Source organism: Pleurodeles waltl, chromosome 12 (assembly GCF_031143425.1).
Source record: "Pleurodeles waltl isolate 20211129_DDA chromosome 12, aPleWal1.hap1.20221129, whole genome shotgun sequence".
NCBI lineage: Eukaryota > Metazoa > Chordata > Amphibia > Caudata > Salamandridae > Pleurodeles > Pleurodeles waltl.
This window is the reverse complement of record NC_090451.1, coordinates 6814261-7100836: the sequence shown is the minus strand read 5'-3', so window position 1 is coordinate 7100836 and position 286576 is coordinate 6814261. Positions and strand designations below refer to the sequence as shown.

Below are 286576 nucleotides of genomic sequence, written 5' to 3'. Positions count from 1 at the left end.
CTCGCGCCCCAACCAGTCCGACTTGCGTCGGATTCTAAGACAAGATCTGGAGCTGTAGAGAATATTGCCCGGCCATTCCATGCGTCTAGGTGGTCGAGCCACCATTGGAGTTCGGTCCGGGATTCGTGATCTAGCCGGATTAGGTCCTCGTATGTGAAACCTTCGCGGAGATGGCGGATTTTTAGGCGCTGCAGCGCTCGATAGTGAAGGGGACCTGGAAATATGGCTTGAATAGATGATGCTAAAAGGCCGATTATGCGGGCAAGACCTTTGATTGTAAGCTGAGATTTGTGGAGAACCGAAAGTATTTCCTTCTTTATGTGGGAAATCTTTTGAGCCGGAAGATGAAGTGTAGCCTTGGTAGAGTCTATGAGAAAACCCAAAAATTCCATGTGATGGGATGGAATGAGGTTGGATTTGTCCTTGTTTATCAGAAAACCTAAGTTTTGAAGGAGGGACACCAACATATCTAATTGTTGTGTGAGTAGAGATCTGTCTTGGTGAAGAATTAAAAAGTCGTCTAAGTAAACAATAATCCGAACCCCTTGTGCTCTTAGGTGAGTTATCACTGGCTTTAATACCTTGGTGAAGCACCAAGGAGCAGAAGAGAGGCCAAAAGGAAGACACGTAAAGCGGTAAAATTGGTCCTTCCACTGAAATTGTAGAAATTTCCTGAAGGAATGATGAACTGGAATGGAGAGGTAAGCATCTTGTAAGTCTAAACGAACCATCCAATCGTTTGTTAATAACGAATCTCGAAGATGGAGAATAGTCTCCATCTTGAAATGGTGATAAACCACAAATTTGTTGAAAAACTTGAGGTTTATAACCGGACGAAATTTTTTGTTCTTTTTTTGGACCAAAAAAAGGGTACTGGTGAAGCCTGAAGGATGAGGGGAACATGGCTCTATCGCATGCTTGAGACTTAGAGAATGGATTCTTGAGAAAGAAGAGTGTCTTGTTGTTTGGAAAAATGTAGAGGTTTTGGAGGATGATGTTGTAAAGGAGGAGAGTAGAGTTCTATATGATAGCCTGTGACTGTCTGAAGGACCCATGGATCTGCTGTTAAAGACTGCCAGTTTGTTATGAATAGTGCCGTCCGGCCTCCCACCAACAATGGACCACAAAGAGGAGCACTTACCTGAATTCTGCGAACCTCTGGATCTGAAGCCTCGTCTAAAGGAACGATACCTTTGAGGGTAGAACTTTGGTTTGTACTCTTGTTGGTAGGAAGTGGAGCCTCTGGTCTGGTTGACCGCACCTCTCTGGGTGTATCGGCCGGCAAAGCGGCTCCTGCCTTTGCCGGCTCTCCCAAAAACACGGGAATGAAAAATCTTTTGCATAGAAGACTGCGCCTTGTCCATAGAGGTAAAAGTTTGCACATATTTACTGAGCTCTTTGATAAAAGAATCTCCAGAGAGCAAACCGTTGGCTTCTGGACCCGTCTCCTTGGCGGCGAGAGTATTAAGTTTGGGATCGATTTTTAGAAGCAAACTTTTGCGTCTTTCTTGCGCCATTGAGGCATTTGTATTGCCGAGAAGACAAATCGCCCGTTGGGCCCAATTAGAAAGGATGACTGGGTCAACTTTCTTTCCTTCCATTCTGGCTTCTTCTGACAAATCTAGAATCCTGGTGAGCGGGCCCGAGAGGTCAAGCAACCTGTCCTGGCAGTTGGTCCATGCCCTGTCAACACCTTTCTTGTGGTCTTTTCCAAATTTTGTGAAGAACATTATCATATTCGGATCAATGACAGGAGTATTAGTAATGTTGTTGGGAAGGGAAGGTCTAGGGCATTCGGATTTGAGTCTATTGCGTACCAATTTGTCTAAGGGTTGACGAAGATTTTTGAGAACATAATCAGAAACATGGTCACAGGGAGTCCATTCAGTGGAATTGGGATGACGGATAAGGGACGGGTCAAACATCGGTTGACCTGCAAAATCCAGTAAGGAACTTTTTGGTTTAGCTTTAGAAGACTCTCCCAATTCATTAAGAGAAGTTTTACGCCTCTTCTCCACAGGCCCTGACCAGATCATTGTGTCTGGATCATCCTTATCCGTGTCGTTGTCAGATTCAGAATCGCCCATATCCTCATCTGTATCTCCCAAATTAGTGACCTGTATGGGAAAGGAAATAGTGGAGGTAAACGGTAAATTAGGGACGTTTTTTGACGGAGAGTCAGGGTTAACATCTGCCTTATCAGCCTTTCTTTTCCTTTTGGTAGGGATAGCCGAGGATATTAAACGTTTGATAGAAGCTTCAAATGTTTTAGAAAAATCCGAAATAGAGGAGGAAACCGCTTTCTGGACTGAGTCCTGAATAAAGGAATCCAAATCCTCTTTAAATTGTTGAGCGTCGTCATCTTCAGAATAATGTTCCATGATAAAGGAAGGGTTTAAGTAATTCCAATGGAATTAACTAATATAAAAGACTGTATGTCAATTAAATTAAATTAAATTGAATTAAAAATTAACTACAATGCTAAATAAACGAGAAAAACAAGAAAAAACGGTTTACTGTCTGTTTTAGGGGCTCCAGAACCCCGAAAATGGTTGCGCTAATTGAAGCGTGCCCTGCCGTCTAAAGATAAATTAGGTGGAAGAATGTTGTTGTTTCAGAGCGGTCGCGCTAAATAAAGCGTGACAGCAAGCCGCGAAGTCAGGGAAAAAGGAGAGTCAGCTGTTCTGACTCGCTGTCAGAAGCTGTGCCTGCTCGCGTCTGAAAGGAAAGACGCAGCCGAGCACAGCGCGTGCCCCAGGCGTTCACTTTAGAACGTTGGGGCGCGATAGGCAAAAGCTAACAAACGAAGAAAACGGCGTTTCTCTGAACCAAGGACATTAAAAATAAACCGATAAGGAAAAAAAGGCACACAATAACATATATATCAACAGTATATAAGAAGAAAGTATTAAACAAGCACAATAAAAGCATATGAACACAGAGTAGAAAGATAGTACTTATCTTGACTGCGAGCAGCAAGAAAAGAGGACTTGTTGCTCTCAGCCAATATGTTTATACTTACCTACGATGCTGATTGGTTACTTACTGTATGACATATTTTGTAGTTTTTCCCAGCTGGGCTGCTGGGACTTGTAGTTTATCTTGGCTGCTATTTCAAAATAAAGCAAGAGAAGATAGCATAATAGGAGCCTCCGTGCTTGTAATAAAATTATTTCCTAAGATCTATCAAAAATAGACTTAACCTTTGCAGCAAAGGTAAGGCTAGGCCTTAAAGTTACCCCATCTTCCAAAGTATCAAATGAAGAGAGGACAGCATTTTAAGGCTCCCAGCTCCCCAATTGTTCTCAGCAAGGTGATAGTAAATAGGAAAATAACTTTCTAGGAAACAATCTTTATGTCTACAGTATCCAGATCCTCAAAGAGATAAAATTGCAAAGCGTATAAAACAGTAGGAAGATTCTGAGTTGGAGAAAAGGGATTTTTCAACTGGTCTTACAATTGACAAAAGATCAGAACAGTCTAGACACCAAAGATTGTAACATCTTCGAAGGTACAGAAAAGTCCCTAAAAACCTTTTTTCGCAAAGCAATGAGCTTTCAGAGTGGAAAGAGATTCAAGTGAAACCCATTCAGAAGAAAATGCAAAATAGCAGACAAACTACAGGTAGGTGCCAAAAGATCATGAGCAGAACATCACGTCTCAAAAGACTTCCAGTTCTTTGAGTAAGACTTCGAAGTAGAAGGCCTGCTGGAGTGCTGAATTAACTCCACTAAGGAAGAGGAAAGACCCTTTGCTAGCAGTCCAGACTTCTCAACCTCCAAAGCGATAGAGTGAGTTGGAGCAAGAAGGTCAGGGACGACGTTCTGAGAGAGACACACTTGAGCAGTACCCAATGAGGTAGAAGAGCCAGGGTTCAGAAGAGGAAACCATGACATCTCTGGCCAATAAGGGCCCACAAGAATAAAGTTCCCTCGCCCCTGCTGAGACTTGAAGAGAACCATCTGGATCAATAAAAAGTGGGGGAATGTATAAAGGAGACTTCTCAGCCACTTTATCACCAATACGTCCAGTACCGAGGCTCCTTGTTCCGGAAGCCTGGATCAGAATCGACAAAGATGAGCATTGTCCTTGTTTGAAAAGAGATCCAGAAAGGGTTTCACAAACTCTCAGCATATCTCTCAAAACAACGACCTGGATAACGTCAACTCCAGCAAATTTGGAAACCTCCAGCTGTCTGCCATCACATTGTCGGTGCCCTTGATGTGTACTGCCGACGTGTGCAAAAGGTTGATCTCTGCCCAATAACCCAATTGTTCTGCTATTGCATTGAGGGATTTTGAATGCATGCTTCACTGTTGGTTAATGTAAAAGACAGCTACCTTATTCTCTGTCTTTACTAGCACATTTTTTTGAGACAGATGATGATGGGAAAACTTCAAAGCCCTGAAGATTACCATCAACTCCATCTATTTCCATGACCTCCGACTCTGTAGGAAAGACCACTTGAATCGACAGGATCAGTCCAACACAGTAGCTCTCCAGCCAGGTTTGCTGGCATCTGTTGCGAGGAATTCAGGAGCATCCAGGTGTATTAGTGTCCACTTAGACCAGTGGTCTTCAAACTCTTTAATGCCGCATCCACCCAATGGGAAAAAAAAACATTGGTGCCTCCCCTCTGAATTGTCCACAATTCTTCTATTAAATTGACACTGTTTAAATATGTCTAGACCTATTTAAACATTGCAGTTAAGTTCTGTTACTGTTTTAAAAATGCAATCAAATACATGACCCCAAATATACTATTCTGGTCAGGCCTGCCCTACTAACCAATTGCAGCGTCATGCTCTGCTGAGTAAACTGATCTCACGACAGTGAGGAATGCACAGGCCGGGTGGTGCCCGGTGCACGAAAGCGCGCCTTCTTGTGTTGTACGTCTCTTCGCGCAAATGCAAACTCAGATTTCCTGCACTGTGGTCGGCAGGAGAGACATGGGAAGGCGCAGTAGGGAAGGCTTGAGCAATGAACTGTTGGCTATGTTTTGTTGTTACTTTGTTGACATGAGCTCAAGTAATTTGAAGCAGAAGGAACGGCCAGACCTAAAAAAAACTCTCTTACCTCCAACGCCGAATAACCACTATAATTATAATATCTCAAAAGCAGCTGGCCTTGTAAACTTAATGAGCAAGCAAGCCGATGCATTTTGGTTTTTGTTGTAAAAGAATAAAAATACTATCCATCCTTTCCTTTTTTTCCGGCAACAAGCGATGTTACAAAGATATCACAGCACACAGTGAGATTGAGTAAAAGAAGAGGCACTGAGGCTGGCGTGCAGCACTCCACAGCTCTTGTTATTGTAATCCAGACAGGGGGCAGAAGGAGAAAAGTATGAAGGAATTGCGATAGTGAGACCAACTCTTCTATCTATCTGCATTACATGGAAAAAGGATAAATTCAGTACTCCTGGCTGGTTAGCTCAGTTGGTTAGAGCGTAGTGCTAATAATGCCAAGGTCGCGGGTTCGATCCCCGTACGGGCCAGGTTGCATTTTTTCTCTCAACTAAACTCTTTTTTTCTCATTTAATCAAGCTCTTATAAATCCATACACTCTGTTGCTCCAGGATACGTTCACTTTCCATTAGTCCTTCTTTTGCCACTGCTGACCAAAGCTCAAGCCGGCAGCGCCAGTAGAACAACACAAGTGCAAGGTATTGTCTCTCCAAGATGGAGACACTGCCTCAGACTATGTCTCGTGAGAGGTGGAGGGAGACCAAGAGCTGATTATTAGATGCGTGGGGATAAGAGGAACATAACTCAGGTGAACAGATTCTGGATAGTGATGCTATCGCTAGGATCGGCAACGTTACAGGGGAAAGGATAGGAAAATAATTAGGTGACAGAAGTATAGAAATGGCTACAAGGGGGTGTGTCTCTTAAGAGGGCCGAAAGATACACTGAAGGCGAAGGTGAAGTAAAAGAAGAAAGAAAGATCAAAGGAAGTCGACAGTGATTGAGAGAACACTCACAAAGGCAAATTGAGCAAAAGACAAGGCCTGGGGAGTTAGACTACTTCAATGCAAATTTACGCCGCAGATGAGCATGACAACTGACCCTTGTACAGTGGTGCTGAAACAATTTTCAGTGTGGGGGTGCTGCCATCAAAGGGCTTCTGAAAATCTTGGAATCATACAATGAACAAGTCCTGCGGAATGAGCCACGCACATTCATAAAGAATGGTTATGCGTTGGTTACTTATTGGTAATCTTCATTAGCCTTAGTCCATGGCGTCCTTGTGACAGTCATTACAAAGTAAGGTGATGTCACCTTCCAACAGGAAGAAAGAACAGGAGGATCCTTAAATGCTAGCCCCATGCACCCAACCTGGGTGCCAAGCCCTTGCCAAAGGACTGATGGGAAGGTGGGCAGGATGTAATGTTTGTGACAAAGACAAGATGGACTAAGGGTAATGCAGAGTTCAAAACATTGGTACTCAAATGCAAAACAGAAAAATTATTAAGCCATAATGCTTGACAAATGTATGATCTGAGGACTAAGTAGCCACCCTAGGAATTTCCTAGATTGTTACTCACTGGAATTCAACCCAGGAGGTGGCCATTCCTCTCGTAGACCATCCCTGAACTGGAAGATATTCTAAAAAGCCTTGCAAAGCCAGAAAAATTGACAACTTAATCCACCTACTCAGAGTCATAAAAGTCACCTTCTTGTCTTTTCCAGGCTGTCCAAAAGTCACAAACAAGGAGTCGGTTTTCCTGAACTGCAGAGGCCTGGTGACATAAATGAAAAGAGCTCTTTAAACATCAAGTGTATTCAGAAAATGTTCCTCCGGAGAGGAAGGAGAGGGAATGAAAGAAGGAAGAATTATTTCCTAAGATCTATCAAAAATAGACTTAACCTTTGCAGCAAAGGTAAGGCTAGGCCTTAAAGTTACCCCATCTTCCAAAGTATCAAATGAAGAGAGGACAGCATTTTAAGGCTCCCAGCTCACCAATTGTTCTCAGCAAGGTGATAGGAAATAGGAAAATAACTTTATAGGAAACAATCTTTATGTCTACAGTATCCAGATCCTCAAAGAGATAAAATTGCAAAGCCTATAAAAGAGTAGGAAGATTCTGAGTTGGAGAAAGAGATTTTTCAACTGGTCTTACAATTGACAAAAGATCAGAACAGTCTAGACACCAAAGACTGTAACATCGACGAAGGTACAGAAAAGTCCCTAAAAACCTTTATCGCAAAGCAATGAGCTTTCAGAGTGGAAAGAGATTCAAGTGAAACCCATTCAGAAGAAAATGCAAAATAGCAGACAAACTACAGGTAGGGGCCAAAAGATCATGAGCAGAACATCACGTCTGAAAAGACTTCCAGTTCTTTGAGTAAGACTTCGAAGTAGAAGGCCTGCTGGAGTGCTGAATTAACTCCACTAAGGAAAAGGAAAGACCCTTTGCTAGCAGTCCAGACTTCTCAACCTCCAAAGCGATAGAGTGAGTTGGAGCAAGAAGGTCAGGGACGACGTTCTGAGAGAGACACACTTGAGCAGTACCCAATGAGGTAGAAGAGCCAGGGGTTCAGAAGAGGAAACCATGACATCTCTGGCCAATAAGGGCCCACAAGAATAAAGTTCCCTCCCCCCTGCTGAGACTTGAAGAGAACCATCTGGATCAATAAAAAGTGGGGGAATGTATAAAGGAGACTTCTCAGCCACTTTATCACCAATTCGTCCACTACCTAGGCTCCTTGTTCCGGAAGCCTGGATCAGAATCGACAAAGATGAGCATTGTCCTTGTTTGAAAAGAGATCCAGAAAGGGTTTCACAAACTCTCGGCATATCTCTCAAAACAACGACCTGGATAACGTCAACTCCAGCAAATTTGGAAAACTCCAGCTGTCTGCCATCACATTGTCGGTGCCCTTGATGTGTACTGCCGACGTGTGCAACAGGTTGATCTCTGCCCAATAACCCAATTGTTCTGCTATTGCATTGAGGGATTTTGAATGCATGCTTCACTGTTGGTTAATGTAAAAGACAGCTACCTTATTCTCTGTCTTTACTAGCACATTTATTTGAGACAGATGATGATGGGAAAACTTCAAAGCCCTGAAGATTACCATCAACTCCATCTATTTCCATGACCTCCGACTCTCTAGGAAAGACCACTTGAATCGACAGGATCAGTCCAACCCAGTAGCTCTCCAGCCAGGTTTGCTGGCATCTGTTGCGAGGAATTCAGGAGCATCCAGGTGTATTAGTGTCCACTTAGACCAGTGGTCTTCAAACTCTTTAATGCCGCATCCACCCAATGGGAAAAAAAAACATTGGTGCCTCCCCTCTGAATTGTCCACAATTCTTCTATTAAATTGACACTGTTTAAATATGTCTAGACCTATTTAAACATTGCAGTTAAGTTCTGTTACTGTTTTAAAAATGCAATCAAATACATGACCCCAAATATACTATTCTGGTCAGGCCTGCCCTACTAACCAATTGCAGCGTCATGCTCTGCTGAGTAAACTGATCTCACGACAGTGAGGAATGCACAGGCCGGGTGGTGCCCGGCGCACGAAAGTGCGCCTTCTTGTGTTGTACGTCTCTTCGCGCAAATGCAAACTCAGATTTCCTGCACTGTGGTTGGCAGGAGAGACATGGGAAGGCGCAGTAGGGAAGGCTTGAGCAACGAACCGTTGGCTATGTTTTGTTGTTACTTTGTTGACATGAGCTCAAGTAATTTGAAGCAGAAGGAACGGCCAGACCTAAAAAAAACTCTCTTACCTCCAACGCCGAATAACCACTATAATTATAATATCTCAAAAGCAGCTGGCCTTGTAAACTTAATGAGCAAGCAAGCCGATGCATTTTGGGTTTTGTTGTAAAAGAATAAAAATACTATCCATCCTTTCCTTTTTTTCCGGCAACAAGCGATGTTACAAAGATATCACAGCACACAGTGAGATTGAGTGAAAGAAGAGGCACTGAGGCTGGCGTGCAGCACTCCACAGCTCTTGTTATTGTAATCCAGACAGGGGGCGGAAGGAGAAAAGTATGAAGGAATTGCGATAGTAAGACCAACTCTTCTATCTATCTGCATTTCATGGAAAAAGGATATCTGTAGTACTCATGGCCGGTTAGCTCAGTTGGTTAGAGTGTGCTGCTAATAACGCCCAGGTCGCTGGTTTGATCCCCGTACGGGCCAGGTTGCATTTTTTCTCTCAACTAGACTCTTTTTTTATCATTTAATCAAGCTCTTAGAAATCCATACACTCTGTTGCTCCAGTATACGTTCACTTTCCATTAGTCCTTCTTTTGCCACTGCTGACCAAAGCTCAAGCCGGCAATGCCAGTAGAACAACACAAGTGCAAGGGATTGTCTCTCCAAGATGGAGACACTGCCTCAGACTATGTCTCGTGAGAGGTGGAGGGAGACCAAGAGCTGATTATTAGATACGTGGGGATAAGAGGAACATAACTCAGGTGAACAGATTCTGGATAGTGATGCTATAGCTAGGATCGGCAACGTTACAGGGGAAAGGATAGGAAAATAATTAGGTGACAGAAGTATAGAAGTGGCTACAAGGGGGTGTGTCTCTTAAGAGGGACGAAAGATACACTGAAGGCGAAGGTGAAGTAAAAGAAGAAAGAAAGATCAAAGGAAGTCGACAGTGATTGAGAGAAAACTCACAAAGGCAAATTGAGCAAAAGACAAGGCCTGGGGAGTTAGACTACTTCAATGCAAATTTACGCCGCAGATGAGCATGACAACTGACCCTTGTACAGTGGTGCTGAAACAATTTTCAGTGTGGGGGTGCTGCCATCAAAGGGCTTCTGAAAATCCAGGAATCATACAAAGAACAAGTCCTGCGGAATGAGCCACGCACATTCAGAAAGAATGGTGATGCGTTGGTTACTTATTGGTAATCTTCATTAGCCTTAGTCCATTGCGTCCTTTTGACAGTCATTACAAAGTAAGGTGATGTCACCTTCCAACAGGAAGAAAGAACAGGAGGATCCTTAAATGCTAGCCCCATGCACCCAACCTGGGTGCCAAGCCCTTGCCAAAGGACTGATGGGAGGGTGGGCAGGATGTAATGTTTGTGACAAAGACAAGATGGACTAAGGGTAATGCAGAGTTCAAAACATTGGTACTCAAATGCAAAACAGAAAAATTATTAAGCCCTAATGCTTGACAAATGTATGATCTGAGGACCAAGTAGCCACCCTAGGAATTTCCTAGATTGTTACTCACTGGAATTTAACCCAGGAGGTGGCCATTCCTCTCGTAGACCATCCCTGAACTGGAAGATATTCTAAAAAGCCTTGCAAAGCCAGAAAAATTGACAACTTAATCCACCTACTCAGAGTCATAAAAGTCACCTTCTTGTCTTTTCCAGGCTGTCCAAAAGTCACAAACAAGGAGTCGGTTTTCCTGAACTGCAGATGCCTGGTGACATAAAAGAAAAGAGCTCTTTAAACATCAAGTGTATTCAGAAAATGTTCCTCCGGAGAGGAAGGAGAGGGAATGAAAGAAGGAAGAATTATTTCCTAAGATCTATAAAAAATAGACTTAACCTTTGCAGCAAAGGTAAGGCTAGGCCTTAAAGTTACCCCATCTTCCAAAGTATCAAATGAAGAGAGGACAGCATTTTAAGGCTCCCAGCTCACCAATTGTTCTCAGCAAGGTGATAGGAAATAGGAAAATAACTTTATAGGAAACAATCTTTATGTCTACAGTATCCAGATCCTCAAAGAGATAAAATTGCAAAGCCTATAAAAGAGTAGGAAGATTCTGAGTTGGAGAAAGGGATTTTTCAACTGGTCTTACAATTGACAAAAGATCAGAACAGTCTAAACACCAAAGACTGTAACATCGACGAAGGTACAGAAAAGTCCCTAAAAACCTTTATCGCAAAGCAATGAGCTTTCAGAGTGGAAAGAGATTCAAGTGAAACCCATTCAGAAGAAAATGCAAAATAGCAGACAAACTACAGGTAGGTGCCAAAAGATCATGAGCAGAACATCACGTCTCAAAAGACTTCCAGTTCTTTGAGTAAGACTTCGAAGTAGAAGGCCTGCTGGAGTGCTGAATTAACTCCACTAAGGAAAAGGAAAGACCCTTTGCTAGCAGTCCAGACTTCTCAACCTCCAAAGCGATAGAGTGAGTTGGAGCAAGAAGGTCAGGGACGACGTTCTGAGAGAGATACACTTGAGCAGTACCCATGGAGGTAGAAGAGCCAGGGGTTCAGAAGAGGAAACCATGACATCTCTGGCCAATAAGGGCCCACAAGAATAAAGTTCCCTCCCCCTGCTGAGACTTGAAGAGAACCATCTGGATCAATAAAAAGTGGGGGAATGTATAAAGGAGACTTCTCAGCCACTTTATCACCAATACGTCCACTACCTAGGCTCCTTGTTCCGGAAGCCTGGATCAGAATCGACAAAGATGAGCATTGTCCTTGTTTGAAAAGAGATCCAGAAAGGGTTTCACAAACTCTCGGCATATCTCTCAAAACAACGACCTGGATAACGTCAACTCCAGCAAATTTGGAAACCTCCAGCTGTCTGCCATCACATTGTCGGTGCCCTTGATGTGTACTGTCGACGTGTGCAACAGGTTGATCTCTGCCCAATAACCCAATTGTTCTGCTATTGCATTGAGGGATTTTGAATGCATGCTTCACTGTTGGTTAATGTAAAAGACAGCTACCTTATTCTCTGTCTTTACTAGCACATTTTTTTGAGACAGATGATGATGGGAAAACTTCAAAGCCCTGAAGATTACCATCAACTCCATCTATTTCCATGACCTCCGACTCTCTAGGAAAGACCACTTGAATCGACAGGATCAGTCCAACACAGTAGCTCTCCAGCCAGGTTTGCTGGCATCTGTTGCGAGGAATTCAGGAGCATCCAGGTGTATTAGTGTCCACTTAGACCAGTGGTCTTCAAACTCTTTAATGCCGCATCCACCCAATGGGAAAAAAAACATTGGTGCCTCCCCTCTGAATTGTCCACAATTCTTCTATTAAATTGACACTGTTTAAATATGTCTAGACCTATTTAAACATTGCAGTTAAGTTCTGTTACTGTTTTAAAAATGCAATCAAATACATGACCCCAAATATACTATTCTGGTCAGGCCTGCCCTACTAACCAATTGCAGCGTCATGCTCTGCTGAGTAAACTGATCTCACGACAGTGAGGAATGCACATGCCGGGTGGTGCCCGGCGCACGAAAGCGCGCCTTCTTGTGTTGTACGTCTCTTCGCGCAAATGCAAACTCAGATTTCCTGCACTGTGGTCGGCAGGAGAGACATGGGAAGGCGCAGTAGGGAAGGCTTGAGCAACGAACCGTTGGCTATGTTTTGTTGTTACTTTGTTGACATGAGCTCAAGTAATTTGAAGCAGAAGGAACGGCCAGATCTAAAAAAAACTCTCTTACCTCCAACGCCGAATAACCACTATAATTATAATATCTCAAAAGCAGCTGGCCTTGTAAACTTAATGAGCAAGCAAGCCGATGCATTTTGGGTTTTGTTGTAAAAGAATAAAAATACTATCCATCCTTTCCTTTTTTTCCGGCAACAAGCGATGTTACAAAGATATCACAGCACACAGTGAGATTGAGTGAAAGAAGAGGCACTGAGGCTGGCGTGCAGCACTCCACAGCTCTTGTTATTGTAATCCAGACAGGGGGCGGAAGGAGAAAAGTATGAAGGAAATGCGATAGTGAGACCAACTCTTCTATCTATCTGCATTACATGGAAAAAGGATATATTTAGTACTCCTGGCCGGTTAGCTCAGTTGGTTAGAGCGTACTGCTATTAACGCCAAGGTCGCGGGTTCGATCCCCGCACGGGCCAGGTTGGATTTTTTCTCTCAACTAAACTCTTTTTTTCTCATTTTATCAAGCTCTTATAAATCCATACACTCTGTTGCTCCAGTATACGTTCACTTTCCATTAGTCCTTCTTTTGCCACTGCTGACCAAAGCTCAAGCCGGCAGCGCCAGTAGAACAACACAAGTGCAAGGGATTGTCTCTCCAAGATGGAGACACTGCCTCAGACTATGTCTCGTGAGAGGTGGAGGGAGACCAAGAGCTGATTATTAGATGCGTGGGGATAAGAGGAACATAACTCAGGTGAACAGATTCTGGATAGTGATGCTATAGCTAGGATCAGCAACGTTACAGGGGAAAGGATAGGAAAATAATTAGGTGACAGAAGTATAGAAGTGGCTACAAGGGGGTGTGTCTCTTAAGAGGGCCGAACGATACACTGAAGGCGAAGGTGAAGTGAAAGAAGAAAGAAAGATCAAAGGAAGTCGACAGTGATTGAGAGAAAACTCACAAAGGCAAATTGAGCAAAAGACAAGGCCTGGGGAGTTAGACTACTTCAATGCAAATTTTCGCCGCAGATGAGCGTGACAACTGACCCTTGTACAGTGGTGCTGAAACAATTTTCAGTGTGGGGGTGCTGCCATCAAAGGGCTTCTGAAAATCCAGGAATTATACAAAGAACAAGTCCTGCGGAATGAGCCACGCACATTCAGAAAGAGTGGTGATGCGTTAGTTACTTATTGGTAATCTTCATTAGCCTTAGTCCATTGCGTCCTTTTGACAGTCATTACAAAGTAAGGTTATGTCACCTTCCAACAGGAAGAAAGAACAGGAAGATCCTTAAATGCTAGCCCCATGCACCCAACCTGGGTGCCAAGCCCTTGCCAAAGGACTGATGGGAAGGTGGGCAGGATGTAATGTTTGTGACAAAGACAAGATGGACTAAGGGTAATGCAGAGTTCAAAACATTGGTACTCAAATGCAAAACAGAAAAATTATTAAGCCATAATGCTTGACAAATGTATGCTCTGAGGACCAAGTAGCCACCCTAGGAATTTCCTAGATTGTTACTCACTGGAATTCAACCCAGGAGGTGGCCATTCCTCTCGTAGACCATCCCTGAACTGGAAGATATTCTAAAAAGCCTTGCAAAGCCAGAAAAATTGACAACTTAATCCACCTACTCAGAGTCATAAAAGTCACCTTCTTGTCTTTTCCAGGCTGTCCAAAAGTCACAAACAAGGAGTCGGTTTTCCTGAACTGCAGAGGCCTGGTGACATAAATGAAAAGAGCTCTTTAAACATCAAGTGTATTCAGCAAATGTTCCTCCGGAGAGGAAGGAGAGGGAATGAAAGAAGGAAGAATTATTTCCTAAGATCTATCAAAAATAGACTTAACCTTTGCAGCAAAGGTAAGGCTAGGCCTTAAAGTTACCCCATCTTCCAAAGTATCAAATGAAGAGAGGACAGCATTTTAAGGCTCCCAGCTCCCCAATTGTTCTCAGCAAGGTGATAGGAAATAGGAAAATAACTTTATAGGAAACAATCTTTATGTCTACAGTATCCAGATCCTCAAAGAGATAAAATTGCAAAGCCTATAAAAGAGTAGGAAGATTCAGAGTTGGAGAAAAGGGATTTTTCAACTGGTCTTACAATTGACAAAAGATCAGAACAGTCTAGACACCAAAGATAGTAACATCTTCGAAGGTACAGAAAAGTCCCTAAAAACCTTTATCGCAAAGCAATGAGCTTTCAGAGTGGAAAGAGATTGAAGTGAAACCCATTTGAAGAAAATGCAAAATAGCAGACAAACTACAGGTAGGTGCCAAAAGATCATAAGCAGAACATCACGTCTCAAAAGACTTCCAGTTCTTTGAGTAAGACTTCGAAGTAGAAGGCCTGCTGGAGTGCTGAATTAACTCCACTAAGGAAGAGGAAAGACCCTTTGCTAGCAGTCCAGACTTCTCAACCTCCAAAGCGATAGAGTGAGTTGGAGCAAGAAGGTCAGGGACGACATTCTGAGAGAGACACACTTGAGCAGTACCCAATGAGGTAGAAGAGCCAGGGTTCAGAAGAGGAAACCATGACATCTCTGGCCAATAAGGGCCCACAAGAATAAAGTTCCCTCGCCCCTGCTGAGACTTGAAGAGAACCATCTGGATCAAAAAAAAGTAGGGGAATGTATAAAGGAGACTTCTCAGCCACTTCATCACCAATACGTCCACTACCTAGGCTCCTTGTTCCGGAAGCCTGGATCAGAATCGACAAAGATGAGCATTGTCCTTGTTTGAAAAGAGATCCAGAAAGGGTTTCACAAACTCTCGGCATATCTCTCAAAACAACGACCTGGATAACGTCAACTCCAGCAAATTTGGAAACCTCCAGCTGTCTGCCATCACATTGTCGGTGCCCTTGATGTGTACTGCCGACGTGTGCAACAGGTTGATCTCTGCCCAATAACCCAATTGTTCTGCTATTGCATTGAGGGATTTTGAATGCATGCTTCACTGTTGGTTAATGTAAAAGACAGCTACCTTATTCTCTGTCTTTACTAGCACATTTTTTTGAGACAGATGATGATGGGAAAACTTCAAAGCCTTGAAGATTACCATCAACTCCATCTATTTCCATGACCTCCGACTCTCTAGGAAAGACCACTTGAATCGACAGGATCAGTCCAACACAGTAGCTCTCCAGCCAGGTTTGCTGGCATCTGTTGCGAGGAATTCAGGAGCATCCAGGTGTATTAGTGTCCACTTAGACCAGTGGTCTTCAAACTCTTTAATGCCGCATCCACCCAATGGGAAAAAAAACATTGGTGCCTCCCCTCTGAATTGTCCACAATTCTTCTATTAAATTGACACTGTTTAAATATGTCTAGGACTATTTAAACATTGCAGTTAAGTTCTGTTACTGTTTTAAAAATGCAATCAAATACATGACCCCAAATATACTATTCTGGTCAGGCCTGCCCTACTAACGAATTGCAGCGTCATGCTCTGCTGAGTAAACTGATCTCACGACAGTGAGGAATGCACAGGCCGGGTGGTGCCCGGCGCACGAAAGCGTGCCTTCTTGTGTTGTACGTCTCTTCGCGCAAATGCAAACTCAGATTTCCTGTACTGTGGTCGGCAGGAGAGACATGGGAAGGCGCAGTAGGGAAGGCTTGAGCAACGAACCGTTGGCTATGTTTTGTTGTTACTTTGTTGACATGAGCTCAAGTAATTTGAAGCAGAAGGAACGGCCAGACCTAAAAAAAACTCTCTTACCTCCAACGCCGAATAACCACTATAATTATAATATCTCAAAAGCAGCTGGCCTTGTAAACCTAATGAGCAAGCAAGCCGATGCATTTTGGGTTTTGTTGTAAAAGAATAAAAATACTATCCATCCTTTCCTTTTTTTCCGGCAACAAGCGATGTTACAAAGATATCACAGCACACAGTGAGATTGAGTGAAAGAAGAGGCACTGAGGCTGGCGTGCAGCACTCCACAGCTCTTGTTATTGTAATCCAGACAGGGGGCGGAAGGAGAAAAGTATGAAGGAAATGCGATAGTGAGACCAACTCTTCTATCTATCTGCATTACATGGAAAAAGGATATATTTAGTACTCCTGGCAGGTTAGCTCAGTTGGTTAGAGCGTGGTGCTAATCAATGCCAAGGTCGAGGGTTCGATCCCCGTACGGGCCAGGTTGCATTTTTTCTCTCAACTAAACTCTTTTTTTCTCATTTAATAAAGCTCTTATAAATCCATACACTCTGTTGCTCAAGTTTACGTTCACTTTCCATTAGTCCTTCTTTTGCCACTGCTGACCAAAGCTCAAGCCGGCAGCGCCAGTAGAACAACACAAGTGCAAGGGATTGTCTCTCCAAGATGGAGACACTGCCTCAGACTATGTCTCGTGAGAGGTGGAGGGAGACCAAGAGCTGATTATTAGATGCGTGGGGATAAGAGGAACATAACTCAGGTGAACAGATTCTGGATAGTGATGCTATAGCTAGGATCAGCAACGTTACAGGGCAAAGGATAGGAAAATAATTAGGTGACAGAAGTATAGAAGTGGCTACAAGGGGGTGTGTCTCTTAAGAGGGCCGAAAGATACACTGAAGGCGAAGGTGAAGTGAAAGAAGAAAGAAAGATCAAAGGAAGTCGACAGTGATTGAGAGAAAACTCACAAAGGCAAATTGAGCAAAAGACAAGGCCTGGGGAGTTAGACTACTTCAATGCAAATTTACGCCGCAGATGAGCATGACAACTGACCCTTGTACAGTGGTGCTGAAACAATTTTCAGTGTGGGGGTGCTGCCATCAAAGGGCTTCTGAAAATCCAGGAATTATACAAAGAACAAGTCCTACGGAATGAGCCACGCACATTCAGAAAGAGTGGTGATGCGTTGGTTACTTATTGGTAATCTTCCTTAGCCTTAGTCCATTGCGTCCTTTTGACAGTCATTACAAAGTAAGGTTATGTCACCTTCCAACAGGAAGAAAGAACAGGAAGATCCTTAAATGCTAGCCCCATGCACCCAACCTGGGTGCCAAGCCCTTGCCAAAGGACTGATGGGAAGGTGGGCAGGATGTAATGTTTGTGACAAAGACAAGATGGACTAAGGGTAATGCAGAGTTCAAAACATTGGTACTCAAATGCAAAACAGAAAAATTATTAAGCCATAATGCTTGACAAATGTATGCTCTGAGGACCAAGTAGCCACCCTAGGAATTTCCTAGATTGTTACTCACTGGAATTCAACCCAGGAGGTGGCCATTCCTCTCGTAGACCATCCCTGAACTGGAAGATATTCTAAAAAGCCTTGCAAAGCCAGAAAAATTGACAACTTAATCCACCTACTCAGAGTCATAAAAGTCACCTTCTTGTCTTTTCCAGGCTGTCCAAAAGTCACAAACAAGGAGTCGGTTTTCCTGAACTGCAGAGGCCTGGTGACATAAATGAAAAGAGCTCTTTAAACATCAAGTGTATTCAGCAAATGTTCCTCCGGAGAGGAAGGAGAGGGAATGAAAGAAGGAAGAATTATTTCCTAAGATCTATCAAAAATAGACTTAACCTTTGCAGCAAAGGTAAGGCTAGGCCTTAAAGTTACCCCATCTTCCAAAGTATCAAATGAAGAGAGGATAGCATTTTAAGGCTCCCAGCTCCCCAATTGTTCTCAGCAAGGTGATAGGAAATAGGAAAATAACTTTATAGGAAACAATCTTTATGTCTACAGTATCCAGATCCTCAAAGAGATAAAATTGCAAAGCCTATAAAAGAGTAGGAAGATTCTGAGTTGGAGAAAAGGGATTTTTCAACTGGTCTTACAATTGACAAAAGATCAGAACAGTCTAGACACCAAAGATTGTAACATCTTCGAAGGTACAGAAAAGTCCCTAAAAACCTTTATCGCAAAGCAATGAGCTTTCAGAGTGGAAAGAGATTGAAGTGAAACCCATTTGAAGAAAATGCAAAATAGCAGACAAACTACAGGTAGGTGCCAAAAGATCATGAGCAGAACATCACGTCTCAAAAGACTTCCAGTTCTTTGAGTAAGACGTCGAAGTAGAAGGCCTGCTGGAGTGCTGAATTAACTCCACTAAGGAAGAGGAAAGACCCTTTGCTAGCAGTCCAGACTTCTCAACCTCCAAAGCGATAGAGTGAGTTGGAGCAAGAAGGTCAGGGACGACGTTCTGAGAGAGACACACTTGAGCAGTACCCAATGAGGTAGAAGAGCCAGGGTTCAGAAGAGGAAACCATGACATCTCTGGCCAATAAGGGCCCACAAGAATAAAGTTCCCTCGCCCCTGCTGAGACTTGAAGAGAACCATCTGGATCAATAAAAAGTGGGGGAATGTATAAAGGAGACTTCTCAGCCAGTTTATCACCAATACGTCCACTACCTAGGCTCCTTGTTCCGGAAGCCTGGATCAGAATCGACAAAGATGAGCATTGTCCTTGTTTGAAAAGAGATCCAGAAAGGGTTTCACAAACTCTCGGCATATCTCTCAAAACAACGACCTGGATAACGTCAACTCCAGCAAATTTGGAAACCTCCAGCTGTCTGCCATCACATTGTCGGTGCCCTTGATGTGTACTGTCGACGTGTGCAACAGGTTGATCTCTGCCCAATAACCCAATTGTTCTGCTATTGCATTGAGGGATTTTGAATGCATGCTTCACTGTTGGTTAATGTAAAAGACAGCTACCTTATTCTCTGTCTTTACTAGCACATTTTTTTGAGACAGATGATGATGGGAAAACTTCAAAGCCTTGAAGATTACCATCAACTCCATCTATTTCCATGACCTCCGACTCTCTAGGAAAGACCACTTGAATCGACAGGATCAGTCCAACACAGTAGCTCTCCAGCCAGGTTTGCTGGCATCTGTTGCGAGGAATTCAGGAGCATCCAGGTGTATTAGTGTCCACTTAGACCAGTGGTCTTCAAACTCTTTAATGCCGCATCCACCCAATGGGAAAAAAAACATTGGTGCCTCCCCTCTGAATTGTCCACAATTCTTCTATTAAATTGACACTGTTTAAATATGTCTAGACCTATTTAAACATTGCAGTTAAGTTCTGTTACTGTTTTAAAAATGCAATCAAATACATGACCCCAAATATACTATTCTGGTCAGGCCTGCCCTACTAACCAATTGCAGCGTCATGCTCTGCTGAGTAAACTGATCTCACGACAGTGAGGAATGCACAGGCCGGGTGGTGCCCGGCGCACGAAAGCGTGCCTTCTTGTGTTGTACGTCTCTTCGCGCAAATGCAAACTCAGATTTCCTGTACTGTGGTCGGCAGGAGAGACATGGGAAGGCGCAGTAGGGAAGGCTTGAGCAACGAACCGTTGGCTATGTTTTGTTGTTACTTTGTTGACATGAGCTCAAGTAATTTGAAGCAGAAGGAACGGCCAGACCTAAAAAAAACTCTCTTACCTCCAACGCCGAATAACCACTATAATTATAATATCTCAAAAGCAGCTGGCCTTGTAAACCTAATGAGCAAGCAAGCCGATGCATTTTGGGTTTTGTTGTAAAAGAATAAAAATACTATCCATCCTTTCCTTTTTTTCCGGCAACAAGCGATGTTACAAAGATATCACAGCACACAGTGAGATTGAGTGAAAGAAGAGGCACTGAGGCTGGCGTGCAGCACTCCACAGCTCTTGTTATTGTAATCCAGACAGGGGGCGGAAGGAGAAAAGTATGAAGGAAATGCGATAGTGAGACCAACTCTTCTATCTATCTGCATTACATGGAAAAAGGATATATTTAGTACTCCTGGCAGGTTAGCTCAGTTGGTTAGAGCGTGGTGCTAATCAATGCCAAGGTCGAGGGTTCGATCCCCGTACGGGCCAGGTTGCATTTTTTCTCTCAACTAAACTCTTTTTTTCTCATTTAATAAAGCTCTTATAAATCCATACACTCTGTTGCTCCAGTTTACGTTCACTTTCCATTAGTCCTTCTTTTGCCACTGCTGACCAAAGCTCAAGCCGGCAGCGCCAGTAGAACAACACAAGTGCAAGGGATTGTCTCTCCAAGATGGAGACACTGCCTCAGACTATGTCTCGTGAGAGGTGGAGGGAGACCAAGAGCTGATTATTAGATGCGTGGGGATAAGAGGAACATAACTCAGGTGAACAGATTCTGGATAGTGATGCTATAGCTAGGATCAGCAACGTTACAGGGCAAAGGATAGGAAAATAATTAGGTGACAGAAGTATAGAAGTGGCTACAAGGGGGTGTGTCTCTTAAGAGGGCCGAAAGATACACTGAAGGCGAAGGTGAAGTGAAAGAAGAAAGAAAGATCAAAGGAAGTCGACAGTGATTGAGAGAAAACTCACAAAGGCAAATTGAGCAAAAGACAAGGCCTGGGGAGTTAGACTACTTCAATGCAAATTTACGCCGCAGATGAGCATGACAACTGACCCTTGTACAGTGGTGCTGAAACAATTTTCAGTGTGGGGGTGCTGCCATCAAAGGGCTTCTGAAAATCCAGGAATTATACAAAGAACAAGTCCTACGGAATGAGCCACGCACATTCAGAAAGAGTGGTGATGCGTTGGTTACTTATTGGTAATCTTCCTTAGCCTTAGTCCATTGCGTCCTTTTGACAGTCATTACAAAGTAAGGTTATGTCACCTTCCAACAGGAAGAAAGAACAGGAAGATCCTTAAATGCTAGCCCCATGCACCCCACCTGGGTGCCAAGCCCTTGCCAAAGGACTGATGGGAAGGTGGGCAGGATGTAATGTTTGTGACAAAGACAAGATGGACTAAGGGTAATGCAGAGTTCAAAACATTGGTACTCAAATGCAAAACAGAAAAATTATTAAGCCATAATGCTTGACAAATGTATGCTCTGAGGACCAAGTAGCCACCCTAGGAATTTCCTAGATTGTTACTCACTGGAATTCAACCCAGGAGGTGGCCATTCCTCTCGTAGACCATCCCTGAACTGGAAGATATTCTAAAAAGCCTTGCAAAGCCAGAAAAATTGACAACTTAATCCACCTACTCAGAGTCATAAAAGTCACCTTCTTGTCTTTTCCAGGCTGTCCAAAAGTCACAAACAAGGAGTCGGTTTTCCTGAACTGCAGAGGCCTGGTGACATAAATGAAAAGAGCTCTTTAAACATCAAGTGTATTCAGCAAATGTTCCTCCGGAGAGGAAGGAGAGGGAATGAAAGAAGGAAGAATTATTTCCTAAGATCTATCAAAAATAGACTTAACCTTTGCAGCAAAGGTAAGGCTAGGCCTTAAAGTTACCCCATCTTCCAAAGTATCAAATGAAGAGAGGATAGCATTTTAAGGCTCCCAGCTCCCCAATTGTTCTCAGCAAGGTGATAGGAAATAGGAAAATAACTTTATAGGAAACAATCTTTATGTCTACAGTATCCAGATCCTCAAAGAGATAAAATTGCAAAGCCTATAAAAGAGTAGGAAGATTCTGAGTTGGAGAAAAGGGATTTTTCAACTGGTCTTACAATTGACAAAAGATCAGAACAGTCTAGACACCAAAGATTGTAACATCTTCGAAGGTACAGAAAAGTCCCTAAAAACCTTTATCGCAAAGCAATGAGCTTTCAGAGTGGAAAGAGATTGAAGTGAAACCCATTTGAAGAAAATGCAAAATAGCAGACAAACTACAGGTAGGTGCCAAAAGATCATGAGCAGAACATCACGTCTCAAAAGACTTCCAGTTCTTTGAGTAAGACGTCGAAGTAGAAGGCCTGCTGGAGTGCTGAATTAACTCCACTAAGGAAGAGGAAAGACCCTTTGCTAGCAGTCCAGACTTCTCAACCTCCAAAGCGATAGAGTGAGTTGGAGCAAGAAGGTCAGGGACGACGTTCTGAGAGAGACACACTTGAGCAGTACCCAATGAGGTAGAAGAGCCAGGGTTCAGAAGAGGAAACCATGACATCTCTGGCCAATAAGGGCCCACAAGAATAAAGTTCCCTCGCCCCTGCTGAGACTTGAAGAGAACCATCTGGATCAATAAAAAGTGGGGGAATGTATAAAGGAGACTTCTCAGCCACTTTATCACCAATACGTCCACTACCTAGGCTCCTTGTTCCGGAAGCCTGGATCAGAATCGACAAAGATGAGCATTGTCCTTGTTTGAAAAGAGATCCAGAAAGGGTTTCACAAACTCTCGGCATATCTCTCAAAACAACGACCTGGATAACGTCAACTCCAGCAAATTTGGAAACCTCCAGCTGTCTGCCATCACATTGTCGGTGCCCTTGATGTGTACTGTCGACGTGTGCAACAGGTTGATCTCTGCCCAAAAACCCAATTCTTCTGCTATTGCATTGAGGGATTTTGAATGCATGCTTCACTGTTGGTTAATGTAAAAGACAGCTACCTTATTCTCTGTCTTTACTAGCACATTTTTTTGAGACAGATGATGATGGGAAAACTTCAAAGCCTTGAAGATTACCATCAACTCCATCTATTTCCATGACCTCCGACTCTCTAGGAAAGACCACTTGAATCGACAGGATCAGTCCAACACAGTAGCTCTCCAGCCAGGTTTGCTGGCATCTGTTGCGAGGAATTCAGGAGCATCCAGGTGTATTAGTGTCCACTTAGACCAGTGGTCTTCAAACTCTTTAATGCCGCATCCACCCAATGGGAAAAAAAACATTGGTGCCTCCCCTCTGAATTGTCCACAATTCTTCTATTAAATTGACACTGTTTAAATATGTCTAGACCTATTTAAACATTGCAGTTAAGTTCTGTTACTGTTTTAAAAATGCAATCAAATACATGACCCCAAATATACTATTCTGGTCAGGCCTGCCCTACTAACCAATTGCAGCGTCATGCTCTGCTGAGTAAACTGATCTCACGACAGTGAGGAATGCACAGGCCGGGTGGTGCCCGGTGCACGAAAGCGCGCCTTCTTGTGTTGTACGTCTCTTCGCGCAAATGCAAACTCAGATTTCCTGCACTGTGGTCGGCAGGAGAGACATGGGAAGGCGCAGTAGGGAAGGCTTGAGCAACGAACCGTTGGCTATGTTTTGTTGTTACTTTGTTGACATGAGCTCAAGTAATTTGAAGCAGAAGGAACGGCCAGATCTAAAAAAAACTCTCTTACCTCCAACGCCGAATAACCACTATAATTATAATATCTCAAAAGCAGCTGGCCTTGTAAACTTAATGAGCAAGCAAGCCGATGCATTTTGGGTTTTGTTGTAAAAGAATAAAAATACTATCCATCCTTTCCTTTTTTTCCGGCAACAAGCGATGTTACAAAGATATCACAGCACACAGTGAGATTGAGTGAAAGAAGAGGCACTGAGGCTGGCGTGCAGCACTCCACAGCTCTTGTTATTGTAATCCAGACAGGGGGCGGAAGGAGAAAAGTATGAAGGAAATGCGATAGTGAGACCAACTCTTCTATCTATCTGCATTACATGGAAAAAGGATATATTTAGTACTCCTGGCCGGTTAGCTCAGTTGGTTAGAGCATGGTGCTAATAACGCCAAGGTCGCGGGTTCGATCCCCGTACGGGCCAGGTTGCATTTTTTCTCTCAACTAAACTCTTTTTTTCTCATTTAATCAAGCTCTTATAAATCCATACACTCTGTTGCTCCAGTATACGTTCACTTTCCATTAGTCCTTCTTTTTCCACTGCTGACCAAAGCTCAAGCCGGCAGCGCCAGTAGAACAACACAAGTGCAAGGGATTGTCTCTCCAAGATGGAGACACTGCCTCAGACTATGTCTCGTGAGAGGTGGAGGGAGACCAAGAGCTGATTATTAGATGCGTGGGGATAAGAGGAACATAACTCAGGTGAACAGATTCTGGATAGTGATGCTATAGCTAGGATCAGCAATGTTACAGGGCAAAGGATAGGAAAATAATTAGGTGACAGAAGTATAGAAGTGGCTACAAGGGCGTGTGTCTCTTAAGAGGGCCGAAAGATACACTGAAGGCGAAGGTGAAGTGAAAGAAGAAAGAAAGATCAAAGGAAGTCGACAGTGATTGAGAGAAAACTCACAAAGGCAAATTGAGCAAAAGACAAGGCCTGGGGAGTTAGACTACTTCAATGCAAATTTACGCCGCAGATGAGCATGACAACTGACCCTTGTACAGTGGTGCTGAAACAATTTTCAGTGTGGGGGTGCTGCCATCAAAGGGCTTCTGAAAATCCAGGAATTATACAAAGAACAAGTCCTGCGGAATGAGCCACGCACATTCAGAAAGAGTGGTGATGCGTTGGTTACTTATTGGTAATCTTCATTAGCCTTAGTCCATTGCGTCCTTTTGACAGTCATTACAAAGTAAGGTTATGTCACCTTCCAACAGGAAGAAAGAACAGGAAGATCCTTAAATGCTAGCCCCATGCACCCAACCTGGGTGCCAAGCCCTTGCCAAAGGACTGATGGGTAGGTGGGCAGGATGTAATGTTTGTGACAAAGACAAGATGGACTAAGGGTAATGCAGAGTTCAAAACATTGGTACTCAAATGCAAAACAGAAAAATTATTAAGCCATAATGCTTGACAAATGTATGCTCTGAGGACCAAGTAGCCACCCTAGGAATTTCCTAGATTGTTACTCACTGGAATTCAACCCAGGAGGTGGCCATTCCTCTCGTAGACCATCCCTGAACTGGAAGATATTCTAAAAAGCCTTGCAAAGCCAGAAAAATTGACAACTTAATCCACCTACTCAGAGTCATAAAAGTCACCTTCTTGTCTTTTCCAGGCTGTCCAAAAATCACAAACAAGGAGTCGGTTTTCCTGAACTGCAGAGGCCTGGTGACATAAATGAAAAGAGCTCTTTAAACATCAAGTGTATTCAGCAAATGTTCCTCCGGAGAGGAAGGAGAGGGAATGAAAGAAGGAAGAATTATTTCCTAAGATCTATCAAAAATAGACTTAACCTTTGCAGCAAAGGTAAGGCTAGGCCTTAAAGTTACCCCATCTTCCAAAGTATCAAATGAAGAGAGGACAGCATTTTAAGGCTCCCAGCTCCCCTATTGTTCTCAGCAAGGTGATAGGAAATAGGAAAATAACTTTATAGGAAACAATCTTTATGTCTACAGTATCCAGATCCTCAAAGAGATAAAATTGCAAAGCCTATAAAAGAGTAGGAAGATTCTGAGTTGGAGAAAAGGGATTTTTCAACTGGTCTTACAATTGACAAAAGATCAGAACAGTCTAGACACCAAAGATTGTAACATCTTCGAAGGTACAGAAAAGTCCCTAAAAACCTTTATCGCAAAGCAATGAGCTTTCAGAGTGGAAAGAGATTGAAGTGAAACCCATTTGAAGAAAATGCAAAATAGCAGACAAACTACAGGTAGGTGCCAAAAGATCATAAGCAGAACATCACGTCTCAAAAGACTTCCAGTTCTTTGAGTAAGACTTCGAAGTAGAAGGCCTGCTGGAGTGCTGAATTAACTCCACTAAGGAAGAGGAAAGACCCTTTGCTAGCAGTCCAGACTTCTCAACCTCCAAAGCGATAGAGTGAGTTGGAGCAAGAAGGTCAGGGACGACATTCTGAGAGAGACACACTTGAGCAGTACCCAATGAGGTAGAAGAGCCAGGGTTCAGAAGAGGAAACCATGACATCTCTGGCCAATAAGGGCCCACAAGAATAAAGTTCCCTCGCCCCTGCTGAGACTTGAAGAGAACCATCTGGATCAAAAAAAAGTAGGGGAATGTATAAAGGAGACTTCTCAGCCACTTTATCACCAATACGTCCACTACCTAGGCTCCTTGTTCCGGAAGCCTGGATCAGAATCGACAAAGATGAGCATTGTCCTTGTTTGAAAAGAGATCCAGAAAGGGTTTCACAAACTCTCGGCATATCTCTCAAAACAACGACCTGGATAACGTCAACTCCAGAAAATTTGGAAACCTCCAGCTGTCTGCCATCACATTGTCGGTGCCCTTGATGTGTACTGCCGACGTGTGCAACAGGTTGATCTCTGCCCAATAACCCAATTGTTCTGCTATTGCATTGAGGGATTTTGAATGCATGCTTCACTGTTGGTTAATGTAAAAGACAGCTACCTTATTCTCTGTCTTTACTAGCACATTTTTTTGAGACAGATGATGATGGGAAAACTTCAAAGCCTTGAAGATTACCATCAACTCCATCTATTTCCATGACCTCCGACTCTCTAGGAAAGACCACTTGAATCGACAGGATCAGTCCAACACAGTAGCTCTCCAGCCAGGTTTGCTGGCATCTGTTGCGAGGAATTCAGGAGCATCCAGGTGTATTAGTGTCCACTTAGACCAGTGGTCTTCAAACTCTTTAATGCCGCATCCACCCAATGGGAAAAAAAACATTGGTGCCTCCCCTCTGAATTGTCCACAATTCTTCTATTAAATTGACACTGTTTAAATATGTCTAGACCTATTTAAACATTGCAGTTAAGTTCTGTTACTGTTTTAAAAATGCAATCAAATACATGACCCCAAATATACTATTCTGGTCAGGCCTGCCCTACTAACCAATTGCAGCGTCATGCTCTGCTGAGTAAACTGATCTCACGACAGTGAGGAATGCACAGGCCGGGTGGTGCCCGGTGCACGAAAGCGTGCCTTCTTGTGTTGTACGTCTCTTCGCGCAAATGCAAACTCAGATTTCCTGTACTGTGGTCGGCAGGAGAGACATGGGAAGGCGCAGTAGGGAAGGCTTGAGCAACGAACCGTTGGCTATGTTTTGTTGTTACTTTGTTGACATGAGCTCAAGTAATTTGAAGCAGAAGGAACGGCCAGACCTAAAAAAAACTCTCTTACCTCCAACGCCGAATAACCACTATAATTATAATATCTCAAAAGCAGCTGGCCTTGTAAACCTAATGAGCAAGCAAGCCGATGCATTTTGGGTTTTGTTGTAAAAGAATAAAAATACTATCCATCCTTTCCTTTTTTTCCGGCAACAAGCGATGTTACAAAGATATCACAGCACACAGTGAGATTGAGTGAAAGAAGAGGCACTGAGGCTGGCGTGCAGCACTCCACAGCTCTTGTTATTGTAATCCAGACAGGGGGCGGAAGGAGAAAAGTATGAAGGAAATGCGATAGTGAGACCAACTCTTCTATCTATCTGCATTACATGGAAAAAGGATATATTTAGTACTCCTGGCAGGTTAGCTCAGTTGGTTAGAGCGTGGTGCTAATCAATGCCAAGGTCGCGGGTTCGATCCCCGTACGGGCCAGGTTGCATTTTTTCTCTCAACTAAACTCTTTTTTTCTCATTTAATAAAGCTCTTATAAATCCATACACTCTGTTGCTCCAGTTTACGTTCACTTTCCATTAGTCCTTCTTTTGCCACTGCTGACCAAAGCTCAAGCCGGCAGCGCCAGTAGAACAACACAAGTGCAAGGGATTGTCTCTCCAAGATGGAGACACTGCCTCAGACTATGTCTCGTGAGAGGTGGAGGGAGACCAAGAGCTGATTATTAGATGCGTGGGGATAAGAGGAACATAACTCAGGTGAACAGATTCTGGATAGTGATGCTATAGCTAGGATCAGCAACGTTACAGGGCAAAGGATAGGAAAATAATTAGGTGACAGAAGTATAGAAGTGGCTACAAGGGGTGTGTCTCTTAAGAGGGCCGAAAGATACACTGAAGGCGAAGGTGAAGTGAAAGAAGAAAGAAAGATCAAAGGAAGTCGACAGTGATTGAGAGAAAACTCACAAAGGCAAATTGAGCAAAAGACAAGGCCTGGGGAGTTAGACTACTTCAATGCAAATTTACGCCGCAGATGAGCATGACAACTGACCCTTGTACAGTGGTGCTGAAACAATTTTCAGTGTGGGGGTGCTGCCATCAAAGGGCTTCTGAAAATCCAGGAATTATACAAAGAACAAGTCCTACGGAATGAGCCACGCACATTCAGAAAGAGTGGTGATGCGTTGGTTACTTATTGGTAATCTTCCTTAGCCTTAGTCCATTGCGTCCTTTTGACAGTCATTACAAAGTAAGGTTATGTCACCTTCCAACAGGAAGAAAGAACAGGAAGATCCTTAAATGCTAGCCCCATGCACCCAACCTGGGTGCCAAGCCCTTGCCAAAGGACTGATGGGAAGGTGGGCAGGATGTAATGTTTGTGACAAAGACAAGATGGACTAAGGGTAATGCAGAGTTCAAAACATTGGTACTCAAATGCAAAACAGAAAAATTATTAAGCCATAATGCTTGACAAATGTATGCTCTGAGGACCAAGTAGCCACCCTAGGAATTTCCTAGATTGTTACTCACTGGAATTCAACCCAGGAGGTGGCCATTCCTCTCGTAGACCATCCCTGAACTGGAAGATATTCTAAAAAGCCTTGCAAAGCCAGAAAAATTGACAACTTAATCCACCTACTCAGAGTCATAAAAGTCACCTTCTTGTCTTTTCCAGGCTGTCCAAAAGTCACAAACAAGGAGTCGGTTTTCCTGAACTGCAGAGGCCTGGTGACATAAATGAAAAGAGCTCTTTAAACATCAAGTGTATTCAGCAAATGTTCCTCCGGAGAGGAAGGAGAGGGAATGAAAGAAGGAAGAATTATTTCCTAAGATCTATCAAAAATAGACTTAACCTTTGCAGCAAAGGTAAGGCTAGGCCTTAAAGTTACCCCATCTTCCAAAGTATCAAATGAAGAGAGGATAGCATTTTAAGGCTCCCAGCTCCCCAATTGTTCTCAGCAAGGTGATAGGAAATAGGAAAATAACTTTATAGGAAACAATCTTTATGTCTACAGTATCCAGATCCTCAAAGAGATAAAATTGCAAAGCCTATAAAAGAGTAGGAAGATTCTGAGTTGGAGAAAAGGGATTTTTCAACTGGTCTTACAATTGACAAAAGATCAGAACAGTCTAGACACCAAAGACTGTAACATCGACGAAGGTACAGAAAAGTCCCTAAAAACCTTTATCGCAAAGCAATGAGCTTTCAGAGTGGAAAGAGATTCAAGTGAAACCCATTCAGAAGAAAATGCAAAATAGCAGACAAACTACAGGTAGGGGCCAAAAGATCATGAGCAGAACATCACGTCTGAAAAGACTTCCAGTTCTTTGAGTAAGACTTCGAAGTAGAAGGCCTGCTGGAGTGCTGAATTAACTCCACTAAGGAAAAGGAAAGACCCTTTGCTAGCAGTCCAGACTTCTCAACCTCCAAAGCGATAGAGTGAGTTGGAGCAAGAAGGTCAGGGACGACGTTCTGAGAGAGACACACTTGAGCAGTACCCAATGAGGTAGAAGAGCCAGGGGTTCAGAAGAGGAAACCATGACATCTCTGGCCAATAAGGGCCCACAAGAATAAAGTTCCCTCCCCCCTGCTGAGACTTGAAGAGAACCATCTGGATCAATAAAATGTGGGGGAATGTATAAAGGAGACTTCTCAGCCACTTTATCACCAATTCGTCCACTACCTAGGCTCCTTGTTCCGGAAGCCTGGATCAGAATCGACAAAGATGAGCATTGTCCTTGTTTGAAAAGAGATCCAGAAAGGGTTTCACAAACTCTCGGCATATCTCTCAAAACAACGACCTGGATAACGTCAACTCCAGCAAATTTGGAAAACTCCAGCTGTCTGCCATCACATTGTCGGTGCCCTTGATGTGTACTGCCGACGTGTGCAACAGGTTGATCTCTGCCCAATAACCCAATTGTTCTGCTATTGCATTGAGGGATTTTGAATGCATGCTTCACTGTTGGTTAATGTAAAAGACAGCTACCTTATTCTCTGTCTTTACTAGCACATTTATTTGAGACAGATGATGATGGGAAAACTTCAAAGCCCTGAAGATTACCATCAACTCCATCTATTTCCATGACCTCCGACTCTCTAGGAAAGACCACTTGAATCGACAGGATCAGTCCAACCCAGTAGCTCTCCAGCCAGGTTTGCTGGCATCTGTTGCGAGGAATTCAGGAGCATCCAGGTGTATTAGTGTCCACTTAGACCAGTGGTCTTCAAACTCTTTAATGCCGCATCCACCCAATGGGAAAAAAAACCATTGGTGCCTCCCCTCTGAATTGTCCACAATTCTTCTATTAAATTGACACTGTTTAAATATGTCTAGACCTATTTAAACATTGCAGTTAAGTTCTGTTACTGTTTTAAAAATGCAATCAAATACATGACCCCAAATATACTATTCTGGTCAGGCCTGCCCTACTAACCAATTGCAGCGTCATGCTCTGCTGAGTAAACTGATCTCACGACAGTGAGGAATGCACAGGCCGGGTGGTGCCCGGCGCACGAAAGTGCGCCTTCTTGTGTTGTACGTCTCTTCGCGCAAATGCAAACTCAGATTTCCTGCACTGTGGTTGGCAGGAGAGACATGGGAAGGCGCAGTAGGGAAGGCTTGAGCAACGAACCGTTGGCTATGTTTTGTTGTTACTTTGTTGACATGAGCTCAAGTAATTTGAAGCAGAAGGAACGGCCAGACCTAAAAAAAACTCTCTTACCTCCAACGCCGAATAACCACTATAATTATAATATCTCAAAAGCAGCTGGCCTTGTAAACTTAATGAGCAAGCAAGCCGATGCATTTTGGGTTTTGTTGTAAAAGAATAAAAATACTATCCATCCTTTCCTTTTTTTCCGGCAACAAGCGATGTTACAAAGATATCACAGCACACAGTGAGATTGAGTGAAAGAAGAGGCACTGAGGCTGGCGTGCAGCACTCCACAGCTCTTGTTATTGTAATCCAGACAGGGGGCGGAAGGAGAAAAGTATGAAGGAATTGCGATAGTAAGACCAACTCTTCTATCTATCTGCATTTCATGGAAAAAGGATATCTGTAGTACTCATGGCCGGTTAGCTCAGTTGGTTAGAGTGTGCTGCTAATAACGCCCAGGTCGCTGGTTTGATCCCCGTACGGGCCAGGTTGCATTTTTTCTCTCAACTAGACTCTTTTTTTATCATTTAATCAAGCTCTTAGAAATCCATACACTCTGTTGCTCCAGTATACGTTCACTTTCCATTAGTCCTTCTTTTGCCACTGCTGACCAAAGCTCAAGCCGGCAATGCCAGTAGAACAACACAAGTGCAAGGGATTGTCTCTCCAAGATGGAGACACTGCCTCAGACTATGTCTCGTGAGAGGTGGAGGGAGACCAAGAGCTGATTATTAGATACGTGGGGATAAGAGGAACATAACTCAGGTGAACAGATTCTGGATAGTGATGCTATAGCTAGGATCGGCAACGTTACAGGGGAAAGGATAGGAAAATAATTAGGTGACAGAAGTATAGAAGTGGCTACAAGGGGGTGTGTCTCTTAAGAGGGACGAAAGATACACTGAAGGCGAAGGTGAAGTAAAAGAAGAAAGAAAGATCAAAGGAAGTCGACAGTGATTGAGAGAAAACTCACAAAGGCAAATTGAGCAAAAGACAAGGCCTGGGGAGTTAGACTACTTCAATGCAAATTTACGCCGCAGATGAGCATGACAACTGACCCTTGTACAGTGGTGCTGAAACAATTTTCAGTGTGGGGGTGCTGCCATCAAAGGGCTTCTGAAAATCCAGGAATCATACAAAGAACAAGTCCTGCGGAATGAGCCACGCACATTCAGAAAGAATGGTGATGCGTTGGTTACTTATTGGTAATCTTCATTAGCCTTAGTCCATTGCGTCCTTTTGACAGTCATTACAAAGTAAGGTGATGTCACCTTCCAACAGGAAGAAAGAACAGGAGGATCCTTAAATGCTAGCCCCATGCACCCAACCTGGGTGCCAAGCCCTTGCCAAAGGACTGATGGGAGGGTGGGCAGGATGTAATGTTTGTGACAAAGACAAGATGGACTAAGGGTAATGCAGAGTTCAAAACATTGGTACTCAAATGCAAAACAGAAAAATTATTAAGCCCTAATGCTTGACAAATGTATGATCTGAGGACCAAGTAGCCACCCTAGGAATTTCCTAGATTGTTACTCACTGGAATTTAACCCAGGAGGTGGCCATTCCTCTCGTAGACCATCCCTGAACTGGAAGATATTCTAAAAAGCCTTGCAAAGCCAGAAAAATTGACAACTTAATCCACCTACTCAGAGTCATAAAAGTCACCTTCTTGTCTTTTCCAGGCTGTCCAAAAGTCACAAACAAGGAGTCGGTTTTCCTGAACTGCAGATGCCTGGTGACATAAAAGAAAAGAGCTCTTTAAACATCAAGTGTATTCAGAAAATGTTCCTCCGGAGAGGAAGGAGAGGGAATGAAAGAAGGAAGAATTATTTCCTAAGATCTATAAAAAATAGACTTAACCTTTGCAGCAAAGGTAAGGCTAGGCCTTAAAGTTACCCCATCTTCCAAAGTATCAAATGAAGAGAGGACAGCATTTTAAGGCTCCCAGCTCACCAATTGTTCTCAGCAAGGTGATAGGAAATAGGAAAATAACTTTATAGGAAACAATCTTTATGTCTACAGTATCCAGATCCTCAAAGAGATAAAATTGCAAAGCCTATAAAAGAGTAGGAAGATTCTGAGTTGGAGAAAGGGATTTTTCAACTGGTCTTACAATTGACAAAAGATCAGAACAGTCTAAACACCAAAGACTGTAACATCGACGAAGGTACAGAAAAGTCCCTAAAAACCTTTATCGCAAAGCAATGAGCTTTCAGAGTGGAAAGAGATTCAAGTGAAACCCATTCAGAAGAAAATGCAAAATAGCAGACAAACTACAGGTAGGTGCCAAAAGATCATGAGCAGAACATCACGTCTCAAAAGACTTCCAGTTCTTTGAGTAAGACTTCGAAGTAGAAGGCCTGCTGGAGTGCTGAATTAACTCCACTAAGGAAAAGGAAAGACCCTTTGCTAGCAGTCCAGACTTCTCAACCTCCAAAGCGATAGAGTGAGTTGGAGCAAGAAGGTCAGGGACGACGTTCTGAGAGAGATACACTTGAGCAGTACCCATGGAGGTAGAAGAGCCAGGGGTTCAGAAGAGGAAACCATGACATCTCTGGCCAATAAGGGCCCACAAGAATAAAGTTCCCTCCCCCTGCTGAGACTTGAAGAGAACCATCTGGATTAATAAAAAGTGGGGGAATGTATAAAGGAGACTTCTCAGCCACTTTATCACCAATACGTCCACTACCTAGGCTCCTTGTTCCGGAAGCCTGGATCAGAATCGACAAAGATGAGCATTGTCCTTGTTTGAAAAGAGATCCAGAAAGGGTTTCACAAACTCTCGGCATATCTCTCAAAACAACGACCTGGATAACGTCAACTCCAGCAAATTTGGAAACCTCCAGCTGTCTGCCATCACATTGTCGGTGCCCTTGATGTGTACTGTCGACGTGTGCAACAGGTTGATCTCTGCCCAATAACCCAATTGTTCTGCTATTGCATTGAGGGATTTTGAATGCATGCTTCACTGTTGGTTAATGTAAAAGACAGCTACCTTATTCTCTGTCTTTACTAGCACATTTTTTTGAGACAGATGATGATGGGAAAACTTCAAAGCCCTGAAGATTACCATCAACTCCATCTATTTCCATGACCTCCGACTCTCTAGGAAAGACCACTTGAATCGACAGGATCAGTCCAACACAGTAGCTCTCCAGCCAGGTTTGCTGGCATCTGTTGCGAGGAATTCAGGAGCATCCAGGTGTATTAGTGTCCACTTAGACCAGTGGTCTTCAAACTCTTTAATGCCGCATCCACCCAATGGGAAAAAAAACATTGGTGCCTCCCCTCCGAATTGTCCACAATTCTTCTATTAAATTGACACTGTTTAAATATGTCTAGACCTATTTAAACATTGCAGTTAAGTTCTGTTACTGTTTTAAAAATGCAATCAAATACATGACCCCAAATATACTATTCTGGTCAGGCCTGCCCTACTAACCAATTGCAGCGTCATGCTCTGCTGAGTAAACTGATCTCACGACAGTGAGGAATGCACATGCCGGGTGGTGCCCGGCGCACGAAAGCGCGCCTTCTTGTGTTGTACGTCTCTTCGCGCAAATGCAAACTCAGATTTCCTGCACTGTGGTCGGCAGGAGAGACATGGGAAGGCGCAGTAGGAAAGGCTTGAGCAACGAACCGTTGGCTATGTTTTGTTGTTACTTTGTTGACATGAGCTCAAGTAATTTGAAGCAGAAGGAACGGCCAGATCTAAAAAAAACTCTCTTACCTCCAACGCCGAATAACCACTATAATTATAATATCTCAAAAGCAGCTGGCCTTGTAAACTTAATGAGCAAGCAAGCCGATGCATTTTGGGTTTTGTTGTAAAAGAATAAAAATACTATCCATCCTTTCCTTTTTTTCCGGCAACAAGCGATGTTACAAAGATATCACAGCACACAGTGAGATTGAGTGAAAGAAGAGGCACTGAGGCTGGCGTGCAGCACTCCACAGCTCTTGTTATTGTAATCCAGACAGGGGGCGGAAGGAGAAAAGTATGAAGGAAATGCGATAGTGAGACCAACTCTTCTATCTATCTGCATTACATGGAAAAAGGATATATTTAGTACTCCTGGCAGGTTAGCTCAGTTGGTTAGAGCGTGGTGCTAATCAATGCCAAGGTCGAGGGTTCGATCCCCGTACGGGCCAGGTTGCATTTTTTCTCTCAACTAAACTCTTTTTTTCTCATTTAATAAAGCTCTTATAAATCCATACACTCTGTTGCTCCAGTTTACGTTCACTTTCCATTAGTCCTTCTTTTGCCACTGCTGACCAAAGCTCAAGCCGGCAGCGCCAGTAGAACAACACAAGTGCAAGGGATTGTCTCTCCAAGATGGAGACACTGCCTCAGACTATGTCTCGTGAGAGGTGGAGGGAGACCAAGAGCTGATTATTAGATGCGTGGGGATAAGAGGAACATAACTCAGGTGAACAGATTCTGGATAGTGATGCTATAGCTAGGATCAGCAACGTTACAGGGCAAAGGATAGGAAAATAATTAGGTGACAGAAGTATAGAAGTGGCTACAAGGGGGTGTGTCTCTTAAGAGGGCCGAAAGATACACTGAAGGCGAAGGTGAAGTGAAAGAAGAAAGAAAGATCAAAGGAAGTCGACAGTGATTGAGAGAAAACTCACAAAGGCAAATTGAGCAAAAGACAAGGCCTGGGGAGTTAGACTACTTCAATGCAAATTTACGCCGCAGATGAGCATGACAACTGACCCTTGTACAGTGGTGCTGAAACAATTTTCAGTGTGGGGGTGCTGCCAACAAAGGGCTTCTGAAAATCCAGGAATTATACAAAGAACAAGTAACAAGTCCTACGGAATGAGCCACGCACATTCAGAAAGAGTGGTGATGCGTTGGTTACTTATTGGTAATCTTCCTTAGCCTTAGTCCATTGCGTCCTTTTGACAGTCATTACAAAGTAAGGTTATGTCACCTTCCAACAGGAAGAAAGAACAGGAAGATCCTTAAATGCTAGCCCCATGCACCCAACCTGGGTGCCAAGCCCTTGCCAAAGGACTGATGGGAAGGTGGGCAGGATGTAATGTTTGTGACAAAGACAAGATGGACTAAGGGTAATGCAGAGTTCAAAACATTGGTACTCAAATGCAAAACAGAAAAATTATTAAGCCATAATGCTTGACAAATGTATGCTCTGAGGACCAAGTAGCCACCCTAGGAATTTCCTAGATTGTTACTCACTGGAATTCAACCCAGGAGGTGGCCATTCCTCTCGTAGACCATCCCTGAACTGGAAGATATTCTAAAAAGCCTTGCAAAGCCAGAAAAATTGACAACTTAATCCACCTACTCAGAGTCATAAAAGTCACCTTCTTGTCTTTTCCAGGCTGTCCAAAAGTCACAAACAAGGAGTCGGTTTTCCTGAACTGCAGAGGCCTGGTGACATAAATGAAAAGAGCTCTTTAAACATCAAGTGTATTCAGCAAATGTTCCTCCGGAGAGGAAGGAGAGGGAATGAAAGAAGGAAGAATTATTTCCTAAGATCTATCAAAAATAGACTTAACCTTTGCAGCAAAGGTAAGGCTAGGCCTTAAAGTTACCCCATCTTCCAAAGTATCAAATGAAGAGAGGATAGCATTTTAAGGCTCCCAGCTCCCCAATTGTTCTCAGCAAGGTGATAGGAAATAGGAAAATAACTTTATAGGAAACAATCTTTATGTCTACAGTATCCAGATCCTCAAAGAGATAAAATTGCAAAGCCTATAAAAGAGTAGGAAGATTCTGAGTTGGAGAAAAGGGATTTTTCAACTGGTCTTACAATTGACAAAAGATCAGAACAGTCTAGACACCAAAGATTGTAACATCTTCGAAGGTACAGAAAAGTCCCTAAAAACCTTTATCGCAAAGCAATGAGCTTTCAGAGTGGAAAGAGATTGAAGTGAAACCCATTTGAAGAAAATGCAAAATAGCAGACAAACTACAGGTAGGTGCCAAAAGATCATGAGCAGAACATCACGTCTCAAAAGACTTCCAGTTCTTTGAGTAAGACGTCGAAGTAGAAGGCCTGCTGGAGTGCTGAATTAACTCCACTAAGGAAGAGGAAAGACCCTTTGCTAGCAGTCCAGACTTCTCAACCTCCAAAGCGATAGAGTGAGTTGGAGCAAGAAGGTCAGGGACGACGTTCTGAGAGAGACACACTTGAGCAGTACCCAATGAGGTAGAAGAGCCAGGGTTCAGAAGAGGAAACCATGACATCTCTGGCCAATAAGGGCCCACAAGAATAAAGTTCCCTCGCCCCTGCTGAGACTTGAAGAGAACCATCTGGATCAATAAAAAGTGGGGGAATGTATAAAGGAGACTTCTCAGCCACTTTATCACCAATACGTCCACTACCTAGGCTCCTTGTTCCGGAAGCCTGGATCAGAATCGACAAAGATGAGCATTGTCCTTGTTTGAAAAGAGATCCAGAAAGGGTTTCACAAACTCTCGGCATATCTCTCAAAACAACGACCTGGATAACGTCAACTCCAGCAAATTTGGAAACCTCCAGCTGTCTGCCATCACATTGTCGGTGCCCTTGATGTGTACTGTCGACGTGTGCAACAGGTTGATCTCTGCCCAATAACCCAATTGTTCTGCTATTGCATTGAGGGATTTTGAATGCATGCTTCACTGTTGGTTAATGTAAAAGACAGCTACCTTATTCTCTGTCTTTACTAGCACATTTTTTTGAGACAGATGATGATGGGAAAACTTCAAAGCCTTGAAGATTACCATCAACTCCATCTATTTCCATGACCTCCGACTCTCTAGGAAAGACCACTTGAATCGACAGGATCAGTCCAACACAGTAGCTCTCCAGCCAGGTTTGCTGGCATCTGTTGCGAGGAATTCAGGAGCATCCAGGTGTATTAGTGTCCACTTAGACCAGTGGTCTTCAAACTCTTTAATGCCGCATCCACCCAATGGGAAAAAAAACATTGGTGCCTCCCCTCTGAATTGTCCACAATTCTTCTATTAAATTGACACTGTTTAAATATGTCTAGACCTATTTAAACATTGCAGTTAAGTTCTGTTACTGTTTTAAAAATGCAATCAAATACATGACCCCAAATATACTATTCTGGTCAGGCCTGCCCTACTAACCAATTGCAGCGTCATGCTCTGCTGAGTAAACTGATCTCACGACAGTGAGGAATGCACAGGCCGGGTGGTGCCCGGTGCACGAAAGCGCGCCTTCTTGTGTTGTACGTCTCTTCGCGCAAATGCAAACTCAGATTTCCTGCACTGTGGTCGGCAGGAGAGACATGGGAAGGCGCAGTAGGGAAGGCTTGAGCAACGAACCGTTGGCTATGTTTTGTTGTTACTTTGTTGACATGAGCTCAAGTAATTTGAAGCAGAAGGAACGGCCAGATCTAAAAAAAACTCTCTTACCTCCAACGCCGAATAACCACTATAATTATAATATCTCAAAAGCAGCTGGCCTTGTAAACTTAATGAGCAAGCAAGCCGATGCATTTTGGGTTTTGTTGTAAAAGAATAAAAATACTATCCATCCTTTCCTTTTTTTCCGGCAACAAGCGATGTTACAAAGATATCACAGCACACAGTGAGATTGAGTGAAAGAAGAGGCACTGAGGCTGGCGTGCAGCACTCCACAGCTCTTGTTATTGTAATCCAGACAGGGGGCGGAAGGAGAAAAGTATGAAGGAAATGCGATAGTGAGACCAACTCTTCTATCTATCTGCATTACATGGAAAAAGGATATATTTAGTACTCCTGGCCGGTTAGCTCAGTTGGTTAGAGCATGGTGCTAATAACGCCAAGGTCGCGGGTTCGATCCCCGTACGGGCCAGGTTGCATTTTTTCTCTCAACTAAACTCTTTTTTTCTCATTTAATCAAGCTCTTATAAATCCATACACTCTGTTGCTCCAGTATACGTTCACTTTCCATTAGTCCTTCTTTTTCCACTGCTGACCAAAGCTCAAGCCGGCAGCGCCAGTAGAACAACACAAGTGCAAGGGATTGTCTCTCCAAGATGGAGACACTGCCTCAGACTATGTCTCGTGAGAGGTGGAGGGAGACCAAGAGCTGATTATTAGATGCGTGGGGATAAGAGGAACATAACTCAGGTGAACAGATTCTGGATAGTGATGCTATAGCTAGGATCAGCAATGTTACAGGGCAAAGGATAGGAAAATAATTAGGTGACAGAAGTATAGAAGTGGCTACAAGGGGGTGTGTCTTTTAAGAGGGCCGAAAGATACACTGAAGGCGAAGGTGAAGTGAAAGAAGAAAGAAAGATCAAAGGAAGTCGACAGTGATTGAGAGAAAACTCACAAAGGCAAATTGAGCAAAAGACAAGGCCTGGGGAGTTAGACTACTTCAATGCAAATTTACGCCGCAGATGAGCATGACAACTGACCCTTGTACAGTGGTGCTGAAACAATTTTCAGTGTGGGGGTGCTGCCATCAAAGGGCTTCTGAAAATCCAGGAATTATACAAAGAACAAGTCCTGCGGAATGAGCCACGCACATTCAGAAAGAGTGGTGATGCGTTGGTTACTTATTGGTAATCTTCATTAGCCTTAGTCCATTGCGTCCTTTTGACAGTCATTACAAAGTAAGGTTATGTCACCTTCCAACAGGAAGAAAGAACAGGAAGATCCTTAAATGCTAGCCCCATGCACCCAACCTGGGTGCCAAGCCCTTGCCAAAGGACTGATGGGTAGGTGGGCAGGATGTAATGTTTGTGACAAAGACAAGATGGACTAAGGGTAATGCAGAGTTCAAAACATTGGTACTCAAATGCAAAACAGAAAAATTATTAAGCCATAATGCTTGACAAATGTATGCTCTGAGGACCAAGTAGCCACCCTAGGAATTTCCTAGATTGTTACTCACTGGAATTCAACCCAGGAGGTGGCCATTCCTCTCGTAGACCATCCCTGAACTGGAAGATATTCTAAAAAGCCTTGCAAAGCCAGAAAAATTGACAACTTAATCCACCTACTCAGAGTCATAAAAGTCACCTTCTTGTCTTTTCCAGGCTGTCCAAAAATCACAAACAAGGAGTCGGTTTTCCTGAACTGCAGAGGCCTGGTGACATAAATGAAAAGAGCTCTTTAAACATCAAGTGTATTCAGCAAATGTTCCTCCGGAGAGGAAGGAGAGGGAATGAAAGAAGGAAGAATTATTTCCTAAGATCTATCAAAAATAGACTTAACCTTTGCAGCAAAGGTAAGGCTAGGCCTTAAAGTTACCCCATCTTCCAAAGTATCAAATGAAGAGAGGACAGCATTTTAAGGCTCCCAGCTCCCCTATTGTTCTCAGCAAGGTGATAGGAAATAGGAAAATAACTTTATAGGAAACAATCTTTATGTCTACAGTATCCAGATCCTCAAAGAGATAAAATTGCAAAGCCTATAAAAGAGTAGGAAGATTCTGAGTTGGAGAAAAGGGATTTTTCAACTGGTCTTACAATTGACAAAAGATCAGAACAGTCTAGACACCAAAGATTGTAACATCTTCGAAGGTACAGAAAAGTCCCTAAAAACCTTTATCGCAAAGCAATGAGCTTTCAGAGTGGAAAGAGATTGAAGTGAAACCCATTTGAAGAAAATGCAAAATAGCAGACAAACTACAGGTAGGTGCCAAAAGATCATAAGCAGAACATCACGTCTCAAAAGACTTCCAGTTCTTTGAGTAAGACTTCGAAGTAGAAGGCCTGCTGGAGTGCTGAATTAACTCCACTAAGGAAGAGGAAAGACCCTTTGCTAGCAGTCCAGACTTCTCAACCTCCAAAGCGATAGAGTGAGTTGGAGCAAGAAGGTCAGGGACGACATTCTGAGAGAGACACACTTGAGCAGTACCCAATGAGGTAGAAGAGCCAGGGTTCAGAAGAGGAAACCATGACATCTCTGGCCAATAAGGGCCCACAAGAATAAAGTTCCCTCGCCCCTGCTGAGACTTGAAGAGAACCATCGGGATAAAAAAAAAGTAGGGGAATGTATAAAGGAGACTTCTCAGCCACTTTATCACCAATACGTCCACTACCTAGGCTCCTTGTTCCGGAAGCCTGGATCAGAATCGACAAAGATGAGCATTGTCCTTGTTTGAAAAGAGATCCAGAAAGGGTTTCACAAACTCTCGGCATATCTCTCAAAACAACGACCTGGATAACGTCAACTCCAGAAAATTTGGAAACCTCCAGCTGTCTGCCATCACATTGTCGGTGCCCTTGATGTGTACTGCCGACGTGTGCAACAGGTTGATCTCTGCCCAATAACCCAATTGTTCTGCTATTGCATTGAGGGATTTTGAATGCATGCTTCACTGTTGGTTAATGTAAAAGACAGCTACCTTATTCTCTGTCTTTACTAGCACATTTTTTTGAGACAGATGATGATGGGAAAACTTCAAAGCCTTGAAGATTACCATCAACTCCATCTATTTCCATGACCTCCGACTCTCTAGGAAAGACCACTTGAATCGACAGGATCAGTCCAACACAGTAGCTCTCCAGCCAGGTTTGCTGGCATCTGTTGCGAGGAATTCAGGAGCATCCAGGTGTATTAGTGTCCACTTAGACCAGTGGTCTTCAAACTCTTTAATGCCGCATCCACCCAATGGGAAAAAAAACATTGGTGCCTCCCCTCTGAATTGTCCACAATTCTTCTATTAAATTGACACTGTTTAAATACTGTATGTCTAGACCTATTTAAACATTGCAGTTAAGTTCTGTTACTGTTTTAAAAATGCAATCAAATACATGACCCCAAATATACTATTCTGGTCAGGCCTGCCCTACTAACCAATTGCAGCGTCATGCTCTGCTGAGTAAACTGATCTCACGACAGTGAGGAATGCACAGGCCGGGTGGTGCCCGGTGCACGAAAGCGTGCCTTCTTGTGTTGTACGTCTCTTCGCGCAAATGCAAACTCAGATTTCCTGTACTGTGGTCGGCAGGAGAGACATGGGAAGGCGCAGTAGGGAAGGCTTGAGCAACGAACCGTTGGCTATGTTTTGTTGTTACTTTGTTGACATGAGCTCAAGTAATTTGAAGCAGAAGGAACGGCCAGACCTAAAAAAAACTCTCTTACCTCCAACGCCGAATAACCACTATAATTATAATATCTCAAAAGCAGCTGGCCTTGTAAACCTAATGAGCAAGCAAGCCGATGCATTTTGGGTTTTGTTGTAAAAGAATAAAAATACTATCCATCCTTTCCTTTTTTTCCGGCAACAAGCGATGTTACAAAGATATCACAGCACACAGTGAGATTGAGTGAAAGAAGAGGCACTGAGGCTGGCGTGCAGCACTCCACAGCTCTTGTTATTGTAATCCAGACAGGGGGCGGAAGGAGAAAAGTATGAAGGAAATGCGATAGTGAGACCAACTCTTCTATCTATCTGCATTACATGGAAAAAGGATATATTTAGTACTCCTGGCAGGTTAGCTCAGTTGGTTAGAGCGTGGTGCTAATCAATGCCAAGGTCGCGGGTTCGATCCCCGTACGGGCCAGGTTGCATTTTTTCTCTCAACTAAACTCTTTTTTTCTCATTTAATAAAGCTCTTATAAATCCATACACTCTGTTGCTCCAGTTTACGTTCACTTTCCATTAGTCCTTCTTTTGCCACTGCTGACCAAAGCTCAAGCCGGCAGCGCCAGTAGAACAACACAAGTGCAAGGGATTGTCTCTCCAAGATGGAGACACTGCCTCAGACTATGTCTCGTGAGAGGTGGAGGGAGACCAAGAGCTGATTATTAGATGCGTGGGGATAAGAGGAACATAACTCAGGTGAACAGATTCTGGATAGTGATGCTATAGCTAGGATCAGCAACGTTACAGGGCAAAGGATAGGAAAATAATTAGGTGACAGAAGTATAGAAGTGGCTACAAGGGGTGTGTCTCTTAAGAGGGCCGAAAGATACACTGAAGGCGAAGGTGAAGTGAAAGAAGAAAGAAAGATCAAAGGAAGTCGACAGTGATTGAGAGAAAACTCACAAAGGCAAATTGAGCAAAAGACAAGGCCTGGGGAGTTAGACTACTTCAATGCAAATTTACGCCGCAGATGAGCATGACAACTGACCCTTGTACAGTGGTGCTGAAACAATTTTCAGTGTGGGGGTGCTGCCATCAAAGGGCTTCTGAAAATCCAGGAATTATACAAAGAACAAGTCCTACGGAATGAGCCACGCACATTCAGAAAGAGTGGTGATGCGTTGGTTACTTATTGGTAATCTTCCTTAGCCTTAGTCCATTGCGTCCTTTTGACAGTCATTACAAAGTAAGGTTATGTCACCTTCCAACAGGAAGAAAGAACAGGAAGATCCTTAAATGCTAGCCCCATGCACCCAACCTGGGTGCCAAGCCCTTGCCAAAGGACTGATGGGAAGGTGGGCAGGATGTAATGTTTGTGACAAAGACAAGATGGACTAAGGGTAATGCAGAGTTCAAAACATTGGTACTCAAATGCAAAACAGAAAAATTATTAAGCCATAATGCTTGACAAATGTATGCTCTGAGGACCAAGTAGCCACCCTAGGAATTTCCTAGATTGTTACTCACTGGAATTCAACCCAGGAGGTGGCCATTCCTCTCGTAGACCATCCCTGAACTGGAAGATATTCTAAAAAGCCTTGCAAAGCCAGAAAAATTGACAACTTAATCCACCTACTCAGAGTCATAAAAGTCACCTTCTTGTCTTTTCCAGGCTGTCCAAAAGTCACAAACAAGGAGTCGGTTTTCCTGAACTGCAGAGGCCTGGTGACATAAATGAAAAGAGCTCTTTAAACATCAAGTGTATTCAGCAAATGTTCCTCCGGAGAGGAAGGAGAGGGAATGAAAGAAGGAAGAATTATTTCCTAAGATCTATCAAAAATAGACTTAACCTTTGCAGCAAAGGTAAGGCTAGGCCTTAAAGTTACCCCATCTTCCAAAGTATCAAATGAAGAGAGGATAGCATTTTAAGGCTCCCAGCTCCCCAATTGTTCTCAGCAAGGTGATAGGAAATAGGAAAATAACTTTATAGGAAACAATCTTTATGTCTACAGTATCCAGATCCTCAAAGAGATAAAATTGCAAAGCCTATAAAAGAGTAGGAAGATTCTGAGTTGGAGAAAAGGGATTTTTCAACTGGTCTTACAATTGACAAAAGATCAGAACAGTCTAGACACCAAAGACTGTAACATCGACGAAGGTACAGAAAAGTCCCTAAAAACCTTTATCGCAAAGCAATGAGCTTTCAGAGTGGAAAGAGATTCAAGTGAAACCCATTCAGAAGAAAATGCAAAATAGCAGACAAACTACAGGTAGGGGCCAAAAGATCATGAGCAGAACATCACGTCTGAAAAGACTTCCAGTTCTTTGAGTAAGACTTCGAAGTAGAAGGCCTGCTGGAGTGCTGAATTAACTCCACTAAGGAAAAGGAAAGACCCTTTGCTAGCAGTCCAGACTTCTCAACCTCCAAAGCGATAGAGTGAGTTGGAGCAAGAAGGTCAGGGACGACGTTCTGAGAGAGACACACTTGAGCAGTACCCAATGAGGTAGAAGAGCCAGGGGTTCAGAAGAGGAAACCATGACATCTCTGGCCAATAAGGGCCCACAAGAATAAAGTTCCCTCCCCCCTGCTGAGACTTGAAGAGAACCATCTGGATCAATAAAAAGTGGGGGAATGTATAAAGGAGACTTCTCAGCCACTTTATCACCAATTCGTCCACTACCTAGGCTCCTTGTTCCGGAAGCCTGGATCAGAATCGACAAAGATGAGCATTGTCCTTGTTTGAAAAGAGATCCAGAAAGGGTTTCACAAACTCTCGGCATATCTCTCAAAACAACGACCTGGATAACGTCAACTCCAGCAAATTTGGAAAACTCCAGCTGTCTGCCATCACATTGTCGGTGCCCTTGATGTGTACTGCCGACGTGTGCAACAGGTTGATCTCTGCCCAATAACCCAATTGTTCTGCTATTGCATTGAGGGATTTTGAATGCATGCTTCACTGTTGGTTAATGTAAAAGACAGCTACCTTATTCTCTGTCTTTACTAGCACATTTTTTTGAGACAGATGATGATGGGAAAACTTCAAAGCCTTGAAGATTACCATCAACTCCATCTATTTCCATGACCTCCGACTCTCTAGGAAAGACCACTTGAATCGACAGGATCAGTCCAACACAGTAGCTCTCCAGCCAGGTTTGCTGGCATCTGTTGCGAGGAATTCAGGAGCATCCAGGTGTATTAGTGTCCACTTAGACCAGTGGTCTTCAAACTCTTTAATGCCGCATCCACCCAATGGGAAAAAAAACATTGGTGCCTCCCCTCTGAATTGTCCACAATTCTTCTATTAAATTGACACTGTTTAAATACAGGGAGTGCAGAATTATTAGGCAAGTTGTATTTTTGAGGATTAATTTTATTATTGAACAACAACCATGTTCTCAATGAACCCAAAAAACTCATTAATATCAAAGCTGAATATTTTTGGAAGTAGTTTTTAGTTTGTTTTTAGTTTTAGCTATGTTAGGGGGATATCTGTGTGTGCAGGTGACTATTACTGTGCATAATTATTAGGCAACTTAACAAAAAAAAATATATACCCATTTCAATTATTTATTATTACCAGTGAAACCAATATAACATCTCAACATTCACAAATATACATTTCTGACATTCAAAAACAAAACAAAAACAAATCAGTGACCAATATAGCCACCTTTCTTTGCAAGGACACTCAAAAGCCTGCCATCCATGGATTCTGTCAGTGTTTTGATCTGTTCACCATCTACATTGCGTGCAGCAGCAACCACAGCCTCCCAGACACTGTTCAGAGAGGTGTACTGTTTTCCCTCCTTGTAAATCTCACATTTGATGATGGACCACAGGTTCTCAATGGGGTTCAGATCAGGTGAACAAGGAGGCCATGTCATTAGATTTCCTTCTTTTATACCCTTTCTTGCCAGCCACGCTGTGGAGTACTTGGACGCGTGTGATGGAGCATTGTCCTGCATGAAAATCATGTTTTTCTTGAAGGATGCAGACTTCTTCCTGTACCACTGCTTGAAGAAGGTGTCTTCCAGGAACTGGCAGTAGGACTGGGAGTTGAGCTTGACTCCATCCTCAACCCGAAAAGGCCCCACAAGCTCATCTTTGATGATACCAGCCCAAACCAGTACTCCACCTCCACCTTGCTGGCGTCTGAGTCGGACTGGAGCTCTCTGCCCTTTACCAATCCAGCCACGGGCCCATCCATCTGGCCCATCAAGACTCACTCTCATTTCATCAGTCCATAAAACCTTAGAAAAATCAGTCTTGAGATATTTCTTGGCCCAGTCTTGACGTTTCAGCTTGTGTGTCTTGTTCAGTGGTGGTCGTCTTTCAGCCTTTCTTACCTTGGCCATGTCTCTGAGTATTGCACACCTTGTGCTTTTGGGCACTCCAGTGATGTTGCAGCTCTGAAATATGGCCAAACTGGTGGCAAGTGGCATCGTGGCAGCTGCACGCTTGACTTTTCTCAGTTCATGGGCAGTTATTTTGCGCCTTGGTTTTTCCACACGCTTCTTGCGACCCTGTTGACTATTTTGAATGAAACGCTTGATTGTTCGATGATCACGCTTCAGAAGCTTTGCAATTTTAAGAGTGCTGCATCCCTCTGCAAGATATCTCACTATTTTTGACTTTTCTGAGCCTGTCAAGTCCTTCTTTTGACCCATTTTGCCAAAGGAAAGGAAGTTGCCTAATAATTATGCACACCTGATATAGGGTGTTGATGTCATTAGACCACACCCCTTCTCATTACAGAGATGCACATCACCTAATATGCTTAATTGGTAGTAGGCTTTCGAGCCTATACAGCTTGGAGTAAGACAACATGCATAAAGAGGATGATGTGGTCAAAATACTAATTTGCCTAATAATTCTGCACTCCCTGTATGTCTAGACCTATTTAAACATTGCAGTTAAGTTCTGTTACTGTTTTAAAAATGCAATCAAATACATGACCCCAAATATACTATTCTGGTCAGGCCTGCCCTACTAACCAATTGCAGCGTCATGCTCTGCTGAGTAAACTGATCTCACGACAGTGAGGAATGCACAGGCCGGGTGGTGCCCGGTGCACGAAAGCGTGCCTTCTTGTGTTGTACGTCTCTTCGCGCAAATGCAAACTCAGATTTCCTGTACTGTGGTCGGCAGGAGAGACATGGGAAGGCGCAGTAGGGAAGGCTTGAGCAACGAACCGTTGGCTATGTTTTGTTGTTACTTTGTTGACATGAGCTCAAGTAATTTGAAGCAGAAGGAACGGCCAGACCTAAAAAAAACTCTCTTACCTCCAACGCCGAATAACCACTATAATTATAATATCTCAAAAGCAGCTGGCCTTGTAAACCTAATGAGCAAGCAAGCCGATGCATTTTGGGTTTTGTTGTAAAAGAATAAAAATACTATCCATCCTTTCCTTTTTTTCCGGCAACAAGCGATGTTACAAAGATATCACAGCACACAGTGAGATTGAGTGAAAGAAGAGGCACTGAGGCTGGCGTGCAGCACTCCACAGCTCTTGTTATTGTAATCCAGACAGGGGGCGGAAGGAGAAAAGTATGAAGGAAATGCGATAGTGAGACCAACTCTTCTATCTATCTGCATTACATGGAAAAAGGATATATTTAGTACTCCTGGCAGGTTAGCTCAGTTGGTTAGAGCGTGGTGCTAATCAATGCCAAGGTCGCAGGTTCGATCCCCGTACGGGCCAGGTTGCATTTTTTCTCTCAACTAAACTCTTTTTTTCTCATTTAATAAAGCTCTTATAAATCCATACACTCTGTTGCTCCAGTTTACGTTCACTTTCCATTAGTCCTTCTTTTGCCACTGCTGACCAAAGCTCAAGCCGGCAGCGCCAGTAGAACAACACAAGTGCAAGGGATTGTCTCTCCAAGATGGAGACACTGCCTCAGACTATGTCTCGTGAGAGGTGGAGGGAGACCAAGAGCTGATTATTAGATGCGTGGGGATAAGAGGAACATAACTCAGGTGAACAGATTCTGGATAGTGATGCTATAGCTAGGATCAGCAACGTTACAGGGCAAAGGATAGGAAAATAATTAGGTGACAGAAGTATAGAAGTGGCTACAAGGGGTGTGTCTCTTAAGAGGGCCGAAAGATACACTGAAGGCGAAGGTGAAGTGAAAGAAGAAAGAAAGATCAAAGGAAGTCGACAGTGATTGAGAGAAAACTCACAAAGGCAAATTGAGCAAAAGACAAGGCCTGGGGAGTTAGACTACTTCAATGCAAATTTACGCCGCAGATGAGCATGACAACTGACCCTTGTACAGTGGTGCTGAAACAATTTTCAGTGTGGGGGTGCTGCCATCAAAGGGCTTCTGAAAATCCAGGAATTATACAAAGAACAAGTCCTACGGAATGAGCCACGCACATTCAGAAAGAGTGGTGATGCGTTGGTTACTTATTGGTAATCTTCCTTAGCCTTAGTCCATTGCGTCCTTTTGACAGTCATTACAAAGTAAGGTTATGTCACCTTCCAACAGGAAGAAAGAACAGGAAGATCCTTAAATGCTAGCCCCATGCACCCAACCTGGGTGCCAAGCCCTTGCCAAAGGACTGATGGGAAGGTGGGCAGGATGTAATGTTTGTGACAAAGACAAGATGGACTAAGGGTAATGCAGAGTTCAAAACATTGGTACTCAAATGCAAAACAGAAAAATTATTAAGCCATAATGCTTGACAAATGTATGCTCTGAGGACCAAGTAGCCACCCTAGGAATTTCCTAGATTGTTACTCACTGGAATTCAACCCAGGAGGTGGCCATTCCTCTCGTAGACCATCCCTGAACTGGAAGATATTCTAAAAAGCCTTGCAAAGCCAGAAAAATTGACAACTTAATCCACCTACTCAGAGTCATAAAAGTCACCTTCTTGTCTTTTCCAGGCTGTCCAAAAGTCACAAACAAGGAGTCGGTTTTCCTGAACTGCAGAGGCCTGGTGACATAAATGAAAAGAGCTCTTTAAACATCAAGTGTATTCAGCAAATGTTCCTCCGGAGAGGAAGGAGAGGGAATGAAAGAAGGAAGAATTATTTCCTAAGATCTATCAAAAATAGACTTAACCTTTGCAGCAAAGGTAAGGCTAGGCCTTAAAGTTACCCCATCTTCCAAAGTATCAAATGAAGAGAGGATAGCATTTTAAGGCTCCCAGCTCCCCAATTGTTCTCAGCAAGGTGATAGGAAATAGGAAAATAACTTTATAGGAAACAATCTTTATGTCTACAGTATCCAGATCCTCAAAGAGATAAAATTGCAAAGCCTATAAAAGAGTAGGAAGATTCTGAGTTGGAGAAAAGGGATTTTTCAACTGGTCTTACAATTGACAAAAGATCAGAACAGTCTAGACACCAAAGACTGTAACATCGACGAAGGTACAGAAAAGTCCCTAAAAACCTTTATCGCAAAGCAATGAGCTTTCAGAGTGGAAAGAGATTCAAGTGAAACCCATTCAGAAGAAAATGCAAAATAGCAGACAAACTACAGGTAGGGGCCAAAAGATCATGAGCAGAACATCACGTCTGAAAAGACTTCCAGTTCTTTGAGTAAGACTTCGAAGTAGAAGGCCTGCTGGAGTGCTGAATTAACTCCACTAAGGAAAAGGAAAGACCCTTTGCTAGCAGTCCAGACTTCTCAACCTCCAAAGCGATAGAGTGAGTTGGAGCAAGAAGGTCAGGGACGACGTTCTGAGAGAGACACACTTGAGCAGTACCCAATGAGGTAGAAGAGCCAGGGGTTCAGAAGAGGAAACCATGACATCTCTGGCCAATAAGGGCCCACAAGAATAAAGTTCCCTCCCCCCTGCTGAGACTTGAAGAGAACCATCTGGATCAATAAAAAGTGGGGGAATGTATAAAGGAGACTTCTCAGCCACTTTATCACCAATTCGTCCACTACCTAGGCTCCTTGTTCCGGAAGCCTGGATCAGAATCGACAAAGATGAGCATTGTCCTTGTTTGAAAAGAGATCCAGAAAGGGTTTCACAAACTCTCGGCATATCTCTCAAAACAACGACCTGGATAACGTCAACTCCAGCAAATTTGGAAAACTCCAGCTGTCTGCCATCACATTGTCGGTGCCCTTGATGTGTACTGCCGACGTGTGCAACAGGTTGATCTCTGCCCAATAACCCAATTGTTCTGCTATTGCATTGAGGGATTTTGAATGCATGCTTCACTGTTGGTTAATGTAAAAGACAGCTACCTTATTCTCTGTCTTTACTAGCACATTTATTTGAGACAGATGATGATGGGAAAACTTCAAAGCCCTGAAGATTACCATCAACTCCATCTATTTCCATGACCTCCGACTCTCTAGGAAAGACCACTTGAATCGACAGGATCAGTCCAACCCAGTAGCTCTCCAGCCAGGTTTGCTGGCATCTGTTGCGAGGAATTCAGGAGCATCCAGGTGTATTAGTGTCCACTTAGACCAGTGGTCTTCAAACTCTTTAATGCCGCATCCACCCAATGGGAAAAAAAAACATTGGTGCCTCCCCTCTGAATTGTCCACAATTCTTCTATTAAATTGACACTGTTTAAATATGTCTAGACCTATTTAAACATTGCAGTTAAGTTCTGTTACTGTTTTAAAAATGCAATCAAATACATGACCCCAAATATACTATTCTGGTCAGGCCTGCCCTACTAACCAATTGCAGCGTCATGCTCTGCTGAGTAAACTGATCTCACGACAGTGAGGAATGCACAGGCCGGGTGGTGCCCGGCGCACGAAAGTGCGCCTTCTTGTGTTGTACGTCTCTTCGCGCAAATGCAAACTCAGATTTCCTGCACTGTGGTTGGCAGGAGAGACATGGGAAGGCGCAGTAGGGAAGGCTTGAGCAATGAACCGTTGGCTATGTTTTGTTGTTACTTTGTTGACATGAGCTCAAGTAATTTGAAGCAGAAGGAACGGCCAGACCTAAAAAAAACTCTCTTACCTCCAACGCCGAATAACCACTATAATTATAATATCTCAAAAGCAGCTGGCCTTGTAAACTTAATGAGCAAGCAAGCCGATGCATTTTGGGTTTTGTTGTAAAAGAATAAAAATACTATCCATCCTTTCCTTTTTTTCCGGCAACAAGCGATGTTACAAAGATATCACAGCACACAGTGAGATTGAGTGAAAGAAGAGGCACTGAGGCTGGCGTGCAGCACTCCACAGCTCTTGTTATTGTAATCCAGACAGTGGGCGGAAGGAGAAAAGTATGAAGGAATTGCGATAGTAAGACCAACTCTTCTATCTATCTGCATTTCATGGAAAAAGGATATCTGTAGTACTCATGGCCGGTTAGCTCAGTTGGTTAGAGTGTGCTGCTAATAACGCCCAGGTCGCTGGTTTGATCCCCGTACGGGCCAGGTTGCATTTTTTCTCTCAACTAGACTCTTTTTTTATCATTTAATCAAGCTCTTAGAAATCCATACACTCTGTTGCTCCAGTATACGTTCACTTTCCATTAGTCCTTCTTTTGCCACTGCTGACCAAAGCTCAAGCCGGCAATGCCAGTAGAACAACACAAGTGCAAGGGATTGTCTCTCCAAGATGGAGACACTGCCTCAGACTATGTCTCGTGAGAGGTGGAGGGAGACCAAGAGCTGATTATTAGATACGTGGGGATAAGAGGAACATAACTCAGGTGAACAGATTCTGGATAGTGATGCTATAGCTAGGATCGGCAACGTTACAGGGGAAAGGATAGGAAAATAATTAGGTGACAGAAGTATAGAAGTGGCTACAAGGGGGTGTGTCTCTTAAGAGGGACGAAAGATACACTGAAGGCGAAGGTGAAGTAAAAGAAGAAAGAAAGATCAAAGGAAGTCGACAGTGATTGAGAGAAAACTCACAAAGGCAAATTGAGCAAAAGACAAGGCCTGGGGAGTTAGACTACTTCAATGCAAATTTACGCCGCAGATGAGCATGACAACTGACCCTTGTACAGTGGTGCTGAAACAATTTTCAGTGTGGGGGTGCTGCCATCAAAGGGCTTCTGAAAATCCAGGAATCATACAAAGAACAAGTCCTGCGGAATGAGCCACGCACATTCAGAAAGAATGGTGATGCGTTGGTTACTTATTGGTAATCTTCATTAGCCTTAGTCCATTGCGTCCTTTTGACAGTCATTACAAAGTAAGGTGATGTCACCTTCCAACAGGAAGAAAGAACAGGAGGATCCTTAAATGCTAGCCCCATGCACCCAACCTGGGTGCCAAGCCCTTGCCAAAGGACTGATGGGAGGGTGGGCAGGATGTAATGTTTGTGACAAAGACAAGATGGACTAAGGGTAATGCAGAGTTCAAAACATTGGTACTCAAATGCAAAACAGAAAAATTATTAAGCCCTAATGCTTGACAAATGTATGATCTGAGGACCAAGTAGCCACCCTAGGAATTTCCTAGATTGTTACTCACTGGAATTTAACCCAGGAGGTGGCCATTCCTCTCGTAGACCATCCCTGAACTGGAAGATATTCTAAAAAGCCTTGCAAAGCCAGAAAAATTGACAACTTAATCCACCTACTCAGAGTCATAAAAGTCACCTTCTTGTCTTTTCCAGGCTGTCCAAAAGTCACAAACAAGGAGTCGGTTTTCCTGAACTGCAGATGCCTGGTGACATAAAAGAAAAGAGCTCTTTAAACATCAAGTGTATTCAGAAAATGTTCCTCCGGAGAGGAAGGAGAGGGAATGAAAGAAGGAAGAATTATTTCCTAAGATCTATAAAAAATAGACTTAACCTTTGCAGCAAAGGTAAGGCTAGGCCTTAAAGTTACCCCATCTTCCAAAGTATCAAATGAAGAGAGGACAGCATTTTAAGGCTCCCAGCTCACCAATTGTTCTCAGCAAGGTGATAGGAAATAGGAAAATAACTTTATAGGAAACAATCTTTATGTCTACAGTATCCAGATCCTCAAAGAGATAAAATTGCAAAGCCTATAAAAGAGTAGGAAGATTCTGAGTTGGAGAAAGGGATTTTTCAACTGGTCTTACAATTGACAAAAGATCAGAACAGTCTAAACACCAAAGACTGTAACATCGACGAAGGTACAGAAAAGTCCCTAAAAACCTTTATCGCAAAGCAATGAGCTTTCAGAGTGGAAAGAGATTCAAGTGAAACCCATTCAGAAGAAAATGCAAAATAGCAGACAAACTACAGGTAGGTGCCAAAAGATCATGAGCAGAACATCACGTCTCAAAAGACTTCCAGTTCTTTGAGTAAGACTTCGAAGTAGAAGGCCTGCTGGAGTGCTGAATTAACTCCACTAAGGAAAAGGAAAGACCCTTTGCTAGCAGTCCAGACTTCTCAACCTCCAAAGCGATAGAGTGAGTTGGAGCAAGAAGGTCAGGGACGACGTTCTGAGAGAGATACACTTGAGCAGTACCCATGGAGGTAGAAGAGCCAGGGGTTCAGAAGAGGAAACCATGACATCTCTGGCCAATAAGGGCCCACAAGAATAAAGTTCCCTCCCCCTGCTGAGACTTGAAGAGAACCATCTGGATCAATAAAAAGTGGGGGAATGTATAAAGGAGACTTCTCAGCCACTTTATCACCAATACGTCCACTACCTAGGCTCCTTGTTCCGGAAGCCTGGATCAGAATCGACAAAGATGAGCATTGTCCTTGTTTGAAAAGAGATCCAGAAAGGGTTTCACAAACTCTCGGCATATCTCTCAAAACAACGACCTGGATAACGTCAACTCCAGCAAATTTGGAAACCTCCAGCTGTCTGCCATCACATTGTCGGTGCCCTTGATGTGTACTGTCGACGTGTGCAACAGGTTGATCTCTGCCCAATAACCCAATTGTTCTGCTATTGCATTGAGGGATTTTGAATGCATGCTTCACTGTTGGTTAATGTAAAAGACAGCTACCTTATTCTCTGTCTTTACTAGCACATTTTTTTGAGACAGATGATGATGGGAAAACTTCAAAGCCCTGAAGATTACCATCAACTCCATCTATTTCCATGACCTCCGACTCTCTAGGAAAGACCACTTGAATCGACAGGATCAGTCCAACACAGTAGCTCTCCAGCCAGGTTTGCTGGCATCTGTTGCGAGGAATTCAGGAGCATCCAGGTGTATTAGTGTCCACTTAGACCAGTGGTCTTCAAACTCTTTAATGCCGCATCCACCCAATGGGAAAAAAAACATTGGTGCCTCCCCTCTGAATTGTCCACAATTCTTCTATTAAATTGACACTGTTTAAATATGTCTAGACCTATTTAAACATTGCAGTTAAGTTCTGTTACTGTTTTAAAAATGCAATCAAATACATGACCCCAAATATACTATTCTGGTCAGGCCTGCCCTACTAACCAATTGCAGCGTCATGCTCTGCTGAGTAAACTGATCTCACGACAGTGAGGAATGCACATGCCGGGTGGTGCCCGGCGCACGAAAGCGCGCCTTCTTGTGTTGTACGTCTCTTCGCGCAAATGCAAACTCAGATTTCCTGCACTGTGGTCGGCAGGAGAGACATGGGAAGGCGCAGTAGGGAAGGCTTGAGCAACGAACCGTTGGCTATGTTTTGTTGTTACTTTGTTGACATGAGCTCAAGTAATTTGAAGCAGAAGGAACGGCCAGATCTAAAAAAAACTCTCTTACCTCCAACGCCGAATAACCACTATAATTATAATATCTCAAAAGCAGCTGGCCTTGTAAACTTAATGAGCAAGCAAGCCGATGCATTTTGGGTTTTGTTGTAAAAGAATAAAAATACTATCCATCCTTTCCTTTTTTTCCGGCAACAAGCGATGTTACAAAGATATCACAGCACACAGTGAGATTGAGTGAAAGAAGAGGCACTGAGGCTGGCGTGCAGCACTCCACAGCTCTTGTTATTGTAATCCAGACAGGGGGCGGAAGGAGAAAAGTATGAAGGAAATGCGATAGTGAGACCAACTCTTCTATCTATCTGCATTACATGGAAAAAGGATATATTTAGTACTCCTGGCCGGTTAGCTCAGTTGGTTAGAGCGTACTGCTATTAACGCCAAGGTCGCGGGTTCGATCCCCGCACGGGTCAGGTTGGATTTTTTCTCTCAACTAAACTCTTTTTTCCTCATTTTATCAAGCTCTTATAAATCCATACACTCTGATGCTCCAGTATACGTTCACTTTCCATTAGTCCTTCTTTTGCCACTGCTGACCAAAGCTCAAGCCGGCAGCGCCAGTAGAACAACACAAGTGCAAGGGATTGTCTCTCCAAGATGGAGACACTGCCTCAGACTATGTCTCGTGAGAGGTGGAGGGAGACCAAGAGCTGATTATTAGATGCGTGGGGATAAGAGGAACATAACTCAGGTGAACAGATTCTGGATAGTGATGCTATAGCTAGGATCAGCAACGTTACAGGGGAAAGGATAGGAAAATAATTAGGTGACAGAAGTATAGAAGTGGCTACAAGGGGGTGTGTCTCTTAAGAGGGCCGAACGATACACTGAAGGCGAAGGTGAAGTGAAAGAAGAAAGAAAGATCAAAGGAAGTCGACAGTGATTGAGAGAAAACTCACAAAGGCAAATTGAGCAAAAGACAAGGCCTGGGGAGTTAGACTACTTCAATGCAAATTTACGCCGCAGATGAGCGTGACAACTGACCCTTGTACAGTGGTGCTGAAACAATTTTCAGTGTGGGGGTGCTGCCATCAAAGGGCTTCTGAAAATCCAGGAATTATACAAAGAACAAGTCCTGCGGAATGAGCCACGCACATTCAGAAAGAGTGGTGATGCGTTAGTTACTTATTGGTAATCTTCATTAGCCTTAGTCCATTGCGTCCTTTTGACAGTCATTACAAAGTAAGGTTATGTCACCTTCCAACAGGAAGAAAGAACAGGAAGATCCTTAAATGCTAGCCCCATGCACCCAACCTGGGTGCCAAGCCCTTGCCAAAGGACTGATGGGAAGGTGGGCAGGATGTAATGTTTGTGACAAAGACAAGATGGACTAAGGGTAATGCAGAGTTCAAAACATTGGTACTCAAATGCAAAACAGAAAAATTATTAAGCCATAATGCTTGACAAATGTATGCTCTGAGGACCAAGTAGCCACCCTAGGAATTTCCTAGATTGTTACTCACTGGAATTCAACCCAGGAGGTGGCCATTCCTCTCGTAGACCATCCCTGAACTGGAAGATATTCTAAAAAGCCTTGCAAAGCCAGAAAAATTGACAACTTAATCCACCTACTCAGAGTCATAAAAGTCACCTTCTTGTCTTTTCCAGGCTGTCCAAAAGTCACAAACAAGGAGTCGGTTTTCCTGAACTGCAGAGGCCTGGTGACATAAATGAAAAGAGCTCTTTAAACATCAAGTGTATTCAGCAAATGTTCCTCCGGAGAGGAAGGAGAGGGAATGAAAGAAGGAAGAATTATTTCCTAAGATCTATCAAAAATAGACTTAACCTTTGCAGCAAAGGTAAGGCTAGGCCTTAAAGTTACCCCATCTTCCAAAGTATCAAATGAAGAGAGGATAGCATTTTAAGGCTCCCAGCTCCCCAATTGTTCTCAGCAAGGTGATAGGAAATAGGAAAATAACTTTATAGGAAACAATCTTTATGTCTACAGTATCCAGATCCTCAAAGAGATAAAATTGCAAAGCCTATAAAAGAGTAGGAAGATTCTGAGTTGGAGAAAAGGGATTTTTCAACTGGTCTTACAATTGACAAAAGATCAGAACAGTCTAGACACCAAAGATTGTAACATCTTCGAAGGTACAGAAAAGTCCCTAAAAACCTTTATCGCAAAGCAATGAGCTTTCAGAGTGGAAAGAGATTGAAGTGAAACCCATTTGAAGAAAATGCAAAATAGCAGACAAACTACAGGTAGGTGCCAAAAGATCATGAGCAGAACATCACGTCTCAAAAGACTTCCAGTTCTTTGAGTAAGACGTCGAAGTAGAAGGCCTGCTGGAGTGCTGAATTAACTCCACTAAGGAAGAGGAAAGACCCTTTGCTAGCAGTCCAGACTTCTCAACCTCCAAAGCGATAGAGTGAGTTGGAGCAAGAAGGTCAGGGACGACGTTCTGAGAGAGACACACTTGAGCAGTACCCAATGAGGTAGAAGAGCCAGGGTTCAGAAGAGGAAACCATGACATCTCTGGCCAATAAGGGCCCACAAGAATAAAGTTCCCTCGCCCCTGCTGAGACTTGAAGAGAACCATCTGGATCAATAAAAAGTGGGGGAATGTATAAAGGAGACTTCTCAGCCACTTTATCACCAATACGTCCACTACCTAGGCTCCTTGTTCCGGAAGCCTGGATCAGAATCGACAAAGATGAGCATTGTCCTTGTTTGAAAAGAGATCCAGAAAGGGTTTCACAAACTCTCGGCATATCTCTCAAAACAACGACCTGGATAACGTCAACTCCAGCAAATTTGGAAACCTCCAGCTGTCTGCCATCACATTGTCGGTGCCCTTGATGTGTACTGTCGACGTGTGCAACAGGTTGATCTCTGCCCAATAACCCAATTGTTCTGCTATTGCATTGAGGGATTTTGAATGCATGCTTCACTGTTGGTTAATGTAAAAGACAGCTACCTTATTCTCTGTCTTTACTAGCACATTTTTTTGAGACAGATGATGATGGGAAAACTTCAAAGCCTTGAAGATTACCATCAACTCCATCTATTTCCATGACCTCCGACTCTCTAGGAAAGACCACTTGAATCGACAGGATCAGTCCAACACAGTAGCTCTCCAGCCAGGTTTGCTGGCATCTGTTGCGAGGAATTCAGGAGCATCCAGGTGTATTAGTGTCCACTTAGACCAGTGGTCTTCAAACTCTTTAATGCCGCATCCACCCAATGGGAAAAAAAACATTGGTGCCTCCCCTCTGAATTGTCCACAATTCTTCTATTAAATTGACACTGTTTAAATATGTCTAGACCTATTTAAACATTGCAGTTAAGTTCTGTTACTGTTTTAAAAATGCAATCAAATACATGACCCCAAATATACTATTCTGGTCAGGCCTGCCCTACTAACCAATTGCAGCGTCATGCTCTGCTGAGTAAACTGATCTCACGACAGTGAGGAATGCACAGGCCGGGTGGTGCCCGGTGCACGAAAGCGCGCCTTCTTGTGTTGTACGTCTCTTCGCGCAAATGCAAACTCAGATTTCCTGCACTGTGGTCGGCAGGAGAGACATGGGAAGGCGCAGTAGGGAAGGCTTGAGCAACGAACCGTTGGCTATGTTTTGTTGTTACTTTGTTGACATGAGCTCAAGTAATTTGAAGCAGAAGGAACGGCCAGATCTAAAAAAAACTCTCTTACCTCCAACGCCGAATAACCACTATAATTATAATATCTCAAAAGCAGCTGGCCTTGTAAACTTAATGAGCAAGCAAGCCGATGCATTTTGGGTTTTGTTGTAAAAGAATAAAAATACTATCCATCCTTTCCTTTTTTTCCGGCAACAAGCGATGTTACAAAGATATCACAGCACACAGTGAGATTGAGTGAAAGAAGAGGCACTGAGGCTGGCGTGCAGCACTCCACAGCTCTTGTTATTGTAATCCAGACAGGGGGCGGAAGGAGAAAAGTATGAAGGAAATGCGATAGTGAGACCAACTCTTCTATCTATCTGCATTACATGGAAAAAGGATATATTTAGTACTCCTGGCCGGTTAGCTCAGTTGGTTAGAGCATGGTGCTAATAACGCCAAGGTCGCGGGTTCGATCCCCGTACGGGCCAGGTTGCATTTTTTCTCTCAACTAAACTCTTTTTTTCTCATTTAATCAAGCTCTTATAAATCCATACACTCTGTTGCTCCAGTATACGTTCACTTTCCATTAGTCCTTCTTTTTCCACTGCTGACCAAAGCTCAAGCCGGCAGCGCCAGTAGAACAACACAAGTGCAAGGGATTGTCTCTCCAAGATGGAGACACTGCCTCAGACTATGTCTCGTGAGAGGTGGAGGGAGACCAAGAGCTGATTATTAGATGCGTGGGGATAAGAGGAACATAACTCAGGTGAACAGATTCTGGATAGTGATGCTATAGCTAGGATCAGCAATGTTACAGGGTAAAGGATAGGAAAATAATTAGGTGACAGAAGTATAGAAGTGGCTACAAGGGGGTGTGTCTCTTAAGAGGGCCGAAAGATACACTGAAGGCGAAGGTGAAGTGAAAGAAGAAAGAAAGATCAAAGGAAGTCGACAGTGATTGAGAGAAAACTCACAAAGGCAAATTGAGCAAAAGACAAGGCCTGCGGAGTTAGACTACTTCAATGCAAATTTACGCCGCAGATGAGCATGACAACTGACCCTTGTACAGTGGTGCTGAAACAATTTTCAGTGTGGGGGTGCTGCCATCAAAGGGCTTCTGAAAATCCAGGAATTATACAAAGAACAAGTCCTGCGGAATGAGCCACGCACATTCAGAAAGAGTGGTGATGCGTTGGTTACTTATTGGTAATCTTCATTAGCCTTAGTCCATTGCGTCCTTTTGACAGTCATTACAAAGTAAGGTTATGTCACCTTCCAACAGGAAGAAAGAACAGGAAGATCCTTAAATGCTAGCCCCATGCACCCAACCTGGGTGCCAAGCCCTTGCCAAAGGACTGATGGGTAGGTGGGCAGGATGTAATGTTTGTGACAAAGACAAGATGGACTAAGGGTAATGCAGAGTTCAAAACATTGGTACTCAAATGCAAAACAGAAAAATTATTAAGCCATAATGCTTGACAAATGTATGCTCTGAGGACCAAGTAGCCACCCTAGGAATTTCCTAGATTGTTACTCACTGGAATTCAACCCAGGAGGTGGCCATTCCTCTCGTAGACCATCCCTGAACTGGAAGATATTCTAAAAAGCCTTGCAAAGCCAGAAAAATTGACAACTTAATCCACCTACTCAGAGTCATAAAAGTCACCTTCTTGTCTTTTCCAGGCTGTCCAAAAATCACAAACAAGGAGTCGGTTTTCCTGAACTGCAGAGGCCTGGTGACATAAATGAAAAGAGCTCTTTAAACATCAAGTGTATTCAGCAAATGTTCCTCCGGAGAGGAAGGAGAGGGAATGAAAGAAGGAAGAATTATTTCCTAAGATCTATCAAAAATAGACTTAACCTTTGCAGCAAAGGTAAGGCTAGGCCTTAAAGTTACCCCATCTTCCAAAGTATCAAATGAAGAGAGGACAGCATTTTAAGGCTCCCAGCTCCCCTATTGTTCTCAGCAAGGTGATAGGAAATAGGAAAATAACTTTATAGGAAACAATCTTTATGTCTACAGTATCCAGATCCTCAAAGAGATAAAATTGCAAAGCCTATAAAAGAGTAGGAAGATTCTGAGTTGGAGAAAAGGGATTTTTCAACTGGTCTTACAATTGACAAAAGATCAGAACAGTCTAGACACCAAAGATTGTAACATCTTCGAAGGTACAGAAAAGTCCCTAAAAACCTTTATCGCAAAGCAATGAGCTTTCAGAGTGGAAAGAGATTGAAGTGAAACCCATTTGAAGAAAATGCAAAATAGCAGACAAACTACAGGTAGGTGCCAAAAGATCATAAGCAGAACATCACGTCTCAAAAGACTTCCAGTTCTTTGAGTAAGACTTCGAAGTAGAAGGCCTGCTGGAGTGCTGAATTAACTCCACTAAGGAAGAGGAAAGACCCTTTGCTAGCAGTCCAGACTTCTCAACCTCCAAAGCGATAGAGTGAGTTGGAGCAAGAAGGTCAGGGACGACATTCTGAGAGAGACACACTTGAGCAGTACCCAATGAGGTAGAAGAGCCAGGGTTCAGAAGAGGAAACCATGACATCTCTGGCCAATAAGGGCCCACAAGAATAAAGTTCCCTCGCCCCTGCTGAGACTTGAAGAGAACCATCTGGATCAAAAAAATGTAGGGGAATGTATAAAGGAGACTTCTCAGCCACTTTATCACCAATACGTCCACTACCTAGGCTCCTTGTTCCGGAAGCCTGGATCAGAATCGACAAAGATGAGCATTGTCCTTGTTTGAAAAGAGATCCAGAAAGGGTTTCACAAACTCTCGGCATATCTCTCAAAACAACGACCTGGATAACGTCAACTCCAGCAAATTTGGAAACCTCCAGCTGTCTGCCATCACATTGTCGGTGCCCTTGATGTGTACTGCCGACGTGTGCAACAGGTTGATCTCTGCCCAATAACCCAATTGTTCTGCTATTGCATTGAGGGATTTTGAATGCATGCTTCACTGTTGGTTAATGTAAAAGACAGCTACCTTATTCTCTGTCTTTACTAGCACATTTTTTTGAGACAGATGATGATGGGAAAACTTCAAAGCCTTGAAGATTACCATCAACTCCATCTATTTCCATGACCTCCGACTCTCTAGGAAAGACCACTTGAATCGACAGGATCAGTCCAACACAGTAGCTCTCCAGCCAGGTTTGCTGGCATCTGTTGCGAGGAATTCAGGAGCATCCAGGTGTATTAGTGTCCACTTAGACCAGTGGTCTTCAAACTCTTTAATGCCGCATCCACCCAATGGGAAAAAAAACATTGGTGCCTCCCCTCTGAATTGTCCACAATTCTTCTATTAAATTGACACTGTTTAAATATGTCTAGACCTATTTAAACATTGCAGTTAAGTTCTGTTACTGTTTTAAAAATGCAATCAAATACATGACCCCAAATATACTATTCTGGTCAGGCCTGCCCTACTAACCAATTGCAGCGTCATGCTCTGCTGAGTAAACTGATCTCACGACAGTGAGGAATGCACAGGCCGGGTGGTGCCCGGTGCACGAAAGCGTGCCTTCTTGTGTTGTACGTCTCTTCGCGCAAATGCAAACTCAGATTTCCTGTACTGTGGTCGGCAGGAGAGACATGGGAAGGCGCAGTAGGGAAGGCTTGAGCAACGAACCGTTGGCTATGTTTTGTTGTTACTTTGTTGACATGAGCTCAAGTAATTTGAAGCAGAAGGAACGGCCAGATCTAAAAAAAACTCTCTTACCTCCAACGCCGAATAACCACTATAATTATAATATCTCAAAAGCAGCTGGCCTTGTAAACCTAATGAGCAAGCAAGCCGATGCATTTTGGGTTTTGTTGTAAAAGAATAAAAATACTATCCATCCTTTCCTTTTTTTCCGGCAACAAGCGATGTTACAAAGATATCACAGCACACAGTGAGATTGAGTGAAAGAAGAGGCACTGAGGCTGGCGTGCAGCACTCCACAGCTCTTGTTATTGTAATCCAGACAGGGGGCGGAAGGAGAAAAGTATGAAGGAAATGCGATAGTGAGACCAACTCTTCTATCTATCTGCATTACATGGAAAAAGGATATATTTAGTACTCCTGGCAGGTTAGCTCAGTTGGTTAGAGCGTGGTGCTAATCAATGCCAAGGTCGCGGGTTCGATCCCCGTACGGGCCAGGTTGCATTTTTTCTCTCAACTAAACTCTTTTTTTCTCATTTAATAAAGCTCTTATAAATCCATACACTCTGTTGCTCCAGTTTACGTTCACTTTCCATTAGTCCTTCTTTTGCCACTGCTGACCAAAGCTCAAGCCGGCAGCGCCAGTAGAACAACACAAGTGCAAGGGATTGTCTCTCCAAGATGGAGACACTGCCTCAGACTATGTCTCGTGAGAGGTGGAGGGAGACCAAGAGCTGATTATTAGATGCGTGGGGATAAGAGGAACATAACTCAGGTGAACAGATTCTGGATAGTGATGCTATAGCTAGGATCAGCAACGTTACAGGGCAAAGGATAGGAAAATAATTAGGTGACAGAAGTATAGAAGTGGCTACAAGGGGTGTGTCTCTTAAGAGGGCCGAAAGATACACTGAAGGCGAAGGTGAAGTGAAAGAAGAAAGAAAGATCAAAGGAAGTCGACAGTGATTGAGAGAAAACTCACAAAGGCAAATTGAGCAAAAGACAAGGCCTGGGGAGTTAGACTACTTCAATGCAAATTTACGCCGCAGATGAGCATGACAACTGACCCTTGTACAGTGGTGCTGAAACAATTTTCAGTGTGGGGGTGCTGCCATCAAAGGGCTTCTGAAAATCCAGGAATTATACAAAGAACAAGTCCTACGGAATGAGCCACGCACATTCAGAAAGAGTGGTGATGCGTTGGTTACTTATTGGTAATCTTCCTTAGCCTTAGTCCATTGCGTCCTTTTGACAGTCATTACAAAGTAAGGTTATGTCACCTTCCAACAGGAAGAAAGAACAGGAAGATCCTTAAATGCTAGCCCCATGCACCCAACCTGGGTGCCAAGCCCTTGCCAAAGGACTGATGGGAAGGTGGGCAGGATGTAATGTTTGTGACAAAGACAAGATGGACTAAGGGTAATGCAGAGTTCAAAACATTGGTACTCAAATGCAAAACAGAAAAATTATTAAGCCATAATGCTTGACAAATGTATGCTCTGAGGACCAAGTAGCCACCCTAGGAATTTCCTAGATTGTTACTCACTGGAATTCAACCCAGGAGGTGGCCATTCCTCTCGTAGACCATCCCTGAACTGGAAGATATTCTAAAAAGCCTTGCAAAGCCAGAAAAATTGACAACTTAATCCACCTACTCAGAGTCATAAAAGTCACCTTCTTGTCTTTTCCAGGCTGTCCAAAAGTCACAAACAAGGAGTCGGTTTTCCTGAACTGCAGAGGCCTGGTGACATAAATGAAAAGAGCTCTTTAAACATCAAGTGTATTCAGCAAATGTTCCTCCGGAGAGGAAGGAGAGGGAATGAAAGAAGGAAGAATTATTTCCTAAGATCTATCAAAAATAGACTTAACCTTTGCAGCAAAGGTAAGGCTAGGCCTTAAAGTTACCCCATCTTCCAAAGTATCAAATGAAGAGAGGATAGCATTTTAAGGCTCCCAGCTCCCCAATTGTTCTCAGCAAGGTGATAGGAAATAGGAAAATAACTTTATAGGAAACAATCTTTATGTCTACAGTATCCAGATCCTCAAAGAGATAAAATTGCAAAGCCTATAAAAGAGTAGGAAGATTCTGAGTTGGAGAAAAGGGATTTTTCAACTGGTCTTACAATTGACAAAAGATCAGAACAGTCTAGACACCAAAGATTGTAACATCTTCGAAGGTACAGAAAAGTCCCTAAAAACCTTTATCGCAAAGCAATGAGCTTTCAGAGTGGAAAGAGATTGAAGTGAAACCCATTTGAAGAAAATGCAAAATAGCAGACAAACTACAGGTAGGTGCCAAAAGATCATGAGCAGAACATCACGTCTCAAAAGACTTCCAGTTCTTTGAGTAAGACGTCGAAGTAGAAGGCCTGCTGGAGTGCTGAATTAACTCCACTAAGGAAGAGGAAAGACCCTTTGCTAGCAGTCCAGACTTCTCAACCTCCAAAGCGATAGAGTGAGTTTGAGCAAGAAGGTCAGGGACGACGTTCTGAGAGAGACACACTTGAGCAGTACCCAATGAGGTAGAAGAGCCAGGGTTCAGAAGAGGAAACCATGACATCTCTGGCCAATAAGGGCCCACAAGAATAAAGTTCCCTCGCCCCTGCTGAGACTTGAAGAGAACCATCTGGATCAATAAAAAGTGGGGGAATGTATAAAGGAGACTTCTCAGCCACTTTATCACCAATACGTCCACTACCTAGGCTCCTTGTTCCGGAAGCCTGGATCAGAATCGACAAAGATGAGCATTGTCCTTGTTTGAAAAGAGATCCAGAAAGGGTTTCACAAACTCTCGGCATATCTCTCAAAACAACGACCTGGATAACGTCAACTCCAGCAAATTTGGAAACCTCCAGCTGTCTGCCATCACATTGTCGGTGCCCTTGATGTGTACTGTCGACGTGTGCAACAGGTTGATCTCTGCCCAATAACCCAATTGTTCTGCTATTGCATTGAGGGATTTTGAATGCATGCTTCACTGTTGGTTAATGTAAAAGACAGCTACCTTATTCTCTGTCTTTACTAGCACATTTTTTTGAGACAGATGATGATGGGAAAACTTCAAAGCCTTGAAGATTACCATCAACTCCATCTATTTCCATGACCTCCGACTCTCTAGGAAAGACCACTTGAATCGACAGGATCAGTCCAACACAGTAGCTCTCCAGCCAGGTTTGCTGGCATCTGTTGCGAGGAATTCAGGAGCATCCAGGTGTATTAGTGTCCACTTAGACCAGTGGTCTTCAAACTCTTTAATGCCGCATCCACCCAATGGGAAAAAAAACATTGGTGCCTCCCCTCTGAATTGTCCACAATTCTTCTATTAAATTGACACTGTTTAAATATGTCTAGACCTATTTAAACATTGCAGTTAAGTTCTGTTACTGTTTTAAAAATGCAATCAAATACATGACCCCAAATATACTATTCTGGTCAGGCCTGCCCTACTAACCAATTGCAGCGTCATGCTCTGCTGAGTAAACTGATCTCACGACAGTGAGGAATGCACAGGCCGGGTGGTGCCCGGTGCACGAAAGCGCGCCTTCTTGTGTTGTACGTCTCTTCGCGCAAATGCAAACTCAGATTTCCTGCACTGTGGTCGGCAGGAGAGACATGGGAAGGCGCAGTAGGGAAGGCTTGAGCAACGAACCGTTGGCTATGTTTTGTTGTTACTTTGTTGACATGAGCTCAAGTAATTTGAAGCAGAAGGAACGGCCAGATCTAAAAAAAACTCTCTTACCTCCAACGCCGAATAACCACTATAATTATAATATCTCAAAAGCAGCTGGCCTTGTAAACTTAATGAGCAAGCAAGCCGATGCATTTTGGGTTTTGTTGTAAAAGAATAAAAATACTATCCATCCTTTCCTTTTTTTCCGGCAACAAGCGATGTTACAAAGATATCACAGCACACAGTGAGATTGAGTGAAAGAAGAGGCACTGAGGCTGGCGTGCAGCACTCCACAGCTCTTGTTATTGTAATCCAGACAGGGGGCGGAAGGAGAAAAGTATGAAGGAAATGCGATAGTGAGACCAACTCTTCTATCTATCTGCATTACATGGAAAAAGGATATATTTAGTACTCCTGGCCGGTTAGCTCAGTTGGTTAGAGCATGGTGCTAATAACGCCAAGGTCGCGGGTTCGATCCCCGTACGGGCCAGGTTGCATTTTTTCTCTCAACTAAACTCTTTTTTTCTCATTTAATCAAGCTCTTATAAATCCATACACTCTGTTGCTCCAGTATACGTTCACTTTCCATTAGTCCTTCTTTTTCCACTGCTGACCAAAGCTCAAGCCGGCAGCGCCAGTAGAACAACACAAGTGCAAGGGATTGTCTCTCCAAGATGGAGACACTGCCTCAGACTATGTCTCGTGAGAGGTGGAGGGAGACCAAGAGCTGATTATTAGATGCGTGGGGATAAGAGGAACATAACTCAGGTGAACAGATTCTGGATAGTGATGCTATAGCTAGGATCAGCAATGTTACAGGGCAAAGGATAGGAAAATAATTAGGTGACAGAAGTATAGAAGTGGCTACAAGGGGGTGTGTCTCTTAAGAGGGCCGAAAGATACACTGAAGGCGAAGGTGAAGTGAAAGAAGAAAGAAAGATCAAAGGAAGTCGACAGTGATTGAGAGAAAACTCACAAAGGCAAATTGAGCAAAAGACAAGGCCTGCGGAGTTAGACTACTTCAATGCAAATTTACGCCGCAGATGAGCATGACAACTGACCCTTGTACAGTGGTGCTGAAACAATTTTCAGTGTGGGGGTGCTGCCATCAAAGGGCTTCTGAAAATCCAGGAATTATACAAAGAACAAGTCCTGCGGAATGAGCCACGCACATTCAGAAAGAGTGGTGATGCGTTGGTTACTTATTGGTAATCTTCATTAGCCTTAGTCCATTGCGTCCTTTTGACAGTCATTACAAAGTAAGGTTATGTCACCTTCCAACAGGAAGAAAGAACAGGAAGATCCTTAAATGCTAGCCCCATGCACCCAACCTGGGTGCCAAGCCCTTGCCAAAGGACTGATGGGTAGGTGGGCAGGATGTAATGTTTGTGACAAAGACAAGATGGACTAAGGGTAATGCAGAGTTCAAAACATTGGTACTCAAATGCAAAACAGAAAAATTATTAAGCCATAATGCTTGACAAATGTATGCTCTGAGGACCAAGTAGCCACCCTAGGAATTTCCTAGATTGTTACTCACTGGAATTCAACCCAGGAGGTGGCCATTCCTCTCGTAGACCATCCCTGAACTGGAAGATATTCTAAAAAGCCTTGCAAAGCCAGAAAAATTGACAACTTAATCCACCTACTCAGAGTCATAAAAGTCACCTTCTTGTCTTTTCCAGGCTGTCCAAAAATCACAAACAAGGAGTCGGTTTTCCTGAACTGCAGAGGCCTGGTGACATAAATGAAAAGAGCTCTTTAAACATCAAGTGTATTCAGCAAATGTTCCTCCGGAGAGGAAGGAGAGGGAATGAAAGAAGGAAGAATTATTTCCTAAGATCTATCAAAAATAGACTTAACCTTTGCAGCAAAGGTAAGGCTAGGCCTTAAAGTTACCCCATCTTCCAAAGTATCAAATGAAGAGAGGACAGCATTTTAAGGCTCCCAGCTCCCCTATTGTTCTCAGCAAGGTGATAGGAAATAGGAAAATAACTTTATAGGAAACAATCTTTATGTCTACAGTATCCAGATCCTCAAAGAGATAAAATTGCAAAGCCTATAAAAGAGTAGGAAGATTCTGAGTTGGAGAAAAGGGATTTTTCAACTGGTCTTACAATTGACAAAAGATCAGAACAGTCTAGACACCAAAGATTGTAACATCTTCGAAGGTACAGAAAAGTCCCTAAAAACCTTTATCGCAAAGCAATGAGCTTTCAGAGTGGAAAGAGATTGAAGTGAAACCCATTTGAAGAAAATGCAAAATAGCAGACAAACTACAGGTAGGTGCCAAAAGATCATAAGCAGAACATCACGTCTCAAAAGACTTCCAGTTCTTTGAGTAAGACTTCGAAGTAGAAGGCCTGCTGGAGTGCTGAATTAACTCCACTAAGGAAGAGGAAAGACCCTTTGCTAGCAGTCCAGACTTCTCAACCTCCAAAGCGATAGAGTGAGTTGGAGCAAGAAGGTCAGGGACGACATTCTGAGAGAGACACACTTGAGCAGTACCCAATGAGGTAGAAGAGCCAGGGTTCAGAAGAGGAAACCATGACATCTCTGGCCAATAAGGGCCCACAAGAATAAAGTTCCCTCGCCCCTGCTGAGACTTGAAGAGAACCATCTGGATCAAAAAAAAGTAGGGGAATGTATAAAGGAGACTTCTCAGCCACTTTATCACCAATACGTCCACTACCTAGGCTCCTTGTTCCGGAAGCCTGGATCAGAATCGACAAAGATGAGCATTGTCCTTGTTTGAAAAGAGATCCAGAAAGGGTTTCACAAACTCTCGGCATATCTCTCAAAACAACGACCTGGATAACGTCAACTCCAGAAAATTTGGAAACCTCCAGCTGTCTGCCATCACATTGTCGGTGCCCTTGATGTGTACTGCCGACGTGTGCAACAGGTTGATCTCTGCCCAATAACCCAATTGTTCTGCTATTGCATTGAGGGATTTTGAATGCATGCTTCACTGTTGGTTAATGTAAAAGACAGCTACCTTATTCTCTGTCTTTACTAGCACATGTTTTTGAGACAGATGATGATGGGAAAACTTCAAAGCCTTGAAGATTACCATCAACTCCATCTATTTCCATGACCTCCGACTCTCTAGGAAAGACCACTTGAATCGACAGGATCAGTCCAACACAGTAGCTCTCCAGCCAGGTTTGCTGGCATCTGTTGCGAGGAATTCAGGAGCATCCAGGTGTATTAGTGTCCACTTAGACCAGTGGTCTTCAAACTCTTTAATGCCGCATCCACCCAATGGGAAAAAAAACATTGGTGCCTCCCCTCTGAATTGTCCACAATTCTTCTATTAAATTGACACTGTTTAAATATGTCTAGACCTATTTAAACATTGCAGTTAAGTTCTGTTACTGTTTTAAAAATGCAATCAAATACATGACCCCAAATATACTATTCTGGTCAGGCCTGCCCTACTAACCAATTGCAGCGTCATGCTCTGCTGAGTAAACTGATCTCACGACAGTGAGGAATGCACAGGCCGGGTGGTGCCCGGTGCACGAAAGCGTGCCTTCTTGTGTTGTACGTCTCTTCGCGCAAATGCAAACTCAGATTTCCTGTACTGTGGTCGGCAGGAGAGACATGGGAAGGCGCAGTAGGGAAGGCTTGAGCAACGAACCGTTGGCTATGTTTTGTTGTTACTTTGTTGACATGAGCTCAAGTAATTTGAAGCAGAAGGAACGGCCAGATCTAAAAAAAACTCTCTTACCTCCAACGCCGAATAACCACTATAATTATAATATCTCAAAAGCAGCTGGCCTTGTAAACCTAATGAGCAAGCAAGCCGATGCATTTTGGGTTTTGTTGTAAAAGAATAAAAATACTATCCATCCTTTCCTTTTTTTCCGGCAACAAGCGATGTTACAAAGATATCACAGCACACAGTGAGATTGAGTGAAAGAAGAGGCACTGAGGCTGGCGTGCAGCACTCCACAGCTCTTGTTATTGTAATCCAGACAGGGGGCGGAAGGAGAAAAGTATGAAGGAAATGCGATAGTGAGACCAACTCTTCTATCTATCTGCATTACATGGAAAAAGGATATATTTAGTACTCCTGGCAGGTTAGCTCAGTTGGTTAGAGCGTGGTGCTAATCAATGCCAAGGTCGCGGGTTCGATCCCCGTACGGGCCAGGTTGCATTTTTTCTCTCAACTAAACTCTTTTTTTCTCATTTAATAAAGCTCTTATAAATCCATACACTCTGTTGCTCCAGTTTACGTTCACTTTCCATTAGTCCTTCTTTTGCCACTGCTGACCAAAGCTCAAGCCGGCAGCGCCAGTAGAACAACACAAGTGCAAGGGATTGTCTCTCCAAGATGGAGACACTGCCTCAGACTATGTCTCGTGAAAGGTGGAGGGAGACCAAGAGCTGATTATTAGATGCGTGGGGATAAGAGGAACATAACTCAGGTGAACAGATTCTGGATAGTGATGCTATAGCTAGGATCAGCAACGTTACAGGGCAAAGGATAGGAAAATAATTAGGTGACAGAAGTATAGAAGTGGCTACAAGGGGTGTGTCTCTTAAGAGGGCCGAAAGATACACTGAAGGCGAAGGTGAAGTGAAAGAAGAAAGAAAGATCAAAGGAAGTCGACAGTGATTGAGAGAAAACTCACAAAGGCAAATTGAGCAAAAGACAAGGCCTGGGGAGTTAGACTACTTCAATGCAAATTTACGCCGCAGATGAGCATGACAACTGACCCTTGTACAGTGGTGCTGAAACAATTTTCAGTGTGGGGGTGCTGCCATCAAAGGGCTTCTGAAAATCCAGGAATTATACAAAGAACAAGTCCTACGGAATGAGCCACGCACATTCAGAAAGAGTGGTGATGCGTTGGTTACTTATTGGTAATCTTCCTTAGCCTTAGTCCATTGCGTCCTTTTGACAGTCATTACAAAGTAAGGTTATGTCACCTTCCAACAGGAAGAAAGAACAGGAAGATCCTTAAATGCTAGCCCCATGCACCCAACCTGGGTGCCAAGCCCTTGCCAAAGGACTGATGGGAAGGTGGGCAGGATGTAATGTTTGTGACAAAGACAAGATGGACTAAGGGTAATGCAGAGTTCAAAACATTGGTACTCAAATGCAAAACAGAAAAATTATTAAGCCATAATGCTTGACAAATGTATGCTCTGAGGACCAAGTAGCCACCCTAGGAATTTCCTAGATTGTTACTCACTGGAATTCAACCCAGGAGGTGGCCATTCCTCTCGTAGACCATCCCTGAACTGGAAGATATTCTAAAAAGCCTTGCAAAGCCAGAAAAATTGACAACTTAATCCACCTACTCAGAGTCATAAAAGTCACCTTCTTGTCTTTTCCAGGCTGTCCAAAAGTCACAAACAAGGAGTCGGTTTTCCTGAACTGCAGAGGCCTGGTGACATAAATGAAAAGAGCTCTTTAAACATCAAGTGTATTCAGCAAATGTTCCTCCGGAGAGGAAGGAGAGGGAATGAAAGAAGGAAGAATTATTTCCTAAGATCTATCAAAAATAGACTTAACCTTTGCAGCAAAGGTAAGGCTAGGCCTTAAAGTTAGCCCATCTTCCAAAGTATCAAATGAAGAGAGGATAGCATTTTAAGGCTCCCAGCTCCCCAATTGTTCTCAGCAAGGTGATAGGAAATAGGAAAATAACTTTATAGGAAACAATCTTTATGTCTACAGTATCCAGATCCTCAAAGAGATAAAATTGCAAAGCCTATAAAAGAGTAGGAAGATTCTGAGTTGGAGAAAAGGGATTTTTCAACTGGTCTTACAATTGACAAAAGATCAGAACAGTCTAGACACCAAAGATTGTAACATCTTCGAAGGTACAGAAAAGTCCCTAAAAACCTTTATCGCAAAGCAATGAGCTTTCAGAGTGGAAAGAGATTGAAGTGAAACCCATTTGAAGAAAATGCAAAATAGCAGACAAACTACAGGTAGGTGCCAAAAGATCATGAGCAGAACATCACGTCTCAAAAGACTTCCAGTTCTTTGAGTAAGACGTCGAAGTAGAAGGCCTGCTGGAGTGCTGAATTAACTCCACTAAGGAAGAGGAAAGACCCTTTGCTAGCAGTCCAGACTTCTCAACCTCCAAAGCGATAGAGTGAGTTGGAGCAAGAAGGTCAGGGACGACGTTCTGAGAGAGACACACTTGAGCAGTACCCAATGAGGTAGAAGAGCCAGGGTTCAGAAGAGGAAACCATGACATCTCTGGCCAATAAGGGCCCACAAGAATAAAGTTCCCTCGCCCCTGCTGAGACTTGAAGAGAACCATCTGGATCAATAAAAAGTGGGGGAATGTATAAAGGAGACTTCTCAGCCACTTTATCACCAATACGTCCACTACCTAGGCTCCTTGTTCCGGAAGCCTGGATCAGAATCGACAAAGATGAGCATTGTCCTTGTTTGAAAAGAGATCCAGAAAGGGTTTCACAAACTCTCGGCATATCTCTCAAAACAACGACCTGGATAACGTCAACTCCAGCAAATTTGGAAACCTCCAGCTGTCTGCCATCACATTGTCGGTGCCCTTGATGTGTACTGTCGACGTGTGCAACAGGTTGATCTCTGCCCAATAACCCAATTGTTCTGCTATTGCATTGAGGGATTTTGAATGCATGCTTCACTGTTGGTTAATGTAAAAGACAGCTACCTTATTCTCTGTCTTTACTAGCACATTTTTTTGAGACAGATGATGATGGGAAAACTTCAAAGCCTTGAAGATTACCATCAACTCCATCTATTTCCATGACCTCCGACTCTCTAGGAAAGACCACTTGAATCGACAGGATCAGTCCAACACAGTAGCTCTCCAGCCAGGTTTGCTGGCATCTGTTGCGAGGAATTCAGGAGCATCCAGGTGTATTAGTGTCCACTTAGACCAGTGGTCTTCAAACTCTTTAATGCCGCATCCACCCAATGGGAAAAAAAACATTGGTGCCTCCCCTCTGAATTGTCCACAATTCTTCTATTAAATTGACACTGTTTAAATATGTCTAGACCTATTTAAACATTGCAGTTAAGTTCTGTTACTGTTTTAAAAATGCAATCAAATACATGACCCCAAATATACTATTCTGGTCAGGCCTGCCCTACTAACCAATTGCAGCGTCATGCTCTGCTGAGTAAACTGATCTCACGACAGTGAGGAATGCACAGGCCGGGTGGTGCCCGGTGCACGAAAGCGCGCCTTCTTGTGTTGTACGTCTCTTCGCGCAAATGCAAACTCAGATTTCCTGCACTGTGGTCGGCAGGAGAGACATGGGAAGGCGCAGTAGGGAAGGCTTGAGCAACGAACCGTTGGCTATGTTTTGTTGTTACTTTGTTGACATGAGCTCAAGTAATTTGAAGCAGAAGGAACGGCCAGATCTAAAAAAAACTCTCTTACCTCCAACGCCGAATAACCACTATAATTATAATATCTCAAAAGCAGCTGGCCTTGTAAACTTAATGAGCAAGCAAGCCGATGCATTTTGGGTTTTGTTGTAAAAGAATAAAAATACTATCCATCCTTTCCTTTTTTTCCGGCAACAAGCGATGTTACAAAGATATCACAGCACACAGTGAGATTGAGTGAAAGAAGAGGCACTGAGGCTGGCGTGCAGCACTCCACAGCTCTTGTTATTGTAATCCAGACAGGGGGCGGAAGGAGAAAAGTATGAAGGAATTGCGACAGTGAGACCAACTCTTCTATCTATCTGCATTTCATGGAAAAAGGATATGTGTAGTTCTCATGGCCGGTTAGCTCAGTTGGTTAGAGTGTGCTGCTAATAACGCCAAGGTCGCGGGTTCGATCCCCGTACGGGCCAGGTTGCAACTTTTCTCTCAACTAAACTCTTTTTTTCTCATTTAATCAAGCTCTTATAAATCCATACACTCTGTTGCTCCAGTATACGTTCACTTTCCATTAGTCCTTCTTTTTCCACTGCTGACCAAAGCTCAAGCCGGCAGCGCCAGTAGAACAACACAAGTGCAAGGGATTGTCTCTCCAAGATGGAGACACTGCCTCAGACTATGTCTCGTGAGAGGTGGAGGGAGACCAAGAGCTGATTATTAGATGCGTGGGGATAAGAGGAACATAACTCAGGTGAACAGATTCTGGATAGTGATGCTATAGCTAGGATCAGCAACGTTACAGGGCAAAGGATAGGAAAATAATTAGGTGACAGAAGTATAGAAGTGGCTACAAGGGGGTGTGTCTCTTAAGAGGGCCGAAAGATACACTGAAGGCGAAGGTGAAGTGAAAGAAGAAAGAAAGATCAAAGGAAGTCGACAGTGATTGAGAGAAAACTCACAAAGGCAAATTGAGCAAAAGACAAGGCCTGGGGAGTTAGACTACTTCAATGCAAATTTACGCCGCAGATGAGCATGACAACTGACCCTTGTACAGTGGTGCTGAAACAATTTTCAGTGTGGGGGTGCTGCCATCAAAGGGCTTCTGAAAATCCAGGAATTATACAAAGAACAAGTCCTACGGAATGAGCCACGCACATTCAGAAAGAGTGGTGATGCGTTGGTTACTTATTGGTAATCTTCCTTAGCCTTAGTCCATTGCGTCCTTTTGACAGTCATTACAAAGTAAGGTTATGTCACCTTCCAACAGGAAGAAAGAACAGGAAGATCCTTAAATGCTAGCCCCATGCACCCAACCTGGGTGCCTAGCCCTTGCCAAAGGACTGATGGGAAGGTGGGCAGGATGTAATGTTTGTGACAAAGACAAGATGGACTAAGGGTAATGCAGAGTTCAAAACATTGGTACTCAAATGCAAAACAGAAAAATTATTAAGCCATAATGCTTGACAAATGTATGCTCTGAGGACCAAGTAGCCACCCTAGGAATTTCCTAGATTGTTACTCACTGGAATTCAACCCAGGAGGTGGCCATTCCTCTCGTAGACCATCCCTGAACTGGAAGATATTCTAAAAAGCCTTGCAAAGCCAGAAAAATTGACAACTTAATCCACCTACTCAGAGTCATAAAAGTCACCTTCTTGTCTTTTCCAGGCTGTCCAAAAGTCACAAACAAGGAGTCGGTTTTCCTGAACTGCAGAGGCCTGGTGACATAAATGAAAAGAGCTCTTTAAACATCAAGTGTATTCAGCAAATGTTCCTCCGGAGAGGAAGGAGAGGGAATGAAAGAAGGAAGAATTATTTCCTAAGATCTATCAAAAATAGACTTAACCTTTGCAGCAAAGGTAAGGCTAGGCCTTAAAGTTACCCCATCTTCCAAAGTATCAAATGAAGAGAGGATAGCATTTTAAGGCTCCCAGCTCCCCAATTGTTCTCAGCAAGGTGATAGGAAATAGGAAAATAACTTTATAGGAAACAATCTTTATGTCTACAGTATCCAGATCCTCAAAGAGATAAAATTGCAAAGCCTATAAAAGAGTAGGAAGATTCTGAGTTGGAGAAAAGGGATTTTTCAACTGGTCTTACAATTGACAAAAGATCAGAACAGTCTAGACACCAAAGATTGTAACATCTTCGAAGGTACAGAAAAGTCCCTAAAAACCTTTATCGCAAAGCAATGAGCTTTCAGAGTGGAAAGAGATTGAAGTGAAACCCATTTGAAGAAAATGCAAAATAGCAGACAAACTACAGGTAGGTGCCAAAAGATCATGAGCAGAACATCACGTCTCAAAAGACTTCCAGTTCTTTGAGTAAGACGTCGAAGTAGAAGGCCTGCTGGAGTGCTGAATTAACTCCACTAAGGAAGAGGAAAGACCCTTTGCTAGCAGTGCAGACTTCTCAACCTCCAAAGCGATAGAGTGAGTTGGAGCAAGAAGGTCAGGGACGACGTTCTGAGAGAGACACACTTGAGCACTACCCAATGAGGTAGAAGAGCCAGGGTTCAGAAGAGGAAACCATGACATCTCTGGCCAATAAGGGCCCACAAGAATAAAGTTCCCTCGCCCCTGCTGAGACTTGAAGAGAACCATCTGGATCAATAAAAAGTGGGGGAATGTATAAAGGAGACTTCTCAGCCACTTTATCACCAATACGTCCACTACCTAGGCTCCTTGTTCCGGAAGCCTGGATCAGAATCGACAAAGATGAGCATTGTCCTTGTTTGAAAAGAGATCCAGAAAGGGTTTCACAAACTCTCGGCATATCTCTCAAAACAACGACCTGGATAACGTCAACTCCAGCAAATTTGGAAACCTCCAGCTGTCTGCCATCACATTGTCGGTGCCCTTGATGTGTACTGTCGACGTGTGCAACAGGTTGATCTCTGCCCAATAACCCAATTGTTCTGCTATTGCATTGAGGGATTTGGAATGCATGCTTCACTGTTGGTTAATGTAAAAGACAGCTACCTTATTCTCTGTCTTTACTAGCACATTTTTTTGAGACAGATGATGATGGGAAAACTTCAAAGCCTTGAAGATTACCATCAACTCCATCTATTTCCATGACCTCCGACTCTCTAGGAAAGACCACTTGAATCGACAGGATCAGTCCAACACAGTAGCTCTCCAGCCAGGTTTGCTGGCATCTGTTGCGAGGAATTCAGGAGCATCCAGGTGTATTAGTGTCCACTTAGACCAGTGGTCTTCAAACTCTTTAATGCCGCATCCACCCAATGGGAAAAAAAACATTGGTGCCTCCCCTCTGAATTGTCCACAATTCTTCTATTAAATTGACACTGTTTAAATATGTCTAGACCTATTTAAACATTGCAGTTAAGTTCTGTTACTGTTTTAAAAATGCAATCAAATACATGACCCCAAATATACTATTCTGGTCAGGCCTGCCCTACTAACCAATTGCAGCGTCATGCTCTGCTGAGTAAACTGATCTCACGACAGTGAGGAATGCACAGGCCGGGTGGTGCCCGGTGCACGAAAGCGCGCCTTCTTGTGTTGTACGTCTCTTCGCGCAAATGCAAACTCAGATTTCCTGCACTGTGGTCGGCAGGAGAGACATGGGAAGGCGCAGTAGGGAAGGCTTGAGCAACGAACCGTTGGCTATGTTTTGTTGTAACTTTGTTGACATGAGCTCAAGTAATTTGAAGCAGAAGGAACGGCCAGATCTAAAAAAAACTCTCTTACCTCCAACGCCGAATAACCACTATAATTATAATATCTCAAAAGCAGCTGGCCTTGTAAACTTAATGAGCAAGCAAGCCGATGCATTTTGGGTTTTGTTGTAAAAGAATAAAAATACTATCCATCCTTTCCTTTTTTTCCGGCAACAAGCGATGTTACAAAGATATCACAGCACACAGTGAGATTGAGTGAAAGAAGAGGCACTGAGGCTGGCGTGCAGCACTCCACAGCTCTTGTTATTGTAATCCAGACAGGGGGCGGAAGGAGAAAAGTATGAAGGAATTGCGACAGTGAGACCAACTCTTCTATCTATCTGCATTTCATGGAAAAAGGATATGTGTAGTACTCATGGCCGGTTAGCTCAGTTGGTTAGAGTGTGCTGCTAATAACGCCAAGGTTGCGGGTTCGATCCCTGTACGGGCCAGGTTGCAATTTTTCTCTCAACTAAACTCTTTTTTTCTCATTTAATCAAGCTCTTATAAATCCATACACTCTGTTGCTCCAGTATACGTTCACTTTCCATTAGTCCTTCTTTTGCCACTGCTGACCAAAGCTCAAGCCGGCAGCGCCAGTAGAACAACACAAGGGCAAGGGACTGTCTCTCCAAGATGGAGACACTGCCTCAGACTATGTCTCGTGAGAGGTGGAGGGAGACCAAGAGCTGATTATTAGATGCGTGGGGATAAGAGGAACATAACTCAGGTGAACAGATTCTGGATAGCGATGCTATAGCTAGGATCAGCAACGTTACAGGGCAAAGGATAGGAAAATAATTAGGTGACAGAAGTATAGAAGTGGCTACAAGGGGGTGTGTCTCTTAAGAGGGCCGAAAGATACACTGAAGGCGAAGGTGAAGTGAAAGAAGAAAGAAAGATCAAAGGAAGTCGACAGTGATTGAGAGAAAACTCACAAAGGCAAATTGAGCAAAAGACAAGGCCTGGGGAGTTAGACTACTTCAATGCAAATTTACGCCGCAGATGAGCATGACAACTGACCCTTGTACAGTGGTGCTGAAACAATTTTCAGTGTGGGGGTGCTGCCATCAAAGGGCTTCTGAAAATCCAGGAATTATACAAAGAAATAGTCCTGCAGAATGACGCCACGCACATTCAGAAAGAGTGGTGATGCGTTGGTTACTTATTGGTAATCTTCATTAGCCTTAGTCCATTGCGTCCTTGTGACAGTCATTACAAAGTAAGGTGATGTCACCTTCCAACAAGAAGAAAGAACAGGAGGATCCTTAAATGCTAGCCCCATGCACCCAACCTGGGTGCCAAGCCCTTGCCAAAGGACTGATGGGAAGGTGGGCAGGATGTAATGTTTGTGACAAAGACAAGATGTACTAAGGGTAATGCAGAGTTCAAAACATTGGTACTCAAATGCAAAACAGAAAAATTATTAAGCCTTAATTCTTGACAAATGTATGATCTGAGGACCAAGTAGCCACCCTAGGAATTTCCTAGATTGTTACTCACTGGAATTCAACCCAGGAGGTGGCCATTCCTCTCGTAGACCATCCCTGAACTGGAAGATATTCTAAAAAGCCTTGCAAAGCCAGAAAAATTGACAACTTAATCCACCTACTCAGAGTCATAAAAGTCACCTTCTTGTCTTTTCCAGGCTGTCCAAAAGTCACAAACAAGGAGTCGGTTTTCCTGAACTGCAGAGGCCTGGTGACATAAATGAAAAGAGCTCTTTAAACATCAAGTGTATTCAGAAAATGTTCCTCCGGAGAGGAAGGAGAGGGAATGAAAGAAGGAAGAATTATTTCCTAAGATCTATCAAAAATAGACTTAACCTTTGCAGCAAAGGTAAGGCTAGGCCTTAAAGTTACCCCATCTTCCAAAGTATCAAATGAAGAGAGGACAGCATTTTAAGGCTCCCAGCTCACCAATTGTTCTCAGCAAGGTGATAGGAAATAGGAAAATAACTTTATAGGAAACAATCTTTATGTCTACAGTATCCAGATCCTCAAAGAGATAAAATTGCAAAGCCTATAAAAGAGTAGGAAGATTCTGAGTTGGAGAAAGGGATTTTTCAACTGGTCTTACAATTGACAAAAGATCAGAACAGTCTAGACACCAAAGACTGTAACATCGACGAAGGTACAGAAAAGTCCCTAAAAACCTTTATCGCAAAGCAATGAGCTTTCAGAGTGGAAAGAGATTCAAGTGAAACCCATTCAGAAGAAAATGCAAAATAGCAGACAAACTACAGGTAGGTGCCAAAAGATCATGAGCAGAACATCACGTCTCAAAAGACTTCCAGTTCTTTGAGTAAGACTTCGAAGTAGAAGGCCTGCTGGAGTGCTGAATTAACTCCACTAAGGAAGAGGAAAGACCCTTTGCTAGCAGTCCAGACTTCTCAACCTCCAAAGCGATAGAGTGAGTTGGAGCAAGAAGGTCAGGGACGACGTTCTGAGAGAGACACACTTCAGCAGTACCCAATGAGGTAGAAGAGCCAGGGTTCAGAAGAGGAAACCATGACATCTCTGGCCAATAAGGGCCCACAAGAATAAAGTTCCCTCGCCCCTGCTGAGACTTGAAGAGAACCATCTGGATCAATAAAAAGTGGGGGAATGTATAAAGGAGACTTCTCAGCCACTTTATCACCAATACGTCCACTACCTAGGCTCCTTGTTCCGGAAGCCTGGATCAGAATCGACAAAGATGAGCATTGTCCTTGTTTGAAAAGAGATCCAGAAAGGGTTTCACAAACTCTCGGCATATCTCTCAAAACAACGACCTGGATAACGTCAACTCCAGCAAATTTGGAAACCTCCAGCTGTCTGCCATCACATTGTCGGTGCCCTTGATGTGTACTGCCGACGTGTGCAACAGGTTGATCTCTGTCCAATAACCCAATTGTTCTGCTATTGCATTGAGGGATTTTGAATGCATGCTTCACTGTTGGTTAATGTAAAAGACAGCTACCTTATTCTCTGTCTTTACTAGCACATTTTTTTGAGACAGATGATGATGGGAAAACTTCAAAGTCCTGAAGGTTACCATCAACTCCATCTATTTCCATGACCTCCGACTCACTAGGAAAGACCACTTGAATCGACAGGATCAGTCCAACACAGTAGCTCTCCAGCCAGGTTTGCTGGCATCTGTTGCGAGGAATTCAGGAGCATCCAGGTGTATTAGTGTCCACTTAGACCAGTGGTCTTCAAACTCTTTAATGCCGCATCCACCCAATGGGAAAAAAAAACATTGGTGCCTCCCCTCTGAATTGTCCACAATTCTTCTATTAAATTGACACTGTTTAAATATGTCTAGACCTATTTAAACATTGCAGTTAAGTTCTGTTACTGTTTTAAAAATGCAATCAAATACATGACCCCAAATATACTATTCTGGTCAGGCCTGCCCTACTAACCAATTGCAGCGTCATGCTCTGCTGAGTAAACTGATCTCACGACAGTGAGGAATGCACAGGCCGGGTGGTGCCCGGTGCACGAAAGTGCGCCTTCTTGTGTTGTACGTCTCTTCGCGCAAATGCAAACTCAGATTTCCTGCACTGTGGTCGGCAGGAGAGACATGGGAAGGCGCAGTAGGGAAGGCTTGAGCAACATACCGTTGGCTATGTTTTGTTGTTACTTTGTTGACATGAGCTAGAGTAATTTAAAGCAGAAGGAACGGCCAGACCTAAAAACAACTCTCTTACCTCCAACGCCGAATAACCACTATAATTATAATATCTCAAAAGCAGCTGGCCTTGTAAACTTAATGAGCAAGCAAGCCGATGCATTTTGGGTTTTGTTGTAAAAGAATAAAAATACTATCCATCCTTTCCTTTTTTCCGGCAACAAGCGATGTTACAAAGATATCACAGCACACAGTGAGATTGAGTGAAAGAAGAGGCACTGAGGCTGGTGTGCAGCACTCCACAGCTCTTGTTATTGTAATCCAGACAGGGGGCGGAAGGAGAAAAGTATGAAGGAATTGCGATAGTAAGACCAACTCTTCTATCTATCTGCATTTCATGGAAAAAGGATATCTGTAGTACTCATGGCCGGTTAGCTCAGTTGGTTCGAGCGTGCTGCTAATAACGCCAAGGTCGCGGGTTCGATCCCTGTACGGGCCAGGTTGCATTTTTTCTCTCAACTAAACTCTTTTTTTCTCATTTAATCAAGCTCTTATAAATCCATACACTCTGTTGCTCCAGTATACGTTCACTCTCCATTAGTCCTTCTTTTGCCACTGCTGACCAAAGCTCAAGCCGGCAGCGCCAGTAGAACAACACAAGTGCAAGGGATTGTCTCTCCAAGATGGAGACACTGCCTCAGACTATGTCTCGTGAGAGGTGGAGGGAGACCAAGAGCTGATTATTAGATGCATGGGGATAAGAGGAACATAACTCAGGTGAACAGATTCTGGATAGTGATGCTATAGCTAGGATCAGCAACGTTACAGGGCAAAGGATAGGAAAATAATTAGGTGACAGAAGTATAGAAGTGGCTACAAGGGGGTGTGTCTCTTAAGAGGGCCGAAAGATACACTGAAGGCGAAGGTGAAGTGAAAGAAAAAAGAAAGATCAAAGGAAGTCGACAGTGATTGAGAGAAAACTCACAAAGGCAAATTGAGCAAAAGACAAGGCCTGGGGAGTTAGACTACTTCAATGCAAATTTACGCTGCAGATGAGCATGACAACTGACCCTTGTACAGTGGTGCTGAAACAATTTTCAGTGTGGGGGTGCTGCCATCAAAGGGCTTCTGAAAATCCAGGAATTATACAAAGAAGAAGTCCTGCGGAATGAGCCACGCACATTCAGAAAGAGTGGTGATGCGTTGGTTACTTATTGGTAATCTTCATTAGCCTTAGTCCATTGCGTCCTTGTGACAGTCATCACAAAGTAAGGTGATGTCACCTTCCAACAGGAAGAAAGAACAGGAAGATCCTTAAATGCTAGCCCCATGCACCCAACCTGGGTGCCAAGCCCTTGCCAAAGGACTGATGGGAAGGTGGGCAGGATGTAATGTTTGTGACAAAGACAAGATGGACTAAGGGGAATGCAGAGTTCAAAACATTGGTACTCAAATGCAAAACAGAAAAATTATTAAGCCATAATGCTTGACAAATGTATGCTCTGAGGACCAAGTAGCCACCCTAGGAATTTCCTAGATTGTTACTCACTGGAATTCAACCCAGGAGGTGGCCATTCCTCTCGTAGACCATCCCTGAACTGGAAGATATTCTGAAAAGCCTTGCAAGCCAGAAAAATTGACAACTTAATCCACCTACTCAGAGTCATAAAAGTCACCTTCTTGTCTTTTCCAGGCTGTCAAAAAGTCACAAACAAGGAGTTGGTTTTCCTGAACTGCAGAGGCCTGGTGACATAATTGAAAAGACCTCTTTAAACATCAGGCGTATTCAGCAAATGTTCCTCCGGAGAGGAAGGAGAGGGAATGAAAGAAGGAAGAATTATTTGCTAAAATCTATCAAAAATAGACTTAACCTTTCCAGCAAAGGTAAGGCTAGGCCTTAAAGTTACCCCATCTTCCAAAGTATCAAATGAAGAGAGGACAGCATTTTAAGGCTCCCAGCTCCCCAATTGTTCTCAGCAAGGTGATAGGAAATAGGAAAATAACTTTATAGGAAACAATCTTTATGTCTACAGTATCCAGATCCTCAAAGAGAGAAAATTGCAAAGCCTATAAAAGAGTAGGAAGATTCTGAGTTGGAGAAAAGGGATTTTTCAACTGGTCTTACAATTGACAAAAGATCAGAACAGTCTAGACACCAAAGATTGTAACATCGACGAAGGTACAGAAAAGTCCCTAAAAACCTTTATCGCAAAGCAATGAGCTTTCAGAGTGGAAAGAGATTCAAGTGAAACCCATTCAGAAGAAAATGCAAAATAGCAGACAAACTACAGGTAGGTGCCAAAAGATCATGAGCAGAACATCACGTCTCAAAAGACTTCCAGTTCTTTGAGTAAGACTTCGAAGTAGAAGGCCTGCTGGAGTGCTGAATTAACTCCACTAAGGAAGAGGAAAGACCCTTTGCTAGCAGTCCAGACTTCTCAACCTCCAAAGCGATAGAGTGAGTTGGAGCAAGAAGGTCAGGGACGACGTTCTGAGAGAGACACACTTCAGCAGTACCCAATGAGGTAGAAGAGCCAGGGTTCAGAAGAGGAAACCATGACATCTCTGGCCAATAAGGGCCCACAAGAATAAAGTTCCCTCGCCCCTGCTGAGACTTGAAGAGAACCATCTGGATCAATAAAAAGTGGGGGAATGTATAAAGGAGACTTCTCAGCCACTTTATCACCAATACGTCCACTACCTAGGCTCCTTGTTCCGGAAGCCTGGATCAGAATCGACAAAGATGAGCATTGTCCTTGTTTGAAAAGAGATCCAGAAAGGGTTTCACAAACTCTCGGCATATCTCTCAAAACAACGACCTGGATAACGTCAACTCCAGCAAATTTGGAAACCTCCAGCTGTCTGCCATCACATTGTCGGTGCCCTTGATGTGTACTGCCGACGTGTGCAACAGGTTGATCTCTGCCCAATAACCCAATTGTTCTGCTATTGCATTGAGGGATTTTGAATGCATGCTTCACTGTTGGTTAATGTAAAAGACAGCTACCTTATTCTCTGTCTTTACTAGCACATTTTTTTGAGACAGATGATGATGGGAAAACTTCAAAGCCCTGAAGATTACCATCAACTCCATCTATTTCCATGACCTCCGACTCTCTAGGAAAGACCACTTGAATCGACAGGATCAGTCCAACACAGTAGCTCTCCAGCCAGGTTTGCTGGCATCTGTTGCGAGGAATTCAGGAGCATCCAGGAGTATTAGTGTCCACTTAGACCAGTGGTCTTCAAACTCTTTAATGCCGCATCCACCCAATGGGAAAAAAAACATTGGGGCCTCCCCTCTGAATTGTCCACAATTCTTCTATTAAATTGACACTGTTTAAATATGTCTAGACCTATTTAAACATTGCAGTTAAGTTCTGTTACTGTTTTAAAAATGCAATCAAATAAATCACCCCAAATATATTATTCTGGTCAGGCCTGCCCTACTAACCAATTACAGCGTCATGCTCTGCTGAGTAAACTGATCTCACGACAGTGAGGAATGCACAGGCCGGGTGGTGCCCGGCGCACGAAAGCGCGCCTTCTTGTGTTGTACGTCTCTTCGCGCAAATGCAAACTCAGATTTCCTGCACTGTGGTCGGCAGGAGAGACATGGGAAGGCGCAGTAGGGAAGGCTTGAGCAATGAACCGTTGGCTATGTTTTGTTGTTACTTTGTTGACATGAGCTCAAGTAATTTGAAGCAGAAGGAACGGCCAGACCTAAAAAAAACTCTCTTACCTCCAACGCCGAATAACCACTATAATTATAATATCTCAAAAGCAGCTGGCCTTGTAAACTTAATGAGCAAGCAAGCCGATGCATTTTGGGTTTTGTTGTAAAAGAATAAAAATACTATCCATCCTTTCCTTTTTTTCCGGCTACAAGCGATGTTACAAAGATATCACAGCACACAGTGAGATTGAGTGAAAGAAGAGGCACTGAGGCTGGCGTGCAGCACTCCACAGCTCTTGTTATTGTAATCCAGACAGGGGGCGGAAGGAGAAAAGTATGAAGGAATTGCGATAGTGAGACCAACTCTTCTATCTATATGCATTACATGGAAAAAGGATATATTTAGTACTCATGGCCGGTTAGCTCAGTTGGTTAGAGCGTGGTGCTAATAACGCCAAGGTCGCGGGTTCGATCCCCGTACGGGCCAGGTTGCATTTTTTCTCTCAACTAAACTCTTTTTTTCTCATTTAATCAAGCTCTTATAAATCTATACACTCTGTTGCTCCAGTATACGTTCACTTTCCATTAGTCCTTCTTTTGCCACTGCCTGCCGACCAAAGCTCAAGCCGGCAGCGCCAGTAGAACAACACAAGTGCAAGGGATTGTCTCTCCAAGATGGAGACACTGCCTCAGACTATGTCTCGTGAGAGGTGGAGGGAGACCAAGAGCTGATTATTAGATGCGTGGGGATAAGAGGAACATAACTCAGGTGAACAGATTCTGGATAGTGATGCTATAGCTAGGATCAGCAACGTTACAGGGCAAAGGATAGGAAAATAATTAGGTGACAGAAGTATAGAAGTGGCTACAAGGGGGTGTGTCTCTTAAGAGGGCCGAAAGATACACTGAAGGCGAAGGTGAAGTGAAAGAAGAAAGAAAGATCAAAGGAAGTCGACAGTGATTGAGAGAAAACTCACAAAGGCAAATTGAGCAAAAGACAAGGCCTGGGGAGTTAGACTACTTCAATGCAAATTTACACCGCAGATGAGCATGACAACTGACCCTTGTACAGTGGTGCTGAAACAATTTTCAGTGTGGGGGTGCTGCCATCAAAGGGCTTCTGAAAATCCAGGAATTATACAAAGAACAAGTCCTGCGGAATGAGCCACGCACATTCAGAAAGAGTGGTGATGCGTTGGTTACTTATTGGTAATCTTCATTAGCCTTAGTCCATTGCGTCCTTTTGACAGTCATTACAAAGTAAGGTGATGTCACCTTCCAACAGGAAGAAAGAACAGGAAGATCCTTAAATGCTAGCCCCATGCACCCAACCTGGGTGCCAAGCCCTTGTCAAAGGACTGATGGGAAGGTGGGCAGGATGTAATGTTTGTGACAAAGACAAGATGGACTAGGGGTAATGCAGAGTTCAAAACATTGGTACTCAAATGCAAAACAGAAAAATTATTAAGCCATAATGCTTGACAAATGTATGCTCTGAGGACCAAGTAGCCTTCCTAGGAATTTCCTAGATTGTTACTCACTGGAATTCAACCCAGGACGTGGCCATTCCTCTCGTAGACCATTCCTACACTGGAAGATATTCTAAAAAGCCTTGCAAAGCCAGAAAAATTGACAACTTAATCCACCTACTCAGAGTCATAAAAGTCACCTTCTTGTCTTTTCCAGGCTGTCCAAAAGTCACAAACAAGGAGTCGGTTTTCCTGAACTGCAGAGGCCTGGTGACATAAATGAAAAGAGCTCTTTAAACATCAGGTGTATTCAGCAAATGTTCCTCCGGAGAGGAAGGAGAGGGAATGAAAGAAGGAAGAATTATTTCCTAAGATCTATCAAAAATAGACTTAACCTTTGCAGCAAAGGTAAGGCTAGGCCTTAAAGTTACCCCATCTTCCAAAGTATCAAATGAAGAGAGGACAGCATTTTAAGGCTCCCAGCTCCCCAATTGTTCTCAGCAAGGTGATAGGAAATAGGAAAATAACTTTATAGGAAACAATCTTTATGTCTACAGTATCCAGATCCTCAAAGAGATAAAATTGCAAAGCCTATAAAAGAGTAGGAAGATTCTGAGTTGGAGAAAAGGGATTTTTCAACTGGTCTTACAATTGACAAAAGATCAGAACAGTCTAGACACCAAAGATTGTAACATCTTCGAAGGTACAGAAAAGTCCCTAAAAACCTTTATCGCAAAGCAATGAGCTTTCAGAGTGGAAAGAGATTCAAGTGAAACCCATTCAGAAGAAAATGCAAAATAGCAGACAAACTACAGGTAGGTGCCAAAAGATCATGAGCAGAACATCACGTCTCCAAAGACTTCCAGTTCTTTGAGTAAGACTTCGAAGTAGAAGGCCTGCTGGAGTGCTGAATTAACTCCACTAAGGAAGAGGAAAGACCCTTTGCTAGCAGTCCAGACTTCTCAACCTCCAAAGCGATAGAGTGAGTTGGAGCAAGAAGGTCAGGGACGACGTTCTGAGAGAGACACACTTGAGCAGTACCCAATGAGGTAGAAGAGTCAGGGTTCAGAAGAGGAAACCATGACATCTCTGGCCAATAAGGGCCCACAAGAATAAAGTTCCCTCGCCCCTGCTGAGACTTGAAGAGAACCATCTGGATCAATAAAAAGTGGGGGAATGTATAAAGGACACTTCTCAGCCACTTTATCACCAATACGTCCACTACCTAGGCTCCTTGTTCCGGAAGCCTGGATCAGAATCGACAAAGATGAGCATTGTCCTTGTTTGAAAAGAGATCCAGAAAGGGTTTCACAAACTCTCGGCATATCTCTCAAAACAACGACCTGGATAACGTCAACTCCAGCAAATTTGGAAACCTCCAGCTGTCTGCCATCACATTGTCGGTGCCCTTGATGTGTACTGCTGACGTGTGCAACAGGTTGATCTCTGCCCAATAACCTAATTGTTCTGCTATTGCATTGAGGGATTTTGAATGCATGCTTCACTGTTGGTAATGTAAAAGACAGCTACCTTATTCTCTGTCTTTACTAGCACATTGTTTTGAGACAGATGATGATGGGAAAACTTCAAAGCCCTGAAGAGTACCATCAACTCCATCTATTTCCATGACCTCCGACTCTCTGGGAAAGACCACTTGAATCAACAGGATCAGTCCAACACAGTAGCTCTCCAGCCAGGTTTGCTGGCATCTGTTGCGAGGAATTCAGGAGCATCCAGGTGTATTAGTGTCCACTTAGACCAGTGGTCTTCAAACTCTTTAATGCCGCACCCACCCAATGGGAAAAAAAACATTGGTGCCTCCCCTCTGAATTGTCCACAATTCTTCTATTAAATTGACACTGTTTAAATATGTCTAGACCTATTTAAACATTGCAGTTAAGTTCTGTTACTGTTTTAAAAATGCAATCAAATACATGACCCCAAATATACTATTCTGGTCAGGCCTGCCCTACTAACCAATTGCAGCGTCATGCTCTGCTGAGTAAACTGATCTCACGACAGTGAGGAATGCACAGGCCGGGTGGTGCCCGGCGCACGAAAGCGCGCCTTCTTGTGTTGTACGTCTCTTCGCGCAAATGCAAACTCAGATTTCCTGCACTGTGGTCGGCAGGAGAGACATGGGAAGGCGCAGTAGGGAAGGCTTGAGCAACGAACCGTTGGCTATGTTTTGTTGTTACTTTGTTGACATGAGCTCAAGTAATTTGAAGCAGAAGGAACGGCCAGACCTAAAAAAAACTCTCTTACCTCCAACGCCGAATAACCACTATAATTATAATATCTCAAAAGCAGCTGGCCTTGTAAACTTAATGAGCAAGCAAGCCGATGCATTTTGGGTTTTGTTGTAAAAGAATAAAAATACTATCCATCCTTTCCTTTTTTTCCGGCAACAAGCGATGTTACAAAGATATCACAGCACACAGTGAGATTGAGTGAAAGAAGAGGCACTGAGGCTGGCGTGCAGCACTCCACAGCTCTTGTTATTGTAATCCAGACAGGGGGCGGAAGGAGAAAAGTATGAAGGAATTGCGATAGTAAGACCAACTCTTCTATCTATCTGCATTTCATGGAAAAAGGATATCTGTAGTACTCATGGCCGGTTAGCTCAGTTGGTTAGAGCATGCTGCTAATAACGCAAAGGTCGCGGGTTCGATCCCCGTACGGGCCAGGTTGCATTTTTTCTCTCAACTAAACTCTTTTTTTCTCATTTAATCAAGCTCTTATAAATCCATACACTCTGTTGCTCCAGTATACATTCACTTTCCATTAGTCCTTCTTTTGCCACTGCTGACCAAAGCTCAAGCCGGCAGCGCCAGTAGAACAACACAAGTGCAAGGGATTGTCTCTCCAAGATGGAGACACTGCCTCAGACTATGTCTCGTGAGAGGTGGAGGGAGACCAAGAGCTGATTATTAGATGCGTGGGGATAAGAGGAACATAACTCAGGTGAACAGATTCTGGATAGTGATGCTATAGCTAGGATCAGCAACGTTACAGGGCAAAGGATAGGAAAATAATTAGGTGACAGAAGTATAGAAGTGGCTACAAGGGGGTGTGTCTCTTAAGAGGGCCGAAAGATACACTGAAGGCGAAGGTGAAGTGAAAGAAGAAAGAAAGATCAAAGGAAGTCGACAGTGATTGAGAGAAAACTCACAAAGGCAAATTGAGCAAAAGACAAGGCCTGGGGAGTTAGACTACTTCAATGCAAATTTACGCCGCAGATGAGCATGACAACTGACCCTTGTACAGTGGTGCTGAAACAATTTTCAGTGTGGGGGTGCTGCCATCAAAGGGCTTCTGAAAATCCAGGAATTATACAAAGAACAAGTCCTGCGGAATGAGCCACGCACATTCAGAAAGAGTGGTGATGCGTTGGTTACTTATTGGTAATCTTCATTAGCCTTAGTCCATTGCGTCCTTTTGACAGTCATTACAAAGTAAGGTGATGTCACCTTCCAACAAGAAGAAAGAACAGGAAGATCCTTAAATGCTAGCCCCATGCACCCAACCTGGGTGCCAAGCCCTTGCCAAAGGACTGATGGGAAGGTGGGCAGGATGTAATGTTTGTGACAAAGACAAGATGGACTAGGGGTAATGCAGAGTTCAAAACATTGGTACTCAAATGCAAAACAGAAAAATTATTAAGCCATAATGCTTGACAAATGTATGCTCTGAGGACCAAGTAGCCTCCCTAGGAATTTCCTAGATTGTTACTCACTGGAATTCAACCCAGGAGGTGGCCATTCCTCTCGTAGACCATCCCTGAACTGGAAGATATTCTAAAAAGCCTTGCAAAGCCAGAAAAATTGACAACTTAATCCACCTACTCAGAGTCATAAAAGTCACCTTCTTGTCTTTTCCAGGCTGTCCAAAAGTCACAAACAAGGAGTCGGTTTTCCTGAACTGCAGAGGCCTGGTGACATAAATGAAAAGAGCTCTTTAAACATCAAGTGTATTCAGCAAATGTTCCTCCGGAGAGGAAGGAGAGGGAATGAAAGAAGGAAGAATTATTTCCTAAGATCTATCAAAAATAGACTTAACCTTTGCAGCAAAGGTAAGGCTAGGCCTTAAAGTTACCCCATCTTCCAAAGTATCAAATGAAGAGAGGACAGCATTTTAAGGCTCCCAGCTCCCCAATTGTTCTCAGCAAGGTGATAGGAAATAGGAAACAATCTTTATGTCTAGAGTATCCAGATCATCAAAGAGATAAAATTGCAAAGCCTATAAAAGAGTAGGAAGATTCTGAGTTGGAGAAAAGGGATTTTTCAACTGGTCTTACAATTGACAAAACATCAGAACAGTCTAGACACCAAAGATTGTAACATCTTCGAAGGTACAGAAAAGTCCCTAAAAACCTTTATCGCAAAGCAATGAGCTTTCAGAGTGGAAAGAGATTGAAGTGAAACCCATTCAGAAGAAAATGCACAATAGCAGACAAACTACAGGTAGGTGCCAAAAGATCATGAGCAGAACATCACGTCTCAAAAGACTTCCAGTTCTTTGAGTAAGACTTCGAAGTAGAAGGCCTGCTGGAGTGCTGAATTAACTCCACTGAGGAAGAGGAAAGACCCTTTGCTAGAAGTCCAGACTTCTCAACCTCCAAAGCGATAGAGTGAGTTGGAGCAAGAAGGTCAGGGACGACGTTCTGAGAGAGACACACTTGAGCAGTACCCAATGAGGTAGAAGAGCCAGGGTTCAGAAGAGGAAACCATGACATCTCTGGCCAATAAGGGCCCACAAGAATAAAGTTCCCTCGCCCCTGCTGAGACTTGAAGAGAACCATCTGGATCAATAAAAAGTGGGGGAATGTATAAAGGAGACTTCTCAGCCACTTTATCACCAATACGTCCACTACCTAGGCTCCTTGTTCCGGAAGCCTGGATCAGAATCGACAAAGATGAGCATTGTCCTTGTTTAAAAAGAGATCCAGAAAGGGTTTCACAAACTCTCGGCATATCTCTCAAAACAACGACCTGGATAACGTCAACTCCAGCAAATTTGGAAACCTCCAGCTGTCTGCCATCACATTGTCGGTGCCCTTGATATGTACTGCCGACGTGTGCAACAGGTTGATCTCTGCCCAATAACCCAATTGTTCTGCTATTGCATTGAGGGATTTTGAATGCATGCTTCACTGTTGGTTAATGTAAAAGACAGCTACCTTATTCTCTGTCTTTACTAGCACATTTTTTTGAGACAGATGATGATGGGAAAACTTCAAAGCCTTGAAGATTACCATCAACTCCATCTATTTCCATGACCTCCGACTCTCTAGGAAAGACCACTTGAATCGACAGGATCAGTCCAACACAGTAGTTCTCCAGCCAGGTTTGCTGGCATCTGTTGCGAGGAATTCAGGAGCATCCAGGTGTATTAGTGTCCACTTAGACCAGTGGTCTTCAAACTCTTTAATGCCGCATCCACCCAATGGGAAAAAAAACATTGGTGCCTCCCCTCTGAATTGTCCACAATTCTTCTATTAAATTGACACTGTTTAAATATGTCTAGACCTATTTAAACATTGCAGTTAAGTTCTGTTACTGTTTTAAAAATGCAATCAAATACATGACCCCAAATATACTATTCTGGTCAGGCCTGCCCTACTAACCAATTGCAGCGTCATGCTCTGCTGAGTAAACTGATCTCACGACAGTGAGGAATGCACAGGCCGGGTGGTGCCCGGCGCACGAAAGCGCGCCTTCTTGTGTTGTACGTCTCTTCGCGCAAATGCAAACTCAGATTTCCTGCACTGTGGTCGGCAGGAGAGACATGGGAAGGCGCAGTAGGGAAGGCTTGAGCAACGAACCGTTGGCTATGTTTTGTTGTTACTTTTTTGACATGAGCTCAAGTAATTTGAAGCAGAAGGAACGGCCAGACCTAAAAAAAACTCTCTTACCTCCAACGCGAATAACCACTATAATTATAATATCTCAAAAGCAGCTGGCCTTGTAAACTTAATGAGCAAGCAAGCCGATGAATTTTGGGTTTTGTTGTAAAAGAATAAAAATACTATCCATCCTTTCCTTTTTTTCCGGCAACAAGCGATGTTACAAAGATATCACAGCACACAGTGAGATTGAGTGAAAGAAGAGGCACTGAGGCTGGCGTGCAGCACTCCACAGCTCTTGTTATTGTAATCCAGACAGGGGGCGGAAGGAGAAAAGTATGAAGGAATTGCGATAGTGAGACCAACTCTTCTATCTATCTGCATTACATGGAAAAAGGATATATTTAGTACTCTTGGCCGGTTAGCTCAGTTGGTTAGAGCGTGGTGCTAATAACGCCAAGGTCGCGGGTTCGATCCCCGTACGGGCCAGGTTGCATTTTTTCTCTCAACTAAACTCTTTTTTTCTCATTTAATCAAGCTCTTATAAATCTATACACTCTGTTGCTCCAGTATACGTTCACTTTCCATTAGTCCTTCTTTTGCCACTGCCTGCTGACCAAAGCTCAAGCCGGCAGTGGCAGTAGAACAACACAAGTGCAAGGGATTGTCTCTCCAAGATGGAGACACTGCCTCAGACTATGTCTCGTGAGAGGTGGAGGGAGACCAAGAGCTGATTATTAGATGCGTGGGGATAAGAGGAACATAACTCAGGTGAACAGATTCTGGATAGTGATGCTATAGCTAGGATCAGCAACGTTACAGGGCAAAGGATAGGAAAATAATTAGGTGACAGAAGTATAGAAGTGGCTACAAGGGGGTGTGTCTCTTAAGAGGGCCGAAAGATACACTGAAGGCGAAGGTGAAGTGAAAGAAGAAAGAAAGATCAAAGGAAGTCGACAGTGATTGAGAGAAAACTCACAAAGGCAAATTGAGCAAAAGACAAGGCCTGGGGAGTTAGACTACTTCAATGCAAATTTACGCCGCAGATGAGCATGACAACTGACCCTTGTACAGTGGTGCTGAAACAATTTTCAGTGTGGGGGTGCTGCCATCAAAGGGCTTCTGAAAATCCAGGAATTATACAAAGAACAAGTCCTGCGGAATGAGCCACGCACATTCAGAAAGAGTGGTGATGCGTTGGTTACTTATTGGTAATCTTCATTAGCCTTAGTCCATTGCGTCCTTTTGACAGTCATTACAAAGTAAGGTGATGTCACCTTCCAACAAGAAGAAAGAACAGGAAGATCCTTAAATGCTAGCCCCATGCACCCAACCTGGGTGCCAAGCCCTTGCCAAAGGACTGATGGGAAGGTGGGCAGGATGTAATGTTTGTGACAAAGACAAGATGGACTAGGGGTAATGCAGAGTTCAAAACATTGGTACTCAAATGCAAAACAGAAAAATTATTAAGCCATAATGCTTGACAAATGTATGCTCTGAGGACCAAGTAGCCTCCCTAGGAATTTCCTAGATTGTTACTCACTGGAATTCAACCCAGGAGGTGGCCATTCCTCTCGTAGACCATCCCTGAACTGGAAGATATTCTAAAAAGCCTTGCAAAGCCAGAAAAATTGACAACTTAATCCACCTACTCAGAGTCATAAAAGTCACCTTCTTGTCTTTTCCAGGCTGTCCAAAAGTCACAAACAAGGAGTCGGTTTTCCTGAACTGCAGAGGCCTGGTGACATAAATGAAAAGAGCTCTTTAAACATCAAGTGTATTCAGCAAATGTTCCTCCGGAGAGGAAGGAGAGGGAATGAAAGAAGGAAGAATTATTTCCTAAGATCTATCAAAAATAGACTTAACCTTTGCAGCAAAGGTAAGGCTAGGCCTTAAAGTTACCCCATCTTCCAAAGTATCAAATGAAGAGAGGACAGCATTTTAAGGCTCCCAGCTCCCCAATTGTTCTCAGCAAGGTGATAGGAAATAGGAAACAATCTTTATGTCTAGAGTATCCAGATCCTCAAAGAGATAAAATTGCAAAGCCTATAAAAGAGTAGGAAGATTCTGAGTTGGAGAAAAGGGATTTTTCAACTGGTCTTACAATTGACAAAACATCAGAACAGTCTAGACACCAAAGATTGTAACATCTTCGAAGGTACAGAAAAGTCCCTAAAAACCTTTATCGCAAAGCAATGAGCTTTCAGAGTGGAAAGAGATTGAAGTGAAACCCATTCAGAAGAAAATGCACAATAGCAGACAAACTACAGGTAGGTGCCAAAAGATCATGAGCAGAACATCACGTCTCAAAAGACTTCCAGTTCTTTGAGTAAGACTTCGAAATAGAAGGCCTGCTGGAGTGCTGAATTAACTCCACTAAGGAAGAGGAAAGACCCTTTGCTAGAAGTCCAGACTTCTCAACCTCCAAAGCGATAGAGTGAGTTGGAGCAAGAAGGTCAGGGACGACGTTCTGAGAGAGACACACTTGAGCAGTACCCAATGAGGTAGAAGAGCCAGGGTTCAGAAGAGGAAACCATGACATCTCTGGCCAATAAGGGCCCACAAGAATAAAGTTCCCTCGCCCCTGCTGAGACTTGAAGAGAACCATCTGGATCAATAAAAAGTGGGGGAATGTATAAAGGAGACTTCTCAGCCACTTTATCACCAATACGTCCACTACCTAGGCTCCTTGTTCCGGAAGCCTGGATCAGAATCGACAAAGATGAGCATTGTCCTTGTTTAAAAAGAGATCCAGAAAGGGTTTCACAAACTCTCGGCATATCTCTCAAAACAACGACCTGGATAACGTCAACTCCAGCAAATTTGGAAACCTCCAGCTGTCTGCCATCACATTGTCGGTGCCCTTGATATGTACTGCCGACGTGTGCAACAGGTTGATCTCTGCCCAATAACCCAATTGTTCTGCTATTGCATTGAGGGATTTTGAATGCATGCTTCACTGTTGGTTAATGTAAAAGACAGCTACCTTATTCTCTGTCTTTACTAGCACATTTTTTTGAGACAGATGATGATGGGAAAACTTCAAAGCCTTGAAGATTACCATCAACTCCATCTATTTCCATGACCTCCGACTCTCTAGGAAAGACCACTTGAATCGACAGGATCAGTCCAACACAGTAGTTCTCCAGCCAGGTTTGCTGGCATCTGTTGCGAGGAATTCAGGAGCATCCAGGTGTATTAGTGTCCACTTAGACCAGTGGTCTTCAAACTCTTTAATGCCGCATCCACCCAATGGGAAAAAAAACATTGGTGCCTCCCCTCTGAATTGTCCACAATTCTTCTATTAAATTGACACTGTTTAAATATGTCTAGACCTATTTAAACATTGCAGTTAAGTTCTGTTACTGTTTTAAAAATGCAATCAAATACATGACCCCAAATATACTATTCTGGTCAGGCCTGCCCTACTAACCAATTGCAGCGTCATGCTCTGCTGAGTAAACTGATCTCACGACAGTGAGGAATGCACAGGCCGGGTGGTGCCCGGCGCACGAAAGCGCGCCTTCTTGTGTTGTATGTCTCTTCGCGCAAATGCAAACTCAGATTTCCTGCACTGTGGTCGGCAGGAGAGACATGGGAAGGCGCAGTAGGGAAGGCTTGAGCAACGAACCGTTGGCTATGTTTTGTTGTTACTTTTTTGACATGAGCTCAAGTAATTTGAAGCAGATGGAACGGCCAGACCTAAAAAAAACTCTCTTACCTCCAACGCCGAATAACCACTATAATTATAATATCTCAAAAGCAGCTGGCCTTGTAAACTTAATGAGCAAGCAAGCCGATGAATTTTGGGTTTTGTTGTAAAAGAATAAAAATACTATCCATCCTTTCCTTTTTTTCCGGCAACAAGCGATGTTACAAAGATATCACAGCACACAGTGAGATTGAGTGAAAGAAGAGGCACTGAGGCTGGCGTGCAGCACTCCACAGCTCTTGTTATTGTAATCCAGACAGGGGGCGGAAGGAGAAAAGTATGAAGGAATTGCGATAGTGAGACCAACTCTTCTATCTATCTGCATTACATGGAAAAAGGATATATTTAGTACTCTTGGCCGGTTAGCTCAGTTGGTTAGAGCGTGGTGCTAATAACGCCAAGGTCGCGGGTTCGATCCCCGTACGGGCCAGGTTGCATTTTTTCTCTCAACTAAACTCTTTTTTTCTCATTTAATCAAGCTCTTATAAATCTATACACTCTGTTGCTCCAGTATACGTTCACTTTCCATTAGTCCTTCTTTTGCCACTGCCTGCTGACCAAAGCTCAAGCCGGCAGTGCCAGTAGAACAACACAAGTGCAAGGGATTGTCTCTCCAAGATGGAGACACTGCCTCAGACTATGTCTCGTGAGAGGTGGAGGGAGACCAAGAGCTGATTATTAGATGCGTGGGGATAAGAGGAACATAACTCAGGTGAACAGATTCTGGATAGTGATGCTATAGCTAGGATCAGCAACGTTACAGGGCAAAGGATAGGAAAATAATTAGGTGACAGAAGTATAGAAGTGGCTACAAGGGGGTGTGTCTCTTAAGAGGGCCGAAAGATACACTGAAGGCGAAGGTGAAGTGAAAGAAGAAAGAAAGATCAAAGGAAGTCGACAGTGATTGAGAGAAAACTCACAAAGGCAAATTGAGCAAAAGACAAGGCCTGGGGAGTTAGACTACTTCAATGCAAATTTACGCCGCTGATGAGCATGACAACTGACCCTTGTACAGTGGTGCTGAAACAATTTTCAGTGTGGGGGTGCTGCCATCAAAGGGCTTCTGAAAATCCAGGAATTATACAAAGAAGAAGTCCTGCGGAATGAGCCACGCACATTCAGAAAGAGTGGTGATGCGTTGGTTACTTATTGGTAATCTTCATTAGCCTTAGTCCATTGCGTCCTTGTGACAGTCATTACAAAGTAAGGTGATGTCACCTTCCAACAGGAAGAAAGAACACGAAGATCCTTAAATGCTAGCCCCATGCACCCCACCTGGGTGCCAAGCCCTTGCCAAAGGACTGATGGGAAGGTGGGCAGGATGTAATGTTTGTGACAAAGACAAGATGGACTAAGGGTAATGCAGAGTTCAAAACATTGGTACTCAAATGCAAAACAGAAAAATTATTAAGCCATAATGCTTGACAAATGTATGCTCTGAGGACCAAGTAGCCACCCTAGGAATTTCCTAGATTGTTACTCACTGGAATTCAACCCAGGAGGTGGCCATTCCTCTCGTAGACCATCCCTGAACTGGAAGATATTCTAAAAAGCCTTGCAAAGCCAGAAAAATTGACAACTTAATCCACCTACTCAGAGTCATAAAAGTCACCTTCTTGTCTTTTCCAGGCTGTCCAAAAGTCACAAACAAGGAGTCGGTTTTCCTGAACTGCAGAGGCCTGGTGACATAAATGAAAAGAGCTCTTTAAACATCAGGTGTATTCAGCAAATGTTCCTCCGGAGAGGAAGGAGAGGGAATGAAAGAAGGAAGAATTATTTCCTAAGATCTATCAAAAATAGACTTAACCTTTGCAGCAAAGGTAAGGCTAGGCCTTAAAGTTACCCCATCTTCCAAAGTATCAAATGAAGAGAGAACAGCATTTTAAGGCTCCCAGCTCCCCAATTGTTCTCAGCAAGGTGATAGGAAATAGGAAAATAACTTTATAGGAAACAATCTTTATGTCTACAGTATCCAGATCCTCAAAGAGATAAAATTGCAAAGCTTATAAAAGAGTGGGAAGATTCTGAGTTGGAGAAAAGGGATTTTTCAACTGGTCTTACAATTGACAAAAGATCAGAACAGTCTAGACACCAAAGATTGTAACATCTTCGAAGGTACAGAAAAGTCCCTAAAAACCTTTATCGCAAAGCAATGAGCTTTCAGAGTGGAAAGAGATTGAAGTGAAACCCATTCAGAAGAAAATGCAAAATAGCAGACAAACTACAGGTAGGTGCCAAAAGATCATGAGCAGAACATCACGTCTCCAAAGACTTCCAGTTCTTTGAGTAAGACTTCGAAGTAGAAGGCCTGCTGGAGTGCTGAATTAACTCCACTAAGGAAGAGGAAAGACCCTTTGCTAGCAGTCCAGACTTCTCAACCTCCAAAGCGATAGAGTGAGTTGGAGCAAGAAGGTCAGGGACGACGTTCTGAGAAGAGACACACTTGAGCAGTACCCAATGAGGTAGAAGAGCCAGGGTTCAGAAGAGGAAACCATGACATCTCTTGCCAATAAGGGCCCACAAGAATAAAGTTCCCTCGCCCCTGCTGAGACTTGAAGAGAACCATCTGGATCAATAAAAAGTGGGGGAATGTATAAAGGAGACTTCTCAGCCACTTTATCACCAATACGTCCACTACCTAGGCTCCTTGTTCCGGAAGCCTGGATCAGAATCGACAAAGATGAGCATTGTCCTTGTTTGAAAAGAGATCCAGAAAGGGTTTCACAAACTCTCGGCATATCTCTCAAAACAACGACCTGGATAACGTCAACTCCAGCAAATTTGGAAACCTCCAGCTGTCTGCCATCACATTGTCGGTGCCCTTGATGTGTACTGCCGACGTGTGCAACAGGTTGATCTCTGCCCAATAACCCAATTGTTCTGCTATTGCATTGAGGGATTTTGAATGCATGCTTCACTGTTGGTTAATGTAAAAGACAGCTACCTTATTCTCTGTCTTTACTAGCACATTTTTTTGAGACAGATGATGATGGGAAAACTTCAAAGCCCTGAAGATTACCATCAACTCCATCTATTTCCATGACCTCCGACTCTCTAGGAAAGACCACTTGAATCGACAGGATCAGTCCAACACAGTAGCTCTCCAGCCAGGTTTGCTGGCATCTGTTGCGAGGAATTCAGGAGCATCCAGGTGTATTAGTGTCCACTTAGACCAGTGGTCTTCAAACTCTTTAATGCTGCATCCACCCAATGGGAAAAAAAACATTGGTGCCTCCCCTCTGAATTGTCCACAATTCTTCTATTAAATTGACACTGTTTAAATATGTCTAGACCTATTTAAACATTGCAGTTAAGTTCTGTTACTGTTTTAAAAATGCAATCAAATACATGACCCCAAATATACTATTCTGGTCAGGCCTGCCCTACTAACCAATTGCAGCGTCATGCTCTGCTGAGTAAACTGATCTCACGACAGTGAGGAATGCACAGGCCGGGTGGTGCCCGGCGCACGAAAGCGCGCCTTCTTGTGTTGTACGTCTCTTCGCGCAAATGCAAACTCAGATTTCCTGCACTGTGGTCGGCAGGAGAGACATGAGAAGGCGCAGTAGGGAAGGCTTGAGCAACGAACCGTTGGCTATGTTTTGTTGTTACATTGTTGACATGAGCTCAAGTAATTTGAAGCAGAAGGAACGGCCAGACCTAAAAAAAACTCTCTTACCTCCAACGCCGAATAACCACTATAATTATAATATCTCAAAAGCAGCTGGCCTTGTAAACTTAATGACCAAGCAAGCCGATGCATTTTGGGTTTTGTTGTAAAAGAATAAAAATACTATCCATCCTTTCCTTTTTTTCCGGCAACAAGCGATGTTACAAAGATATCACAGCACACAGTGAGATTGAGTGAAAGAAGAGGCACTGAGGCTGGCGTGCAGCACTCCACAGCTCTTGTTATTGTAATCCATACAGGGGGCGGAAGGAGAAAAGTATGAAGGAATTGCGATAGTAAGACCAACTCTTCTATCTATCTGCATTTCATGGAAAAAGGATATCGGTACTACTCATGGCCGGTTAGCTCAGTTGGTTAGAGTGTGCTGCTAATAATGCCAAGGTCGCGGGTTCGATCCCCGTACAGGACAGGTTGTATTTTTTCTCTCAACTAACCTCTTTTTTTCTCATTTAATCAAGCTCTTATAAATCCATACACTCTGTTGCTCCAGTATACGTTCACTTTCCATTAGTCCTTCTTTTGCCACTGCTGACCAAAGCTCAAGCCGGCAGCGCCAGTAGAACAACACAAGTGCAAGGGATTGTCTCTCCAAGATGGAGACACTGCCTCAGACTATGTCTCGTGAGAGGTGGAGGGAGACCAAGAGCTGATTATTAGATGCGTGGGGATAAGAGGAACATAACTCAGGTGAACAGATTCTGGATAGTGATGCTATAGCTAGGATCAGCAACGTTACAGGGGAAAGGATAGGAAAATAATTAGGTGACAGAAGTATAGAAGTGGCTACAAGGGGGTGTGTCTCTTAAGAGGGCCGAAAGATACACTGAAGGCGAAGGTGAAGTGAAAGAAGAAAGAAAGATCAAAGGAAGTCGACAGTGATTGAGAGAAAATTCACAAAGGCAAATTGAGCAAAAGACAAGGCCTGGGGAGTTAGACTACTTCAATGCAAATTTACGCCGCAGATGAGCATGACAACTGACCCTTGTATAGTGGTGCTGAAACAATTTTCAGTGTGGGGGTGGTGCCATCAAAGGGCTTCTGAAAATCCAGGAATTATACAAAGAACAAGTCCTGCGGAATGAGCCACGCACATTCAGAAAGAGTGGTGATGCGTTGGTTACTTATTGGTAATCTTCATTAGACTTAGTCCATTGCGTCCTTTTGACAGTCATTACAAAGTAAGGTGATGTCACCTTCCAACAGGAAGAAAGAACAGGAAGATCCTTAAATGCTAGCCCCATGCACCCAACCTGGGTTCCAAGCCCTTGCCAAAGGACTGATGGGAAGGTGGGCAGGATGTAATGTTTGTGACAAAGACAAGATGGACTAGGGGTAATGCAGAGTTCAAAACATTGGTACTCAAATGCAAAACAGAAAAATTATTAAGCCATAATGCTTGACAAATGTATGCTCTGAGGACCAAGTAGCCTCCCTAGGAATTTCCTAGATTGTTTCTCACTGGAATTCAACCCAGGAGGTGGCCATTCCTCTCGTAGACCATCCCTGAACTGGAAGATATTCTAAAAAGCCTTGCAAAGCCAGAAAAATTGACAACTTAATCCACCTACTCAGAGTCATAAAAGTCACCTTCTTGTCTTTTCCAGGCTGTCCAAAAGTCACAAACAAGGAGTCGGTTTTCCTGAACTGCAGAGGCCTGGTGACATAAATGAAAAGAGCTCTTTAAACATCAAGTGTATTCAGCAAATGTTCCTCCGGAGAGGAAGGAGAGGGAATGAAAGAAGGAAGAATTATTTCCTAAGATCTATCAAAAATAGACTTAACCTTTGCAGCAAAGGTAAGGCTAGGCCTTAAAGTTACCCCATCTTCCAAAGTATCAAATGAAGAGAGGACAGCATTTTAAGGCTCCCAGCTCCCCAATTGTTCTCAGCAAGGTGATAGGAAATAGGAAAATAACTTTATAGGTAACAATCTTTATGTCTACAGTATCCAGATCCTCAAAGAGATAAAATTGCAAAGCCTATAAAAGATTAGGAATATTCTGAGTTGGAGAAAAGGGATTTTTCAACTGGTCTTACAATTGACAAAAGATCAGAACAGTCTAGACACCAAAGATTGTAACATCTTCGAAGGTACAGAAAAGTCCCTAAAAACCTTTATCGCAAAGCAATGAGCTTTCAGAGTGGAAAGAGATTGAAGTGAAACCCATTCAGAAGAAAATGCAAAATAGCAGACAAACTACAGGTAGGTGCCAAAAGATCACGAGCAGAACATCACGTCTCAAAAGACTTCCAGTTCTTTGAGTAAGACTTCGAAGTAGAAGGCCTGCTGGAGTGCTGAATTAACTCCACTAAGGAAGAGGAAAGACCCTTTGCTAGAAGTCCAGACTTCTCAGCCTCCAAAGCGATAGAGTGAGTTGGAGCAAGAAGGTCAGGGACGACGTTCTGAGAGAGACACACTTGAGCAGTACCCAATGAGGTAGAAGAGCCAGGGTCCAGAAGAGGAAACCATGACATCTCTGGCCAATAAGGGCCCACAAGAATAAAGTTCCCTCGCCCCTGCTGAGACTTGAAGAGAACCATCTGGATCAATAAAAAGTGGGGGAATGTATAAAGGAGACTTCTCAGCCACTTTATCACCAATACGTCCACTACCTAGGCTCCTTGTTCCGGAAGCCTGGATCAGAATCGACAAAGATGAGCATTGTCCTTGTTTAAAAAGAGATCCAGAAAGGGTTTCACAAACTCTCGGCATATCTCTCAAAACAACGACCTGGATAACGTCAACTCCAGCAAATTTGGAAACCTCCAGCTGTCTGCCATCACATTGTCGGTGCCCTTGATATGTACTGCCGACGTGTGCAACAGGTTGATCTCTGCCCAATAACCCAATTGTTCTGGTATTGCATTGAGGGATTTTGAATGCATGCTTCACTGTTGGTTAATGTAAAAGACAGCTACCTTATTCTCTGTCTTTACTAGCACATTTTTTTGAGACAGATGATGATGGGAAAACTTCAAAGCCTTGAAGATTACCATCAACTCCATCTATTTCCATGACCTCCCACTCACTAGGAAAGACCACATGAATCGACAGGATCAGTCCAACACAGTAGCTCTCCGGCCAGGTTTGCTGGCATCTGTTGGGAGGAATTCAGGAGGATCCAGGTGTATTAGTGTCCACTTAGACCAGTGGTCTTCAAACTCTTTAATGCCACATCCACTCAAAGGGAAAAAAAAACATTGGTGCCTCCCCTCTGAATTTTCCAGAATTCTTCTATCAAATTGACACTGTTTAAATATGTCTAGACCTATTTCAACATTGCAGTTAAGTTCTGTTACTGTTTTAAAAATGCAATCAAATACATGACCCCAAATATACTATTCTGGTCAGGCAGGCATTACTAAGCAATTGCAGCGTCATGCTCGGCTGAGTAAACTGATCTCACGGCAGTGAGGAATGCACAAGCCGGGTGGTGCCCGGCGCACGAAAGCGCGCCTTCTTGTGTTGTACGTCTCTTTGCGCAAATGCAAACTCAAATTTCCTGCACTGTGGTCGGCAGGAGAGAATTGGGAAGGTGCAGTAGGGAAGGCTTGAGCAACAAACCGTTGGCTATGTTTTGTTGTTACTTTGTTGACATGAGCTAGAGTAATTTAAAGCAGAAGGAACGGCCAGACCTAAAAACAAATCTCTTACCTCCAACGCCGAATAACCACTATAATTAGAATATCTCAAAAGCAGCTGGCCTTGTAAACTTAATGAGCAAGCAAGCCGATGCATTTTGGGTTTTGTTGTAAAAGAATAGAAATCCTATCCATCCTTTCCTTTTCTTCAGGCAACAACCAATGTTACAAAGATATCACAGCACACAGTGAGATTGACTGAAAGAAGAGGCGCTGAGGCTGGCGTGCAGCACTCAACAGCTCTTGTTATTGCAATCCAGACAGGGGACGGAAGGAGAAAAGTATGAAGGAATTGCGATAGTGAGACCGACTCTTCTGTGTATCTCCATGTTATAGAAAAAGGATAACTCTGTCAATAATGGCCGGTTAGCTCAGTTGGTTAGAGCATGGTGCTAATAATGCCAAGGTCGCGGGTTCGATCCCCGTACGTGCAAGTTAAGTTTTTTCTCTCAAGTAAACTCTTTTTTTCTCATTTAATCAAACGCTTGTAAATCCATACACTCTGTTTCTCCAGTACACGTTCACTTTCCATTAGTCCTTCTTTTGCCACTTCTGACCAAAGCTCAAGCCGGCAGCGCCAGTAGAACAACAGAAGTGCAAGAGATTGTCTCTCCAAGATGGAGACACTGGCTCAGACTATGTCACGTGAGAGGTGGAGGGAGACCAAGAGCTGATTATTAGATGCGTGGGGATAAGAGGAACATAACTCAGGTGAACAGATTCTGGATAGTCATGCTATAGCTAGGATCAGCAACGTTACAGGGGAAAGGATAGGAAAATAATTAGGTGACAGAAGTATAGAAGTGGCTACAAGGGGGCGTGTCTCTTAACAGGGCCGAAAGATACACTGAAGGCGAAGGTGAAGTGAAAGAAGAAAGAAAGATCAAAGGAAATCAACAGTGATTGAAAGAAAACTCACAAAGGCAAATTGAGCAAAAGACATGACCTGGGGAGTTAGACTACTTCAAGGCAAATTTACGCCGCAGATGAGCATGACAACTGACCCTTGTCCAGTGGTGCTGAAACAATTTTCAGTGTGGGGGTGCTGCCATCAAAGGGCTTCTGAAAATCCAGGAATCATACAAAGAACAAGTCCTGCAGAATGAGCCACGCACATTCATAAAGAGTGGTGATGCGTTGGTTACTTATTGGTAATCTTCATTAGCCTTAGTACATTGCATCCTTGTGACAGTCATTACAAAGTAAAGTGATGTCACCCTCCAAGAGGAAGAAAGAACAGGAGGATTCTTAAATGCTAGCGCCATGCACCCAACCTGGGTGCCAAGCCCTTGCCAAAGGACTGATGGGAAGGTGGGCAGGATGTAATGTTTGTGACAAGGACAAGATGGACTTAGGGTAATGCAGAGTTCAAAACATTGGTACTCAAATGCAAAACAGAAAATTTATTAAGCGATAATGCTTGACAAATGTATGCCCTGAGGCCCAAGTAACCACCCTAGGAATTTCCTAGATTGTTACTCACTGGAATTCAACCCAGGAGGTGGCCATTTCTCTCGTAGACCATCCCTGACCTGGAAGATTTTCTAAAAAGCCTTGCAAAGCCAGAAAAACTGACAACTTAATCCACCTACTCAGAGTCATAAAAGTCACCTTCTTGTCTTTTCCAGGCTGTCCAAAAGTCACAAACAAGGAGTCGGTTTTCCTGAACTGCAGAGGCCTGGTGACATAAATGAAAAGAGCTCTTTAAACATCAAGTGTATTCAACAAATGTTCCTCCGGAGAGGAAGGAGAGGGAATGAAAGAAGGAAGAATTATTTCCTAAGATCTATCAAAAATAGACTTAACCTTTGCAGCAAAGGTAGGGCTAGGCCTTAAAGTTACCCCATCTTCCAAAGTATCAAATGAAGAGAGGACAGCATTTTAAGGCTCCCAGCTCCCCAATTGTTCTCAGCAAGGTGATAGCAAATAGGAAAATAACCTTATAGGAGACAATCTTTAATTGTACAGTATCCAGATCCTCAAAGAGATAAAATTGCAAAGCCTATAAAAGAGTAGGAAGATTCTGAGTTGGAGAAAAGGGATTTTTCATTGTTCTTACCATTGACAAAAGATCATAACAGTCTAGACACCAAAGAGTGTAACATCGATGAAAGTTCAGAAAAGTCCCTAAAAGCCTTTATCGCAAACCAATGAGCTTTCAGAGTGGAAAGAGATTCAAGTGAAACCCATTCAGAAGAAAATGCAAAATAGCAGACAAACTACAGGTAGGTGCCAAAAGATCATGAGCAGAACATCACGTCTGAAAGGACTTCCAGTTCTTTAAGTAAGACTATGAAGTAGAAGGCCTGCTGGAGTGCTGAAGTAATTCCACTAAGGAAGAGGAAAGACCCTTTGCTAGCAGTCCAGACTTCTCAACCTCCAAAGCGATAGAGTGAGTTGGAGCAAGAAGGTCAGGGACGACGTTCTGAGAAGAGACACACTTGAGCAGTACATAAGGAGGTAGAAGAGCCAGGGGTTCAGAAGAGGAAACCATGACATCTCTGGCCAATCAGGGTCAACAAGAATCAAGTTCCCTCCCCCTGCTGAGACTTGAAGAGAACCATCTGGATCAATAAAAAGGGGGGGAATGTATAAAGGAGACTTCTCAGCCACTTTATCACCAATACGTCCACCACCTAAGCTCATTGTTCCGGAAACCTGGATCAGAATCGACAAAGATGAGCATTGTCCTTGTTTGAAAAGAGATCCAGAAAGGGTTTCACAAACTCTCGGCATATCTCTCAAAACAACGACCTGGATAACGTCAACTCCAGCAAATTTGGAAACCTCCAGCTGTCTGCCATCACATTGTCGGTGCCCTTGATGTGTACTGCCGACGTATGCAACAGGTTGATCTCTGCCCAATAGCCCAATTGTTCTGCTATTGCATTGAGGGATTTTGAATGCATGCTTCACTGCTGGTTAATGTAAAAGACCGCTACCTTATTCTCTGTCTTTACTAGCACATTTTTCTGAGACAGATGATGATGGGAAAACTTCAAAGCCCTGAAGCTTACCATCAACTCCATCTACTTCCATGACCTCCGACTCTCTAGGAAAGACCACTTGAATCGACAGGATCAGTCCAACACAGTAGCTCTCCAGCCAGGTCTGATGGCATCTGTTGCGAGGAATTCAGGAGGATCCAGGTGTATTAGTGTCCACTTAGACCAGTGGTCTTCAAACTCTTTAATGCCACATCCACCCAAAGGGAAAAAAAAACATTGGTGCCTCCCCTCTGAATTTTCCAGAATTCTTCTATCAAATTGACACTGTTTAAATATGTCTAGACCTATTTAAACATTGCAGTTAAGTTCTGTTACTGTTTTAAAAATGCAATCAAATACATGACCCCAAATATACTATTCTGGTCAGGCAGGCCTTACTAACCAATTGCAGCGTCATGCTCTGCTGAGTAAACTGATGTCACGGCAGTGAGGAATGCACAGGCCGGGTGGTGCCCGGCGCACGAAAGCGCGCCTTCTTGTGTTGTATGTCTCTTTGCGCAAATGCAAACTCAAATTTCCTGCACTGTGGTCGGCAGGAGAGACATGGGAAGGTGCAGCAGGGAAGGCTTGAGCAACAAACCGTTGGCTATGTTTTGTTGTTACTTTGTTGACATGAGCTAGAGTCATTTAAAGCAGAAGGAACAGCCAGACCTAAAAACAACTCTCTTACCTTCAATGCCGAATAACCACTATAATTAGAATATCTCAAAAGCAGCTGGCCTTGTAAACTTAATGAGCAAGCAAGCCGATGCATTTTGGGTTTTGTTGTAAAAGAATACAAATTCCATCCATCCTTTCCTTTTCTTCCGGCAACAACCAATGTTACAAAGATATCACAGCACACAGTGACATTTACTGAAAGAAGAGGCGCTGAGGCTGGCGTGCAGCACTCAACAGCTCTTGTTATTGCAATCCAGACAGGGGTTCGGAAGGAGAAAAGTATGAAGGAATTGCGATAGTGAGACCGACTCTTCTGTGTATCTCCATGTCATGGAAAAAGGACAAGTCTGTTATTCATGGCCGGTTAGCTCAGTTGGTTAGAGCGTGGTGCTAATAACGCCAAGGTTGTGGGTTCGATCCCCGTACGGGCCAAGTTAAGTTTTTTCTCTCAAGTAAACTCTTTTTTTCTCATTTAATCAAACGCTTGTAAATCCATACACTCTGTTGCTCCAGTACACGTTCACTTTCCATTAGTCCTTCTTTTGCCACTTCTGACCAAAGCTCAAGCCGGCAGCGCCAGTAGAACAACAGAAGTGCAAGAGATTGTCTCTCCAAGATGGAGACACTGGCTCAGACTATGTCACGTGAGAGGTGGAGGGAGACCAAGAGCTGATTATTAGATGCGTGGCGATAAGAGGAACATAACTCAGGTGAACAGATTCTGGATAGTCATGCTATAGCTAGGATCAGCAACGTTACAGGGGAAAGGATAGGAAAATTATTAGGTGACAGAAGTATAGAAGTGGCTACAAGGGGGCGTGTCTCTTAACAGGGCCGAAAGATACACTGAAGGCGAAGGTGAAGTGAAAGAAGAAAAAAAGATCAAAGGAAATCAACAGTGATTGAGAGAAAACTCACAAAGGCAAATTGAGCAAAAGACAGGACCTGGGGAGTTAGACTACTTCAATGCAAATTTACGCCACAGATGAGCATGACAACTGACACTTGTCCAGTGGTGCTGAAACAATTTTCAGTGTGGGGGTGCTGCCATCAAAGGGCTTCTGAAAATCCAGGAATCATACAAAGAACAAGTCTTGCAGAATGAGCCACGCACATTCAGAAAGAGTGGTGATGCGTTGGTTACTTATTGGTAATCTTCATTAGCCTTAGTCCATTGCGTCCTTGTGACAGTCATTACAAAGTAAAGTGATGTCACCCTCCAAGAGGAAGAAAGAACAGGAGGATTCTTAAAAGCTAGCGCCATGCACCCAACCTGGGTGCCAAGCCCTTGCCAAAGGACTGATGGGAAGGTGGGCAGGATGTAATGTTTGTGACAAGGACAAGATGGACTTAGGGTAATGCAGAGTTTTGGTACTCAAATGCAAAACAGAAAATTTATTAAGCGATAATGCTTCACAAATGTATGCATTGAGGCCCAAGTAAACACCCTAGGATTTTCCTAGATTGTTACTCACTGGAATTCAACCCAGGAGGTGGCCATTCCTCTCGTAGACCATCCCTGACCTGGAAGATTTTCTAAAAAGCCTTGCAAAGCCAGAAAAATTGACGACTTAATCCACCTACTCAGAGTCATAAAAGTCACCTTCTTGTCTTTTCCAGGCTGTCCAAAAGTCACAAACAAGGAGTCGGTTTTCCTGAACTGCAGAGGCCTGGTGACATAAATGAAAAGAGCTCTTTAAACATCAAGTGTATTCAACAAATGTTCTTCCGGAGAGGAAGGAGAGGGAATGAAAGAAGGAAGAATTATTTCCTAAGATCTATCAAAAATAGACTTAACCTTTGCAGCAAAGGTAGGGCTAGGCCTTAAAGTTACCCCATCTTCCAAAGTATCAAATGAAGAGAGGACAGCATTTTAAAGCTCCCAGCTCCCCAATTGTTCTCAGCAAGGTGATAGCAAATAGGAAAATAACTTTATAGGAGACAATCTTTAATTGTACAGTATCCAGATCCTCAAAGAGATAAAATTGAAAAGCCTATAAAAGAGTAGGAAGATTCTGAGTTGGAGAAAAGGGATTTTTCATTGTTCTTACCATTGACAAAAGATCATAACAGTCTAGACACCAAAGAGTGTAACATCGATGAAAGTTCAGAAATGTCCCTAAAAGCCTTTATCGCAAACCAATGAGCTTTCAGAGTGCAAAGAGATTCAAGTGAAACCCAATCAGAAGAAAATGCAAAATAGCAGACAAACTACAGGAAAGTGCCAAAAGATCATGAGCAGAACATCACGTCTGAAAGGACTTCCAGTTCTTTGAGTAAGACTTCGAAGTAGAAGGCCTGCTGGAGTGCTGAAGTAACTCCACTAAGGAAGAGGAAAGACCCTTTGCTAGCAGTCCAGACTTCTCAACCTCCAAAGAGTTAGAGTGAGTTGGAGCAAGAAGGTCAGGGACGACGTTCTGAGAAGAGACACACTTGAGCAGTACCCAAGGAGGTAGAAGAGCCAGGGGTTCAGAAGAGGAAACCATGACATCTCTGGCCAATCAGGGTCAACAAGTTCCCTCCCCCTGCTGAGACTTGAAGAGAACCATCTGGATCAATAAAAAGGGGGGGGAATGTATAAAGGAGACTTCTCAGCCACTTTATCACCAATACGTCCACCACCTAGGCTCCTTGTTCCGGAAACCTGGATCAGAATCGACAAAGATGAGCATTGTCCTTGTTTGAAAAGAGATCCAGAAAGGGTTTCACAAACTCTGGGCATATCTCTCAAAACAACGACCTGGATAACGTCAACTCCAGCAAATTTGGAAACCTCCAGCTGTCTGCCATCACATTGTCGGTGCCCTTGATGTGTACTGCCGACGTATGCAACAGGTTGATCTCTGCCCAATAGCCCAATTGTTCTGCTATTGCATTGAGGGATTTTAAATGCATGCTTCACTGCTGGTTCATGTAAAAGACCGCTACCTTATTCTCTGTCTTTACTAGCACATTTTTCTGAGACAGATGATGATGGGAAAACTTCAAAGCACTGAAGCTTACCATCAACTCCATCTACTTCCATGACCTCCGACTCTCTAGGAAAGACCACTTGAATCAACAGGATCAATCCAACACAGTAGCTCTCCAGCCAGGTTTGCTGGCATCTGTTGCGAGGAATTCAGGAGGATCCAGGTGTATTAGTGTCCACTTAGACCAGTGGTCTTCAAACTCTTTAATGCCACATCCACCCAAAGGGAAAAAAAAACATTGGTGCCTCCCCTCTGAATTTTCCAGAATTCTTCTATCAAATTGACACTGTTTAAATATGTCTAGACCTATTTAAACATTGCAGTTAAGTTCTGTTACTGTTTTAAAAATGCAATCAAATACATGACCCCAAATATACTATTCTGGTCAGGCAGGCCTTACTAACCAATTGCAGCGTCATGCTCTGCTGAGTAAACTGATCTCACGGCAGTGAGGAATGCACAGGCGGGGTGGTGCCCGGCGCACGAAAGCGCGCCTTCTTGTGTTGTACGTCTCTTTGCGCAAATGCAAACTCAAATTTCCTGCACTTTGGTCGGCAGGAGAGACATGGGAAGGTGCAGTAGGGAAGGCTTGAGCAACAAACCGTTGGCTATGTTTTGTTGTTACTTTGTTGACATGAGCTAGAGTAATTTAAAGCAGAAGGAACGGCCAGACCTAAAAACAACTCTCTTACCTCCAACGCCGAATAACCACTATAATTAGAATATCTCAAAAGCAGCTGGCCTTGTAAACTTAATGAGCAAGCAAGCCAATGCATTTTGGGTTTTGTTGTAAAAGAATACAAATTCTATCCATCCTTTCCTTTTCTTCCGGCAACAACCAATGTTACAAAGATATCACAGCACACAGTGACGTTGACTGAAAGAAGAGGCGCTGAGGCTGGCGTGCAACACTCAACAGCTCTTGTTATTGCAATCCAGACAGGGGACGGAAGGAGATAAGTATGAAGGCATTGCGATAGTGAGACCGACTCTTCTGTGTATCTGCATGTCATGGAAAAAGGAAAAGTCTGTCATTCATGGGCGGTTAGCTCAGTTGCTTAGAGCGTGGTGTTAATAATGCCAAGGTCGTGGGTTCGATCCCCGTACGGGCCAAGTTAAGATTTTTATCTCAAGTAAACTCTTTTTTTCTCATTTAATCAAACGCTTGTAAATCCATACACTCTGTTGCTCCAGTACACGTTCACTTTCCATTAGTCCTTCTTTTGCCACTTCTGACCAAAGCTCAAGCCGGCAGCGCCAGTAGAACAACAGAAGTGCAAGAGATTGTCTCTCCAAGATGGAGACACTGGCTCAGACTATGTCACGTGAGAGGTGGAGGGAGACCAAGAGCTGATTATTAGATGCATGGGGATAAGAGGAACATAACTCAGGTGAACAGATTCTGGATAGTCATGCTATAGCTAGGATCAGCAACGTTACAGGGGAAAGGATAGGAAAATAATTAGGTGACAGAAGTATAGAAGTGGCTACAAGGGGGCGTGTCTCTTAACAGGGCCAAAAGATACACTGAAGGCGAAGGTGAAGTGAAAGAAGAAAGAAAGATCAAAGGAAATCAACAATGATTGAGAGAAAACTCACAAAGGCAAATTGAGCAAAAGACATGACCTGGGGAGTTAGACTACTTCAATGCAAATTTATGCCGCAGATGAGCATGACAACTGACCCTTGTCCAGTGGTGCTGAAACAATTTTCAGTGTGGGGGTGCTGCCATCAAAGGGCTTCTGAAAATCCAGGAATCATACAAAGAACAAGTCCTGCAGAATGAGCCACGCACATTCAGAAAGAGTGGTGATGCGTTGGTTACTTAGTGTTATCTTCATTAGCCTTAGTCCATTGCGTCCTTGTGACAGTCATTACAAAGTAAAGTGATGTCACCCTCCAAGAGGAAGAAAGAACAGGAGGATTCTTAAATGCTAGCGCCATGCACCCAACCTGGGTGCCAAGCCCTTGCCAAAGGACTGATGGGAAGGTGGGCAGGATGTAATGTTTGTGACAAGGACAAGATGGACTTAGGGTAATGCAGAGTTTTGGTACTCAAATGCAAAACAGAAAATTTATTAAGCGATAATGCTTCACAAATGTATGCATTGAGGCCCAAGTAAACACCATAGGATTTTCCTAGATTGTTACTCACTGGAATTCAACCCAGGAGGTGGCCATTCCTCTCGTAGACCATCCCTGACCTGGAAGATTTTCTAAAAAGCCTTGCAAAGCCAGAAAAATTTACGACTTAATCCACCTACTCAGAGTCATAAAAGTCACCTTCTTGTCTTTTCGAGGCTGTCCAAAAGTCACAAACAAGGAGTCGGTTTTCCTGAACTGCAGAGGCCTGGTGACATAAATGAAAAGAGCTCTTTAAACATCGAGTGTATTCAACAAATCTTCTTCCGGAGAAGAAGGAGAGGGAATGAAAGTAGGAAGAATTATTTCCTAAGATCTATCAAAAACAGACTTAACCTTTGCAGCAAAGGTAGGGCTAGGCCTTAAAGTTACCCCATCTTCCAAAGTATCAAATGAAGAGAGGACAGCATTTTAAGGCTCCCAGCTCCCCAATTGTTCTCAGCAAGGTGATAGCAAATAGGAAAATAACTTTATAGGAGACAATCTTTAATTGTACAGTATCCAGATCCTCAAAGAGATAAAATTGCAAAGCCTATAAAAGAGTAGGAAGATTCTGAGTTGGAGAAAAGGGATTTTTCATTGTTCTTACCATTGACAAAAGATCATAACAGTCTAGACACCAAAGAGTGTAACATCGATGAAAGTTCAGAAAAGTCCCTAATAGCCTTTATCGCAAACCAATGAGCTTTCAGAGTGGAAAGAGATTCAAGTGAAACCCATTCAGAAGAAAATGCAAAATAGCAGACAAACTACAGGTAGGTGCCAAAATATCATGAGCAGAACATCACGTCTGAAAGGACTTCTAGTTCTTTGAGTAAGACTTCGAAGTAGAAGGCCTGCTGGAGTGCTGAATTAACTCCACTAAGGAAGAGGAAAGACCCTTTGCTAGCAGTCCAGACTTCTCAACCTCCAAAGCGATAGAGTGAGTTGGAGCAAGAAGGTCAGGGACGACGTTCTGAGAAGAGACACACTTGAGCAGTACCCAAGGAGGTAGAAGAGCCAGGGGTTCAGAAGAGGAAACCATGACATCTCTGGCCAATCAGGGTCAACAAGAATCAAGTTCCCTCCCCCTGCTGAGACTTGAAGAGAACCATCTGGATCAATTAAAAGGGGGGGAATGTATAAAGGAGACTTCTCAGCCACTTTATCACCAATACGTCCACCACCTAGGCTCCTTGTTCCGGAAACCTGGATCAGAATCGACAAAGATGAGCATTGTCCTTGTTTGAAAAGAGATCCTGAAAGGGTTTCACAAACTCTTGGCATATCTCTCAAAACAACGACCTGGATAACGTCAACTCCAGCAAATTTGGAAACCTCCAGCTGTCTGCCATCACATTGTCGGTGCCCTTGATGTGTACTGCCGACGTATGCAACAGGTTGATCTCTGCCCAATAGCCCAATTGTTCTGCTATTGCATTGAGGGATTTTGAATGCATGCTTCACTGCTGGTTAATGTAAAAGACCGCTACCTTATTCTCTGTCTTTACTAGCACATTTTTCTGAGACAGATGATGATGGGAAAACTTCAAAGCCCTGAAGCTTACCATCAACTCCATCTACTTCCATGACCTCCGACTCTCTAGGAAAGACCACTTGAATCGACAGGATCAGTCCAACACAGTAGCTCTCCAGCCAGGTTTGCTGGCATCTGTTGCGAGGAATTCAGGAGGATCCAGGTGTATTAGTGTCCACTTAGACCAGTGGTCTTCAAACGCTTTAATGCCACATCCACCCAAAGGGAAAAAAAAACATTGGTGCCTCCCCTCTGAATTTTCCAGAATTCTTCTATCAAATTGACACTGTTTAAATATGTCTAGACCTATTTAAACATTGCAGTTAAGTTCTGTTACTGTTTTAAAAATGCAATCAAATACATGACCCCAAATATTCTATTCTGGTCAGGCAGGCCTTACTAACCAATTGCAGCGTCATGCTCTGCTGAGTAAACTGATCTCACGGCAGTGATGAATGCACAGGCCGGGTGGTGCCCGGCGCACAAAAGCGCGCCTTCTTGTGTTGTACGTCTCTTTGCGCAAATGCAAACTCAAATTTCCTGCACTGTGGTCGGCAGGAGAGACATGGGAAGGTGCAGTAGGGAAGGCTTGAGCAACAAACCGTTGGCTATGTTTTGTTGTTACTTTGTTGACATGAGCTAGAGTAATTTAAAGCAGAAGGAACGGCCAGACCTAAAAACAACTCTCTTACCTCCAATGCCGAATAACCACTATAATTAAAATATCTCAAAAGCAGCTGGCCTTGTAAACTTAATGAACAAGCAAGCCGATGCATTTTGGGTTTTGTTGTAAAAGAATAGAAATCCTATCCATCCTTTCCTTTTCTTCCGGCAACAACCAATGTTACAAAGATATCACAGCACACAGTGACATTGACTGAAAGAAGAGGCGCTGAGGCTGGCGTGCAACACTCAACAGCTCTTGTTATTGCAATCCAGACAGGGGACAGAAGGAGAAAAGTATGAAGGAATTGCGATAGTGAGACCGACTCTTCTGTGTATCTGCATGTCATGGAAAAAGGATAACTCTGTCGTTCATGGCCGGTTAGCTCAGTTGGTTAGAGCGTGGTGCTAATAACGCCAAGGTCGCGGGTTCGATCCCCGTACGGGCCAAGGTAAGTCTTTTCTCTCAAGTAAACTCTTTTTTTCTCATTTAATCAAACGCTTGTAAATCCAACTCTGTTGCTCCAGTACACTTTCACTTTCCATTAGTCCTTCTTTTGCCACTTCTGACCAAAGCTCAAGCCGGCAGCGCCAGTAGAACAACAGAAGTGCAAGAGATTGTCTCTCCAAGATGGAGACACTGGCTCAGACTATGTCACGTGAGAGGTGGAGGGAGACCAAGAGCTGATTATTAGATGCGTGGGGATAAGAGGAACATAACTCAGGTGAACAGATTCTGGATAGTCATGCTATAGCTAGGATCAGCAACGTTACAGGAGAAAGGATAGGAAAATAATTAGGTGACAGAAGTATAGAAGTGGCTACAAGGGGGCGTGTCTCTTAACAGGGCCGAAAGATACACTGAAGGCGAAGGTGAAGTGAAAGAAGAAAGAAAGATCAAAAGAAATCAACAGTGATTGAGAGAAAACTCACAAAGGCAAATTGAGCAAAAGACAGGACCTGGGGAGTTAGACTACTTCAATGCAAATTTACGCCGCAGATGAGCATGACAACTGACCCGTGTCCAGTGGTGCTGAAACAATTTTCAGTGTGGGGGTGCTGCCATCAAAGGGCTTCTGAAAATCCAGGAATCATACAAAGAACAAGTCCTGCAGAATGAGCCACGCACATTCAGAAAGAGTGGTGATGCGTTGGTTACTTATTGGTAATCTTCATTAGCCTTAGTCCATTGCGTCCTTGTGACAGTCATTACAAAGTAAAGTGATGTCACCCTCCAAGAGGAAGAAAGAACAGGAGGATTCTTAAATGCTAGCGCCATGCACCCAACCTGGGTGCCAAGCCCTTGCCAAAGGACTGATGGGAAGGTGGGCAGGATGTAATGTTTGTGACAAGGACAAGATGGACTTAGGGTAATGCAGAGTTCAAAACATTGGTACTCAAATGCAAAACAGAAAATTTATTAAGCGATAATGCTTGACAAATGTATGCCCTGAGGCCCAAGTAACCACCCGAGGAATTTCCTAGATTGTTACTCACTGGAATTCAACCCAGGAGGTGGCCATTCCTCTCGTAGACCATCCCTGACCTGGAAGATTTTCTAAAAAGCCTTGCAAAGCCAGAAAAATTGACAACTTAATCCACCTACTCAGAGTCATAAAAGTCACCTTCTTGTCTTTTCCAGGCTGTCCAAAAGTCACAAACAAGGAGTCGGTTTTCCTGAACTGCAGAGGCCTAGTGACATAAATGAAAAGAGCTCTTTAAACATCAAGTGTATTCAACAAATGTTCCTCCGGAGAGGAAGGAGAGGGAATGAAAGAAGGAAGAATTATTTCCTAAGATCTATCAAAAATAGACTTAACCTTTGCAGCAAAGGTAGGGCTAGGCCTTAAAGTTACCCCATCTTCCAAAGTATCAAATGAAGAGAGGACAGCATTTTAAGGCTCTCAGCTCCCCAATTGTTCTCAGCAAGGTGATAGCAAATAGGAAAATAACTTTATAGGAGACAATCTTTAATTGTACAGTATCCAGATCCTCAAAGAGATAATATTGCAAAGCCTATAAAAGAGTAGGAAGATTCTGAGTTGGAGAAAAGGGATTTTTCATTGTTCTTACCATTGACAAAAGATCATAACAGTCTAGACACCAAAGAGTGTAACATCGATGAAAGTTCAGAAAAGTCCCTAAAAGCCTTTATCGCAAACCAATGAGCTTTCAGAGTGGAAAGAGATTCAAGTGAAACCCATTCAGAAGAAAATGCAAAATAGCAGACAAACTACAGGTAGGTGCCAAAAGATCATGAGCAGAACATCACGTCTGAAAGGACTTCCAGTTCTTTGAGTAAGTCTTCGAAGTAGAAGGCCTGCTGGAGTGCTGAATTAACTCCACTAAGGAAGAGGAAAGACCCTTTGCTAGCAGTCCAGACTTCTCAACCTCCAAAGCGATAGAGTGAGTTGGAGCAAGAAGGTCAGGGATGACGTTCTGAGAAGAGACACACTTGAGCAGTACCCAAGGAGGTAGAAGAGCCAGGGGTTCAGAAGAGGAAACCATGACATCTCTGGCCAATCAGGGTCAACAAGAATCAAGTTCCCTCCCCCTGCTGAGACTTGAAGAGAACCATCTGGATCAATAAAAAGGGGGGGAATGTATAAAGGAGACTTCTCAGCCACTTTATCACCAATACGTCCACCACCTAGGCTCCTTGTTCCGGAAACCTGGATCAGAATCGACAAAGATGAGCATTGTCCTTGTTTGAAAAGAGATCTAGAAAGGGTTTCACAAACTCTCGGCATATCTCTCAAAACAACAACCTGGATAACGTCAACTCCAGCAAATTTGGAAACCTCCAGCTGTCTGCCATCACATTGTCGGTGCCCTTGATGTGTACTGCCGACGTATGCAACAGGTTGATCTCTGCCCAATAGCCCAATTGTTCTGCTATTGCATTGAGGGATTTTGAATGCATACTTCACTGCTGGTTAATGTAAAAGACCGCTACCTTATTCTCTGTCTTTACTAGCACATTTTTCTGAGACAGATGATGATGGGAAAACTTCAAAGCCCTGAAGCTTACCATCAACTCCATCTACTTCCATGACCTCCGACTCTCTAGGAAAGACCACTTGAATCGACAGGATCAGTCCAACACAGTAGCTCTCCAGCCAGGTTTGCTGGCATCTGTTGCGAGGAATTCAGGAGGATCCAGGTGCATTAGTGTCCACTTAGACCAGTGGTCTTCAAACTCTTTAATGCCACATCCACCCAAAGGGAAAAAAAAACATTGGTGCCTCCCCTCTGAATTTTCCAGAATTCTTCTATCAATTTGACACTGTTTAAATATGTCTAGACCTATTTAAACATTGCAGTTAAGTTCTGTTACTGTTTTAAAAATGCAATCAAATACATGACCCCAAATATACTATTCTGGTCAGGCAGGCCTTACTAACCAATTGCAGCGTCATGCTCTGCTGAGTAAACTAATCTCACGGCAGTGACGAAAGCGCGCCTTCTTGTGTTGTACGTCTCTTTGCCCAAATGCAAACTCAAATTTCCTGCACTGTGGTCGGCAGGAGAGACATGGGAAGGTGCAGTAGGGAAGGCTTGAGCAACAAACCGTTGGCTATCTTTTGTTGTTACTTTGTTGACATGAGCTAGAGTAATTTAAAGCAGAAGGAACGGCCAGACCTAAAAACAACTCTCTTACCTCCAACGCCAAATAACCACTATAATTAGAATATCTCAAAAGCAGCTGGCCTTGTAAACTTAATGAGCAAGCAAGCCGATGCATTTTGGGTTTTGTTGTAAAAGAATAGAAATCCTATCCATCCTTTCCTTTTTTTCCGGCAACAACCAATGTTACAAAGATATCACAGCACACAGTGACATTGACTGAAAGAAGAGGCGCTGAGGCTGGCGTGCAGCACTCAACAGCTCTTGTTATTGCAATCCAGACAGGGGACAGAAGGAGAAATGTATGAAGGAATTGCGATAGTGAGACCGACTCTTCTGTGTATCTGCATGTCATGGAAAACGGATAACTCTGTCATTCATGGCCGGTTAGCTCAGTTGGTTAGAGCGTGGTGCTAATAACGCCAAGGTCGCGGGTTCGATCCCCGTACGGGCCAAGGTACGTTTTTTCTCTCAAGTAAACTCTTTTTTTCTCATTTAATCAAACGCTTGTAAATCCATACACTCTGTTGCTCCAGTACACGTTCACTTTCCATTAGTCCTTCTTTTGCCACTTCTGACCAAAGCTCAAGCCGGCAGCGCCAGTAGAACAACAGAAGTGCAAGAGATTGTCTCTCCAAGATGGAGACACTGGCTCAGACTATGTCACGTGAGAGGTGGAGGGAGACCAAGAGCTGATTATTAGATGCGTGGGGATAAGAGGAACATAACTCAGGTGAACAGATTCTGGATAGTGATGCTATAGCTAGGATCAGCAACGTTACAGGGGAAAGGATAGGAAAATAATTAGGTGACAGAAGTATAGAAGTGGCTACAAGGGGGCGTGTCTCTTAACAGGGCCGAAAGATACACTGAAGGCGAAGGTGAAGTGAAAGAAGAAAGAAAGATCAAAGGAAATCAACAGTGATTGAGAGAAAACTCACAAAGGCAAATTGAGCAAAAGACAGGACCTGGGGAGTTAGACTACTTCAATGCAAATTTACGCCGCAGATGAGCATGACAACTGACCCTTGTCCAGTGGTGCTGAAACAATTTTCAGTGTGGGGGTGCTACCATCAAAGGGCTTCTGAAAATCCAGGAATCATACAAAGAACAAGTCCTGTAGAATGAGCCACGCACATTCAGAAAGAGTGGTGATGCGTTGGTTACTTATTGGTAATCTTCATTAGCCTTAGTCCATTGCGTCCTTGTGACAGTCATTACAAAGTAAAGTGATGTCACCCTCCAAGAGGAAGAAAGAACAGGAGGATTCTTAAATGCTAGCGCCATGCACCCAACCTGGGTGCCAACCCCTTGCCAAAGGACTGATGGGAAGGTGGGCAGGATGTAATGTTTGTGACAAAGACAAGATGGACTAAGGGTAATGCAGAGTTCAAAACATTGGTACTCAAATGCAAAACAGAAAAATTATTAAGCCATAATGCTTGACAAATGTATGCTCTGAGGACCAAGTAGCCACCCTAGGAATTTCCTAGATTGTTACTCACTGGAATTCAACCCAGGAGGTGGCCATTCCTCTCGTAGACCATCCCTGAACTGGAAGATATTCTAAAAAGCCTTGCAAAGCCAGAAAAATTGACAACTTAATCCACCTACTCAGAGTCATAAAAGTCACCTTCTTGTCTTTTCCAGGCTGTCCAAAAGTCACAAACAAGGAGTCGGTTTTCCTGAACTGCAGAGGCCTGGTGACATAAATGAAAAGAGCTCTTTAAACATCAAGTGTATTCAGCAAATGTTCCTCCGGAGAGGAAGGAGAGGGAATGAAAGAAGGAAGAATTATTTCCTAAGATCTATCAAAAATAGACTTAACCTTTGCAGCAAAGGTAAGGCTAGGCCTTAAAGTTACCCCATCTTCCAAAGTATCAAATGAAGAGAGGATAGCATTTTAAGGCTCCCAGCTCCCCAATTGTTCTCAGCAAGGTGATAGGAAATAGGAAAATAACTTTATAGGAAACAATCTTTATGTCTACAGTATCCAGATCCTCAAAGAGATAAAATTGCAAAGCCTATAAAAGAGTAGGAAGATTCTGAGTTGGAGAAAAGGGATTTTTCAACTGGTCTTACAATTGACAAAAGATCAGAACAGTCTAGACACCAAAGATTGTAACATCTTCGAAGGTACAGAAAAGTCCCTAAAAACCTTTATCGCAAAGCAATGAGCTTTCAGAGTGGAAAGAGATTGAAGTGAAACCCATTTGAAGAAAATGCAAAATAGCAGACAAACTACAGGTAGGTGCCAAAAGATCATGAGCAGAACATCACGTCTCAAAAGACTTCCAGTTCTTTGAGTAAGACGTCGAAGTAGAAGGCCTGCTGGAGTGCTGAATTAACTCCACTAAGGAAGAGGAAAGACCCTTTGCTAGCAGTCCAGACTTCTCAACCTCCAAAGCGATAGAGTGAGTTGGAGCAAGAAGGTCAGGGACGACGTTCTGAGAGAGACACACTTGAGCACTACCCAATGAGGTAGAAGAGCCAGGGTTCAGAAGAGGAAACCATGACATCTCTGGCCAATAAGGGCCCACAAGAATAAAGTTCCCTCGCCCCTGCTGAGACTTGAAGAGAACCATCTGGATCAATAAAAAGTGGGGGAATGTATAAAGGAGACTTCTCAGCCACTTTATCACCAATACGTCCACTACCTAGGCTCCTTGTTCCGGAAGCCTGGATCAGAATCGACAAAGATGAGCATTGTCCTTGTTTGAAAAGAGATCCAGAAAGGGTTTCACAAACTCTCGGCATATCTCTCAAAACAACGACCTGGATAACGTCAACTCCAGCAAATTTGGAAACCTCCAGCTGTCTGCCATCACATTGTCGGTGCCCTTGATGTGTACTGTCGACGTGTGCAACAGGTTGATCTCTGCCCAATAACCCAATTGTTCTGCTATTGCATTGAGGGATTTGGAATGCATGCTTCACTGTTGGTTAATGTAAAAGACAGCTACCTTATTCTCTGTCTTTACTAGCACATTTTTTTGAGACAGATGATGATGGGAAAACTTCAAAGCCTTGAAGATTACCATCAACTCCATCTATTTCCATGACCTCCGACTCTCTAGGAAAGACCACTTGAATCGACAGGATCAGTCCAACACAGTAGCTCTCCAGCCAGGTTTGCTGGCATCTGTTGCGAGGAATTCAGGAGCATCCAGGTGTATTAGTGTCCACTTAGACCAGTGGTCTTCAAACTCTTTAATGCCGCATCCACCCAATGGGAAAAAAAACATTGGTGCCTCCCCTCTGAATTGTCCACAATTCTTCTATTAAATTGACACTGTTTAAATATGTCTAGACCTATTTAAACATTGCAGTTAAGTTCTGTTACTGTTTTAAAAATGCAATCAAATACATGACCCCAAATATACTATTCTGGTCAGGCCTGCCCTACTAACCAATTGCAGCGTCATGCTCTGCTGAGTAAACTGATCTCACGACAGTGAGGAATGCACAGGCCGGGTGGTGCCCGGTGCACGAAAGCGCGCCTTCTTGTGTTGTACGTCTCTTCGCGCAAATGCAAACTCAGATTTCCTGCACTGTGGTCGGCAGGAGAGACATGGGAAGGCGCAGTAGGGAAGGCTTGAGCAACGAACCGTTGGCTATGTTTTGTTGTAACTTTGTTGACATGAGCTCAAGTAATTTGAAGCAGAAGGAACGGCCAGATCTAAAAAAAACTCTCTTACCTCCAACGCCGAATAACCACTATAATTATAATATCTCAAAAGCAGCTGGCCTTGTAAACTTAATGAGCAAGCAAGCCGATGCATTTTGGGTTTTGTTGTAAAAGAATAAAAATACTATCCATCCTTTCCTTTTTTTCCGGCAACAAGCGATGTTACAAAGATATCACAGCACACAGTGAGATTGAGTGAAAGAAGAGGCACTGAGGCTGGCGTGCAGCACTCCACAGCTCTTGTTATTGTAATCCAGACAGGGGGCGGAAGGAGAAAAGTATGAAGGAATTGCGACAGTGAGACCAACTCTTCTATCTATCTGCATTTCATGGAAAAAGGATATGTGTAGTACTCATGGCCGGTTAGCTCAGTTGGTTAGAGTGTGCTGCTAATAACGCCAAGGTTGCGGGTTCGATCCCCGTACGGGCCAGGTTGCAATTTTTCTCTCAACTAAACTCTTTTTTTCTCATTTAATCAAGCTCTTATAAATCCATACACTCTGTTGCTCCAGTATACGTTCACTTTCCATTAGTCCTTCTTTTGCCACTGCTGACCAAAGCTCAAGCCGGCAGCGCCAGTAGAACAACACAAGGGCAAGGGACTGTCTCTCCAAGATGGAGACACTGCCTCAGACTATGTCTCGTGAGAGGTGGAGGGAGACCAAGAGCTGATTATTAGATGCGTGGGGATAAGAGGAACATAACTCAGGTGAACAGATTCTGGATAGCGATGCTATAGCTAGGATCAGCAACGTTACAGGGCAAAGGATAGGAAAATAATTAGGTGACAGAAGTATAGAAGTGGCTACAAGGGGGTGTGTCTCTTAAGAGGGCCGAAAGATACACTGAAGGCGAAGGTGAAGTGAAAGAAGAAAGAAAGATCAAAGGAAGTCGACAGTGATTGAGAGAAAACTCACAAAGGCAAATTGAGCAAAAGACAAGGCCTGGGGAGTTAGACTACTTCAATGCAAATTTACGCCGCAGATGAGCATGACAACTGACCCTTGTACAGTGGTGCTGAAACAATTTTCAGTGTGGGGGTGCTGCCATCAAAGGGCTTCTGAAAATCCAGGAATTATACAAAGAAATAGTCCTGCAGAATGACGCCACGCACATTCAGAAAGAGTGGTGATGCGTTGGTTACTTATTGGTAATCTTCATTAGCCTTAGTCCATTGCGTCCTTGTGACAGTCATTACAAAGTAAGGTGATGTCACCTTCCAACAAGAAGAAAGAACAGGAGGATCCTTAAATGCTAGCCCCATGCACCCAACCTGGGTGCCAAGCCCTTGCCAAAGGACTGATGGGAAGGTGGGCAGGATGTAATGTTTGTGACAAAGACAAGATGTACTAAGGGTAATGCAGAGTTCAAAACATTGGTACTCAAATGCAAAACAGAAAAATTATTAAGCCTTAATTCTTGACAAATGTATGATCTGAGGACCAAGTAGCCACCCTAGGAATTTCCTAGATTGTTACTCACTGGAATTCAACCCAGGAGGTGGCCATTCCTCTCGTAGACCATCCCTGAACTGGAAGATATTCTAAAAAGCCTTGCAAAGCCAGAAAAATTGACAACTTAATCCACCTACTCAGAGTCATAAAAGTCACCTTCTTGTCTTTTCCAGGCTGTCCAAAAGTCACAAACAAGGAGTCGGTTTTCCTGAACTGCAGAGGCCTGGTGACATAAATGAAAAGAGCTCTTTAAACATCAAGTGTATTCAGAAAATGTTCCTCCGGAGAGGAAGGAGAGGGAATGAAAGAAGGAAGAATTATTTCCTAAGATCTATCAAAAATAGACTTAACCTTTGCAGCAAAGGTAAGGCTAGGCCTTAAAGTTACCCCATCTTCCAAAGTATCAAATGAAGAGAGGACAGCATTTTAAGGCTCCCAGCTCACCAATTGTTCTCAGCAAGGTGATAGGAAATAGGAAAATAACTTTATAGGAAACAATCTTTATGTCTACAGTATCCAGATCCTCAAAGAGATAAAATTGCAAAGCCTATAAAAGAGTAGGAAGATTCTGAGTTGGAGAAAGGGATTTTTCAACTGGTCTTACAATTGACAAAAGATCAGAACAGTCTAGACACCAAAGACTGTAACATCGACGAAGGTACAGAAAAGTCCCTAAAAACCTTTATCGCAAAGCAATGAGCTTTCAGAGTGGAAAGAGATTCAAGTGAAACCCATTCAGAAGAAAATGCAAAATAGCAGACAAACTACAGGTAGGTGCCAAAAGATCATGAGCAGAACATCACGTCTCAAAAGACTTCCAGTTCTTTGAGTAAGACTTCGAAGTAGAAGGCCTGCTGGAGTGCTGAATTAACTCCACTAAGGAAGAGGAAAGACCCTTTGCTAGCAGTCCAGACTTCTCAACCTCCAAAGCGATAGAGTGAGTTGGAGCAAGAAGGTCAGGGACGACGTTCTGAGAGAGACACACTTCAGCAGTACCCAATGAGGTAGAAGAGCCAGGGTTCAGAAGAGGAAACCATGACATCTCTGGCCAATAAGGGCCCACAAGAATAAAGTTCCCTCGCCCCTGCTGAGACTTGAAGAGAACCATCTGGATCAATAAAAAGTGGGGGAATGTATAAAGGAGACTTCTCAGCCACTTTATCACCAATACGTCCACTACCTAGGCTCCTTGTTCCGGAAGCCTGGATCAGAATCGACAAAGATGAGCATTGTCCTTGTTTGAAAAGAGATCCAGAAAGGGTTTCACAAACTCTCGGCATATCTCTCAAAACAACGACCTGGATAACGTCAACTCCAGCAAATTTGGAAACCTCCAGCTGTCTGCCATCACATTGTCGGTGCCCTTGATGTGTACTGCCGACGTGTGCAACAGGTTGATCTCTGTCCAATAACCCAATTGTTCTGCTATTGCATTGAGGGATTTTGAATGCATGCTTCACTGTTGGTTAATGTAAAAGACAGCTACCTTATTCTCTGTCTTTACTAGCACATTTTTTTGAGACAGATGATGATGGGAAAACTTCAAAGTCCTGAAGGTTACCATCAACTCCATCTATTTCCATGACCTCCGACTCACTAGGAAAGACCACTTGAATCGACAGGATCAGTCCAACACAGTAGCTCTCCAGCCAGGTTTGCTGGCATCTGTTGCGAGGAATTCAGGAGCATCCAGGTGTATTAGTGTCCACTTAGACCAGTGGTCTTCAAACTCTTTAATGCCGCATCCACCCAATGGGAAAAAAAAACATTGGTGCCTCCCCTCTGAATTGTCCACAATTCTTCTATTAAATTGACACTGTTTAAATATGTCTAGACCTATTTAAACATTGCAGTTAAGTTCTGTTACTGTTTTAAAAATGCAATCAAATACATGACCCCAAATATACTATTCTGGTCAGGCCTGCCCTACTAACCAATTGCAGCGTCATGCTCTGCTGAGTAAACTGATCTCACGACAGTGAGGAATGCACAGGCCGGGTGGTGCCCGGTGCACGAAAGCGCGCCTTCTTGTGTTGTACGTCTCTTCGCGCAAATGCAAACTCAGATTTCCTGCACTGTGGTCGGCAGGAGAGACATGGGAAGGCGCAGTAGGGAAGGCTTGAGCAACATACCGTTGGCTATGTTTTGTTGTTACTTTGTTGACATGAGCTAGAGTAATTTAAAGCAGAAGGAACGGCCAGACCTAAAAACAACTCTCTTACCTCCAACGCCGAATAACCACTATAATTATAATATCTCAAAAGCAGCTGGCCTTGTAAACTTAATGAGCAAGCAAGCCGATGCATTTTGGGTTTTGTTGTAAAAGAATAAAAATACTATCCATCCTTTCCTTTTTTCCGGCAACAAGCGATGTTACAAAGATATCACAGCACACAGTGAGATTGAGTGAAAGAAGAGGCACTGAGGCTGGTGTGCAGCACTCCACAGCTCTTGTTATTGTAATCCAGACAGGGGGCGGAAGGAGAAAAGTATGAAGGAATTGCGATAGTAAGACCAACTCTTCTATCTATCTGCATTTCATGGAAAAAGGATATCTGTAGTACTCATGGCCGGTTAGCTCAGTTGGTTAGAGCGTGCTGCTAATAACGCCAAGGTCGCGGGTTCGATCCCTGTACGGGCCAGGTTGCATTTTTTCTCTCAACTAAACTCTTTTTTTCTCATTTAATCAAGCTCTTATAAATCCATACACTCTGTTGCTCCAGTATACGTTCACTTTCCATTAGTCCTTCTTTTGCCACTGCTGACCAAAGCTCAAGCCGGCAGCGCCAGTAGAACAACACAAGTGCAAGGGATTGTCTCTCCAAGATGGAGACACTGCCTCAGACTATGTCTCGTGAGAGGTGGAGGGAGACCAAGAGCTGATTATTAGATGCATGGGGATAAGAGGAACATAACTCAGGTGAACAGATTCTGGATAGTGATGCTATAGCTAGGATCAGCAACGTTACAGGGCAAAGGATAGGAAAATAATTAGGTGACAGAAGTATAGAAGTGGCTACAAGGGGGTGTGTCTCTTAAGAGGGCCGAAAGATACACTGAAGGCGAAGGTGAAGTGAAAGAAAAAAGAAAGATCAAAGGAAGTCGACAGTGATTGAGAGAAAACTCACAAAGGCAAATTGAGCAAAAGACAAGGCCTGGGGAGTTAGACTACTTCAATGCAAATTTACGCTGCAGATGAGCATGACAACTGACCCTTGTACAGTGGTGCTGAAACAATTTTCAGTGTGGGGGTGCTGCCATCAAAGGGCTTCTGAAAATCCAGGAATTATACAAAGAAGAAGTCCTGCGGAATGAGCCACGCACATTCAGAAAGAGTGGTGATGCGTTGGTTACTTATTGGTAATCTTCATTAGCCTTAGTCCATTGCGTCCTTGTGACAGTCATCACAAAGTAAGGTGATGTCACCTTCCAACAGGAAGAAAGAACAGGAAGATCCTTAAATGCTAGCCCCATGCACCCAACCTGGGTGCCAAGCCCTTGCCAAAGGACTGATGGGAAGGTGGGCAGGATGTAATGTTTGTGACAAAGACAAGATGGACTAAGGGGAATGCAGAGTTCAAAACATTGGTACTCAAATGCAAAACAGAAAAATTATTAAGCCATAATGCTTGACAAATGTATGCTCTGAGGACCAAGTAGCCACCCTAGGAATTTCCTAGATTGTTACTCACTGGAATTCAACCCAGGAGGTGGCCATTCCTCTCGTAGACCATCCCTGAACTGGAAGATATTCTGAAAAGCCTTGCAAGCCAGAAAAATTGACAACTTAATCCACCTACTCAGAGTCATAAAAGTCACCTTCTTGTCTTTTCCAGGCTGTCAAAAAGTCACAAACAAGGAGTTGGTTTTCCTGAACTGCAGAGGCCTGGTGACATAATTGAAAAGACCTCTTTAAACATCAGGCGTATTCAGCAAATGTTCCTCCGGAGAGGAAGGAGAGGGAATGAAAGAAGGAAGAATTATTTGCTAAAATCTATCAAAAATAGACCTAACCTTTCCAGCAAAGGTAAGGCTAGGCCTTAAAGTTACCCCATCTTCCAAAGTATCAAATGAAGAGAGGACAGCATTTTAAGGCTCCCAGCTCCCCAATTGTTCTCAGCAAGGTGATAGGAAATAGGAAAATAACTTTATAGGAAACAATCTTTATGTCTACAGTATCCAGATCCTCAAAGAGAGAAAATTGCAAAGCCTATAAAAGAGTAGGAAGATTCTGAGTTGGAGAAAAGGGATTTTTCAACTGGTCTTACAATTGACAAAAGATCAGAACAGTCTAGACACCAAAGATTGTAACATCGACGAAGGTACAGAAAAGTCCCTAAAAACCTTTATCGCAAAGCAATGAGCTTTCAGAGTGGAAAGAGATTCAAGTGAAACCCATTCAGAAGAAAATGCAAAATAGCAGACAAACTACAGGTAGGTGCCAAAAGATCATGAGCAGAACATCACGTCTCAAAAGACTTCCAGTTCTTTGAGTAAGACTTCGAAGTAGAAGGCCTGCTGGAGTGCTGAATTAACTCCACTAAGGAAGAGGAAAGACCCTTTGCTAGCAGTCCAGACTTCTCAACCTCCAAAGCGATAGAGTGAGTTGGAGCAAGAAGGTCAGGGACGACGTTCTGAGAGAGACACACTTCAGCAGTACCCAATGAGGTAGAAGAGCCAGGGTTCAGAAGAGGAAACCATGACATCTCTGGCCAATAAGGGCCCACAAGAATAAAGTTCCCTCGCCCCTGCTGAGACTTGAAGAGAACCATCTGGATCAATAAAAAGTGGGGGAATGTATAAAGGAGACTTCTCAGCCACTTTATCACCAATACGTCCACTACCTAGGCTCCTTGTTCCGGAAGCCTGGATCAGAATCGACAAAGATGAGCATTGTCCTTGTTTGAAAAGAGATCCAGAAAGGGTTTCACAAACTCTCGGCATATCTCTCAAAACAACGACCTGGATAACGTCAACTCCAGCAAATTTGGAAACCTCCAGCTGTCTGCCATCACATTGTCGGTGCCCTTGATGTGTACTGCCGACGTGTGCAACAGGTTGATCTCTGCCCAATAACCCAATTGTTCTGCTATTGCATTGAGGGATTTTGAATGCATGCTTCACTGTTGGTTAATGTAAAAGACAGCTACCTTATTCTCTGTCTTTACTAGCACATTTTTTTGAGACAGATGATGATGGGAAAACTTCAAAGCCCTGAAGATTACCATCAACTCCATCTATTTCCATGACCTCCGACTCTCTAGGAAAGACCACTTGAATCGACAGGATCAGTCCAACACAGTAGCTCTCCAGCCAGGTTTGCTGGCATCTGTTGCGAGGAATTCAGGAGCATCCAGGAGTATTAGTGTCCACTTAGACCAGTGGTCTTCAAACTCTTTAATGCCGCATCCACCCAATGGGAAAAAAAACATTGGGGCCTCCCCTCTGAATTGTCCACAATTCTTCTATTAAATTGACACTGTTTAAATATGTCTAGACCTATTTAAACATTGCAGTTAAGTTCTGTTACTGTTTTAAAAATGCAATCAAATAAATCACCCCAAATATATTATTCTGGTCAGGCCTGCCCTACTAACCAATTACAGCGTCATGCTCTGCTGAGTAAACTGATCTCACGACAGTGAGGAATGCACAGGCCGGGTGGTGCCCGGCGCACGAAAGCGCGCCTTCTTGTGTTGTACGTCTCTTCGCGCAAATGCAAACTCAGATTTCCTGCACTGTGGTCGGCAGGAGAGACATGGGAAGGCGCAGTAGGGAAGGCTTGAGCAATGAACCGTTGGCTATGTTTTGTTGTTACTTTGTTGACATGAGCTCAAGTAATTTGAAGCAGAAGGAACGGCCAGACCTAAAAAAAACTCTCTTACCTCCAACGCCGAATAACCACTATAATTATAATATCTCAAAAGCAGCTGGCCTTGTAAACTTAATGAGCAAGCAAGCCGATGCATTTTGGGTTTTGTTGTAAAAGAATAAAAATACTATCCATCCTTTCCTTTTTTTCCGGCTACAAGCGATGTTACAAAGATATCACAGCACACAGTGAGATTGAGTGAAAGAAGAGGCACTGAGGCTGGCGTGCAGCACTCCACAGCTCTTGTTATTGTAATCCAGACAGGGGGCGGAAGGAGAAAAGTATGAAGGAATTGCGATAGTGAGACCAACTCTTCTATCTATATGCATTACATGGAAAAAGGATATATTTAGTACTCATGGCCGGTTAGCTCAGTTGGTTAGAGCGTGGTGCTAATAACGCCAAGGTCGCGGGTTCGATCCCCGTACGGGCCAGGTTGCATTTTTTCTCTCAACTAAACTCTTTTTTTCTCATTTAATCAAGCTCTTATAAATCTATACACTCTGTTGCTCCAGTATACGTTCACTTTCCATTAGTCCTTCTTTTGCCACTGCCTGCTAACCAAAGCTCAAGCCGGCAGCGCCAGTAGAACAACACAAGTGCAAGGGATTGTCTCTCCAAGATGGAGACACTGCCTCAGACTATGTCTCGTGAGAGGTGGAGGGAGACCAAGAGCTGATTATTAGATGCGTGGGGATAAGAGGAACATAACTCAGGTGAGCAGATTCTGGATAGTGATGCTATAGCTAGGATCAGCAACGTTACAGGGCAAAGGATAGGAAAATAATTAGGTGACAGAAGTATAGAAGTGGCTACAAGGGGGTGTGTCTCTTAAGAGGGCCGAAAGATACACTGAAGGCGAAGGTGAAGTGAAAGAAGAAAGAAAGATCAAAGGAAGTCGACAGTGATTGAGAGAAAACTCACAAAGGCAAATTGAGCAAAAGACAAGGCCTGGGGAGTTAGACTACTTCAATGCAAATTTACACCGCAGATGAGCATGACAACTGACCCTTGTACAGTGGTGCTGAAACAATTTTCAGTGTGGGGGTGCTGCCATCAAAGGGCTTCTGAAAATCCAGGAATTATACAAAGAACAAGTCCTGCGGAATGAGCCACGCACATTCAGAAAGAGTGGTGATGCGTTGGTTACTTATTGGTAATCTTCATTAGCCTTAGTCCATTGCGTCCTTTTGACAGTCATTACAAAGTAAGGTGATGTCACCTTCCAACAGGAAGAAAGAACAGGAAGATCCTTAAATGCTAGCCCCATGCACCCAACCTGGGTGCCAAGCCCTTGTCAAAGGACTGATGGGAAGGTGGGCAGGATGTAATGTTTGTGACAAAGACAAGATGGACTAGGGGTAATGCAGAGTTCAAAACATTGGTACTCAAATGCAAAACAGAAAAATTATTAAGCCATAATGCTTGACAAATGTATGCTCTGAGGACCAAGTAGCCTTCCTAGGAATTTCCTAGATTGTTACTCACTGGAATTCAACCCAGGACGTGGCCATTCCTCTCGTAGACCATTCCTACACTGGAAGATATTCTAAAAAGCCTTGCAAAGCCAGAAAAATTGACAACTTAATCCACCTACTCAGAGTCATAAAAGTCACTTTCTTGTCTTTTCCAGGCTGTCCAAAAGTCACAAACAAGGAGTCGGTTTTCCTGAACTGCAGAGGCCTGGTGACATAAATGAAAAGAGCTCTTTAAACATCAGGTGTATTCAGCAAATGTTCCTCCGGAGAGGAAGGAGAGGGAATGAAAGAAGGAAGAATTATTTCCTAAGATCTATCAAAAATAGACTTAACCTTTGCAGCAAAGGTAAGGCTAGGCCTTAAAGTTACCCCATCTTCCAAAGTATCAAATGAAGAGAGGACAGCATTTTAAGGCTCCCAGCTCCCCAATTGTTCTCAGCAAGGTGATAGGAAATAGGAAAATAACTTTATAGGAAACAATCTTTATGTCTACAGTATCCAGATCCTCAAAGAGATAAAATTGCAAAGCCTATAAAAGAGTAGGAAGATTCTGAGTTGGAGAAAAGGGATTTTTCAACTGGTCTTACAATTGACAAAAGATCAGAACAGTCTAGACACCAAAGATTGTAACATCTTCGAAGGTACAGAAAAGTCCCTAAAAACCTTTATCGCAAAGCAATGAGCTTTCAGAGTGGAAAGAGATTCAAGTGAAACCCATTCAGAAGAAAATGCAAAATAGCAGACAAACTACAGGTAGGTGCCAAAAGATCATGAGCAGAACATCACGTCTCCAAAGACTTCCAGTTCTTTGAGTAAGACTTCGAAGTAGAAGGCCTGCTGGAGTGCTGAATTAACTCCACTAAGGAAGAGGAAAGACCCTTTGCTAGCAGTCCAGACTTCTCAACCTCCAAAGCGATAGAGTGAGTTGGAGCAAGAAGGTCAGGGACGACGTTCTGAGAGAGACACACTTGAGCAGTACCCAATGAGGTAGAAGAGTCAGGGTTCAGAAGAGGAAACCATGACATCTCTGGCCAATAAGGGCCCACAAGAATAAAGTTCCCTCGCCCCTGCTGAGACTTGAAGAGAACCATCTGGATCAATAAAAAGTGGGGGAATGTATAAAGGAGACTTCTCAGCCACTTTATCACCAATACGTCCACTACCTAGGCTCCTTGTTCCGGAAGCCTGGATCAGAATCGACAAAGATGAGCATTGTCCTTGTTTGAAAAGAGATCCAGAAAGGGTTTCACAAACTCTCGGCATATCTCTCAAAACAACGACCTGGATAACGTCAACTCCAGCAAATTTGGAAACCTCCAGCTGTCTGCCATCACATTGTCGGTGCCCTTGATGTGTACTGCTGACGTGTGCAACAGGTTGATCTCTGCCCAATAACCTAATTGTTCTGCTATTGCATTGAGGGATTTTGAATGCATGCTTCACTGTTGGTAATGTAAAAGACAGCTACCTTATTCTCTGTCTTTACTAGCACATTGTTTTGAGACAGATGATGATGGGAAAACTTCAAAGCCCTGAAGAGTACCATCAACTCCATCTATTTCCATGACCTCCGACTCTCTGGGAAAGACCACTTGAATCAACAGGATCAGTCCAACACAGTAGCTCTCCAGCCAGGTTTGCTGGCATCTGTTGCGAGGAATTCAGGAGCATCCAGGTGTATTAGTGTCCACTTAGACCAGTGGTCTTCAAACTCTTTAATGCCGCACCCACCCAATGGGAAAAAAAACATTGGTGCCTCCCCTCTGAATTGTCCACAATTCTTCTATTAAATTGACACTGTTTAAATATGTCTAGACCTATTTAAACATTGCAGTTAAGTTCTGTTACTGTTTTAAAAATGCAATCAAATACATGACCCCAAATATACTATTCTGGTCAGGCCTGCCCTACTAACCAATTGCAGCGTCATGCTCTGCTGAGTAAACTGATCTCACGACAGTGAGGAATGCACAGGCCGGGTGGTGCCCGGCGCACGAAAGCGCGCCTTCTTGTGTTGTACGTCTCTTCGCGCAAATGCAAACTCAGATTTCCTGCACTGTGGTCGGCAGGAGAGACATGGGAAGGCGCAGTAGGGAAGGCTTGAGCAACGAACCGTTGGCTATGTTTTGTTGTTACTTTGTTGACATGAGCTCAAGTAATTTGAAGCAGAAGGAACGGCCAGACCTAAAAAAAACTCTCTTACCTCCAACGCCGAATAACCACTATAATTATAATATCTCAAAAGCAGCTGGCCTTGTAAACTTAATGAGCAAGCAAGCCGATGCATTTTGGGTTTTGTTGTAAAAGAATAAAAATACTATCCATCCTTTCCTTTTTTTCCGGCAACAAGCGATGTTACAAAGATATCACAGCACACAGTGAGATTGAGTGAAAGAAGAGGCACTGAGGCTGGCGTGCAGCACTCCACAGCTCTTGTTATTGTAATCCAGACAGGGGGCGGAAGGAGAAAAGTATGAAGGAATTGCGATAGTAAGACCAACTCTTCTATCTATCTGCATTTCATGGAAAAAGGATATCTGTAGTACTCATGGCCGGTTAGCTCAGTTGGTTAGAGCATGCTGCTAATAACGCAAAGGTCGCGGGTTCGATCCCCGTACGGGCCAGGTTGCATTTTTTCTCTCAACTAAACTCTTTTTTTCTCATTTAATCAAGCTCTTATAAATCCATACACTCTGTTGCTCCAGTATACGTTCACTTTCCATTAGTCCTTCTTTTGCCACTGCTGACCAAAGCTCAAGCCGGCAGCGCCAGTAGAACAACACAAGTGCAAGGGATTGTCTCTCCAAGATGGAGACACTGCCTCAGACTATGTCTCGTGAGAGGTGGAGGGAGACCAAGAGCTGATTATTAGATGCGTGGGGATAAGAGGAACATAACTCAGGTGAACAGATTCTGGATAGTGATGCTATAGCTAGGATCAGCAACGTTACAGGGCAAAGGATAGGAAAATAATTAGGTGACAGAAGTATAGAAGTGGCTACAAGGGGGTGTGTCTCTTAAGAGGGCCGAAAGATACACTGAAGGCGAAGGTGAAGTGAAAGAAGAAAGAAAGATCAAAGGAAGTCGACAGTGATTGAGAGAAAACTCACAAAGGCAAATTGAGCAAAAGACAAGGCCTGGGGAGTTAGACTACTTCAATGCAAATTTACGCCGCAGATGAGCATGACAACTGACCCTTGTACAGTGGTGCTGAAACAATTTTCAGTGTGGGGGTGCTGCCATCAAAGGGCTTCTGAAAATCCAGGAATTATACAAAGAACAAGTCCTGCGGAATGAGCCACGCACATTCAGAAAGAGTGGTGATGCGTTGGTTACTTATTGGTAATCTTCATTAGCCTTAGTCCATTGCGTCCTTTTGACAGTCATTACAAAGTAAGGTGATGTCACCTTCCAACAAGAAGAAAGAACAGGAAGATCCTTAAATGCTAGCCCCATGCACCCAACCTGGGTGCCAAGCCCTTGCCAAAGGACTGATGGGAAGGTGGGCAGGATGTAATGTTTGTGACAAAGACAAGATGGACTAGGGGTAATGCAGAGTTCAAAACATTGGTACTCAAATGCAAAACAGAAAAATTATTAAGCCATAATGCTTGACAAATGTATGCTCTGAGGACCAAGTAGCCTCCCTAGGAATTTCCTAGATTGTTACTCACTGGAATTCAACCCAGGAGGTGGCCATTCCTCTCGTAGACCATCCCTGAACTGGAAGATATTCTAAAAAGCCTTGCAAAGCCAGAAAAATTGACAACTTAATCCACCTACTCAGAGTCATAAAAGTCACCTTCTTGTCTTTTCCAGGCTGTCCAAAAGTCACAAACAAGGAGTCGGTTTTCCTGAACTGCAGAGGCCTGGTGACATAAATGAAAAGAGCTCTTTAAACATCAAGTGTATTCAGCAAATGTTCCTCCGGAGAGGAAGGAGAGGGAATGAAAGAAGGAAGAATTATTTCCTAAGATCTATCAAAAATAGACTTAACCTTTGCAGCAAAGGTAAGGCTAGGCCTTAAAGTTACCCCATCTTCCAAAGTATCAAATGAAGAGAGGACAGCATTTTAAGGCTCCCAGCTCCCCAATTGTTCTCAGCAAGGTGATAGGAAATAGGAAACAATCTTTATGTCTAGAGTATCCAGATCCTCAAAGAGATAAAATTGCAAAGCCTATAAAAGAGTAGGAAGATTCTGAGTTGGAGAAAAGGGATTTTTCAACTGGTCTTACAATTGACAAAACATCAGAACAGTCTAGACACCAAAGATTGTAACATCTTCGAAGGTACAGAAAAGTCCCTAAAAACCTTTATCGCAAAGCAATGAGCTTTCAGAGTGGAAAGAGATTGAAGTGAAACCCATTCAGAAGAAAATGCACAATAGCAGACAAACTACAGGTAGGTGCCAAAAGATCATGAGCAGAACATCACGTCTCAAAAGACTTCCAGTTCTTTGAGTAAGACTTCGAAGTAGAAGGCCTGCTGGAGTGCTGAATTAACTCCACTGAGGAAGAGGAAAGACCCTTTGCTAGAAGTCCAGACTTCTCAACCTCCAAAGCGATAGAGTGAGTTGGAGCAAGAAGGTCAGGGACGACGTTCTGAGAGAGACACACTTGAGCAGTACCCAATGAGGTAGAAGAGCCAGGGTTCAGAAGAGGAAACCATGACATCTCTGGCCAATAAGGGCCCACAAGAATAAAGTTCCCTCGCCCCTGCTGAGACTTGAAGAGAACCATCTGGATCAATAAAAAGTGGGGGAATGTATAAAGGAGACTTCTCAGCCACTTTATCACCAATACGTCCACTACCTAGGCTCCTTGTTCCGGAAGCCTGGATCAGAATCGACAAAGATGAGCATTGTCCTTGTTTAAAAAGAGATCCAGAAAGGGTTTCACAAACTCTCGGCATATCTCTCAAAACAACGACCTGGATAACGTCAACTCCAGCAAATTTGGAAACCTCCAGCTGTCTGCCATCACATTGTCGGTGCCCTTGATATGTACTGCCGACGTGTGCAACAGGTTGATCTCTGCCCAATAACCCAATTGTTCTGCTATTGCATTGAGGGATTTTGAATGCATGCTTCACTGTTGGTTAATGTAAAAGACAGCTACCTTATTCTCTGTCTTTACTAGCACATTTTTTTGAGACAGATGATGATGGGAAAACTTCAAAGCCTTGAAGATTACCATCAACTCCATCTATTTCCATGACCTCCGACTCTCTAGGAAAGACCACTTGAATCGACAGGATCAGTCCAACACAGTAGTTCTCCAGCCAGGTTTGCTGGCATCTGTTGCGAGGAATTCAGGAGCATCCAGGTGTATTAGTGTCCACTTAGACCAGTGGTCTTCAAACTCTTTAATGCCGCATCCACCCAATGGGAAAAAAAACATTGGTGCCTCCCCTCTGAATTGTCCACAATTCTTCTATTAAATTGACACTGTTTAAATATGTCTAGACCTATTTAAACATTGCAGTTAAGTTCTGTTACTGTTTTAAAAATGCAATCAAATACATGACCCCAAATATACTATTCTGGTCAGGCCTGCCCTACTAACCAATTGCAGCGTCATGCTCTGCTGAGTAAACTGATCTCACGACAGTGAGGAATGCACAGGCCGGGTGGTGCCCGGCGCACGAAAGCGCGCCTTCTTGTGTTGTACGTCTCTTCGCGCAAATGCAAACTCAGATTTCCTGCACTGTGGTCGGCAGGAGAGACATGGGAAGGCGCAGTAGGGAAGGCTTGAGCAACGAACCGTTGGCTATGTTTTGTTGTTACTTTTTTGACATGAGCTCAAGTAATTTGAAGCAGAAGGAACGGCCAGACCTAAAAAAAACTCTCTTACCTCCAACGCGAATAACCACTATAATTATAATATCTCAAAAGCAGCTGGCCTTGTAAACTTAATGAGCAAGCAAGCCGATGAATTTTGGGTTTTGTTGTAAAAGAATAAAAATACTATCCATCCTTTCCTTTTTTTCCGGCAACAAGCGATGTTACAAAGATATCACAGCACACAGTGAGATTGAGTGAAAGAAGAGGCACTGAGGCTGGCGTGCAGCACTCCACAGCTCTTGTTATTGTAATCCAGACAGGGGGCGGAAGGAGAAAAGTATGAAGGAATTGCGATAGTGAGACCAACTCTTCTATCTATCTGCATTACATGGAAAAAGGATATATTTAGTACTCTTGGCCGGTTAGCTCAGTTGGTTAGAGCGTGGTGCTAATAACGCCAAGGTCGCGGGTTCGATCCCCGTACGGGCCAGGTTGCATTTTTTCTCTCAACTAAACTCTTTTTTTCTCATTTAATCAAGCTCTTATAAATCTATACACTCTGTTGCTCCAGTATACGTTCACTTTCCATTAGTCCTTCTTTTGCCACTGCCTGCTGACCAAAGCTCAAGCCGGCAGTGGCAGTAGAACAACACAAGTGCAAGGGATTGTCTCTCCAAGATGGAGACACTGCCTCAGACTATGTCTCGTGAGAGGTGGAGGGAGACCAAGAGCTGATTATTAGATGCGTGGGGATAAGAGGAACATAACTCAGGTGAACAGATTCTGGATAGTGATGCTATAGCTAGGATCAGCAACGTTACAGGGCAAAGGATAGGAAAATAATTAGGTGACAGAAGTATAGAAGTGGCTACAAGGGGGTGTGTCTCTTAAGAGGGCCGAAAGATACACTGAAGGCGAAGGTGAAGTGAAAGAAGAAAGAAAGATCAAAGGAAGTCGACAGTGATTGAGAGAAAACTCACAAAGGCAAATTGAGCAAAAGACAAGGCCTGGGGAGTTAGACTACTTCAATGCAAATTTACGCCGCAGATGAGCATGACAACTGACCCTTGTACAGTGGTGCTGAAACAATTTTCAGTGTGGGGGTGCTGCCATCAAAGGGCTTCTGAAAATCCAGGAATTATACAAAGAACAAGTCCTGCGGAATGAGCCACGCACATTCAGAAAGAGTGGTGATGCGTTGGTTACTTATTGGTAATCTTCATTAGCCTTAGTCCATTGCGTCCTTTTGACAGTCATTACAAAGTAAGGTGATGTCACCTTCCAACAAGAAGAAAGAACAGGAAGATCCTTAAATGCTAGCCCCATGCACCCAACCTGGGTGCCAAGCCCTTGCCAAAGGACTGATGGGAAGGTGGGCAGGATGTAATGTTTGTGACAAAGACAAGATGGACTAGGGGTAATGCAGAGTTCAAAACATTGGTACTCAAATGCAAAACAGAAAAATTATTAAGCCATAATGCTTGACAAATGTATGCTCTGAGGACCAAGTAGCCTCCCTAGGAATTTCCTAGATTGTTACTCACTGGAATTCAACCCAGGAGGTGGCCATTCCTCTCGTAGACCATCCCTGAACTGGAAGATATTCTAAAAAGCCTTGCAAAGCCAGAAAAATTGACAACTTAATCCACCTACTCAGAGTCATAAAAGTCACCTTCTTGTCTTTTCCAGGCTGTCCAAAAGTCACAAACAAGGAGTCGGTTTTCCTGAACTGCAGAGGCCTGGTGACATAAATGAAAAGAGCTCTTTAAACATCAAGTGTATTCAGCAAATGTTCCTCCGGAGAGGAAGGAGAGGGAATGAAAGAAGGAAGAATTATTTCCTAAGATCTATCAAAAATAGACTTAACCTTTGCAGCAAAGGTAAGGCTAGGCCTTAAAGTTACCCCATCTTCCAAAGTATCAAATGAAGAGAGGACAGCATTTTAAGGCTCCCAGCTCCCCAATTGTTCTCAGCAAGGTGATAGGAAATAGGAAACAATCTTTATGTCTAGAGTATCCAGATCCTCAAAGAGATAAAATTGCAAAGCCTATAAAAGAGTAGGAAGATTCTGAGTTGGAGAAAAGGGATTTTTCAACTGGTCTTACAATTGACAAAACATCAGAACAGTCTAGACACCAAAGATTGTAACATCTTCGAAGGTACAGAAAAGTCCCTAAAAACCTTTATCGCAAAGCAATGAGCTTTCAGAGTGGAAAGAGATTGAAGTGAAACCCATTCAGAAGAAAATGCACAATAGCAGACAAACTACAGGTAGGTGCCAAAAGATCATGAGCAGAACATCACGTCTCAAAAGACTTCCAGTTCTTTGAGTAAGACTTCGAAGTAGAAGGCCTGCTGGAGTGCTGAATTAACTCCACTAAGGAAGAGGAAAGACCCTTTGCTAGAAGTCCAGACTTCTCAACCTCCAAAGCGATAGAGTGAGTTGGAGCAAGAAGGTCAGGGACGACGTTCTGAGAGAGACACACTTGAGCAGTACCCAATGAGGTAGAAGAGCCAGGGTTCAGAAGAGGAAACCATGACATCTCTGGCCAATAAGGGCCCACAAGAATAAAGTTCCCTCGCCCCTGCTGAGACTTGAAGAGAACCATCTGGATCAATAAAAAGTGGGGGAATGTATAAAGGAGACTTCTCAGCCACTTTATCACCAATACGTCCACTACCTAGGCTCCTTGTTCCGGAAGCCTGGATCAGAATCGACAAAGATGAGCATTGTCCTTGTTTAAAAAGAGATCCAGAAAGGGTTTCACAAACTCTCGGCATATCTCTCAAAACAACGACCTGGATAACGTCAACTCCAGCAAATTTGGAAACCTCCAGCTGTCTGCCATCACATTGTCGGTGCCCTTGATATGTACTGCCGACGTGTGCAACAGGTTGATCTCTGCCCAATAACCCAATTGTTCTGCTATTGCATTGAGGGATTTTGAATGCATGCTTCACTGTTGGTTAATGTAAAAGACAGCTACCTTATTCTCTGTCTTTACTAGCACATTTTTTTGAGACAGATGATGATGGGAAAACTTCAAAGCCTTGAAGATTACCATCAACTCCATCTATTTCCATGACCTCCGACTCTCTAGGAAAGACCACTTGAATCGACAGGATCAGTCCAACACAGTAGTTCTCCAGCCAGGTTTGCTGGCATCTGTTGCGAGGAATTCAGGAGCATCCAGGTGTATTAGTGTCCACTTAGACCAGTGGTCTTCAAACTCTTTAATGCCGCATCCACCCAATGGGAAAAAAAACATTGGTGCCTCCCCTCTGAATTGTCCACAATTCTTCTATTAAATTGACACTGTTTAAATATGTCTAGACCTATTTAAACATTGCAGTTAAGTTCTGTTACTGTTTTAAAAATGCAATCAAATACATGACCCCAAATATACTATTCTGGTCAGGCCTGCCCTACTAACCAATTGCAGCGTCATGCTCTGCTGAGTAAACTGATCTCACGACAGTGAGGAATGCACAGGCCGGGTGGTGCCCGGCGCACGAAAGCGCGCCTTCTTGTGTTGTACGTCTCTTCGCGCAAATGCAAACTCAGATTTCCTGCACTGTGGTCGGCAGGAGAGACATGGGAAGGCGCAGTAGGGAAGGCTTGAGCAACGAACCGTTGGCTATGTTTTGTTGTTACTTTTTTGACATGAGCTCAAGTAATTTGAAGCAGATGGAACGGCCAGACCTAAAAAAAACTCTCTTACCTCCAACGCCGAATAACCACTATAATTATAATATCTCAAAAGCAGCTGGCCTTGTAAACTTAATGAGCAAGCAAGCCGATGAATTTTGGGTTTTGTTGTAAAAGAATAAAAATACTATCCATCCTTTCCTTTTTTTCCGGCAACAAGCGATGTTACAAAGATATCACAGCACACAGTGAGATTGAGTGAAAGAAGAGGCACTGAGGCTGGCGTGCAGCACTCCACAGCTCTTGTTATTGTAATCCAGACAGGGGGCGGAAGGAGAAAAGTATGAAGGAATTGCGATAGTGAGACCAACTCTTCTATCTATCTGCATTACATGGAAAAAGGATATATTTAGTACTCTTGGCCGGTTAGCTCAGTTGGTTAGAGCGTGGTGCTAATAACGCCAAGGTCGCGGGTTCGATCCCCGTACGGGCCAGGTTGCATTTTTTCTCTCAACTAAACTCTTTTTTTCTCATTTAATCAAGCTCTTATAAATCTATACACTCTGTTGCTCCAGTATACGTTCACTTTCCATTAGTCCTTCTTTTGCCACTGCCTGCTGACCAAAGCTCAAGCCGGCAGTGCCAGTAGAACAACACAAGTGCAAGGGATTGTCTCTCCAAGATGGAGACACTGCCTCAGACTATGTCTCGTGAGAGGTGGAGGGAGACCAAGAGCTGATTATTAGATGCGTGGGGAAAGAGGAACATAACTCAGGTGAACAGATTCTGGATAGTGATGCTATAGCTAGGATCAGCAACGTTACAGGGCAAAGGATAGGAAAATAATTAGGTGACAGAAGTATAGAAGTGGCTACAAGGGGGTGTGTCTCTTAAGAGGGCCGAAAGATACACTGAAGGCGAAGGTGAAGTGAAAGAAGAAAGAAAGATCAAAGGAAGTCGACAGTGATTGAGAGAAAACTCACAAAGGCAAATTGAGCAAAAGACAAGGCCTGGGGAGTTAGACTACTTCAATGCAAATTTACGCCGCTGATGAGCATGACAACTGACCCTTGTACAGTGGTGCTGAAACAATTTTCAGTGTGGGGGTGCTGCCATCAAAGGGCTTCTGAAAATCCAGGAATTATACAAAGAAGAAGTCCTGCGGAATGAGCCACGCACATTCAGAAAGAGTGGTGATGCGTTGGTTACTTATTGGTAATCTTCATTAGCCTTAGTCCATTGCGTCCTTGTGACAGTCATTACAAAGTAAGGTGATGTCACCTTCCAACAGGAAGAAAGAACACGAAGATCCTTAAATGCTAGCCCCATGCACCCCACCTGGGTGCCAAGCCCTTGCCAAAGGACTGATGGGAAGGTGGGCAGGATGTAATGTTTGTGACAAAGACAAGATGGACTAAGGGTAATGCAGAGTTCAAAACATTGGTACTCAAATGCAAAACAGAAAAATTATTAAGCCATAATGCTTGACAAATGTATGCTCTGAGGACCAAGTAGCCACCCTAGGAATTTCCTAGATTGTTACTCACTGGAATTCAACCCAGGAGGTGGCCATTCCTCTCGTAGACCATCCCTGAACTGGAAGATATTCTAAAAAGCCTTGCAAAGCCAGAAAAATTGACAACTTAATCCACCTACTCAGAGTCATAAAAGTCACCTTCTTGTCTTTTCCAGGCTGTCCAAAAGTCACAAACAAGGAGTCGGTTTTCCTGAACTGCAGAGGCCTGGTGACATAAATGAAAAGAGCTCTTTAAACATCAGGTGTATTCAGCAAATGTTCCTCCGGAGAGGAAGGAGAGGGAATGAAAGAAGGAAGAATTATTTCCTAAGATCTATCAAAAATAGACTTAACCTTTGCAGCAAAGGTAAGGCTAGGCCTTAAAGTTACCCCATCTTCCAAAGTATCAAATGAAGAGAGAACAGCATTTTAAGGCTCCCAGCTCCCCAATTGTTCTCAGCAAGGTGATAGGAAATAGGAAAATAACTTTATAGGAAACAATCTTTATGTCTACAGTATCCAGATCCTCAAAGAGATAAAATTGCAAAGCTTATAAAAGAGTGGGAAGATTCTGAGTTGGAGAAAAGGGATTTTTCAACTGGTCTTACAATTGACAAAAGATCAGAACAGTCTAGACACCAAAGATTGTAACATCTTCGAAGGTACAGAAAAGTCCCTAAAAACCTTTATCGCAAAGCAATGAGCTTTCAGAGTGGAAAGAGATTGAAGTGAAACCCATTCAGAAGAAAATGCAAAATAGCAGACAAACTACAGGTAGGTGCCAAAAGATCATGAGCAGAACATCACGTCTCCAAAGACTTCCAGTTCTTTGAGTAAGACTTCGAAGTAGAAGGCCTGCTGGAGTGCTGAATTAACTCCACTAAGGAAGAGGAAAGACCCTTTGCTAGCAGTCCAGACTTCTCAACCTCCAAAGCGATAGAGTGAGTTGGAGCAAGAAGGTCAGGGACGACGTTCTGAGAAGAGACACACTTGAGCAGTACCCAATGAGGTAGAAGAGCCAGGGTTCAGAAGAGGAAACCATGACATCTCTTGCCAATAAGGGCCCACAAGAATAAAGTTCCCTCGCCCCTGCTGAGACTTGAAGAGAACCATCTGGATCAATAAAAAGTGGGGGAATGTATAAAGGAGACTTCTCAGCCACTTTATCACCAATACGTCCACTACCTAGGCTCCTTGTTCCGGAAGCCTGGATCAGAATCGACAAAGATGAGCATTGTCCTTGTTTGAAAAGAGATCCAGAAAGGGTTTCACAAACTCTCGGCATATCTCTCAAAACAACGACCTGGATAACGTCAACTCCAGCAAATTTGGAAACCTCCAGCTGTCTGCCATCACATTGTCGGTGCCCTTGATGTGTACTGCCGACGTGTGCAACAGGTTGATCTCTGCCCAATAACCCAATTGTTCTGCTATTGCATTGAGGGATTTTGAATGCATGCTTCACTGTTGGTTAATGTAAAAGACAGCTACCTTATTCTCTGTCTTTACTAGCACATTTTTTTGAGACAGATGATGATGGGAAAACTTCAAAGCCCTGAAGATTACCATCAACTCCATCTATTTCCATGACCTCCGACTCTCTAGGAAAGACCACTTGAATCGACAGGATCAGTCCAACACAGTAGCTCTCCAGCCAGGTTTGCTGGCATCTGTTGCGAGGAATTCAGGAGCATCCAGGTGTATTAGTGTCCACTTAGACCAGTGGTCTTCAAACTCTTTAATGCTGCATCCACCCAATGGGAAAAAAAACATTGGTGCCTCCCCTCTGAATTGTCCACAATTCTTCTATTAAATTGACACTGTTTAAATATGTCTAGACCTATTTAAACATTGCAGTTAAGTTCTGTTACTGTTTTAAAAATGCAATCAAATACATGACCCCAAATATACTATTCTGGTCAGGCCTGCCCTACTAACCAATTGCAGCGTCATGCTCTGCTGAGTAAACTGATCTCACGACAGTGAGGAATGCACAGGCCGGGTGGTGCCCGGCGCACGAAAGCGCGCCTTCTTGTGTTGTACGTCTCTTCGCGCAAATGCAAACTCAGATTTCCTGCACTGTGGTCGGCAGGAGAGACATGAGAAGGCGCAGTAGGGAAGGCTTGAGCAACGAACCGTTGGCTATGTTTTGTTGTTACTTTGTTGACATGAGCTCAAGTAATTTGAAGCAGAAGGAACGGCCAGACCTAAAAAAAACTCTCTTACCTCCAACGCCGAATAACCACTATAATTATAATATCTCAAAAGCAGCTGGCCTTGTAAACTTAATGAGCAAGCAAGCCGATGCATTTTGGGTTTTGTTGTAAAAGAATAAAAATACTATCCATCCTTTCCTTTTTTTCCGGCAACAAGCGATGTTACAAAGATATCACAGCACACAGTGAGATTGAGTGAAAGAAGAGGCACTGAGGCTGGCGTGCAGCACTCCACAGCTCTTGTTATTGTAATCCATACAGGGGGCGGAAGGAGAAAAGTATGAAGGAATTGCGATAGTAAGACCAACTCTTCTATCTATCTGCATTTCATGGAAAAAGGATATCGGTACTACTCATGGCCGGTTAGCTCAGTTGGTTAGAGTGTGCTGCTAATAATGCCAAGGTCGCGGGTTCGATCCCCGTACAGGACAGGTTGTATTTTTTCTCTCAACTAACCTCTTTTTTTCTCATTTAATCAAGCTCTTATAAATCCATACACTCTGTTGCTCCAGTATACGTTCACTTTCCATTAGTCCTTCTTTTGCCACTGCTGACCAAAGCTCAAGCCGGCAGCGCCAGTAGAACAACACAAGTGCAAGGGATTGTCTCTCCAAGATGGAGACACTGCCTCAGACTATGTCTCGTGAGAGGTGGAGGGAGACCAAGAGCTGATTATTAGATGCGTGGGGATAAGAGGAACATAACTCAGGTGAACAGATTCTGGATAGTGATGCTATAGCTAGGATCAGCAACGTTACAGGGGAAAGGATAGGAAAATAATTAGGTGACAGAAGTATAGAAGTGGCTACAAGGGGGTGTGTCTCTTAAGAGGGCCGAAAGATACACTGAAGGCGAAGGTGAAGTGAAAGAAGAAAGAAAGATCAAAGGAAGTCGACAGTGATTGAGAGAAAATTCACAAAGGCAAATTGAGCAAAAGACAAGGCCTGGGGAGTTAGACTACTTCAATGCAAATTTACGCCGCAGATGAGCATGACAACTGACCCTTGTATAGTGGTGCTGAAACAATTTTCAGTGTGGGGGTGGTGCCATCAAAGGGCTTCTGAAAATCCAGGAATTATACAAAGAACAAGTCCTGCGGAATGAGCCACGCACATTCAGAAAGAGTGGTGATGCGTTGGTTACTTATTGGTAATCTTCATTAGACTTAGTCCATTGCGTCCTTTTGACAGTCATTACAAAGTAAGGTGATGTCACCTTCCAACAGGAAGAAAGAACAGGAAGATCCTTAAATGCTAGCCCCATGCACCCAACCTGGGTTCCAAGCCCTTGCCAAAGGACTGATGGGAAGGTGGGCAGGATGTAATGTTTGTGACAAAGACAAGATGGACTAGGGGTAATGCAGAGTTCAAAACATTGGTACTCAAATGCAAAACAGAAAAATTATTAAGCCATAATGCTTGACAAATGTATGCTCTGAGGACCAAGTAGCCTCCCTAGGAATTTCCTAGATTGTTTCTCACTGGAATTCAACCCAGGAGGTGGCCATTCCTCTCGTAGACCATCCCTGAACTGGAAGATATTCTAAAAAGCCTTGCAAAGCCAGAAAAATTGACAACTTAATCCACCTACTCAGAGTCATAAAAGTCACCTTCTTGTCTTTTCCAGGCTGTCCAAAAGTCACAAACAAGGAGTCGGTTTTCCTGAACTGCAGAGGCCTGGTGACATAAATGAAAAGAGCTCTTTAAACATCAAGTGTATTCAGCAAATGTTCCTCCGGAGAGGAAGGAGAGGGAATGAAAGAAGGAAGAATTATTTCCTAAGATCTATCAAAAATAGACTTAACCTTTGCAGCAAAGGTAAGGCTAGGCCTTAAAGTTACCCCATCTTCCAAAGTATCAAATGAAGAGAGGACAGCATTTTAAGGCTCCCAGCTCCCCAATTGTTCTCAGCAAGGTGATAGGAAATAGGAAAATAACTTTATAGGTAACAATCTTTATGTCTACAGTATCCAGATCCTCAAAGAGATAAAATTGCAAAGCCTATAAAAGATTAGGAATATTCTGAGTTGGAGAAAAGGGATTTTTCAACTGGTCTTACAATTGACAAAAGATCAGAACAGTCTAGACACCAAAGATTGTAACATCTTCGAAGGTACAGAAAAGTCCCTAAAAACCTTTATCGCAAAGCAATGAGCTTTCAGAGTGGAAAGAGATTGAAGTGAAACCCATTCAGAAGAAAATGCAAAATAGCAGACAAACTACAGGTAGGTGCCAAAAGATCACGAGCAGAACATCACGTCTCAAAAGACTTCCAGTTCTTTGAGTAAGACTTCGAAGTAGAAGGCCTGCTGGAGTGCTGAATTAACTCCACTAAGGAAGAGGAAAGACCCTTTGCTAGAAGTCCAGACTTCTCAGCCTCCAAAGCGATAGAGTGAGTTGGAGCAAGAAGGTCAGGGACGACGTTCTGAGAGAGACACACTTGAGCAGTACCCAATGAGGTAGAAGAGCCAGGGTCCAGAAGAGGAAACCATGACATCTCTGGCCAATAAGGGCCCACAAGAATAAAGTTCCCTCGCCCCTGCTGAGACTTGAAGAGAACCATCTGGATCAATAAAAAGTGGGGGAATGTATAAAGGAGACTTCTCAGCCACTTTATCACCAATACGTCCACTACCTAGGCTCCTTGTTCCGGAAGCCTGGATCAGAATCGACAAAGATGAGCATTGTCCTTGTTTAAAAAGAGATCCAGAAAGGGTTTCACAAACTCTCGGCATATCTCTCAAAACAACGACCTGGATAACGTCAACTCCAGCAAATTTGGAAACCTCCAGCTGTCTGCCATCACATTGTCGGTGCCCTTGATATGTACTGCCGACGTGTGCAACAGGTTGATCTCTGCCCAATAACCCAATTGTTCTGGTATTGCATTGAGGGATTTTGAATGCATGCTTCACTGTTGGTTAATGTAAAAGACAGCTACCTTATTCTCTGTCTTTACTAGCACATTTTTTTGAGACAGATGATGATGGGAAAACTTCAAAGCCTTGAAGATTACCATCAACTCCATCTATTTCCATGACCTCCCACTCACTAGGAAAGACCACATGAATCGACAGGATCAGTCCAACACAGTAGCTCTCCGGCCAGGTTTGCTGGCATCTGTTGGGAGGAATTCAGGAGGATCCAGGTGTATTAGTGTCCACTTAGACCAGTGGTCTTCAAACTCTTTAATGCCACATCCACTCAAAGGGAAAAAAAAACATTGGTGCCTCCCCTCTGAATTTTCCAGAATTCTTCTATCAAATTGACACTGTTTAAATATGTCTAGACCTATTTCAACATTGCAGTTAAGTTCTGTTACTGTTTTAAAAATGCAATCAAATACATGACCCCAAATATACTATTCTGGTCAGGCAGGCATTACTAAGCAATTGCAGCGTCATGCTCGGCTGAGTAAACTGATCTCACGGCAGTGAGGAATGCACAAGCCGGGTGGTGCCCGGCGCACGAAAGCGCGCCTTCTTGTGTTGTACGTCTCTTTGCGCAAATGCAAACTCAAATTTCCTGCACTGTGGTCGGCAGGAGAGAATTGGGAAGGTGCAGTAGGGAAGGCTTGAGCAACAAACCGTTGGCTATGTTTTGTTGTTACTTTGTTGACATGAGCTAGAGTAATTTAAAGCAGAAGGAACGGCCAGACCTAAAAACAAATCTCTTACCTCCAACGCCGAATAACCACTATAATTAGAATATCTCAAAAGCAGCTGGCCTTGTAAACTTAATGAGCAAGCAAGCCGATGCATTTTGGGTTTTGTTGTAAAAGAATAGAAATCCTATCCATCCTTTCCTTTTCTTCAGGCAACAACCAATGTTACAAAGATATCACAGCACACAGTGAGATTGACTGAAAGAAGAGGCGCTGAGGCTGGCGTGCAGCACTCAACAGCTCTTGTTATTGCAATCCAGACAGGGGACGGAAGGAGAAAAGTATGAAGGAATTGCGATAGTGAGACCGACTCTTCTGTGTATCTCCATGTTATAGAAAAAGGATAACTCTGTCAATAATGGCCGGTTAGCTCAGTTGGTTAGAGCATGGTGCTAATAATGCCAAGGTCGCGGGTTCGATCCCCGTACGTGCAAGTTAAGTTTTTTCTCTCAAGTAAACTCTTTTTTTCTCATTTAATCAAACGCTTGTAAATTCATACACTCTGTTTCTCCAGTACACGTTCACTTTCCATTAGTCCTTCTTTTGCCACTTCTGACCAAAGCTCAAGCCGGCAGCGCCAGTAGAACAACAGAAGTGCAAGAGATTGTCTCTCCAAGATGGAGACACTGGCTCAGACTATGTCACGTGAGAGGTGGAGGGAGACCAAGAGCTGATTATTAGATGCGTGGGGATAAGAGGAACATAACTCAGGTGAACAGATTCTGGATAGTCATGCTATAGCTAGGATCAGCAACGTTACAGGGGAAAGGATAGGAAAATAATTAGGTGACAGAAGTATAGAAGTGGCTACAAGGGGGCGTGTCTCTTAACAGGGCCGAAAGATACACTGAAGGCGAAGGTGAAGTGAAAGAAGAAAGAAAGATCAAAGGAAATCAACAGTGATTGAAAGAAAACTCACAAAGGCAAATTGAGCAAAAGACATGACCTGGGGAGTTAGACTACTTCAAGGCAAATTTACGCCGCAGATGAGCATGACAACTGACCCTTGTCCAGTGGTGCTGAAACAATTTTCAGTGTGGGGGTGCTGCCATCAAAGGGCTTCTGAAAATCCAGGAATCATACAAAGAACAAGTCCTGCAGAATGAGCCACGCACATTCATAAAGAGTGGTGATGCGTTGGTTACTTATTGGTAATCTTCATTAGCCTTAGTACATTGCATCCTTGTGACAGTCATTACAAAGTAAAGTGATGTCACCCTCCAAGAGGAAGAAAGAACAGGAGGATTCTTAAATGCTAGCGCCATGCACCCAACCTGGGTGCCAAGCCCTTGCCAAAGGACTGATGGGAAGGTGGGCAGGATGTAATGTTTGTGACAAGGACAAGATGGACTTAGGGTAATGCAGAGTTCAAAACATTGGTACTCAAATGCAAAACAGAAAATTTATTAAGCGATAATGCTTGACAAATGTATGCCCTGAGGCCCAAGTAACCACCCTAGGAATTTCCTAGATTGTTACTCACTGGAATTCAACCCAGGAGGTGGCCATTTCTCTCGTAGACCATCCCTGACCTGGAAGATTTTCTAAAAAGCCTTGCAAAGCCAGAAAAACTGACAACTTAATCCACCTACTCAGAGTCATAAAAGTCACCTTCTTGTCTTTTCCAGGCTGTCCAAAAGTCACAAACAAGGAGTCGGTTTTCCTGAACTGCAGAGGCCTGGTGACATAAATGAAAAGAGCTCTTTAAACATCAAGTGTATTCAACAAATGTTCCTCCGGAGAGGAAGGAGAGGGAATGAAAGAAGGAAGAATTATTTCCTAAGATCTATCAAAAATAGACTTAACCTTTGCAGCAAAGGTAGGGCTAGGCCTTAAAGTTACCCCATCTTCCAAAGTATCAAATGAAGAGAGGACAGCATTTTAAGGCTCCCAGCTCCCCAATTGTTCTCAGCAAGGTGATAGCAAATAGGAAAATAACCTTATAGGAGACAATCTTTAATTGTACAGTATCCAGATCCTCAAAGAGATAAAATTGCAAAGCCTATAAAAGAGTAGGAAGATTCTGAGTTGGAGAAAAGGGATTTTTCATTGTTCTTACCATTGACAAAAGATCATAACAGTCTAGACACCAAAGAGTGTAACATCGATGAAAGTTCAGAAAAGTCCCTAAAAGCCTTTATCGCAAACCAATGAGCTTTCAGAGTGGAAAGAGATTCAAGTGAAACCCATTCAGAAGAAAATGCAAAATAGCAGACAAACTACAGGTAGGTGCCAAAAGATCATGAGCAGAACATCACGTCTGAAAGGACTTCCAGTTCTTTAAGTAAGACTATGAAGTAGAAGGCCTGCTGGAGTGCTGAAGTAATTCCACTAAGGAAGAGGAAAGACCCTTTGCTAGCAGTCCAGACTTCTCAACCTCCAAAGCGATAGAGTGAGTTGGAGCAAGAAGGTCAGGGACGACGTTCTGAGAAGAGACACACTTGAGCAGTACATAAGGAGGTAGAAGAGCCAGGGGTTCAGAAGAGGAAACCATGACATCTCTGGCCAATCAGGGTCAACAAGAATCAAGTTCCCTCCCCCTGCTGAGACTTGAAGAGAACCATCTGGATCAATAAAAAGGGGGGGAATGTATAAAGGAGACTTCTCAGCCACTTTATCACCAATACGTCCACCACCTAAGCTCATTGTTCCGGAAACCTGGATCAGAATCGACAAAGATGAGCATTGTCCTTGTTTGAAAAGAGATCCAGAAAGGGTTTCACAAACTCTCGGCATATCTCTCAAAACAACGACCTGGATAACGTCAACTCCAGCAAATTTGGAAACCTCCAGCTGTCTGCCATCACATTGTCGGTGCCCTTGATGTGTACTGCCGACGTATGCAACAGGTTGATCTCTGCCCAATAGCCCAATTGTTCTGCTATTGCATTGAGGGATTTTGAATGCATGCTTCACTGCTGGTTAATGTAAAAGACCGCTACCTTATTCTCTGTCTTTACTAGCACATTTTTCTGAGACAGATGATGATGGGAAAACTTCAAAGCCCTGAAGCTTACCATCAACTCCATCTACTTCCATGACCTCCGACTCTCTAGGAAAGACCACTTGAATCGACAGGATCAGTCCAACACAGTAGCTCTCCAGCCAGGTCTGATGGCATCTGTTGCGAGGAATTCAGGAGGATCCAGGTGTATTAGTGTCCACTTAGACCAGTGGTCTTCAAACTCTTTAATGCCACATCCACCCAAAGGGAAAAAAAAACATTGGTGCCTCCCCTCTGAATTTTCCAGAATTCTTCTATCAAATTGACACTGTTTAAATATGTCTAGACCTATTTAAACATTGCAGTTAAGTTCTGTTACTGTTTTAAAAATGCAATCAAATACATGACCCCAAATATACTATTCTGGTCAGGCAGGCCTTACTAACCAATTGCAGCGTCATGCTCTGCTGAGTAAACTGATGTCACGGCAGTGAGGAATGCACAGGCCGGGTGGTGCCCGGCGCACGAAAGCGCGCCTTCTTGTGTTGTATGTCTCTTTGCGCAAATGCAAACTCAAATTTCCTGCACTGTGGTCGGCAGGAGAGACATGGGAAGGTGCAGCAGGGAAGGCTTGAGCAACAAACCGTTGGCTATGTTTTGTTGTTACTTTGTTGACATGAGCTAGAGTCATTTAAAGCAGAAGGAACAGCCAGACCTAAAAACAACTCTCTTACCTTCAATGCCGAATAACCACTATAATTAGAATATCTCAAAAGCAGCTGGCCTTGTAAACTTAATGAGCAAGCAAGCCGATGCATTTTGGGTTTTGTTGTAAAAGAATACAAATTCCATCCATCCTTTCCTTTTCTTCCGGCAACAACCAATGTTACAAAGATATCACAGCACACAGTGACATTTACTGAAAGAAGAGGCGCTGAGGCTGGCGTGCAGCACTCAACAGCTCTTGTTATTGCAATCCAGACAGGGGTTCGGAAGGAGAAAAGTATGAAGGAATTGCGATAGTGAGACCGACTCTTCTGTGTATCTCCATGTCATGGAAAAAGGACAAGTCTGTTATTCATGGCTGGTTAGCTCAGTTGGTTAGAGCGTGGTGCTAATAACGCCAAGGTCGTGGGTTCGATCCCCGTACGGGCCAAGTTAAGTTTTTTCTCTCAAGTAAACTCTTTTTTTCTCATTTAATCAAACGCTTGTAAATCCATACACTCTGTTGCTCCAGTACACGTTCACTTTCCATTAGTCCTTCTTTTGCCACTTCTGACCAAAGCTCAAGCCGGCAGCGCCAGTAGAACAACAGAAGTGCAAGAGATTGTCTCTCCAAGATGGAGACACTGGCTCAGACTATGTCACGTGAGAGGTGGAGGGAGACCAAGAGCTGATTATTAGATGCGTGGCGATAAGAGGAACATAACTCAGGTGAACAGATTCTGGATAGTCATGCTATAGCTAGGATCAGCAACGTTACAGGGGAAAGGATAGGAAAATTATTAGGTGACAGAAGTATAGAAGTGGCTACAAGGGGGCGTGTCTCTTAACAGGGCCGAAAGATACACTGAAGGCGAAGGTGAAGTGAAAGAAGAAAAAAAGATCAAAGGAAATCAACAGTGATTGAGAGAAAACTCACAAAGGCAAATTGAGCAAAAGACAGGACCTGGGGAGTTAGACTACTTCAATGCAAATTTACGCCACAGATGAGCATGACAACTGACCCTTGTCCAGTGGTGCTGAAACAATTTTCAGTGTGGGGGTGCTGCCATCAAAGGGCTTCTGAAAATCCAGGAATCATACAAAGAACAAGTCTTGCAGAATGAGCCACGCACATTCAGAAAGAGTGGTGATGCGTTGGTTACTTATTGGTAATCTTCATTAGCCTTAGTCCATTGCGTCCTTGTGACAGTCATTACAAAGTAAAGTGATGTCACCCTCCAAGAGGAAGAAAGAACAGGAGGATTCTTAAAAGCTAGCGCCATGCACCCAACCTGGGTGCCAAGCCCTTGCCAAAGGACTGATGGGAAGGTGGGCAGGATGTAATGTTTGTGACAAGGACAAGATGGACTTAGGGTAATGCAGAGTTTTGGTACTCAAATGCAAAACAGAAAATTTATTAAGCGATAATGCTTCACAAATGTATGCATTGAGGCCCAAGTAAACACCCTAGGATTTTCCTAGATTGTTACTCACTGGAATTCAACCCAGGAGGTGGCCATTCCTCTCGTAGACCATCCCTGACCTGGAAGATTTTCTAAAAAGCCTTGCAAAGCCAGAAAAATTGACGACTTAATCCACCTACTCAGAGTCATAAAAGTCACCTTCTTGTCTTTTCCAGGCTGTCCAAAAGTCACAAACAAGGAGTCGGTTTTCCTGAACTGCAGAGGCCTGGTGACATAAATGAAAAGAGCTCTTTAAACATCAAGTGTATTCAACAAATGTTCTTCCGGAGAGGAAGGAGAGGGAATGAAAGAAGGAAGAATTATTTCCTAAGATCTATCAAAAATAGACTTAACCTTTGCAGCAAAGGTAGGGCTAGGCCTTAAAGTTACCCCATCTTCCAAAGTATCAAATGAAGAGAGGACAGCATTTTAAAGCTCCCAGCTCCCCAATTGTTCTCAGCAAGGTGATAGCAAATAGGAAAATAACTTTATAGGAGACAATCTTTAATTGTACAGTATCCAGATCCTCAAAGAGATAAAATTGAAAAGCCTATAAAAGAGTAGGAAGATTCTGAGTTGGAGAAAAGGGATTTTTCATTGTTCTTACCATTGACAAAAGATCATAACAGTCTAGACACCAAAGAGTGTAACATCGATGAAAGTTCAGAAATGTCCCTAAAAGCCTTTATCGCAAACCAATGAGCTTTCAGAGTGCAAAGAGATTCAAGTGAAACCCAATCAGAAGAAAATGCAAAATAGCAGACAAACTACAGGAAAGTGCCAAAAGATCATGAGCAGAACATCACGTCTGAAAGGACTTCCAGTTCTTTGAGTAAGACTTCGAAGTAGAAGGCCTGCTGGAGTGCTGAAGTAACTCCACTAAGGAAGAGGAAAGACCCTTTGCTAGCAGTCCAGACTTCTCAACCTCCAAAGAGTTAGAGTGAGTTGGAGCAAGAAGGTCAGGGACGACGTTCTGAGAAGAGACACACTTGAGCAGTACCCAAGGAGGTAGAAGAGCCAGGGGTTCAGAAGAGGAAACCATGACATCTCTGGCCAATCAGGGTCAACAAGTTCCCTCCCCCTGCTGAGACTTGAAGAGAACCATCTGGATCAATAAAAAGGGGGGGGAATGTATAAAGGAGACTTCTCAGCCACTTTATCACCAATACGTCCACCACCTAGGCTCCTTGTTCCGGAAACCTGGATCAGAATCGACAAAGATGAGCATTGTCCTTGTTTGAAAAGAGATCCAGAAAGGGTTTCACAAACTCTGGGCATATCTCTCAAAACAACGACCTGGATAACGTCAACTCCAGCAAATTTGGAAACCTCCAGCTGTCTGCCATCACATTGTCGGTGCCCTTGATGTGTACTGCCGACGTATGCAACAGGTTGATCTCTGCCCAATAGCCCAATTGTTCTGCTATTGCATTGAGGGATTTTAAATGCATGCTTCACTGCTGGTTCATGTAAAAGACCGCTACCTTATTCTCTGTCTTTACTAGCACATTTTTCTGAGACAGATGATGATGGGAAAACTTCAAAGCACTGAAGCTTACCATCAACTCCATCTACTTCCATGACCTCCGACTCTCTAGGAAAGACCACTTGAATCAACAGGATCAATCCAACACAGTAGCTCTCCAGCCAGGTTTGCTGGCATCTGTTGCGAGGAATTCAGGAGGATCCAGGTGTATTAGTGTCCACTTAGACCAGTGGTCTTCAAACTCTTTAATGCCACATCCACCCAAAGGGAAAAAAAAACATTGGTGCCTCCCCTCTGAATTTTCCAGAATTCTTCTATCAAATTGACACTGTTTAAATATGTCTAGACCTATTTAAACATTGCAGTTAAGTTCTGTTACTGTTTTAAAAATGCAATCAAATACATGACCCCAAATATACTATTCTGGTCAGGCAGGCCTTACTAACCAATTGCAGCGTCATGCTCTGCTGAGTAAACTGATCTCACGGCAGTGAGGAATGCACAGGCGGGGTGGTGCCCGGCGCACGAAAGCGCGCCTTCTTGTGTTGTACGTCTCTTTGCGCAAATGCAAACTCAAATTTCCTGCACTTTGGTCGGCAGGAGAGACATGGGAAGGTGCAGTAGGGAAGGCTTGAGCAACAAACCGTTGGCTATGTTTTGTTGTTACTTTGTTGACATGAGCTAGAGTAATTTAAAGCAGAAGGAACGGCCAGACCTAAAAACAACTCTCTTACCTCCAACGCCGAATAACCACTATAATTAGAATATCTCAAAAGCAGCTGGCCTTGTAAACTTAATGAGCAAGCAAGCCAATGCATTTTGGGTTTTGTTGTAAAAGAATACAAATTCTATCCATCCTTTCCTTTTCTTCCGGCAACAACCAATGTTACAAAGATATCACAGCACACAGTGACGTTGACTGAAAGAAGAGGCGCTGAGGCTGGCGTGCAACACTCAACAGCTCTTGTTATTGCAATCCAGACAGGGGACGGAAGGAGATAAGTATGAAGGCATTGCGATAGTGAGACCGACTCTTCTGTGTATCTGCATGTCATGGAAAAAGGAAAAGTCTGTCATTCATGGGCGGTTAGCTCAGTTGCTTAGAGCGTGGTGTTAATAATGCCAAGGTCGTGGGTTCGATCCCCGTACGGGCCAAGTTAAGATTTTTATCTCAAGTAAACTCTTTTTTTCTCATTTCATCAAACGCTTGTAAATCCATACACTCTGTTGCTCCAGTACACGTTCACTTTCCATTAGTCCTTCTTTTGCCACTTCTGACCAAAGCTCAAGCCGGCAGCGCCAGTAGAACAACAGAAGTGCAAGAGATTGTCTCTCCAAGATGGAGACACTGGCTCAGACTATGTCACGTGAGAGGTGGAGGGAGACCAAGAGCTGATTATTAGATGCGTGGCGATAAGAGGAACATAACTCAGGTGAACAGATTCTGGATAGTCATGCTATAGCTAGGATCAGCAACGTTACAGGGGAAAGGATAGGAAAATTATTAGGTGACAGAAGTATAGAAGTGGCTACAAGGGGGCGTGTCTCTTAACAGGGCCGAAAGATACACTGAAGGCGAAGGTGAAGTGAAAGAAGAAAAAAAGATCAAAGGAAATCAACAGTGATTGAGAGAAAACTCACAAAGGCAAATTGAGCAAAAGACAGGACCTGGGGAGTTAGACTACTTCAATGCAAATTTACGCCACAGATGAGCATGACAACTGACCCTTGTCCAGTGGTGCTGAAACAATTTTCAGTGTGGGGGTGCTGCCATCAAAGGGCTTCTGAAAATCCAGGAATCATACAAAGAACAAGTCTTGCAGAATGAGCCACGCACATTCAGAAAGAGTGGTGATGCGTTGGTTACTTATTGGTAATCTTCATTAGCCTTAGTCCATTGCGTCCTTGTGACAGTCATTACAAAGTAAAGTGATGTCACCCTCCAAGAGGAAGAAAGAACAGGAGGATTCTTAAAAGCTAGCGCCATGCACCCAACCTGGGTGCCAAGCCCTTGCCAAAGGACTGATGGGAAGGTGGGCAGGATGTAATGTTTGTGACAAGGACAAGATGGACTTAGGGTAATGCAGAGTTTTGGTACTCAAATGCAAAACAGAAAATTTATTAAGCGATAATGCTTCACAAATGTATGCATTGAGGCCCAAGTAAACACCCTAGGATTTTCCTAGATTGTTACTCACTGGAATTCAACCCAGGAGGTGGCCATTCCTCTCGTAGACCATCCCTGACCTGGAAGATTTTCTAAAAAGCCTTGCAAAGCCAGAAAAATTGACGACTTAATCCACCTACTCAGAGTCATAAAAGTCACCTTCTTGTCTTTTCCAGGCTGTCCAAAAGTCACAAACAAGGAGTCGGTTTTCCTGAACTGCAGAGGCCTGGTGACATAAATGAAAAGAGCTCTTTAAACATCAAGTGTATTCAACAAATGTTCTTCCGGAGAGGAAGGAGAGGGAATGAAAGAAGGAAGAATTATTTCCTAAGATCTATCAAAAATAGACTTAACCTTTGCAGCAAAGGTAGGGCTAGGCCTTAAAGTTACCCCATCTTCCAAAGTATCAAATGAAGAGAGGACAGCATTTTAAAGCTCCCAGCTCCCCAATTGTTCTCAGCAAGGTGATAGCAAATAGGAAAATAACTTTATAGGAGACAATCTTTAATTGTACAGTATCCAGATCCTCAAAGAGATAAAATTGAAAAGCCTATAAAAGAGTAGGAAGATTCTGAGTTGGAGAAAAGGGATTTTTCATTGTTCTTACCATTGACAAAAGATCATAACAGTCTAGACACCAAAGAGTGTAACATCGATGAAAGTTCAGAAATGTCCCTAAAAGCCTTTATCGCAAACCAATGAGCTTTCAGAGTGCAAAGAGATTCAAGTGAAACCCAATCAGAAGAAAATGCAAAATAGCAGACAAACTACAGGAAAGTGCCAAAAGATCATGAGCAGAACATCACGTCTGAAAGGACTTCCAGTTCTTTGAGTAAGACTTCGAAGTAGAAGGCCTGCTGGAGTGCTGAAGTAACTCCACTAAGGAAGAGGAAAGACCCTTTGCTAGCAGTCCAGACTTCTCAACCTCCAAAGAGTTAGAGTGAGTTGGAGCAAGAAGGTCAGGGACGACGTTCTGAGAAGAGACACACTTGAGCAGTACCCAAGGAGGTAGAAGAGCCAGGGGTTCAGAAGAGGAAACCATGACATCTCTGGCCAATCAGGGTCAACAAGTTCCCTCCCCCTGCTGAGACTTGAAGAGAACCATCTGGATCAATAAAAAGGGGGGGGAATGTATAAAGGAGACTTCTCAGCCACTTTATCACCAATACGTCCACCACCTAGGCTCCTTGTTCCGGAAACCTGGATCAGAATCGACAAAGATGAGCATTGTCCTTGTTTGAAAAGAGATCCAGAAAGGGTTTCACAAACTCTGGGCATATCTCTCAAAACAACGACCTGGATAACGTCAACTCCAGCAAATTTGGAAACCTCCAGCTGTCTGCCATCACATTGTCGGTGCCCTTGATGTGTACTGCCGACGTATGCAACAGGTTGATCTCTGCCCAATAGCCCAATTGTTCTGCTATTGCATTGAGGGATTTTAAATGCATGCTTCACTGCTGGTTCATGTAAAAGACCGCTACCTTATTCTCTGTCTTTACTAGCACATTTTTCTGAGACAGATGATGATGGGAAAACTTCAAAGCACTGAAGCTTACCATCAACTCCATCTACTTCCATGACCTCCGACTCTCTAGGAAAGACCACTTGAATCAACAGGATCAATCCAACACAGTAGCTCTCCAGCCAGGTTTGCTGGCATCTGTTGCGAGGAATTCAGGAGGATCCAGGTGTATTAGTGTCCACTTAGACCAGTGGTCTTCAAACTCTTTAATGCCACATCCACCCAAAGGGAAAAAAAAACATTGGTGCCTCCCCTCTGAATTTTCCAGAATTCTTCTATCAAATTGACACTGTTTAAATATGTCTAGACCTATTTAAACATTGCAGTTAAGTTCTGTTACTGTTTTAAAAATGCAATCAAATACATGACCCCAAATATACTATTCTGGTCAGGCAGGCCTTACTAACCAATTGCAGCGTCATGCTCTGCTGAGTAAACTGATCTCACGGCAGTGAGGAATGCACAGGCGGGGTGGTGCCCGGCGCACGAAAGCGCGCCTTCTTGTGTTGTACGTCTCTTTGCGCAAATGCAAACTCAAATTTCCTGCACTTTGGTCGGCAGGAGAGACATGGGAAGGTGCAGTAGGGAAGGCTTGAGCAACAAACCGTTGGCTATGTTTTGTTGTTACTTTGTTGACATGAGCTAGAGTAATTTAAAGCAGAAGGAACGGCCAGACCTAAAAACAACTCTCTTACCTCCAACGCCGAATAACCACTATAATTAGAATATCTCAAAAGCAGCTGGCCTTGTAAACTTAATGAGCAAGCAAGCCAATGCATTTTGGGTTTTGTTGTAAAAGAATACAAATTCTATCCATCCTTTCCTTTTCTTCCGGCAACAACCAATGTTACAAAGATATCACAGCACACAGTGACGTTGACTGAAAGAAGAGGCGCTGAGGCTGGCGTGCAACACTCAACAGCTCTTGTTATTGCAATCCAGACAGGGGACGGAAGGAGATAAGTATGAAGGCATTGCGATAGTGAGACCGACTCTTCTGTGTATCTGCATGTCATGGAAAAAGGAAAAGTCTGTCATTCATGGGCGGTTAGCTCAGTTGCTTAGAGCGTGGTGTTAATAATGCCAAGGTCGTGGGTTCGATCCCCGTACGGGCCAAGTTAAGATTTTTATCTCAAGTAAACTCTTTTTTTCTCATTTAATCAAACGCTTGTAAATCCATACACTCTGTTGCTCCAGTACACGTTCACTTTCCATTAGTCCTTCTTTTGCCACTTCTGACCAAAGCTCAAGCCGGCAGCGCCAGTAGAACAACAGAAGTGCAAGAGATTGTCTCTCCAAGATGGAGACACTGGCTCAGACTATGTCACGTGAGAGGTGGAGGGAGACCAAGAGCTGATTATTAGATGCATGGGGATAAGAGGAACATAACTCAGGTGAACAGATTCTGGATAGTCATGCTATAGCTAGGATCAGCAACGTTACAGGGGAAAGGATAGGAAAATAATTAGGTGACAGAAGTATAGAAGTGGCTACAAGGGGGCGTGTCTCTTAACAGGGCCAAAAGATACACTGAAGGCGAAGGTGAAGTGAAAGAAGAAAGAAAGATCAAAGGAAATCAACAATGATTGAGAGAAAACTCACAAAGGCAAATTGAGCAAAAGACATGACCTGGGGAGTTAGACTACTTCAATGCAAATTTATGCCGCAGATGAGCATGACAACTGACCCTTGTCCAGTGGTGCTGAAACAATTTTCAGTGTGGGGGTGCTGCCATCAAAGGGCTTCTGAAAATCCAGGAATCATACAAAGAACAAGTCCTGCAGAATGAGCCACGCACATTCAGAAAGAGTGGTGATGCGTTGGTTACTTAGTGTTATCTTCATTAGCCTTAGTCCATTGCGTCCTTGTGACAGTCATTACAAAGTAAAGTGATGTCACCCTCCAAGAGGAAGAAAGAACAGGAGGATTCTTAAATGCTAGCGCCATGCACCCAACCTGGGTGCCAAGCCCTTGCCAAAGGACTGATGGGAAGGTGGGCAGGATGTAATGTTTGTGACAAGGACAAGATGGACTTAGGGTAATGCAGAGTTTTGGTACTCAAATGCAAAACAGAAAATTTATTAAGCGATAATGCTTCACAAATGTATGCATTGAGGCCCAAGTAAACACCATAGGATTTTCCTAGATTGTTACTCACTGGAATTCAACCCAGGAGGTGGCCATTCCTCTCGTAGACCATCCCTGACCTGGAAGATTTTCTAAAAAGCCTTGCAAAGCCAGAAAAATTTACGACTTAATCCACCTACTCAGAGTCATAAAAGTCACCTTCTTGTCTTTTCGAGGCTGTCCAAAAGTCACAAACAAGGAGTCGGTTTTCCTGAACTGCAGAGGCCTGGTGACATAAATGAAAAGAGCTCTTTAAACATCGAGTGTATTCAACAAATCTTCTTCCGGAGAAGAAGGAGAGGGAATGAAAGTAGGAAGAATTATTTCCTAAGATCTATCAAAAACAGACTTAACCTTTGCAGCAAAGGTAGGGCTAGGCCTTAAAGTTACCCCATCTTCCAAAGTATCAAATGAAGAGAGGACAGCATTTTAAGGCTCCCAGCTCCCCAATTGTTCTCAGCAAGGTGATAGCAAATAGGAAAATAACTTTATAGGAGACAATCTTTAATTGTACAGTATCCAGATCCTCAAAGAGATAAAATTGCAAAGCCTATAAAAGAGTAGGAAGATTCTGAGTTGGAGAAAAGGGATTTTTCATTGTTCTTACCATTGACAAAAGATCATAACAGTCTAGACACCAAAGAGTGTAACATCGATGAAAGTTCAGAAAAGTCCCTAATAGCCTTTATCGCAAACCAATGAGCTTTCAGAGTGGAAAGAGATTCAAGTGAAACCCATTCAGAAGAAAATGCAAAATAGCAGACAAACTACAGGTAGGTGCCAAAATATCATGAGCAGAACATCACGTCTGAAAGGACTTCTAGTTCTTTGAGTAAGACTTCGAAGTAGAAGGCCTGCTGGAGTGCTGAATTAACTCCACTAAGGAAGAGGAAAGACCCTTTGCTAGCAGTCCAGACTTCTCAACCTCCAAAGCGATAGAGTGAGTTGGAGCAAGAAGGTCAGGGACGACGTTCTGAGAAGAGACACACTTGAGCAGTACCCAAGGAGGTAGAAGAGCCAGGGGTTCAGAAGAGGAAACCATGACATCTCTGGCCAATCAGGGTCAACAAGAATCAAGTTCCCTCCCCCTGCTGAGACTTGAAGAGAACCATCTGGATCAATTAAAAGGGGGGGAATGTATAAAGGAGACTTCTCAGCCACTTTATCACCAATACGTCCACCACCTAGGCTCCTTGTTCCGGAAACCTGGATCAGAATCGACAAAGATGAGCATTGTCCTTGTTTGAAAAGAGATCCTGAAAGGGTTTCACAAACTCTTGGCATATCTCTCAAAACAACGACCTGGATAACGTCAACTCCAGCAAATTTGGAAACCTCCAGCTGTCTGCCATCACATTGTCGGTGCCCTTGATGTGTACTGCCGACGTATGCAACAGGTTGATCTCTGCCCAATAGCCCAATTGTTCTGCTATTGCATTGAGGGATTTTGAATGCATGCTTCACTGCTGGTTAATGTAAAAGACAGCTACCTTATTCTCTGTCTTTACTAGCACATTTTTCTGAGACAGATGATGATGGGAAAACTTCAAAGCCCTGAAGCTTACCATCAACTCCATCTACTTCCATGACCTCCGACTCTCTAGGAAAGACCACTTGAATCGACAGGATCAGTCCAACACAGTAGCTCTCCAGCCAGGTTTGCTGGCATCTGTTGCGAGGAATTCAGGAGGATCCAGGTGTATTAGTGTCCACTTAGACCAGTGGTCTTCAAACGCTTTAATGCCACATCCACCCAAAGGGAAAAAAAAACATTGGTGCCTCCCCTCTGAATTTTCCAGAATTCTTCTATCAAATTGACACTGTTTAAATATGTCTAGACCTATTTAAACATTGCAGTTAAGTTCTGTTACTGTTTTAAAAATGCAATCAAATACATGACCCCAAATATTCTATTCTGGTCAGGCAGGCCTTACTAACCAATTGCAGCGTCATGCTCTGCTGAGTAAACTGATCTCACGGCAGTGATGAATGCACAGGCCGGGTGGTGCCCGGCGCACAAAAGCGCGCCTTCTTGTGTTGTACGTCTCTTTGCGCAAATGCAAACTCAAATTTCCTGCACTGTGGTCGGCAGGAGAGACATGGGAAGGTGCAGTAGGGAAGGCTTGAGCAACAAACCGTTGGCTATGTTTTGTTGTTACTTTGTTGACATGAGCTAGAGTAATTTAAAGCAGAAGGAACGGCCAGACCTAAAAACAACTCTCTTACCTCCAATGCCGAATAACCACTATAATTAAAATATCTCAAAAGCAGCTGGCCTTGTAAACTTAATGAACAAGCAAGCCGATGCATTTTGGGTTTTGTTGTAAAAGAATAGAAATCCTATCCATCCTTTCCTTTTCTTCCGGCAACAACCAATGTTACAAAGATATCACAGCACACAGTGACATTGACTGAAAGAAGAGGCGCTGAGGCTGGCGTGCAACACTCAACAGCTCTTGTTATTGCAATCCAGACAGGGGACAGAAGGAGAAAAGTATGAAGGAATTGCGATAGTGAGACCGACTCTTCTGTGTATCTGCATGTCATGGAAAAAGGATAACTCTGTCGTTCATGGCCGGTTAGCTCAGTTGGTTAGAGCGTGGTGCTAATAACGCCAAGGTCGCGGGTTCGATCCCCGTACGGGCCAAGGTAAGTCTTTTCTCTCAAGTAAACTCTTTTTTTCTCATTTAATCAAACGCTTGTAAATCCAACTCTGTTGCTCCAGTACACTTTCACTTTCCATTAGTCCTTCTTTTGCCACTTCTGACCAAAGCTCAAGCCGGCAGCGCCAGTAGAACAACAGAAGTGCAAGAGATTGTCTCTCCAAGATGGAGACACTGGCTCAGACTATGTCACGTGAGAGGTGGAGGGAGACCAAGAGCTGATTATTAGATGCGTGGGGATAAGAGGAACATAACTCAGGTGAACAGATTCTGGATAGTCATGCTATAGCTAGGATCAGCAACGTTACAGGGGAAAGGATAGGAAAATAATTAGGTGACAGAAGTATAGAAGTGGCTACAAGGGGGCGTGTCTCTTAACAGGGCCGAAAGATACACTGAAGGCGAAGGTGAAGTGAAAGAAGAAAGAAAGATCAAAAGAAATCAACAGTGATTGAGAGAAAACTCACAAAGGCAAATTGAGCAAAAGACAGGACCTGGGGAGTTAGACTACTTCAATGCAAATTTACGCCGCAGATGAGCATGACAACTGACCCGTGTCCAGTGGTGCTGAAACAATTTTCAGTGTGGGGGTGCTGCCATCAAAGGGCTTCTGAAAATCCAGGAATCATACAAAGAACAAGTCCTGCAGAATGAGCCACGCACATTCAGAAAGAGTGGTGATGCGTTGGTTACTTATTGGTAATCTTCATTAGCCTTAGTCCATTGCGTCCTTGTGACAGTCATTACAAAGTAAAGTGATGTCACCCTCCAAGAGGAAGAAAGAACAGGAGGATTCTTAAATGCTAGCGCCATGCACCCAACCTGGGTGCCAAGCCCTTGCCAAAGGACTGATGGGAAGGTGGGCAGGATGTAATGTTTGTGACAAGGACAAGATGGACTTAGGGTAATGCAGAGTTCAAAACATTGGTACTCAAATGCAAAACAGAAAATTTATTAAGCGATAATGCTTGACAAATGTATGCCCTGAGGCCCAAGTAACCACCCGAGGAATTTCCTAGATTGTTACTCACTGGAATTCAACCCAGGAGGTGGCCATTCCTCTCGTAGACCATCCCTGACCTGGAAGATTTTCTAAAAAGCCTTGCAAAGCCAGAAAAATTGACAACTTAATCCACCTACTCAGAGTCATAAAAGTCACCTTCTTGTCTTTTCCAGGCTGTCCAAAAGTCACAAACAAGGAGTCGGTTTTCCTGAACTGCAGAGGCCTAGTGACATAAATGAAAAGAGCTCTTTAAACATCAAGTGTATTCAACAAATGTTCCTCCGGAGAGGAAGGAGAGGGAATGAAAGAAGGAAGAATTATTTCCTAAGATCTATCAAAAATAGACTTAACCTTTGCAGCAAAGGTAGGGCTAGGCCTTAAAGTTACCCCATCTTCCAAAGTATCAAATGAAGAGAGGACAGCATTTTAAGGCTCTCAGCTCCCCAATTGTTCTCAGCAAGGTGATAGCAAATAGGAAAATAACTTTATAGGAGACAATCTTTAATTGTACAGTATCCAGATCCTCAAAGAGATAATATTGCAAAGCCTATAAAAGAGTAGGAAGATTCTGAGTTGGAGAAAAGGGATTTTTCATTGTTCTTACCATTGACAAAAGATCATAACAGTCTAGACACCAAAGAGTGTAACATCGATGAAAGTTCAGAAAAGTCCCTAAAAGCCTTTATCGCAAACCAATGAGCTTTCAGAGTGGAAAGAGATTCAAGTGAAACCCATTCAGAAGAAAATGCAAAATAGCAGACAAACTACAGGTAGGTGCCAAAAGATCATGAGCAGAACATCACGTCTGAAAGGACTTCCAGTTCTTTGAGTAAGTCTTCGAAGTAGAAGGCCTGCTGGAGTGCTGAATTAACTCCACTAAGGAAGAGGAAAGACCCTTTGCTAGCAGTCCAGACTTCTCAACCTCCAAAGCGATAGAGTGAGTTGGAGCAAGAAGGTCAGGGATGACGTTCTGAGAAGAGACACACTTGAGCAGTACCCAAGGAGGTAGAAGAGCCAGGGGTTCAGAAGAGGAAACCATGACATCTCTGGCCAATCAGGGTCAACAAGAATCAAGTTCCCTCCCCCTGCTGAGACTTGAAGAGAACCATCTGGATCAATAAAAAGGGGGGGAATGTATAAAGGAGACTTCTCAGCCACTTTATCACCAATACGTCCACCACCTAGGCTCCTTGTTCCGGAAACCTGGATCAGAATCGACAAAGATGAGCATTGTCCTTGTTTGAAAAGAGATCTAGAAAGGGTTTCACAAACTCTCGGCATATCTCTCAAAACAACAACCTGGATAACGTCAACTCCAGCAAATTTGGAAACCTCCAGCTGTCTGCCATCACATTGTCGGTGCCCTTGATGTGTACTGCCGACGTATGCAACAGGTTGATCTCTGCCCAATAGCCCAATTGTTCTGCTATTGCATTGAGGGATTTTGAATGCATACTTCACTGCTGGTTAATGTAAAAGACCGCTACCTTATTCTCTGTCTTTACTAGCACATTTTTCTGAGACAGATGATGATGGGAAAACTTCAAAGCCCTGAAGCTTACCATCAACTCCATCTACTTCCATGACCTCCGACTCTCTAGGAAAGACCACTTGAATCGACAGGATCAGTCCAACACAGTAGCTCTCCAGCCAGGTTTGCTGGCATCTGTTGCGAGGAATTCAGGAGGATCCAGGTGCATTAGTGTCCACTTAGACCAGTGGTCTTCAAACTCTTTAATGCCACATCCACCCAAAGGGAAAAAAAAACATTGGTGCCTCCCCTCTGAATTTTCCAGAATTCTTCTATCAATTTGACACTGTTTAAATATGTCTAGACCTATTTAAACATTGCAGTTAAGTTCTGTTACTGTTTTAAAAATGCAATCAAATACATGACCCCAAATATACTATTCTGGTCAGGCAGGCCTTACTAACCAATTGCAGCGTCATGCTCTGCTGAGTAAACTAATCTCACGGCAGTGACGAAAGCGCGCCTTCTTGTGTTGTACGTCTCTTTGCCCAAATGCAAACTCAAATTTCCTGCACTGTGGTCGGCAGGAGAGACATGGGAAGGTGCAGTAGGGAAGGCTTGAGCAACAAACCGTTGGCTATCTTTTGTTGTTACTTTGTTGACATGAGCTAGAGTAATTTAAAGCAGAAGGAACGGCCAGACCTAAAAACAACTCTCTTACCTCCAACGCCAAATAACCACTATAATTAGAATATCTCAAAAGCAGCTGGCCTTGTAAACTTAATGAGCAAGCAAGCCGATGCATTTTGGGTTTTGTTGTAAAAGAATAGAAATCCTATCCATCCTTTCCTTTTTTTCCGGCAACAACCAATGTTACAAAGATATCACAGCACACAGTGACATTGACTGAAAGAAGAGGCGCTGAGGCTGGCGTGCAGCACTCAACAGCTCTTGTTATTGCAATCCAGACAGGGGACAGAAGGAGAAATGTATGAAGGAATTGCGATAGTGAGACCGACTCTTCTGTGTATCTGCATGTCATGGAAAACGGATAACTCTGTCATTCATGGCCGGTTAGCTCAGTTGGTTAGAGCGTGGTGCTAATAACGCCAAGGTCGCGGGTTCGATCCCCGTACGGGCCAAGGTACGTTTTTTCTCTCAAGTAAACTCTTTTTTTCTCATTTAATCAAACGCTTGTAAATCCATACACTCTGTTGCTCCAGTACACGTTCACTTTCCATTAGTCCTTCTTTTGCCACTTCTGACCAAAGCTCAAGCCGGCAGTGCCAGTAGAACAACAGAAGTGCAAGAGATTGTCTCTCCAAGATGGAGACACTGGCTCAGACTATGTCACGTGAGAGGTGGAGGGAGACCAAGAGCTGATTATTAGATGCGTGGGGATAAGAGGAACATAACTCAGGTGAACAGATTCTGGATAGTGATGCTATAGCTAGGATCAGCAACGTTACAGGGGAAAGGATAGGAAAATAATTAGGTGACAGAAGTATAGAAGTGGCTACAAGGGGGCGTGTCTCTTAACAGGGCCGAAAGATACACTGAAGGCGAAGGTGAAGTGAAAGAAGAAAGAAAGATCAAAGGAAATCAACAGTGATTGAGAGAAAACTCACAAAGGCAAATTGAGCAAAAGACAGGACCTGGGGAGTTAGACTACTTCAATGCAAATTTACGCCGCAGATGAGCATGACAACTGACCCTTGTCCAGTGGTGCTGAAACAATTTTCAGTGTGGGGGTGCTACCATCAAAGGGCTTCTGAAAATCCAGGAATCATACAAAGAACAAGTCCTGTAGAATGAGCCACGCACATTCAGAAAGAGTGGTGATGCGTTGGTTACTTATTGGTAATCTTCATTAGCCTTAGTCCATTGCGTCCTTGTGACAGTCATTACAAAGTAAAGTGATGTCACCCTCCAAGAGGAAGAAAGAACAGGAGGATTCTTAAATGCTAGCGCCATGCACCCAACCTGGGTGCCAACCCCTTGCCAAAGGACTGATGGGAAGGTGGGCAGGATGTAATGTTTGTGACAAGGACAAGATGGACTTAGGGTAATGCAGAGTTCAAAACATTGGTACTCAAATGCAAAACAGAAAATTTATTAAGCGATAATGCTTGACAAATGTATGCCCTGAGGCCCAAGTAACCACCCTAGGAATTTCCTAGCTGGTTACTCACTGGAATTCAACCCAGGAGGTGGCCATTCCTCTTGTAGACCATCCCTGACCTGGAAGATTTTCTAAAAAGCCTTGCAAAGCCAGAAAAATTGACAACTTAATCCACCTACTCAGAGTCATAAAAGTCACCTTCTTGTCTTTTCCAGGCTGTCCAAAAGTCACAAACAAGGAGTCGGTTTTCCTGAACTGCAGAGGCCTGGTGACATAAATGAAAAGAGCTCTTTAAACATCAAGTGTATTCAACAAATGTTCCTCCGGAGAGGAAGGAGAGGGAATGAAAGAAGGAAGAATTATTTCCTAAGATCTATCAAAAATAGACTTAACCTTTGCAGCAAAGGTAGGGCTAGGCCTTAAAGTTACCCCATCTTCCAAAGTATCAAATGAAAAGAGGACAGCATTTTAAGGCTCCCAGCTCCCCAATTGTTCTCAGCAAGGTGATAGGAAATAGGAAAATAACTTTATAGGAATCAATCTTTATGTCTACAGTATCCAGATCCTCAAAGAGATAAAATTGCAAAGCCTATAAAAGAGTAGGAAGATTCTGAGTTGGAGAAAAGGGATTTTTCAACTGGTCTTACAATTGACAAAAGATCAGAACAGTCTAGACACCAAAGATTGTAACATCGACGAAGGTACAGAAAAGTCCCTAAAAACCTTTATCGCAAAGCAATGAGCTTTCAGAGTGGAAAGAGATTCAAGTGAAACCCATTCAGAAGAAAATGCAAAATAGCAGACAAACTACAGGTAGGTGCCAAAAGATCATGAGCAGAACATCACGTCTCAAAAGACTTCCAGTTCTTTGAGTAAGACTTCGAAGTAGAAGGCCTGCTGGAGTGCTGAATTAACTCCACTAAGGAAGAGGAAAGACCCTTTGCTAGCAGTCCAGACTTCTCAACCTCCAAAGCGATAGAGTGAGTTGGAGCAAGAAGGTCAGGGACGACGTTCTGACAGAGACACACTTGAGCATTACTCAAGGAGGTAGAAGAGCCAGGGGTTCAGAAGAGGAAACCATGACATCTCTGGCCAATAAGGGCCCACAAGAATAAAGTTCCCTCCCCCCTGCTGAGACTTGAAGAGAACCATCTGGATCAATAAAAAGTGGGGGAATGTATAAAGGAGACTTCTCAGCCACTTTATCACTAATACGTCCACTACCTACACTCCTTGTTCCGGAAGCCTGGATCAGAATCGACAAAGATGAGCATTGTCCTTGTTTGAAAAGAGATCCAGAAAGGGTTTCACAAACTCTTGGCATATCTCTCAAAACAACGACCTGGATAACGTCAACTCCAGCAAATTTGGAAACCTCCAGCTGTCTGCCATCACATTGTCGGTGCCCTTGATGTGTACTGCCGACGTGTGCAACAGGTTGATTTCTGCCCAATAACCCAATTGTTCTGCTATTGCATTGAAGGATTTTGAATGCATGCTTCACTGTTGGTTAATGTAAAAGACAGCTACCTTATTCTCTGTCTTTACTAGCACATTTTTTTGAGACAGTTGATGATGGGAAAACTTCAAAGCCCTGTAGATTACCATCAACTCCATCTATTTCCATGACCTCCGACTCTCTAGGAAAGACCACTTGAATCGACAGGATCAGTCCAACACAGTAGCTCTCCAGCCAGGTTTGCTGGCATCTGTTGCGAGGATTCAGGAGCATCCAGGTATATTAGTGTCCACTTAGACCAGTGGTCTTCAAACTCTTTAATGCCGCATCCACCCAATGGGAAAAAAAAAACATTGGTGCCTCCCTCTCTGAATTGTCCACAATTCTTCTATTAAATTGACACTGTTTAAATATGTCTAGACCTATTTAAACATTGCAGTTAAGTTCTGTTACTGTTTTAAAAATGCAATCAAATACATGACCCCAAATATACTATTCTGGTCAGGCCTGCCCTACTAACCAATTGCAGCGTCATGCTCTGCTGAGTAAACTGATCTCACGACAGTGAGGAATGCACAGGCCGGGTGGTGCCCGGCGCACAAAAGCGCGCCTTCTTGTGTTGTACGTCTCTTCGCGCAAATGCAAACTCAGATTTCCTGCACTGTGGTCGGCAGGAGAGACATGGGAAGGCGCAGTAGGGAAGGCTTGAGCAACGAACCGTTGGCTATGTTTTGTTGTTACTTTGTTGACATGAGCTCAAGTAATTTGAAGCAGAAGGAACGGCCAGACCTAAAAAAAACTCTCTTACCTCCAACGCCGAATAACCACTATAATTATAATATCTCAAAAGCAGCTGGCCTTGTAAACTTAATGAGCAAGCAAGCCGATGCATTTTGGGTTTTGTTGTAAAAGAATAAAAATACTATCCCTCCTTTCCTTTTTTTCCGGCAACAAGCGATGTTACAAAGATATCACAGCACACAGTGAGATTGAGTGAAAGAAGAGGCACTGAGGCTGGCGTGCAGCACTCCACAGCTCTTGTTATTGTAATCCAGACAGGGGGCGGAAGGAGAAAAGTATGAAGGAATTGCGATAGTGAGACCAACTCTTCTATCTATCTGCATTACATGGAAAAAGGATATCTGTAGTACTCATGGCCGGTTAGCTCAGTTGGTTAGAGTGTGGTGCTAATAACGCCAAGGTCGTGGGTTCGATCCCCGTACGGGCCAGGTTGCATTTTTTCTCTCAACTAAACTCTTTTTTTCTCATTTAATCAAGCTCTTATAAATCCATACACTCTGTTGCTCCAGTATACGTTCACTTTCCATTAGTCCTTCTTTTGCCACTGCTGACCAAAGCTCAAGCCGGCAGCGCCAGTAGAACAACACAAGTGCAAGGGATTGTCTCTCCAAGATGGAGACACTGCCTCACACTATGTCTTGTGAGAGGTGGAGGGAGACCAAGAGCTGATTATTAGATGCGTGGGGATAAGAGGAACATAACTCAGGTGAACAGATTCTGGATAGTGATGCCATAGATAGGATCAGCAACGTTACAGGGGAAAGGATAGGAAAATAATTAGGTGACAGAAGTATAGAAGTGGCTACAAGGGGGTGTGTCTCTTAAGAGGGCCGAAAGATACACTGAAGGCGAAGGTGAAGTGAAAGAAGAAAGAAAGATCAAAGGAAGTCGACAGTGATTGAGAGAAAACTCACAACGGCAAATTGAGCAAAAGACAAGGCCTGGGGAGTTAGACTACTTCAATGCAAATTTACACCGCAGATGAGCATGACAACTGACCCTTGTACAGTGGTGCTGAAACAATTTTCAGTGTGGGGGTGCTGCCATCAAAGGGCTTCTGAAAATCCAGGAATCATACAAAGAACTAGTCCTGCGGAATGAGCCACGCACATTCAGAAAGAGTGGTGATGCGTTGGTTACTTATTAGTAATCTTCATTAGCCTTAGTCCATTGCGTCCTTGTGACAGTCATTACAAAGTAAGGTGATGACACCTTCCAACAGGAAGAAAGAACAGGAGGATCCTTAAATGCTAGCCCCATGCACCCAACCTGGGTGCCAAGCCCTTGCCAAACGACTGATGGGAAGGTGGGCAGGATGTAATGTTTGTGACAAAGACAAGATGGACTAAGGGTAATGCAGAGTTCAAAACATTGGTACTCAAATGCAAAACAGAAAAATTATTAAGCCATAATGCTTGACAAATGTATGCTCTGAGGACTAAGTAGCCACCCTAGGAATTTCCTAGATTGTTACTCACTGGAATTCAACCCAGGAGGTGGCCATTCCTCTCGTAGACCATCCCTGAACTGGAAGATATTCTAAAAAGCCTTGCAAAGCCAGAAAAATTGACAACTTAATCCACCTACTCAGAGTCATAAAAGTCACCTTCTTGTCTTTTCCAGGCTGTCCAAAAGTCACAAACAAAGAGTCGGTTTTCCTGAACTGCAGAGGCCTGGTGACATGAATGAAAAGAGCTCTTTAAACATCAAGTGTATTCAGCAAATGTTCCTCCGGAGAGGAAGGAGAGGGAATGAAAGAAGGAAGAATTATTTCCTAAGATCTATCAAAAATAGACTTAACCTTTGCAGCAAAGGTAAGGCTAGGCCTTAAAGTTACCCCATCTTCCAAAGTATCAAATGAAGAGTGGACAGCATTTTAAGGCTCCCAGCTCCCCAATTGTTCTCAGCAAGGTGATAGGAAATAGGAAAATAACTTTATAGGAAACAATCTTTATGTCTACAATATCCAGATCCTCAAAGAGATAAAATTGTAAAGCCTATAAAAGAGTAGGAAGATTCTGAGTTGGAGAAAAGGGATTTTTCAACTGGTCTTACAATTGACAAAAGATCAGAACAGCCTAGACACCAAAGATTGTAACATCGACGAAGGTACAGAAAAGTCCCTAAAAACCTTTATCGCAAAGCAATGAGCTTTCAGAGTGGAAAGAGATTCAAGTGAAACCCATTCAGAAGAAAATGCAAAATAGCAGACAAACTACAGGTAGGTGCCAAAAGATCATGAGCAGAACATCACATCTCAAAAGACTTCCAGTTCTTTGAGTAAGACTTTGAAGTAGAAGGCCTGCTGGAGTGCTGAATTAACTCCACTAAGGAAGAGGAAAGACCCTTTGCTAGCAGTCCAGACTTCTCAACCTCCAAAGCGATAGAGTGAGTTGGAGCAAGAAGGTCAGGGACGACGTTCTGACAGAGACACACTTGAGCAGTACTCAAGGAGGTGGAAGAGCCAGGGGTTCAGAAGAGGAAACCATGACATCTCTGGCCAATAAGGGCCCACAAGAATAAAGTTCCCTCCCCCCTGCTGAGACTTGAAGAGAACCATCTGGATCAATAAAATGTGGGGGAATGTATAAAGGAGACTTCTCAGCCACTTTATCACCAATACGTCCACTACCTAGGCTCCTTGTTCCGGAAGCCTGGATCAGAATCGACAAAGATGAGCATTGTCCTTGTTTGAAAAGAGATCCAAAAAGGGTTTCACAAACTCTCAGCATATCTCTCAAAACAACGACCTGGTAACGTCAACTCCAGCAAATTTGGAAACCTCCAGCTGTCTGCCATCACATTGTCGGTGCCCTTGATGTGTACTGCCGACGTGTGCAACAGGTTGATCTCTGCCCAATAACCCAATTGTTCTGCTATTGCATTGAAGGATTTTGAATGCATGCTTCACTGTTGGTTAATGTAAAAGACAGCTACCTTATTCTCTGTCTTTACTAGCACATTTTTTTGAGACAGATGATGATGGGAAAACTTCAAAGCCCTGTAGATTACCATCAACTCCATCTATTTCCATGACCTCTGACTCTCTAGGAAAGACCACTTGAATCGACAGGATCAGTCCAACACAGTAGCTCTCCAGCCAGGTTTGCTGGCATCTGTTGCGAGGATTCAGGAGCATCCAGGTATATTAGTGTCCACTTAGACCAGTGTTCTTCAAACTCTTTAATGCCGCATCCACCCAAAGGGAAAAAAAAACATTGGTGCCTCCCCTCTGAATTGTCCACAATTCTTCTATTAAATTGACACTGTTTAAATATGTCTAGACCTATTTAAACATTGCAGTTAAGTTCTGTTACTGTTTTAAAAATGCAATCAAATACATGACCCCAAATATACTATTCTGGTCAGGCCTGCCCTACTAACCAATTGCAGCGTCATGCTCTGCTGAGTAAACTGATCTCACGACAGTGAGGAATGCACAGGCCGGGTGGTGCCCGGCGCACAAAAGCGCGCCTTCTTGTGTTGTACGTCTCTTCGCGCAAATGCAAACTCAGATTTCCTGCACTGTGGTCGGCAGGAGAGACATGGGAAGGCGCAGTAGGGAAGGCTTGAGCAACGAACCGTTGGCTATGTTTTGTTGTTACTTTGTTGACATGAGCTCAAGTAATTTGAAGCAGAAGGAACGGCCAGACCTAAAAAAAACTCTCTTACCTCCAACGCCGAATAACCACAATAATTATAATATCTCAAAAGCAGCTGGCCTTGTAAACTTAATGACCAAGCAAGCCGATGCATTTTGGGTTTTGTTGTAAAAGAATAAAAATACTATCCCTCCTTTCCTTTTTTTCCGGCAACTAGCGATGTTACAAAGATATCACAGCACACAGTGAGATTGAGTGAAAGAAGAGGCACTGAGGCTGGCGTGCAGCACTCCACAGCTCTTGTTATTGTAATCCAGACAGGGGGCGGAAGGAGAAAAGTATGAAGGAATTGCGATAGTGAGACCAACTCTTCTATCTATCTGCATTACATGGAAAAAGGATATCTTTAGTACTCATGGCCGGTTAGCTCAGTTGGTTAAAGCGTGGTGCTAATAACGCCAAGGTCGTGGGTTCGATCCCTGTACGGGCCAGGTTGCATTTTTTCTCTCAACTAAACTCTTTTTTTCTCATTTAATCAAGGTCTCATAAATCCATACACTCTGTTGCTCCAGTATACGTTCACTTTCCATTAGTCCTTCTTTTGCCACTGCTGACCAAAGCTCAAGCCCGCAGCGCCAGTAGAACAACACAAGTGCAAGGGATTGTCTCTCCAAGATGGAGACACTGCCTCAGACTATGTCTCGTGAGAGATGGAGGGAGACCAAGAGCTGATTATTAGATGCGTGGGGATAAGAGGAACATAACTCATGTGAACAGATTCTGGATAGTGATGCTATAGCTAGGAAAATAATTAGGTGACAGAAGTATAGAAGTGGCTACAAGGGGGTGTGTCTCTTAAGAGGGCCGAAAGATACACTGAAGGCGAAGGTGAAGTGAAAGAAGAAAGAAAGATCAAAGGAAGTCGACAGTGATTGAGAGAAAACTCACAAAGGCAAATTGAGCAAAAGACAAGGCTTGGGAAGTTAGACTACTTCAATGCAAATTTACACCGCAGATGAGCATGACAACTGACCCTTGTACAGTGGTGCTGAAACAATTTTCAGTGTGGGGGTGCTGCCATCAAAGGGCTTCTGAAAATCCAGGAATTATACAAAGAACTAGTCCTGCGGAATGAGCCAGGCACATTCAGAAAGAGTGGTGATGCGTTGGTTACTTATTGGTAATCTTCATTAGCCTTAGTCCATTGCGTCCTTGGGCCAGTCATTACAAAGTAAGGTGATGTCACCTTCCAACAGGAAGAAAGAACAGGAGGATCCTTAAATGCTAGCCCCATGCACCCAACCTGGGTGCCAAGCCCTTGCCAAAGGACTGATGGGAAGGTGGGCAGGATGTAATGTTTGTGACAAAGAGAAGATGGACTAAGGGTAATGCAGAGTTCAAAACATTGGTACTCAAATGCAAAACAGAAACATTATTAAGCCATAATGCTTGACAAATGTATGCTCTGAGGACCAAGTAGTCACCCTAGGAATTTCCTAGATTGTTACTCACTGGAATTCAACCCAGGAGGTGGCCATTCCTCTCGTAGACCATCCCTGAACTGGAAGATATTCTAAAAAGCCTTGCAAAGCCAGAAAAATTGACACCGTAATCCACCTACTCAGAGTCATAAAAGTCACCTTCTTGTCTTTTCCAGGCTGTCCAAAAGTCACAAACAAGGAGTCGGTTTTCCTGAACTGCAGAGGCCTGGTGACATAAATGAAAAGAGCTCTTTAAACATCAAGTGTATTCAGAAAATGTTCCTCCGGAGAGGAAGGAGAGGGAATGAAAGAAGGAAGAATTATTTCCTAAGATCTATCAAAAATAGACTTAACCTTTGCAGCAAAGGTAAGGCTAGGCCTTAAAGTTACCCCATCTTCCAAAGTATCAAATGAAGAGAGGACAGCATTTTAAGGCTCCCAGCTCCCCAATTGTTCTCAGCAAGGTGATAGGAAATAGGAAAATAACTTTATAGGAAACAATCTTTATGTCTACAGTGTCCAGATCCTCAAAGAGATAAAATTGCAAAGCCTATAAAAGAGTAGGAAGATTCTGAGTTGGAGAAAAGGGATTTTTCAACTGGTCTTACAATTGACAAAAGATCAGAACAGTCTAGACACCAAAGATTGTAACATCGACGAAGGTACAGAAAAGTCCCTAAAAACCTTTATCGCAAAGCAATGAGCTTTCAGAGTGGAAAGAGATTCAACTGAAACCCATTCAGAAGAAAATGCAAAATAGCAGACAAACTACAGGTAGGTGCCAAAAAATCATGAGCAGAACATCACGTCTCAAAAGACTTCCAGTTCTTTGAGTAAGACTTCGAAGTAGAAGGCCTGCTGGAGTGCTGAATTAACTCCACTAAGGAAGAGGAAAGACCCTTTGCTAGCAGTCCAGACTTCTCAACCTCCAAAGCGATAGAGTGAGTTGGAGCAAGAAGGTCAGGGACGACGTTCTGAGAGAGACACACTTGAGCAGTACTCAAGGAGGTAGAAGAGCCAGGGGTTCAGAAGAGGAAACCATGACATCTCTGGCCAATAAGGGCCCACAAGAATAAAGTTCCCTCCCCCTGCTGAGACTTGAAGAGAACCATCTGGATCAATAAAAAGTGGGGGAATGTATAAAGGAGACTTCTCAGCCACTTTATCACCAATACGTCCACTACCTAGGCTCCTTGTTCCGGAAGCCTGGATCAGAATCGACAAAGATGAGCATTGTCCTTGTTTGAAAAGAGATCCAGAAAGGGTTTCACAAACTCTCGGCATATCTCTCAAAACAACGACCTGGATAACGTCAACTCCAGCAAATTTGGAAACCTCCAGCTGTCTGCCATCACATTGTCGGTGCCCTTGATGTGTACTGCCGACGTGTGCAACAGGTTGATCTCTGCCCAATAACCCAATGGTTCTGCTATTGCATTGAGGGATTTTGAATGCATGCTTCACTGTTGGTTAATGTAAAAGACAGCTACCTTATTCTCTGTCTTTACTAGCACATTTTTTTGAGACAGATGATGATGGGAAAACTTCAAAGCCCTGAAGATTACCATCAACTCCATCTATTTCCATGACCTCCGACTCTCTAGGAAAGACCACTTGAATCGACAGGATCAGTCCAACACAGTAGCTCTACAGCCAGGCTTGCTGGCATCTGTTGCGAGGATTCAGGAGCATCCAGGTATATTAGTGTCCACTTAGACCAGTGGTCTTCAAACTCTTTAATGCCGCATCCACCCAATGGGGAAAAAAAACATTGGTGCCTCCCCTCTGAATTGTCCACAATTCTTCTATTAAATTGACACTGTTTAAATATGTCTAGACCTATTTAAACATTGCAGTTAAGTTCTGTTACTGTTTTAAAAATGCAATCAAATACATGACCCCAAATATACTATTCTGGTCAGGCCTGCCCTACTAACCAATTGCAGCATCATGCTCTGCTGAGTAAACTGATCTCACGACAGTGAGGAATGCACAGGCCGGGTGGTGCCCGGCGCACAAAAGCGCGCCTTCTTGTGTTGTACGTCTCTTCGCGCAAATGCAAACTCAGATTTCCTGCACTGTGGTCGGCAGGAGAGACATGGGAAGGCGCAGTAGGGAAGGCTTGAGCAACGAACCGTTGGCTATGTTTTGTTGTTACTTTGTTGACATGAGCTCAAGTAATTTGAAGCAGAAGGAACGGCCAGACCTAAAAAAAAATCTCTTACCTCCAACGCCGAATAACCACTATAATTATAATATCTCAAAAGCAGCTGGCCTTGTAAACTTAATGAGCAAGCAAGCCGATGCATTTTGGGTTTTGTTGTAAAAGAATAAAAATACTATCCATCCTTTCCTTTTTTTCCGGCAACAAGTGATGTTACAAAGATATCACAGCACACAGTGAGATTGAGTGAAAGAAGAGGCACTGAAGCTGGCGTGCAGCACTCCACAGCTCTTGTTATTGAAATCCAGACAGGGGGCGGAAGGAGGAAAGTATGAAGGAATTGCGATAGTGAGACCAACTCTTCTATCTATCTGCATTACATGGAAAAAGGATATATTTAGTACTCATGGCCGGTTAGCTCAGTTGGTTAGAGCATGGTGCTAATAATGCCAAGGTCGCGGGTTCAATCCCCTTACGGGCCAGGTTGCATTTTTTCTCTCAACTAAACTCTTTTTTTCTCATTTAATCAAGCTCTTATAAATCCATACACTCTGTTGCTCCAGTATACGTTCACTTTCCATTAGTCCTTCTTTTGCCACTGCTGACCAAAGCTCAAGCCGGCAGTGCCAGTAGAACAACACAAGTGCAAGGGATTGTCTCTCCAAGATGGAGACACTGCCTCAGACTATGTCTCGTGAGAGGTGGAGGGAGACCAAGAGCTGATTATTAGATGCGTGGGGATAAGAGGAACATAACTCAGGTGAACAGATTCTGGATAGTGATGCTATAGCTAGGATCAGCAACGTTACAGGGGAAAGGATAGGAAAATAATTAGGTGACAGAAGTATAGTAGTGGCTACAAGGGGGTGTGTCTCTTAAGAGGGCCGAAAGATACACTGAAGGCGAAGGTGAAGTAAAAGAAGAAAGAAAGATCAAAGGAAGTCGACAGTGATTGAGAGAAAACTCACAAAGGCAAATTGAGCAAAAGACAAAGCCTGGGGAGTTAGACTACTTCAATGCAAATTTACGCCGCAGATTAGCATGACAACTGACCCTTGTACAGTGGTGCTGAAACAATTTTCAGTGTGGGGGTGCTGCCATCAAAGGGCTTCTGAAAATCCAGGAATCATACAAAGAACAAGTCCTGCGGAATGAGCCACGCACATTCAGAAAGAATGGTGATGCGTTGGTTACTTATTGGTAATCTTCATTAGCCTTAGTCCATTGCGTCCTTGTGACAGTCATTACAAAGTAAGGTGATGTCACCTTCCAACAGGAAGAAAGAACAGGAGGATCCTTAAATGCTAGCCCCATGCACCCAACCTGGGTGCCAAGCCCTTGCCAAAGGACTGATGGGAAGGTGGGCAGGATGTAATGTTTGTGACAAAGACAAGATGGACTAAGGGTAATGCAGAGTTCAAAACATTGGTACTCAAATGCAAAACAGAAAAATTATTAAGCCATAATGCTTGACAAATGTAAGCTCTGAGGACCAAGTAGCCACCCTAGGAATTTTCTAGATTGTTACTCACTGGAATTCAACCCAGGAGGTGGCCATTCCTCTCGTAGACCATCCCTGAACTGGAAGATATTCTAAAAAGCCTTGCAAAGTCAGAAACATTGACAACTTAATCCACCTACTCAGAGTCATAAAAGTCACCTTCTTGTCTTTTCCAGGCTGTCCAAAAGTCACAAACAAGGAGTCGGTTTTCCTGAACTGCAGAGGCCTTGTGACATAAATGAAAAGAGATCTTTAAACATCAAGTGTATTCAGCAAATGTTCCTCCGGAGATGAAGGAGAGGAAATGAAAGAAGGAAGAATTATTTCCTAAGATCTATCAAAAATAGACTTAACCTTTGCAGCAAAGGTAAGGCTAAGCCTTAAAGTTACCCCATCTTCCAAAGTATCAACTGAAGAGAGGACAGCATTTTAAAGCTCCCAGCTCCCCAATTGTTCTCAGGAAGGTGATAGGAAATAGGAAAATAACTTTATAGGAAACAATCTTTATGTCTACAGTGTCCAGATCCTCAAAGAGATAAAATTGCAAAGCCTATAAAAGAGTAGGAAGATTCTGAGTTGGAGAAAAGGGATTTTTCAACTGGTCTTACAATTGACAAAAGATCAGAACAGTCTAGACACCAAAGATTGTAACATCTTCGAAGGTACAGAAAAGTCCCTAAAAACCTTTATCGCAAAGCAATGAGCTTTCAGAGTGGAAAGAGATTCAACTGAAACCCATTCAGAAGAAAATGCAAAATAGCAGACAAACTACAGGTAGGTGCCAAAAAATCATGAGCAGAACATCACGTCTCAAAAGACTTCCAGTTCTTTGAGTAAGACTTCGAAGTAGAAGGCCTGCTGGAGTGCTGAATTAACTCCACTAAGGAAGAGGAAAGACCCTTTGCTAGCAGTCCAGACTTCTCAACCTCCAAAGCGATAGAGTGAGTTGGAGCAAGAAGGTCAGGGACGACGTTCTGAGAGAGACACACGTGAGCAGTACTCAAGGAGGTAGAAGAGCCAGGGGTTCAGAAGAGGAAACCATGACATCTCTGGGCAATAAGGGCCCACAAGAATAAAGTTCCCTCCCACTGCTGAGACTTGAAGAGATCCATCTGGATCAATAAAAAGTGGGGGAATGTATAAAGGAGACTTCTCAGCCACTTTATCACCAATACGTCCACTTCCTAGGCTCCTTGTTCCGGAAGCCTGGATCAGAATCGACAAAGATGAGCATTGTCCTTGTTTGAAAAGAGATCCAGAAAGGGTTTCACAAACTCTCGGCATATCTCTCAAAACAACGACCTAGATAACGTCAACTCCAGCAAAATTGGAAAACCTCCAGCTGTCTGCCATCACATTGGCGGTGCCCTTGATGTGTACTGCCGACGTGTGCAACAGGTTGATCTCTGTCCAATAACCCAATTGTTCTGCTATTGCATTGAGGGATTTTGAATGCATGCTTCACTGTTGGTTAATGTAAAAGACAGCTACCTTATTCTCTGTATTTACTAGCACATTTTTTTGAGACAGATGATGATGGGAAAACTTCAAAGCCCTGAAGATTACCATCAACTCCATCTATTTCCATGACCTCCGACTCTCTAGGAAAGACCACGTGAATCGACAGGATCAGTCCAACACAGTAGCTCTCCAGCCAGGTTTGCTGCCATCTGTTGCGAGGATTCAGGAGCATCCAGGTATATTAGTGTCCACTTAGACCAGTGGTCTTCAAACTCTTTAATGCCGCATCCACCCAATGGGAAAAAAAAAACATTGGTGCCTCCCTCTCTGAATTGTCCACAATTCTTCTATTAAATTGACACTGTTTAAATATGTCTAGACCTATTTAAACATTGCAGTTAAGTTCTGTTACTGTTTTAAAAATGCAATCAAATACATGACCCCAAATATTCTATTCTGGTCAGACCTGCCCTACTAACCAATTGCAGCGTCATGCTCTGCTGAGTAAACTGATCTCACGACAGTGAGGAATACACAGGCCGGGTGGTGCCCGGCGCACAAAAGCGCGCCTTCTTGTGTTGTACGTCTCTTCGCGCAAATGCAAACTCAGATTTCCTGCACTGTCGTCGGCAGGAGAGACATGGGAAGGCGCAGTAGGGAAGGCTTGAGCAACGAACCGTTGGCTATGTTTTGTTGTTACTTAGTTGACATGAGCTCAAGTAATTTGAAGCAGAAGGAACGGGCAGACCTAAAAAAAACTCTCTTACCTCCAACGCCGAATAACCACTATAATTATAATATCTCAAAAGCAGCTGGCCTTGTAAACTTAATGAGCAAGCAAGCCGATGCATTTTGGGTTTTGTTGTAAAAGAATAAAAATACTATCCATCCTTTCCTTTTTTTCCGGCAACAAGCGATGTTACAAAGATATCACAGCACACAGTCAGATTGAGTGAAAGAAGAGGCACTGAGGCTGGCGTGCAGCACTCCACAGCTCTTGTTATTGAAATCCAGACAGGGGGCGGATGGAGAAAAGTATGAAGGAATTGCAATAGGGAGACCAACTCTTCTATCTATCTGCATTACATGGAAAAAGGATATCTTTAGGACTCATGGCCGGTTAGCTCAGTTGGTTAGAGCGTGGTGCTAATAACGCCAAGGTTGCGGGTTCGATCCCCGTACGGGCCAGGTTGCATTTTGTCTCTCAACTAAACTCTTTTTTTCTCATTTAATCAAGCTCTTATAAATCCATACACTCTGTTGCTCCAGTATACGTTCACTTTCCATTAGTCCTTCTTTTGCCACTGCTGACCAAAGCTCAAGCCGGCAGTGCCAGTAGAACAACACAAGTGCAAGGGATTGTCTCTCCAAGATGGAGACACTGCCTCAGACTATGTCTCGTGAGAGGTGGAGGGAGACCAAGATCTGATTATTAGGTGCGTGGGGATAAGAGGAACATAACTCAGGTGAACAGATTCTGGATAGTGATGCTATAGCTAGGATCAGCAACGTTACAGGGGAAAGGATAGGAAAATAATTAGGTGACAGAAGTATAGAAGTGGCTACAAGTGGGTGTGTCTCTTAAGAGGGCCGAAAGATACACTGAAGGCGAAGGTGAAGTGAAAGAAGAAAGAAAGATCAAAGGAAGTCGACAGTGATTGAGAGAAAACTCATAAAGGCAAATTGAGCAAAAGACAAGGCCTGGGGAGTTAGACTACTTCAACGCAAATTTACGCCGCAGATGAGCATGACAACTGACCCTTGTACAGTGGTGCTGAAACAATTTTCAGTGTGGGGGTGCTGCCATCAAAGGGCTTCTGAAAATCCAGGAATCATACAAAGAACTAGTCCTGCGGAATGAGCCACGCACATTCAGAAAGAGTGGTGATGCGTTGGTTACTTATTGGTAATCTTCATTAGCCTTAGTCCATTGCGTCCTTGTGACAGTCATTACAAAGTAAGGTGATGTCACCTTCCAACAGGAAGAAAGAACAGAAGGATCCTTAAATGCTAGCCCCATGCACCCAACCTGGGTGCCAAGCCCTTGCCAAAGGACTGATGGGAAGGTGGGCAGGATGTAATGTTTGTGACAAAGACAAGATGGACTAAGGGTAATGCAGAGTTCAAAACATTGGTACTCAAATGCAAAACAGAAAAATTATTAAGCCATAATGCTTGACAAATGTATGCTCTGAGGACCAAGTAGCCACCCTAGGAATTTCCTAGATTGTTACTCACTGGAATTCAACCCAGGAGGTGGCCATTCCTCTCGTAGACCATCCCTGAACTGGAAGATATTCTAAAAAGCCTTGCAAAGCCAGAAAAATTGACAACTTAATCCACCTACTCAGAGTCATAAAAGTCACCTTCTTGTCTTTTCCAGGCTGTCCAAAAGTCACAAACGAGGAGTCGGTTTTCCTGAACTGCAGAGGCCTGGTGACATAAATGAAAAGAGCTCTTTAAACATCAAGTGTATTCAGAAAATGTTCCTCCGGAGAGGAAGGAGAGGGAATGAAAGAAGGAAGAATTATTTCCTAAGATCTATCAAAAATAGACTTAACCTTTGCAGCAAAGGTAAGGCTAGGCCTTAAAGTTACCCCATCTTCCAAAGTATCAACTGAAGAGAGGACAGCATTTTAAGGCTCCCAGCTCCCCAATTGTTCTCAGGAAGGTGATAGGAAATAGGAAAATAACTTTATAGGAAACAATCTTTATGTCTACAGTGACCAGATCCTCAAAGAGATAAAATTGCAAAGCCTATAAAAGAGTAGGAAGATTCTGAGTTGGAGAAAAGGGATTTTTCAACTGGTCTTACAATTGACAAAAGATCAGAACAGTCTAGACACCAAAGATTGTAACATCGACGAAGGTACAGAAAAGTCCCTAAAAACCTTTATCGCAAAGCAATGAGCTTTCAGAGTGGAAAGAGATTCGACTGAAACCCATTCAGAAGAAAATGCAAAATAGCAGACAAACTACAGGTAGGTGCCAAAAAATCATGAGCAGAACATCACGTCTCAAAAGACTTCCAGTTCTTTGAGTAAGACTTCTAAGTAGAAGGCCTGCTGGAGTGCTGAATTAATTCCACTAAGGAAGAGGAAAGACCCTTTGCTAGCAGTCCAGACTTCTCAACCTCCAAAGCAATAGAGTGAGTTGGAGCAAGAAGGTCAGGGACGACGTTCTGAGAGAGACACACGTGAGCAGTACTCAAGGAGGTAGAAGAGCCAGAGGTTCAGAAGAGGAAACCATGACATCTCTGGCCAATAAGGGCCCACAAGAATAAAGTTCCCTCCCACTGCTGAGACTTGAAGAGATCCATCTGGATCAATAAAAAGTGGGGGAATGTATAAAGGAGACTTCTCAGCCACTTTATCACCAATACGTCCACTACCTAGGCTCCTTGTTCCGGAAGCCTGGATCAGAATCGACAAAGATGAGCATTGTCCTTGGTTGAAAAGAGATCCAGAAAGGGTTTCACAAACTCTCGGCATATCTCTCAAAACAACGACCTAGATAACGTCAACTCCAGCAAAATTGGAAAACCTCCAGCTGTCTGCCATCACATTGTCGGTGCCCTTGATGTGTACTGCCGACGTGTGCAACAGGTTGATCTCTGCCCAATAACCCAATTGTTCTGCTATTGCATTGAGGGATTTTGAATGCATACTTCACTGTTGGTTAATGTAAAAGACAGCTACCTTATTCTCTGTCTTTACTAGCACATTTTTTTGAGACAGATGATGATGGGAAAACTTCAAAGCCCTGAAGATTACCATCAACTCCATCTATTTCCATGACCTCCGACTCTCTAGGAAAGACCACTTGAATCGACAGGATCAGTCCAACACAGTAGCTCTCCAGCCAGGTTTGCTGCCATCTGTTGCGAGGATTCAGGAGCATCCAGGTGTATTAGTGTCCACTTAGACCAGTGGTCTTCAAACTCTTTAATGCCGCATCCACCCAATGGGGAAAAAAAACATTGGTGCCTCCCCTCTGAATTGTCCACAATTCTTCTATTAAATTGACACTGTTTAAATATGTCTAGACCTATTTAAACATTGCAGTTAAGTTCTGTTACTGTTTTAAAAATGCAATCAAAAACATGACCCCAAATATACTATTCTGGTCAGGCCTGCCCTACTAACCAATTGCAGCGTCATGCTCTGCTGAGTAAACTGATCTCACGACAGTGAGGAATGCACAGGCCGGGTGGTGCCCGGCGCACAAAAGAGCGCCTTCGTGTGTTGTACGTCTCTTCGCGCAAATGCAAACTCAGATTTCCTGCACTGTGGTCGGCAGGAGAGACATTGGAAGGCGCAGTAGGGAAGGCTTGAGCAACAAACCGTTGGCTATGTTTTGTTGTTACTTTGTTGACATGAGCTCAAGTAATTTGAAGCAGAAGGAACGACCAGACCTAAAAAAACCTCTCTTAACTCCAACGCCGAATAACCACTATAATTATAATATCTCAAAAGCAGCTGGCCTTGTAAACTTAATGAGCAAGCAAGCCGATGCATTTTGGGTTTTGTTGTAAAAGAATAAAAATACTATCCATCCTTTCCTTTTTTTCCGGCAACAAGCGATGTTACAAAGATATCACAGCACACAGTGAGATTGAGTGAAAGACGAGGCACTGAGGCTGGCGTGCAGCACTCCACAGCTCTTGTTATTGAAATCCAGACAGGGGGCGGAAGGAGAAAAGTATGAAGGAATTGCGCTAGTGAGACCAACTCTTCTATCTATCTGCATTACATGGAAAAAGGATATATTTAGTACTCATGGCTGGTTAGCTCAGTTGGTTAGTGCGTGGTGCTAATAACGCCAAGGTCGCGGGTTCGATCCCCGTATGGGCCAGGTTGCATTTTTTCTCTCAACTAAACTCTTTTTTTCTCATTTAATCAAGCTCTTATAAATCCATACACTCTGTTGCTCCAGTATACGTTCACTTTCCATTAGTCCTTCTTTTGCCACTGCTGACCAAAGCTCAAGCCGGCAGTGCCAGTAGAACAACACAAGTGCAAGGGATTGTCTCTCCAAGATGGAGACACTGCCTCAGACTATGTCTCGTGAGAGGTGGAGGGAGACCAAGAGCTGATTATTAGATGCGTGGGGATAAGAGGAACATAACTCAGGTGAACAGATTCTGGATAGTGATGCTATAGCTAGGATCAGCAACGTTACAGGGGAAAGGATAGGAAAATAATTAGGTGACAGAAGTATAGAAGTGGCTACAAGGGGGTGTGTCTCTTAAGAGGGCCGAAAGATACACTGAAGGCGAAGGTGAAGTAAAAGAAGAAAGAAAGATCAAAGGAAGTCGACAGTGATTGAGAGAAAACTCACAAAGGCAAATTGAGCAAAAGACAAAGCCTGGGGAGTTAGACTACTTCAATGCAAATTTACGCCGCAGATTAGCATGACAACTGACTGGATTGGTTGCGGGTTCAATCCCCGTATGGGCCAGGTTGCATTTTTTCTCTCAACTAAACTCTTTTTTTCTCATTTAATCAAGCTCTTATAAATCCATACACTCTGTTGCTCCAGTATACGTTCACTTTCCATTAGTCCTTCTTTTGCCACTGCTGACCAAAGCTCAAGCCGCAGCGCCAGTAGAACAACACAAGTGCAAGGGATTGTCTCTCCAAGATGGAGACACTGCCTCAGACTATGTCTCGTGAGAGGTGGAGGGAGACCAAGAGCTGATTATTAGATGCGTGGGGATAAGAGGAACATAACTCAGGTGAACAGATTCTGGATAGTGATGCTATAGCTAGGATCAGCAACGTTACAGGGGAAAGGATAGGAAAATAATTAGGTGACAGAAGTATAGAAGTGGCTACAAGGGGGTGTGTCTCTTAAGAGGGCCGAAAGATACACTGAAGGCGAAGGTGAAGTAAAAGAAGAAAGAAAGATCAAAGGAAGTCGACAGTGATTGAGAGAAAACTCACAAAGGCAAATTGAGCAAAAGACAAAGCCTGGGGAGTTAGACTACTTCAATGCAAATTTACGCCGCAGATGAGCATGACAACTGACCCTTGTACAGTGGTGCTGAAACAATTTTCAGTGTGGGGGTGCTGCCATCAAAGGGCTTCTGAAAATCCAGGAATCATACAAAGAACAAGTCCTGCGGAATGAGCCACGCACATTCAGAAAGAATGGTGGTGCGTTGGTTACTTATTGGAAATCTTCATTAGCCTTAGTCCATTGCGTCCTTGTGACAGTCATTACAAAGTAAGGTGATGTCACCTTCCAACAGGAAGAAACAACAGGAGGATCCTTAAATGCTAGCCCCATGCACCCAACCTGGGTGCCAAGCCCTTGCCAAAGGACTGATAGGAAGGTGGGCAGGATGTAATCTTTGTGACAAAGACAAGATGGACTAAGGGTAATGCAGAGTTCAAAACATTGGTACTCAAATGCAAAACAGAAAAATTATTAAGCCATAATGCTTGACAAATGTATGCTCTGAGGACCAAGTAGCCACCCTAGGAATTTCCTAGATTGTTACTCACTGGAATTCAACCCAGGAGGTGGCCATTCCTCTCGTAGACCATCCCTGAACTGGAAGATATTCTAAAAAGCCTTGCAAAGCCAGAAAAATTGACAACTTAATCCACCTACTCAGAGTCATAAAAGTCACCTTCTTGTCTTTTCCAGGCTGTCCAAAAGTCACAAACAAGGAGTCGGTTTTCCTGAACTGCAGAGGCCTGGTGACATAAATGAAAAGAGCTCTTTAAACATCAAGTGTATTCAGCAAATGTTCCTCCGGAGAAGAAGGAGAGGGAATGAAAGAAGGAAGAATTATTTCCTAAGATCTATCAAAAATAGACTTAACCTTTGCAGCAAAGGTAAGGCTAGGCCTTAAAGTTACCCCATCTTCCAAAGTATCAAATGAAGAGAGGACAGCATTTTAAGGCTCCCAGCACCCCAATTGTTCTCAGCAAGGTGATAGGAAATAGGAAAATAACTTTATAGGAAACAATCTTTATGTCTACACTATCCAGATCCTCAAAGAGATAAAATTGCAAAGCCTATAAAAGAGTAGGAAGATTCTGAGTTGGAGAAAAGGGATTTTTCAACTGGTCTTACAATTGACAAAAGATCAGAACAGTCTAGACACCAAAGATTGTAACATCGACGAAGGTACAGAAAAGTCCCTAAAAACCTTTATCGCAAAGCAATGAGCTTTCAGAGTGGAAAGAGATTCAAGTGAAACCCATTCAGAAGAAAATGCAAAATAGCAGACAAACTACAGGTAGGTGCCAAAAGATCATGAGCAGAACATCACGTCTCAAAAGACTTCCAGTTCCTTGAGTAAGACTTCGAAGTAGAAGGCCTGCTGGAGTGCTGAATTAACTCCACTAAGGAAGAGGAAAGACCCTTTGCTAGCAGTCCAGACTTCTCAACCTCCAAAGCGATAGAGTGAGTTGGAGCAAGAAGGTCAGGGACGACGTTCTGAGAGAGACACACTTGAGCAGTACTCAAGGAGGTAGAAGAGCCAGGGGTTCAGAAGAGGAAACCATGACATCTTTGGCCAATAAGGGCCCACAAGAATAAAGTTCCCTCCCCCCTGCTGAGACTTGAAGAGAACCATCTGGATCAATAAAAAGTGGGGGAATGTATAAAGGAGACTTCTCAGCCACTTTATCACCAATACGTCCACTACCTAGGCTCCTTGTTCCGGAAGCCTGGATCAGAATCGACAAAGGTGAGCATTGTCCTTGTTTGAAAAGAGATCCAGAAAGGGTTTCACAAACTCTCGGCATATCTCTCAAAACAACGACCTGGATAACGTCAACTCCAGCAAATTTGGAAACCTCCAGCTGTCTGCCATCACATTGTCGGTGCCCTTGATGTGTACTGCCGACGTGTGCAGCAGGTTGATCTCTGCCCAATAACCCAATTGTTCTGCTATTGCATTGAGGGATTTTGAATGCATGCTTCACTGTTGGTTAATGTAAAAGACAGCTACCTTATTCTCTGTCTTTACTAGCACATTTTTTTGAGACAGATGATGATGGGAAAACTTCAAAGCCCTGAAGATTACCATCAACTCCATCTATTTCCATGACCTCCGACTCTCTAGGAAAGACCACTTGAATCGACAGGATCTGTCCAACACAGTAGCTCTCCAGCCAGGTTTGCTGGCATCTGTTGCGAGGATTCAGGAGCATCCAGGTATATTAGTGTCCACTTAGACCAGTGGTCTTCAAACTCTTTAATGCCGCATCCACCCAATGGGAAAAAAAACATTGGTGCCTCCCCTCTGAATTGTCCACAATTCTTCTATTAAATTGACACTGTTTAAATATGTCTAGACCTATTTAAACATTGCAGTTAAGTTCTGTTACTGTTTTAAAAATGCAATCAAATACATGACCCCAAATATACTATTCTGGTCAGGCCTGCCCTACTAACCAATTGCAGCGTCATGCTCTGCTGAGTAAAGTGATCTCACGACAGTGAGGAATGCACAGGCCGGGTGGTGCCCGGCGCACAAAAGCGCGCCTTCTTGTGTTGTACGTCTCTTCGCGCAAATGCAAACTCAGATTTCCTGCACTGTGGTCGGCAGGAGAGACATGGGAAGGCGCAGTAGGGAAGGCTTGAGCAACGAACCGTTGGCTATGTTTTGTTGTTACTTTGCTGACATGAGCTCAAGTAATTTGAAGCAGAAGGAACGACCAGACCTAAAAAAACTCTCTTACCTCCAACGCCGAATAACCACTATAATTATAATATCTCAAAAGCAGCTGGCCTTGTAAACTTAATGAGCAAGCAAGCGGATGCATTTTGGGTTTTGTTGTAAAAGAATAAAAATACTATCCATCCTTTCCTTTTTTCCGGCAACAAGCGATGTTACAAAGATATCACAGCACACAGTGAGATTGAGTGAAAGACGAGGCACTGAGGCTGGCGTGCAGCACTCCACAGCTCTTGCTATTGAAATGCAGACAGGGGGCGGAAGGAGAAAAGTATGAAGGAATTGCGATAGTGAGACCAACTCTTCTATCTATCTGCATTACATGGAAAAAGGATATATTTAGTACTCATGGCCGGTTAGCTCAGTTGGTTAGAGCGTGGTGCTAATAACGCCAAGGTCGCGGGTTCAATCCCCGTATGGGCCAGGTTGCATTTTTTCTCTCAACTAAACTCTTTTTTTCTCATTTAATCAAGCTCTTATAAATCCATACACTCTGTTGCTCCAGTATACGTTCACTTTCCATTAGTCCTTCTTTTGCCACTGCTGACCAAAGCTCAAGCCGGCAGTGCCAGTAGAACAACACAAGTGCAAGGGATTGTCTCTCCAAGATGGAGACACTGCCTCAGACTATGTCTCGTGAGAGGTGGAGGGAGACCAAGAGCTGATTATTAGATGCGTGGGGATAAGAGGAACATAACTCAGGTGAACAGATTCTGGATAGTGATGCTATAGCTAGGATCAGCAACGTTACAGGGGAAAGGATAGGAAAATAATTAGGTGACAGAAGTATGGAAGTGGCTACAAGGGGGTGTGTCTCTTAAGAGGGCCGAAAGATACACTGAAGGCGAAGGTGAAGTAAAAGAAGAAAGAAAGATCAAAGGAAGTTAACAGTGATTGAGAGAAAACTCACAAAGGCAAATTGAGCAAAAGACAAAGCCTGGGGAGTTAGACTACTTCAATGCAAATTTACGCCGCAGATTAGCATGACAACTGACCCTTGTACAGTGGTGCTGAAACAATTTTCAGTGTGGGGGTGCTGCCATCAAAGGGCTTCTGAAAATCCAGGAATCATACAAAGAACAAGTCCTGCGGAATGAGCCACGCACATTCAGAAAGAATGGTGATGCGTTGGTTACTTATTGGTAATCTTCATTAGCCTTAGTCCATTGCGTCCTTGTGACAGTCATTACAAAGTAAGGTGATGTCACCTTCCAACAGGAAGAAAGAACAGGAGGATCCTTAAATGCTAGCCCCATGCACCCAACCTGGGTGCCAAGCCCTTGCCAAAGGACTGATGGGAAGGTGGGCAGGATGTAATGTTTGTGACAAAGACAAGATGGACTAAGGGTAATGCAGAGTTCAAAACATTGGTACTCAAATGCAAAACAGAAAAATTATTAAGCCATAATGCTTGACAAATGTATGCTCTGAGGACCAAGTAGCCACCCTAGGAATTTTCTAGATTGTTACTCACTGGAATTCAACCCAGGAGATGACCATTCCTCTCGCAGACCATCCCTGAACTGGAAGATATTCTAAAAAGCCTTGCAAAGTCAGAAAAATTGACAACTTAATCCACCTACTCAGAGTCATAAAAGTCACCTTCTTGTCTTTTCCAGGCTGTCCAAAAGTCACAAACAAGGAGTCGGTTTTCCTGAACTGCAGAGGCCTGGTGACATAAATGAAAAGAGATCTTTAAACATCAAGTGTATTCAGCAAATGTTCCTCCGGAGAGGGAATGAAAGAAGGAAGAATTATTTCCTAAGATCTATCAAAACTAGACTTAACCTTTGCAGCAAAGGTAAGGCTAGGCCTTAAAGTTACCCCATCTTCCAAAGTATCAACTGAAGAGAGGACAGCATTTTAAGGCTCCCAGCTCCCCAATTGTTCTCAGCAAGGTGATAGGAAATAGGAAAATAACTTTATAGGAAACAATCTTTATGTCTACAGTGTCCAGATCCTCAAAGAGATACAATTGCAAAGCCTATAAAAGAGTAGGAAGATTCTGAGTTGGAGAAAAGGGATTTTTCAACTGGTCTTACAATTGACAAAAGATCAGAACAGTCTAGACACCAAAGATTGTAACATCGACGAAGGTACAGAAAAGTCCCTAAAAACCTTTATCGCAAAGCAATGAGCTTTCAGAGTGGAAGGAGATTCAACTGAAACCCATTCAGAAGAAAATGCAAAATAGCAGACAAACTACAGGTAGGTGCCAAAAGATCATGAGCAGAACATCACGTCTCAAAAGACTTCCAGTTCTTTGAGTAAGACTTCGAAGTAGAATGCCTGCTGGAGTGCTGAATTAACTCCACTAAGGAAGAGGAAAGACCCTTTGCTAGCAGTCCAGACTTCTCAACCTCCAAAGCGATAGAGTGAGTTGGAGCAAGAAGGTCAGGGACGACGTTCTGAGAGAGACACACTTGAGCAGTACTCAAGGAGGTAGAAGAGACAGGGGTTCAGAAGAGGAAACCATGACATCTCTGGCCAATAAGGGCCCACAAGAATAAAGTTCCCTCCCCCCTGCTGAGACTTGAAGAGAACCATCTGGATCAATAAAAAGTGGGGGAATGTATAAAGGAGACTTCTCAGCCACTTTATCACCAATACGTCCACTACCTAGGCTCCTTGTTCCGGAAGCCTGGATCAGAATCGACAAAGATGAGCATTGTCCTTGTTTGAAAAGAGATCCAGAAAGGGTTTCACAAACTCTCGGCATATCTCTCAAAACGACGACCTGGATAACGTCAACTCCAGCAAATTTGGAAACCTCCAGCTGTCTGCCATCACATTGTCGGTGCCCTTGATGTGTACTGCCGACGTGTGCAACAGGTTGATCTCTGCCCAATAACCCAATTGTTCTGCTATTGCATTGAGGGATTTTGAATGCATGCTTCACTGTTGGTTAATGTAAAAGACAGCTACCTTATTCTCTGTCTTTACTAGCACATTTTTTTGAGACAGATGATGATGGGAAAACTTCAAAGCCCTGAAGATTACCATCAACTCCATCTATTTCCATGACCTCCGACTCTCTAGGAAAGACCACTTGAATCGACAGGATCAGTCCAACACAGTAGCTCTCCAGCCAGGTTTGCTGCCATCTGTTGCGAGGATTCAGGAGCATCCAGGTATATTAGTGTCCACTTAGACCAGTGGTCTTCAAACTCTTTAATGCCGCATCCACCCAATGGGGAAAAAAAAACATTGGTGCCTCCCTCTCTGAATTGTCCACAATTCTTCTATTAAATTGACACTGTTTAAATATGTCTAGACCTATTTAAACATTGCAGTTAAGTTCTGTTACTGTTTTAAAAATGCAATCAAATACATGACCCCAAATATACTATTCTGGTCAGGCCTGCCCTACGAACCAATTGCAGCGTCATGCTCTGCTGAGTAAACTGATCTCACGACAGTGAGGAATGCACAGGCCGGGTGGTGCCCGGCGCACAAAAGCGCGCCTTCTTGTGTTGTACGTCTCTTCGCGCAAATGCAAACTCAGATTTCCTGCACTGTGGTCGGCAGGAGAGACATGGGAAGGCGCAGTAGGGAAGGCTTGAGCAACGAACCGTTGGCTATGTTTTGTTGTTACTTTGTTGACATGAGCTCAAGTAATTTGAAGCAGAAGGAACGGGCAGACCTAAAAAAAACTCTCTTACCTCCAACGCCGAATAACCACTATAATTATAATATCTCAAAAGCAGCTGGCCTTGTAAACTTAATGAGCAAGCAAGCCGATGCATTTTGGGTTTTGTTGTAAAAGAATAAAAATACTATCCATCCTTTCCTTTTTTTCCGGCAACAAGCGATGTTACAAAGATATCACAGCACACAGTCAGATTGAGTGAAAGAAGAGGCACTGAGGCTGGCGTGCAGCACTCCACAGCTCTTGTTATTGAAATCCAGACAGGGGGCGGAAGGAGAAAAGTATGAAGGAATTGCAATAGGGAGACCAACTCTTCTATCTATCTGCATTACATGGAAAAAGGATATCTTTAGGACTCATGGCCGGTTAGCTCAGTTGGTTAGAGCGTGGTGCTAATAACGCCAAGGTTGCGGGTTCGATCCCCGTACGGGCCAGGTTGCATTTTGTCTCTCAACTAAACTCTTTTTTTCTCATTTAATCAAGCTCTTATAAATCCATACACTCTGTTGCTCCAGTATACGTTCACTTTCCATTAGTCCTTCTTTTGCCACTGCTGACCAAAGCTCAAGCCGGCAGTGCCAGTAGAACAACACAAGTGCAAGGGATTGTCTCTCCAAGATGGAGACACTGCCTCAGACTATGTCTCGTGAGAGGTGGAGGGAGACCAAGATCTGATTATTAGGTGCGTGGGGATAAGAGGAACATAACTCAGGTGAACAGATTCTGGATAGTGATGCTATAGCTAGGATCAGCAACGTTACAGGGGAAAGGATAGGAAAATAATTAGGTGACAGAAGTATAGAAGTGGCTACAAGTGGGTGTGTCTCTTAAGAGGGCCGAAAGATACACTGAAGGCGAAGGTGAAGTGAAAGAAGAAAGAAAGATCAAAGGAAGTCGACAGTGATTGAGAGAAAACTCATAAAGGCAAATTGAGCAAAAGACAAGGCCTGGGGAGTTAGACTACTTCAACGCAAATTTACGCCGCAGATGAGCATGACAACTGACCCTTGTACAGTGGTGCTGAAACAATTTTCAGTGTGGGGGTGCTGCCATCAAAGGGCTTCTGAAAATCCAGGAATCATACAAAGAACTAGTCCTGCGGAATGAGCCACGCACATTCAGAAAGAGTGGTGATGCGTTGGTTACTTATTGGTAATCTTCATTAGCCTTAGTCCATTGCGTCCTTGTGACAGTCATTACAAAGTAAGGTGATGTCACCTTCCAACAGGAAGAAAGAACAGAAGGATCCTTAAATGCTAGCCCCATGCACCCAACCTGGGTGCCAAGCCCTTGCCAAAGGACTGATGGGAAGGTGGGCAGGATGTAATATTTGTGACAAAGACAAGATGGACTAAGGGTAATGCAGAGTTCAAAACATTGGTACTCAAATGCAAAACAGAAAAATTATTAAGCCATAATGCTTGACAAATGTATGCTCTGAGGACCAAGTAGCCACCCTAGGAATTTCCTAGATTGTTACTCACTGGAATTCAACCCAGGAGGTGGCCATTCCTCTCGTAGACCATCCCTGAACTGGAAGATATTCTAAAAAGCCTTGCAAAGCCAGAAAAATTGACAACTTAATCCACCTACTCAGAGTCATAAAAGTCACCTTCTTGTCTTTTCCAGGCTGTCCAAAAGTCACAAACGAGGAGTCGGTTTTCCTGAACTGCAGAGGCCTGGTGACATAAATGAAAAGAGCTCTTTAAACATCAAGTGTATTCAGAAAATGTTCCTCCGGAGAGGAAGGAGAGGGAATGAAAGAAGGAAGAATTATTTCCTAAGATCTATCAAAAATAGACTTAACCTTTGCAGCAAAGGTAAGGCTAGGCCTTAAAGTTACCCCATCTTCCAAAGTATCAACTGAAGAGAGGACAGCATTTTAAGGCTCCCAGCTCCCCAATTGTTCTCAGGAAGGTGATAGGAAATAGGAAAATAACTTTATAGGAAACAATCTTTATGTCTACAGTGTCCAGATCCTCAAAGAGATAAAATTGCAAAGCCTATAAAAGAGTAGGAAGATTCTGAGTTGGAGAAAAGGGATTTTTCAACTGGTCTTACAATTGACAAAAGATCAGAACAGTCTAGACACCAAAGATTGTAACATCGACGAAGGTACAGAAAAGTCCCTAAAAACCTTTATCGCAAAGCAATGAGCTTTCAGAGTGGAAAGAGATTCGACTGAAACCCATTCAGAAGAAAATGCAAAATAGCAGACAAACTACAGGTAGGTGCCAAAAAATCATGAGCAGAACATCACGTCTCAAAAGACTTCCAGTTCTTTGAGTAAGACTTCTAAGTAGAAGGCCTGCTGGAGTGCTGAATTAATTCCACTAAGGAAGAGGAAAGACCCTTTGCTAGCAGTCCAGACTTCTCAACCTCCAAAGCAATAGAGTGAGATGGAGCAAGAAGGTCAGGGACGACGTTCTGAGAGAGACACACGTGAGCAGTACTCAAGGAGGTAGAAGAGCCAGAGGTTCAGAAGAGGAAACCATGACATCTCTGGCCAATAAGGGCCCACAAGAATAAAGTTCCCTCCCACTGCTGAGACTTGAAGAGATCCATCTGGATCAATAAAAAGTGGGGGAATGTATAAAGGAGACTTCTCAGCCACTTTATCACCAATACGTCCACTACCTAGGCTCCTTGTTCCGGAAGCCTGGATCAGAATCGACAAAGATGAGCATTGTCCTTGGTTGAAAAGAGATCCAGAAAGGGTTTCACAAACTCTCGGCATATCTCTCAAAACAACGACCTAGATAACGTCAACTCCAGCAAAATTGGAAAACCTCCAGCTGTCTGCCATCACATTGTCGGTGCCCTTGATGTGTACTGCCGACGTGTGCAACAGGTTGATCTCTGCCCAATAACCCAATTGTTCTGCTATTGCATTGAGGGATTTTGAATGCATACTTCACTGTTGGTTAATGTAAAAGACAGCTACCTTATTCTCTGTCTTTACTAGCACATTTTTTTGAGACAGATGATGATGGGAAAACTTCAAAGCCCTGAAGATTACCATCAACTCCATCTATTTCCATGACCTCCGACTCTCTAGGAAAGACCACTTGAATCGACAGGATCAGTCCAACACAGTAGCTCTCCAGCCAGGTTTGCTGCCATCTGTTGCGAGGATTCAGGAGCATCCAGGTGTATTAGTGTCCACTTAGACCAGTGGTCTTCAAACTCTTTAATGCCGCATCCACCCAATGGGGAAAAAAAACATTGGTGCCTCCCCTCTGAATTGTCCACAATTCTTCTATTAAATTGACACTGTTTAAATATGTCTAGACCTATTTAAACATTGCAGTTAAGTTCTGTTACTGTTTTAAAAATGCAATCAAAAACATGACCCCAAATATACTATTCTGGTCAGGCCTGCCCTACTAACCAATTGCAGCGTCATGCTCTGCTGAGTAAACTGATCTCACGACAGTGAGGAATGCACAGGCCGGGTGGTGCCCGGCGCACAAAAGCGCGCCTTCTTGTGTTGTACGTCTCTTCGCGCAAATGCAAACTCAGATTTCCTGCACTGTGGTCGGCAGGAGAGACATTGGAAGGCGCAGTAGGGAAGGCTTGAGCAACAAACCGTTGGCTATGTTTTGTTGTTACTTTGTTGACATGAGCTCAAGTAATTTGAAGCAGAAGGAACGACCAGACCTAAAAAAACCTCTCTTAACTCCAACGCCGAATAACCACTATAATTATAATATCTCAAAAGCAGCTGGCCTTGTAAACTTAATGAGCAAGCAAGCCGATGCATTTTGGGTTTTGTTGTAAAAGAATAAAAATACTATCCATCCTTTCCTTTTTTTCCGGCAACAAGCGATGTTACAAAGATATCACAGCACACAGTGAGATTGAGTGAAAGACGAGGCACTGAGGCTGGCGTGCAGCACTCCACAGCTCTTGTTATTGAAATCCAGACAGGGGGCGGAAGGAGAAAAGTATGAAGGAATTGCGCTAGTGAGACCAACTCTTCTATCTATCTGCATTACATGGAAAAAGGATATATTTAGTACTCATGGCTGGTTAGCTCAGTTGGTTAGTGCGTGGTGCTAATAACGCCAAGGTCGCGGGTTCGATCCCCGTATGGGCCAGGTTGCATTTTTTCTCTCAACTAAACTCTTTTTTTCTCATTTAATCAAGCTCTTATAAATCCATACACTCTGTTGCTCCAGTATACGTTCACTTTCCATTAGTCCTTCTTTTGCCACTGCTGACCAAAGCTCAAGCCGGCAGTGCCAGTAGAACAACACAAGTGCAAGGGATTGTCTCTCCAAGATGGAGACACTGCCTCAGACTATGTCTCGTGAGAGGTGGAGGGAGACCAAGAGCTGATTATTAGATGCGTGGGGATAAGAGGAACATAACTCAGGTGAACAGATTCTGGATAGTGATGCTATAGCTAGGATCAGCAACGTTACAGGGGAAAGGATAGGAAAATAATTAGGTGACAGAAGTATAGAAGTGGCTACAAGGGGGTGTGTCTCTTAAGAGGGCCGAAAGATACACTGAAGGCGAAGGTGAAGTAAAAGAAGAAAGAAAGATCAAAGGAAGTCGACAGTGATTGAGAGAAAACTCACAAAGGCAAATTGAGCAAAAGACAAAGCCTGGGGAGTTAGACTACTTCAATGCAAATTTACGCCGCAGATTAGCATGACAACTGACTGGATTGGTCGCGGGTTCAATCCCCGTATGGGCCAGGTTGCATTTTTTCTCTCAACTAAACTCTTTTTTTCTCATTTAATCAAGCTCTTATAAATCCATACACTCTGTTGCTCCAGTATACGTTCACTTTCCATTAGTCCTTCTTTTGCCACTGCTGACCAAAGCTCAAGCCGCAGCGCCAGTAGAACAACACAAGTGCAAGGGATTGTCTCTCCAAGATGGAGACACTGCCTCAGACTATGTCTCGTGAGAGGTGGAGGGAGACCAAGAGCTGATTATTAGATGCGTGGGGATAAGAGGAACATAACTCAGGTGAACAGATTCTGGATAGTGATGCTATAGCTAGGATCAGCAACGTTACAGGGGAAAGGATAGGAAAATAATTAGGTGACAGAAGTATAGAAGTGGCTACAAGGGGGTGTGTCTCTTAAGAGGGCCGAAAGATACACTGAAGGCGAAGGTGAAGTAAAAGAAGAAAGAAAGATCAAAGGAAGTCGACAGTGATTGAGAGAAAACTCACAAAGGCAAATTGAGCAAAAGACAAAGCCTGGGGAGTTAGACTACTTCAATGCAAATTTACGCCGCAGATGAGCATGACAACTGACCCTTGTACAGTGGTGCTGAAACAATTTTCAGTGTGGGGGTGCTGCCATCAAAGGGCTTCTGAAAATCCAGGAATCATACAAAGAACAAGTCCTGCGGAATGAGCCACGCACATTCAGAAAGAATGGTGGTGCGTTGGTTACTTATTGGAAATCTTCATTAGCCTTAGTCCATTGCGTCCTTGTGACAGTCATTACAAAGTAAGGTGATGTCACCTTCCAACAGGAAGAAACAACAGGAGGATCCTTAAATGCTAGCCCCATGCACCCAACCTGGGTGCCAAGCCCTTGCCAAAGGACTGATAGGAAGGTGGGCAGGATGTAATGTTTGTGACAAAGACAAGATGGACTAAGGGTAATGCAGAGTTCAAAACATTGGTACTCAAATGCAAAACAGAAAAATTATTAAGCCATAATGCTTGACAAATGTATGCTCTGAGGACCAAGTAGCCACCCTAGGAATTTCCTAGATTGTTACTCACTGGAATTCAACCCAGGAGGTGGCCATTCCTCTCGTAGACCATCCCTGAACTGGAAGATATTCTAAAAAGCCTTGCAAAGCCAGAAAAATTGACAACTTAATCCACCTACTCAGAGTCATAAAAGTCACCTTCTTGTCTTTTCCAGGCTGTCCAAAAGTCACAAACAAGGAGTCGGTTTTCCTGAACTGCAGAGGCCTGGTGACATAAATGAAAAGAGCTCTTTAAACATCAAGTGTATTCAGCAAATGTTCCTCCGGAGAAGAAGGAGAGGGAATGAAAGAAGGAAGAATTATTTCCTAAGATCTATCAAAAATAGACTTAACCTTTGCAGCAAAGGTAAGGCTAGGCCTTAAAGTTACCCCATCTTCCAAAGTATCAAATGAAGAGAGGACAGCATTTTAAGGCTCCCAGCACCCCAATTGTTCTCAGCAAGGTGATAGGAAATAGGAAAATAACTTTATAGGAAACAATCTTTATGTCTACACTATCCAGATCCTCAAAGAGATAAAATTGCAAAGCCTATAAAAGAGTAGGAAGATTCTGAGTTGGAGAAAAGGGATTTTTCAACTGGTCTTACAATTGACAAAAGATCAGAACAGTCTAGACACCAAAGATTGTAACATCGACGAAGGTACAGAAAAGTCCCTAAAAACCTTTATCGCAAAGCAATGAGCTTTCAGAGTGGAAAGAGATTCAAGTGAAACCCATTCAGAAGAAAATGCAAAATAGCAGACAAACTACAGGTAGGTGCCAAAAGATCATGAGCAGAACATCACGTCTCAAAAGACTTCCAGTTCCTTGAGTAAGACTTCGAAGTAGAAGGCCTGCTGGAGTGCTGAATTAACTCCACTAAGGAAGAGGAAAGACCCTTTGCTAGCAGTCCAGACTTCTCAACCTCCAAAGCGATAGAGTGAGTTGGAGCAAGAAGGTCAGGGACGACGTTCTGAGAGAGACACACTTGAGCAGTACTCAAGGAGGTAGAAGAGCCAGGGGTTCAGAAGAGGAAACCATGACATCTTTGGCCAATAAGGGCCCACAAGAATAAAGTTCCCTCCCCCCTGCTGAGACTTGAAGAGAACCATCTGGATCAATAAAAAGTGGGGGAATGTATAAAGGAGACTTCTCAGCCACTTTATCACCAATACGTCCACTACCTAGGCTCCTTGTTCCGGAAGCCTGGATCAGAATCGACAAAGGTGAGCATTGTCCTTGTTTGAAAAGAGATCCAGAAAGGGTTTCACAAACTCTCGGCATATCTCTCAAAACAACGACCTGGATAACGTCAACTCCAGCAAATTTGGAAACCTCCAGCTGTCTGCCATCACATTGTCGGTGCCCTTGATGTGTACTGCCGACGTGTGCAGCAGGTTGATCTCTGCCCAATAACCCAATTGTTCTGCTATTGCATTGAGGGATTTTGAATGCATGCTTCACTGTTGGTTAATGTAAAAGACAGCTACCTTATTCTCTGTCTTTACTAGCACATTTTTTTGAGACAGATGATGATGGGAAAACTTCAAAGCCATGAAGATTACCATCAACTCCATCTATTTCCATGACCTCCGACTCTCTAGGAAAGACCACTTGAATCGACAGGATCTGTCCAACACAGTAGCTCTCCAGCCAGGTTTGCTGGCATCTGTTGCGAGGATTCAGGAGCATCCAGGTATATTAGTGTCCACTTAGACCAGTGGTCTTCAAACTCTTTAATGCCGCATCCACCCAATGGGAAAAAAAACATTGGTGCCTCCCCTCTGAATTGTCCACAATTCTTCTATTAAATTGACACTGTTTAAATATGTCTAGACCTATTTAAACATTGCAGTTAAGTTCTGTTACTGTTTTAAAAATGCAATCAAATACATGACCCCAAATATACTATTCTGGTCAGGCCTGCCCTACTAACCAATTGCAGCGTCATGCTCTGCTGAGTAAAGTGATCTCACGACAGTGAGGAATGCACAGGCCGGGTGGTGCCCGGCGCACAAAAGCGCGCCTTCTTGTGTTGTACGTCTCTTCGCGCAAATGCAAAATCAGATTTCCTGCACTGTGGTCGGCAGGAGAGACATGGGAAGGCGCAGTAGGGAAGGCTTGAGCAACGAACCGTTGGCTATGTTTTGTTGTTACTTTGCTGACATGAGCTCAAGTAATTTGAAGCAGAAGGAACGACCAGACCTAAAAAAACTCTCTTACCTCCAACGCCGAATAACCACTATAATTATAATATCTCAAAAGCAGCTGGCCTTGTAAACTTAATGAGCAAGCAAGCGGATGCATTTTGGGTTTTGTTGTAAAAGAATAAAAATACTATCCATCCTTTCCTTTTTTCCGGCAACAAGCGATGTTACAAAGATATCACAGCACACAGTGAGATTGAGTGAAAGACGAGGCACTGAGGCTGGCGTGCAGCACTCCACAGCTCTTGCTATTGAAATGCAGACAGGGGGCGGAAGGAGAAAAGTATGAAGGAATTGCGATAGTGAGACCAACTCTTCTATCTATCTGCATTACATGGAAAAAGGATATATTTAGTACTCATGGCCGGTTAGCTCAGTTGGTTAGAGCGTGGTGCTAATAACGCCAAGGTCGCGGGTTCAATCCCCGTATGGGCCAGGTTGCATTTTTTCTCTCAACTAAACTCTTTTTTTCTCATTTAATCAAGCTCTTATAAATCCATACACTCTGTTGCTCCAGTATACGTTCACTTTCCATTAGTCCTTCTTTTGCCACTGCTGACCAAAGCTCAAGCCGGCAGTGCCAGTAGAACAACACAAGTGCAAGGGATTGTCTCTCCAAGATGGAGACACTGCCTCAGACTATGTCTCGTGAGAGGTGGAGGGAGACCAAGAGCTGATTATTAGATGCGTGGGGATAAGAGGAACATAACTCAGGTGAACAGATTCTGGATAGTGATGCTATAGCTAGGATCAGCAACGTTACAGGGGAAAGGATAGGAAAATAATTAGGTGACAGAAGTATGGAAGTGGCTACAAGGGGGTGTGTCTCTTAAGAGGGCCGAAAGATACACTGAAGGCGAAGGTGAAGTAAAAGAAGAAAGAAAGATCAAAGGAAGTTAACAGTGATTGAGAGAAAACTCACAAAGGCAAATTGAGCAAAAGACAAAGCCTGGGGAGTTAGACTACTTCAATGCAAATTTACGCCGCAGATTAGCATGACAACTGACCCTTGTACAGTGGTGCTGAAACAATTTTCAGTGTGGGGGTGCTGCCATCAAAGGGCTTCTGAAAATCCAGGAATCATACAAAGAACAAGTCCTGCGGAATGAGCCACGCACATTCAGAAAGAATGGTGATGCGTTGGTTACTTATTGGTAATCTTCATTAGCCTTAGTCCATTGCGTCCTTGTGACAGTCATTACAAAGTAAGGTGATGTCACCTTCCAACAGGAAGAAAGAACAGGAGGATCCTTAAATGCTAGCCCCATGCACCCAACCTGGGTGCCAAGCCCTTGCCAAAGGACTGATGGGAAGGTGGGCAGGATGTAATGTTTGTGACAAAGACAAGATGGACTAAGGGTAATGCAGAGTTCAAAACATTGGTACTCAAATGCAAAACAGAAAAATTATTAAGCCATAATGCTTGACAAATGTATGCTCTGAGGACCAAGTAGCCACCCTAGGAATTTTCTAGATTGTTACTCACTGGAATTCAACCCAGGAGATGACCATTCCTCTCGTAGACCATCCCTGAACTGGAAGATATTCTAAAAAGCCTTGCAAAGTCAGAAAAATTGACAACTTAATCCACCTACTCAGAGTCATAAAAGTCACCTTCTTGTCTTTTCCAGGCTGTCCAAAAGTCACAAACAAGGAGTCGGTTTTCCTGAACTGCAGAGGCCTGGTGACATAAATGAAAAGAGATCTTTAAACATCAAGTGTATTCAGCAAATGTTCCTCCGGAGAGGGAATGAAAGAAGGAAGAATTATTTCCTAAGATCTATCAAAACTAGAATTAACCTTTGCAGCAAAGGTAAGGCTAGGCCTTAAAGTTACCCCATCTTCCAAAGTATCAACTGAAGAGAGGACAGCATTTTAAGGCTCCCAGCTCCCCAATTGTTCTCAGCAAGGTGATAGGAAATAGGAAAATAACTTTATAGGAAACAATCTTTATGTCTACAGTGTCCAGATCCTCAAAGAGATACAATTGCAAAGCCTATAAAAGAGTAGGAATTTTCTGAGTTGGAGAAAAGGGATTTTTCAACTGGTCTTACAATTGACAAAAGATCAGAACAGTCTAGACACCAAAGATTGTAACATCGACGAAGGTACAGAAAAGTCCCTAAAAACCTTTATCGCAAAGCAATGAGCTTTCAGAGTGGAAGGAGATTCAACTGAAACCCATTCAGAAGAAAATGCAAAATAGCAGACAATCTACAGGTAGGTGCCAAAAGATCATGAGCAGAACATCACGTCTCAAAAGACTTCCAGTTCTTTGAGTAAGACTTCGAAGTAGAAGGCCTGCTGGAGTGCTGAATTAACTCCACTAAGGAAGAGGAAAGACCCTTTGCTAGCAGTCCAGACTTCTCAACCTCCAAAGCGATAGAGTGAGTTGGAGCAAGAAGGTCAGGGACGACGTTCTGAGAGAGACACACTTGAGCAGTACTCAAGGAGGTAGAAGAGACAGGGGTTCAGAAGAGGAAACCATGACATCTCTGGCCAATAAGGGCCCACAAGAATAAAGTTCCCTCCCCCCTGCTGAGACTTGAAGAGAACCATCTGGATCAATAAAAAGTGGGGGAATGTATAAAGGAGACTTCTCAGCCACTTTATCACCAATACGTCCACTACCTAGGCTCCTTGTTCCGGAAGCCTGGATCAGAATCGACAAAGATGAGCATTGTCCTTGTTTGAAAAGAGATCCAGAAAGGGTTTCACAAACTCTCGGCATATCTCTCAAAACGACGACCTGGATAACGTCAACTCCAGCAAATTTGGAAACCTCCAGCTGTCTGCCATCACATTGTCGGTGCCCTTGATGTGTACTGCCGACGTGTGCAACAGGTTGATCTCTGCCCAATAACCCAATTGTTCTGCTATTGCATTGAGGGATTTTGAATGCATGCTTCACTGTTGGTTAATGTAAAAGACAGCTACCTTATTCTCTGTCTTTACTAGCACATTTTTTTGAGACAGATGATGATGGGAAAACTTCAAAGCCCTGAAGATTACCATCAACTCCATCTATTTCCATGACCTCCGACTCTCTAGGAAAGACCACTTGAATCGACAGGATCAGTCCAACACAGTAGCTCTCCAGCCAGGTTTGCTGCCATCTGTTGCGAGGATTCAGGAGCATCCAGGTATATTAGTGTCCACTTAGACCAGTGGTCTTCAAACTCTTTAATGCCGCATCCACCCAATTGGGAAAAAAAAACATTGGTGCCTCCCTCTCTGAATTGTCCACAATTCTTCTATTAAATTGACACTGTTTAAATATGTCTAGACCTATTTAAACATTGCAGTTAAGTTCTGTTACTGTTTTAAAAATGCAATCAAATACATGACCCCAAATATACTATTCTGGTCAGGCCTGCCCTACGAACCAATTGCAGCGTCATGCTCTGCTGAGTAAACTGATCTCACGACAGTGAGGAATGCACAGGCCGGGTGGTGCCCGGCGCACAAAAGCGCGCCTTCTTGTGTTGTACGTCTCTTCGCGCAAATGCAAACTCAGATTTCCTGCACTGTGGTCGGCAGGAGAGACATGGGAAGGCGCAGTAGGGAAGGCTTGAGCAACGAACCGTTGGCTATGTTTTGTTGTTACTTTGTTGACATGAGCTCAAGTAATTTGAAGCAGAAGGAACGGCCAGACCTAAAAAAAACTCTCTTACCTCCAACGCCGAATAACCACTATAATTATAATATCTCAAAAGCAGCTGGCCTTGTAAACTTAATGAGCAAGCAAGCCGATGCATTTTGGGTTTTGTTGTAAAAGAATAAAAATACTATCCATCCTTTCCTTTTTTTCCGGCAACAAGCGATGTTACAAAGATATCACAGCACACAGTCAGATTGAGTGAAAGAAGAGGCACTGAGGCTGGCGTGCAGCACTCCACAGCTCTTGTTATTGAAATCCAGACAGGGGGCGGAAGGAGAAAAGTATGAAGGAATTGCAATAGGGAGACCAACTCTTCTATCTATCTGCATTACATGGAAAAAGGATATCTTTAGGACTCATGGCCGGTTAGCTCAGTTGGTTAGAGCGTGGTGCTAATAACGCCAAGGTTGCGGGTTCGATCCCCGTACGGGCCAGGTTGCATTTTGTCTCTCAACTAAACTCTTTTTTTCTCATTTAATCAAGCTCTTATAAATCCATACACTCTGTTGCTCCAGTATACGTTCACTTTCCATTAGTCCTTCTTTTGCCACTGCTGACCAAAGCTCAAGCCGGCAGTGCCAGTAGAACAACACAAGTGCAAGGGATTGTCTCTCCAAGATGGAGACACTGCCTCAGACTATGTCTCGTGAGAGGTGGAGGGAGACCAAGATCTGATTATTAGGTGCGTGGGGATAAGAGGAACATAACTCAGGTGAACAGATTCTGGATAGTGATGCTATAGCTAGGATCAGCAACGTTACAGGGGAAAGGATAGGAAAATAATTAGGTGACAGAAGTATGGAAGTGGCTACAAGGGGGTGTGTCTCTTAAGAGGGCCGAAAGATACACTGAAGGCGAAGGTGAAGTAAAAGAAGAAAGAAAGATCAAAGGAAGTTAACAGTGATTGAGAGAAAACTCACAAAGGCAAATTGAGCAAAAGACAAAGCCTGGGGAGTTAGACTACTTCAACGCAAATTTACGCCGCAGATGAGCATGACAACTGACCCTTGTACAGTGGTGCTGAAACAATTTTCAGTGTGGGGGTGCTGCCATCAAAGGGCTTCTGAAAATCCAGGAATCATACAAAGAACTAGTCCTGCGGAATGAGCCACGCACATTCAGAAAGAGTGGTGATGCGTTGGTTACTTATTGGTAATCTTCATTAGCCTTAGTCCATTGCGTCCTTGTGACAGTCATTACAAAGTAAGGTGATGTCACCTTCCAACAGGAAGAAAGAACAGAAGGATCCTTAAATGCTAGCCCCATGCACCCAACCTGGGTGCCAAGCCCTTGCCAAAGGACTGATGGGAAGGTGGGCAGGATGTAATGTTTGTGACAAAGACAAGATGGACTAAGGGTAATGCAGAGTTCAAAACATTGGTACTCAAATGCAAAACAGAAAAATTATTAAGCCATAATGCTTGACAAATGTATGCTCTGAGGACCAAGTAGCCACCCTAGGAATTTCCTAGATTGTTACTCACTGGAATTCAACCCAGGAGGTGGCCATTCCTCTCGTAGACCATCCCTGAACTGGAAGATATTCTAAAAAGCCTTGCAAAGCCAGAAAAATTGACAACTTAATCCACCTACTCAGAGTCATAAAAGTCACCTTCTTGTCTTTTCCAGGCTGTCCAAAAGTCACAAACGAGGAGTCGGTTTTCCTGAACTGCAGAGGCCTGGTGACATAAATGAAAAGAGCTCTTTAAACATCAAGTGTATTCAGAAAATGTTCCTCCGGAGAGGAAGGAGAGGGAATGAAAGAAGGAAGAATTATTTCCTAAGATCTATCAAAAATAGACTTAACCTTTGCAGCAAAGGTAAGGCTAGGCCTTAAAGTTACCCCATCTTCCAAAGTATCAACTGAAGAGAGGACAGCATTTTAAGGCTCCCAGCTCCCCAATTGTTCTCAGGAAGGTGATAGGAAATAGGAAAATAACTTTATAGGAAACAATCTTTATGTCTACAGTGTCCAGATCCTCAAAGAGATAAAATTGCAAAGCCTATAAAAGAGTAGGAAGATTCTGAGTTGGAGAAAAGGGATTTTTCAACTGGTCTTACAATTGACAAAAGATCAGAACAGTCTAGACACCAAAGATTGTAACATCGACGAAGGTACAGAAAAGTCCCTAAAAACCTTTATCGCAAAGCAATGAGCTTTCAGAGTGGAAAGAGATTCGACTGAAACCCATTCAGAAGAAAATGCAAAATAGCAGACAAACTACAGGTAGGTGCCAAAAAATCATGAGCAGAACATCACGTCTCAAAAGACTTCCAGTTCTTTGAGTAAGACTTCTAAGTAGAAGGCCTGCTGGAGTGCTGAATTAATTCCACTAAGGAAGAGGAAAGACCCTTTGCTAGCAGTCCAGACTTCTCAACCTCCAAAGCAATAGAGTGAGTTGGAGCAAGAAGGTCAGGGATGACGTTCTGAGAGAGACACACGTGAGCAGTACTCAAGGAGGTAGAAGAGCCAGAGGTTCAGAAGAGGAAACCATGACATCTCTGGCCAATAAGGGCCCACAAGAATAAAGTTCCCTCCCACTGCTGAGACTTGAAGAGATCCATCTGGATCAATAAAAAGTGGGGGAATGTATAAAGGAGACTTCTCAGCCACTTTATCACCAATACGTCCACTACCTAGGCTCCTTGTTCCGGAAGCCTGGATCAGAATCGACAAAGATGAGCATTGTCCTTGGTTGAAAAGAGATCCAGAAAGGGTTTCACAAACTCTCGGCATATCTCTCAAAACAACGACCTAGATAACGTCAACTCCAGCAAAATTGGAAAACCTCCAGCTGTCTGCCATCACATTGTCGGTGCCCTTGATGTGTACTGCCGACGTGTGCAACAGGTTGATCTCTGCCCAATAACCCAATTGTTCTGCTATTGCATTGAGGGATTTTGAATGCATACTTCACTGTTGGTTAATGTAAAAGACAGCTACCTTATTCTCTGTCTTTACTAGCACATTTTTTTGAGACAGATGATGATGGGAAAACTTCAAAGCCCTGAAGATTACCATCAACTCCATCTATTTCCATGACCTCCGACTCTCTAGGAAAGACCACTTGAATCGACAGGATCAGTCCAACACAGTAGCTCTCCAGCCAGGTTTGCTGCCATCTGTTGCGAGGATTCAGGAGCATCCAGGTGTATTAGTGTCCACTTAGACCAGTGGTCTTCAAACTCTTTAATGCCGCATCCACCCAATGGGGAAAAAAAACATTGGTGCCTCCCCTCTGAATTGTCCACAATTCTTCTATTAAATTGACACTGTTTAAATATGTCTAGACCTATTTAAACATTGCAGTTAAGTTCTGTTACTGTTTTAAAAATGCAATCAAAAACATGACCCCAAAAATACTATTCTGGTCAGGCCTGCCCTACTAACCAATTGCAGCGTCATGCTCTGCTGAGTAAACTGATCTCACGACAGTGAGGAATGCACAGGCCGGGTGGTGCCCGGCGCACAAAAGCGCGCCTTCTTGTGTTGTACGTCTCTTCGCGCAAATGCAAACTCAGATTTCCTGCACTGTGGTCGGCAGGAGAGACATTGGAAGGCGCAGTAGGGAAGGCTTGAGCAACAAACCGTTGGCTATGTTTTGTTGTTACTTTGTTGACATGAGCTCAAGTAATTTGAAGCAGAAGGAACGACCAGACCTAAAAAAACCTCTCTTAACTCCAACGCCGAATAACCACTATAATTATAATATCTCAAAAGCAGCTGGCCTTGTAAACTTAATGAGCAAGCAAGCCGATGCATTTTGGGTTTTGTTGTAAAAGAATAAAAATACTATCCATCCTTTCCTTTTTTTCCGGCAACAAGCGATGTTACAAAGATATCACAGCACACAGTGAGATTGAGTGAAAGACGAGGCACTGAGGCTGGCGTGCAGCACTCCACAGCTCTTGTTATTGAAATCCAGACAGGGGGCGGAAGGAGAAAAGTATGAAGGAATTGCGCTAGTGAGACCAACTCTTCTATCTATCTGCATTACATGGAAAAAGGATATATTTAGTACTCATGGCTGGTTAGCTCAGTTGGTTAGTGCGTGGTGCTAATAACGCCAAGGTCGCGGGTTCGATCCCCGTATGGGCCAGGTTGCATTTTTTCTCTCAACTAAACTCTTTTTTTCTCATTTAATCAAGCTCTTATAAATCCATACACTCTGTTGCTCCAGTATACGTTCACTTTCCATTAGTCCTTCTTTTGCCACTGCTGACCAAAGCTCAAGTTGGCAGTGCCAGTAGAACAACACAAGTGCAAGGGATTGTCTCTCCAAGATGGAGACACTGCCTCAGACTATGTCTCGTGAGAGGTGGAGGGAGACCAAGAGCTGATTATTAGATGCGTGGGGATAAGAGGAACATAACTCAGGTGAACAGATTCTGGATAGTGATGCTATAGCTAGGATCAGCAACGTTACAGGGGAAAGGATAGGAAAATAATTAGGTGACAGAAGTATAGAAGTGGCTACAAGGGGGTGTGTCTCTTAAGAGGGCCGAAAGATACACTGAAGGCGAAGGTGAAGTAAAAGAAGAAAGAAAGATCAAAGGAAGTCGACAGTGATTGAGAGAAAACTCACAAAGGCAAATTGAGCAAAAGACAAAGCCTGGGGAGTTAGACTACTTCAATGCAAATTTACGCCGCAGATTAGCATGACAACTGACTGGATTGGTCACGGGTTCAATCCCCGTATGGGCCAGGTAGCATTTTTTCTCTCAACTAAACTCTTTTTTTCTCATTTAATCAAGCTCTTATAAATCCATACACTCTGTTGCTCCAGTATACGTTCACTTTCCATTAGTCCTTCTTTTGCCACTGCTGACCAAAGCTCAAGCCGCAGCGCCAGTAGAACAACACAAGTGCAAGGGATTGTCTCTCCAAGATGGAGACACTGCCTCAGACTATGTCTCGTGAGAGGTGGAGGGAGACCAAGAGCTGATTATTAGATGCGTGGGGATAAGAGGAACATAACTCAGGTGAACAGATTCTGGATAGTGATGCTATAGCTAGGATCAGCAACGTTACAGGGGAAAGGATAGGAAAATAATTAGGTGACAGAAGTATAGAAGTGGCTACAAGGGGGTGTGTCTCTTAAGAGGGCCGAAAGATACACTGAAGGCGAAGGTGAAGTAAAAGAAGAAAGAAAGATCAAAGGAAGTCGACAGTGATTGAGAGAAAACTCACAAAGGCAAATTGAGCAAAAGACAAAGCCTGGGGAGTTAGACTACTTCAATGCAAATTTACGCCGCAGATGAGCATGACAACTGACCCTTGTACAGTGGTGCTGAAACAATTTTCAGTGTGGGGGTGCTGCCATCAAAGGGCTTCTGAAAATCCAGGAATCATACAAAGAACAAGTCCTGCGGAATGAGCCACGCACATTCAGAAAGAATGGTGGTGCGTTGGTTACTTATTGGAAATCTTCATTAGCCTTAGTCCATTGCGTCCTTGTGACAGTCATTACAAAGTAAGGTGATGTCACCTTCCAACAGGAAGAAAGAACAGGAGGATCCTTAAATGCTAGCCCCATGCACCCAACCTGGGTGCCAAGCCCTTGCCAAAGGACTGATAGGAAGGTGGGCAGGATGTAATGTTTGTGACAAAGACAAGATGGACTAAGGGTAATGCAGAGTTCAAAACATTGGTACTCAAATGCAAAACAGAAAAATTATTAAGCCATAATGCTTGACAAATGTATGCTCTGAGGACCAAGTAGCCACCCTAGGAATTTCCTAGATTGTTACTCACTGGAATTCAACCCAGGAGGTGGCCATTCCTCTCGTAGACCATCCCTGAACTGGAAGATATTCTAAAAAGCCTTGCAAAGCCAGAAAAATTGACAACTTAATCCACCTACTCAGAGTCATAAAAGTCACCTTCTTGTCTTTTCCAGGCTGTCCAAAAGTCACAAACAAGGAGTCGGTTTTCCTGAACTGCAGAGGCCTGGTGACATAAATGAAAAGAGCTCTTTAAACATCAAGTGTATTCAGCAAATGTTCCTCCGGAGAAGAAGGAGAGGGAATGAAAGAAGGAAGAATTATTTCCTAAGATCTATCAAAAATAGACTTAACCTTTGCAGCAAAGGTAAGGCTAGGCCTTAAAGTTACCCCATCTTCCAAAGTATCAAATGAAGAGAGGACAGCATTTTAAGGCTCCCAGCACCCCAATTGTTCTCAGCAAGGTGATAGGAAATAGGAAAATAACTTTATAGGAAACAATCTTTATGTCTACACTATCCAGATCCTCAAAGAGATAAAATTGCAAAGCCTATAAAAGAGTAGGAAGATTCTGAGTTGGAGAAAAGGGATTTTTCAACTGGTCTTACAATTGACAAAAGATCAGAACAGTCTAGACACCAAAGATTGTAACATCGACGAAGGTACAGAAAAGTCCCTAAAAACCTTTATCGCAAAGCAATGAGCTTTCAGAGTGGAAAGAGATTCAAGTGAAACCCATTCAGAAGAAAATGCAAAATAGCAGACAAACTACAGGTAGGTGCCAAAAGATCATGAGCAGAACATCACGTCTCAAAAGACTTCCAGTTCCTTGAGTAAGACTTCGAAGTAGAAGGCCTGCTGGAGTGCTGAATTAACTCCACTAAGGAAGAGGAAAGACCCTTTGCTAGCAGTCCAGACTTCTCAACCTCCAAAGCGATAGAGTGAGTTGGAGCAAGAAGGTCAGGGACGACGTTCTGAGAGAGACACACTTGAGCAGTACTCAAGGAGGTAGAAGAGCCAGGGGTTCAGAAGAGGAAACCATGACATCTTTGGCCAATAAGGGCCCACAAGAATAAAGTTCCCTCCCCCCTGCTGAGACTTGAAGAGAACCATCTGGATCAATAAAAAGTGGGGGAATGTATAAAGGAGACTTCTCAGCCACTTTATCACCAATACGTCCACTACCTAGGCTCCTTGTTCCGGAAGCCTGGATCAGAATCGACAAAGGTGAGCATTGTCCTTGTTTGAAAAGAGATCCAGAAAGGGTTTCACAAACTCTCGGCATATCTCTCAAAACAACGACCTGGATAACGTCAACTCAAGCAAATTTGGAAACCTCCAGCTGTCTGCCATCACATTGTCGGTGCCCTTGATGTGTACTGCCGACGTGTGCAGCAGGTTGATCTCTGCCCAATAACCCAATTGTTCTGCTATTGCATTGAGGGATTTTGAATGCATGCTTCACTGTTGGTTAATGTAAAAGACAGCTACCTTATTCTCTGTCTTTACTAGCACATTTTTTTGAGACAGATGATGATGGGAAAACTTCAAAGCCCTGAAGATTACCATCAACTCCATCTATTTCCATGACCTCCGACTCTCTAGGAAAGACCACTTGAATCGACAGGATCTGTCCAACACAGTAGCTCTCCAGCCAGGTTTGCTGGCATCTGTTGCGAGGATTCAGGAGCATCCAGGTATATTAGTGTCCACTTAGACCAGTGGTCTTCAAACTCTTTAATGCCGCATCCACCCAATGGGAAAAAAAACATTGGTGCCTCCCCTCTGAATTGTCCACAATTCTTCTATTAAATTGACACTGTTTAAATATGTCTAGACCTATTTAAACATTGCAGTTAAGTTCTGTTACTGTTTTAAAAATGCAATCAAATACATGACCCCAAATATACTATTCTGGTCAGGCCTGCCCTACTAACCAATTGCAGCGTCATGCTCTGCTGAGTAAAGTGATCTCACGACAGTGAGGAATGCACAGGCCGGGTGGTGCCCGGCGCACAAAAGCGCGCCTTCTTGTGTTGTACGTCTCTTCGCGCAAATGCAAAATCAGATTTCCTGCACTGTGGTCGGCAGGAGAGACATGGGAAGGCGCAGTAGGGAAGGCTTGAGCAACGAACCGTTGGCTATGTTTTGTTGTTACTTTGTTGACATGAGCTCAAGTAATTTGAAGCAGAAGGAACGACCAGACCTAAAAAAACTCTCTTACCTCCAACGCCGAATAACCACTATAATTATAATATCTCAAAAGCAGCTGGCCTTGTAAACTTAATGAGCAAGCAAGCCGATGCATTTTGGGTTTTGTTGTAAAAGAATAAAAATACTATCCATCCTTTCCTTTTTTTCCGGCAACAAGCGATGTTACAAAGATATCACAGCACACAGTGAGATTGAGTGAAAGACGAGGCACTGAGGCTGGCGTGCAGCACTCCACAGCTCTTGCTATTGAAATGCAGACAGGGGGCGGAAGGAGAAAAGTATGAAGGAATTGCGATAGTGAGAACCAACTCTTCTATCTATCTGCATTACATGGAAAAAGGATATATTTAGTACTCATGGCCGGTTAGCTCAGTTGGTTAGAGCGTGATGCTAATAACGCCAAGGTCGCGGGTTCAATCCCCGTATGGGCCAGGTTGCATTTTTTCTCTCAACTAAACTCTTTTTTTCTCATTTAATCAAGCTCTTATAAATCCATACACTCTGTTGCTCCAGTATACGTTCACTTTCCATTAGTCCTTCTTTTGCCACTGCTGACCAAAGCTCAAGCCGGCAGTGCCAGTAGAACAACACAAGTGCAAGGGATTGTCTCTCCAAGATGGAGACACTGCCTCAGACTATGTCTCGTGAGAGGTGGAGGGAGACCAAGAGCTGATTATTAGATGCGTGGGGATAAGAGGAACATAACTCAGGTGAACAGATTCTGGATAGTGATGCTATAGCTAGGATCAGCAACGTTACAGGGGAAAGGATAGGAAAATAATTAGGTGACAGAAGTATGGAAGTGGCTACAAGGGGGTGTGTCTCTTAAGAGGGCCGAAAGATACACTGAAGGCGAAGGTGAAGTAAAAGAAGAAAGAAAGATCAAAGGAAGTTAACAGTGATTGAGAGAAAACTCACAAAGGCAAATTGAGCAAAAGACAAAGCCTGGGGAGTTAGACTACTTCAATGCAAATTTACGCCGCAGATTAGCATGACAACTGACCCTTGTACAGTGGTGCTGAAACAATTTTCAGTGTGGGGGTGCTGCCATCAAAGGGCTTCTGAAAATCCAGGAATCATACAAAGAACAAGTCCTGCGGAATGAGCCACGCACATTCAGAAAGAATGGTGATGCGTTGGTTACTTATTGGTAATCTTCATTAGCCTTAGTCCATTGCGTCCTTGTGACAGTCATTACAAAGTAAGGTGATGTCACCTTCCAACAGGAAGAAAGAACAGGAGGATCCTTAAATGCTAGCCCCATGCACCCAACCTGGGTGCCAAGCCCTTGCCAAAGGACTGATGGGAAGGTGGGCAGGATGTAATGTTTGTGACAAAGACAAGATGGACTAAGGGTAATGCAGAGTTCAAAACATTGGTACTCAAATGCAAAACAGAAAAATTATTAAGCCATAATGCTTGACAAATGTATGCTCTGAGGACCAAGTAGCCACCCTAGGAATTTTCTAGATTGTTACTCACTGGAATTCAACCCAGGAGATGACCATTCCTCTCGTAGACCATCCCTGAACTGGAAGATATTCTAAAAAGCCTTGCAAAGTCAGAAAAATTGACAACTTAATCCACCTACTCAGAGTCATAAAAGTCACCTTCTTGTCTTTTCCAGGCTGTCCAAAAGTCACAAACAAGGAGTCGGTTTTCCTGAACTGCAGAGGCCTGGTGACATAAATGAAAAGAGATCTTTAAACATCAAGTGTATTCAGCAAATGTTCCTCCGGAGAGGGAATGAAAGAAGGAAGAATTATTTCCTAAGATCTATCAAAACTAGACTTAACCTTTGCAGCAAAGGTAAGGCTAGGCCTTAAAGTTACCCCATCTTCCAAAGTATCAACTGAAGAGAGGACAGCATTTTAAGGCTCCCAGCTCCCCAATTGTTCTCAGCAAGGTGATAGGAAATAGGAAAATAACTTTATAGGAAACAATCTTTATGTCTACAGTGTCCAGATCCTCAAAGAGATACAATTGCAAAGCCTATAAAAGAGTAGGAAGATTCTGAGTTGGAGAAAAGGGATTTTTCAACTGGTCTTACAATTGACAAAAGATCAGAACAGTCTAGACACCAAAGATTGTAACATCGACGAAGGTACAGAAAAGTCCCTAAAAACCTTTATCGCAAAGCAATGAGCTTTCAGAGTGGAAGGAGATTCAACTGAAACCCATTCAGAAGAAAATGCAAAATAGCAGACAAACTACAGGTAGGTGCCAAAAGATCATGAGCAGAACATCACGTCTCAAAAGACTTCCAGTTCTTTGAGTAAGACTTCGAAGTAGAAGGCCTGCTGGAGTGCTGAATTAACTCCACTAAGGAAGAGGAAAGACCCTTTGCTAGCAGTCCAGACTTCTCAACCTCCAAAGCGATAGAGTGAGTTGGAGCAAGAAGGTCAGGGACGACGTTCTGAGAGAGACACACTTGAGCAGTACTCAAGGAGGTAGAAGAGACAGGGGTTCAGAAGAGGAAACCATGACATCTCTGGCCAATAAGGGCCCACAAGAATAAAGTTCCCTCCCCCCTGCTGAGACTTGAAGAGAACCATCTGGATCAATAAAAAGTGGGGGAATGTATAAAGGAGACTTCTCAGCCACTTTATCACCAATACGTCCACTACCTAGGCTCCTTGTTCCGGAAGCCTGGATCAGAATCGACAAAGATGAGCATTGTCCTTGTTTGAAAAGAGATCCAGAAAGGGTTTCACAAACTCTCGGCATATCTCTCAAAACGACGACCTGGATAACGTCAACTCCAGCAAATTTGGAAACCTCCAGCTGTCTGCCATCACATTGTCGGTGCCCTTGATGTGTACTGCCGACGTGTGCAACAGGTTGATCTCTGCCCAATAACCCAATTGTTCTGCTATTGCATTGAGGGATTTTGAATGCATGCTTCACTGTTGGTTAATGTAAAAGACAGCTACCTTATTCTCTGTCTTTACTAGCACATTTTTTTGAGACAGATGATGATGGGAAAACTTCAAAGCCCTGAAGATTACCATCAACTCCATCTATTTCCATGACCTCCGACTCTCTAGGAAAGACCACTTGAATCGACAGGATCAGTCCAACACAGTAGCTCTCCAGCCAGGTTTGCTGCCATCTGTTGCGAGGATTCAGGAGCATCCAGGTATATTAGTGTCCACTTAGACCAGTGGTCTTCAAACTCTTTAATGCCGCATCCACCCAATGGGGAAAAAAAAACATTGGTGCCTCCCTCTCTGAATTGTCCACAATTCTTCTATTAAATTGACACTGTTTAAATATGTCTAGACCTATTTAAACATTGCAGTTAAGTTCTGTTACTGTTTTAAAAATGCAATCAAATACATGACCCCAAATATACTATTCTGGTCAGGCCTGCCCTACGAACCAATTGCAGCGTCATGCTCTGCTGAGTAAACTGATCTCACGACAGTGAGGAATGCACAGGCCGGGTGGTGCCCGGCGCACAAAAGCGCGCCTTCTTGTGTTGTACGTCTCTTCGCGCAAATGCAAACTCAGATTTCCTGCACTGTGGTCGGCAGGAGAGACATGGGAAGGCGCAGTAGGGAAGGCTTGAGCAACGAACCGTTGGCTATGTTTTGTTGTTACTTTGTTGACATGAGCTCAAGTAATTTGAAGCAGAAGGAACGGCCAGACCTAAAAAAAACTCTTTTACCTCCAACGCCGAATAACCACTATAATTATAATATCTCAAAAGCAGCTGGCCTTGTAAACTTAATGAGCAAGCAAGCCGATGCATTTTGGGTTTTGTTGTAAAAGAATAAAAATACTATCCATCCTTTCCTTTTTTTCCGGCAACAAGCGATGTTACAAAGATATCACAGCACACAGTCAGATTGAGTGAAAGAAGAGGCACTGAGGCTGGCGTGCAGCACTCCACAGCTCTTGTTATTGAAATCCAGACAGGGGGCGGAAGGAGAAAAGTATGAAGGAATTGCAATAGGGAGACCAACTCTTCTATCTATCTGCATTACATGGAAAAAGGATATCTTTAGGACTCATGGCCGGTTAGCTCAGTTGGTTAGAGCGTGATGCTAATAACGCCAAGGTTGCGGGTTCGATCCCCGTACGGGCCAGGTTGCATTTTGTCTCTCAACTAAACTCTTTTTTTCTCATTTAATCAAGCTCTTATAAATCCATACACTCTGTTGCTCCAGTATACGTTCACTTTCCATTAGTCCTTCTTTTGCCACTGCTGACCAAAGCTCAAGCCGGCAGTGCCAGTAGAACAACACAAGTGCAAGGGATTGTCTCTCCAAGATGGAGACACTGCCTCAGACTATGTCTCGTGAGAGGTGGAGGGAGACCAAGATCTGATTATTAGGTGCGTGGGGATAAGAGGAACATAACTCAGGTGAACAGATTCTGGATAGTGATGCTATAGCTAGGATCAGCAACGTTACAGGGGAAAGGATAGGAAAATAATTAGGTGACAGAAGTATAGAAGTGGCTACAAGTGGGTGTGTCTCTTAAGAGGGCCGAAAGATACACTGAAGGCGAAGGTGAAGTGAAAGAAGAAAGAAAGATCAAAGGAAGTCGACAGTGATTGAGAGAAAACTCATAAAGGCAAATTGAGCAAAAGACAAGGCCTGGGGAGTTAGACTACTTCAACGCAAATTTACGCCGCAGATGAGCATGACAACTGACCCTTGTACAGTGGTGCTGAAACAATTTTCAGTGTGGGGGTGCTGCCATCAAAGGGCTTCTGAAAATCCAGGAATCATACAAAGAACTAGTCCTGCGGAATGAGCCACGCACATTCAGAAAGAGTGGTGATGCGTTGGTTACTTATTGGTAATCTTCATTAGCCTTAGTCCATTGCGTCCTTGTGACAGTCATTACAAAGTAAGGTGATGTCACCTTCCAACAGGAAGAAAGAACAGAAGGATCCTTAAATGCTAGCCCCATGCACCCAACCTGGGTGCCAAGCCCTTGCCAAAGGACTGATGGGAAGGTGGGCAGGATGTAATGTTTGTGACAAAGACAAGATGGACTAAGGGTAATGCAGAGTTCAAAACATTGGTACTCAAATGCAAAACAGAAAAATTATTAAGCCATAATGCTTGACAAATGTATGCTCTGAGGACCAAGTAGCCACCCTAGGAATTTCCTAGATTGTTACTCACTGGAATTCAACCCAGGAGGTGGCCATTCCTCTCGTAGACCATCCCTGAACTGGAAGATATTCTAAAAAGCCTTGCAAAGCCAGAAAAATTGACAACTTAATCCACCTACTCAGAGTCATAAAAGTCACCTTCTTGTCTTTTCCAGGCTGTCCAAAAGTCACAAACGAGGAGTCGGTTTTCCTGAACTGCAGAGGCCTGGTGACATAAATGAAAAGAGCTCTTTAAACATCAAGTGTATTCAGAAAATGTTCCTCCGGAGAGGAAGGAGAGGGAATGAAAGAAGGAAGAATTATTTCCTAAGATCTATCAAAAATAGACTTAACCTTTGCAGCAAAGGTAAGGCTAGGCCTTAAAGTTACCCCATCTTCCAAAGTATCAACTGAAGAGAGGACAGCATTTTAAGGCTCCCAGCTCCCCAATTGTTCTCAGGAAGGTGATAGGAAATAGGAAAATAACTTTATAGGAAACAATCTTTATGTCTACAGTGTCCAGATCCTCAAAGAGATAAAATTGCAAAGCCTATAAAAGAGTAGGAAGATTCTGAGTTGGAGAAAAGGGATTTTTCAACTGGTCTTACAATTGACAAAAGATCAGAACAGTCTAGACACCAAAGATTGTAACATCGACGAAGGTACAGAAAAGTCCCTAAAAACCTTTATCGCAAAGCAATGAGCTTTCAGAGTGGAAAGAGATTCGACTGAAACCCATTCAGAAGAAAATGCAAAATAGCAGACAAACTACAGGTAGGTGCCAAAAAATCATGAGCAGAACATCACGTCTCAAAAGACTTCCAGTTCTTTGAGTAAGACTTCTAAGTAGAAGGCCTGCTGGAGTTCTGAATTAATTCCACTAAGGAAGAGGAAAGACCCTTTGCTAGCAGTCCAGACTTCTCAACCTCCAAAGCAATAGAGTGAGTTGGAGCAAGAAGGTCAGGGATGACGTTCTGAGAGAGACACACGTGAGCAGTACTCAAGGAGGTAGAAGAGCCAGAGGTTCAGAAGAGGAAACCATGACATCTCTGGCCAATAAGGGCCCACAAGAATAAAGTTCCCTCCCACTGCTGAGACTTGAAGAGATCCATCTGGATCAATAAAAAGTGGGGGAATGTATAAAGGAGACTTCTCAGCCACTTTATCACCAATACGTCCACTACCTAGGCTCCTTGTTCCGGAAGCCTGGATCAGAATCGACAAAGATGAGCATTGTCCTTGGTTGAAAAGAGATCCAGAAAGGGTTTCACAAACTCTCGGCATATCTCTCAAAACAACGACCTAGATAACGTCAACTCCAGCAAAATTGGAAAACCTCCAGCTGTCTGCCATCACATTGTCGGTGCCCTTGATGTGTACTGCCGACGTGTGCAACAGGTTGATCTCTGCCCAATAACCCAATTGTTCTGCTATTGCATTGAGGGATTTTGAATGCATACTTCACTGTTGGTTAATGTAAAAGACAGCTACCTTATTCTCTGTCTTTACTAGCACATTTTTTTGAGACAGATGATGATGGGAAAACTTCAAAGCCCTGAAGATTACCATCAACTCCATCTATTTCCATGACCTCCGACTCTCTAGGAAAGACCACTTGAATCGACAGGATCAGTCCAACACAGTAGCTCTCCAGCCAGGTTTGCTGCCATCTGTTGCGAGGATTCAGGAGCATCCAGGTGTATTAGTGTCCACTTAGACCAGTGGTCTTCAAACTCTTTAATGCCGCATCCACCCAATGGGGAAAAAAAACATTGGTGCCTCCCCTCTGAATTGTCCACAATTCTTCTATTAAATTGACACTGTTTAAATATGTCTAGACCTATTTAAACATTGCAGTTAAGTTCTGTTACTGTTTTAAAAATGCAATCAAAAACATGACCCCAAATATACTATTCTGGTCAGGCCTGCCCTACTAACCAATTGCAGCGTCATGCTCTGCTGAGTAAACTGATCTCACGACAGTGAGGAATGCACAGGCCGGGTGGTGCCCGGCGCACAAAAGAGCGCCTTCGTGTGTTGTACGTCTCTTCGCGCAAATGCAAACTCAGATTTCCTGCACTGTGGTCGGCAGGAGAGACATTGGAAGGCGCAGTAGGGAAGGCTTGAGCAACAAACCGTTGGCTATGTTTTGTTGTTACTTTGTTGACATGAGCTCAAGTAATTTGAAGCAGAAGGAACGACCAGACCTAAAAAAACCTCTCTTAACTCCAACGCCGAATAACCACTATAATTATAATATCTCAAAAGCAGCTGGCCTTGTAAACTTAATGAGCAAGCAAGCCGATGCATTTTGGGTTTTGTTGTAAAAGAATAAAAATACTATCCATCCTTTCCTTTTTTTCCGGCAACAAGCGATGTTACAAAGATATCACAGCACACAGTGAGATTGAGTGAAAGACGAGGCACTGAGGCTGGCGTGCAGCACTCCACAGCTCTTGTTATTGAAATCCAGACAGGGGGCGGAAGGAGAAAAGTATGAAGGAATTGCGCTAGTGAGACCAACTCTTCTATCTATCTGCATTACATGGAAAAAGGATATATTTAGTACTCATGGCTGGTTAGCTCAGTTGGTTAGTGCGTGGTGCTAATAACGCCAAGGTCGCGGGTTCGATCCCCGTATGGGCCAGGTTGCATTTTTTCTCTCAACTAAACTCTTTTTTTCTCATTTAATCAAGCTCTTATAAATCCATACACTCTGTTGCTCCAGTATACGTTCACTTTCCATTAGTCCTTCTTTTGCCACTGCTGACCAAAGCTCAAGCCGGCAGTGCCAGTAGAACAACACAAGTGCAAGGGATTGTCTCTCCAAGATGGAGACACTGCCTCAGACTATGTCTCGTGAGAGGTGGAGGGAGACCAAGAGCTGATTATTAGATGCGTGGGGATAAGAGGAACATAACTCAGGTGAACAGATTCTGGATAGTGATGCTATAGCTAGGATCAGCAACGTTACAGGGGAAAGGATAGGAAAATAATTAGGTGACAGAAGTATAGAAGTGGCTACAAGGGGGTGTGTCTCTTAAGAGGGCCGAAAGATACACTGAAGGCGAAGGTGAAGTAAAAGAAGAAAGAAAGATCAAAGGAAGTCGACAGTGATTGAGAGAAAACTCACAAAGGCAAATTGAGCAAAAGACAAAGCCTGGGGAGTTAGACTACTTCAATGCAAATTTACGCCGCAGATTAGCATGACAACTGACTGGATTGGTCGCGGGTTCAATCCCCGTATGGGCCAGGTTGCATTTTTTCTCTCAACTAAACTCTTTTTTTCTCATTTAATCAAGCTCTTATAAATCCATACACTCTGTTGCTCCAGTATACGTTCACTTTCCATTAGTCCTTCTTTTGCCACTGCTGACCAAAGCTCAAGCCGCAGCGCCAGTAGAACAACACAAGTGCAAGGGATTGTCTCTCCAAGATGGAGACACTGCCTCAGACTATGTCTCGTGAGAGGTGGAGGGAGACCAAGAGCTGATTATTAGATGCGTGGGGATAAGAGGAACATAACTCAGGTGAACAGATTCTGGATAGTGATGCTATAGCTAGGATCAGCAACGTTACAGGGGAAAGGATAGGAAAATAATTAGGTGACAGAAGTATAGAAGTGGCTACAAGGGGGTGTGTCTCTTAAGAGGGCCGAAAGATACACTGAAGGCGAAGGTGAAGTAAAAGAAGAAAGAAAGATCAAAGGAAGTCGACAGTGATTGAGAGAAAACTCACAAAGGCAAATTGAGCAAAAGACAAAGCCTGGGGAGTTAGACTACTTCAATGCAAATTTACGCCGCAGATGAGCATGACAACTGACCCTTGTACAGTGGTGCTGAAACAATTTTCAGTGTGGGGGTGCTGCCATCAAAGGGCTTCTGAAAATCCAGGAATCATACAAAGAACAAGTCCTGCGGAATGAGCCACGCACATTCAGAAAGAATGGTGGTGCGTTGGTTACTTATTGGAAATCTTCATTAGCCTTAGTCCATTGCGTCCTTGTGACAGTCATTACAAAGTAAGGTGATGTCACCTTCCAACAGGAAGAAACAACAGGAGGATCCTTAAATGCTAGCCCCATGCACCCAACCTGGGTGCCAAGCCCTTGCCAAAGGACTGATAGGAAGGTGGGCAGGATGTAATCTTTGTGACAAAGACAAGATGGACTAAGGGTAATGCAGAGTTCAAAACATTGGTACTCAAATGCAAAACAGAAAAATTATTAAGCCATAATGCTTGACAAATGTATGCTCTGAGGACCAAGTAGCCACCCTAGGAATTTCCTAGATTGTTACTCACTGGAATTCAACCCAGGAGGTGGCCATTCCTCTCGTAGACCATCCCTGAACTGGAAGATATTCTAAAAAGCCTTGCAAAGCCAGAAAAATTGACAACTTAATCCACCTACTCAGAGTCATAAAAGTCACCTTCTTGTCTTTTCCAGGCTGTCCAAAAGTCACAAACAAGGAGTCGGTTTTCCTGAACTGCAGAGGCCTGGTGACATAAATGAAAAGAGCTCTTTAAACATCAAGTGTATTCAGCAAATGTTCCTCCGGAGAAGAAGGAGAGGGAATGAAAGAAGGAAGAATTATTTCCTAAGATCTATCAAAAATAGACTTAACCTTTGCAGCAAAGGTAAGGCTAGGCCTTAAAGTTACCCCATCTTCCAAAGTATCAAATGAAGAGAGGACAGCATTTTAAGGCTCCCAGCACCCCAATTGTTCTCAGCAAGGTGATAGGAAATAGGAAAATAACTTTATAGGAAACAATCTTTATGTCTACACTATCCAGATCCTCAAAGAGATAAAATTGCAAAGCCTATAAAAGAGTAGGAAGATTCTGAGTTGGAGAAAAGGGATTTTTCAACTGGTCTTACAATTGACAAAAGATCAGAACAGTCTAGACACCAAAGATTGTAACATCGACGAAGGTACAGAAAAGTCCCTAAAAACCTTTATCGCAAAGCAATGAGCTTTCAGAGTGGAAAGAGATTCAAGTGAAACCCATTCAGAAGAAAATGCAAAATAGCAGACAAACTACAGGTAGGTGCCAAAAGATCATGAGCAGAACATCACGTCTCAAAAGACTTCCAGTTCCTTGAGTAAGACTTCGAAGTAGAAGGCCTGCTGGAGTGCTGAATTAACTCCACTAAGGAAGAGGAAAGACCCTTTGCTAGCAGTCCAGACTTCTCAACCTCCAAAGCGATAGAGTGAGTTGGAGCAAGAAGGTCAGGGACGACGTTCTGAGAGAGACACACTTGAGCAGTACTCAAGGAGGTAGAAGAGCCAGGGGTTCAGAAGAGGAAACCATGACATCTTTGGCCAATAAGGGCCCACAAGAATAAAGTTCCCTCCCCCCTGCTGAGACTTGAAGAGAACCATCTGGATCAATAAAAAGTGGGGGAATGTATAAAGGAGACTTCTCAGCCACTTTATCACCAATACGTCCACTACCTAGGCTCCTTGTTCCGGAAGCCTGGATCAGAATCGACAAAGGTGAGCATTGTCCTTGTTTGAAAAGAGATCCAGAAAGGGTTTCACAAACTCTCGGCATATCTCTCAAAACAACGACCTGGATAACGTCAACTCCAGCAAATTTGGAAACCTCCAGCTGTCTGCCATCACATTGTCGGTGCCCTTGATGTGTACTGCCGACGTGTGCAGCAGGTTGATCTCTGCCCAATAACCCAATTGTTCTGCTATTGCATTGAGGGATTTTGAATGCATGCTTCACTGTTGGTTAATGTAAAAGACAGCTACCTTATTCTCTGTCTTTACTAGCACATTTTTTTGAGACAGATGATGATGGGAAAACTTCAAAGCCCTGAAGATTACCATCAACTCCATCTATTTCCATGACCTCCGACTCTCTAGGAAAGACCACTTGAATCGACAGGATCTGTCCAACACAGTAGCTCTCCAGCCAGGTTTGCTGGCATCTGTTGCGAGGATTCAGGAGCATCCAGGTATATTAGTGTCCACTTAGACCAGTGGTCTTCAAACTCTTTAATGCCGCATCCACCCAATGGGAAAAAAAACATTGGTGCCTCCCCTCTGAATTGTCCACAATTCTTCTATTAAATTGACACTGTTTAAATATGTCTAGACCTATTTAAACATTGCAGTTAAGTTCTGTTACTGTTTTAAAAATGCAATCAAATACATGACCCCAAATATACTATTCTGGTCAGGCCTGCCCTACTAACCAATTGCAGCGTCATGCTCTGCTGAGTAAAGTGATCTCACGACAGTGAGGAATGCACAGGCCGGGTGGTGCCCGGCGCACAAAAGCGCGCCTTCTTGTGTTGTACGTCTCTTCGCGCAAATGCAAACTCAGATTTCCTGCACTGTGGTCGGCAGGAGAGACATGGGAAGGCGCAGTAGGGAAGGCTTGAGCAACGAACCGTTGGCTATGTTTTGTTGTTACTTTGCTGACATGAGCTCAAGTAATTTGAAGCAGAAGGAACGACCAGACCTAAAAAAACTCTCTTACCTCCAACGCCGAATAACCACTATAATTATAATATCTCAAAAGCAGCTGGCCTTGTAAACTTAATGAGCAAGCAAGCGGATGCATTTTGGGTTTTGTTGTAAAAGAATAAAAATACTATCCATCCTTTCCTTTTTTCCGGCAACAAGCGATGTTACAAAGATATCACAGCACACAGTGAGATTGAGTGAAAGACGAGGCACTGAGGCTGGCGTGCAGCACTCCACAGCTCTTGCTATTGAAATGCAGACAGGGGGCGGAAGGAGAAAAGTATGAAGGAATTGCGATAGTGAGACCAACTCTTCTATCTATCTGCATTACATGGAAAAAGGATATATTTAGTACTCATGGCCGGTTAGCTCAGTTGGTTAGAGCGTGGTGCTAATAACGCCAAGGTCGCGGGTTCAATCCCCGTATGGGCCAGGTTGCATTTTTTCTCTCAACTAAACTCTTTTTTTCTCATTTAATCAAGCTCTTATAAATCCATACACTCTGTTGCTCCAGTATACGTTCACTTTCCATTAGTCCTTCTTTTGCCACTGCTGACCAAAGCTCAAGCCGGCAGTGCCAGTAGAACAACACAAGTGCAAGGGATTGTCTCTCCAAGATGGAGACACTGCCTCAGACTATGTCTCGTGAGAGGTGGAGGGAGACCAAGAGCTGATTATTAGATGCGTGGGGATAAGAGGAACATAACTCAGGTGAACAGATTCTGGATAGTGATGCTATAGCTAGGATCAGCAACGTTACAGGGGAAAGGATAGGAAAATAATTAGGTGACAGAAGTATGGAAGTGGCTACAAGGGGGTGTGTCTCTTAAGAGGGCCGAAAGATACACTGAAGGCGAAGGTGAAGTAAAAGAAGAAAGAAAGATCAAAGGAAGTTAACAGTGATTGAGAGAAAACTCACAAAGGCAAATTGAGCAAAAGACAAAGCCTGGGGAGTTAGACTACTTCAATGCAAATTTACGCCGCAGATTAGCATGACAACTGACCCTTGTACAGTGGTGCTGAAACAATTTTCAGTGTGGGGGTGCTGCCATCAAAGGGCTTCTGAAAATCCAGGAATCATACAAAGAACAAGTCCTGCGGAATGAGCCACGCACATTCAGAAAGAATGGTGATGCGTTGGTTACTTATTGGTAATCTTCATTAGCCTTAGTCCATTGCGTCCTTGTGACAGTCATTACAAAGTAAGGTGATGTCACCTTCCAACAGGAAGAAAGAACAGGAGGATCCTTAAATGCTAGCCCCATGCACCCAACCTGGGTGCCAAGCCCTTGCCAAAGGACTGATGGGAAGGTGGGCAGGATGTAATGTTTGTGACAAAGACAAGATGGACTAAGGGTAATGCAGAGTTCAAAACATTGGTACTCAAATGCAAAACAGAAAAATTATTAAGCCATAATGCTTGACAAATGTATGCTCTGAGGACCAAGTAGCCACCCTAGGAATTTTCTAGATTGTTACTCACTGGAATTCAACCCAGGAGATGACCATTCCTCTCGCAGACCATCCCTGAACTGGAAGATATTCTAAAAAGCCTTGCAAAGTCAGAAAAATTGACAACTTAATCCACCTACTCAGAGTCATAAAAGTCACCTTCTTGTCTTTTCCAGGCTGTCCAAAAGTCACAAACAAGGAGTCGGTTTTCCTGAACTGCAGAGGCCTGGTGACATAAATGAAAAGAGATCTTTAAACATCAAGTGTATTCAGCAAATGTTCCTCCGGAGAGGGAATGAAAGAAGGAAGAATTATTTCCTAAGATCTATCAAAACTAGACTTAACCTTTGCAGCAAAGGTAAGGCTAGGCCTTAAAGTTACCCCATCTTCCAAAGTATCAACTGAAGAGAGGACAGCATTTTAAGGCTCCCAGCTCCCCAATTGTTCTCAGCAAGGTGATAGGAAATAGGAAAATAACTTTATAGGAAACAATCTTTATGTCTACAGTGTCCAGATCCTCAAAGAGATACAATTGCAAAGCCTATAAAAGAGTAGGAAGATTCTGAGTTGGAGAAAAGGGATTTTTCAACTGGTCTTACAATTGACAAAAGATCAGAACAGTCTAGACACCAAAGATTGTAACATCGACGAAGGTACAGAAAAGTCCCTAAAAACCTTTATCGCAAAGCAATGAGCTTTCAGAGTGGAAGGAGATTCAACTGAAACCCATTCAGAAGAAAATGCAAAATAGCAGACAAACTACAGGTAGGTGCCAAAAGATCATGAGCAGAACATCACGTCTCAAAAGACTTCCAGTTCTTTGAGTAAGACTTCGAAGTAGAATGCCTGCTGGAGTGCTGAATTAACTCCACTAAGGAAGAGGAAAGACCCTTTGCTAGCAGTCCAGACTTCTCAACCTCCAAAGCGATAGAGTGAGTTGGAGCAAGAAGGTCAGGGACGACGTTCTGAGAGAGACACACTTGAGCAGTACTCAAGGAGGTAGAAGAGACAGGGGTTCAGAAGAGGAAACCATGACATCTCTGGCCAATAAGGGCCCACAAGAATAAAGTTCCCTCCCCCCTGCTGAGACTTGAAGAGAACCATCTGGATCAATAAAAAGTGGGGGAATGTATAAAGGAGACTTCTCAGCCACTTTATCACCAATACGTCCACTACCTAGGCTCCTTGTTCCGGAAGCCTGGATCAGAATCGACAAAGATGAGCATTGTCCTTGTTTGAAAAGAGATCCAGAAAGGGTTTCACAAACTCTCGGCATATCTCTCAAAACGACGACCTGGATAACGTCAACTCCAGCAAATTTGGAAACCTCCAGCTGTCTGCCATCACATTGTCGGTGCCCTTGATGTGTACTGCCGACGTGTGCAACAGGTTGATCTCTGCCCAATAACCCAATTGTTCTGCTATTGCATTGAGGGATTTTGAATGCATGCTTCACTGTTGGTTAATGTAAAAGACAGCTACCTTATTCTCTGTCTTTACTAGCACATTTTTTTGAGACAGATGATGATGGGAAAACTTCAAAGCCCTGAAGATTACCATCAACTCCATCTATTTCCATGACCTCCGACTCTCTAGGAAAGACCACTTGAATCGACAGGATCAGTCCAACACAGTAGCTCTCCAGCCAGGTTTGCTGCCATCTGTTGCGAGGATTCAGGAGCATCCAGGTATATTAGTGTCCACTTAGACCAGTGGTCTTCAAACTCTTTAATGCCGCATCCACCCAATGGGGAAAAAAAAACATTGGTGCCTCCCTCTCTGAATTGTCCACAATTCTTCTATTAAATTGACACTGTTTAAATATGTCTAGACCTATTTAAACATTGCAGTTAAGTTCTGTTACTGTTTTAAAAATGCAATCAAATACATGACCCCAAATATACTATTCTGGTCAGGCCTGCCCTACGAACCAATTGCAGCGTCATGCTCTGCTGAGTAAACTGATCTCACGACAGTGAGGAATGCACAGGCCGGGTGGTGCCCGGCGCACAAAAGCGCGCCTTCTTGTGTTGTACGTCTCTTCGCGCAAATGCAAACTCAGATTTCCTGCACTGTGGTCGGCAGGAGAGACATGGGAAGGCGCAGTAGGGAAGGCTTGAGCAACGAACCGTTGGCTATGTTTTGTTGTTACTTTGTTGACATGAGCTCAAGTAATTTGAAGCAGAAGGAACGGGCAGACCTAAAAAAAACTCTCTTACCTCCAACGCCGAATAACCACTATAATTATAATATCTCAAAAGCAGCTGGCCTTGTAAACTTAATGAGCAAGCAAGCCGATGCATTTTGGGTTTTGTTGTAAAAGAATAAAAATACTATCCATCCTTTCCTTTTTTTCCGGCAACAAGCGATGTTACAAAGATATCACAGCACACAGTCAGATTGAGTGAAAGAAGAGGCACTGAGGCTGGCGTGCAGCACTCCACAGCTCTTGTTATTGAAATCCAGACAGGGGGCGGAAGGAGAAAAGTATGAAGGAATTGCAATAGGGAGACCAACTCTTCTATCTATCTGCATTACATGGAAAAAGGATATCTTTAGGACTCATGGCCGGTTAGCTCAGTTGGTTAGAGCGTGGTGCTAATAACGCCAAGGTTGCGGGTTCGATCCCCGTACGGGCCAGGTTGCATTTTGTCTCTCAACTAAACTCTTTTTTTCTCATTTAATCAAGCTCTTATAAATCCATACACTCTGTTGCTCCAGTATACGTTCACTTTCCATTAGTCCTTCTTTTGCCACTGCTGACCAAAGCTCAAGCCGGCAGTGCCAGTAGAACAACACAAGTGCAAGGGATTGTCTCTCCAAGATGGAGACACTGCCTCAGACTATGTCTCGTGAGAGGTGGAGGGAGACCAAGATCTGATTATTAGGTGCGTGGGGATAAGAGGAACATAACTCAGGTGAACAGATTCTGGATAGTGATGCTATAGCTAGGATCAGCAACGTTACAGGGGAAAGGATAGGAAAATAATTAGGTGACAGAAGTATAGAAGTGGCTACAAGTGGGTGTGTCTCTTAAGAGGGCCGAAAGATACACTGAAGGCGAAGGTGAAGTGAAAGAAGAAAGAAAGATCAAAGGAAGTCGACAGTGATTGAGAGAAAACTCATAAAGGCAAATTGAGCAAAAGACAAGGCCTGGGGAGTTAGACTACTTCAACGCAAATTTACGCCGCAGATGAGCATGACAACTGACCCTTGTACAGTGGTGCTGAAACAATTTTCAGTGTGGGGGTGCTGCCATCAAAGGGCTTCTGAAAATCCAGGAATCATACAAAGAACTAGTCCTGCGGAATGAGCCACGCACATTCAGAAAGAGTGGTGATGCGTTGGTTACTTATTGGTAATCTTCATTAGCCTTAGTCCATTGCGTCCTTGTGACAGTCATTACAAAGTAAGGTGATGTCACCTTCCAACAGGAAGAAAGAACAGAAGGATCCTTAAATGCTAGCCCCATGCACCCAACCTGGGTGCCAAGCCCTTGCCAAAGGACTGATGGGAAGGTGGGCAGGATGTAATATTTGTGACAAAGACAAGATGGACTAAGGGTAATGCAGAGTTCAAAACATTGGTACTCAAATGCAAAACAGAAAAATTATTAAGCCATAATGCTTGACAAATGTATGCTCTGAGGACCAAGTAGCCACCCTAGGAATTTCCTAGATTGTTACTCACTGGAATTCAACCCAGGAGGTGGCCATTCCTCTCGTAGACCATCCCTGAACTGGAAGATATTCTAAAAAGCCTTGCAAAGCCAGAAAAATTGACAACTTAATCCACCTACTCAGAGTCATAAAAGTCACCTTCTTGTCTTTTCCAGGCTGTCCAAAAGTCACAAACGAGGAGTCGGTTTTCCTGAACTGCAGAGGCCTGGTGACATAAATGAAAAGAGCTCTTTAAACATCAAGTGTATTCAGAAAATGTTCCTCCGGAGAGGAAGGAGAGGGAATGAAAGAAGGAAGAATTATTTCCTAAGATCTATCAAAAATAGACTTAACCTTTGCAGCAAAGGTAAGGCTAGGCCTTAAAGTTACCCCATCTTCCAAAGTATCAACTGAAGAGAGGACAGCATTTTAAGGCTCCCAGCTCCCCAATTGTTCTCAGGAAGGTGATAGGAAATAGGAAAATAACTTTATAGGAAACAATCTTTATGTCTACAGTGTCCAGATCCTCAAAGAGATAAAATTGCAAAGCCTATAAAAGAGTAGGAAGATTCTGAGTTGGAGAAAAGGGATTTTTCAACTGGTCTTACAATTGACAAAAGATCAGAACAGTCTAGACACCAAAGATTGTAACATCGACGAAGGTACAGAAAAGTCCCTAAAAACCTTTATCGCAAAGCAATGAGCTTTCAGAGTGGAAAGAGATTCGACTGAAACCCATTCAGAAGAAAATGCAAAATAGCAGACAAACTACAGGTAGGTGCCAAAAAATCATGAGCAGAACATCACGTCTCAAAAGACTTCCAGTTCTTTGAGTAAGACTTCTAAGTAGAAGGCCTGCTGGAGTGCTGAATTAATTCCACTAAGGAAGAGGAAAGACCCTTTGCTAGCAGTCCAGACTTCTCAACCTCCAAAGCAATAGAGTGAGATGGAGCAAGAAGGTCAGGGACGACGTTCTGAGAGAGACACACGTGAGCAGTACTCAAGGAGGTAGAAGAGCCAGAGGTTCAGAAGAGGAAACCATGACATCTCTGGCCAATAAGGGCCCACAAGAATAAAGTTCCCTCCCACTGCTGAGACTTGAAGAGATCCATCTGGATCAATAAAAAGTGGGGGAATGTATAAAGGAGACTTCTCAGCCACTTTATCACCAATACGTCCACTACCTAGGCTCCTTGTTCCGGAAGCCTGGATCAGAATCGACAAAGATGAGCATTGTCCTTGGTTGAAAAGAGATCCAGAAAGGGTTTCACAAACTCTCGGCATATCTCTCAAAACAACGACCTAGATAACGTCAACTCCAGCAAAATTGGAAAACCTCCAGCTGTCTGCCATCACATTGTCGGTGCCCTTGATGTGTACTGCCGACGTGTGCAACAGGTTGATCTCTGCCCAATAACCCAATTGTTCTGCTATTGCATTGAGGGATTTTGAATGCATACTTCACTGTTGGTTAATGTAAAAGACAGCTACCTTATTCTCTGTCTTTACTAGCACATTTTTTTGAGACAGATGATGATGGGAAAACTTCAAAGCCCTGAAGATTACCATCAACTCCATCTATTTCCATGACCTCCGACTCTCTAGGAAAGACCACTTGAATCGACAGGATCAGTCCAACACAGTAGCTCTCCAGCCAGGTTTGCTGCCATCTGTTGCGAGGATTCAGGAGCATCCAGGTGTATTAGTGTCCACTTAGACCAGTGGTCTTCAAACTCTTTAATGCCGCATCCACCCAATGGGGAAAAAAAACATTGGTGCCTCCCCTCTGAATTGTCCACAATTCTTCTATTAAATTGACACTGTTTAAATATGTCTAGACCTATTTAAACATTGCAGTTAAGTTCTGTTACTGTTTTAAAAATGCAATCAAAAACATGACCCCAAATATACTATTCTGGTCAGGCCTGCCCTACTAACCAATTGCAGCGTCATGCTCTGCTGAGTAAACTGATCTCACGACAGTGAGGAATGCACAGGCCGGGTGGTGCCCGGCGCACAAAAGCGCGCCTTCTTGTGTTGTACGTCTCTTCGCGCAAATGCAAACTCAGATTTCCTGCACTGTGGTCGGCAGGAGAGACATTGGAAGGCGCAGTAGGGAAGGCTTGAGCAACAAACCGTTGGCTATGTTTTGTTGTTACTTTGTTGACATGAGCTCAAGTAATTTGAAGCAGAAGGAACGACCAGACCTAAAAAAACCTCTCTTAACTCCAACGCCGAATAACCACTATAATTATAATATCTCAAAAGCAGCTGGCCTTGTAAACTTAATGAGCAAGCAAGCCGATGCATTTTGGGTTTTGTTGTAAAAGAATAAAAATACTATCCATCCTTTCCTTTTTTTCCGGCAACAAGCGATGTTACAAAGATATCACAGCACACAGTGAGATTGAGTGAAAGACGAGGCACTGAGGCTGGCGTGCAGCACTCCACAGCTCTTGTTATTGAAATCCAGACAGGGGGCGGAAGGAGAAAAGTATGAAGGAATTGCGCTAGTGAGACCAACTCTTCTATCTATCTGCATTACATGGAAAAAGGATATATTTAGTACTCATGGCTGGTTAGCTCAGTTGGTTAGTGCGTGGTGCTAATAACGCCAAGGTCGCGGGTTCGATCCCCGTATGGGCCAGGTTGCATTTTTTCTCTCAACTAAACTCTTTTTTTCTCATTTAATCAAGCTCTTATAAATCCATACACTCTGTTGCTCCAGTATACGTTCACTTTCCATTAGTCCTTCTTTTGCCACTGCTGACCAAAGCTCAAGCCGGCAGTGCCAGTAGAACAACACAAGTGCAAGGGATTGTCTCTCCAAGATGGAGACACTGCCTCAGACTATGTCTCGTGAGAGGTGGAGGGAGACCAAGAGCTGATTATTAGATGCGTGGGGATAAGAGGAACATAACTCAGGTGAACAGATTCTGGATAGTGATGCTATAGCTAGGATCAGCAACGTTACAGGGGAAAGGATAGGAAAATAATTAGGTGACAGAAGTATAGAAGTGGCTACAAGGGGGTGTGTCTCTTAAGAGGGCCGAAAGATACACTGAAGGCGAAGGTGAAGTAAAAGAAGAAAGAAAGATCAAAGGAAGTCGACAGTGATTGAGAGAAAACTCACAAAGGCAAATTGAGCAAAAGACAAAGCCTGGGGAGTTAGACTACTTCAATGCAAATTTACGCCGCAGATTAGCATGACAACTGACTGGATTGGTCGCGGGTTCAATCCCCGTATGGGCCAGGTTGCATTTTTTCTCTCAACTAAACTCTTTTTTTCTCATTTAATCAAGCTCTTATAAATCCATACACTCTGTTGCTCCAGTATACGTTCACTTTCCATTAGTCCTTCTTTTGCCACTGCTGACCAAAGCTCAAGCCGCAGCGCCAGTAGAACAACACAAGTGCAAGGGATTGTCTCTCCAAGATGGAGACACTGCCTCAGACTATGTCTCGTGAGAGGTGGAGGGAGACCAAGAGCTGATTATTAGATGCGTGGGGATAAGAGGAACATAACTCAGGTGAACAGATTCTGGATAGTGATGCTATAGCTAGGATCAGCAACGTTACAGGGGAAAGGATAGGAAAATAATTAGGTGACAGAAGTATAGAAGTGGCTACAAGGGGGTGTGTCTCTTAAGAGGGCCGAAAGATACACTGAAGGCGAAGGTGAAGTAAAAGAAGAAAGAAAGATCAAAGGAAGTCGACAGTGATTGAGAGAAAACTCACAAAGGCAAATTGAGCAAAAGACAAAGCCTGGGGAGTTAGACTACTTCAATGCAAATTTACGCCGCAGATGAGCATGACAACTGACCCTTGTACAGTGGTGCTGAAACAATTTTCAGTGTGGGGGTGCTGCCATCAAAGGGCTTCTGAAAATCCAGGAATCATACAAAGAACAAGTCCTGCGGAATGAGCCACGCACATTCAGAAAGAATGGTGGTGCGTTGGTTACTTATTGGAAATCTTCATTAGCCTTAGTCCATTGCGTCCTTGTGACAGTCATTACAAAGTAAGGTGATGTCACCTTCCAACAGGAAGAAACAACAGGAGGATCCTTAAATGCTAGCCCCATGCACCCAACCTGGGTGCCAAGCCCTTGCCAAAGGACTGATAGGAAGGTGGGCAGGATGTAATGTTTGTGACAAAGACAAGATGGACTAAGGGTAATGCAGAGTTCAAAACATTGGTACTCAAATGCAAAACAGAAAAATTATTAAGCCATAATGCTTGACAAATGTATGCTCTGAGGACCAAGTAGCCACCCTAGGAATTTCCTAGATTGTTACTCACTGGAATTCAACCCAGGAGGTGGCCATTCCTCTCGTAGACCATCCCTGAACTGGAAGATATTCTAAAAAGCCTTGCAAAGCCAGAAAAATTGACAACTTAATCCACCTACTCAGAGTCATAAAAGTCACCTTCTTGTCTTTTCCAGGCTGTCCAAAAGTCACAAACAAGGAGTCGGTTTTCCTGAACTGCAGAGGCCTGGTGACATAAATGAAAAGAGCTCTTTAAACATCAAGTGTATTCAGCAAATGTTCCTCCGGAGAAGAAGGAGAGGGAATGAAAGAAGGAAGAATTATTTCCTAAGATCTATCAAAAATAGACTTAACCTTTGCAGCAAAGGTAAGGCTAGGCCTTAAAGTTACCCCATCTTCCAAAGTATCAAATGAAGAGAGGACAGCATTTTAAGGCTCCCAGCACCCCAATTGTTCTCAGCAAGGTGATAGGAAATAGGAAAATAACTTTATAGGAAACAATCTTTATGTCTACACTATCCAGATCCTCAAAGAGATAAAATTGCAAAGCCTATAAAAGAGTAGGAAGATTCTGAGTTGGAGAAAAGGGATTTTTCAACTGGTCTTACAATTGACAAAAGATCAGAACAGTCTAGACACCAAAGATTGTAACATCGACGAAGGTACAGAAAAGTCCCTAAAAACCTTTATCGCAAAGCAATGAGCTTTCAGAGTGGAAAGAGATTCAAGTGAAACCCATTCAGAAGAAAATGCAAAATAGCAGACAAACTACAGGTAGGTGCCAAAAGATCATGAGCAGAACATCACGTCTCAAAAGACTTCCAGTTCCTTGAGTAAGACTTCGAAGTAGAAGGCCTGCTGGAGTGCTGAATTAACTCCACTAAGGAAGAGGAAAGACCCTTTGCTAGCAGTCCAGACTTCTCAACCTCCAAAGCGATAGAGTGAGTTGGAGCAAGAAGGTCAGGGACGACGTTCTGAGAGAGACACACTTGAGCAGTACTCAAGGAGGTAGAAGAGCCAGGGGTTCAGAAGAGGAAACCATGACATCTTTGGCCAATAAGGGCCCACAAGAATAAAGTTCCCTCCCCCCTGCTGAGACTTGAAGAGAACCATCTGGATCAATAAAAAGTGGGGGAATGTATAAAGGAGACTTCTCAGCCACTTTATCACCAATACGTCCACTACCTAGGCTCCTTGTTCCGGAAGCCTGGATCAGAATCGACAAAGGTGAGCATTGTCCTTGTTTGAAAAGAGATCCAGAAAGGGTTTCACAAACTCTCGGCATATCTCTCAAAACAACGACCTGGATAACGTCAACTCCAGCAAATTTGGAAACCTCCAGCTGTCTGCCATCACATTGTCGGTGCCCTTGATGTGTACTGCCGACGTGTGCAGCAGGTTGATCTCTGCCCAATAACCCAATTGTTCTGCTATTGCATTGAGGGATTTTGAATGCATGCTTCACTGTTGGTTAATGTAAAAGACAGCTACCTTATTCTCTGTCTTTACTAGCACATTTTTTTGAGACAGATGATGATGGGAAAACTTCAAAGCCATGAAGATTACCATCAACTCCATCTATTTCCATGACCTCCGACTCTCTAGGAAAGACCACTTGAATCGACAGGATCTGTCCAACACAGTAGCTCTCCAGCCAGGTTTGCTGGCATCTGTTGCGAGGATTCAGGAGCATCCAGGTATATTAGTGTCCACTTAGACCAGTGGTCTTCAAACTCTTTAATGCCGCATCCACCCAATGGGAAAAAAAACATTGGTGCCTCCCCTCTGAATTGTCCACAATTCTTCTATTAAATTGACACTGTTTAAATATGTCTAGACCTATTTAAACATTGCAGTTAAGTTCTGTTACTGTTTTAAAAATGCAATCAAATACATGACCCCAAATATACTATTCTGGTCAGGCCTGCCCTACTAACCAATTGCAGCGTCATGCTCTGCTGAGTAAAGTGATCTCACGACAGTGAGGAATGCACAGGCCGGGTGGTGCCCGGCGCACAAAAGCGCGCCTTCTTGTGTTGTACGTCTCTTCGCGCAAATGCAAAATCAGATTTCCTGCACTGTGGTCGGCAGGAGAGACATGGGAAGGCGCAGTAGGGAAGGCTTGAGCAACGAACCGTTGGCTATGTTTTGTTGTTACTTTGCTGACATGAGCTCAAGTAATTTGAAGCAGAAGGAACGACCAGACCTAAAAAAACTCTCTTACCTCCAACGCCGAATAACCACTATAATTATAATATCTCAAAAGCAGCTGGCCTTGTAAACTTAATGAGCAAGCAAGCGGATGCATTTTGGGTTTTGTTGTAAAAGAATAAAAATACTATCCATCCTTTCCTTTTTTCCGGCAACAAGCGATGTTACAAAGATATCACAGCACACAGTGAGATTGAGTGAAAGACGAGGCACTGAGGCTGGCGTGCAGCACTCCACAGCTCTTGCTATTGAAATGCAGACAGGGGGCGGAAGGAGAAAAGTATGAAGGAATTGCGATAGTGAGACCAACTCTTCTATCTATCTGCATTACATGGAAAAAGGATATATTTAGTACTCATGGCCGGTTAGCTCAGTTGGTTAGAGCGTGGTGCTAATAACGCCAAGGTCGCGGGTTCAATCCCCGTATGGGCCAGGTTGCATTTTTTCTCTCAACTAAACTCTTTTTTTCTCATTTAATCAAGCTCTTATAAATCCATACACTCTGTTGCTCCAGTATACGTTCACTTTCCATTAGTCCTTCTTTTGCCACTGCTGACCAAAGCTCAAGCCGGCAGTGCCAGTAGAACAACACAAGTGCAAGGGATTGTCTCTCCAAGATGGAGACACTGCCTCAGACTATGTCTCGTGAGAGGTGGAGGGAGACCAAGAGCTGATTATTAGATGCGTGGGGATAAGAGGAACATAACTCAGGTGAACAGATTCTGGATAGTGATGCTATAGCTAGGATCAGCAACGTTACAGGGGAAAGGATAGGAAAATAATTAGGTGACAGAAGTATGGAAGTGGCTACAAGGGGGTGTGTCTCTTAAGAGGGCCGAAAGATACACTGAAGGCGAAGGTGAAGTAAAAGAAGAAAGAAAGATCAAAGGAAGTTAACAGTGATTGAGAGAAAACTCACAAAGGCAAATTGAGCAAAAGACAAAGCCTGGGGAGTTAGACTACTTCAATGCAAATTTACGCCGCAGATTAGCATGACAACTGACCCTTGTACAGTGGTGCTGAAACAATTTTCAGTGTGGGGGTGCTGCCATCAAAGGGCTTCTGAAAATCCAGGAATCATACAAAGAACAAGTCCTGCGGAATGAGCCACGCACATTCAGAAAGAATGGTGATGCGTTGGTTACTTATTGGTAATCTTCATTAGCCTTAGTCCATTGCGTCCTTGTGACAGTCATTACAAAGTAAGGTGATGTCACCTTCCAACAGGAAGAAAGAACAGGAGGATCCTTAAATGCTAGCCCCATGCACCCAACCTGGGTGCCAAGCCCTTGCCAAAGGACTGATGGGAAGGTGGGCAGGATGTAATGTTTGTGACAAAGACAAGATGGACTAAGGGTAATGCAGAGTTCAAAACATTGGTACTCAAATGCAAAACAGAAAAATTATTAAGCCATAATGCTTGACAAATGTATGCTCTGAGGACCAAGTAGCCACCCTAGGAATTTTCTAGATTGTTACTCACTGGAATTCAACCCAGGAGATGACCATTCCTCTCGTAGACCATCCCTGAACTGGAAGATATTCTAAAAAGCCTTGCAAAGTCAGAAAAATTGACAACTTAATCCACCTACTCAGAGTCATAAAAGTCACCTTCTTGTCTTTTCCAGGCTGTCCAAAAGTCACAAACAAGGAGTCGGTTTTCCTGAACTGCAGAGGCCTGGTGACATAAATGAAAAGAGATCTTTAAACATCAAGTGTATTCAGCAAATGTTCCTCCGGAGAGGGAATGAAAGAAGGAAGAATTATTTCCTAAGATCTATCAAAACTAGAATTAACCTTTGCAGCAAAGGTAAGGCTAGGCCTTAAAGTTACCCCATCTTCCAAAGTATCAACTGAAGAGAGGACAGCATTTTAAGGCTCCCAGCTCCCCAATTGTTCTCAGCAAGGTGATAGGAAATAGGAAAATAACTTTATAGGAAACAATCTTTATGTCTACAGTGTCCAGATCCTCAAAGAGATACAATTGCAAAGCCTATAAAAGAGTAGGAATTTTCTGAGTTGGAGAAAAGGGATTTTTCAACTGGTCTTACAATTGACAAAAGATCAGAACAGTCTAGACACCAAAGATTGTAACATCGACGAAGGTACAGAAAAGTCCCTAAAAACCTTTATCGCAAAGCAATGAGCTTTCAGAGTGGAAGGAGATTCAACTGAAACCCATTCAGAAGAAAATGCAAAATAGCAGACAATCTACAGGTAGGTGCCAAAAGATCATGAGCAGAACATCACGTCTCAAAAGACTTCCAGTTCTTTGAGTAAGACTTCGAAGTAGAAGGCCTGCTGGAGTGCTGAATTAACTCCACTAAGGAAGAGGAAAGACCCTTTGCTAGCAGTCCAGACTTCTCAACCTCCAAAGCGATAGAGTGAGTTGGAGCAAGAAGGTCAGGGACGACGTTCTGAGAGAGACACACTTGAGCAGTACTCAAGGAGGTAGAAGAGACAGGGGTTCAGAAGAGGAAACCATGACATCTCTGGCCAATAAGGGCCCACAAGAATAAAGTTCCCTCCCCCCTGCTGAGACTTGAAGAGAACCATCTGGATCAATAAAAAGTGGGGGAATGTATAAAGGAGACTTCTCAGCCACTTTATCACCAATACGTCCACTACCTAGGCTCCTTGTTCCGGAAGCCTGGATCAGAATCGACAAAGATGAGCATTGTCCTTGTTTGAAAAGAGATCCAGAAAGGGTTTCACAAACTCTCGGCATATCTCTCAAAACGACGACCTGGATAACGTCAACTCCAGCAAATTTGGAAACCTCCAGCTGTCTGCCATCACATTGTCGGTGCCCTTGATGTGTACTGCCGACGTGTGCAACAGGTTGATCTCTGCCCAATAACCCAATTGTTCTGCTATTGCATTGAGGGATTTTGAATGCATGCTTCACTGTTGGTTAATGTAAAAGACAGCTACCTTATTCTCTGTCTTTACTAGCACATTTTTTTGAGACAGATGATGATGGGAAAACTTCAAAGCCCTGAAGATTACCATCAACTCCATCTATTTCCATGACCTCCGACTCTCTAGGAAAGACCACTTGAATCGACAGGATCAGTCCAACACAGTAGCTCTCCAGCCAGGTTTGCTGCCATCTGTTGCGAGGATTCAGGAGCATCCAGGTATATTAGTGTCCACTTAGACCAGTGGTCTTCAAACTCTTTAATGCCGCATCCACCCAATTGGGAAAAAAAAACATTGGTGCCTCCCTCTCTGAATTGTCCACAATTCTTCTATTAAATTGACACTGTTTAAATATGTCTAGACCTATTTAAACATTGCAGTTAAGTTCTGTTACTGTTTTAAAAATGCAATCAAATACATGACCCCAAATATACTATTCTGGTCAGGCCTGCCCTACGAACCAATTGCAGCGTCATGCTCTGCTGAGTAAACTGATCTCACGACAGTGAGGAATGCACAGGCCGGGTGGTGCCCGGCGCACAAAAGCGCGCCTTCTTGTGTTGTACGTCTCTTCGCGCAAATGCAAACTCAGATTTCCTGCACTGTGGTCGGCAGGAGAGACATGGGAAGGCGCAGTAGGGAAGGCTTGAGCAACGAACCGTTGGCTATGTTTTGTTGTTACTTTGTTGACATGAGCTCAAGTAATTTGAAGCAGAAGGAACGGCCAGACCTAAAAAAAACTCTCTTACCTCCAACGCCGAATAACCACTATAATTATAATATCTCAAAAGCAGCTGGCCTTGTAAACTTAATGAGCAAGCAAGCCGATGCATTTTGGGTTTTGTTGTAAAAGAATAAAAATACTATCCATCCTTTCCTTTTTTTCCGGCAACAAGCGATGTTACAAAGATATCACAGCACACAGTCAGATTGAGTGAAAGAAGAGGCACTGAGGCTGGCGTGCAGCACTCCACAGCTCTTGTTATTGAAATCCAGACAGGGGGCGGAAGGAGAAAAGTATGAAGGAATTGCAATAGGGAGACCAACTCTTCTATCTATCTGCATTACATGGAAAAAGGATATCTTTAGGACTCATGGCCGGTTAGCTCAGTTGGTTAGAGCGTGGTGCTAATAACGCCAAGGTTGCGGGTTCGATCCCCGTACGGGCCAGGTTGCATTTTGTCTCTCAACTAAACTCTTTTTTTCTCATTTAATCAAGCTCTTATAAATCCATACACTCTGTTGCTCCAGTATACGTTCACTTTCCATTAGTCCTTCTTTTGCCACTGCTGACCAAAGCTCAAGCCGGCAGTGCCAGTAGAACAACACAAGTGCAAGGGATTGTCTCTCCAAGATGGAGACACTGCCTCAGACTATGTCTCGTGAGAGGTGGAGGGAGACCAAGATCTGATTATTAGGTGCGTGGGGATAAGAGGAACATAACTCAGGTGAACAGATTCTGGATAGTGATGCTATAGCTAGGATCAGCAACGTTACAGGGGAAAGGATAGGAAAATAATTAGGTGACAGAAGTATGGAAGTGGCTACAAGGGGGTGTGTCTCTTAAGAGGGCCGAAAGATACACTGAAGGCGAAGGTGAAGTAAAAGAAGAAAGAAAGATCAAAGGAAGTTAACAGTGATTGAGAGAAAACTCACAAAGGCAAATTGAGCAAAAGACAAAGCCTGGGGAGTTAGACTACTTCAACGCAAATTTACGCCGCAGATGAGCATGACAACTGACCCTTGTACAGTGGTGCTGAAACAATTTTCAGTGTGGGGGTGCTGCCATCAAAGGGCTTCTGAAAATCCAGGAATCATACAAAGAACTAGTCCTGCGGAATGAGCCACGCACATTCAGAAAGAGTGGTGATGCGTTGGTTACTTATTGGTAATCTTCATTAGCCTTAGTCCATTGCGTCCTTGTGACAGTCATTACAAAGTAAGGTGATGTCACCTTCCAACAGGAAGAAAGAACAGAAGGATCCTTAAATGCTAGCCCCATGCACCCAACCTGGGTGCCAAGCCCTTGCCAAAGGACTGATGGGAAGGTGGGCAGGATGTAATGTTTGTGACAAAGACAAGATGGACTAAGGGTAATGCAGAGTTCAAAACATTGGTACTCAAATGCAAAACAGAAAAATTATTAAGCCATAATGCTTGACAAATGTATGCTCTGAGGACCAAGTAGCCACCCTAGGAATTTCCTAGATTGTTACTCACTGGAATTCAACCCAGGAGGTGGCCATTCCTCTCGTAGACCATCCCTGAACTGGAAGATATTCTAAAAAGCCTTGCAAAGCCAGAAAAATTGACAACTTAATCCACCTACTCAGAGTCATAAAAGTCACCTTCTTGTCTTTTCCAGGCTGTCCAAAAGTCACAAACGAGGAGTCGGTTTTCCTGAACTGCAGAGGCCTGGTGACATAAATGAAAAGAGCTCTTTAAACATCAAGTGTATTCAGAAAATGTTCCTCCGGAGAGGAAGGAGAGGGAATGAAAGAAGGAAGAATTATTTCCTAAGATCTATCAAAAATAGACTTAACCTTTGCAGCAAAGGTAAGGCTAGGCCTTAAAGTTACCCCATCTTCCAAAGTATCAACTGAAGAGAGGACAGCATTTTAAGGCTCCCAGCTCCCCAATTGTTCTCAGGAAGGTGATAGGAAATAGGAAAATAACTTTATAGGAAACAATCTTTATGTCTACAGTGTCCAGATCCTCAAAGAGATAAAATTGCAAAGCCTATAAAAGAGTAGGAAGATTCTGAGTTGGAGAAAAGGGATTTTTCAACTGGTCTTACAATTGACAAAAGATCAGAACAGTCTAGACACCAAAGATTGTAACATCGACGAAGGTACAGAAAAGTCCCTAAAAACCTTTATCGCAAAGCAATGAGCTTTCAGAGTGGAAAGAGATTCGACTGAAACCCATTCAGAAGAAAATGCAAAATAGCAGACAAACTACAGGTAGGTGCCAAAAAATCATGAGCAGAACATCACGTCTCAAAAGACTTCCAGTTCTTTGAGTAAGACTTCTAAGTAGAAGGCCTGCTGGAGTGCTGAATTAATTCCACTAAGGAAGAGGAAAGACCCTTTGCTAGCAGTCCAGACTTCTCAACCTCCAAAGCAATAGAGTGAGTTGGAGCAAGAAGGTCAGGGATGACGTTCTGAGAGAGACACACGTGAGCAGTACTCAAGGAGGTAGAAGAGCCAGAGGTTCAGAAGAGGAAACCATGACATCTCTGGCCAATAAGGGCCCACAAGAATAAAGTTCCCTCCCACTGCTGAGACTTGAAGAGATCCATCTGGATCAATAAAAAGTGGGGGAATGTATAAAGGAGACTTCTCAGCCACTTTATCACCAATACGTCCACTACCTAGGCTCCTTGTTCCGGAAGCCTGGATCAGAATCGACAAAGATGAGCATTGTCCTTGGTTGAAAAGAGATCCAGAAAGGGTTTCACAAACTCTCGGCATATCTCTCAAAACAACGACCTAGATAACGTCAACTCCAGCAAAATTGGAAAACCTCCAGCTGTCTGCCATCACATTGTCGGTGCCCTTGATGTGTACTGCCGACGTGTGCAACAGGTTGATCTCTGCCCAATAACCCAATTGTTCTGCTATTGCATTGAGGGATTTTGAATGCATACTTCACTGTTGGTTAATGTAAAAGACAGCTACCTTATTCTCTGTCTTTACTAGCACATTTTTTTGAGACAGATGATGATGGGAAAACTTCAAAGCCCTGAAGATTACCATCAACTCCATCTATTTCCATGACCTCCGACTCTCTAGGAAAGACCACTTGAATCGACAGGATCAGTCCAACACAGTAGCTCTCCAGCCAGGTTTGCTGCCATCTGTTGCGAGGATTCAGGAGCATCCAGGTGTATTAGTGTCCACTTAGACCAGTGGTCTTCAAACTCTTTAATGCCGCATCCACCCAATGGGGAAAAAAAACATTGGTGCCTCCCCTCTGAATTGTCCACAATTCTTCTATTAAATTGACACTGTTTAAATATGTCTAGACCTATTTAAACATTGCAGTTAAGTTCTGTTACTGTTTTAAAAATGCAATCAAAAACATGACCCCAAAAATACTATTCTGGTCAGGCCTGCCCTACTAACCAATTGCAGCGTCATGCTCTGCTGAGTAAACTGATCTCACGACAGTGAGGAATGCACAGGCCGGGTGGTGCCCGGCGCACAAAAGCGCGCCTTCTTGTGTTGTACGTCTCTTCGCGCAAATGCAAACTCAGATTTCCTGCACTGTGGTCGGCAGGAGAGACATTGGAAGGCGCAGTAGGGAAGGCTTGAGCAACAAACCGTTGGCTATGTTTTGTTGTTACTTTGTTGACATGAGCTCAAGTAATTTGAAGCAGAAGGAACGACCAGACCTAAAAAAAACTCTCTTAACTCCAACGCCGAATAACCACTATAATTATAATATCTCAAAAGCAGCTGGCCTTGTAAACTTAATGAGCAAGCAAGCCGATGCATTTTGGGTTTTGTTGTAAAAGAATAAAAATACTATCCATCCTTTCCTTTTTTTCCGGCAACAAGCGATGTTACAAAGATATCACAGCACACAGTGAGATTGAGTGAAAGACGAGGCACTGAGGCTGGCGTGCAGCACTCCACAGCTCTTGTTATTGAAATCCAGACAGGGGGCGGAAGGAGAAAAGTATGAAGGAATTGCGCTAGTGAGACCAACTCTTCTATCTATCTGCATTACATGGAAAAAGGATATATTTAGTACTCATGGCTGGTTAGCTCAGTTGGTTAGTGCGTGGTGCTAATAACGCCAAGGTCGCGGGTTCGATCCCCGTATGGGCCAGGTTGCATTTTTTCTCTCAACTAAACTCTTTTTTTCTCATTTAATCAAGCTCTTATAAATCCATACACTCTGTTGCTCCAGTATACGTTCACTTTCCATTAGTCCTTCTTTTGCCACTGCTGACCAAAGCTCAAGTTGGCAGTGCCAGTAGAACAACACAAGTGCAAGGGATTGTCTCTCCAAGATGGAGACACTGCCTCAGACTATGTCTCGTGAGAGGTGGAGGGAGACCAAGAGCTGATTATTAGATGCGTGGGGATAAGAGGAACATAACTCAGGTGAACAGATTCTGGATAGTGATGCTATAGCTAGGATCAGCAACGTTACAGGGGAAAGGATAGGAAAATAATTAGGTGACAGAAGTATAGAAGTGGCTACAAGGGGGTGTGTCTCTTAAGAGGGCCGAAAGATACACTGAAGGCGAAGGTGAAGTAAAAGAAGAAAGAAAGATCAAAGGAAGTCGACAGTGATTGAGAGAAAACTCACAAAGGCAAATTGAGCAAAAGACAAAGCCTGGGGAGTTAGACTACTTCAATGCAAATTTACGCCGCAGATTAGCATGACAACTGACTGGATTGGTCACGGGTTCAATCCCCGTATGGGCCAGGTTGCATTTTTTCTCTCAACTAAACTCTTTTTTTCTCATTTAATCAAGCTCTTATAAATCCATACACTCTGTTGCTCCAGTATACGTTCACTTTCCATTAGTCCTTCTTTTGCCACTGCTGACCAAAGCTCAAGCCGCAGCGCCAGTAGAACAACACAAGTGCAAGGGATTGTCTCTCCAAGATGGAGACACTGCCTCAGACTATGTCTCGTGAGAGGTGGAGGGAGACCAAGAGCTGATTATTAGATGCGTGGGGATAAGAGGAACATAACTCAGGTGAACAGATTCTGGATAGTGATGCTATAGCTAGGATCAGCAACGTTACAGGGGAAAGGATAGGAAAATAATTAGGTGACAGAAGTATAGAAGTGGCTACAAGGGGGTGTGTCTCTTAAGAGGGCCGAAAGATACACTGAAGGCGAAGGTGAAGTAAAAGAAGAAAGAAAGATCAAAGGAAGTCGACAGTGATTGAGAGAAAACTCACAAAGGCAAATTGAGCAAAAGACAAAGCCTGGGGAGTTAGACTACTTCAAAGCAAATTTACGCCGCAGATGAGCATGACAACTGACCCTTGTACAGTGGTGCTGAAACAATTTTCAGTGTGGGGGTGCTGCCATCAAAGGGCTTCTGAAAATCCAGGAATCATACAAAGAACAAGTCCTGCGGAATGAGCCACGCACATTCAGAAAGAATGGTGGTGCGTTGGTTACTTATTGGAAATCTTCATTAGCCTTAGTCCATTGCGTCCTTGTGACAGTCATTACAAAGTAAGGTGATGTCACCTTCCAACAGGAAGAAAGAACAGGAGGATCCTTAAATGCTAGCCCCATGCACCCAACCTGGGTGCCAAGCCCTTGCCAAAGGACTGATAGGAAGGTGGGCAGGATGTAATGTTTGTGACAAAGACAAGATGGACTAAGGGTAATGCAGAGTTCAAAACATTGGTACTCAAATGCAAAACAGAAAAATTATTAAGCCATAATGCTTGACAAATGTATGCTCTGAGGACCAAGTAGCCACCCTAGGAATTTCCTAGATTGTTACTCACTGGAATTCAACCCAGGAGGTGGCCATTCCTCTCGTAGACCATCCCTGAACTGGAAGATATTCTAAAAAGCCTTGCAAAGCCAGAAAAATTGACAACTTAATCCACCTACTCAGAGTCATAAAAGTCACCTTCTTGTCTTTTCCAGGCTGTCCAAAAGTCACAAACAAGGAGTCGGTTTTCCTGAACTGCAGAGGCCTGGTGACATAAATGAAAAGAGCTCTTTAAACATCAAGTGTATTCAGCAAATGTTCCTCCGGAGAAGAAGGAGAGGGAATGAAAGAAGGAAGAATTATTTCCTAAGATCTATCAAAAATAGACTTAACCTTTGCAGCAAAGGTAAGGCTAGGCCTTAAAGTTACCCCATCTTCCAAAGTATCAAATGAAGAGAGGACAGCATTTTAAGGCTCCCAGCACCCCAATTGTTCTCAGCAAGGTGATAGGAAATAGGAAAATAACTTTATAGGAAACAATCTTTATGTCTACACTATCCAGATCCTCAAAGAGATAAAATTGCAAAGCCTATAAAAGAGTAGGAAGATTCTGAGTTGGAGAAAAGGGATTTTTCAACTGGTCTTACAATTGACAAAAGATCAGAACAGTCTAGACACCAAAGATTGTAACATCGACGAAGGTACAGAAAAGTCCCTAAAAACCTTTATCGCAAAGCAATGAGCTTTCAGAGTGGAAAGAGATTCAAGTGAAACCCATTCAGAAGAAAATGCAAAATAGCAGACAAACTACAGGTAGGTGCCAAAAGATCATGAGCAGAACATCACGTCTCAAAAGACTTCCAGTTCCTTGAGTAAGACTTCGAAGTAGAAGGCCTGCTGGAGTGCTGAATTAACTCCACTAAGGAAGAGGAAAGACCCTTTGCTAGCAGTCCAGACTTCTCAACCTCCAAAGCGATAGAGTGAGTTGGAGCAAGAAGGTCAGGGACGACGTTCTGAGAGAGACACACTTGAGCAGTACTCAAGGAGGTAGAAGAGCCAGGGGTTCAGAAGAGGAAACCATGACATCTTTGGCCAATAAGGGCCCACAAGAATAAAGTTCCCTCCCCCCTGCTGAGACTTGAAGAGAACCATCTGGATCAATAAAAAGTGGGGGAATGTATAAAGGAGACTTCTCAGCCACTTTATCACCAATACGTCCACTACCTAGGCTCCTTGTTCCGGAAGCCTGGATCAGAATCGACAAAGGTGAGCATTGTCCTTGTTTGAAAAGAGATCCAGAAAGGGTTTCACAAACTCTCGGCATATCTCTCAAAACAACGACCTGGATAACGTCAACTCAAGCAAATTTGGAAACCTCCAGCTGTCTGCCATCACATTGTCGGTGCCCTTGATGTGTACTGCCGACGTGTGCAGCAGGTTGATCTCTGCCCAATAACCCAATTGTTCTGCTATTGCATTGAGGGATTTTGAATGCATGCTTCACTGTTGGTTAATGTAAAAGACAGCTACCTTATTCTCTGTCTTTACTAGCACATTTTTTTGAGACAGATGATGATGGGAAAACTTCAAAGCCCTGAAGATTACCATCAACTCCATCTATTTCCATGACCTCCGACTCTCTAGGAAAGACCACTTGAATCGACAGGATCTGTCCAACACAGTAGCTCTCCAGCCAGGTTTGCTGGCATCTGTTGCGAGGATTCAGGAGCATCCAGGTATATTAGTGTCCACTTAGACCAGTGGTCTTCAAACTCTTTAATGCCGCATCCACCCAATGGGAAAAAAAACATTGGTGCCTCCCCTCTGAATTGTCCACAATTCTTCTATTAAATTGACACTGTTTAAATATGTCTAGACCTATTTAAACATTGCAGTTAAGTTCTGTTACTGTTTTAAAAATGCAATCAAATACATGACCCCAAATATACTATTCTGGTCAGGCCTGCCCTACTAACCAATTGCAGCGTCATGCTCTGCTGAGTAAAGTGATCTCACGACAGTGAGGAATGCACAGGCCGGGTGGTGCCCGGCGCACAAAAGCGCGCCTTCTTGTGTTGTACGTCTCTTCGCGCAAATGCAAAATCAGATTTCCTGCACTGTGGTCGGCAGGAGAGACATGGGAAGGCGCAGTAGGGAAGGCTTGAGCAACGAACCGTTGGCTATGTTTTGTTGTTACTTTGTTGACATGAGCTCAAGTAATTTGAAGCAGAAGGAACGACCAGACCTAAAAAAACTCTCTTACCTCCAACGCCGAATAACCACTATAATTATAATATCTCAAAAGCAGCTGGCCTTGTAAACTTAATGAGCAAGCAAGCCGATGCATTTTGGGTTTTGTTGTAAAAGAATAAAAATACTATCCATCCTTTCCTTTTTTTCCGGCAACAAGCGATGTTACAAAGATATCACAGCACACAGTGAGATTGAGTGAAAGACGAGGCACTGAGGCTGGCGTGCAGCACTCCACAGCTCTTGCTATTGAAATGCAGACAGGGGGCGGAAGGAGAAAAGTATGAAGGAATTGCGATAGTGAGAACCAACTCTTCTATCTATCTGCATTACATGGAAAAAGGATATATTTAGTACTCATGGCCGGTTAGCTCAGTTGGTTAGAGCGTGATGCTAATAACGCCAAGGTCGCGGGTTCAATCCCCGTATGGGCCAGGTTGCATTTTTTCTCTCAACTAAACTCTTTTTTTCTCATTTAATCAAGCTCTTATAAATCCATACACTCTGTTGCTCCAGTATACGTTCACTTTCCATTAGTCCTTCTTTTGCCACTGCTGACCAAAGCTCAAGCCGGCAGTGCCAGTAGAACAACACAAGTGCAAGGGATTGTCTCTCCAAGATGGAGACACTGCCTCAGACTATGTCTCGTGAGAGGTGGAGGGAGACCAAGAGCTGATTATTAGATGCGTGGGGATAAGAGGAACATAACTCAGGTGAACAGATTCTGGATAGTGATGCTATAGCTAGGATCAGCAACGTTACAGGGGAAAGGATAGGAAAATAATTAGGTGACAGAAGTATGGAAGTGGCTACAAGGGGGTGTGTCTCTTAAGAGGGCCGAAAGATACACTGAAGGCGAAGGTGAAGTAAAAGAAGAAAGAAAGATCAAAGGAAGTTAACAGTGATTGAGAGAAAACTCACAAAGGCAAATTGAGCAAAAGACAAAGCCTGGGGAGTTAGACTACTTCAATGCAAATTTACGCCGCAGATTAGCATGACAACTGACCCTTGTACAGTGGTGCTGAAACAATTTTCAGTGTGGGGGTGCTGCCATCAAAGGGCTTCTGAAAATCCAGGAATCATACAAAGAACAAGTCCTGCGGAATGAGCCACGCACATTCAGAAAGAATGGTGATGCGTTGGTTACTTATTGGTAATCTTCATTAGCCTTAGTCCATTGCGTCCTTGTGACAGTCATTACAAAGTAAGGTGATGTCACCTTCCAACAGGAAGAAAGAACAGGAGGATCCTTAAATGCTAGCCCCATGCACCCAACCTGGGTGCCAAGCCCTTGCCAAAGGACTGATGGGAAGGTGGGCAGGATGTAATGTTTGTGACAAAGACAAGATGGACTAAGGGTAATGCAGAGTTCAAAACATTGGTACTCAAATGCAAAACAGAAAAATTATTAAGCCATAATGCTTGACAAATGTATGCTCTGAGGACCAAGTAGCCACCCTAGGAATTTTCTAGATTGTTACTCACTGGAATTCAACCCAGGAGATGACCATTCCTCTCGTAGACCATCCCTGAACTGGAAGATATTCTAAAAAGCCTTGCAAAGTCAGAAAAATTGACAACTTAATCCACCTACTCAGAGTCATAAAAGTCACCTTCTTGTCTTTTCCAGGCTGTCCAAAAGTCACAAACAAGGAGTCGGTTTTCCTGAACTGCAGAGGCCTGGTGACATAAATGAAAAGAGATCTTTAAACATCAAGTGTATTCAGCAAATGTTCCTCCGGAGAGGGAATGAAAGAAGGAAGAATTATTTCCTAAGATCTATCAAAACTAGACTTAACCTTTGCAGCAAAGGTAAGGCTAGGCCTTAAAGTTACCCCATCTTCCAAAGTATCAACTGAAGAGAGGACAGCATTTTAAGGCTCCCAGCTCCCCAATTGTTCTCAGCAAGGTGATAGGAAATAGGAAAATAACTTTATAGGAAACAATCTTTATGTCTACAGTGTCCAGATCCTCAAAGAGATACAATTGCAAAGCCTATAAAAGAGTAGGAAGATTCTGAGTTGGAGAAAAGGGATTTTTCAACTGGTCTTACAATTGACAAAAGATCAGAACAGTCTAGACACCAAAGATTGTAACATCGACGAAGGTACAGAAAAGTCCCTAAAAACCTTTATCGCAAAGCAATGAGCTTTCAGAGTGGAAGGAGATTCAACTGAAACCCATTCAGAAGAAAATGCAAAATAGCAGACAAACTACAGGTAGGTGCCAAAAGATCATGAGCAGAACATCACGTCTCAAAAGACTTCCAGTTCTTTGAGTAAGACTTCGAAGTAGAAGGCCTGCTGGAGTGCTGAATTAACTCCACTAAGGAAGAGGAAAGACCCTTTGCTAGCAGTCCAGACTTCTCAACCTCCAAAGCGATAGAGTGAGTTGGAGCAAGAAGGTCAGGGACGACGTTCTGAGAGAGACACACTTGAGCAGTACTCAAGGAGGTAGAAGAGACAGGGGTTCAGAAGAGGAAACCATGACATCTCTGGCCAATAAGGGCCCACAAGAATAAAGTTCCCTCCCCCCTGCTGAGACTTGAAGAGAACCATCTGGATCAATAAAAAGTGGGGGAATGTATAAAGGAGACTTCTCAGCCACTTTATCACCAATACGTCCACTACCTAGGCTCCTTGTTCCGGAAGCCTGGATCAGAATCGACAAAGATGAGCATTGTCCTTGTTTGAAAAGAGATCCAGAAAGGGTTTCACAAACTCTCGGCATATCTCTCAAAACGACGACCTGGATAACGTCAACTCCAGCAAATTTGGAAACCTCCAGCTGTCTGCCATCACATTGTCGGTGCCCTTGATGTGTACTGCCGACGTGTGCAACAGGTTGATCTCTGCCCAATAACCCAATTGTTCTGCTATTGCATTGAGGGATTTTGAATGCATGCTTCACTGTTGGTTAATGTAAAAGACAGCTACCTTATTCTCTGTCTTTACTAGCACATTTTTTTGAGACAGATGATGATGGGAAAACTTCAAAGCCCTGAAGATTACCATCAACTCCATCTATTTCCATGACCTCCGACTCTCTAGGAAAGACCACTTGAATCGACAGGATCAGTCCAACACAGTAGCTCTCCAGCCAGGTTTGCTGCCATCTGTTGCGAGGATTCAGGAGCATCCAGGTATATTAGTGTCCACTTAGACCAGTGGTCTTCAAACTCTTTAATGCCGCATCCACCCAATGGGGAAAAAAAAACATTGGTGCCTCCCTCTCTGAATTGTCCACAATTCTTCTATTAAATTGACACTGTTTAAATATGTCTAGACCTATTTAAACATTGCAGTTAAGTTCTGTTACTGTTTTAAAAATGCAATCAAATACATGACCCCAAATATACTATTCTGGTCAGGCCTGCCCTACGAACCAATTGCAGCGTCATGCTCTGCTGAGTAAACTGATCTCACGACAGTGAGGAATGCACAGGCCGGGTGGTGCCCGGCGCACAAAAGCGCGCCTTCTTGTGTTGTACGTCTCTTCGCGCAAATGCAAACTCAGATTTCCTGCACTGTGGTCGGCAGGAGAGACATGGGAAGGCGCAGTAGGGAAGGCTTGAGCAACGAACCGTTGGCTATGTTTTGTTGTTACTTTGTTGACATGAGCTCAAGTAATTTGAAGCAGAAGGAACGGCCAGACCTAAAAAAAACTCTTTTACCTCCAACGCCGAATAACCACTATAATTATAATATCTCAAAAGCAGCTGGCCTTGTAAACTTAATGAGCAAGCAAGCCGATGCATTTTGGGTTTTGTTGTAAAAGAATAAAAATACTATCCATCCTTTCCTTTTTTTCCGGCAACAAGCGATGTTACAAAGATATCACAGCACACAGTCAGATTGAGTGAAAGAAGAGGCACTGAGGCTGGCGTGCAGCACTCCACAGCTCTTGTTATTGAAATCCAGACAGGGGGCGGAAGGAGAAAAGTATGAAGGAATTGCAATAGGGAGACCAACTCTTCTATCTATCTGCATTACATGGAAAAAGGATATCTTTAGGACTCATGGCCGGTTAGCTCAGTTGGTTAGAGCGTGATGCTAATAACGCCAAGGTTGCGGGTTCGATCCCCGTACGGGCCAGGTTGCATTTTGTCTCTCAACTAAACTCTTTTTTTCTCATTTAATCAAGCTCTTATAAATCCATACACTCTGTTGCTCCAGTATACGTTCACTTTCCATTAGTCCTTCTTTTGCCACTGCTGACCAAAGCTCAAGCCGGCAGTGCCAGTAGAACAACACAAGTGCAAGGGATTGTCTCTCCAAGATGGAGACACTGCCTCAGACTATGTCTCGTGAGAGGTGGAGGGAGACCAAGATCTGATTATTAGGTGCGTGGGGATAAGAGGAACATAACTCAGGTGAACAGATTCTGGATAGTGATGCTATAGCTAGGATCAGCAACGTTACAGGGGAAAGGATAGGAAAATAATTAGGTGACAGAAGTATAGAAGTGGCTACAAGTGGGTGTGTCTCTTAAGAGGGCCGAAAGATACACTGAAGGCGAAGGTGAAGTGAAAGAAGAAAGAAAGATCAAAGGAAGTCGACAGTGATTGAGAGAAAACTCATAAAGGCAAATTGAGCAAAAGACAAGGCCTGGGGAGTTAGACTACTTCAACGCAAATTTACGCCGCAGATGAGCATGACAACTGACCCTTGTACAGTGGTGCTGAAACAATTTTCAGTGTGGGGGTGCTGCCATCAAAGGGCTTCTGAAAATCCAGGAATCATACAAAGAACTAGTCCTGCGGAATGAGCCACGCACATTCAGAAAGAGTGGTGATGCGTTGGTTACTTATTGGTAATCTTCATTAGCCTTAGTCCATTGCGTCCTTGTGACAGTCATTACAAAGTAAGGTGATGTCACCTTCCAACAGGAAGAAAGAACAGAAGGATCCTTAAATGCTAGCCCCATGCACCCAACCTGGGTGCCAAGCCCTTGCCAAAGGACTGATGGGAAGGTGGGCAGGATGTAATGTTTGTGACAAAGACAAGATGGACTAAGGGTAATGCAGAGTTCAAAACATTGGTACTCAAATGCAAAACAGAAAAATTATTAAGCCATAATGCTTGACAAATGTATGCTCTGAGGACCAAGTAGCCACCCTAGGAATTTCCTAGATTGTTACTCACTGGAATTCAACCCAGGAGGTGGCCATTCCTCTCGTAGACCATCCCTGAACTGGAAGATATTCTAAAAAGCCTTGCAAAGCCAGAAAAATTGACAACTTAATCCACCTACTCAGAGTCATAAAAGTCACCTTCTTGTCTTTTCCAGGCTGTCCAAAAGTCACAAACGAGGAGTCGGTTTTCCTGAACTGCAGAGGCCTGGTGACATAAATGAAAAGAGCTCTTTAAACATCAAGTGTATTCAGAAAATGTTCCTCCGGAGAGGAAGGAGAGGGAATGAAAGAAGGAAGAATTATTTCCTAAGATCTATCAAAAATAGACTTAACCTTTGCAGCAAAGGTAAGGCTAGGCCTTAAAGTTACCCCATCTTCCAAAGTATCAACTGAAGAGAGGACAGCATTTTAAGGCTCCCAGCTCCCCAATTGTTCTCAGGAAGGTGATAGGAAATAGGAAAATAACTTTATAGGAAACAATCTTTATGTCTACAGTGTCCAGATCCTCAAAGAGATAAAATTGCAAAGCCTATAAAAGAGTAGGAAGATTCTGAGTTGGAGAAAAGGGATTTTTCAACTGGTCTTACAATTGACAAAAGATCAGAACAGTCTAGACACCAAAGATTGTAACATCGACGAAGGTACAGAAAAGTCCCTAAAAACCTTTATCGCAAAGCAATGAGCTTTCAGAGTGGAAAGAGATTCGACTGAAACCCATTCAGAAGAAAATGCAAAATAGCAGACAAACTACAGGTAGGTGCCAAAAAATCATGAGCAGAACATCACGTCTCAAAAGACTTCCAGTTCTTTGAGTAAGACTTCTAAGTAGAAGGCCTGCTGGAGTTCTGAATTAATTCCACTAAGGAAGAGGAAAGACCCTTTGCTAGCAGTCCAGACTTCTCAACCTCCAAAGCAATAGAGTGAGTTGGAGCAAGAAGGTCAGGGATGACGTTCTGAGAGAGACACACGTGAGCAGTACTCAAGGAGGTAGAAGAGCCAGAGGTTCAGAAGAGGAAACCATGACATCTCTGGCCAATAAGGGCCCACAAGAATAAAGTTCCCTCCCACTGCTGAGACTTGAAGAGATCCATCTGGATCAATAAAAAGTGGGGGAATGTATAAAGGAGACTTCTCAGCCACTTTATCACCAATACGTCCACTACCTAGGCTCCTTGTTCCGGAAGCCTGGATCAGAATCGACAAAGATGAGCATTGTCCTTGGTTGAAAAGAGATCCAGAAAGGGTTTCACAAACTCTCGGCATATCTCTCAAAACAACGACCTAGATAACGTCAACTCCAGCAAAATTGGAAAACCTCCAGCTGTCTGCCATCACATTGTCGGTGCCCTTGATGTGTACTGCCGACGTGTGCAACAGGTTGATCTCTGCCCAATAACCCAATTGTTCTGCTATTGCATTGAGGGATTTTGAATGCATACTTCACTGTTGGTTAATGTAAAAGACAGCTACCTTATTCTCTGTCTTTACTAGCACATTTTTTTGAGACAGATGATGATGGGAAAACTTCAAAGCCCTGAAGATTACCATCAACTCCATCTATTTCCATGACCTCCGACTCTCTAGGAAAGACCACTTGAATCGACAGGATCAGTCCAACACAGTAGCTCTCCAGCCAGGTTTGCTGCCATCTGTTGCGAGGATTCAGGAGCATCCAGGTGTATTAGTGTCCACTTAGACCAGTGGTCTTCAAACTCTTTAATGCCGCATCCACCCAATGGGGAAAAAAAACATTGGTGCCTCCCCTCTGAATTGTCCACAATTCTTCTATTAAATTGACACTGTTTAAATATGTCTAGACCTATTTAAACATTGCAGTTAAGTTCTGTTACTGTTTTAAAAATGCAATCAAAAACATGACCCCAAATATACTATTCTGGTCAGGCCTGCCCTACTAACCAATTGCAGCGTCATGCTCTGCTGAGTAAACTGATCTCACGACAGTGAGGAATGCACAGGCCGGGTGGTGCCCGGCGCACAAAAGCGCGCCTTCTTGTGTTGTACGTCTCTTCGCGCAAATGCAAACTCAGATTTCCTGCACTGTGGTCGGCAGGAGAGACATTGGAAGGCGCAGTAGGGAAGGCTTGAGCAACAAACCGTTGGCTATGTTTTGTTGTTACTTTGTTGACATGAGCTCAAGTAATTTGAAGCAGAAGGAACGACCAGACCTAAAAAAACCTCTCTTAACTCCAACGCCGAATAACCACTATAATTATAATATCTCAAAAGCAGCTGGCCTTGTAAACTTAATGAGCAAGCAAGCCGATGCATTTTGGGTTTTGTTGTAAAAGAATAAAAATACTATCCATCCTTTCCTTTTTTTCCGGCAACAAGCGATGTTACAAAGATATCACAGCACACAGTGAGATTGAGTGAAAGACGAGGCACTGAGGCTGGCGTGCAGCACTCCACAGCTCTTGTTATTGAAATCCAGACAGGGGGCGGAAGGAGAAAAGTATGAAGGAATTGCGCTAGTGAGACCAACTCTTCTATCTATCTGCATTACATGGAAAAAGGATATATTTAGTACTCATGGCTGGTTAGCTCAGTTGGTTAGTGCGTGGTGCTAATAACGCCAAGGTCGCGGGTTCGATCCCCGTATGGGCCAGGTTGCATTTTTTCTCTCAACTAAACTCTTTTTTTCTCATTTAATCAAGCTCTTATAAATCCATACACTCTGTTGCTCCAGTATACGTTCACTTTCCATTAGTCCTTCTTTTGCCACTGCTGACCAAAGCTCAAGCCGGCAGTGCCAGTAGAACAACACAAGTGCAAGGGATTGTCTCTCCAAGATGGAGACACTGCCTCAGACTATGTCTCGTGAGAGGTGGAGGGAGACCAAGAGCTGATTATTAGATGCGTGGGGATAAGAGGAACATAACTCAGGTGAACAGATTCTGGATAGTGATGCTATAGCTAGGATCAGCAACGTTACAGGGGAAAGGATAGGAAAATAATTAGGTGACAGAAGTATAGAAGTGGCTACAAGGGGGTGTGTCTCTTAAGAGGGCCGAAAGATACACTGAAGGCGAAGGTGAAGTAAAAGAAGAAAGAAAGATCAAAGGAAGTCGACAGTGATTGAGAGAAAACTCACAAAGGCAAATTGAGCAAAAGACAAAGCCTGGGGAGTTAGACTACTTCAATGCAAATTTACACCGCAGATTAGCATGACAACTGACTGGATTGGTCGCGGGTTCAATCCCCGTATGGGCCAGGTTGCATTTTTTCTCTCAACTAAACTCTTTTTTTCTCATTTAATCAAGCTCTTATAAATCCATACACTCTGTTGCTCCAGTATACGTTCACTTTCCATTAGTCCTTCTTTTGCCACTGCTGACCAAAGCTCAAGCCGCAGCGCCAGTAGAAAAACACAAGTGCAAGGGATTGTCTCTCCAAGATGGAGACACTGCCTCAGACTATGTCTCGTGAGAGGTGGAGGGAGACCAAGAGCTGATTATTAGATGCGTGGGGATAAGAGGAACATAACTCAGGTGAACAGATTCTGGATAGTGATGCTATAGCTAGGATCAGCAACGTTACAGGGGAAAGGATAGGAAAATAATTAGGTGACAGAAGTATAGAAGTGGCTACAAGGGGGTGTGTCTCTTAAGAGGGCCGAAAGATACACTGAAGGCGAAGGTGAAGTAAAAGAAGAAAGAAAGATCAAAGGAAGTCGACAGTGATTGAGAGAAAACTCACAAAGGCAAATTGAGCAAAAGACAAAGCCTGGGGAGTTAGACTACTTCAATGCAAATTTACGCCGCAGATGAGCATGACAACTGACCCTTGTACAGTGGTGCTGAAACAATTTTCAGTGTGGGGGTGCTGCCATCAAAGGGCTTCTGAAAATCCAGGAATCATACAAAGAACAAGTCCTGCGGAATGAGCCACGCACATTCAGAAAGAATGGTGGTGCGTTGGTTACTTATTGGAAATCTTCATTAGCCTTAGTCCATTGCGTCCTTGTGACAGTCATTACAAAGTAAGGTGATGTCACCTTCCAACAGGAAGAAAGAACAGGAGGATCCTTAAATGCTAGCCCCATGCACCCAACCTGGGTGCCAAGCCCTTGCCAAAGGACTGATAGGAAGGTGGGCAGGATGTAATGTTTGTGACAAAGACAAGATGGACTAAGGGTAATGCAGAGTTCAAAACATTGGTACTCAAATGCAAAACAGAAAAATTATTAAGCCATAATGCTTGACAAATGTATGCTCTGAGGACCAAGTAGCCACCCTAGGAATTTCCTAGATTGTTACTCACTGGAATTCAACCCAGGAGGTGGCCATTCCTCTCGTAGACCATCCCTGAACTGGAAGATATTCTAAAAAGCCTTGCAAAGCCAGAAAAATTGACAACTTAATCCATCTACTCAGAGTCATAAAAGTCACCTTCTTGTCTTTTCCAGGCTGTCCAAAAGTCACAAACAAGGAGTCGGTTTTCCTGAACTGCAGAGGCCTGGTGACATAAATGAAAAGAGCTCTTTAAACATCAAGTGTATTCAGCAAATGTTCCTCCGGAGAGGAAGGAGAGGGAATGAAAGAAGGAAGAATTATTTCCTAAGATCTATCAAAAATAGACTTAACCTTTGCAGCAAAGGTAAGGCTAGGCCTTAAAGTTACCCCATCTTCCAAAGTATCAACTGAAGAGAGGACAGCATTTTAAGGCTCCCAGCTCCCCAATTGTTCTCAGGAAGGTGATAGGAAATAGGAAAATAACTTTATAGGAAACAATCTTTATGTCTACAGTGTCCAGATCCTCAAAGAGATAAAATTGCAAAGCCTATAAAAGAGTAGGAAGATTCTGAGTTGGAGAAAAGGGATTTTTCAACTGGTCTTACAATTGACAAAAGATCAGAACAGTCTAGACACCAAAGATTGTAACATCGACGAAGGTACAGAAAAGTCCCTAAAAACCTTTATCGCAAAGCAATGAGCTTTCAGAGTGGAAAGAGATTCGACTGAAACCCATTCAGAAGAAAATGCAAAATAGCAGACAAACTACAGGTAGGTGCCAAAAAATCATGAGCAGAACATCACGTCTCAAAAGACTTCCAGTTCTTTGAGTTAGACTTCGAAGTAGAAGGCCTGCTGGAGTGCTGAATTAATTCCACTAAGGAAGAGGAAAGACCCTTTGCTAGCAGTACAGACTTCTCAACCTCCAAAGCGATAGAGTGAGTTGGAGCAAGAAGGTCAGGGACGACGTTCTGAGAGAGACACACGTGAGCAGTACTCAAGGAGGTAGAAGAGCCAGGGGTTCAGAAGAGGAAACCATGACATCTCTGGCCAATAAGGGCCCACAAGAATAAAGTTCCCTCCCCCTGCTGAGACTTGAAGAGATCCATCTGGATCAATAAAAAGTGGGGGAATGTATAAAGGAGACTTCTCAGCCACTTTATCACCAATACGTCCACTACCTAGGCTCCTTGTTCCGGAAGCCTGGATCAGAATCGACAAAGATGAGCATTGTCCTTGGTTGAAAAGAGATCCAGAAAGGGTTTCACAAACTCTCGGCATATCTCTCAAAACAACGACCTAGATAACGTCAACTCCAGCAAAATTGGAAAACCTCCAGCTGTCTGCCATCACATTGTCGGTGCCCTTGATGTGTACTGCCGACGTGTGCAACAGGTTGATCTCTGCCCAATAACCCAATTGTTCTGCTATTGCATTGAGGGATTTTGAATGCATACTTCACTGTCGGTTAATGTAAAAGACAGCTACCTTATTCTCTGTCTTTACTAGCACATTTTTTTGAGACAGATGATGATGGGAAAACTTCAAAGCCCTGAAGATTACCATCAACTCCATCTATTTCCATGACCTCCGACTCTCTAGGAAAGACCACTTGAATCGACAGGATCAGTCCAACACAGTAGCTCTCCAGCCAGGTTTGCTGCCATCTGTTGCGAGGATTCAGGAGCATCCAGGTATATTAGTGTCCACTTAGACCAGTGGTCTTCAAACTCTTTAATGCTGCATCCACCCAATGGGGAAAAAAAACATTGGTGCCTCCCCTCTGAATTGTCCACAATTCTTCTATTAAATTGACACTGTTTAAATATGTCTAGACCTATTTAAACATTGCAGTTAAGTTCTGTTACTGTTTTAAAAATGCAATCAAATACATGACCCCAAATATACTATTCTGGTCAGGCCTGCCCTACTAACCAATTGCAGCGTCATGCTCTGCTGAGTAAACTGATATCACAACAGTGAGGAATGCACAGGCCGGGTGGTGCCCGGCGCACAAAAGCGCGCCTTCTTGTGTTGTACGTCTCTTCGCGCAAACGCAAACTCAGATTTCCTGCACTGTGGTCGGCAGGAGAGACATGGGAAGGCGCAGTAGGGAAGGCTTGAGCAACGAACCGTTGGCTATGTTTTGTTGTTACTTTGTTGACATGAGCTCAAGTAATTTGAAGCAGAAGGAACGACTAGACCTAAAAAAAACTCTCTTACCTCCAACGCCGAATAACCACTATAATTATAATATCTCAAAAGCAGCTGGCCTTGTAAACTTAATGAGCAAGCAAGCCGATGCATTTTGGGTTTTGTTGTAAAAGAATAAAAATACTATCCATCCTTTCCTTTTTTTCCGGCAACAAGCGATGTTACAAAGATATCACAGTACACAGTGAGATTGAGTGAAAGACGAGGCACTGAGGCTGGCGTGCAGCACTCCACAGCTCTTGTTATTGATATCCAGACAGGGGGCGGAAGGATAAAAGTATGAAGGAATTGCGATAGTGAGACCTACTCTTCTATCTATCTGCATTACATGGAAAAAGGACAAATTTAGTACTCATGGCCGGTTAGCTCAGTTGGTTAGAGCGTGGTGCTAATAATGCCAAGGTTGCGGGTTCAATCCCCGTACGGGCCAGGTTGCATATTTTCTCTCAACTAAACTCTTTTTTTCTCATTTAATCAAGCTCTTATAAATCCATACACTCTGTTGCTCCAGTATACGTTCACTTTCCATTAGTCCTTCTTTTGCCACTGCTGACCAAAGCTCAAGCCGGCAGTGCCAGTAGAACAACACAAGTGCAAGGGATTGTCTCTCCAAGATGGAGACACTGCCTCAGACTATGTCTCGTGAGAGGAGGAGGGAGACCAAGAGCTGATTATTAGATGCGTGGGGATAAGAGGAACATAACTCAGGTGAACAGATTCCGGATAGTGATGCTATAGCTAGGATCAGCAATGTTACAGGGGAAAGGATAGGAAAATATTTAGGTGACAGAAGTATAGAAGTGGCTACAAGGGGGTGTGTCTCTTAAGAGGGCCGAAAGATACACTGAAGGCGAAGGTGAAGTAAAAGAAGAAAGAAAGATCAAAGGAAGTCGACAGTGATTGAGAGAAAACTCACAAAGGCAAATTGAGCAAAAGACAAAGCCTGGGGAGTTAGACTACTTCAATGCAAATTTACGCCGCAGATTAGCATGACAACTGACCCTTGTACAGTGGTGCTGAAACAATTTTCAGTGTGGGGGTGCTGCCATAAAAGGGCTTCTGAAAATCCAGGAATCATACAAAGAACAAGTCCTGCGGAATGAGCCACGCACATTCAGAAAGAATGGTGATGCGTTGGTTACTTATTGGTAATCTTCATTAGCCTTAGTCCATTGCGTCCTTGTGACAGTCATTACAAAGTAAGGTGATGTCACCTTCCAACAGGAAGAAAGAACAGGAGGATCCTTAAATGCTAGCCCCATGCACCCAACCTGGGTGCCAAGCCCTTGCCAAAGGACTGATGGGAAGGTGGGCAGGATGTAATGTTTGTGACAAAGTCAAGATGGACTAAGGGTAATGCAGAGTTCAAAACATTGGTACTCAAATGCAAAACAGAAAAATTATTAAGCCCTAATGCTTGACAAATGTATGATCTGAGGACCAAGTAGCCACCCTAGGAATTTCCTAGATTGTTACTCACTGGAATTCAACCCAGGAGGTGGCCATTCCTCTCGTAGACCATCCCTGAACTGGAAGATATTCTAAAAAGCCTTGCAAAGCCAGATAAATTGACAACTTAATCCACCTACTCAGAGTCATAAAAGTCACCTTCTTGTCTTTTCCAGGCTGTCCAAAAGTCACAAACAAGGAGTCGGTTTTCCTGAACTGCAGAGGCCTGGTGACATAAATGAAAAGAGCTCTTTAAACATCAAGTGTATTCAGAAAATGTTCCTCCGGAGAAGAAGGAGAGGGAATGAAAGAAGGAAGAATTATTTCCTAAGATCTATCAAAAATAGACTTAACCTTTGCAGCAAAGGTAAGGCTAGGCCTTAATGTTACCCCATCTTCCAAAGTATCAAATGAAGAGAGGACAGCATTTTAAGGCTCCCAGCTCCCCAATTGTTCTCAGCAAGGTGATAGGAAATAGGAAAATAACTTTATAGGAAACAATCTTTATGTCTACAGTATCCAGATCCTCAAAGAGATAAAATTGCAAAGCCTATAAAAGAGTAGGAAGATTCTGAGTTGGGGAAAAGGGATTTTTCAACTGGTCTTACAATTGACAAAAGATCAGAACAGTCTAGACACCAAAGATTGTAACATCGACGAAGGTACAGAAAAGTCCCTAAAAACCTTTATTGCAAAGCAATGAGCTTTCAGAGTGGAAAGAGATTCAAGTGAAACCCATTCAGAAGAAAATGCAAAATAGCAGACAAACTACAGGTAGGTGCCAAAATATCATGAGCAGAACATCACGTCTCAAAAGACTTCCAGTTCCTTGAGTAAGACTTCGAAGTAGAAGGCCTGCTGGAGTGCTGAATTAACTCCACTAAGGAAGAGGAAAGACCCTTTGCTAGCAGTCCAGACTTCTCAACCTCCAAAGCGATAGAGTGAGTTGGAGCAAGAAGGTCAGGGACGACGTTCTGAGAGAGACACACTTGAGCAGTACTCAAGGAGGTAGAGGAGCCAGGGGTTCAGAAGAGGAAACCATGACATCTTTGGCCAATAAGGGCCCACAAGAATAAAGTTCCCTCCCCCCTGCTGAGACTTGAAGAGAACCATCTGGATCAATAAAAAGTGGGGGAATGTATAAAGGAGACTTCTCAGCCACTTTATCACCAATACGTCCACTACCTAGGCTCCTTGTTCCGGAAGCCTGGATCAGAATCGACAAAGATGAGCATTGTCCTTGTTTGAAAAGAGATCCAGAAAGGGTTTCACAAACTCTCGGCATATCTCTCAAAACAACGACCTGGATAACGTCAACTCCAGCAAATTTGGAAACCTCCAGCTGTCTGCCATCACATTGTCGGTGCCCTTGATGTGTACTGCCGACGTGTGCAACAGGTTGATCTCTGCCCAATAACCCAATTGTTCTGCTATTGCATTGAGGGATTTTGAATGCATGCTTCACTGTTGGTTAATGTAAAAGACAGCTACCTTATTCTCTGTCTTTACTAGCACATTTTTTTGAGACAGATGATGATGGGAAAACTTCAAAGCCCTGAAGATTACCATCAACTCCATCTATTTCCATGACCTCCGACTCTCTAGGAAAGACCACTTGAATCGACAGGATCAGTCCAACACAGTAGCTCTCCAGCCAGGTTTGCTGGCATCTGTTGCGAGGATTCAGGAGCATCCAGGTATATTAGTGTCCACTTAGACCAGTGGTCTTCAAACTCTTTAATGCCGCATCCACCCAATGGGAAAAAAAAACATTGGTGCCTCCCCTCTGAATTGTCCACAATTCTTCTATTAAATTGACACTGTTTAAATATGTCTAGACCTATTTAAACATTGCAGTTAAGTTCTGTTACTGTTTTAAAAATGCAATCAAATACATGACCCCAAATATACTATTCTGGTCAGGCCTGCCCTACTAACCAATTGCAGCGTCATGCTCTGCTGAGTTAACTGATCTCACGACAGTGAGGAATGCACAGGCCGGGTGGTGCCCGGCGCACAAAAGCGCGCCTTCTTGTGTTGTACGTCTCTTCGCGCAAATGCAAACTCAGATTTCCTGCACTGTGGTCGGCAGGAGAGACATGGGAAGGCGCAGTAGGGAAGGCTTGAGCAACGAACCGTTGGCTATGTTTTGTTGTTACTTTGTTGACAGGAGCTCAAGTAATTTGAAGCAGAAGGAACGACCACACCTAAAAAAAACTCTCTTACCTCCAACGCCAAATAACCACTATAATTATAATATCTCAAAAGCAGCTGGCCTTGTAAACTTAATGAGCAAGCAAGCCGATGCATTTTGGGTTTTGTTGTAAAAGAATAAAAATACTATCCATCCTTTCCTTTTTTTCCGGCAACAAGCGATGTTACAAAGATATCACAGCACACAGTGAGATTGAGTGAAAGACGAGGCACTGAGGCTGGCGTGCAGCACTCCACAGCTCTTGTTATTGAAATCCAGACAGGGGGCGGAAGGAGAAAAGTATGAAGGAATTGCGATAGTGAGACCAACTCTTCTATCTATCTGCATTACATGGAAAAAGGATATATTTAGTACTCATGGCCGGTTAGCTCAGTTGGTTAGAGTGTAGTGCTAATAACGCCAAGGTCGCGGGTTCTATCCCTGTACGGGCCAGGTTGCATTTTTTCTCTCAACTAAACTCTTTTTTTCTCATTTAATCAAGCTCTTATAAATCCATACACTCTGTTGCTCCAGTATACGTTCACTTTCCATTAGTCCTTCTTTTGCCACTGATGACCAAAGCTCAAGCCGGCAGTGCCAGTAGAACAACACAAGTGCAAGGGATTGTCTCTCCAAGATGGAGACACTGCCTCAGACTATGTCTCGTGAGAGGTGGAGGGAGACCAAGAGCTGATTATTTGATGCGTGGGGATAAGTGGAACATAACTCAGGTGAACAGATTCTGGATAGTGATGCTATAGCTAGGATCAGCAACGTTACAGGGGAAAGGATAGGAAAATAATTAGGTGACAGAAGTATAGAAGTGGCTACAAGGGGGTGTGTCTCTTAAGAGGGCAGAAAGATACACTGAAGGCGAAGGTGAAGTAAAAGAAGAAAGAAAGATCAAAGGAAGTCGACAGTGATTGAGAGAAAACTCACAAAGGCAAATTGAGCAAAAGACAAAGCCTGGGGAGTTAGACTACTTCAATGCAAATTTACGCCGCAGATGAGCATGACAACTGACCCTTGTACAGTGGTGCTGAAACAATTTTCAGTGTGGGGGTGCTGCCATCAAAGGGCTTCTGAAAATCCAGGAATCATACAAAGAACAAGTCCTGCAGAATGAGCCACGCACATTCAGAAAGAATGGTGATGCGTTGGTTACTTATTGGTAATCTTCATTAGCCTTAGTCCATTGCGTCCTTGTGACAGTCATTACAAAGTAAGGTGATGTCACCTTCCAACAGGAAGAAAGAACAGGAGGATCCTTAAATGCTAGCCCCATGCACCCAACCTGGGTGCCAAGCCCTTGCCAAAGGACTGATGGGAAGGTGGGCAGGATGTAATGTTTGTGACAAAGACAAGATGGACTAAGGGTAATGCAGAGTTCAAAACATTGGTACTCAAATGCAAAACAGAAAAATTATTAAGCCATAATGCTTGACAAATGTATGCTCTGAGGACCAAGTAGCCACCCTAGGAATTTCCTAGATTGTTACTCACTTGGAATTCAACCCAGGAGGTGGCCATTCCTCTCGTAGACCATCCCTGAACTGGAAGATATTCTAAAAAGCCTTGCAAAGCCAGAAAAATTGACAACTTAATCCACCTACTCAGAGTCATAAAAGTCACCTTCTTGTCTTTTCCAGGCTGTCCAAAAGTCACAAACAAGGAGTCGGTTTTCCTGAACTGCAGAGGCCTGGTGACATAAATGAAAAGAGCTCTTTAAACATCAAGTGTATTCAGCAAATGTTCCTCCGGAGAAGAAGGAGAGGGAATGAAAGAAGGAAGAATTATTTCCTAAGATCTATCAAAAATAGACTTAACCTTTGCAGCAAAGGTAAGGCTAGGCCTTAAAGTTACCCCATCCTCCAAAGTATCAAATGAAGAGAGGACAGCATTTTAAGGCTCCCAGCTCCCCAATTGTTCTCAGCAAGGTGATAGGAAATAGGAAAATAACTTTATAGGAAACAATCTTTATGTCTACAGTATCCAGATCCTCAAAGAGATAAAATTGCAAAGCCTATAAAACAGTAGGAAGATTCTGAGTTGGGGAAAAGGGATTTTTCAACTGGTCTTACAATTGACAAAAGATCAGAACAGTCTAGACACCAAAGATTGTAACATCGACGAAGGTACAGAAAAGTCCCTAAAAACCTTTATTGCAAAGCAATTAGCTTTCAGAGTGGAAAGAGATTCAAGTGAAACCCATTCAGAAGAAAATGCAAAATAGCAGACAAACTACAGGTAGGTGCCAAAAGATCATGAGCAGAACATCACGTCTCAAAAGACTTCCAGTTCCTTGAGTAAGACTTCGAAGTAGAAGGGCTGCTGGAGTGCTGAATTAACTCCACTAAGGAAGAGGAAAGACCCTTTGCTAGCAGTCCAGACTTCTCAACCTCCAAAGCGATAGAGTGAGTTGGAGCAAGAAGGTCAGGGACGACGTTCTGAGAGAGACACACTTGAGCAGTACTCAAGGAGGTAGAAGAGCCAGGGGTTCAGAAGAGGAAACCATGACATCTCTGGCCAATAAGGGCCCACAAGAATAAAGTTCCCTCCCCCCTGCTGAGACTTGAAGAGAACCATCTGGATCAATAAAAAGTGGGGGAATGTATAAAGGAGACTTCTCAGCCACTTTATCACCAATACGTCCACTACCTAGGCTCCTTGTTCCGGAAGCCTGGATCAGAATCGACAAAGATGAGCATTGTCCTTGTTTGAAAAGAGATCCAGAAAGGGTTTCACAAACTCTCGGCATATCTCTCAAAACAACGACCTGGATAACGTCAACTCCAGCAAATTTGGAAACCTCCAGCTGTCTGCCATCACATTGTCGGTGCCCTTGATGTGTACTGCCGACGTGTGCAACAGGTTGATCTCTGCCCAATAACCCAATTGTTCTGCTATTGCATTGAGGGATTTTGAATGCATGCTTCACTGTTGGTTAATGTAAAAGACAGCTACCTTATTCTCTGTCTTTACTAGCACATTTTTTTGAGACAGATGATGATGGGAAAACTTCAAAGCCCTGAAGATTACCATCAACTCCATCTATTTCCATGACCTCTGACTCTCTAGGAAAGACCACTTGAATCGACAGGATCAGTCCAACACAGTAGGTTTCCAGCCAGGTTTGCTGGCATCTGTTGCGATGATTCAGGAGCATCCAGGTATATTAGTGTCCACTTAGACCAGTGGTCTTAAAACTCTTTAATGCCGCATCCACCCAATGGGAAAAAAAAACATTGGTGCCTCCCCTCTGAATTGTCCACAATTCTTCTATTAAATTGACACTGTTTAAATATGTCTAGACCTATTTAAACATTGCAGTTAAGTTCTGTTACTGTTTTAAAAATGCAATCAAATACAAGACCCCAAATATACTATTCTGGTCAGGCCTGCCCTACTAACCAATTGCAGCCTCATGCTCTGCTGAGTAAACTGATCTCACGACAGTGAGGAATGCATAGGCCGGGTGGTCCCCGGCGCACAAAAGCGCGCCTTCTTGTGTTGTACGTCTCTTCGCGCAAATGCAAACTCAGATTTCCTGCACTGTGGTCGGCAGGAGAGACATGGGAAGGCGCAGTAGGGAAGGCTTGAGCAACGAACCGTTGGCTATGTTTTGTTGTTACTTTGTTGACATGAGCTCAAGTAATTTGAAGCAGAAGGAACGGCCAGACCTAAAAAAAACTCTCTTACCTCCAACGCCGAATAACCACTATAATTATAATATCTCAAAAGCAGCTGGCCTTGTAAACTTAATGAGCAAGCAAGCCGATGCATTTTGGGTTTTGTTGTAAAAGAATAAAAATACTATCCATCCTTTCCTTTTTTTCCGGCAACAAGCGATGTTACAAAGATATCACAGCACACAGTGAGATTGAGTGAAAGAAGAGGCACTGAGGCTGGCGTGCAGCACTCCACAGCTCTTGTTATTGAAATCCAGACAGGGGGCGGAAGGAGAAAAGTATGAAGGAATTGCGCTAGTGAGACCAACTCTTCTATCTATCTGCATTACATGGAAAAAGGATATATTTAGTACTCATGGCCGGTTAGCTCAGTTGGTTAGAGCGTGGTGCTAATAACGCCGCGGTCGCGGGTTCAATCCCTGTATGGGCCAGGTTGCATTTTTTCTCTCAACTAAACTCTTTTTTCTCATTTAATCAAGCTCTTATAAATCCATACACTCTGTTGCTCCAGTATACGTTCACTTTCCATTAGTCCTTCTTTTGCCACTGCTGACCAAAGCTCAAGCCGGCAGTGCCAGTAGAACAACACAAGTGCAAGGGATTGTCTCTCCAAGATGGAGACACTGCCTCAGACTATGTCTCGTGAGAGGTGGAGGGAGACCAAGAGCTGATTATTAGATGCGTGGGGATAAGAGGAACATAACTCAGGTGAACAGATTCTGGATAGTGATGCTACAGCTAGGATCAGCAACGTTACAGGGGAAAGGATAGGAAAATAATTAGGTGACAGAAGTATAGAAGTGGCTACAAGGGGGTGTGTCTCTTAAGAGGGCCGAAAGATACACTGAAGGCGAAGGTGAAGTAAAAGAAGAAAGAAAGATCAAAGGAAGTCGACAGCGATTGAGAGAAAACTCACAAAGGCAAATTGAGCAAAAGACAAGGCCTGGGGAGTTAGACTACTTCAATGCAAATTTACGCCGCAGATTAGCATGACAACTGACCCTTGTACAGTGGTGCTGAAACAATTTTCAATGTGGGGGTGCTGCCATCAAAGGGCTTCTGAAAATCCAGGAATCATACAAAGAACAAGTCCTGCGGAATGAGCCACGCACATTCAGAAAGAATGGTGATGCGTTGGTTACTTATTGGTAATCTTCATTAGCCTTAGTCCATTGCGTCCTTGTGACAGTCATTACAAAGTAAGGTGATGTCACCTTCCAACAGGAAGAAAGAACAGGAGGATCCTTAAATGCTAGCCCCATGCACCCAACCTGGGTGCCAAGCCCTTGCCAAAGGACTGATGGGAAGGTGGGCAGGATGTAATGTTTGTGACAAAGACAAGATGGACTAAGGGTAATGCAGAGTTCAAAACATTGGTACTCAAATGCAAAACAGAAAAATTATTAAGCCATAATGCTTGACAAATGTATGCTCTGAGGACCAAGTAGCCACCCTAGGAATTTCCTAGATTGTTACTCACTGGAATTCAACCCAGGAGGTGGCCATTCCTCTCGTAGACCATCCCTGAACTGGAAGATATTCTAAAAAGCCTTGCAAAGCCAGAAAAATTGACAACTTAATCCACCTACTCAGAGTCATAAAAGTCACCTTCTTGTCTTTTCCAGGCTGTCCAAAAGTCACAAACAAGGAGTCGGTTTTCCTGAACTGCAGAGGCCTGGTGACATGAATGAAAAGAGCTCTTTAAACATCAAGTGTATTCAGAAAATGTTCCTCCGGAGAGGAAGGAGAGGGAATGAAAGAAGGAAGAATTATTTCCTAAGATCTATCAAAAATAGACTTAACCTTTGCAGCAAAGGTAAGGCTAGGCCTTAAAGTTACCAGATCTTCCAAAGTATCAAGTGAAGAGAGGACAGCATTTTAAGGCTCCCAGCTCCCCAATTGTTCTCAGCAAGATGATAGGAAATAGGAAAATAACTTTATAGGAAACAATCTTTTTGTCTACAGTATCCAGATCCTCAAAGAGATAAAATTGCAAAGCCTATAAAAGAGTAGGAAGATTCTGAGTTGGAGAAAAGGGATTTTTCAAGTGGTCTTACAATTGACAAAAGATCAGAACAGTCTAGACACCAAAGACTGTAACATCGACGAAGGTACAGAAAAGTCCCTAAAAACCTTTATCGCAAAGCAATGAGCTTTCAGAGTGGAAAGAGATTCAAGTGAAACCCATTCAGAAGAAAATGCAAAATAGCAGACAAACTACAGGTAGGTGCCAAAAGATCATGAGCAGAACATCACGTCTCAAAAGACTTCCAGTTCTTTGAGTAAGACTTCGAAGTAGAAGGCCTGCTAGAGTGCTGAATTAACTCCACTAAGGAAGAGGAAAGACCCTTTGCTAGCAGTCCAGACTTCTCAACCTCCAAAGCGATAGAGTGAGTTGGAGCAAGTAGGTCAGGGACGACGTTCTGAGAGAGACACACTTGAGCAGTACCCAAGGAGGTAGAAGAGCCAGGGTTCAGAAGAGGAAACCATGACATCTCTGGCCAATAAGGACCCACAAGAATAAAGTTCCCTCCCCCCTGCTGAGACTTGAAGAGAACCATCTGGATCAATAAAAAGTGGGGGAATGTATAAAGGAGACTTCTCAGCCACTTTATCACCAATACGTCCACTACCTAGGCTCCTTGTTCCGGAAGCCTGGATCAGAATCGACAAAGATGAGCATTGTCCTTGTTTGAAAAGAGATCCAGAAAGGGTTTCACAAACTCTCGGCATATCTCTCGAAACAACGACCTGGATAACGTCAACTCCAGCAAATTTGGAAACCTCCAGCTGTCTGCCATCACATTGTCGGTGCCCTTGATGTGTACTGCCGACGTGTGCAACAGGTTGATCTCTGCCCAATAACCCAATTGTTCTGCTATTGCATTGAGGGATTTTGAATGCATGCTTCACTGTTGGTTAATGTAAAAGACAGCTACCTTATTCTCTGTCTTTACTAGCACATTTTTTTGAGACAGATGATGATGGGTAAACTTCAAAGCCCTGTAGATTACCATCAACTCCATCTATTTCCATGACCTCCGACTCTCTAGGAAAGACCACTTGAATCGACAGGATCAGTCCAACACAGTAGCTCTCCAGCCAGGTTTGCTGGCATCTGTTGCGAGGATTCAGGAGCATCCAGGAATATTAGTGTCCACTTAGACCAGTGGTCTTCAAACTCTTTAATGCCGCATCCACCCAATGGGAAAAAAAAAACATTGGTGCCTCCCCTCTGAATTGTCCACAATTCTTCTATTAAATTGACACTGTTTAAATATGTCTAGACCTATTTAAACATTGCAGTTAAGTTCTGTTACTGTTTTAAAAATGCAATCAAATACATGACCCCAAATATACTATTCTGGTCAGGCCTGCCCTACTAACCAATTGCAGCGTCATGCTCTGCTGAGTAAACTGATCTCACGACAGTGAGGAATGCACAGGCCGGGTGGTGCCCGGCGCACGAAAGCGCGCCTTCTTGTGTTGTACGTCTCTTCGCGCAAATGCAAACTCAGATTTCCTGCACTGTGGTCGGCAGGAGAGACATGGGAAGGCGCAGTAGGGAAGGCTTGAGGAACGAACCATTGGCTATGTTTTGTTGTTACTTTGTTGACATGAGCTCAAGTAATTTGAAGCAGAAGGAACGGCCAGACCTAAAAAAAAACTCTCTTGCCTCCAACGCCGAATAACCACTATAATTATAATATCTTAAAAGCAGCTGGCCTTGTAAACTTAATGACCATGCAAGCCGATGCATTTTGGGTTTTGTTGTTAAAGAATAAAAATACTATCCATCCTTTCCTTTTTTACCGGCAACAAGCGATGTTACAAAGATATCACAGCACACAGTTAGATTGAGTGAAAGAAGAAGCACTGAGGCTGGCGTGCAGCACTCCACAGCTCTTGTTATTGTAATCCAGACAGGGGGCGGAAGGAGAAAAGTATGAAGGAATTGCGATAGTGAGACCAACTCTTCTATCTATCTGCATTACATTGAAAAAGGATATCTTTAGTACTCATGGCCGGTTAGCTCAGTTGGTTAGAGTGTGGTGCTAATAATGCCAAGGTCGCGGGTTCGATTCCCGTACGGGCCAGGTTCCATTTTTTCTCTCAACTAAACTCTTTTTTTCTCATTTAATCAAGCTCTTATAAATCCATACACTCTGTTGCTCCAGTATACGTTCACTTTCCATTAGTCCTTCTTTTGCCACTGCTGACCAAAGCTCAAGCCGGCAGCGCCAGTAGAACAACACAAGTGCAAGGGATTGTCTCTCCAAGATGGAGACACTGCCTCAGACTATGTCTCGTGAGAGGTGGAGGGAGACCAAGAGCTGATTATTAGATGCGTGGGGATAAGAGGAACATAACTCAGGTGAACAGATTCTGGATAGTGATGCTATAGCTAGGATCAGCAACGTTACAGGGGAAAGGATAGGAAAATAATTAGGTGACAGAAGTATAGAAGTGGCTACAAGGGGGTGTGTCTCTTAAGAGGGCCGAAAGATACACTGAAGGCGAAGGTGAAGTGAAAGAAGAAAGAAAGATCAAAGGAAGTCGACAGTGATTGAGAGAAAACTCACAAAGGCAAATTGAGCAAAAGACAAGGCCTGGGGAGTTAGACTACTTCAATGCAAATTTAAGCCGCAGATGAGCATGACAACTGACCCTTGTACAGTGGTGCTGAAACAATTTTCAGTGTGGGGTGCTGCCATCAAAGGGCTTCTGAAAATCCAGGAATTATACAAAGAACTAGTCCTGCGGAATGAGCCACGCACATTCAGAAAGAGTGGTGATGCGTTGGTTACTTATTGGTAATCTTCATTAGCCTTAGTCCATTGCGTCCTTGTGACAGTCATTACAAAGTAAGGTGATGTCACCTTCCAACAGGAAGAAATAACAGGAGGATCCTTAAATGCTAGCCCCATGCACCCAACCTGGGTGCCAAGCCCTTGCCAAAGGACTGATGGGAAGGTGGGCAGGATGTAATGTTTGTGACAAAGACAAGATGGACTAAGGGTAATGCAGAGTTCAAAACATTGGTACTCAAATGCAAAACAGAAAAATGATTAAGCCATAATGCTTGACAAATGTATGCTCTGAGGACAAAGTAGCCACCCTAGGAATTTCCTAGATTGTTACTCACTGGAATTCAACCCAGGAGGTGGCCATTCCTCTCGTAGACCATCCCTGAACTGGAAGATATTCTTAAAAGCCTTGCAAAGCCAGAAAAATTGACAACTTAATCCACCTACTCAGAGTCATAAAAGTCACCTTCTTGTCTTTTCCAGGCTGTCCAAAAGTCACAAACAAGGAGTCGGTTTTCCTGAACTGCAGAGGCCTGGTGACATAAATGAAAAGAGCTCTTTAAACATCAAGTGTATTCAGAAAATGTTCCTCCGGAGAGGAAGGAGAGGGAATGAAAGAAGGAAGAATTATTTCCTAAGATCTATCAAAATAGACTTAACCTTTGCAGCAAAGGTAAGGCTAGGCCTTAAAGTTACCCCATCTTCCAAAGTATCAAATGAAGAGAGGACAGCATTTTAAGGCTCCCAGCTCCCCAATTGTTCTCAGCAAGGTGATAGGAAATAGGAAAATAACTTTATAGGAAATAATCTTTATGTCTACAGTATCCAGATCCTCAAAGAGATAAAATTGCAAAGCCTATAAAAGAGTAGGAAGATTCTGAGTTGGAGAAAAGGGATTTTTCAACTGGTCTTACAATTGACAAAAGATCAGAACAGTGTAGACACCAAAGATTGTAACATCTTCGAAGGTACAGAAAAGTCCCTAAAAACCTTTATCGCAAAGCAATGAGCTTTCAGAGTGGAAAGAGATTCAAGTGAAACCCATTCAGAAGAAAATGCAAAATAGCAGACAAACTACAGGTAGGTGCCAAAAGATCATGAGCAGAACATCACGTCTCAAAAGACTTCCAGTTCTTTGAGTAAGACTTCGAAGTAAAAGGCCTGCTGGAGTGCTGAATTAACTCCACTAAGGAAGAGGAAAGACCCTTTGCTAGCAGTCCAGACTTCTCAACCTCCAAAGCGATAGAGTGAGTTGGAGCAAGAAGGTCAGGGACGACGTTCTGAGAGAGACACACTTGAGCAGTACCCAATGAGGTAGAAGAGCCAGGGTTCAGAAGAGGAAACCATGACATCTCTGGCCAATAAGGGCCCACAAGAATAAAGTTCCCTCGCCCCTGCTGAGACTTGAAGAGAACCATCTGGATCAATAAAAAGTGGGGGAATGTATAAAGGAGACTTCTCAGCCACTTTATCACCAATACGTCCACTACCTAGGCTCCTTGTTCCGGAAGCCTGGATCAGAATCGACAAAGATGAGCATTGTCCTTGTTTGAAAAGAGATCCAGAAAGAGTTTCACAAACTCTCGGCATATCTCTCAAAACAACGACCTAGATAACGTCAACTCCTGCAAATTTGGAAACCTCCAGCTGTCTGCCATCACATTGTCGGTGCCCTTGATGTGTACTGCCGACGTGTGCAACAGGTTGATCTCTGCCCAATAACCCAATTGTTCTGCTATTGCATTGAGGGATTTTGAATGCATGCTTCACTGTTGGTTAATGTAAAAGACAGCTACCTTATTCTCTGTCTTTACTAGCACATTTTTTTGAGACAGATGATGATGGGAAAACTTCAAAGCCCTGAAGATTACCATCAACTCCATCTATTTCCATGACCTCCAACTCTCTAGGAAAGACCACTTGAATCGACAGGATCAGTGCAACACAGTAGCTCTCCAGCCAGGTTTGCTGGCATCTGTTGCGAGGATTTCAGGACCATCCATTTGTATTAGTGTCCACTTAGACCAGTGGTCTTCAAACTCTTTAATGCCGCATCCACCCAATGGGAAATAAAAACATTGGGGCCTCCCCTCTGAATTGTCCACAATTCTTCTATTAAATTGACACTGTTTAAATATGTCTAGACCTATTTAAACATTGCAGTTAAGTTCTGATAATGTTTTAAAAATGCAATCAAATACATGACCCCAAATATACTATTCTGGACAGGCCTGCCCTACTAACCAATTGCAGCGTCATGCTCTGCTGAGTAAACTGATCTCACGACAGTGAGGAATGCACAGGCCGGATGGTGCCCGGTGCACGAAAGCGCGCCTTCTTGTGTTGTACGTCTCTTCGCGCAAATGCAAACTCAGATTTCCTGCACTGTGGTCGGCAGGAGAGACATGGGAAGGCGCAGTAGGGAAGGCTTGAGCAACGAACCGTTGGCTATGTTTTGTTGTTACTTTGTTGACATGAGCTCAAGTAATTTGAAGCAGAAGGAACGGCCAGACCTAAAAAAAACTCTCTTACCTCCAACGCCGAATAACCACTATAATTATAATATCTCAAAAGCAGCTGGCCTTGTAAACTTAATGAGCAAGCAAGAGGATGCATTTTGGGTTTTGTTGTAAAAGAATAAAAATACTATCCCTCCTTTCCTTTTTTTCCGACAACAAGCCATGTTACAAAGATATCACAGCACACAGTGAGATTGAGTGAAAGAAGAGGCACTGAGGCTGGCGTGCAGCACTCCACAGCTCTTGTTATTGTAATCCAGACAGGGGGCGGAAGGAGAAAAGTATGAAGGAATTGCAATAGTAAGACCAACTCTTCTATCTATCTGCATTTCATGGAAAAAGGATATCTGTAGTACTCATGGTCGGTTAGCTCAGTTGGTTAGAGCGTGGTGCTAATAACGCCAAGGTCGTGGGTTCGATCCCCGTACGGGCCAGGTTGCATTTTTTCTCTCAACTAAACTCTTTTTTTCTCATTTAATCAAGCTCTTATAAATCCATACACTCTGTTGCTCCAGTATACGTTCACTTTCCATTAGTCCTTCTTTTGCCACTGCTGACCAAAGCTCAAGCAGGCAGCGCCAGTAGAACAACACAAGTGCAAGGGATTGTCTCTCCAAGATGGAGACACTGCCTCAGACTATGTCTCGTGAGAGGTGGAGGGAGACCAAGAGCTGATTATTAGATGCGTGGGGATAAGAGGAACATAACTCAGGTGAACAGATTCTGGATAGTGATGCTATAGCTAGGATCGGCAAAGTTACAGGGGAAAGGATAGGAAAATAATTAGGTGACAGAAGTATAGAAGTGGCTACAAGGGGGTGTGTCTCTTAAGAGGGCCGAAAGATACACTGAAGGCGAAGGTGAAGTAAAAGAAGAAAGAAAGATCAAAGGAAGTCGACAGTGATTGAGAGAAAACTCACAAAGGCAAATTGAGCAAAAGACAAGGCCTGGGGAGTTAGACTACTTCAATGCAAATTTACGCCGCAGATGAGCATGACAACTGACCCTTGTACAGTGGTGCTGAAACAATTTTCAGTGTGGGGGTGCTGCCATCAAAGGGCTTCTGAAAATCCAGGAATCATACAAAGAACAAGTCCTGCGGAATGAGCCACGCACATTCAGAAAGAATGGTGATGCGTTGGTTACTTATTGGTAATCTTCATTAGCCTTAGTCCATTGCGTCCTTGTGACAGTCATTACAAAGTAAGGTGATGTCACCTTCCAACAGGAAGAAAGAACAGGAGGCTCCTTAAATGCTAGCCCCATGCACCCAACCTGGGTGCCAAGCCCTTGCCAAAGGACTGATGGGAAGGTGGGCAGGATGTAATGTTTGTGACAAAGACAAGATGGACTAAGGGTAATGCAGAGTTCAAAACATTGGTACTCAAATGCAAAACAGAAAAATTATTAAGCCCTAATGCTTGACAAATGTATGATCTGAGGACCAAGTAGCCACCCTAGGAATTTCCTAGATTGTTACTCACTGGAATTCAACCCAGGAGGTGGCCATTCCTCTCGTAGACCATCCCTGAACTGGAAGATATTCTAAAAAGCCTTGCAAAGCCAGAAAAATTGACAACTTAATCCACCTACTCAGAGTCATAAAAGTCACCTTCTTGTCTTTTCCAGGCTGTCCAAAAGTCACTAACAAGGAGTCGGTTTTCCTGAACTGCAGAGGCCTAGTGACATAAATGAAAAGAGCTCTTTAAACATCAAGTGTATTCAGAAAATGTTCCTCCGGAGAGGAAGGAGAGGGAATGAAAGAAGGAAGAATTATTTCCTAAGATCTATCAAAAATAGACTTAACCTTTGCAGCAAAGGTAAGGCTAGGCCTTAAAGTTACCCCATCTTCCAAAGTATCAAATGAAGAGAGGACAGCATTTTAAGGCTCCCAGCTCACCAATTGTTCTCAGCAAGGTGATAGGAAATAGGAAAATAACTTTATAGGAAACAATCTTTATGTCTACAGTATCCAGATCCTCAAAGAGATAAAATTGCAAAGCCTATAAAAGAGTAGGAAGATTCTGAGTTGGAGAAAAGGATTTTTCAACTGGTCTTACAATTGACAAAAGATCTGAACAGTCTAGACACCAAAGACTGTAACATCGACGAAGGTACAGAAAAGTCCCTAAAAACCTTTATCGCAAAGCAATGAGCTTTCAGATTGGAAAGAGATTCAAGTGAAACCCATTCAGAAGAAAATGCAAAATAGCAGACAAACTACAGGTAGGTGCCAAAAGATCATGAGCAGAACATCACGTCTCAAAAGACTTCCAGTTCTTTGAGTAAGACTTCGAAGTAGAAGGCCTGCTGGAGTGCTGAATTAACTCCACTAAGGAAGAGGAAAGACCCTTTGCTAGCAGTCCAGACTTCTCAACCTCCAAAGCGATAGAGTGAGTTGGAGCAAGAAGGTGAGGGACGACGTTCTGAGAGAGACACACTTGAGCAGTACCCAAGGAGGTAGAAGAGCCAGGGGTTCAGAAGAGGAAACCATGACATCTCTGGCCAATAAGGGCCCACAAGAATAAAGTTCCCTCCCCCCTGCTGAGACTTGAAGAGAACCATCTGGATCAATAAAAAGTGGGGGAATGTATAAAGGAGACTTCTCAGCCACTTTATCACCAATACGTCCACTACGTAGGCTCCTTGTTCCGGAAGCCTGGATCAGAATCGACAAAGATGAGCATTGTCCTTGTTTGAAAAGAGATCCAGAAAGGGTTTCACAAACTCTCGGCATATCTCTCAAAACAACGACCTGGATAACGTCAACTCCAGCAAATTTGGAAACCTCCAGCTGTCTGCCATCACATTGTCGGTGCCCTTGATGTGTACTGCCGACGTGTGCAACAGGTTGATCTCTGCCCAATAACCCAATTGTTCAGCTATTGCATTGAGGGATTTTGAATGCATGCTTCACTGTTGGTTAATGTAAAAGACAGCTACCTTATTCTCTGTCTTTACTAGCACATTTTTTTGTGACAGATGATGATGGGAAAACTTCAAAGCCCTGAAGATTACCATCAACTCCATCTATTTCCATGACCTCCGACTCTCTAGGAAAGACCACTTGAATCGACAGGATCAGTCCAACACAGTAGCTCTCCAGCAAGGTTTGCTGGCATCTGTTGCGAGGAATTCAGGAGCATCCAGGTGTATTAGTGTCCACTTAGACTAGTGGTCTTCAAACTCTTTAATGCCGCATCCACCCAATGGGAAAAAAAACATTGGTGCCTCCCCTCTGAATTGTCCACAATTCTTCTATTAAATTGACACTGTTTAAATATGTCTAGACCTATTTAAACATTGCAGTTAAGTTCTGTTACTGTTTTAAAAATGCAATCAAATACATGACCCCAAATATACTATTCTGGTCAGGCCTGCCCTACTAACCAATTGCAGCGTTATGCTCTGCTGAGTAAACTGATCTCACGACAGTGAGGAATGCACAGGCCGGGTGGTGCCCGGCGCACAAAAGCGCGCCTTCTTGTGTTGTACGTCTCTTCGCGCAAATGCAAACTCAGATTTCCTGAACTGTGGTCGGCAGGAGAGACATGGGAAGGCGCAGTAGCGAAGGCTTGAGCAACGAACCGTTGGCTATGTTTTGTTGTTACTTTGTTGACATGAGCTCAAGTAATTTGAAGCAGAAGGAACGGCCAGACCTAAAAAAAACACTCTTACCTCCAACGCCGAATAACCACTATAATTATAATATCTCAAAAGCAGCTGGCCTTGTAAACTTAATGAGCAAGCAAGCCGATGCATTTTGGGTTTTGTTGTAAAAGAATAAAAATACTATCCATCCTTTCCTTTTTTTCCGGCAACAAGCGATGTCACAAAGATATCACAGCACACAGTGAGATTGAGTGAAAGAAGAGGCACTGAGGCTGGCGTGCAGCACTCCACAGCTCTTGTTATTGTAATCCAGACAGGGGGCGGAAGGAGAAAAGTATGAAGGAATTGCGATCGTGAGACCAACTCTTCTATCTATCTGCATTACATGGAAAAAGGATATATTTAGTACTCATGGCCGGTTAGCTCAGTTGGTTAGAGCGTGGTGCTAATAACGCCAAGGTCGCGGGTTCAATCCCCTTATGGGCCAGGTTGCATTTTTTCTCTCAACTAAACTCTTTTTTTATCATTTAATCAAGCTCTTATAAATCCATACACTCTGTTGCTCCAGTATACGTTCACTTTCCATTAGTCCTTCTTTTGCCACTGCTGACCAAAGCTCAAGCCGGCAGTGCCACTAGAACAACACAAGTGCAAGGGATTGTCTCTCCAAGATGGAAACACTGCCTCAGACTATGTCTCGTGAGAGGTGGAGGGAGACCAAGAGCTGATTATTAGATGCGTGGGGATAAGAGGAACATAACTCAGGTGAACAGATTCTGGATAGTGATGCTATAGCTAGGATCAGCAACGTTACAGGGCAAAGGATAGGAAAATAATTAGGTGACAGAAGTATAGAAGTGGCTACAAGGGGGTGTGTCTCTTAAGAGGGCCGAAAGATACACTGAAGGCGAAGGTGAAGTGAAAGAAGAAAGAAAAATCAAAGGAAGTAGACAGTGATTGAGAGAAAACTCACAAAGGCAAATTGAGCAAAAGACAAGGCCTGGGGAGTTAGACTACTTCAATGCAAATTTACGCCGCAGATGAGCATGACAACTGACCCTTGTACAGTGGTGCTGAAACAATTTTCAGTGTGGGGGTGCTGCCATCAAAGGGCTTCTGAAAATCCAGGAATTATACAAAGAACAAGTCCTGCGGAATGAGCCACGCACATTCAGAAAGAGTGGTGATGCGTTGGTTACTTATTGGTAATCTTCATTAGCCTTAGTCCATTGCGTCCTTGTGACAGTCATTACAAAGTAAGGTGATGTCACCTTCCAACAGGAAGAAAGAACAGGAAGATCCTTAAATGCTAGCCCCATGCACCCAACCTGGGTGCCAAGCCCTTGCCAAAGGACTGATGTGAAGGTGGGCAGGATGTAATGTTTGTGACAAAGACAAGATGGACTAAGGGTAATGCAGAGTTCAAAACATTGGTACTCAAATGCAAAACAGAAAAATTATTAAGCCATAATGCTTGACAAATGTATGCTCTGAGGACCAAGTAGCCACCCTAGGAATTTCCTAGATTGTTACTCACTGGAATTCAACCCAGGAGGTGGCCATTCCTCTCGTAGACCATCCCTGAACTGGAAGATATTCTAAAAAGCCTTGCAAAGCCAGAAAAATTGACAACTTAATCCACCTACTCAGAGTCATAAAAGTCACCTTCTTGTCTTTTCCAGGCTGTCCAAAAGTCACAAACAAGGAGTCGGTTTTCCTGAACTGCAGAGGCCTGGTGACATAAATGAAAAGAGCTCTTTAAACATCAAGTGTACTAAGCAAATGTTCCTCCGGAGAGGAAGGAGAGGGAATGAAAGAAGGAAGAATTATTTCCTAAGATCTATCAAAAATAGACTTAACCTTTGCAGCAAAGGTAAGGCTAGGCCTTACAGTTACCCCATCTTCCAAAGTATCAAATGAAGAGAGGACAGCATTTTAAGGCTCCCAGCTCCCCAATTGTTCTCAGCAAGGTGATAGGAAATAGGAAAATAACTTTATAGGAAACAATTTTTATGTCTACAGTATCCAGATCCTCAAAGAGATAAAATTGCAAAGCCTATAAAAGAGTAGGAAGATTCTGAGTTGGAGAAAAGGGATTTTTCAACTGGTCTTACAATTGACAAAAGATCAGAACTGTCTAGACACCAAAGATTGTAACATCTTCGAAGGTACAGAAAAGTCCCTAAAAACCTTTATCGCAAAGCAATGAGCTTTCAGAGTGGAACGAGATTCAAGTGAAACCCATTCAGAAGAAAATGCAAAATAGCAGACAAACTACAGGTAGGTGCCAAAAGATCATGAGCAGAACATCACGTCTCAAAAGACTTCCAGTTCTTTGAGTAAGACTTCGAAGTAGAAGGCCTGCTGGAGTGTTGAATTAACTCCACTAAGGAAGAGGAAAGACCCTTTGCTAGCAGTCCAGACTTCTCAACCTCCAAAGCGATAGAGTGAGTTGGAGCAAGAAGGTCAGGGACGACGTTCTGAGAGAGACACACTTGAGCAGTACCCAATGAGGTAGAAGAGCCAGGGTTCAGAAGAGGAAACCATGACATCTCTGGCCAATAAGGGCCCACAAGAATAAAGTTCACTCGCCCCTGCTGAGACTTGAAGAGAACCATCTGGATCAATAAAAAGTGGGGGAATGTATAAAGGAGACTTCTGAGCCACTTTATCACCAATACGTCCACTACCTAGGCTCCTTGTTCCGGAAGCCTGGATCAGAATCGACAAAGATGAGCATTGTCCTTGTTTGAAAAGAGATCCAGAAAGGGTTTCACAAACTCTCGGCATATCTCTCAAAACAACGACCTGGATAACGTCAACTCCAGCAAATTTGGAAATCTCCAGCTGTCTGCCATCACATTGTCGGTGCCCTTGATGTGTACTGCCGACGTGTGCAACAGGTTGATCTCTGCCCAATAACCCAATTGTTCTGCTATTGCATTGAGGGATTTTGAATGCAAGCTTCACTGTTGGTTAATGTAAAAGACAGCTACCTTATTCTCTGTCTTTACTAGCACATTTTTTTGAGACAGATGATGATGGGAAAACTTCAAAGCCCTGAGGATTACCATCAACTCCATCTATTTCCATGACCTCCGACTCTCTAGGAAAGACCACTTGAATCGACAGGATCAGTCCAACACAGTAGCTCTCCAGCCAGGTTTGCTGGCATCTGTTGCGAGGAATTCAGGAGCATCCAGGTGTATTAGTGTCCACTTAGACCAGTGGTCTTCAAACTCTTTAATGCCGCATCCACCCAATGGGAAAAAAAACATTGGTGCCTCCCCTCTGAATTGTCCACAATTCTTCTATTAAATTGACACTGTTTAAATATGTCTAGACCTATTTAAACATTGCAGTTAAGTTCTGTTACTGTTTTAAAAATGCAATCAAATACATGACCCCAAATATACTATTCTGGTCAGGCCTGCCCTACTAACCAATTGCAGCGTCATGCTCTGCTGAGTAAACTGATCTCACGACAGTGAGGAATGCACAGGCCGGGTGGTGCCCGGCGCACGAAAGCGCGCCTTCTTGTGTTGTACGTCTCTTCGCGCAAATGCAAACTCAGATTTCCTGCACTGTGGCCTGCAGGAGAGACATGGGAAGGTGCAGTAGGGAAGGCTTGAGCAGCGAACCGTTGGCTATGTTTTGTTGTTACTTTGTTGACATGAGCTCAAGTAATTTGAAGCAGAAGGAACGGCCAGACCTAAAAAAAAATCTCTTACCTCCAACGCCGAATAACCACTATAATTATAATATCTCAAAAGCAGCTGGCCTTGTAAACTTAATGACCAAGCAAGCCGATGCGTTTTGGGTTTTGTTGTAAAAGAATAAAAATACTATCCATCCTTTCCTTTTTTTCCGGCAACAAGCGATGTTACAAAGATATCACAGCACACAGTTTGATTGAGTGAAAGAAGAGGCACTGAGGCTGGCGTGCAGCACTCCACAGCTCTTGTTATTGTAATCCAGACAGGGGGCGGAAGGAGAAAAGTATGAAGGAATTGCGATAGTAAGACCAACTCTTCTATCTATCTGCATTTCATGGAAAAAGGATATCTGTAGTACTCATGTCCGGTTAGCTCAGTTGGTTAGAGCGTGGTGCTAATAACGCCAAGGTAGTGGGTTCGATCCCCGTACAGGCCAGGTTGCATTTTTTCCCTCAACTAAACTCTTTTTTTCTCATTTAATCAAGCTCTTATAAATCCATACACTCTGTTGCTCCAGTATACGTTCACTTTCCATTAGTCCTTCTTTTGCCACTGCTGACCAAAGCTCAAGCCGGCAGCGCCAGTAGAACAACACAAGTGCAAGGGATTGTCTCTCCAAGATGGAGACACTGCCTCAGACTATGTCTCGTGAGAGGTGGAGGGAGGCCAAGAGCTGATTATTAGATGCGTGGGGATAAGAGGAACATAACTCAGGTGAACAGATTCTGGATAGTGATGCTATAGCTAGGAACAGCAACGTTACAGGGGAAAGGATAGGAAAATAATTAGGTGACAGAAGTATAGAAGTGGCTACAAGGGGGTGTGTCTCTTAAGAGGGCCGAAAGATACACTGAAGGCGAAGGTGAAGTAAAAGAAGAAAGAAAGATCAAAGGAAGTCGACAGTGATTGAGAGAAAACTCACAAAGGCAAATTGAGCAAAAGACAAGGCCTGGGGAGTTAGACTACTTCAATGCAAATTTACGCCGCAGATGAGCATGACAACTGACCCTTGTACAGTGGTGCTGAAACAATTTTCAGTGTGGGGGTGCTGCCATCAAAGGGCTTCTGAAAATCCAGGAATCATACAAAGAACAAGTCCTGCGGAATGAGCCACGCACATTCAGAAAGAATGGTGATGCGTTGGTTACTTATTGGTAATCTTCATTAGCCTTAGTCCATTGCGTCCTTGTGACAGTCATTACAAAGTAAGGTGATGTCACCTTCCAACAGGAAGAAAGAACAGGAGGATCCTTAAATGCTAGCCCCATGCACCCAACCTGGGTGCCAAGCCCTTGCCAAAGGACTGATGGGAAGGTGGGGAGGATGTAATGTTTGTGACAAAGTCAAGATGGACTAAGGGTAATGCAGAGTTCAAAACATTGGTACTCAAATGCAAAACAGAAAAATTATTAAGCCCTAATGCTTGACAAATGTATGATCTGAGGACCAAGTAGCCACCCTAGGAATTTCCTAGATTGTTACTCACTGGAATTCAACCCAGGAGGTGGCCATTCCTCTCGTAGACCATCCCTGAACTGGAAGATATTCTAAAAAGCCTTGCAAAGCCAGAAAAATTGACAACTTAATCCACCTACTCAGAGTCATAAAAGTCACCTTCTTGTCTTTTCCAGGCTGTCCAAAAGTCACAAACAAGGAGTCGGTTTTCCTGAACTGCAGAGGCCTGGTGACATAAATGAAAAGAGCTCTTTAAACATCAAGTGTATTCAGAAAATGTTCCTCCGGAGAGGAAGGAGAGGGAATGAAAGAAGGAAGAATTATTTCCTAAGATCTATCAAAAATAGACTTAACCTTTGCAGCAAAGGTAAGGCTAGGCCTCAAAGTTACCCCATCTTCCAAAGTATCAAATGAAGAGAGGACAGCATTTTAAGGCTCCCAGCTCCCCAATTGTTCTCAGCAAGGTGATAGGAAATAGGAAAATAACTTTATAGGAAACAATCTTTATGTCTACAGTATCCAGATCCTCAAAGAGATAAAATTGCAAAGCCTATAAAAGAGTAGGAAGATTCTGAGTTGGAGAAAAGGATTTTTCAACTGGTCTTACAATTGACAAAAGATCAGAACAGTCTAGACACCAAAGACTGTAACATCGACGAAGGTACAGAAAAGTCCCTAAAAACCTTTATCGCAAAACAATGAGCTTTCAGAGTGGAAAGAGATTCAAGTGAAACCCATTCAGAAGAAAATGCAAAATAGCAGACAAACTACAGGTAGGGGCCAAAAGATCATGAGCAGAACATCACGTCTCAAAAGACTTCCAGTTCTTTGAGTAAGACTTCGAAGTAGAAGGCCTGCTGGAGTGCTGAATTAACTGCACTAAGGAAGAGGAAAGACCCTTTGCTAGCAGTCCAGACTTCTCAACCTCCAAAGCGATAGAGTGAGTTGGAGCAAGAAGGTCAGGGACGACGTTCTGAGAGAGACACACTTGAGCAGTACCCAAGGAGGTAGAAGAGCCAGGGGTTCAGAAGAGGAAACCATGACATCTCTGGCCAATAATGGCCCACAAGAATAAAGTTCCCTCCCCCCTGCTGAGACTTGAAGAGAACCATCTGGATCAATAAAAAGTGGGGGAATGTATAAAGGAGACTTCTCAGCCACTTTATCACCAATACGTACACTACCTAGGCTCCTTGTTCCGGAAGCCTGGATCAGAATCAACAAAGATGAGCATTGTCCTTGTTTGAAAAGAGATCCAGAAAGGGTTTCACAAACTCTCGGCATATCTCTCAAAACAACGACCTGGATAACGTCCACTCCAGCAAATTTGGAAACCTCCAGCTGTCTGCCATCACATTGTTGGTGCCCTTGATGTGTACTGCCGACGTGTGCAACAGGTTGATCTCTGCCCAATAACCCAATTGTTCTGCTATTGCATTGAGGGATTTTGAATGCATGCTTCACTGTTGGTTAATGTAAAAGACAGCTACCTTATTCTCTGTCTTTACTAGCACATTTTTTTGAGACAGATGATGATGGGAAAACTTCAAAGCCTTGAAGATTACCATCAACTCCATCTATTTCCATGACCTCCGACTCTCTAGGAAAGACCACTTGAATCGACAGGATCAGTCCAACACAGTAGCTCTCCAGCCAAGTTTGCTGGCATCTGTTGCGAGGAATTCAGGAGCATCCAGGTGTATTAGTGTCCACTTAGACCAGTGGTCTTCAAACTCTTTAATGCCGCATCCACCCAATGGGAAAAAAAACATTGGTGCCTCCCCTCTGAATTGTCCACAATTCTTCTATTAAATTGACACTGTTTAAATATGTCTAGACCTATTTAAACATTGCAGTTAAGTTCTGTTACTGTTTTAAAAATGCAATCAAATACATGACCCCAAATATACTATTCTGGTCAGGCCTGCCCTACTAACCAATTGCAGCGTCATGCTCTGCTGAGTAAACTGATCTCACGACAGTGAGGAATGCACAGGCCGGGTGGTGCCCGGCGCACAAAAGCGCGCCTTTTTGTGTTGTACGTCTCTTCGCGCAAATGCAAACTCAGATTTCCTGCACTGTGGTCGGCAGGAGAGACATGGGAAGGTGCAGTAGGGAAGGCTTGAGCAACGAACCGTTGGCTATGTTTTGTTGTTACTTTGTTGACATGAGCTCAAGTAATTTGAAGCAGAAGGAACGGCCAGACCTAAAAAAAACTCTCTTACCTCCAACGCCGAATAACCACTATAATTATAATATCTCAAAAGCAGCTGGCCTTGTAAACTTAATGAGCAAGCAAGCCGATGCATTTTGGGTTTTGTTGTAAAAGAATAAAAATACTATCCATCCTTTCCTTTTTTTCCGGCAACAAGCGATGTTACAAAGATATCACAGCACACAGTGAGATTGAGTGAAAGAAGAGGCACTGAGGCTGGCGTGCAGCACTCCACAGCTCTTGTTATTGTAATCCAGACAGGGGGCGGAAGGAGAAAAGTATGAAGGAATTGCGATAGTAAGACCAACTCTTCTATCTATCTGCATTTCATGGAAAAAGGATAGCTGTAGTACTCGTGGCCGGTTAGCTCAGTTGGTTAAAGCGTGGTGCTTTTAACGCCAAGGTCGCGGGTTCGATCCCCGTACGGGCCAGGTTGCATTTTTTCTCTCAACTAAACTCTTTTTTTCTCATTTAATCAAGCTCTTATAAATCCATACACTCTGTTGCTCCAGTATACGTTCACTTTCCATTAGTCCTTCTTTTGCCACTGCTGACCAAAGCTCAAGCCGGCAGCGCCAGTAGAACAACACAAGTGCAAGGGATTGTCTCTCCAAGATGGAGACACTGCCTCAGACTATGTCTCGTGAGAGGTGGAGGGAGACCAAGAGCTGATTATTAGATGCGTGGGGATAAGAGGAACATAACTCAGGTGAACAGATTCTGGATAGTGATGCTATAGCTAGGATCAGCAAAGTTACAGGGGAAAGGATAGGAAAATAATTAGGTGACAGAAGTATGGAAGTGGCTACAAGGGGGTGTGTCTCTCAAGAGGGCCGAAAGATACACTGAAGGCGAAGGTGAAGTGAAAGAAGAAAGAAAGATCAAAGGAAGTCGACAGTGATTGAGAGAAAACTCACAAAGGCAAATTGAGCAAAAGACAAGGCCTGGGGAGTTAGACTACTTCAATGCAAATTTACGCCGCAGATGAGCATGACAACTGACCCTTGTACAGTGGTGCTGAAACAATTTTCAGTGTGGGGGTGCCTCCATCAAAGGGCTTCTGAAAATCCAGGAATTATACAAAGAACTAGTCCTGCGGAATGAGCCACGCACATTCAGAAAGAGTGGTGATGCGTTGGTTACTTATTGGTAATCTTCATTAGCCTTAGTCCATTGCGTCCTTGTGACAGTCATTACAAAGTAAGGTGATGTCACCTTCCAACAGGAAGAAAGAACAGGAGGATCCTTAAATGCTAGCCCCATGCACCCAACCTGGGTGCCAAGCCCTTGCCAAAGGACTGATGGGAAGGTGGGCAGGATGTAATGTTTGTGACAAAGACAAGATGGACTAAGGGTAATGCAGAGTTCAAAACATTGGTACTCAAATGCAAAACAGAAAAATTATTAAGCCATAATGCTTGACAAATGTATGCTCTGAGGACCAAGTAGCCACCCTAGGAATTTCCTAGATTGTTACTCACTGGAATTCAACCCAGGAGTTGGCCATTCCTCTCGTAGACCATCCCTGAACTGGAAGATATTCTAAAAAGCCTTGCAAAGCCAGAAAAATTGACAACTTAATCCACCTACTCAGAGTCATAAAAGTCACCTTCTTGTCTTTTCCAGGCTGTCCAAAAGTCATCAAACAAGGAGTCGGTTTTCCTGAACTGCAGAGGCCTGGTGACATGAATGAAAAGAGCTCTTTAAACATCAAGTGTATTCAGCAATTGTTCCTCCGGAGAGGAAGGAGAGGGAATGAAAGAAGGAAGAATTATTTCCTAAGATCTATCAAAAATAGACTTAACCTTTGCAGCAAAGGTAAGGCCAAGCCTTAAAGTTACCCCATCTTCCAAAGTATCAAATAAAGAGAGGACAGCATTTTAAGGCTCCCAGCTCCCCAATTGTTCTCAGCAAGGTGATAGGAAATAGGAAAATAACTTTATAGGAAACAATCTTTATGTCTACAGTATCCAGATCCTCAAAGACATAAAATTGCAAAGCCTATAAAAGAGTAGGAAGATTCTGAATTGGAGAAAGGGATTTTTCAACTGGTCTTACAGTTGACAAAAGATCAGAACAGTCTAGACACCAAAGACTGTAACATCGACGAAGGTACAGAAAAGTCCCTAAAAACCTTTATCGCAAAGCAATGAGCTTTCAGAGTGGAAAGAGATTCAAGTGAAACCCATTCAGAAGAAAATGCAAAATAGCAGACAAACTACAGGTAGGTGCCAAAAGATCATGAGCACAACATCACGTCTCAAAAGACTTCCAGTTCTTTGAGTAAGACATCGAAGTAGAAGGCCTGCTGGAGTGCTGAATTAACTCCACTAAGGAAGAGGAAAGACCCTTTGCTAGCAGTCCAGACTTCTCAACCTCCAAAGCGATAGAGTGAGTTGGAGCAAGAAGGTCAGGGACGACGTTCTGAGAGAGACACACTTGAGCAGTACCCAAGGAGGTAGAAGAGCCAGGGGTTCAGAAGAGGAAACCATGACATCTCTGGCCAATAAGGGCCCACAAGAATAAAGTTCCCTCCCCCCTGCTGAGACTTGAAGAGAACCATCTCTATCAATAAAAAGTGGGGGAATGTATAAAGGAGACTTCTCAGCCACTTTATCACCAATACGTCCACTACCTAGGCTCCTTGTTCCGGAAGCCTGGATCAGAATCGACAAAGATGAGCATTGTCCTTGTTTGAAAAGAGATCCAGAAAGGGTTTCACAAACTCTCGGCATATCTCTCATAACAACGACCTGGATAACGTCAACTCCAGCAAATTTGGAAACCTCCAGCTGTCTGCCATCACATTGTCGGTGCCCTTGATGTGTACTGCCGACGTGTGCAACAGGTTGATCTCTGCCCAATAACCCAATTGTTCTGCTATTGCATTGAGGGATTTTGAATGCATGCTTCACTGTTGGTTAATGTAAAAGACAGCTACCTTATTCTCTGTCTTTACTAGCACATTTTTTTGAGACAGATGATGATGGGAAAACTTCAAAGCCTTGAAGATTACCATCAACTCCATCTATTTCCATGACCTCCGACTCTCTAGGAAAGACCACTTGAATCGACAGGATCAGTCCAACACAGTAGCTCTCCAGCCAGGTTTGCTGGCATCTGTTGCGATGATTCAGGAGCATCCAGGTATATTAGTGTCCACTTAGACCAGTGGTCTTCAAACTCTTTAATGCCGCATCCACCCAATGGGAAAAAAAAACATTGGTGCCTCCCCTCTGAATTGTCCACAATTCTTCTATTAAATTGACACTGTTTAAATATGTCTAGACCTATTTAAACATTGCAGTTAAGTTCTGTTACTGTTTTAAAAATGCAATCAAATACAAGACCCCAAATATACTATTCTGGTCAGGCCTGCCCTACTAACCAATTGCAGCCTCATGCTCTGCTGAGTAAACTGATCTCACGACAGTGAGGAATGCATAGGCCGGGTGGTCCCCGGCGCACAAAAGCGCACCTTCTTGTGTTGTACGTCTCTTCGCGCAAATGCAAACTCAGATTTCCTGCACTGTGGTCGGCAGGAGAGACATGGGAAGGCGCAGTAGGGAAGGCTTGAGCAACGAACCGTTGGCTATGTTTTGTTGTTACTTTGTTGACATGAGCTCAAGTAATTTGAAGCAGAAGGAACGGCCAGACCTAAAAAAAACTCTCTTACCTCCAACGCCGAATAACCACTATAATTATAATATCTCAAAAGCAGCTGGCCTTGTAAACTTAATGAGCAAGCAAGCCGATGCATTTTGGGTTTTGTTGTAAAAGAATAAAAATACTATCCATCCTTTCCTTTTTTTCCGGCAACAAGCGATGTTACAAAGATATCACAGCACACAGTGAGATTGAGTGAAAGAAGAGGCACTGAGGCTGGCGTGCAGCACTCCACAGCTCTTGTTATTGAAATCCAGACAGGGGGCGGAAGGAGAAAAGTATGAAGGAATTGCGATAGTGAGACCAACTCTTCTATCTATCTGCATTACATGGAAAAAGGATATATTTAGTACTCATGGCCGGTTAGCTCAGTTGGTTAGAGCGTGGTGCTAATAACGCCGCGGTCGCGGGTTCAATCCCCGTATGGGCCAGGTTGCATTTTTTCTCTCAACTAAACTCTTTTTTCTCATTTAATCAAGCTCCTATAAATCCATACACTCTGTTGCTCCAGTATACGTTCACTTTCCATTAGTCCTTCTTTTGCCACTGCTGACCAAAGCTCAAGCCGGCAGTGCCAGTAGAACAACACAAGTGCAAGGGATTGTCTCTCCAAGATGGAGACACTGCCTCAGACTATGTCTCGTGAGAGGTGGAGGGAGACCAAGAGCTGATTATTAGATGCGTGGGGATAAGAGGAACATAACTCAGGTGAACAGATTCTGGATAGTGATGCTACAGCTAGGATCAGCAACGTTACAGGGGAAAGGATAGGAAAATAATTAGGTGACAGAAGAATAGAAGTGGCTACAAGGGGGTGTGTCTCTTAAGAGGGCCGAAAGATACACTGAAGGCGAAGGTGAAGTAAAAGAAGAAAGAAAGATCAAAGGAAGTCGACAGCGATTGAGAGAAAACTCACAAAGGCAAATTGAGCAAAAGACAAGGCCTGGGGAGTTAGACTACTTCAATGCAAATTTACGCCGCAGATTAGCATGACAACTGACCCTTGTACAGTGGTGCTGAAACAATTTTCAGTGTGGGGGTGC

At 43.4% G+C, this 286576-nt stretch overlaps 46 non-coding genes across 46 annotated transcripts; all 46 read left to right on the top strand.

Annotated features, from left to right (window-relative positions):
* The first annotated feature begins 12753 nt into the window (after positions 1-12753).
* Positions 12754-12827, top strand: TRNAN-AUU (transfer RNA asparagine (anticodon AUU)). Its single transcript has one exon. It is a non-coding gene; the product is annotated as a tRNA-Asn (tRNA).
* Positions 12828-23747: 10920 nt separating this feature from the next.
* On the top strand, positions 23748-23821 carry TRNAI-AAU (transfer RNA isoleucine (anticodon AAU)). Its single transcript has one exon. It is a non-coding gene; the product is annotated as a tRNA-Ile (tRNA).
* Positions 23822-38414: 14593 nt separating this feature from the next.
* On the top strand, positions 38415-38488 carry TRNAI-AAU (transfer RNA isoleucine (anticodon AAU)). The gene has a single exon. It is a non-coding gene; the product is annotated as a tRNA-Ile (tRNA).
* Positions 38489-54644: 16156 nt separating this feature from the next.
* On the top strand, positions 54645-54718 carry TRNAN-AUU (transfer RNA asparagine (anticodon AUU)). The gene has a single exon. It is a non-coding gene; the product is annotated as a tRNA-Asn (tRNA).
* A 3590-nt stretch (positions 54719-58308) lies between these two features.
* On the top strand, positions 58309-58382 carry TRNAI-AAU (transfer RNA isoleucine (anticodon AAU)). Its single transcript has one exon. It is a non-coding gene; the product is annotated as a tRNA-Ile (tRNA).
* Positions 58383-65636: 7254 nt separating this feature from the next.
* TRNAI-AAU (transfer RNA isoleucine (anticodon AAU)) lies at positions 65637-65710 on the top strand. The gene has a single exon. It is a non-coding gene; the product is annotated as a tRNA-Ile (tRNA).
* Positions 65711-72964: 7254 nt separating this feature from the next.
* TRNAI-AAU (transfer RNA isoleucine (anticodon AAU)) lies at positions 72965-73038 on the top strand. The gene has a single exon. It is a non-coding gene; the product is annotated as a tRNA-Ile (tRNA).
* Positions 73039-83957: 10919 nt separating this feature from the next.
* Positions 83958-84031, top strand: TRNAI-AAU (transfer RNA isoleucine (anticodon AAU)). Its single transcript has one exon. It is a non-coding gene; the product is annotated as a tRNA-Ile (tRNA).
* A 7242-nt stretch (positions 84032-91273) lies between these two features.
* On the top strand, positions 91274-91347 carry TRNAI-AAU (transfer RNA isoleucine (anticodon AAU)). Its single transcript has one exon. It is a non-coding gene; the product is annotated as a tRNA-Ile (tRNA).
* Positions 91348-94926: 3579 nt separating this feature from the next.
* Positions 94927-95000, top strand: TRNAI-AAU (transfer RNA isoleucine (anticodon AAU)). Its single transcript has one exon. It is a non-coding gene; the product is annotated as a tRNA-Ile (tRNA).
* A 10928-nt stretch (positions 95001-105928) lies between these two features.
* On the top strand, positions 105929-106002 carry TRNAI-AAU (transfer RNA isoleucine (anticodon AAU)). The gene has a single exon. It is a non-coding gene; the product is annotated as a tRNA-Ile (tRNA).
* A 7237-nt stretch (positions 106003-113239) lies between these two features.
* Positions 113240-113313, top strand: TRNAI-AAU (transfer RNA isoleucine (anticodon AAU)). The gene has a single exon. It is a non-coding gene; the product is annotated as a tRNA-Ile (tRNA).
* A 3558-nt stretch (positions 113314-116871) lies between these two features.
* TRNAI-AAU (transfer RNA isoleucine (anticodon AAU)) lies at positions 116872-116945 on the top strand. Its single transcript has one exon. It is a non-coding gene; the product is annotated as a tRNA-Ile (tRNA).
* Positions 116946-127864: 10919 nt separating this feature from the next.
* TRNAI-AAU (transfer RNA isoleucine (anticodon AAU)) lies at positions 127865-127938 on the top strand. The gene has a single exon. It is a non-coding gene; the product is annotated as a tRNA-Ile (tRNA).
* A 7242-nt stretch (positions 127939-135180) lies between these two features.
* On the top strand, positions 135181-135254 carry TRNAI-AAU (transfer RNA isoleucine (anticodon AAU)). The gene has a single exon. It is a non-coding gene; the product is annotated as a tRNA-Ile (tRNA).
* Positions 135255-138833: 3579 nt separating this feature from the next.
* Positions 138834-138907, top strand: TRNAI-AAU (transfer RNA isoleucine (anticodon AAU)). Its single transcript has one exon. It is a non-coding gene; the product is annotated as a tRNA-Ile (tRNA).
* A 10927-nt stretch (positions 138908-149834) lies between these two features.
* Positions 149835-149908, top strand: TRNAI-AAU (transfer RNA isoleucine (anticodon AAU)). The gene has a single exon. It is a non-coding gene; the product is annotated as a tRNA-Ile (tRNA).
* A 10890-nt stretch (positions 149909-160798) lies between these two features.
* TRNAI-AAU (transfer RNA isoleucine (anticodon AAU)) lies at positions 160799-160872 on the top strand. Its single transcript has one exon. It is a non-coding gene; the product is annotated as a tRNA-Ile (tRNA).
* A 3558-nt stretch (positions 160873-164430) lies between these two features.
* TRNAI-AAU (transfer RNA isoleucine (anticodon AAU)) lies at positions 164431-164504 on the top strand. Its single transcript has one exon. It is a non-coding gene; the product is annotated as a tRNA-Ile (tRNA).
* Positions 164505-168098: 3594 nt separating this feature from the next.
* Positions 168099-168172, top strand: TRNAI-AAU (transfer RNA isoleucine (anticodon AAU)). The gene has a single exon. It is a non-coding gene; the product is annotated as a tRNA-Ile (tRNA).
* Positions 168173-179067: 10895 nt separating this feature from the next.
* TRNAI-AAU (transfer RNA isoleucine (anticodon AAU)) lies at positions 179068-179141 on the top strand. The gene has a single exon. It is a non-coding gene; the product is annotated as a tRNA-Ile (tRNA).
* Positions 179142-182733: 3592 nt separating this feature from the next.
* TRNAI-AAU (transfer RNA isoleucine (anticodon AAU)) lies at positions 182734-182807 on the top strand. Its single transcript has one exon. It is a non-coding gene; the product is annotated as a tRNA-Ile (tRNA).
* Positions 182808-187001: 4194 nt separating this feature from the next.
* On the top strand, positions 187002-187075 carry TRNAI-AAU (transfer RNA isoleucine (anticodon AAU)). The gene has a single exon. It is a non-coding gene; the product is annotated as a tRNA-Ile (tRNA).
* A 3585-nt stretch (positions 187076-190660) lies between these two features.
* Positions 190661-190734, top strand: TRNAI-AAU (transfer RNA isoleucine (anticodon AAU)). The gene has a single exon. It is a non-coding gene; the product is annotated as a tRNA-Ile (tRNA).
* Positions 190735-194326: 3592 nt separating this feature from the next.
* TRNAI-AAU (transfer RNA isoleucine (anticodon AAU)) lies at positions 194327-194400 on the top strand. The gene has a single exon. It is a non-coding gene; the product is annotated as a tRNA-Ile (tRNA).
* Positions 194401-198594: 4194 nt separating this feature from the next.
* Positions 198595-198668, top strand: TRNAI-AAU (transfer RNA isoleucine (anticodon AAU)). The gene has a single exon. It is a non-coding gene; the product is annotated as a tRNA-Ile (tRNA).
* A 3585-nt stretch (positions 198669-202253) lies between these two features.
* Positions 202254-202327, top strand: TRNAI-AAU (transfer RNA isoleucine (anticodon AAU)). Its single transcript has one exon. It is a non-coding gene; the product is annotated as a tRNA-Ile (tRNA).
* Positions 202328-205919: 3592 nt separating this feature from the next.
* Positions 205920-205993, top strand: TRNAI-AAU (transfer RNA isoleucine (anticodon AAU)). Its single transcript has one exon. It is a non-coding gene; the product is annotated as a tRNA-Ile (tRNA).
* Positions 205994-210189: 4196 nt separating this feature from the next.
* On the top strand, positions 210190-210263 carry TRNAI-AAU (transfer RNA isoleucine (anticodon AAU)). The gene has a single exon. It is a non-coding gene; the product is annotated as a tRNA-Ile (tRNA).
* A 3585-nt stretch (positions 210264-213848) lies between these two features.
* On the top strand, positions 213849-213922 carry TRNAI-AAU (transfer RNA isoleucine (anticodon AAU)). The gene has a single exon. It is a non-coding gene; the product is annotated as a tRNA-Ile (tRNA).
* A 3592-nt stretch (positions 213923-217514) lies between these two features.
* TRNAI-AAU (transfer RNA isoleucine (anticodon AAU)) lies at positions 217515-217588 on the top strand. The gene has a single exon. It is a non-coding gene; the product is annotated as a tRNA-Ile (tRNA).
* Positions 217589-221782: 4194 nt separating this feature from the next.
* TRNAI-AAU (transfer RNA isoleucine (anticodon AAU)) lies at positions 221783-221856 on the top strand. The gene has a single exon. It is a non-coding gene; the product is annotated as a tRNA-Ile (tRNA).
* A 3585-nt stretch (positions 221857-225441) lies between these two features.
* Positions 225442-225515, top strand: TRNAI-AAU (transfer RNA isoleucine (anticodon AAU)). Its single transcript has one exon. It is a non-coding gene; the product is annotated as a tRNA-Ile (tRNA).
* Positions 225516-229107: 3592 nt separating this feature from the next.
* On the top strand, positions 229108-229181 carry TRNAI-AAU (transfer RNA isoleucine (anticodon AAU)). The gene has a single exon. It is a non-coding gene; the product is annotated as a tRNA-Ile (tRNA).
* A 4194-nt stretch (positions 229182-233375) lies between these two features.
* Positions 233376-233449, top strand: TRNAI-AAU (transfer RNA isoleucine (anticodon AAU)). Its single transcript has one exon. It is a non-coding gene; the product is annotated as a tRNA-Ile (tRNA).
* Positions 233450-237034: 3585 nt separating this feature from the next.
* Positions 237035-237108, top strand: TRNAI-AAU (transfer RNA isoleucine (anticodon AAU)). Its single transcript has one exon. It is a non-coding gene; the product is annotated as a tRNA-Ile (tRNA).
* A 3592-nt stretch (positions 237109-240700) lies between these two features.
* Positions 240701-240774, top strand: TRNAI-AAU (transfer RNA isoleucine (anticodon AAU)). The gene has a single exon. It is a non-coding gene; the product is annotated as a tRNA-Ile (tRNA).
* A 4196-nt stretch (positions 240775-244970) lies between these two features.
* On the top strand, positions 244971-245044 carry TRNAI-AAU (transfer RNA isoleucine (anticodon AAU)). Its single transcript has one exon. It is a non-coding gene; the product is annotated as a tRNA-Ile (tRNA).
* Positions 245045-248629: 3585 nt separating this feature from the next.
* On the top strand, positions 248630-248703 carry TRNAI-AAU (transfer RNA isoleucine (anticodon AAU)). The gene has a single exon. It is a non-coding gene; the product is annotated as a tRNA-Ile (tRNA).
* Positions 248704-252295: 3592 nt separating this feature from the next.
* Positions 252296-252369, top strand: TRNAI-AAU (transfer RNA isoleucine (anticodon AAU)). Its single transcript has one exon. It is a non-coding gene; the product is annotated as a tRNA-Ile (tRNA).
* A 4197-nt stretch (positions 252370-256566) lies between these two features.
* TRNAI-AAU (transfer RNA isoleucine (anticodon AAU)) lies at positions 256567-256640 on the top strand. The gene has a single exon. It is a non-coding gene; the product is annotated as a tRNA-Ile (tRNA).
* A 10925-nt stretch (positions 256641-267565) lies between these two features.
* TRNAI-AAU (transfer RNA isoleucine (anticodon AAU)) lies at positions 267566-267639 on the top strand. The gene has a single exon. It is a non-coding gene; the product is annotated as a tRNA-Ile (tRNA).
* A 3590-nt stretch (positions 267640-271229) lies between these two features.
* TRNAI-AAU (transfer RNA isoleucine (anticodon AAU)) lies at positions 271230-271303 on the top strand. The gene has a single exon. It is a non-coding gene; the product is annotated as a tRNA-Ile (tRNA).
* A 3591-nt stretch (positions 271304-274894) lies between these two features.
* On the top strand, positions 274895-274968 carry TRNAI-AAU (transfer RNA isoleucine (anticodon AAU)). Its single transcript has one exon. It is a non-coding gene; the product is annotated as a tRNA-Ile (tRNA).
* A 7256-nt stretch (positions 274969-282224) lies between these two features.
* On the top strand, positions 282225-282298 carry TRNAK-UUU (transfer RNA lysine (anticodon UUU)). The gene has a single exon. It is a non-coding gene; the product is annotated as a tRNA-Lys (tRNA).
* A 3592-nt stretch (positions 282299-285890) lies between these two features.
* Positions 285891-285964, top strand: TRNAI-AAU (transfer RNA isoleucine (anticodon AAU)). Its single transcript has one exon. It is a non-coding gene; the product is annotated as a tRNA-Ile (tRNA).
* The last annotated feature ends 612 nt before the right edge of the window (positions 285965-286576 follow it).